Consider the following 243888-nt stretch of genomic DNA (forward strand, 5'->3'; position numbering starts at 1 on the left):
TGGAGCTCAGTCCTACTGGGGAATTTTGGAAGGTGATGAGGAATACTCTTAAGAGTTCATTCCTGGGTGCCTGGGTGGCCCAGTGGGTTAATCTGCCTTCAGCTCAGGTCATGATCTCAGGGTCCTGGGATCGAGGATCGGGCTCTTTGCTCAGCAGGGAGCCTGCTTCCTCCTCTCTCTCTCTCTCTCTGCCTGCCTCTATGCCTACTTGTGATCTCTCTCTGTCAAATAAAATAAATTTAAAAATCTTAAAAAAAAAAGGGGGGGATTCATTCCCGCTGAGAGGTGAGGGATCTGGAGTATGTCTCACCAATCTCCATCATTGTTTGAGGATGGTTGCTCAGGGTGTTAACTCTGGCTTTCCTGGCTTCCCCTGCACAAAGGCCCAGTGAGCTCTTCATGCAGTGAGTCCCAGGTACTCTGTGCAAGCAGATTTCAGCAGGCTAGAGGTGAGGGTCGGAGGTTATGGGTAGGATACTGAGGGTGTGCTATATACAGATTCTAAGTGGAATAGCCAGGGTTTTTCCCCACACAGCCTGGCTGGGTTTTAGCAACAATATTATACTGCTGCCCAAATGTAAGTTTCACATATATATATAAAATATTTATTTTATAATAGATATTTGTAATTTATATTTATATGTAATATATTTTATAATTTATATTGATACTATTTATGTATAAATATACTTTATATATTAATGTATATTTGTTATATTTATTATATTATTCTATATTATAATATTATATTATTACAATTAACAGATCCTCAATGAATATTTGTGAATGAATTCTTTAAAATTCAATGTAGGTTAGTCATTCAGTGTTATTCAGGTGCTAGAAATCAAGAAGTGTGTATTGTAGTCTGAGTTGTCACTAATTTGGGGACCTCAGGAAAGCCACTTAGTCTCATTGAGCTTTACTCTTTTCCTTTTAAAATCTTGTTTTACTGGGGTGCCTGGGTGGCTCAGACTGTTGGGCATTTGCCTTCGGCTCAGGTTATGATCCCAGGGTCCTGGGATTGAGCCCTGTATCGGGCTCCCTGCTCAATTAGGAATCTGCTTTTCCCTCTCCATCTGTCCTGCTCTTGTACTCTCTCTTTCTCAAATAAATAAATAAAATCATTTAAAAAAAAATTCGTTTTACTACTCACTCTCCTGCCTCTAGGTAGAGCTATTGTGAGGACAAAGTCTGATCATGGCTATGGAAAACTATGAGTACAGCAGACTGAAAGGTAATCCTGTATCTCAGTTTGGGGATTGGATCAAGGAGAAGTAACTTCTTGGCCTTTAGCTCCCCAGAATCCAGGACCACCTACCATGGGTCCATCAGCTGTATCGGTCAGAGCTCTTGGATGCAAATAACAGAAGCCAACTCTGGCTATTTTTATCAGAACAGGAGTTTATTTGAGAGGTATCAGGCAAATCACAGAAGTGGCTGGAAGGCTAGAAAATCAAGCTTAGAAAATGGACATGGGGCAAAGGAGACCATCTCAGAAGACAGAAAGACTATATCACAGAAACATCTCAATTAAGATGCTGCTTCCACTCCCACGGAGCAGTGGACACCAGTGCTGCCACTAGCCCAAATTCTAAACTGTCCCTATTTTTTAGGCCACTTGATTTAAATTCAAGGTTTGGGGAGAAGCATCAGCCGGGCCAAGCTTAGGTCATATGCTTGCACTCCAGCTGCCAGGGATCAAGGAGGGCAACTGTCTGACCTCTTTCCCAAATTTTGTAAAGGGAAGACATATTCTGCCTTTCATGAAACCCATGTTTCACGTGATGGCTGTTTCCCCAGATGTAGGAGGGTGGGGGGGTCAATACTGAGCAGCCAATAAAATTAGGTAATCCCTGACAAATATCTTATCTAAGGTACTCAAAAGGCCCTTTCAAGTCAGGATGCTGGGAAAGTGAAGATACTGGTTTATGATTGGAAAACTTAGATTAGAAGGTCATGAGACTTTTTATTAACCAGGAACTGTTCAAGCCACTGGGTACAAAGATGACTAAGACAGGGGCACATGGCTGGCTCAGTTGGTAGAACATATGACTCTCGATCTCAGGGTCATGAGCTTATTAAAAAAAAAAATTGGTTAAAACACTGGCTTCAAGGTGCTTTGGCCAGGTAGGGAGGAAAGATAAATAAAATACTAAAATAAAATGTGATGAGGAAAGGCAAAAACTGAGATATCACAAAGTAAAAAGAGAACACAGAGCAAAGGATAAAGGCTGGGGATCATGTGCAGGTCAGGAGAGCTTTTACAGAAAAGATGGGTCTAGAAGGGTCGAAGGAGAGAGGAAGAAAGCATTAGAGGTGGAGCCATCTTTGGTATGGGTTAATCTTCCTGATTAGCCAGAATCTGGTTCTGGTATTTCCTGCTTACTTCCTACTGACATCAACCACAACACATATGCTACTCCAATTAAGGTCTGAAATTAGTAAGGTCTAAGTGTTATTAGGGTATTGTCAGAGCCAAGTTTGTCTCCCTTTGCTCTCCCCCAAATCTCTGGTGCATAGTAATATTGGCACCAGCTTACTGCTGCTGTGGCTGTTTTAGCTCATTTAAATGCAACCAACCATATACTCAATCAGGCCTGGGTTGAAATAATGGCACAGCCATTGACTAATTATAAGACCTCTCTGAGGCTCAACTTCCTTGAAGGTAAAGTGAATCAAAACCACTTTCCTTCCAGAGCTGTTCTGGGGATTAACTGAGTTAATGTTTGCAAAATACCATCACTCAGCAGTTGAAGGGTGCTGTGATTGCTGGTTCTAGGGAGTTCATGGCAAGTCTGGTGATGATGAGGAGTCTTCTCTGTTCTTCCTTTTTGACCTGAGGAGTTTCACAATTTGGCCAAGGAGATTGCAAGAAGGAAATGTCTTCTGGGAAGGAGTTGGCCCATGAGTTGTCAAAAATGTGAGAATATGGGGCGCCTCAGTGGCTCAGTGGGTTAAGCCTCTGCCTTCGGCTCAGGTCATGATCTCAGGGTCCTGGGATCGAGCCCCACATCAGGCTTTCTGCTCAGTGGGAAACCTGCTTCCCCCTCTCTCTGTGCCTGCCTACTTGTAATCTCTCTTTGTCAAATAAATAAATGAAATCTTAAAAAAAAAAAAAAAAGTGAGAATATTCATGTGAGGAAGGAACAGATGCAGAACTCCTCTCGAGCTCTAAGCCCTTTCCAAAGACTTACTCCGTGGTGGGACTGAGAGCCTGGTTCCTGGAGTTGAGGAATGTTTCCCAAACCCTGAAGAATGATTTTGAAAACAGCTCTTCTGGCACTAGGATTGTTTGCCTCTGCCCATTATGAGGAGGAAACAATTTACCCAGATGTGGGCCCCATCAGTCTCCCTCCTCTGTCAAGATCAGGCCACAGAAGTCGGAAGGGTGGAGAACAGCACGTCCATTAACTGGTCATTTTCACACATCGTTCCTGCACAGCATTTGAAAATGTATGCAGTCTAACAGGTTGAATAACCCTGGTGGGGTAATGCTGTGTCCTTTCAGAATAATAAACCTGATACTTGAGGGGAATTTGCTACGGGCTGAAGCAGTTTCATAAATGGGGCAGATCCAAATGCGGAAATGCTATGTGGCTTGGAACAGACACCAAATTATGTGGAGTATGAATTTAGATCTCCTTTCCGAAATTCCTGGTCTACATTTCATTAGTCGCTTCTACCTAACAAACATTGGTGTTTTATTCCAACCTTGGACTTCTGGGTAAATTCTGATCGACTGCACAACTATATTTTGAGTACTTGCCACATGCTAGGCATTTGGAGAGGTGGATAGGATCTTGAACTTCATTCTGAAGAAAGAAGAGGAGATTTTTTTGTAAAAATTCAGAGGGCTTCTCCCTTCAAACATTATTTGTGGGGAAGTGTAAATGTCTCCCCTATCTGCATATGAAGAAAGTAATTTCATGTAGAATGGCTTCGTTCCCGTTTTCCTCTCATCTGGGGGTAGACTCAGGAATGGGAGGGATAGAGCAGCAGAGCATGTTGCTATGGTAACTTGGCATTAACACACCTTTAGCTCCTTTGTGTCGCCCCCAAATTACCTTTATAACTAGTGCTTCAGAGCCTGGAAAGCATTTCTTAATTTCCACGCAGCCAGTAATGAAGGCATTTTCCAAGGCACTAGGCAGAGGGAGGGTCCTTTCTTTTTAAGGCTGAGGCTCTGCTCATGCTGTTTCCTAAACCACAGTATAGAATCAGGATCCAAACTATCCTATTTTTTATGGAAGATTTCACTTTCGAATGCCTTTCACATATGTTATCTCAGTTTTCATTGCTACATTTTTTTTAACCTCATGTTTAAGCAATCCAAAAGGGCAAGAAAATGAACCCATTTATGCCTCAAAATAACCATGTGAGGTAAGGGCTCATCCCCATTGTACAAACAGAAGAACTAAAACTCGGAATTGCCGGAATGTGCCCAAGGTCACACTGTTAGAAATGTCAGGATGAGGAATGGACCCAGGCTTTAGATCCCAAACCAAACGTCTTGCTGTTAAACCTCTACTGACTCCCAGTTTCTTTGTGCCTTTGTTACTTTAGAAAAATACAGGTGTATATAAAATAGCAACCAATTTGTGCTTTGCTTAAAAAAAAACAGCTTTATTGAAGTATTATTTATATTTCATAACATTACTTACAGTGAACATACAGTTCAATGATTGTTAAAGAATTTTTGCGGGCGCCTAGGTGGCTCAGTGGGTTAAGCATCTGTGTTGAGCTTAGGTCATGATCCCAGGATTCTAGGATCAAGTCCCATGTCAGGCTCCCCGCTCAATGGGGAGTCTGCTTCTTCCTCTCCCTCTGCCCCTCCTCACTGCTCATGCACTCAATCTCTCTTTCTCAAAGAAATAAATACAATCTTTAAAAAAAAATTTTTGCAACAGTATTATTGACATAATTCACATGTTACACATTCTATCCATTTACATTGTACAAGTCAATGGTTTTTAGTATATTCATAGAGTTGTACAACCACCACCATAATCAATTTCAGGACATTTTTATCTCAAAAAGAAACCCTGAACCCTTTAGCAATGACCCACTAATCCTCTCATTCCCCACTACCCCAGCCTAAAACAACCACTAATCTACTTCCTGTTTCTATATATTTGCCTATTCTGGACACTTCGTATAAATAGTATAAAAAATATGTGGTCTTCTGTAACTAGCTTCTTTTACTTAGCTTTATGTTTTCAAGATTCATCCATGCTGAAGCATATAACAATAACTCACTCCTTTTTTGTCACCAAATAATATTCCATTAGATATACCACCTTTTGTTCATCAGTCAATGGACATTTGGGTTGTTTCCACCTTTGAGCTATTATAAATAATGCTGCTATGAATATTCATGTACAAGTTTTTGTGTGGGCATATGTTTTCATTTCTCCAGGAGTGAAATTGTTGGGTCAAATTTCACTTCTGTCCATCTAGGAATAACTTTACATTCTGACCAACACTCTGAGGTCCTAGTTTCTCCACATCCTTGCCCAAATTGGTATGCTTCGCTTTTTTCACCTAACATTATTTCTTAGTTACATTTCCATATCCACATGGTTGTCATTTTTAATGGTTATACACAGTGTCCCAAAGTAGTTACTTTGATACTGTTGAAGCATTACTTTAAAGTTGAGGATTTATATTGTCTTCAGTTTTATGGTGTTATAAGTAGTAGAACTAAGATCTGTGCCACTTGCCCCTTTTTTCCTTTGGTTTATTTCCTTGAGGTACATTCCAGAGTGGAATAAAGGGCACACACCACTCTATTGCTGCTTTCCATGTTACTCTGCAAGGGTTAACTGTGAATAAAATGCCAAGCTCATCCTACCAACTTCCCCGCAGCCTCTGCCAAAACAAGGATTTATTGCTTCATTCCTGTGCACTAATACTGTAGGTATATAATAGAACTTGAAGGTTGTTTTGATTGGCCTTTTTTTTTACTGTTAGGAAACTTACAGTATTTTAAGGCTCATCACATAGTCTCTGTAACTAAATCATTGAGCCAAAGAGGCCTGGTAGTACAGGAAAATCTAGGGGTCGAAGCAAAGGGTAGCAGATTATATTAAAGGAATTCTTTGGGTTTGGGAACATGGATTCAGTTATGTTCAATAGGATGGTTGTAGCCTCAGCCGTGGATGAAGAGAATGCTCTTTAAGTGGTCAGCTGATTTATTTAGACACCTGCATTTTTGAACTTTCCCCTCATTTAACCCTTCTACTGGATCTGCTCCCCTGTCTCTGACCATTCCTTTTCTATTTCCTTTTCCTTTATCAGCACTGGGAACCTTCATCCACTCTCATGGCAGTAATGACTATAAATGCTGGAAACTCCCAAATATTTATCTTCTTCAAATTGAACTTCAGATGTGCTTCTCTAACTTCCAACTCTATGGCCCCTGGGCATCTCAAGTCCAGTATTTCTACCTCCAGCCACTCCTTCTTTTCTCTTTTCCCCGTCTTTATGATGATAGTAACCCAATCACCCAAGTCAGAAACCTGGAAGTCACTCCAAACTCCTTCCCCACCCTACATACCCTAAATGTCTCTCAAGTACTTCTTTTCTCCAAACTTAGCACACTAATCTGATTCATGTTTTCATTATTTCTCCAAATGATTGTGGCATTTTTACATGTATGAGTTAGGGTTCTATTGGTTATAATTCTGTCACATTAGGAGGAAAATGAAAAGATTTATTGAATGGATATATGTATGGAATGAAAGGAGGCACTGAGGAGTCACTGTGGAAAGGCTGGCTGTAGGGCGGTTCTAGGGACCCAGGCAGCAAGCAGGCAGCCTATGGACCTTGTCTAGAGGGTCTGCTGTGGATGAGACTTGGTTCCAACAACCCTTAGTGTCTGTGTCTCTCAGTTCAAACTAATACAGTTCTGGGAGAGTCAGGGGACCAACAAAGATCAGAGCAGTGGAGAGGCTGAGTCACGTGGGGGAAACATAGCTTCTAGAGGATGCCTTCATGTATGGGAGGCAATTATCAGAGACAAAGAGAGGGCATAAGATGGGCAGTCTTCCCACAGTTGTCTCTACATTGCCACCCTGCCTCTACCCTTACCCTCCACCAATCCCTTTCTGCCAGAGTAATCTTCTAAAATACAGTCCAAGAGATAGGAGAAGAAATGGGGGAAGTATGGGCATGAAACCTACATCCAGGTCTTACTAAGTTTGGGACTTTGAGCCATTATAACTATCATCTCTCTGAGTCCCTATTCTTTGGCAATGCTGTGTAGACACTTCATGGTATATCATTTCTACTCCTCGTGACAGTTCTGTAAGGTGCATATTTATAATTACTGTGCAAGGAAAGAAACTGAGTCTCAGGAAAAAATTAATAAACTTGTCCTAGGGCCCATGACTGGTAAGTAGAAGAATCTACCATCTGACTCAAGGCATTTATTACTAGGCTATTTTCTCTCTCTCTCTCTCTCTCTCTCTCTCTCTGAGACTCCCAATTTCATCTGTGAAATGGTTATAACCTTTATCTTTCAGGATTGATGTTAGGAATAGGCAGGAATGGCATGTAATAGGCAGGAATGGCCCAGTGCAAAAGGAAAATGATGGACAGCCCCTTATTAAATAATTAAGGGTTTCAAGGCTGGAGCAGCAGGTTATTCAACGAAGTTCAGGATCCTTGTAAGCATGGAGGCACAGGTTGAATGCCTATGAAGTTCGCCCTGCGGTTAGTGTTAATGTATATGAGATACTTGGTATGGAATAGATTCACATTAAATTGTAGCTGTGATCATTGTATTAGCTTCCTCTGGCTGCTATCACAAATTTTACAGACTTAGTGGCTTAAAACAACACAGATTTATTATCTGACAGTTTTGGAAGTCAGAAGTCCGAAAGGAGTCTTATGGGGCTAAAATCAAAATGTCAGCAGGGCCACATTCCTTTTGGAGGCTCTAAAGGATGATCAATTTCTTGATTCTTCCACCTTCTAGAGGCTCTCTGCAAATGGTTCATGGTCCCTTCCTTCATCTTCAAAGTCAGCAGGTAGCATGTTCCAAATTCTTTCTCTCTTTCTGACCTCTGCTTCCATTGGCACACCTCCTTCTCTCGCTCTAACCTACCTGCCTTCTCCTGAGAAGGACCTTTGTGATTACATTGGGCCTACCCAGATATTCCTGGAAATCTCCCCATCTCAAGACCCTTACTTAGTCACACTTGCAAAGTCCCTCTTACCATGTAAGGTAGCATATTTGCAGACCCCAGGAAGTAGTATGTACACATCTTTTGAGGGACCATTATTCAACCTGCTGCAATAGCAATATTATTCTTGTTATTGTTATTATTTTGTTGTTGTTGTGATGCTCATGTCCTTCTTTAATCCTTCAGCAATTTCAGGATAAAGTCCAAACAGCCTATTAGGATCTTTCTAGTTTCAACTCTTTCTCCTCCCCGACCTGCATCAGACACTCCAGTGAACATTGAGCATCTAACAAAACTGACCCCTGTGCCAAATTTCCTTTTGTCTTCCTTTGTTCTAGCCATGCCCTCTTTTTTCTTTCTACTTCCTCCTCATAAAAGTCATTTCTTTCTGTGTCATGATCCCATCTCTTAATTTTTTTTTTAATAGTGACAGTCTTCTTCCTAAAACTTGCATTATTGCAAACTTCCCAGAAAGCTGTGTACTGTTACCCGTAACAAGGGAAGTCCCACCCTTCCTTTTGCTATGTGTACTGCAGCCCTTTAAGTCACCAGGGTATCTCAAACCTTCGTGTCAATGTGCAGTGTCCTTGCAGGTTTGCAGGTCACAGTCACGCTGAAGCGAGGCACGAGGCAAGAGTGTCCCAGCTGCACACTCAGGAATTATAGTGGGGTATGAAGTAACTCGGGCCTGTGTGCTCCTTGAGCTCGACTTGAGGAAGGCACGGGGCTCTCTAATATATTCATGAAATCATTTATTTGATAGGCATCACAGAGATCTGAATTCCATCCTCTCACTTAGAGAAGAGAAGCTGCACAGCTTAGTGGAAACCGTGCTAACTTTAGAGTCAGGACTTGGCTTTGAGCCCACCTACCTGCGTGGCTGCTCTTTTGGCAAACCACCAACCAATATCTGTAAGCCTCTGGGTCGTCACCTTTAGGGTAACATTAGACCTATTCCACTCACCTTATGGTGTGAATGTAAACTTGTTTAAAGAATATAAAAATACTGCTATTTACTGGGCATAAACTATGCACCAAGCACAAGTAGGTGCATTTCCCCTATTTTATACGTGGCTTGTACAAGGTTCAAGGCCATGTCACGTAGTCACTCTACTAACACAGAGAGAGTCAGAATTCAAACCCAGGTCTTTCCGACTATGCTTTTCTTGTTGTTTTCCCTTTAATGATACCAGACAGACACTCATGACACATGGAATCTGAAAATATTTGGGGGGAAAAGATAAAGTCCTACACCACAGAGGATAATTATTAGATAAAGAAACTGAGGTCCAGAGAAGAACAGCAACTTCCCTTAGGAGTTGGTGGCAAGTTTTCATCCAAGAAGTAGTCACTGGGGCAAGTAGGTGTGTAGATCGCTCAGGAATGAAGGCGTGGCGCATCCAGGTGAAAGAGGGAAATCCACGGATGATAGTAGGTATTTAGGACTATTTCACATGTTTTCTACTTTGTGGTTGCACTTGACAGCTTACGGGCCACAATCTCCATGACACTATCAGTTTAGGAGAGTGTCCAGATTACTTACTGTGGAACACAGGAGGCCCTCTGTGACTCGGCCCTGGCAGAAATCTCCAGTGTCGTCTATCAGGCCTCCCCTGCCACCACTCAGCCTCACACCTTCTCTTTAGTCGTAATAACTATTCGCGGTTCCTGAAATGTGCCCGCTGGGTTTGCACCTCTGTGCCCCCATTCCCTTTGCCTGGAAAGCACTATTTCACCTGTGTATCCAGCAGGCACCTACTCATTTTCTAAGACTGCTGAAATGTCACTACCTGAATGAAGTCTTAACCTGGCCTCCCCTGGCCTTTCCCACTTAAATATCAACCCATCTCTCCTTTGGGCCTCTAATACCTCCTCTACATACTTTTGCATTGGGACATACAACATTTGTATTGTTCTAATTTATGCAATAAGACTGTTTGTTTACATGCTTGTCTTTAACTGTTAACACATTAAGCATAAGAACTATCTCATTTATAAGTCTTTGGTATGGTGATGCCCTGGGGGCAGAGCCTGATCTACTCATTAGACCACCCAACATCTACTCCTAAGCTGCTTATCTTGTGCCTACTTCCTCTATAAAGGCTGGAAAAACTAAATTCTCTTTTCCAACCTTCCTTAAAGCTATTAGGGACACTGTGGAAAAACAGTTCTGGCCAATGAGACACAAGCAGTCGGTTCAGTCGACTGCTCAGTCGGTTAAAAGTTCTGGAAGAACTTTTGCATTTCTCATAAAAGGGCCAGAGTAACAGGTGCAGACTATCTCTCCTGCCTCCTGCCTTGAATACAAACATAATGCTGGGGCTAGAGGAACACCATCTTACAACCATAAGGATCCTGAATGATCCCTGAAGGATCCTTGAGTCTGTCCAGATTTTTATTATGTGAGAAAAATAAAGCCCCGCTAATTCAATCTCTGTTGTTAGATTGTCTGTTACCTCTAGCTGAAAATACTCCCAAGTAATTGATGAATTAATGTTAACCAAAAGAAGTAATATCTTATTTCAATGATTTTTAATATGCTAGTTCAGTACCAGAAACCTTACCTCAAGAGGACTTCTATACTAACCTCAACCAATATTTATCACAGCAGATAGTCTGATTGAAGGGGGTAGGGGGCTGCTACATGGACTCCCGGCCCTTTTCCTGCTCCTTCTTGTCCCCCGATGACCCCTAAGACACATAGTGGAGTCCTGAAGGCTTTTCTGGATACTCGATACACTCTCTAACACTGTTGATGGGAGCGTAAATTGAAACAGCCATTCTGGGCACAATTTGGCAGTTCAAGGGCAATTTATATCATGTTTTTAAATTATGTGATTTTTGATTCACAACTCCATTTCTAAGAATCTATCCTACAGAAATATAGGCATGTTTGTACAAAGACATATATACGTGTAGGGTGGTTTGTTTCAGAATTGCTTGAGGGTAAAAAAAAAAAATAGAAACAACTTAAATGTCCATTAAGGGATTGATTGATTACTTTAAAGCACATTCCTCCTCTGGTATATCTTGCAGCTATTACTGATACTGAAATATTTTCAAGATATATTAAAGTAATATATCTTTAATATCCATTTTAAACATAACTCGTAAAATACTATTGAAAGAAAAACTGCATAGCTGTGTAAAAATATACATATAGAGGTATGTAAATGTGTACAAAAATGTCTTGAAAGAAGACCAAGAAAATGTTAACAGTGATTACTTTTGGGTAATAAGATTGAGGGAAAGAGAAGCTTGACTTTTTACTTTGTAAACTTGTATGTTGTTTGAATAATTGGCAAGTATTTATTTTTATTATGTTAAAAATAGGGAATAACATCTGTCCATAGAAGATATACAGATGGCAAGTAAGCATATGAAAAGTTGCTCAACATCATATGTCATTAGGGAATTGCAAATTAAAACAACAATGAGATACCACTACATATTAGAATGGCAAAAAGCCAAAACACTAACACCACCAAATGCTGGCAAGGATGTGGAGAATAAGAACTCTCTCACTCATTGTTGGTGGAATGCCAAGTGGTTCAGCCACTTTGGAAGGTTGTTTGGCACTTTCTTACAAAACTAAACATACTCTTAATATATGATCCAACAATAGTGCTCCTTGGTATTTGCCCAAGGGAGCTGAAAACTCACGTCTACACAAAAGCCTGCACACAGATGTTTATAGCAACTTTATTCATAGTTGCCCAAACTTGGCAAGATGTCCTTTAGTAGATGATCAGATAAATAAACTGTGGTATATCCAAACAATGGAACATTATGCAGCACTAAAATGAAATTAGCTATCCAACTGTGGAAAGAAACTTAAGTGGATATTGCTAAATGAAAGAAGCCAACTTGAAAAGGCTACATACTGTATGATTCCAACTATATAATATTCCAGAAAAGACAAAGCTAGGAAGACAGTAAAAAGATCAGTGGTTGCCAGGGGTTAGCAGGAAGAGAGGGATGAATAGTTGGATCATAGAGGATTTTTAGGACTGGGAAACTATGATGGTAGATACATGTCCTTCTACATTTGTCAAAGCTCAAAATATGTCTAACACCAAGGACGAACTCTAATGTAAAATATGGACTTTGGGGAGTGCATGGGTGGCTCAGTCGGTTAAGAGGCTGACTCTTGATTTCAGCTGGGTCATGATCTCAGGGTCATGGTACTGAGCCCCACACTGGGCTCCTCACTCAGTGGGGATGGAGGGGAGTCTGCTTCTCTCCTTCTTCCTCTCTCTCTGCCCCTCCCCCTGCCTGCATACACTTTCTCTTAAATAAATAAATACATTTTAAAAAACCATGGAATTTGAGTGATAATGATGTGTCAACGTAGGTTTATCAGTTGTAGCAAGTGTAACATCGTGGCAGGGGATGTTGTTAGGGAGGCTGTGCTTTTGTTGGGGTGCGGTGATATGGGAATTCTCTGTACTTTCCCCTCAATTTTGCTGTGAACCTAATACTGCCCTGAAGAATAAATTTTGTTTTAAAATATACAGCATAAAAGAGCACCAATTGAAGACTTAGCCCAACAGATTTATTCAGTGTTTATTGTGCACAACTCAATGGTCCAGGTATTGTGAGGGAAAGCAATAATTAACACATAGTTCTTAAATACCTTAGGATGAAGCTATAGAACTATACCAACTATAAAGCAGAATTTTTAAAGTTCTATATAAGACACAAACAATGATGAAGAGTGCCCGAGGAAAGGAATGACTTGCTCTATTCCAATTAGGGAGAATCTTAGAATATTTGACTAAGATGAGAGCGTATGAGTTGGGTCTTAAAAACACAAGTAAGAATTTGTTGGTCCAATACAGTATTGGAAAGGCAACAGGAAAAGCACTCTAAGCAGAGGTAATAACACAAACAAAGCCATGGAGGCATGAAACAATATATATTGTTTGTAAGGAATGGTGGCTACCAGTGGGGCTGCAGTGTAAGATTATGTAAAGGGATACAGTGGGAAGTAAAATTGGGAAGGAAAGGTGAGATAAAAGAGTACATTATTTTGTGTACTCCATGCTGAGTGGTTTATGTTAAGGTACAGAGGGAGTTGGCACAGGTCGGCAAACTCAGTCACTGGTAGATGGGATCCGTTGTCCTTTAGCTAGGGCAGAAGTCAAGAGGCATAGGTCTCCGTCCAAGGGTCTGGGCCAGTATTCAGGAAGGATGGGATCTGGCAAGGCTTCCCAAGAAAGAATCATGGCTGGGGTTGTGCCAACAGTCAGCTAAAAACATCTACTGCCTTTTGGCTCAGAGCAGCTCTGCCCATCTCTGGCTGGCCAGACCATCTATAATTAAAAGTTAGACTTGGGGATGGGGAATGTATTAAATGGGTGAAGAGGCTCAAAAGCAAAAACTCCAGTTATAAAATAAATAAGTCATGGCAACCATAGTTATCCTTGTACTGCATATTTGAAAGTTGCTAAGAGAATGAGGAAAAAAAACTTCCGTGACTACGTGTGGTGACTGATGTTAACTATACTTATTGTGGTGATCATTTCACCATATATACAAATACCAAATCATTAGGTTGTATACCTAAAACTAATATAATGTTGTATGTCAGTTATACCTTAATAAAATAAAAATCAAACTGACTGGGTGGTTCAATCAGTTGGTCATCCACTCTTGATTTTGGGTCAGGTCATGATCCCAGAGTCATGGGATTAAGCCCCCATGTCCCCTGAGTCAGGCTCCATGCTCAGCACAGAATCTGCTTTTCCTTCTCCCTCTGCTCCTCCCCCTGCACTCACTCTCTCTCTCTCTCTCTCTCTTCCTAAAATAAATAAATAAAATCTTTTTTAAAAAATCAGGCTTTCCCAAGCTTGGTGTCCTCTTTTAGGGTCAGCTTCTCTAGCTATACAGAGGAAATTTCAGGGGATCTCTGGTGAGTCTCTTTCCTTTCCTTCTCCTTATTGCCCTATTCTAGGTGTTGAGTAAGGGACCTGTTGCTTGATTTAACTCTTTCTGACCATCTATAATTCAACCAAGGAGTTTGTACTTTGTAATTTGAATTTTCCTGACTCTGCTCATCTAAAGTCCTGACCTTAAATTACTACCTTCCTTTTTCCTCTAATGTTCCATTCATGTTCCTGGCTGATTTCCAGTTGTTCCAAAACTTATTGGTTTAATGGCTTGGCTCTGCATTTCAACCTTACACTGAACCTCAGCTTCAGAAGCCAAAAATAAGGGCTTGTGCCTAATACGGACTGAGCTCATTGTTCCTAAGCTGCTTATAATCTAATCAGGGATGCATGATTAATAAACATTAAGCAAAATGCAAGATTGGATAGAATTAAACTCTAAAATACATTTGTTGGTAAAAAGAAAAAAAGGCAGAAAAAGCATCGCAGGAAGGAAACTAAAGTCAGAACACCTGGCTTCTAGTTTTAGCTGCCACTGACTGATTGCAGGACTGGCCAAGTCTCTGAACCTCAACCATAAAATTAGGAGATTGTTCTGTATGATTTCTAAGAGAACTTAGAACTTTGTGACTAAGTGCTGTGTGGGTAGAGAAAGGGAGAGATCTGTTTGGATGACATTTGTTGGGTAAGTCTTCCAGAAAGAAAAAAAAAATGGAATTGAATATGAGCCTTAAAGATGGGTGGGATTTTTTTTTTTTAAGATTTTATTTATCTGTTTTAGAGAGAGAATGAGAGAGAGTGGATATGGGGAGAGGAGCAGAGGGAGAGGGACAAGAGGATCTGCTCAGTGTGGAGCCTGGTAAGGGGGCTTGATTCAGGCTTGATGAGGAGTTTAATCTTACCCTGAGATTATGACCTGAGCTGAAATCAAGAGTCAGACACTTAACCAACTGAGTCACCCAGGAGCCCCGGGGTGGATGGGATTTTTGACTGGGAAGATGCAAGTTAGAATACTTGCCCAATTGGCAGTAAAATCTTTAGCAGAGAAGTGAGGTAAGACTGAGCAGAGTGATTTACACAGCACAGCAAAGAAGTTGACCTGAGCACAAGAGCTGGGAATCACTGGGAGAGGACTGGATGAGTGCACTGCAGAGCATGTTGGACACAAGACTGAAGGGTTGAAGAGGGTCCTTGAAGAGTGTCTGGGATGGACTGGTGGGTGGATACTGCTGGAGGGGAAGTGAGGTTGTGACCATGGTTCAGGTGTGAGTTAAGTACGTTCAGAGCAAGGTAGCTAAGGTGTGAGTGAAGGGAAAGTGGTAAATGTGAGGGACATTTTGAAGAAGACATTGAATAACAAGGAAAAAGACAAGGAAGCAAGCTAAGTTCACCCCTAAGGATGGATGGGTTTTTCTCTGGAGGACAGTTGGTTTGTTGGGGAGTTTCATGGTTTCATTTTTAGACATGAACATGTCTGAATAGTTTAAGTGGTTGTCCTCTAAGAAGAGCATGTCTCTGTAGGCAGCTAGAAATGAAAATATGATTCTCAGGGCTAGACACATAGAGCTCTTAAATGATTCATACCAAGGCAGTTGTTGAAACCATAAAAGTGGATGCTTGTGTATGAAGGAGAAAATTACAAAAAGAAAAATGTATAGGTAAATTATTGGAAGGAAAAAAAGGAATTATAAGTCTTGCATTATATTGTTTCCATCTCTTGTAGTACCCGTTCAACTTGTCCCACAAATCTTTTTTTTTTTTTTTTATCATGAAAAAACTGTATTTAGATTTAGGCAGCTAGACTCAGTTTAGATGATCCCAATTTTGTTGGCAACATCCAAAGCATCATAGTCAGGGGCCAGCCGAACGTATGCCTTCTTCTCTCCATCAGGCCTGATTAAGGTGTTAACCTTGGCTACATCAATGTCATAGAGCTTCTTCACAGCCTGTTTGATCTGGTGCCTGTTGGCCTTGACATCCACAATGAACACAAGTGTGTTGTTGTCTTCTATTTTCTTCATGGCTGACTCAGTAGTCAGGGGGAACTTGATGATGGCACAGTGGTCAAGCTTGTTTCTCCTGGGGGCGCTCTTTCGAGGGTATTTGGGCTGCCTTCTGAGACGCAGAGTCTTGGGTCATCGGAAGGTAGATGATGTGCGGATCTTCCTTTTTTTGTGACTGCGGATGCCTTTCAGCACCGCTTTCTTGGCTTTCAAAGCCTTTGCTTTGGCTTCGGCTTTGGGAGGGGCGGGGGCTTCCTTCTTAGCTTTCGGCGCCATCCTCGTAAAAGGGAAAGCCCACAAATCTTTCTTTACGAAAATATTAGGAATCTTTTTATTTATGGATAATTGCATTAAGAAAGATAGCTTAGCTTAGACTTAAATCCCAAATCTCAGTGGGTAAGAAGTAATTCTCATTCATTCTAGCCTGTTTGTCCCTCCCACTCGCATTTTATTAGCCAAAAAAAGCCACTAGCCACATCAGTCTTAGTACTAGAAGTCCTAGCCTCAGCAATCAGTCTTAAAAGAGGTGGGAAGTTCAGTACTCTCTTGTGCATTAATGGAGAGTGGGAATTGTTGTGAATAGTTCTAACAATAACTGTAATAACATTTTCCCTTAGACATTTTTCTATAACTGTGGCTTCGCCACCCTTTTATCTGTATCATAAGTAAAATGTTCCTGGTACAAACATTTTATAAGCAGTGGTACCATAGCAAAGTTCCTGTGTGAAATATTCTATTTCTTGTGTTTTCTCCTTGTTTTGACACCAAGCCTTCCTTTGGGTCCATGGTTGGCTCTCTTCTTTCCTTCCCCAATTTTGGAACTAAAGAGACTCAGGAAGATACTACACCCATGATCTTTACCCCTCTTTCTCCTGCCTTTGGTTCCACTTCTCCTCCTCCTTTTACAAGAATAAATTCCTTCCCTCTAGGTCCTGCCATACTTCCTTCTTCTACTTTCTCACTTCCTTATCACTCAGAGCTTAAGGCCATTGCAGGGCAAAATAACCAGCTGACATGTAATTGTTATTACTCAATCTACTCTCTATTCTGTCCAACATTCATTAGCTGGTTATCCTGATTTGCACAGACTGTTTTCATCCCATAAGTTGTTGACTTGATCATTCTAATCAGAATTAACTTTTGTTTCCATCAGAATCCCATAGAATGTTGTTTGAATCTCTAATATGATTATCACAGTCTTCCCTGCCTCAGGGTTCTATATGGTTCCTCCCTAAATCATGACATCCTTATAGATTAAGCTGTAATTTGCATGCAATAGATACTCAATAATTGTTGAGCACTGATGATTCTCATATGTGACCAAATTCACCTTTAGTTTTGGTAACATTTGGATATATCTTGATTCAGCAATTCACACTTATTAGGGTCTTGCTCATAGGTAGAAAAAAAATTCTTAGATGGAAAATAAAATTACTTGTTCCAGAAACTGCTGAAGAAGTTCAGTACAACTGAAACCTAACACACAGGGTGAAGGATGGCAAGAGACAAAGCTAGAAAGACGAGCAGGTGTCAGATCTAAAGGGGCTTTGTGTGTCAAACTAAGGAATTTTAACTGCAAAGCTATGAATCGTGTCCCAAGTCCTCTCCAAGGCAAGTGGGAACTAGAGTGCTACTCAGGGATTGTAGTTCTGAAATGCCAACTGAATATTACCTCCACCTTAAAAGACCACCAGAGACGTGAGTCAAAGCCAAGCAGCAAGGGTCGTTTATTGCAGGTTCGAACCTGGACCTCTGCGCCGCTCATTGCCGATAACGCCGAGAGGTCCAGAGCTGGGTTGGTGCAGAGTTTTTATAGACAGGTACAAACAAGTTTCAGGTGGGGCTGAGGGGGTTGATTGACAGCGGGTGAAGGGGGGGTGCAAGGCGCCAGCTTTTGCTTTGTCCTCAGCCAGCCTCCTGCTCCTTCAGTTCCAGAAACTAGGTCTGGTTATGGGTAGGGTGAGACTTCTCCTTAAGCTGCAGAGAAGGGAACTGAGAGGATTTCAAGTAGAGACCCAGAGACAAAACCAGGATTTACTCAAAGCTGAGAAGAAAAACCAGCAATAATTAATATGAAACATGAACTGAAGGGAGTAGGACAGCAAAGAAGTCAAAGCACAGGGCCAGAGGGACCACCTAGTGTGGATTCTTCAAGCTTTCTCTCCCCTTTCTGTGCTCTTTCAGCCGGTTCTCTGGGCAGGAGAGGAAATTTCTAAACCAGTTTGGACCCAAGGCCCTCCAAGGAATTTAAGCAAAGAATGATGGGGACTGCCACGTCTTACTTACTAGAGCACACAGCATCTTGTTGTGTCCTATGAGCCCTGCCCCCCATGTATCTGGCCCACAGTAAGTACAGAGTAAGTCCTCAGTAAACATTTAGTGAGCAATATGGACTTCCTGCTAGTTGTTAAGCATGAAAATGCTTTTGTTTAGTCTGTTTATATGTTGTGTGAGTATAACGCCACAAGAAAACTGATTTCACACAATCCCACAAGAATTTTTTTATTTTAATAAATACCAACTAAAATCACATTACTTACCAGTCATTAAATGTAAAACTAACCTTTTCTTCAGCAGTGTCTCAGGGATGCAAACGTAAATCCTATGCATTAAGAAATAAAATAGAAAAGAAACTACCCCAAAAGAAGAACCAAATGAAATATAAGAACAAGTAGTCTATATAAATATAACACAAGTAGTCTAGCAGTAATGTGGTAGAGGTCTCCATAACTATAGTCATCCAGAAACAGTGGCTGAGATTATTATAAAACACAAGTTTAAATAGTACCATGCTGCTCATAGATCTTGGCTGTATATGTGTGTGAGCTGCTGATCATAACTCAGGTTGGGTGGCTAGAAGTAATGATGGCAATGGCAAAAGCTAGAAAATCTCCTGAGAAGAAGCCTCACTATTTGCCTTCCGTTCTAAAGCTGGGGCGGAGGGGGGGTGGGTGGGGAACAGGTAAGCTTTGGGCCCAGTCCATCAGGAGAAAGGGCTTTAAAATAAAACAGTTGAAAAGGGTGTGACCAGCCTGTACACATGTCACAATGGTGCCATCATGAGACAAGTCCATGTAACATAAAAATCAGGGGAGGAAATACTCCAAGTGAAGATAAAACTGGCAAGAGCTGCAGAGGGTTACCCTTTCTCTACCCTCCCCATTCACCCTCACCCCAACCCCCGCAGCACAGGTATCAGGTATCTTGCAAATGTGCATATGTAACATTTGAATGGAGTTCTAGCCTAAGTTAAGTCAACAGACATTTAAAGCTGTACTTTGATTTCAATTATTTACATAAATTTTCTGGCTCAAATTTCAGGATGATTCCATCATACTTAGCACCACCAGAGAACAGAAGGCAGCATTCTTTCTCTGCAAAGAGATCCCTTGGGGTGCAAAAAAAAGTGTTTGGTCTTTGTCCCTTGCTCCTAAGTCCTTGGAGTGATAGGATTGTCTTTTGTATGCTAAGGAGATGACTGATGGCTGGGGCCTCATAGCTTCAGAATGGTGGAGGGGTGGCGGTTGGCTAGAAAGACCAAACCTGGCAACCCCCAATCTCCAGGCAGGGGAGACTAGGAGCTAAAGATTGAGTTCAATCACTAATGGCCAATGATATCATCAGTCATTCCTATGCAATGAAACCTCCATAAAAACCCATTAAAGATGAGGTTTGGATAGCTTTCAAGTTGGGGAACACATGGAGGTTTGGGGAGGGTGGTACACCCCCACTCCATGAGGACAGAAGCTCCTACAACTCAGGGTGCTTCCAGACTTTGCTCTGTGTACCTGTGCAGCTGGCTGTTCATTCGTATCCTTTATAATAAACTAGTAGACACAAATGAAGTGACTTCTAGAGTTCTGTGAGCTGTTCTAGCAAATTTTTGTACCTAAGAAGAGCACAGTGGGAATCCGCAATTTATACCTGCTTGTTCAGAAGCACATACAGGGGTGGCTTGGGACTTGCAATTGGCATCTGAAAATAAGCAGTCTTGTAGGATTGAGCCCTTAAACCTATGAAGTCTAACTTCAGGTAGTTAGTGTTAGAACGGAATTGTGCCACATCCAGTTGGTGTCCAAAGAATCAGAGAATTGGTGTGAGGGAAAAACAAACAAACAAACATACATTTGGTGTCAAAAGTGTTGTGAGTCAAAACAGCTCACCCCTGATTAAATATATCTTTTTAATCTTATTGTTTTATCGATTTGTTGAAAAATTAGTATTTAGCAAAATCTCATAGGTTCTCTGACTCTGTGTGTGCATGTGTCCCAACTGTGCCATCAGGTGAGGTTTTGAATAATGAGTTTGATAAGTATAGAGGTGAATCTGAGATTTTTTTCTCCTCAAACATTTCAGGTCTAGATTTAATGTTGCTCTGTTCTTTCTCCTCCGTATTCCTTACTTCCTTCAAGTAAACTTCAAGCTCATTCATCACTTTTGGAAGCCGATATCAATGCCACCCTGATATCAATGCCATCCTCTTCAGTCACCTCTCTGCTTGGTTCTGCAGAAACTCCGTTTTCTAACACTTTCTGTAAGGCAGAAGAATCAGGAACTGTTCCAAGCCACAAAGACATGGTAGGATTTACCATGTGATTTTAGGTCATCACTGCCTGCCTTTCTGCCTGCTTGTGATCTCTCTATGTCAAATAAATAAATAAAAATCGTTAAGAAAAAAAAACTCTGTCTTGTCAGCATCTCTTATTTCCCTTTAAGGGTACCTGATACAATGTCTATCCCCCAGTCTTGAGTACGTTATTCAAAATGTGATCCCATTCCAGCTGTGCAGCAATCTTATGTCAAAGGAATGTAGACTAGGCCACGCTGGGCTTTGATACCCACTTCTCCTTTTAGTATCTTTCACTCTAGGCTTCCCCTTCTGGGCTAATACCTCATTCAATGCCAGGGACTCTCAGCACTCCTGACCTGCCCTGCCCTAGAACATGTCCTTCATTAAACATATACACTTCAGCTCTCTCTGCTTTCTAATTCTTTCAGTAAATTCAAGAAACTCTTACTGAGTGCTTACAACATGCTACTGTTAGGGTCCGTGATCAGAGGAGCGAGACTGATACAAAGTGAAGGTCAAACAAAGCTTTATTTCACACCAAGCATCGAGAATCAAACCGACCGGTCGGAGCCACCTCTTACAGAGAGGGCAACCCCTCCCAGCCTCACAGACTAACTTTTATAGGGCAAAGGCCTTGTGGTTGAGCCTGGCCACACAAAGTGGCCAATGAGATTGTAACACACAGAGAAAGTTACATAGTCATGCTAGGTCACACACGGCTGGCCAATTGAATTACAATTCACCCTATAGTAGATATTTGAACTAGCCTATCACCTTGGTCAGAATGGGTGCCCAAAAGGCGGGGCCCACATTCTTTGGTAGTTAGGGAGATAGTATGTGCGCTTTACTGATTGGATGTCTCCACCCGGACTGACTTGTCCTTGTATTCTGGGCTCTGTTATCAGGGACTGGTCGACCATATTTTACTGGTTTCCTGGACTTGCTTTTAAGTAAGTTCCCCTGCGTGGGGGGCAGGGTCAGTTTAAGTTTTACTGCATAAACGACAAAATCACTGTTTAACCAAGCTGAAATCACTGGCTAAGTAGGCCCTTACACTACAAGACAGGGAAACAAAATGAAAGTGGGACAGTCTTTATACTCCGGTATATTGTGCTTATGATGTGATAGATAGTTCACTGGTTCTCAGCCACAGAATTAGAACCATTTTAAGTTTTAAAAACTGCAAATGCTTATGTCCCACCTAATTTAATAAATCTGGGTGGGACTCAAATATATAGAATTTGTAAATCTTCCTCAAGAATAGTACTGAATCACCAGAATAAAGAAGACCCACAGGATGTAAGAATTGAAAGGTGCTAAGAATCTGAAAGTGTTGGGTGAACATCATATTGGAGTGTTTTTTTTTTTTTAAAGATTTTATTTATTTATTTGACAGAGAGAAATCACAAGTAGATGGAGAGGCAGGCAGAGAGAGAGAGAGAGAGGGAAGCAGGCTCCCTGCCGAGCAGAGAGCCTGATGCGGGACTCGATCCCAGGACCCTGAGATCATGACCTGAGCCGAAGGCAGTGGCTTAACCCACTGAGCCACCCAGGCGCCCCCATATTGGAGGTTTAAATGCTGAAGGATGAGGAGTTTTCCAGGGGGAGAAAAGAACTCCAGGAAAAGGAAAAGCATAATGCCTAACCCTAAGGCATTTGAATTTATTAGTATCATTTTTACTGATACCCTCATGAAAGAGGGTTACAAGACTCATTTATTAAATGACTAATATCTGTGCATATGAACTATCAATTTCTGGGGAGAAATGCCCTACTCTGGGTCATATGTGCTCTCCTTCTCTCCCCTCCCACTGGTTTTCAGCTCCCCTCCTCTCTCAGGGTTGGAATGTCCCAACATGAGGCCTATCATTGTTCCAGCTCAACCTTCTCTCCACTTAATCATCAAACACTTTCTCCATCTTACTCAGAAAATAGCTGAGGCCCTTTGAGGGCAGCAAGAGCACAGCTCACAGTGGAGGAAATGCCCAGAGCAGGGGCGAGAACTGGGTGAAGGCCTCCATGTCACCACAGTGTTTCTCCCTTTCCTCTTCCTTGAGGCTTCTCCTGTATGTGGCTGGGGAAATCCAGCCCAGTCATCTCTGAAGACTTTCGAATTAAAGCTTGATCTTCCACTATGGTTGCTCTTGGTGAAGAGAGTTGGCTGACACAATGGTCCCCACCCACTACCAACACTCATACAGACGTTCATCTACTCAAGCTCTCCGAAATGTTCTAGCCTCTCAGAGAAAAATATACCATCTCTGTAAGCCCCCCAATTAGTCAGAATGATAGACTCAGCCCTTAGAAGGGTGTTTCCGTGAAACACTTAATGTCTGGTATAGTCTTTCTGTAAGGTCTCCGGGCTAGTCACCAATCACCTATTAAAGATCCCATCAGCTTATTTCCCCTCCCACACACCCTGAGTATTCATGAGGAGACAGGCAGGTCTGGCTCAACCCCTTACCAGGTCACTTAAAACAGGTTTATAGAAAATATTAATTTGCAAAATACAATCAATAGCAGGTATTAAGTCAGCGGATGGATTGTGAACACGGAAAATTCCTTTGAGTCCTTCCACTTCTCTCACACTGATGATGAGGTTAGGAATCTTAATGCCAGGGCTCCTGTATATGGCCTCCTCCCCTGTCCTCTGATCCATTTGTGCCTCTGGCTCTGGCCTTGAACTTCCTCTATGGGCTCCAGTCCTAGTTCTGCCATCTCAGACACATTCTCAGTTGACCATTCAGCAACTTAACTTCTTCTTGATCCAATGACTCTGGCTATCATGTGTCTCCTCCCTACCCCCTAGGAGTGGAACAGGCTTTAGGGCTGGTGTCCTTAGAACAGTCTCCCCTTTCCCTTCTTCCTATTGACTCACAGCACTCCATTCCCACACAAAGATGACAGGTTTAGCAGGCTGAATGGTGGCGCCCAATTCACTGGAACCTACAGATGTTGCCTAATTTGGAAAAAGAACCTTTGTAGATGCGATTAAGTTAAGGATGAGGAGATTATCCTGGATTGTTTGCAAGGGTCCTAAGAGAGAGGCAGGGAGAGATTTGATGGAGAGATCAAACAAGGTGATACGAATTGGAACACAGAGATTTGAAGCTGCTGGCCTTGAAGATTAGGGTGACGCAGCCATAAAATAAGGAATGCTGAAAGTCTTAAAAGCTGGAAGAGCCTGGGGCACTTGGGTGGCTCAGTCGTTGGGTGTCTGCCTTCGGCTTAGGTCATGATCCCAGGGTCCCAGAATCGAGCCCCACATCCAGCTCTGCAAGGGGGTGGGGGGCTGCTTCTCCCTCTCCCACTCCCCTACTTGTATTCTCCCTCTTGCTGTGTGTCTCTTTGTCAAAAAAATAAATAAAATCTTTAAAAAAAAAAAAAAAGCTGGAAGAGGCAAGAGACAGAGTGTCCCATAGAGCCCTCTTCTGGGAGAGTGGCCCTGCTCACATCTTGACTTCAGCCCAGTGATTTATGCCTCCTTTCAGACTTTTCTGTATTTCATTTACAGATAAATACAGACAAAAGTTTACTCAAAGAAACAATGACCTGATTTTTATTACATGCAAAGTAAAAAGTAAAATATTTCTGTATTATTTGAAACTTTATAGTGAGAATACATTTAGTTATTACTTATAGAACTTTTAAAAACAGATTTCCAGGATATAGACTAAAATATCAAAAGCAATTAATCAATGGATGATAGGATTCTCAATGACTGACTTCCTTCTGGGCAATTTTTTTCCATTTTCTAAGTTCACAACAGTGCACAGCTAATTAATACTTAAAAATTTAAAAAGTTATAAAGAGGGCGCCTGGGTGGTTCAGTGGGTTAAGCCTCTGCCTTTGGCTCAGGTCATGATCTCAGGGTCCTGGGATCAAGCCTGGCATGGGGCTCTCTGCTTATCAGGGAACCTGCTTCCCCTTCTCTCTCTCTCTCTCTGCCTGCTTCTCTTCCTACTTGTGATCTTTCTCTCTCTGCTGAATAATAAAATCTTAAAAAACAAAAAAGTTATAAAGAAAAAAATCTTGATGTAAATCATTTGCTGACATTGAAAAAGTTCACAAATACTCATTAGTCAGTAGAAAGAAAAAGCTACAATCAGTGTAAATATCATGGTGATTTTTATTTTAAAACATGCACATATATAGTCAGAAACAGTAAAAGTGCATACATCAAAATTATCTTTGATACAATTATGGCTAATTTTTGTTTTACACTGTGTTTTTTGTGTCTTCAAATATTCTGCATTAGTTATGGATTTTATAATGAAATAAATTGTTATTAAATTAGAAAGTTAGGAGTACGTTAAATGATAGAATAAAAGATTTGTTGGGCTGGAACACATGGACCTTCATATAAGAATATCAGATGGCATGCTAGAATAATAATGTAACTCCTATAACTGGACCATGGAAGATGGTTTTAAAAATGCTTTCTGAATATATGAATAAAAACTAGTGTTAAAATTATACCTCTTTGACACACCCACAAGCTAGGGTAAGTCCTACACCTGTGTAGGCTGCCTGCTTTCCCATAGATTTGCACCTAAACACTACTGTGAACTGGTGAAACTAAGAATTTACAGTATTGTCATCTCTCTCCTGTAAGTCATTCATAGCCCTCCTTTACTCCTGTAGGTTAAACATCTCTCCAGGGTCCTAGATTCATGCCATCGCTCTTGGCGTTTCCAGCTTCTCACTCCTAAATTAAGTGGGACCGAGTCTGTCCACGAAGATAGCCTTCATTTTAGAGAAGGTGTGTGTCTCACAGTTGGCTTTGCATTTCTTCCAATTCCAGGCTTCTGCTGATGAGACTGTTTTGGTCCCAGAAGTGAATCCTGGCCAAAAGCAGGTTCTCCCTGACCATGAAGGACAGAGCCGCACCACGGTGCAGGTAGGTGCCTTTGCATTCTCAGCCTCTCAAGGACACCTTTTCTGGTGTCAGAAATAGCCCTCTATCTCTGCCTATTGGTAATCAGTAGCTGAAGCATTGAGCAAGAACTCTCTCAGCAAGAATTCTGCCCATTGAGATCCTGCCTCCGAAGTCCCAGTGACCGGTGTGACTTATGTGACCACACCAGATGCTCATCTTATTACAGTTAACATGGGAACAATCTGACCAGATCCTGAATCATGCATGAAGCTGTTACAGGCTTTTCACCAGACATATGCACAAAGGACACTGGGGCTTTCTGCCCGTTATCTTTATTGCCAGCTCACGCTGGCTCCAGATCCTATCGAGCTGGACAATGTGGACTCCCCAGTGATATTTTTGCCCTTCTGACTCATAATGTCCCAGCAGACGCCAAACACAAGGCAGAGAAGAGATGAAAAGATAAGTACATTACGAGATCTAAACAAAGCTAAGGATCTCCGGAGATGATTGATAGGGAAAATATTTTCTCAGCCCGCTTCCATTTATGACTTTCTTCCTCCAACACAATCTCCCGCAGAAGTTTCTATAAAATCTCCATTTTGTTCTAGATTCACTTGAGTTCCTTTTTCATGGGAATGAAGGACAGAAGTCTTGAGCACCCCCTAGAGGTAGGAGTGTGCTAGTAAAAGTCTCCTCAGCCTCGCTCTTGACTTCAGTCCACACAGTCCATCTTAACAGCAACCTTAGTTAATTGCTTGCCGTCTTCCACCCACTTCCAGCCTGCTTCTAGGTGACCTGTCTTTAGCCTGATCAGGGGACATCTGACTGCGGCTTCTATCCTCTCGTATTTCAGCGACTCTAATCTCTATAATAGGAAGTTCTCCTTGCCAGCTGCTTAAACAGTACAGTTTATGTTTCCATCTTGTCTCACGTTTTCTCTTTTAATATAAGTACTTTGTTAGTCATATTCTACTTGACATCGCTCCCCCAAGTTTCCTTCCACTTTATCCTTATTATTGCTCTTCATTTTACCTAGAATTCTTTTCCTTCCCTGGGCCCTCATCTCCTCATGAAAATCGTTTCCATTCATTAAAAGCCCAAGTCCCAGGCCAGCTTCCCCACACCCAGCTCTGAAATCCTGTAGAACTTGTTTACAAAGCCTTCCTATATTCTCCTTTGTATTTTAGTTATCTCTACATTGCTTATCTTATTCTAATTCAACCAAATGCCTACTACAGTGTCAAGGTCTAGTGTGCAGTAGATGATCCGTTGCTAAATGTTGAATTATATTGTTGAAGTATGATTTCAAACAACCCATTTTCAAAGAACAGAGATAACCACACTGTTGAAAAAGAAAGAAGACAGAAAGAAGAGAAACAGGACTGGAAGAGAAAGGTCACGAGAATCTCAGCCTGCTGTGGAAAGAACACTGATGAAGGATCAGCAGCCTGGGCTCAGGTCTCACGTGGCTGTAATGACCTAAATGAGCACGAAACTACTCTCCAGAGAATCAAGGGAGTGGGTTCCATCTCAAGTTTGTCACCACGATGAAACTGTATGAGCATCTCCCCATCTAGGCTCCTGATAGCTGACTAAACAAGATAGCGTTGAGACTGCATGCAGAGCCCTAGCATCAGATGTGTGCTAAGACCTGTTGATGCCTCCTTTCGTCCCACAAAATGGAAACATTCTGCAACATTCTCAATTTTAAGAAAGGTTTGCCTTCTTTATCCATTGAAAATGGGCACACACAGGAATATTTGTCTGGTGATGTAACAATAGAGAACTATACAGCTTGCTTAATCAAAAATACTACAGAGGGGCGCCTGGGTTGCTCAGTCGTTAAGGAGGCCAGCCCCTTAACGCAGGGTTCTGGGATAGAGCCCAGAATCGGGTTCTCTGCTGGGTGGGAAGCCTGCTTCTCCATCTCCTACTCCCCCAGCTTGTGTTCCCTCTCTCTCTCTCTCTCTCTCTCTCTCTCTGTCAAATAAATAAATCTTTAAAAAAAAAAAAAAAAGTCCTGCAGAAACATTTGTTTTCCCTCTAGATGTGTTCCTAATGGAAGTTTTCAGTGGCTGGTTCTCTCCATAGGCTGAACCTGTTTTCTTGACATTTTTTCCTCTAGCCCTTGCCATGTGCCATTTTAGGTAGAAGCTTCCAGTCTGGCAACTAAAAGGAAAGAGCTATGCCAAAGAAACTCTTAGTCAACTACATCACGGTCTGGGAAGATGGAAATCATCTGACAAAGATTGTTCTACATGGTAAGCAAGAAAGAAGGGTAACACTTGGAAGACAATTTAAAAAATGGGAAAGAATTTAAATAAAGTATGCCAGGAAAATACACAGATTCCAAGGAACTAAACTAAAGATTCTAGAAGCTAGGACTGTTGCAGATGTTTAGATTAATACATGTAGCAACAACTCATTTACCAAGGATTTTAGAGAAATGACTACTTCTGCCTATGGGACTTTTAGAGTTCACTGACATTTGATCTTTGTATTTTTAGAAAGTGGATTTAGTTTCACTATTTTATTATGATGTTTTCTTGACTTACTTAAGAGAATTCCAAACTACCCTCAGTCCCTGCAAATATGTGTTCTTTTACCCCTCTATGCCTTTGTGGGTGCTCCCTTCTCCTGCCGTCCCCTCTCCTCCTCACCCTTCAAAACCTATTTTAAATCTCTTGTGACTCCACTCAGCAAAGTAAGTTGCTCCCACTGCCATCCAATAGTCTTGGGTCTTAGCTCTATTAGTAATTTTTGCTATCCCTGAGGCCCTAGCTGGATGAATGCTAGGTGCATCCAGTTGGGGGTCCTCCTGAGAAGTGAGAAGGAAACCGATTAGGAGACCAGTACTGTGCTCAATTGTGAGAAGTTAGGGGCCTTTCTTTACTGAGCGTCTAATGCTGTTAACCGTTTTTTTAAAAAGAAGCCTATGGAAAAAAAAAATAAAAAAAAAATAAAAAAGAAGCCTATGAAATGCTTTCTTCTGATGCTGTTCTGGGTATATTCTAAGAGGCTATTAATAGAAGCCAAATTGATGGTGGGGGGGGATCTAGAGGAGGAGGGTGCTGAAAGAGGAGGGAGAAGAAAAAGAATCCTCAGTCTCAGAAGACTTTGCAAGAAGCAAGGTCTAAGTTTGCCCACTCCCACACCTTCACTTAGTTCTCCTCCTACAGGTCTTTAGATTTCAGCTTCCTTAGGAAAGCGTGTCATGCTTTTTCTGATGAGAACAGTCAGAGCATCTTATACCTCTCACTTTCAGCATTTACCACAGTTGTAAATCTATATATAAAGTTCTTTGATGGATGTCTGTTTTTATCACTAGGCTCCTGAGAGTGGGGACTCATATCTGGTTTTGCTTCCCACTATTCCCTAGGTCCCAGCATAGGTCTGGCATATAACAGGGTTTTAATATTTGTGGAGCAAGGGAATAATATTGCATGAAAGGCAACGGGGAAAAGGAATTGACATACAGATTTAAAGGGACCGTTTAAAGTAACTTAGCAGTTCCGCTAATGATCAGCCTGATGTGATCAATTTAACGATCAAGGGCATGAGAGGTTTTGTCCTCCTGACATCGCATATCTGATGTCTTTCCCAACACTACCTACCTCCGACACCAGCTGGGTGACTAACAATTCTGGTGCTATTTCCTTGGAGTTAATATCAGATCTCCTAAGTGAAAGGGCTCAGCCCTGGCAAGACTGCCTCCACTTCCAGGTGCCCATTACAAGCCCCAGACTACCTGTGCTTTGGATCCACCAGACATAAATGGAAGATTCCCATGACCCTCTCCTCAGGTTGGACGTTTTGCTAAAATGGCTCACAGGACTTAAGAAGGCAGATTACTTACATTCACAGGTTTACTATTAAGGATACAAATGAACAGCCAGATGCAGAGGTACATAGCATGAGATCTGGAAAAGTCCCAAGTGCAGGAGCTTCTGTCCCTGTGTAGTTGGAATGTGCCATGCCCCTAGCCCTTGGAGGTGTTCTCCAGCCTGGAAACTCTCTGGACCTTGTTGTTGATGGGTTTTTATGGAGGTTATATTACGTAGGCATGACTGACTAAATCACTGGGTGTTGGTGATTATACTTAATCTCCAGCCCCTTTCCCCTCTCAGGAGGTAGGGCTGAAATTTCCAAGCTACTAAACTAGGCTTGGTCTTTCTGGCTCCCCTTGCTAAAGCTATCTAGAGGCTCGCCAAGACTGGCCTCATTAAAAGACACTCCTATCACTCTTATCCCAAGAAATTCCAAGGGTTTTAGGAGCTCTGTGGCAGGAATGAACAAAACGAAAGATCCTTCTGTGATACTAAGGGTGGGAATGAATTTAAGGATGTAAATGTAGGGGTATATACAGTTAATAAGTAGACTGTAATGATGATATTAACCAAGGTTTCAAAGGTAATAATAAGTTATTAGGTTACCCTTGCATTTCATCTCAATTTATTTCCCACTAACTTCTTACATGGGCAAATTAATGACATCAGTATGTCTTCACTTAGTAATTACAGCAGTCCCCTCCCCACTTTATGTAAGCCCAATACCATTTTATTCTGAGTCATTTATTTGATAATCAGATGTTACAGATGCTCATGAGAATGTGTAGCTAAATTAAATATTCTGGCACTGTGTTTTCCCAGAAGAGAGAAGTGGATGCCTTTTAACAACTTTGGGCCCCACTTAAGACTTAAAGAGTTTAGACCTGCACTTTCTTTGTTTCTCCAATTCTCCAACACTTAGCATAAAAAAAAAAAAAACCACAACTTTCCAGCACAAACTGTAAATAAATTGATCAATTAAGGTAATAAATCAGAACTGGTCCATCTATTTACCACCACTGACAAAATTATTGCTGACAGGGCAACAGAAAGCAAATCATAGACAGTCTGTTGATGGAGAATTTTAATCATTGATCCTTCCAGTATTTGTTACAAGCCTTCTGCATGCCTGACACTAGGTATTCAAGGAGACCTCTATGAGGAAGTGAAAAGAAGTCTATAGGATAGGAATAAAACTCAACACATAATCTGCCCTCAAGAAGTTCCCAATCGTGTTCGAATAAAAGATCGCAGAACACATTTTAGAACAAAATCTATAATTGGAGACTACGATAAAAGAAGCATTCTATAGGGGCGCCTGGGTGGCTCAGTGGGTTAAGCCGCTGCCTTCGGCTCAGGTCATGATCTCAAGGTCCTGGGATCGAGCCCCGCATCGGACTCTCTGCTCTGCAGGGAGCCTGCTTCCTCCTCTCTCTCTCTCTCTCTCTCTCTCTGCCTGTCTCTCTGCCTGCTTGTGATGTCTCTCTGTCAAATAAATAAATAAAATCTTTAAAAAAAAAAAAAAAGAAGCATTCTACAGAAATGTGGGGGAAAGTGCAACGAAATCAGTTTGGGGGATGAGGGAAGTTTTCCCAGGAAGCTAAATTTTGAAGGATGAGCTAAGAGAAAAGGATGAATTAGGAAGAAGAGGGTATTTTAAGCAAAAGGAAACATATGTATGAAAAAGCTCACAACCTAATCAGTAAACTACAAGGAATTCACTGCAGGTCTTTAGGCAAATACTTTCTACTTATGAACATTCATAAATACAGAGCTCTGCATTCAAGCAAAGGCACATCAACTCTTTCAGACACGCCCGAAGGAGTTCGTGGTCAGGTGAAGTAATTTCGGTCCTGGTCACATGATCGTTGAGTTAATCCTTAATCCATTTAATTATTCCATCGGGTTATTCCTTCATCCATTTAATTAATTCCTTAAACTTGCAGGGTGGCAAACTCAAATACCTACCATGAGTGAGGTGACCTGTGTCCAGCTATGGGGATGAGCAGCCCCAGGTACTGGTTGATTTTACTTTGCCAGAACATGGCCTCAATGCTGCTATGCCTTTGCTCTCTCCAGGCAAACCAGAGACCTCCTTCAATTTTGAAATGTTGAGAACTAATTCAGAGTTTTAAAATTATATGCAGGCCAAACTTGACCTTCACCTTCTGAGATGGTCATCTCCAATAGGCAGTATAATATGTAGATCTAAAGTTCAACAAGAGTGGTACACACCAATAGCAGACATCAACATATACTTAAGCATTGAAGCTATGAGAAGAGAATAGGTCACCTGAGGGTTATATATTCACTGATACAACAAAAGCAAGGTATGGCAGAACTCTAAGAAACGGGAGCAGATATGTAATAGGTGGAGGAAAAGGAGCCAAGCAAAGAAGAAGAGGCCTTTCATGAATATTTGAAAATTAAATAAACTGGACAACAAGGATTCAAGTAATTTCGTCTTATTTGCAACTCATACAAGCTACTTAAGGCAGATGTTATCAGAGTTCCATAGTATCGGTAACTTAAGCTCATTTAGATGACTTAACCCAAGATTTCACAGTTTATTTTTTTTTTAAGATTTTTAAAAAAATTTATTTATTTGACAGACAGAGATCACAAGTAGTCAGAGCAGTAGACATAAAGAGAAGGGGAAGCAGGTTCCCTGATGAGCAGAGAGCACGATGCTGGCCTGGATCCCAGGACCCTGAGATCATGACCTGAGCCAAAGGCAGAGGCTTAACCCACTGAGCCACCCAGGTGCTCGATTTCACAGTTTTTAAATAGCAGAAATAGGGTTTACATGCTAGTCTTCCCCAAATACCACAGATCTTCATTCCGCCATGCTGGCTCCAAATTTCTTAGAATTTGCTGACTAGCAAAGCCAGGAAAACAGAAGTAGGAAAGAAATGATGCTAGTACAATCAGCCTCCCACAACTCTCCCTTTTCCCCTGCTTTTGACACAGTAGGAAACACTGGCTCAGAGAAGTTAAAAAAAAAAAAAAAAACCCATCACCTTGAAATTCCGGTCTTTATTAACACTTAATCTAAAACCCGAACCCCATCCTTTAGTATTCACAGGCAAAGAAACATTAACTCTTTGCTTGCATAAGGGTACAAGCACTCAGGACTTTCATAGTAAAGGCATCAGATGGTGCACTTGGGTGGCTCAGTGGGCTAAGCCTCTGCCTGTATCTACTCAGGTTATGACCTCGGGGTCTGGAATTGAGCCCCACATTGAACCCTCTGCTCAGTAGGGAGTCTGCTGTTCCCTCTCCCTCTGCTGCTCCCTCTGCTTGTGCTCTCTTGCTCACACACACTGTCTCTACTAAATAAATGAAATCTTAAAAAAAGGATATCAGAAACTATATAGTATCTTTTCTGTACTAAAATCATTAGAGAGAAAACTATGGGACATCTTAAGGCCTTGCTCTACCCCCACAGAATCTTCTTTCTTTATGCAAATGTACTGGCTGTGACGGAGATTCCATGTGGTTCTCAGGAGCGTGGCATAAATGAGTGTTAGAGATAAGTACATACTGACAAAACATTTCTTATAGTGGATGTTGGCAGAACATTATTATTAGGGGTCTGTAAAAGCTTGGAAAAAAAATTTTTTTTAAAGATTTTATTTATTTATTTGACAGAGAGAAATCACAAGTAGATGGAGAGGCAGGCAGAGAGAGAGAGAGAGGGAAGCAGGCTCTCTGCTGAGCAGAGAGCCCGATGCGGGACTCGATCCCAGGACTCTGAGATCATGACCTGAGCTGAAGGCAGCGGCTTAACCCACTGAGCCACCCAGGCGCCCCAAGCTTGGAAAATTTTTTGCTGTAATCCATCTTGTGATAATGAAAACTGTTTTACTGGAATTTGACCTGAAAGAATAGAACTTGGTCACCAAGTTTCAACCCCAATCTTGTTGAAATAGTACATTTCTCCTGCTGATATGAACAGGGATTTTTTTAAAAACTTTGATATATATACTATAAAACCAAGTTATACAAGTGTGTTGCAATCAAATAGATTTCAAATGCGGGTTTGAGCATGATTATTTCAAGATTTCTTTACTTATGTAGATTAGTGGGCCTGGGCAAGAGATCTCTACCCAGAAGCTCCAACCTGTCAAAATGGTTTCATTTGGTCCAATTCTATTCTCACAGCAGGTAAAGTCTCAATCCCTGTAATAACTTCTGGAGCTTACCTTCTTGAAAGGCCCTAAAAATTTCAATTAAATTAAGGTAATAAACAGAAAATAGAATTGATTTCATTCATTCAGAAAATATTGAGTATGAAGGCACGGAGGATATCAGGATGAATCAGAAGTGTATTCTGCCCACAAATCATCCAGCCCAGGGTGGGGGTATGGCACTGCTAATTAGCTGGGTTAGGGCTAACATCACTTTTGAGAACTTGAAGTACATGTATTTTGTGTTGTTGATCCATGGACTTTGAGGTATAGACCAAGAAACAGGTGGCATATGGCTAAGTTAGTGTTTTATTTTTTTTTTTTTTTCAAAGTTAGTGTTCTGGTATGAAAGTTGAAAAGCTTGGTTTGTATTTTCTCATTGTTGCTTGGAACCCCTGCTCTTCCAGCTCCCAGTGGAGGGATCTGCCCCTGCAATTCTGGCAACCCTTTTAGGATCTGGCCCCAAAGGGATTGCAGACTTTTTTTTTTTTTTTAATTCTATTTATGTATTTGTCAGAGAGAGAGAGCACAAGCAGGGGGCAGTGGGAGAGGGAGAAGCAGGTTCCCTGATGTGGGACTCAATCCCAGGACCCTGGGATCATGACCCAAGCCGAAGGCAGATGTTGTTTAACCAACTGAGCCGCTCAGTTACCCCGGAATTACAGATCTTTTAGTCATCAAATAGGAACCCAACTCCACATGTGTTAACTTATACAACTTCACCAGAGTGAAATGTACCTTTGCATTAATGATTTAGCCTCTCCCCTCCTTCAGGAAATAATCATACTCTGATATAAACATATATTTGCATGAATATGAAAAGATCGGAAACAATTTAAATGCTGAACAATTGAGGTGTGGTTAATTAAATTTTGGCTATCCCTATGGTTTATTACTATGGATCCATTCAAATGATGTTTTAGGAAAATATTCACCATATGTTGTTATAAAAATTACCTACAAAACCATAACATGGTATCATTACATTTTCCAAATATGTGTATATTCATGTTGTAGGTTCAAAAAAAAAGACTATTAAGAATAGAAGACTCAAATATTAATGGTGGTTCCCTCTGGGTGGTAGAATTATAGAAGAGTTTTCTTCTTTGTGGTTTTCTTGTTATTTTCCAAATTATACAAAATGTACATGTGTTACTTTCATTATTCAAAACAAATTATATTTTTAAAAAGAAAGACCAAAATGTAGTCTAGCTCTTCCTATTTTGTAGCTTTTCTTGACAAAGAAGTTTTACCAAATTCCCCAAGGACTGGAACGGAAGGCTATTTTAGTGACACCAACTGTGCCAACTCAAAACCTTACAGAACTTGTATCAAGAGGCAAAGAAAAGCGTCACTTCCCATCCTGTCTGGGGCATCCTCCTCAGGAACTTAAGGTTGTCTTCCTACATCTTTTTATGTTCAAGGCTTTTAATTTATTATATCTGTGGGACCTCGAAGCAATGTTAAAGTCTTCAGCATTTCTTCTAGTATTCTAGTTGGCCATGTGCAAATAGGACTACTGATAGCCTTTGGTAGTGTACCAGAGTTTCTGAGAGGCCAGTAATATAGACACTATTTGTTGTTTCCTTTTTTTTTTTTTTAAAGATTTTATTTGTTTATTTGACAGAGAGACAGACAGCATGAGCAGGGAGAGAGGCAGATGGAGGGAGAGAGGGAGACTCCCCACTGAGCAGGGAGCTGGATGTGGGACTTGATCTCAGGACCCTGGGATCATGACCTGAGCCGAAGACAGAGGCTTAACCCACTGAGCCACCCAACTGCCTCAAATAGGCACTATCTGGAACAAAACAGCATATTAGTTAGGAACATCGGCCCTGGAGTCAGAACTTAGAATCTTAACACTAAAATTTACTAATCATGTGGCCTGGAGTACATTAATTAATCTCTTTGTGACTCTATTTCCTCATCCGTCAATTCAATCATAATAATGTCTACCTTATCATGTTTCTGTGATGATTAAAAATGACAATGTAGGGCGCCTGGGTGGCTCAGTGGGTTAAGCCGCTGCTTTCAGCTCAGGTCATGATCTCAGGGTCCTGGGATCGAGTCCCTCATCGGGCTCTCTGCTCAGCAGGGAGCCTGCTTCCTCCTCTCTCTCTCTGCCTGCCTCTCTGCCCACTTGTAATCTCTCTCTGTCAAATAAATAAATAAATCTTTAAAAAAAAATTTTAAAAAAATGACAATGTATGTTAAGGACTAAGCACAATGTCTGGCATGTAGTAATCAATAAATGTAAACTATTGTATTCCTAAGATAAATACAATACAGAGATAAAAATTAGTGTTATGAGAGATCTAGAGAGGGCACAATTACTTTTGGTTGAGAAGACTGAAAAAACTTTGTAGAAGGAGAAAATTGAGATATTCTGAGATGAGGGTAAAGGCATTCAGGAGATGGCAGAGCATACAGATGAGGAAGCTATAGAACACAGGTGTTGAACAGTTTTCCCGGAGCATCAGGTATATGAAGTCTTCATGAGACAAGAATGCTGGGTAAACAAGTTTAGACTTAAGCTTATGGGTAATAAGGACATGTTTCATCTATTATAATTTTCTTTTTTTTTTTAAAGATTATTTATTTATTTATTTGTCAGAGGGGGAGAGAGAGAGGCAGCACAAGCAGGGAGAGCTGCAGGCAGAGGGGGAAGCAGGCTCCCCACTGAGTAAGGAGCCCAGATGCAGGACTCAATCCCAGGACCCTGGGATCATGACCTAAGCCGAAGGCAGACACTTAACTGACTGAGCCACCCAGGAGTGCCTATTTATTATGATTTTCATCCCAAAATAATTTTTGTAATATTGCACAGGATTCCTCTTGTTGCAGTTAACCCGAGCATGTATACAAGTACCCCATTTATCCATCTCATGACCTACCACGTTCTCTATGAAAACCAAGTTTTATTTTTTAATTTTTTTTAAAGATTTTATTTAGGGCGCCTGGGTGGCTCAGTGGGTTAAGCCGCTGCCTTCAGCTCAGGTCATGATCTCAGGGTCCCGGGATCAAGTCCCGCATCGGGCTCTCTGCTCAGCGGGGAGCCTGCTTCCCTCTCTCTCTCTCTCTGCCTGCCTCTCTGCCTACTTGTGATTTCTCTCTGTCAAATAAATAAATAAAATCTTTAAAAAAAAAAAAAAAGACACAGAAGTCCCTCCTGGTGCCTGGGTGGTTCAGTGGGTTAAAGCTTCTGCCTTTGGCTCAGGTCATGATCCCAGGACCCTGGGATCCAGCCCTGCGTGGCTCCCTGCTGAGCAGAGAGCCTGCTTCCCTTCCTCTCTCTCTCTGCCTGCCTCTCTGCCTACTTGTGATCTGTGTCAAATAAATAAATAAAATCTTAAAAAAAAAAAACGATTTTATTTAGTTATTTGACAGACAGAGATCACAAGTAGGCAGAGAGACAGGCAGAGAGAGAGAGAGAGGAGGAAGCAGGCTCCCTGCAGAGCAGAGAGCCCGATGCGGGGCTCCATCCCAAGACCCCGGGATCATGACCTGAGCCGAAGGTAGAGACTTTAACCCACTGAGCCACCCAGGTGCCCCCCTTGGTTTAAAACCAAGTTTTAGGGGGGGGGGCGCCTGGGTGGCTCAATCGGCTGAGCATCCAATGTTGATTTCAGCTCTGGTCGTGATCTCAGGGACCTGGAATCAAACTCTGCCTCAGACTCCAGGCTCAGGGTGGGGTGTGCTTGAGACTCTCTCTTTCCCTCTGCCCTTCCTCCAACTCAAATGCATGTGCATGCTCTCTTTCTCTCTCTCTCTCCCCACTCTCCCAAATAAATTAATAAAATCTTTTTTAATTTTTTAATTTTTTTAATTTTTAAAGAATTTATTTATTTATTTGAGAGAAAGAGAGAATGAGAATGAGAGGGAGAGGTCAGAGGGAGGGACAGACTCCCTGCTGAGCCAGGAGCCCGATGTGGGATACCATCCTGGGACTCCAGGATCATGACCTGGGCTGAAGGCAGCCGCCCAACCAACTGAACCACCCAGGCGCCCCAAAATCTTTTTTAAAAAACAAATAAGTTTTAGGGGTGCCAGGCTGACTCAGTTAGTAGAACATGTGACTCTTGATCTCAGGGTTATGAGTTCAAGCCCCATATTATGTGTAGAGATTGCTTAAAAAAGTAAAATCATAAAGAAAACCCTACTTGTTTTAGCCATTAGTAAGTGAAAAAAATCTCCTGGTCGAAGCATAGAGTATTCTTCTGGGGCAGGGAAGAAGCTGGATATGACAGAGTGAGGAAAGCATGATCCTTTATTTCTGTAGCTCTACAGATTGTTTAAGGCATCAGGGGATATGAAAGGAAGCAGGATTAAGCTTGGGTCCTGATAAGTAAGATCATCTTTGGGATAAACATTAAAATGACAAAAGAAACATATGAAGAAAAGAACAAAGTTCAGGACAAACAATACCCGATTTCAAGATTTACTGTAAAGCTTGAGTAATGAAGATAGTGTTGTGCTGGTGAACGGATAGACATACAGACCAATGCAATGAAATAGAAAGTCTGGAAGAAGAACCACACATTAGTCATCAGTTAATTTATGACAAAGGTGCAAAGGCATTCAAAGGGGAAAGAGAAGTCTTTCCAATAAATTGTATTGGAACCACTAGATATACATATGCAAAAAAAAAAATCAAACCCCAGTCTTCATCTTACATCATATGTAAAGATTAACTCAAAATGTCATGTAGATCTAAATGTAAAAGCTAAAACAATAAAACTTTTAGAAGGAAATAGAAAAATGTTTGTGACTTCAGACAGAACCAAAAAAAGAAGAAATCATTTTAGAATTGATAATTTAGGGACACCTGGACGGCTCAGTGGGTTAAGCCTCTGCCTTCAGCTCAGTTCATGATCTCAGGGTCCTGGGATCCAGGCCCGCTTTAGGCTCTCTGCTCAGCAGGGAGCCTGCTTCCCTCTCCCCATCTCTGCCTGCCTCTCTGCCTACTTGTGATCTCTGTCTGTCAAGTGGATGGATAAAATCTTAAAAAAAAAAATTGATAATTTGAACTTAGTTAAAAAGACGTTTGCTACTTAAGAGACATCATTAGGAAAGTGAAAAAACTGTCATAGACTAGGGAAAACATTTTATGTGATCAGCCAATAGATTTGTATCTAGATTGTATAAAGAACTCTTACAACTCAATAAAAGAAAGGGCAAACAACTTTTTAAAAATCTGAAGACTTGAACAGACACTTCACCAAAGAAGATACATGAATAATCAATGGGTGTTCAACATCATTAGTCTTCAGGGAAATGGACATTAAAACCATAGTAAGATACTACCACATAGGGCGCCTGGGTGGCTCAGTGGGTTAAGCCACTGCCTTCGGCTCAGGTCATGATCTCAGGGTCCTGGGATCGAGTCCCACATCGGGCTCTCTGCTCAGCAGGGAGCCTGCTTCCCCCTCTCTCTCTGCCTGCCTCTCTGCCTACTTGTGATCTCTGTCTGTCAAATAAATAAATAAAATCTTAAAAAAAAAAAAGATATTACCACATAACCACCAAAATGGCTAAAATTAAAAAGATTGACAATACCATCTGCTGGGAAGCATGTAAAACAAACAGAACTCTAATATGTGGATGGTGGTAATGAAAATACGCTACAGCCACTTTGAAAATGGTTTGTTAGTCCCTTATTACGTTAGACATATACTTGCCATATAACCCAGAATTTCACTCCTAGGCAATTTGTCCATGAGAAATTTAAAAATATGTCCATACAAAGACTTGTCCTTGAATGTCCATAGCAGCTTTATTCACATAATAGCCCCCAAATATAAACAACCCAATTGTCCATCAACAGGAAATGGGTAAACACATTATTACATATTCATTTAATAAAATACTCAGCAATAAAAAGGAACAAATGACATATGCATTTATATAAAATTCTAGAAAAGGCAAACTAATCTATAGTGATAGGAAGCAAGTCTGTTTACCCAGGTTGGAGGTGGAGAGGGGAAGATGTGTTCAAAGGGAACTTTTGGGATGATGGAAGTGTTCTCTATGTCTTGGTGGCGTCAAAACGCACTGAGCTGTGTACTTTATTTATTTATTTTTTAAAGATTTATTTATTTATTTGACAGAGAGATCACAAGTAGACAGAGAGGCAGGAAGAGAGAGAGAAAGAGAGAGAGAGAAGCAGGCTCCCTTTTGAGCAGAGAGCCCGACGCGGGACTCAATCCCAGGACCCCGAGATCATGACCTGAGCTGAAGGCAGCGGCTTAACCCACTGAACCACCCAGGCGCCCTGAGCTGTGTACTTTATTGTATATAAATTTACCTCTATACAGCATGAGAGACATTAGGCATGCCAGGTGCAATGCTGAGGAGTGGTAGCACATGCAGATGATAAAATATTACTGTTCCCTAGGCTTCACAGTGGAAAATAATGTGCATAATTTTCAATAAAGATAGAAGTTTGCTTTCTTTGTGCTGCTCCTCATTCACTGATCCAACACATATTTATTGAGCTTCTACTATGTGCCAGACATTTGACTCCATGTTGAGAGTACAAAGGCAGGCAAACAATCTTCACACAGTTCCTGACCTCACAGAGCCTTCAGTTCAGTGAGGGAGGTAGAAAGACCAACGATAGTTTATGAGGATAATTTCTGTGAGCAGAAGAATAGGAGATGTCAAGGAAGTACATTTGCCTTGTGACCACTTCTGAAGCAAGTGACATCTAAGTTCCTATCTAAAGAGTGAGGTTTAGGGGCGCCTGGGTGGCTCAGTGGGTTAAAGCCTCTGCCTTCGGCTCAGGTCATGATCCCAGGGTCCTGGGATCGAGCCCCATATCGGGCTCTCTGCTCAGTGGGGAGCCTGCTTCCCCCTCTCTCTCTGCCTGCCTCTCTGCCTACTTGTGATCTCTGTCTGTAAAAAAAAAAAAAAAAAAAATCTTTAAAAAAAAAAAAAGAGTGAGGTTTAGTTAACCAAAATAAAGCTAACTGTCACTCCAGAAATGCTCCCTTTCAGAAGGGACACAGAACGGATGGTCACATTCAGTATGTTCATGTGTACAAGCTTTGAATTAATGCTTCCCCAACTAATCGGTTTTTCAAAAATTTTTCAAAGCTGCTTTTTTTTTTTAAACTTATCCATGCTGGGGCACCTGGGTGGCTCAGTAGTTTGAAGCCTCTGCCTTCAGCTCAGGTCATGATCCCAGGGTCCTGGGATTGAGCCCCGCATCGGGCTCTCTGCTCAGCAGGGAGCCTGCTTCCTCCTCTCTCTCTGCCTGCCTCTCTGTCTGCTTGTGATCTCCATCTGTCAAATAAATAAATAAAATCTCAAAAACAAAACAAAACTTATCCATGCTTTTAGCTTAATACCAAAAATACATTCATTTTTAATCAAATCCTGGTAGTTTTATGACTGAAATCCTTACCCATTTTTGTACAGTATAACTTGTTATACTAATGAGAGTTTTCATTTTAAACCTATTTTAGGTAGTGTAATTGTAGAGTCACACATTATTTACTATGAAATAATCTGATACAATTAATTATACTGTCAAGTCAGAAAAAAGAGGAATAGACTACATATGAGATATACTACAAAGGTAACCTTGTCAAATATATTTCCTACTCTAAAAGAGAGTAGAGGATAATCCTTCGTGAAGAGTGTTATGCCCACCTTAGAGTGTTTGGAAACCTTTGGGATGGTTTTGTGGTTGGTGCATTGATTGGGAGAGGTATTTACAACCAGAGGTTAGGGTCAGGGGTGGTAAATGCTTTTCTATGGTTGGGGCAACGGCACACATACAAAAATTACTCTGGCCCCCCAGTGCTAGTTGTATCCCCCCTGAGAAGTACCATTGGAAGATCTCCTGTGCCCTTTCCAGCTCTAAAACTTTGCTGGTGGATTTTATCCATTCACCTGAAATGGCATTGCTTTATCAAGAAGACAGAAATCAGCCAACTTGACATCTGTGATGATTAATTTTATGTATTAATCTGGCTGGGCTACGGTGCTCAGATATATGGTCAAACAAAATTCTGGATGCTTGTGTAAGGGTGTTTTGGATGACATTGACATTTAAATCAATGGATTTTGAATAAAGGATAATGCCCACCGTAATGTGGGTGGGCCTCAACCAATCACCTGAAGGCCTGAAGAGAACAAAAGATTTTCCTCCGGGAAGTGAAAGGAAATTCTGCCAGCAGATGGCCTTTGAACTTGAACTGCAGACTAAACTTTCCAGTCTCCAAAACTGAGTGAACCAATTCCTTAACTCTCCCCCAAATTCTTTCTATTTCTCTCTATATTGGTTTCATTTCTTTGGAGAACCTTGACTAACACAGTGTCCTTATTCTTTTTTTTTATATATATTTTTTTATTTATTTATTTGAGAGAGAATGGTGGAGGGAGAGATTAAGAGAACAAGTGAGAAGAGGGGCAGAGAGAGAAGCAGACTCCCTGGAGAGCAGGGAGCCTGACGGAGGGCTCCATCAATCCCAGGACGCTGGGAGCATGACCTGAGTGGAAAGCAGATGCTTAACTGACTGAGCCACTCAGGTGCCGTTCTAACATCCTTAGTCATGGGCATAAGATTTACAAAATGTTGAATGGAAAAACAAATTTATCCACATTTCCACATTTGCCATATTATCACATTTACTCCTGAGATGGATAGCCATGGTTTCATTAATGCATACCTCAAATCTCAAGTATTTCAAGTATTTGAGTTTTAGAATGCCCCTGAGCTTTTTTTTTTTTAATATTTTATTTATTTATTTGACAGAGAGAGATCACGAGTAGGTAGAGAGGCAGGCAAAGAAAGAGGGGGGAACAGGCTCCCCACTGAACAGAGAGCCTGATGCAGGGCTCGATCCCAGGACCCAAATCCCAGGACCCTGAGATCTTGACCTGAGCTGAAGGCAGAGGTTTAACCTACTGAGACACCCAGGTGCCCCTAGAATGCCCCGGAGCTTTTAACTGAGTATCTTTCCTCTGCACATTTAAACTCAGGCGCACATAATCCCTGTGATTTTGATTCATTTACAGGTAACTCATCAAAACCTCGACTTGCAGCCTTCACTCTGAGCCTTCTGGATGCTTAAACTTAGCTCCAACAAGTCTTTGTCCAAAGAACCAGAAGTCACTTTTTGTTCTATTGAAGAAATAAAATAAAGTAAGAACCCAATTTGTAGTAAATTCAGAAGGTACAGTTTCTGATTCCGTTCCTATTCCCTTTTTAAACACGTTTATTTTTACTCCTATTCACTTGAAAAAAACTGCTGTGTACCTTAAACCTATTCAGTGTTCTCTCAGACACTTTTAAATACATACATATCTTCCAACCAAAAGCAGCAAGTTATTTTGTATAAAGCGTATTTGCATTAAAGTCTATTTCTTTCCGTGCCTTGGTTATATATGCCAATGGAGGATTAGTGTCAAGTTCAGGGGATCCAGGCATAACCTGTATTAAAGGATTTTTGTTTTGTTTTGTTTTTTGTTTCCCTTTAAGTGCCTCATGTTGTTTTGCAAAGTCCACGTAATTTAATCTATCTAATTATCCTTTCAACAGAAAAACATCCCTGATGTTGCCTTATTCCAACAAAAACAACACTATCTGATCCAATAAAGTAATGCCCCTGAGACATCATACAATAACAAACCAAGATGAACAGGGAAAGAGAAAAACCGAATACTCACAAAGAGAATTAAAAGGCAGTTTTGCACTTCGAAGAGGCTAACCTCTCATTTCTTTTAAACATCCGATCTCGGGACTGTGGGGCTGACTTTAACTTGTAGGTAATAGAAAATTTCTTAAGCTTGATTAACAATTTTTCAGACAATTTAAAGGTTACAAATGTTAAAAACAAAAACAAAACAAAAAAAACCCACAATCCTTTTTCTCTGGCTTTGACAGCTCAAGTTTTATTTCAGAATTGCACATAAAATTTATCTGTAATAGTCCAGACTCTAAGATAATGACAGTTAATTAACCCAGCAATAACCGTCATCTATTTTTCAGAGAATTAAGCACACACCATGAACCACACACCAGACAAAACTCAGTCTTTGAACAGCAGTGTACCTAATGCTTCAAATCAGAATTAGATAGAGAGGTGCTCTTTTCAGGAACTGAATGAGAATTGGGCTACTTAAAATAAATTTCATTTATCTGATTGCTTTCTAAATTAGAATAACCCTTTTCTCACAACCTCAATGTAATGTATGCTTACTACCAAAAATACAGAGAAGCAGAAAGAGAGAAATAAAGAATATTACTCAGGTCCATCGCCCCCAGGGATAAACATGTTGATAACACAGTAGGAAGCCATGTGGCACAGGGTCGAAGAGCTCAGTACATACAGCTAGGCTGTGTGAGTTCTCCCCTAACCCCACCACTCGCCACCTCTGTGCAGAGCTAGTAATTTCATTTCTCCATCCCATCTTCCTCATCTGTAACATAGAGGAGCAAGGATGTTGTGAAGATTAAATGAAACATATCCTGCAGTGTGTCTTGTATATAGCAAGCCCTTGATGAATATTGATGATTAGTTCCACTTTCTTGATTCTTTTTGTCTTCGTGTTTTCAAGTAGGGACATCACTGTTTTTCTGTTTTGTTTTGCTTTTTTTTTTTTAAGATTTATTTATTTATTTTAAAGAGAGCAGGAGCGGGGGGGAGGGGCAGAGGCAGAGAGAGAAGCAGAAGCCCACTGAGCAGGGAGCCCAATGTGGGGCTCCATCCCAGGACCCAGGGATCATGACCCCTGCGGAAGACACCTACTTAACCCATGGAGTCCAGGCGCCTGTGACATTGATGGTTTTGATTTACATTCGAAAAGGGCACTGAGAGTCTCAGAAGATAGTCATTTATAATCACAATTATCTTTTTCTTCACACTTCATACTTTTTTTTTTTCAAAATCATATAAGGGGGAAATTGCATATAAAATTATGCTATTTTTAAAGTCAAGGCTGGTTTTTAAAGCAAGGACAATCTTTTATTTCACGAATCAAAAATAATATATCATTTTGCAATTTTATTTCTTTTTTTTTAAAGATTTTATTTATTAATTTGAAAGAAAGAAATCACAAGTAGACAGAGAGGCAGCCAGAGAAAGACAGAGAGAGGGAAGCAGGATCCCCGCTGAGCAGAGAGGTCCAATGCGGGACTCGATCCCAGGACCCTGAGATCATGACCCGAGCCGAAGGCAGCGGCTTAACCCACTGAGCCACCCAGGCGCCCCCATTTTGCAATTTTCCATGCAATAATGTTTCAAGCTCTTCCACACATACTAATGCTCACACAAGACTCTTTTGAAAGAACAAGACATTAGAATTATCTCCATTTTTTTAACTAACTCTTCCCTTACACTAATAATAGACCATTGTCATTTGCATTTGCCCTTGGAGACTATATTTAGATTTGGGGAGAAATAAAATTACATGTCTATCTGCTCAATGCTTAAAGCTAAAAATTCCACCTGCTTCCCCTCCTAAGTTCCCTATCTTATTTAGAGATAGCACCAACCAGGAAGTCAGCCAGACTCTAAACCTGAGTCATGCTATGCCTCTCTCCTCACCCTTACATTCCTGAATTACTGAGTCTGTTGGTTATATTTCCTTTTTTTTTTTTTTAAGATTTTATTTATTTAGGGGCGCCTGGGTGGCCCAGTCGGCTAAGGATTTGTCTTCGGCTTAGGTCATGGCCCCAGGGTTCTGGGATTGAGTCCCACATCAGTCTCCTGGCTCAGCAAGAAGTCTACTTCTCCCTCTCCCCCTGCTTGTGCTTTTTTTCTCTTTCTCTCTTGTCAAATAAATGAATAAAATCTTTTTTTAAGAGACTTTTAAAAATCGTCCTAAGGGGCGCCTGGGTGGCTCAGTGGGTTAAGCTGCTGCCTTCGGCTCAGGTCATGATCTCAGGGTCCTGGGATCGAGTCCCGCATCGGGCTCTTTGCTCAGCAGGGAGCCTGCTTCCTCCTCTCTCTCTCTCTCTGCTTGCCTCTCTGTCTACTTGTGATCTCTCTCTGTTAAATAAATAAATAAAATCTTTAAAAAAAAAATCGTCTTAAAATCTTATTTTTAAAAATGTTTTATTTATTTATTTATTTGAAAGCCAGAGCACATGAGTGCAGGGGTGGCAAGAGGTGGGAGTTGGAGGGGCCAAGGGAGAGGAACAAGCAGGCTCCACACTGAGTGAGGAGTCCAATGTGGGGCTAGATCACACGGCCCTGAGAACATGACCTGAGCTGAAATCAAGAGTCAGACACTCAACTGACAGAACCATCCAGGCACCCTGGTTATATTTCTTAAATGCATCTGGAAACAACCCCTTACTTTCCATCCATCTTCATTGGCACTGCCCTATTCCAGGTCTGTAGCGTTGCAATCGCCTCGGTGCTCACCTCTCTGCCTCCAACCTTACTCCCTGATGTCTGCCACAGAGAAAACTCTTTGGCCACCACTTCCAGACCAGTGGCATAATAACGCTTTTCACGATCCGGCCCCTTCCAAATGAACAAGATACCTATTTACAAACCGTGTACCCAAGAATCAAAGTAATGCCATGGAATATTCCTCTGCAGTGACTAAAATTCAAATGTCTGCTCTTTCAGGCCCTTTCTTCCTGTTAGCAAGGAAACCAGAAAGTTGCAGTGACAAAGGTAAGGTAGTACTTAGTAAGCAGAAGCACTGTATAATCACTAGGGAAATTTCATGCAGACTAGAGCAGATCCCAGTACTCTCTCCTTTGTCCACAACAGTGTGCTTTTCTAATGTTCAGAATACAGCATTTGCTTCCACTAGATTATCTCTGCCTCTCAGACTTCACTTGGGAAACATTGAGAAAAATTTATTTTCCAAGCTAATTCTCACCTTTTCATGAAGACTTCTTGTATTTCCACCCAGTTAAAATTATTTCCTGCCCTAGCTGTCCTATCATAGTACTGTGTTCTGTATTGACTATTTCTACTATAGGACTTGTTAATTTTTTTAGCACTAAAATGATTTATGAAGGTTGCTTTCTGCTAGAAGGCTGCAAGTAAACCAGCACTTGGGTCAACCAGATCTGAGTTTAAATTCTGATTCCTTCACCTACTCATTGAGTGGCCTTTGTCTAGTCCCTTAACCTCTCTGGACTATATAGTTGCCTTATCCATAAAATATAGATAAGACAGTTCTAGCTTCATAGAGTTATTGAGAAGATTCAATGTCAAGCTACATGGAAAGTACTTTGCATAGTACTGGACACATGGAAAACACCCAATAAAGTAGATCTTACTGATCATCTGTTCATTCAGTGTGGCAGTGAGGAATCCTATGCCTAGGATAGGATCCATTATACAGTCTTGTTTTCTACTTAGTGGTTTATCTACTTTGGAAACCAAGAATGTTTTCTCTTTTAAAATATTTTGTCCATTATTTAGGGAGCAGACTTTCTCAGACAACTAGAAATACCCAGTTGGCTTACCTAGGTACCCCCTACCAGACTATAAGTTACTAGAGAAGAGGTGGAGGGTTTTAATTCTTTTTGAATCCCCAGCACCTAGAAAGAGCAAGTAATTAAAGGAAATGTCTACTGAATGAATAAACTTCTAGAAACTATTTATGACACATTTTTTATTTTATTGTCTAGACCAGTAGTTCTCAAAGTATGCACCCTGGATCTGCAGCACAGACATCACATTGAGTTTGTTAGAAACACACATGGAGTTCTATGTCTTAATTGGAAACAGATTACAGGAGTTTATGCCTATGTCAAACTCATAAACCTGGGGGTGCTGGGTGGCTCTGTGGGCTAAGCGTCTGACTCTTGATCTTGGCTCAGGTCTTGAACTCAAGGTTTTTTTTTGTTTGTTTGTTTGTTTGTTTTGTTTTGTTTTAAGATTTTATTTATTTATTTTACAGAGAGAGATCACAAGTAGACAGAGAGGCAGGCAGAGAGAGAGAGAGAGAGGGAAGCAGGCTCCCTGCTGAGCAGAGAGCCCGATGCAGGACTTGATCCCAGGACCCTGAGATTATGACCTGAGCTGAAGGCAGTGGCTTAACCCACTGAGCCACCCAGGCACCCTGAACTCAAGGTTTTGAGTTCAATCCTGTTTTGGAGCCTATTTAAAAAAAAATAAAAGAAAACCTCATCAAACTGTATACTTAAAAACCTTTTTTTTTTTTTTAATTTGACAGAGACATAGCGAGAGAGGCAACACAAGCAGGTGGAGTGGGAGAGGGAAAAGCAGGCTTCCCACGGAAGAGGGAGCCCAACGGGCTCAAGCCCAATGTGGGGCTCAATCCCAGGACCCTGGGATAATGACCTGAGCCAAAGGCAGACGCTTAATGCCTGAGCCACCCAGGTGTCCAAACTGTATACTTAAGATCAGTGCATTTCACTGTATATAAATGAAGTACCAATAGGAAATTAAAATAAAGTATTGCTATTTTAATTCCTTCTGTATATGTCTTATCAGCAGAAGTTTTTTTGCCTATCAATCTTAAGATCTCGACAAGGCCCTTGTGGATCTGATCTCCCACCTACTTTTCTAGACTAAACTGTAACCACTGCTCCTGTCACTTTTTCAGTCCTTCACCAGCAATTACCTCTTAGTTCCCCAAAGGCATATATTCCTATCCCGCCCCAGGGCCTTTGCACATGATACCACTCTCTAAGAATGTTTCTCTTTCTTCCCTTTCACCTGGTCAGCTCCCATTCTTCTTTCAGCTCTCATTCTTCTGTGTGTTCCTCAAAGAAATCCTCTGAAATCTCATTTCATTATAGGTGTCCATGGAAACTTTTGTAGGGCTGCTGGGTACAATTGTGCAGGATGTTCATCTAAATAAGTTTTCCCAGCTGAAATGCTAGTAGATGAAATCCAATTTTCACTCCACTCACAAAGCCTTGCATATGGAGCAGGGCTATGTCAGTCTAGAAGGGGTGACTTTTTCTAATCCATCAGAGGCATAGTCTACTTGCTAAGCTCTGCCTACTCTGGGTTGTTTTTGTCCAAGGAGACACCTTTTAAAAAATAGCACACGAACATGATATGGGCTAGCAGCAGTCCTGACCTTATACTTTCCCTTCATAGTATTTATCACAGCTGTAATTTTACATTTATCTGTGTGATTATTTGGTTAATGTTTGTTTTCTCCCACTAGACAGTAAACTCTGTGACAGTAGAAAAGTGTCTGGTTTTGCTTATTATCAGGTATTCCCCACACTGAGAATAGTGACTGACACGTAGTGAGTAATCAGTAAATGTCTATTAAATGCATGAGACATTTGGTGGGGAGGTTAGACAATGTTTATTTTTCATTTTTAATTATATACGTACTTAAATTACAAAGTAAAACAGGCTTATTATAAGAAATTCAAACAACAGAGAAGCATATAAAGACAAAAATGAAACTCTCTTTCCCCACCGGCCCTATTTTTCAGGTATAACTACCGTTAATATTTGACATGCATTCTTTAAGATTTTCTTCTAAGCATATGTAATCAGATTCATTATTTTTTCTTATTTTTTTAAATGCAACCCCACTCTCCTTATTGTTCTGTGACTTGCCTTTTTCACATTTTCATCAATAGTTGGATGTTTTAAACATCATTTTATAAAATGTACTTTGTTATTATTTTTTAAAGTAGGCTCCACACCCAGCATGGAGACCAATACAGGGTTTGAACTCACGACCCTGAAATGAAGGCCAGAACTGAGATCAAGAGTCAGATGCTTAACCAACTGAGCCACCCAGGCTTCTCGTAGCATCATTTAAAAAAAAAAAAAAAAAAACTAGAAAAACAATAAAGTTATTTTGTTTGGGGGAATAAAAATGATTAGCCAGGAGAGAACAAAATGCATGCATGATCTGAGTAGTCCAGTGAAGAGAGGCACAGGGCAGAGACTTCCTAGTATAGGTCACCATAGTGGTAAATACAGGTGGGGACCCAGACATGCCCAGTTCACCTTGGGAAGTTGATGTGTCCTGTTCTCCCCATATCCTCAAAGCCAAAGAGGGACTGCTAGAGTTCAGCCTCAGGCTAAAAAGTCCCTGACACTGGGCTCTGGGCTGCCCCCAGAGATGCCTTTCCTGTGCCAGTACAGTGGCCCAGGGAGCAGGTTCCATGGGATCAAGAAGGACAAAGCCATGAAAGGCTACCCTGCCTGCCACATGCCAGCAACGACACTTCCCTTGGGCTTGCTGCATTCCCTCATGAAAAGCACCCAAGTGGGGACGCCTGGGTGGCTCAGTTGGTTGGACGACTGCCTTCGGCTCAGGTCATGATCCTGGAGTCCCGGGATCGAGTCCCGCATCAGGCTCCCAGCTCCACGGGGAGTCTGCTTCTCCCTCTGACCTTCTCCTTGCTCATGCTCTCTCTCACTGTCTCTCTCTCAAATAAATAAATAAAATCTAAAAAAAAAAAAAGAAAGAAAGAAAGAAAAGAAAAGCACCCAAGTTCCTTTTTCTTTTCCTCCCCTGGTTCTTTCACTTGTCATATTCCTGGGGAAGGGGCTTAATGAGGGGTCAGAAATGCTTCTAGAATCTCATTAGCCCCCTGCAAGAAGGACCAGGTGGGTCTCCTTGCCCCCTGAGTCCTGGAGAGAAGCCAGAAAACAAACCTGTCACCGTGTCTGTCTTGCAAGGCAAGAAGATGGGTCTGGTCTCAGAGACCCAGGCCCCAGAGAGCCACAGCAGAACTGTGCCTGCCTTGGGAGGGCCATGTATTCCCTACAGTGAGAACTATGAAGAAACTAAGCAAGAAGATTGAGCCCCTTGCTCTGGGAGATCACAGCATGTTGTGCCAAGTTGTCCCAGTCCCTGCACCGCAGAACACAACCGAAGATAGTGATTTGTCCGGTGGTTCTGGCCTGGAGGTGCTTCCACAGGCTCACTATCCTGTCCTCTGGGAAGTTCTGGGAAAATCTCAGTCATGATTATCCTTTCGGTTTTTCTTTTCTGATAATAAAACCTATGCTCTGTGCAGAAAATTGCAAAATGGCAGGAAGGTACAAGAAAATCTATCAATGACTCATAACCCCATTCCCCTAAAATGGCTTCTGAGTATCTTCATGTATCTTTTCCACTGTCCATATGGGTATGTACATATTTTTAACAGGATTAGGGCCAAAGTCTATACAGGGTTGTTAAATGCTTTTTTTTTTTTTAAGGCAGTTTCCTGTGGGTTTTTTTTCTCAATATGCTTTTTAAATCATTACATAAATAATATGAAAGGACCCCATGTATTATGCCAGGTACAGTACTAGGGACATTAAATATATTATGAATTAGGTAGTACTATTACCTTATTTCAGAGATGAAGTAACCAAGTATTGGAAATGTTCAGTTTCCGCCCCGGGCCCCACGGGTCCCATGGTTGGGGGGACTGAGCTGACAACCTGCCTCTTGGGCGGCTGCTTCCATCTGTACTCTCCTCCTGCCCTTTTCACTGAACACTCCTAGCTCTCCAGTGGTTCCGCTTTGCTCACTAATGGGCTTTACTGCCCCCTTCAGAGAGCATTCCTGAAATGCAGGTGCTAGAGATACCGCTCCACATTTAACTAGAAGACCAACCAGTAAAGATGGTGCAAGGAGCCAGAGATTAGAGAGCTAGTCTGAGGGTGAATTATCCTAATTTAATGCCTGTGTCAGATAATCCTTTTCTACTCTAAGCATTTGGTGCCTTTCTCCAAGACGCAAATCCTGGGAAACTAGAAACAACTGCCTCAAATCAAGCAGCAGGTCAGTGGGAGATGGATTCACCCCTGCTCCCAACAAATCTCTAAGGACTGTGATCATTCTGTCATGGGCTGCGGGGCATTTATGTCATAGTGCCTCTAGAGATGTCACAGAGATTTAAAGATGGCCACCTCTCCAACTGGGTAATTATTCAGAAGTAGAAAACTCTGACCTCTGCCTAAGTCAGATGTCAGCAGACTTCCTCAGTGAAAGACCAGGTATCAAATGTTTCAGGCTTCGAGGACCATATAGCTTCTGTCAGCTCGGCTGTTGTGGCAAAAAAGAAGCCATAAATAATACGTAACCGACATGGCTGTGTTCCATTAGAATTTTATTTACAAAAATAGGTGGCCGTCAAACATTTGACCCATAAGCAGGATTAGACTGCTGAAGGGCGGAAAAGGACAGAAGGGGAAATCCCTCACCATTTCCGGCAAGGTCAGTCTCGCTGGTTCCCCCTGGGGCTTCAGACCCTCGCTGACAGCCTCCGCCAGAGGTTGTCAATTTCCCGAAAAGTACTAGAATTGGTCCACAAAGGGAAAGTCCTGAGAAATTTCTGGAGAATCCAAGGAGTGCAGTGGCCGATAAGGGCTCCCCACCAAATGCAGAGTCCACCAGATGTGGGGTGATCTGATCAGGTGGAGGCCAGCAGCTCAGGGGGTGAAAGAATTGACCAGTACGAAGGAAACAGAAGTTTATTGAATATACCACAAGGGAACATTGGCCAAGCAGCAGAGGAGAGACTGTTAACCAGGTGGTGGGGAGCTTAGTGAAGGGGGCAAGGTGAGGAGGTATGGGAATCTATGAATTTTCCTTTTTTTGTATCTGTGCCCAGGTGTAAGTAACCCATTGGTCAGCTAGGGCTTATGGTTATTTTGAGGTGATTTGCCCAATGGCCTGGTGGTCAGTATGGGCCCTTTTACCATACTTGGGTTTCCATTGCTCACGTTGGTTGCCTAAAAGCAGCCTCTACAAGCTGTAATTTCTCAACCTCTGCTTTTATGGTTTAAGCCTTCCCCAAAAGCACCTAGATATTGGGTAGGTTATAATTTACATACAAATCACCTAAATTTTAGAGCATAAGTTCACTTCCGAGGGGTTGACCTGTTTTTCTTCAGTGGTGTAGGAACACAATCTTTCAACTATTAATCTAAAATCTTGGGGAAGTACAGGGAAATCAGAGAATGTTTTGGCTTATATTGGAGTTGGTCAGTATTACTAACAGATGAAAAGGGAAATATTTGGGGCGCCTGGGTGGCTCAGTGGGTTAAGCCGCTGCCTTCGGCTCAGGTCATGATCTCAGAGTCCTGGGATTGAGTCCCGCATTGGGCTCTCTGCTCAGCGGAGAGCCTGCTTTCCTCTCTCTCTCTCTGCCTGCCTCTCCATCTACTTGTGATTTCTCTGTCAAATAAATAAATAAAATCTTTAAAAAAAAAAAAGAAAAGAAAAGGGAAATATTTTACAGATCTATAGCTACCAAAATAGAGGATGAATCAGACCGAAGGAAAGAAAACATTAGGAAAATCAAAAAGGGAGTGTGAGGAGGAAAAAATGACAATAAAACCAGGCAGCTCCATTTGGTTTCAGGTAGCCAACTGAGGCAAGGGGCAGCTTATCCAAATCAGGAAATGAAGGGACTCAACAGCTGTCATTAATAACTGGCATTTCCCTTCAGAGGTTTTAATTGAGGCAAAGATACTAAGATCACATTTGGGACATTTGGAGAGAAGAATGCCAGGTAATGTACTGATGAGAAGTTGAATTGCAGTCTAGGAATAACTCACAGCGGGGACGTGCTCTACACTCCTCATTCCATCTTCCTGACTTCCTTCATTCGCCTGCGAAACTGGGATGAGGTAGCAAAACCCCATCTACCTCCTGGATCTGGAAAGAGAGCCTTGAAATGTGCTGTTGAGCCTGGGTATGCTGAGGTTATTAACACGCCCAAGAAGGGGGGGGGCGGGTGGACAACCGTCCCTCAGCTGGAGAGCTTTAGAAGACGCATTCTGGGGACAGGATTACACTGAGCCAGGCAAGGTCCCAAGGATTAGAATATCAGGGCTGACAAGAATCCATGACTCTGATGGCTTTCCTCCAGCCCCGGCACCTTCTTGGGAAGAGCTAGTCTCAAAATGCAGGCAGAGGGACGCCTGGGTGGCTCAGTTGGTTAAGCAGCTGCCTTCGGCTCAGGTCATGATCCCAGCGTCCTGGGATTGAGTCCCACATTGGGCTCCTTGCTCAGCAGGGAGCCTGCTTCTCCCTCTGCCTCTGCATGCCATTCTGTCTGCCTGTGCTCGCTTTCCCCCCCCCCTCTGATAAATAAATAAAAATCTTTAAAAAAAATGCAGGCAGAAAGTCTGCATGAGACATTTTTTAATGCTGGAAGAATATTAGGCTTTTTGAAGGCAGGGACTGTGTCTTATTTTTCCCTTTTTAATCCCCACCCCCACACCCAATTATCATAATGTTTTGCACATAAATGGCATTCAGTAAATTCCTCCTGATTGATTTTAAAGTGTTCAAAGAAGCCCTATGATGTTCGGTTCATAGAAAACTGGATCTGCAAGTGTATGATTACACATTGCCTGAGTGATGATGAACAGCTGCTATTTATGAAGCAGAAGAGACAGAAAAAATGTTGAATGAATGAGAAATAGACTTCAACTGAAATGGGAAGGATTTAATTTAGCTTTTGATACCCATTTCCTGATTTGAAGCTTGCATGCTACTAGAAGACAATACGAAGGGAAGCTGTTAAGTTTCTTTATAAATAAATGATCTTTGAAAGTTTTTCCCAAAAAATGAACCCTTTATTTGAAGACTAAGGGTATTTCTGACTAGCATTTTCCATAGTCTAATGAGATAGATTTTTTTTTTTTAAATAGCGTTTTTGAAAAAAGAGAGAGAGAAGCAAACTGTAGGAGACTCTTAATTATAGAGAACAAACTGGCTTGATGGAGGGTGTTGGGTAGGGGATGAGCTAAATGGGTGATGGGTATTAAGGAAGGCATTTGTGATGAGCCCTGGGTGTTATTTATAAATTCTGCTCCTGCAGCCAAAATTACACTATATGTTAACTAATTAGAATTTAAACAAAAATTTGAAAGAAAAAACGGGATTTTTGGCATGTGGAGGATAATTTTATAGAAAAGTTGCAAAGATAGCACAGAGACTTCCTGTATACCCCTTACTCAGATTCCCTCATTGTTAACATTTTTATTACCATGGCACGTTCATCAAAAATGCTATAAAGGGGGCGTCTGGGTGGCTCAGTGGGTTAAGCCTCTTCCTTCGGCTCAGGTCATGATCTCTGGATCCTGGGATCAAGCCCCGCATAGGGCTCTCTGCTCAGTGGGGAGCCTGCTTCCTCCTCTCTCTGCCTGCCTCTCTGTCTACTTGTGATCTCTCTCTCTCTGTGAAATAAATAGTCTTTAAAAAAAAAAAAAAAAAAGGAATCCTCCTACCCTGAATGTGTCTTTCTCCTAAGTTTTCATCTACCCTCTTCCTTCCCACAGGGGAGGAAAGCCTTTCCCTCTACCCTCCCAGGTTTCTACTATATTTGAGTGCATCAAATATAGTAGAAAAGGTATACAAATTTATTAATTTTTCATATAACATGCACAGGGTCACCACAGGGAACAAAAAATGAATACCCAAAACTGAGATTTGAGCTTATACCATCTCAGTAGGGGAAGGGGATGGGAGATGTATGTCACACAGGGGAGAGTAAATGATTTTTTTGGAAGATGAATAGGCCCTTACAATCAATGGGAGATCCGACGGTTCATAACAAAGTGTGTCTGGATGTGGTGTGACTTCTAGTCTCTTCTTCTGTGGTAAGAGTCAATCTTCTCTGATTGATGAAACTCCTGGAGAGGGGATTTATGACAGTTGCACTCTTTTTGGATGATCTCTCTTTAGGCAGTTAAGAGGAGTTCAGAGAAAGCCTTTTGTTCAAGTGACTTCAGCTCAAAATAACCAATATAACCCAAAAAGCATATTGTGGGTGGTACGTCCTTAAGCTCCTTCACCCCCATCTCTGCTCCTTAATTATAAATCGCCACTTGTCCTTGCTGCATTTTGGAGTTGAGCCCTATCTCTTTCCTATTGACAATAGTCTTTTTTTGTTTCTTTGTTTTGGGGTTTTTTGTTTTGTTTTGTTTTGTTTTTTGGTAATGGTCTTGATACCTATTACTATAGTCCTAAATAAAATTACTTACTATTTTAACAAGTGTCAATAATTTCTTAACATTGGTAATAACAAGCATTAACTAATTTCCATTTATTCCTGTCTCATTAGAAAAAAAATTTAAATATTCCTTCAAGTTTTAATAAAATTCTTTAAAAACATTTTTGCTTTTTTACAGATAACATGCATGCTTAGAGGAATCTTCTTTCCATGTATGTCCTTTATTTAGATGTTGAACAACTGTCCTAATTTTATGACCAGAATTTGACTCCCATTTTCTAGCTCCCACAGATCCCAGACACACAGAGTAATATAGGTTGGAAATGCTTTAGTTAACTATCCTGTAATTGTAGAGCAAAATTTCACAATCTTCTTGATAGGAGAAGTTTGTCTCTGCACATGAATATATCATACTAAGTACATGTTACTTTCTCAGTGTCTGACTCCGTACCAGTTTCATCTCTTTCTCACCAACTGAGGAATGTCTGGCACATTAGAAGAGTTCAATAAATAACTGCAATTATTATTAAGACCTGAACTTTAATTTTTTTCAACTTCCTTATTTTTCCCGACTCTGCATTGCAGAGACCTCTTATTCTGCCCTTCCTTTGATTTACCTTCCTTTTTTTCATTCTCAACTGAGTTCTCTCCTGGTTTCCAAAAGAAAAGTGACTTGCAATCTGCAGATAGTGAAACTGATAGTCTCCCTCTTAAGGCATCATGCAGAAGTAATTCAAGTACACGTAATTTTATTGGATGGGGCGCTCTTTCAGGTTATACATTGGGTGATGAGGTCTAACTGAAAAAATGTGTTATCAAGTAGGTGTTGGAGAAATGTCAGGTCGCTTCCAATTTCCTCATTTTTACATAAGAGGACAATGAAGCCCAGGAAGTAGTCATAACTAAGATGTACAAAGAGGGGATGAGGGCCTGGCTTTTATTTCTTGTCATGGTTCTCCTTTTCCTGCTTACTATGGGACTTATGAACCATCTAACAAACCTACAAGGTTCGCCAGTATTACTTGACACCTGTCAAGCGCACAGATATAGTTAACAGAAACAAGTATTTTGGTGAAGTCTAAGTTTTGTTTGCCTTTCCCTAAAATTTTATTGTATCTGGTATGTCCCCAAATCCTGTCCGTTGTTTAAGCCTCACATTCTTATACAAAGTTGGAGCTAACCACTGATTTTTAGGCCATGACATTGTTCAGTGCCGTGACAATGTTTTTAACAGTTAAAACGAGCACTTTGGGCCGCAACTCATTGGAGTCTAGAATGCTAACTACAGGATATTCCTATATTAAATGATACTCAATATTGGCACAACGGGGTGAGAATAATCATTGATTGAAATAAATATTCACCATATTAAATACCCATCACGAATTTAGGACGCGTCCAAACGCTATGACTCGGTCGTACTTAGAAATCCATCCCGGGCTACGGAAACCCGGTGGAAGACTACCTGGTTCAGCAAACAAGATTTCGAAGAGGAGGGGCACGGGGAGGCGGGTCTGGACGACCCAGCGCGAGAATACGCCCCAGCGCATGCGCACGTCTTAACTGGCAACTTCCATTTCCTAGATGGGGGAGGCAAGTGAGAGGCACTCTACAGTTTTCGAACGCCTATTCACAACGATACACTAGATCTTCAGCAGTTCCAATGATTAATGTGAGGGGTTTTTTCTCCGAGTTCAAGATTAAGGACATTTGGCATACGTCGCTAAAGCAAGAGGTGACTTCTCGTATCTTCCCCCATCCCCTGGAACATCGGTGGTCTAGTCCATTCCGCAGACTTTCGAGTCCTTGCAGCGGGTCGGGGATCGAAGGATTGGGCCGATTGCGGCTGAAACGTCTTTGGAAGAAGGAAGGGGGTGAGGGGGCATCCCTTTGAGTTCCGCCTCTTCTTTATCGAGAGGGCAGCAGGGAAAGGGGACGTGCGAAATACTGCTCTTGATAGCTAACAGATCTCACCTCTCCGTGCAAACTGCCGGGAGGGCGGCGGGAAAAGGGCAAGACGGGAGCAGGGAAAGGGAAAGAGCCAGGAAGCTGCGCGGGAGGGCGCGCACGCGCGCCCCTTTTTCAGCAGTGTGGCGGGGTCGCACGCACGCCCGCCTCGGCGGCTGGGCGCGGTTTGCGACAGTGGGGGGAGCGGTGGAGGTGGCGGCGGCAGCGGCAACTTTGCGGCAGGCTCCGGCCGGGCTTGCTTGACGGCGGTGTGGCGGAGGCCCCGCCCTAGGCGGCAGGAACCTGGAGGGAGGCGGAGGAATATGTCCGAGAGGGAAGTGTCGACAGCGCCGGCGGGAACAGACATGCCTGCGGCCAAGAAGCAGAAGCTGAGTAGCGACGAGAACAGCAATCCGGACCTCTCTGGAGACGAGAATGTGAGTGCAGCCCAGAGCAGTGCGGACGGGACTCTGGAATGAAAGTTTTAAATTCTTTTTAAACTCGGCGTGGGGGCGGGCGGGCTGCTGTGGGGGGGAGGGAGAGGTGTCACCCTCAGGAAAACGCGGGCGTGGAGGAGAAAATCGAACTTGTCTCTATGGGGATTTTGAGCAGGGGCCGAGAGCAAGGAGAAACTTGGCGAAGGAGAGTGGTTTTAGAGAGAGCGTGGTAGGCGGAGGGGTTGAAGGGGTCTGCTGTGAGATCCTTTTGCGTGGTTGGGCCTTTGGGAGATTTGGGGGAGAGTGCGGATCTGAGATTCCAGTAGTTTAAAAGGCAAGTTAGAAGTTTTTCTGAGAAAGTTGGAAGGAGGAGCCAGCGTGAGTTAGCGACTCTTAAGAAATGTAGGGTTTGGGTCACTTTTCGACCCTTACAGACTCTTCAGGGTGGAAAGAGCAGTTAGATCTTCGACTTAGGGGGTTTGGGTGACTCTTCCAAAGGTGGGATTTTATGTCTGCTCCTGTCCTGCGGGTGGAGTTGGGGTATGCCTGACAGTCGGCTTTTCTTCCGGAGGAGCTGAATTGAAGAGGGTCGTCCTAGGAGTCGGAGGGGGAAACCACCTTTGATGTAGTAAGAGTCGGTTACTATTTTTAAAGTTTTTACCAAAATGAAGGGGGTAACTTAGAAGATTTAAGCAACAGGGGTAAAGACGATGTCTTTAGGGGTGGGCTCGTGGCTTTGCAAATGTAAGGCTTTTGGAATCAGATATTTTTTTTAAAATACTCTGAAATAGATCTCGGTAATCATCTAGTGTTTAGGTAAGTTGCCAGTAATAAGTGAAGTGACGTTAATTTTCAGTTTTAAGTTTATATCGAATAAGGTCAGCGAAGTGTTTTGGCAATTCACTCAAAGTTATCCAAATGTGAACCTCCTGTGATACCTGAATATATTTTTAAAATCTTTATAAAGTGTTGTTGGAGGGTGATGTCAGTTTTTCATTTTCTCAGTTGGGCTAGTTTTAGGAGTAAATGCTATCTTACACACCCAGTTACTAAATTCTACATCATTACTTCACTAACAAGCATATATATAGAATGGTGTCATAATCAAAATTTTCAATGAAGAGATGGGAAAGAATTTTTGTAGACAAAGAAAGATATTCGGGGGTTTGTCAGTTTTTGGGATTTGGATTTGAAGTTTCTGGAAAGTTTAGGTGTTGAACGTTACTTTAAACCTTTTTCCAAGGGCTCTGGGTGGCTCAGTGGGTTAAGCCTCTGCCCTCAGGGCATGTGATCTCAGGATCCTGGGAGCTAGTGCTGCAGGGCTCCCTGCTCAGTTTCCTTAATTTCTTAGAAATGGGGATTAATAATGGTATTTACCTCAAATAGTATTTGTGAGGACTAAATGAAATAATACAGGTAAAGGGCTTAAAAGAGTCTCTGCCCCAGAAATACTATACAAGAATTATTTATGCTATCTGAAGAGAAATTACTGTGAAGACTTCCACTTCTGGCCCCAGCACATACTAAATAAATAATCAAGCAGAAATGTAATGAAAATGTCAATCATCTGTTTAGACTGAGGAAGATTTCAGGGGACCAAATAAATGGAAAGCCTTTCTGGTAGACCCGTAAGGAGGATATATTCTTTGCATTCTGAAGCTACTGAGAACAGTAGATGAAGCCTTTATTTTGGTTCCCTCATTTATATAGAGGCTTTAAGCCTTTTTAGTGCCTTGACCACCTCATTGAATCTTGGGTAGCCTTCTCAGAACATTTTTTTTTTTTTTAAGATTTTATTTATATAACAGACAGAGATCACAAGTAGGCAGAGAGGCAGACAGAGAGGAGGAAGCAGGTTCCCTGCTGAGCAGAGAGCCTGATGCGGGGCTGGATCCCAGGAATCTGGGATCATGACCTGAGCCGAGGCAGAGGCTTTAACCCACTGAGCCACCCAGGCACCCCCAGAACAACATTTTTAAATTTATAAAATATAATGTATAAATTATAAAATTTATGAAAATAATAAACAAAATAATAAAATTATGAAATATGTTATAAAAATTTCTCAAAACAAATTTTTTTTTAATTTTATTTATTTATCAGAGAGAGAGAAGGGGAGAGAGCGAGCACAGGCAGACAGAATGGCAGGCAGAGGCAGAGGGAGAAGCAGGCTCCCTGCTGAGCAAGGAGCCCGATGTGAGACTCGATCCCAGGACGCTGGGATCATGACCTGAGCCAAAGGCAGCTGCTTAACCAACTGAGCCACCCAGGCGTCCCTCAAAACAAATTTTTTAAGATTTGTTTTAATAGAGTGCTTTAATAATAAAATAGAAGTGCTAATTTGTACATCCAGCATGGGCTTCAAACTCAAAGGCTGGAGATAAAAAGTTCTATGTTTCTCAGACCCAGCCAGCCAGTGCTTCTGTATTAGCACATTAAGTAGCTAGATCTAGGAGGGGGTCTGGTAGTAATGATGGACATAAAGCAGGTTTTTGAGATCTGCAACTAATAGAATATAGGAAAATATTTGATTTCCGTGATGAGAAAGTGACAGCTACAGAGGTAGTCTCATGTATTCTACCTTTATTTAACAGAAGGAAGTGCTAAATTTCAGTTAAAGATGGTGAAAATTAAGTGGGTTTGTGTAGCCATTTACATTCACAGGCCCTCAGAATTCCACCCAAAGACCCTAGATCCAGGACTTAGGTTAGAAGGAAGCAGTAAGGAAAGATAGTAGAGAACTCTAGGAATATGAGTTCAGAGAAAGCTAAATGGACAGCGTGGTCTTTACTCTTGAGGGAACTGAGTAGTGATGAGAAGGCCAAAAGCAAGTGAGGAAAGAACGTGGTGTTTGAGTTGGGAATTAAGATAATCTGAGCAGTTACTACTATGTATATGAATCAAAGAATTGAAAGGACATATTTTAAGTTTTTTGTATGTGTATATGCCATTTTATTGAATTTTTAAAAGATCTCATGAATTGCAGAGTATGTAGCTTCTTGAAGAGTATTAATGGTTGCCTAGTAGAGGGCTGAATCTGAAGACTTACACTTTGCTTAAGTAACCCATGGCAAGATTAAGGGACAAATTACTCTCCCTGTTTGCTTTGTTTGGCCAATGAAGATGGTAGTGCCATTTCATCATTCTGTACCTTGAGAAGGGGCCATGGTGGAAGTCAGCCTGTACACAGATACTCAGCCAAGGTTTGATTTTAATTTAAAGATAAAGTTAAAAGCGTTGTGACGGCATTGCATTTCCATTTGATTCTTTTGTGATTTTCCTTTGGAGGAGATGGGTAAGTGGTCAGAGTTAAAAAACAAAAGTTGTTTTTTGTGTTTTCTTGATTAGCAATTGAATTTTGTGCCAGGAAGTAAAGAAGCTGGTGAATAAATGTCAGTTTCATTATTTTACTTTTCTAGTGTTAAAGGACAGTTTTCAGAAAAAGGTAAGTAAAACATGTTAAATTTTTATTTTACCCTCATATGAGGGAACGGGGCATGTGTGAGTCAAACAATATACATTTATACATTAAAGGAATGTAGAGGTGAAATTGCAGATGGAGACCAAAGTTTTTCCCACTGTGGAAGGGAAGACATAAGCCTCTACCTTTGGAGACAGAATTTACACAACTGTCAGTTACTCACAGTATAACAAGAGTTATAAAATTGTTCAAAGGCAATGAAGAAGGCTGGAATGTGTAATGTGGAAAGGTGTGCATAAAATAGTACATAGTTTTCCACTGAAAGATGGTTAATTTTCTACACTGGGTGTTAACTGTGAAACTGTGAAGAGGGCAAGAAAGAGAGATATAAACCATGATTTCAGCCTAGGAACTTAACTTTTAGAATTTTACATTTTCAAATGTCTGATTATATTTACATTAAAATTACAGTTCAGATATTGAGCACCTACTGTAGATTATCTATCTGGTTTTTTCATCCTAATTGATAATATTGGAGAATAACAATTATAGTTTTTTAAAAGGTGGGAATCATTTGAAATTTTGAAAATCACCCCGAGAACAGTTGTGTAATACCACACTGTTTTTAGGTGAATTTGTATGAATTTTTTTATATGCTTTTTGACACGCCAGTTAATTTTTTACCTTCTGTAAACATAAAACTAGGAAGCAGTCATTTAGAAATAGCCCCTAAGGCTGTGTTTCCTAGACTTGTTCTAATAGATATTAACAGGCATTCCACGAAAAAAGCCTTCCTCTGGAATGAATTTAGGAACTATTGCCCTAAGGCGATAAGTTTAAATAAATCTCTTTATTCCAGAGAACACATTGGAATATGTAATCAAAGGAGGTAGTTAAATCTTAGATTAGAGGGCCAAGAATGTATCCTGTGAACTGGAGAAAGGGTATAAATTAAGTGAATTTTCATGGTTTCCTGCAGTCGTTTCTACATTTGAAATGATTTTACTTTAATTATGGAGAGTGTCTGGAATTCTATATAGGTATCATTATTACATAAGAGCTGTGAGGCAAATGTCACTTGTAAATAGCACAGAATATGTAGGATTTTTTTAAAAATCCTAAATGGTTTGTATTCTAATTAAGCGGAGTTTGAACAGTAACAGGATTTTCAGAAACTATATCTAAAATAAGAGGCACCAGCATTCCGTCATCCTAAGAGGCCCATTAACCGCTGTACTCCAAGCTGAGCAGCTGTCAAATGAATTACGAAGACATGTAGTTCAGTCAGATTTAGGAGTCAGAGCTTTGGTTTGAATCCCAGCAGCCCTAAGTAGCAAGAGACCACTTAACGCTCTCTAAACAACCCTTCCTTATCTAACAGTACCTTCTGTGAAGAGCTGTAAAGATGAAATAAGCCAGTGTGCTAAGGTGGCTGGCATAGACCAGGGCTTTGTTATTAGAGGCAATATTATTCTTGCCAATATTCTGATTATCTTTTTTTACTATATTGTTGCTGAAATAACACAAGTCCACAAATCCTAATGTTTAGCTGGTTTGCTTTTTATCCTGTTTGGAGACAGGAATATATTTTTCCATTTCTTGCAGAATTTATTAATCACTACTTTAAGGTCAGTCAGCAGCTCCCCAGCACAAAGTCATTTTCTACATACAGTGTTTTGTTTCATGGAATTTTTCCTGATTTATTGCTTACAGGACGATGCGGTCAGTATAGAAAGTGGCACAAACACTGAACGCCCTGATACACCTACAAATACACCAAATGCTCCTGGAAGGAAAAGTTGGGGGAAGGGAAAATGGAAGTCCAAGAAATGCAAATATTCTTTCAAGTGTGTAAATAGTCTCAAGGTATGTGCAGAAAGATCCTGTGGGCTGAATGCCAGGCTTCAGAATTATTTCTCAGTGGTAAACATTTTATGCTCAGATATTTTGTCACATTTAAAATACTTTAAAATTAGAGTACTTTGAAAGTTGTTTTGTTTTGTAGCATAGACTAATTTCAGTGGGTAATGCCTAGTACTACAGACTAGGTTTTCTTTATTATCTGCATTCAGAAAAAAATATTTGGGATATGTTATTCTTCCTATTTTGATAAAACTTTAAAAACAAAGCCACTGGGCACCTGGGTGGCTCAGTGGGTTAAGCCGCTGCCTTCGGCTCAGGTCATGATCTCAGGGTCCTGGGATCGAGTCCCGCATCAGGCTCTCTGCTCAGCAGGGAGTCTGCTTCCCTCTCTCTCTCTGCCTACCTCTCCATCTACTTGTGATTTCTCTCTGTCAAATAAATAAATAAAATCTTAAAAAAAAACAAAAACAAATACACAAAGCCACTTCCTGATACCTCTTCATAATAAGAACTGAATGTGACCCATTAACTTTCAGTCAGCATAAATTGAAACAGATGTCCTTGGGCAGTTTTTAAATATTTAATCCTTATCATTTGTGTTACTTGAAATTGTTTTCAAAGGAAAAGGTATACATTAACATTTTCTTACTATTCAGTATTTGGGGAAGGCAAGGTTTTGGAGTTACTTAAATTACTGCTTCCTCAATAGCATTTTTATTTTAAGAAGGATTAGTGATATTCAAAATGTTTTCCTTTACATATTATGTATTTTCTGTTTTTTTAATTTGGGAGTATTTTTCTTAAACTGAGCAAAAGTATGCATTGCATTATTTTATACAGATGTAAGTTAGAATCTTTTATAAGTATCTAAATATACTTTTAGGTAAAGTATTCAGAAAGCATTAGAAGCTCTGGCTGTATGGAAATTATTTTCCTGTCTGTGTAGCAAAATACATTGCTCAGTATGCCAAATTAAAGTCTCTTAAAAGGAGGGAAATTAATCTTACTATATTAAAAAAAAAAAAAAAAAAGCAAAGTGTCCCTTATAGTTTTGTGTTAATATTTTGTTATTTTCACCTGTTTTTTAGGTAATATGCTTGGGAGGTGTTGGTTTTAGCTGTTTAAATAATTTGATTAAGTATTTCAGAATCCTAAAGCTATGGCTTTTCAAAGGATAAAAAATGAAAGTTTTACACTTTAAAAGTGAATATGAAAGTTAATGTTCAGTGCCAGGAGATTGCCAGTAAAATTCTAAGGCTGAAAAATAACTTTGAATAAAGTGAATACTGTTGACCCTTGAACGACTTGAAGGTGCCACCACCCCCACTCCTGTGCACTGAAGATCCAAGTTTAACTTTTGATTCCCCCAGAATCTAACTACTAATAACCTCCTGTTGATCAGAAGTCAGTAACCTACCTTGCCTATAACATAAAGTCGATTAACACGTTTTGTGTGTTGTATATATTATGTAATGCATTCTTACACTAAAGTAAGGTAGAGCAAAGAAAATGTTAAGAAAATACTTTTTTTGGACGCCTGGGTGGCTCAGTGGGTTAAGCCTCTGCCTTCCGCTCAGGTCATGATCCTAGGGTCCTGGGATCCAGCCCCTCATCAGGCTTTCTACTCAGTGGGGAGCCTGCTTCCTCCCCCCACCACCCGGCTCTGCCTGCCTCTGCCTACTTGTGATCTCTGTCTGTCAAATAAATAAATCTTTTAAAATATATATATATATAAAATATGTGTATAAATATTTTATATATATATATATACATATATAAAATACATCTGCAGGGGCACCTGGGTGGCTCAGGTAAGCATCTGCCCTCAGCTCAGGTTGTGATCCCAGGGTCTGCTTAGCCGGGAACCTGGTCTCCCTCTCCCTCTGCCTACTTACACTCACTCTCTGTCAAATAAATAAATAATATCTTTAAAAAGAAAAGAAAAGAAAGGTATCCAAAAAAATCCATGCTTAATTGGACCTGTGCAGTTCCAACCTGTCGTTCAAGGGTCACCTGTACTTGTTTTTTATGCACCTCATTATAGCATCCTGGTAACTGGCCTTACAGTCCTTTGCCTTCCTTGGTCCCCAGTGCTCAGGTATTCTTGTTCATTATAAAACTTCTTGGGATTTTTTTTAAGGACCCAAATTCAAGATTATTTGAAATTGTTTCTATAGGAGTAATAGAAAGTGGAGATTTGCATGGAGTATGATATGGTTCACTTTACAAAGGAAAAATTAAACCTAATAAAGTTTAGTGAGTGTTAGAGAAGCTTTACTAATTCTTGGTGTATTTGTTCTTTTCATATTTGAGAAACATAAATTATGTACTTATGTCCCAAGAGATTAAATGCAGCTGTAACAATTATCCTGTTTAATTTTGAATCAGAAGAATCAGTGATTCCTCTTTTTTTTTTTTTTTAAAGATTTTATTTTTATTTATTTGACAGAGATAACAAGTAGGCAGAGAGGCAGACAGAGAAAGAGAGAGAGAGAGAGAGAGGAGGAAGCAGGCTCCCTGCTGAGCAGAAAACCCGATGCGGGGCTCTATCCCAGGACCCTGGGATCATGACCTGAGCCGAAGACAGAAGCTTTAACCCGCTGAGCCACCCAGGTGTCCCGAATCTGTGATTCTTCTTAAACCAGTGATTTGGTTTCAGAAAGTAGGAGGCGAATATCAGAGTGTTTTCATAGATGAGAACTTGTTACCTGACCTCTGATTTTTTTTTTAAAGGTTATTTATTTATTTGACAGAGAGAGAGATCACAAGCAGGCGGGGGGGGGGGGGGGCGCAGACTCCCCGCTGGGCAGAGAGCCTGATGTGGGGCTCAATCCCAAGACCCTGAGATCATGACCTGAGCCGAAGGCAGTGGCTTAACCCACTGAGCCACCCAGGCACCCCCTGACCTCTGTTTAAATAGTGGTCTACATTTGGGGAAAAAAAGTTGTAAGGGGAAATGGTGGATTCACCATTTGTTTGTTTCTAAATTATAGTAACTTTTCTGTTTTACTATTATTTTGCAGGAAGATCATAATCAACCATTGTTTGGAGTACAATTTAACTGGCACAGTAAAGAAGGAGATCCATTAGTGTTTGCAACTGTAGGAAGCAACAGAGTGAGTGTTCAGGGATCTATTTGGCATTTGGCTTGGCTATTTGACTCTGGTGTTACTATAGTATTGAAGTGTAATGATTTTTGAAGTAAATTTGGCATAGCTGGTTTAACAATAATCCTTATGTAATGTTCTAGATATTGTCACAAAACTAAAGTTTTCAAAACCTAGTATTCACTACTGAAAATACAGCTTTCATATATTACTCTCAGCTCTCAGAGTTCATATATTACTATCAGTTGTTTCTGTTTATATTTTGTCCTTGTTAATATTTTTTTGTGTGTGACTGAAAGAATTGACTCCTGTTTTTGGAAGCAGTTTTAATAGTTCTGTATCATGCAAATTAGGATATAAAGTCTGTAGTTTCTTAAAAATAATAAACTTACTTAGTGGCTCTCTGTAAATGCAAAGGATAAATCCAGTGGCTTTATATATTAGTTATTGAAAGTACTTTAACTATTTGCCATAAACATCTGTTAGATTTGTTTTTATTTAAGGAAGCCAAAAGTATCTTGAGCTGAGAGAAGTGTAGGGAAGAAGCATGTTGGCACATTTTAACATCAGCCATTATTTAACTTTTTAGTTAAACCGGGGGCTGACTTGGTGGACTGCAAAGACTTACTATTCTTTTCAGTTCTAAATAAATGGAGAACAGGAAGAGTCCTTAGTGCTTTCCAGGGAGTGCTTTGGAATTAGTTATTAAATTGAAATCACCACAGGGAAAAATTGTCCTCTTACTAAGGTTACATTAGCTAACATTCTGGTTATCCATTAATACTGTACTAGGAGTTATGAAGAACAACATAGAAATTTATTGTTGTATTTGGGGAAAAATAAAAAACAGAGGCAATTGACTAATTAGATACATGTTGGCAACAAATACAAGTCACTTCCTCTGCTTTTAACCTAAGAGATGAAGAGGAGTGAATCTGAGAGATGGTATGTAAGTTGTTACTTTGAGTAAAATAAAATTTTATGCTTCTTTAGTAGTTGTACTAAGTTTCTTAGGCAATAAAAGCATGTGGTTTTAATGCATACTGTTTTCTGTATTTGTTTTTTGTTTCTCAGTATTGGTATTCTGTTCTCAAACAAAGTTAACTTGGTAATAAGGGAGTTGTCAACTCCGTATTTTTCCAATGTCAGCATATTTCCAGGCGTTTTTCCTGCAAGTTCAAGAATCATAACAAGCAGACATGCATCCATTCTGGGCTAGATCCTCTCTATTTCTGTTTTCTAAAAATTAAAATTTGGTTTTAGGTAATTTCCTATAAAACTTCTTTTAAGGAAGGTTTTCGTTACATTTAAGGCTCTGGCGCTTTTACTAGGTCACTGAAATCCTGAAAATTTGAAACTTGGCTACTGCAGTTGGTAACATGGAATAACAGCTTTTCTTGGTGTTCAGCCAAATGTGGGTTGTGACATGTAGCCTGCTTATAGTTGTCTGGTTACTGAATTCTTCGGAAAAAAAAATTCGTGGGGAAAGATAACAGGCTCAAGAAAAGATCAGGTTATTTTTTCCTAGTTGGGAACATAGTGCATTAATTACTTTGAATCTACTTTTAAGACGTTACTATAAACCAAAGATTATACTTCACTAACTTGGCCATGATAATACCGGAATAGTTACAATTTGTGCTTCAGTGTGTTTATTTAAATGTTCAGGCATTGTAATAAAAAGTATCCCTAGTTCATTTAAAATGACATGGAAGGGCATTACATAGTTCATCGAATTGTAAAAAGTTCTGCTTTTTTTTTTTTTTAAAGGAAAGAAAAATTATCTTCTAGAACATAACCTGTTTTAGCAGTCATAAGGGATATTTTTAAACTATTGTAGTGATTTTATTAATTTAATAGGGTAGTTTATAGTATCTTTATGGAGTTCTTAGATACTTCTATTAAAATTAACAAGTAATTGCTAACATGACTTATAAGCTCTAAAAAAGGAAAGAAATCTATTAAAGTTTAATTTTACATAGTGTATATATTAATTTAAGAATATGTGGCAAATAAAAAGGACCACCATATATCAGAAAGTTAATATTTAATGAACTGTGTCCATGAGAAAAACATTATTTAGGCAAGTTATAAGCTTTCTTATATGTAATTAATATGTAAATATTCTTAAACTACCCAAAGACTTTAAGAGCTTAATTAAAAAATGATAAATTACAACTTTACTTTGAGGTGTTCAGATGTATTCACTTTGAGGAGTTGGGCAATTACATGAATGAGATCTAAAATTAAAGATTGGAATTAGAAACCATTATTATTACTACAATATTTAATATACTCAGGAAGTTATCTAATACATTAGGCTTTATAATGCTTCCTTAAGTTTAAAGAAGCTATTTTAAAACAGTTTCTGTAGTATCTTTAAGACACATTTGTAACTAAAATATGTTGCAGAGGTGAAAAGAATGTGGTTTCTGTGTTTGAGATTAAATTTACTATATTTTTGTTTTTATTAGGTTACCTTATATGAATGTCACTCACAAGGAGAAATCCGGTTGTTGCAATCTTATGTGGATGCTGATGTATCCTTTCTTGAGTTTTTAATATCTTTGCTAAAGAAATTGACTTTCAATAAGTACACCAAAACTTTTCTAAATTAATTAGTTCCCTTAAGCTATACTGTCCTTTAAGCAGTGCTCTTCCTTTATTATCTCCCAAGAGATTCCTCGTATCTAGTTTAATTTTCCTGATCCTAGAAATGCATTGTGAGGTGGATATGAGAGAGTGGGGAGAAGTGGCTAGAGATGAGCATTGGAAATCTAGTAATAGAAATGTTAGCAAAGAGTAGCTACAACCTCCTGTTTCTTTGACCTTGCTTAGAATTTTATTACTTGAGGGTAGTTAATATTAGTGAGCTGGGGTTGATCAGAAGCTATGACTGGCAGTCATACCAAGTATTTGAGCAACAAAGCTTATAGGGGAAAAGTAAACAACTACAGTTTGTTTAGGAAATAAAATATTGCAAAACATGAACACATAAAGAAAAAGAAAGGCTTAAAAAGCCAGAAGGTTAGACAAAAGGTGGTGATACGGTGTTTCTTTCAGATCATTTCAAAAACCTAGCAAAAAAGAAAAGGCAAGTCTTCAGTAGTTACTGAAGACTTCAGTCTTCAGTAGTTTATGGAAAGAAGTGACCTGTAGCCATATTGGGCAAGTCTCACAGGACAAGGTAGAAAACTCATAGTTAATGCTATTCAGACTGAATAGACATGCATAGTCAGACATATTGGGATAAAAGAAGGGTCAGCAATTTATAGCCTGTGGGCCTAGCCACCTGTTGTTGTAAATAGTTTTACTGGGACACAACTATACCCATTTGTTTACATTGTCTACTACGGTTGCTTTCGAATGACAGAGTTGAATAATTATGCATCGAAATAGAAATCAAAATTGAGTGGAAGAATTGGTTTTGTTTGACCATTTGGTTTAGATTGTAGACCTAAAATGGTCACTGTTTAAATATGGTAATATAAGAAGAAATAAGAACTTCTGTGTCAGAAACTTTAGCACTTCTTTAGAGGTTTCCGTGTAGTATATACCATAATCATTGATGTGTTTACTTTTCAAAAACAAATTACAATTCTTAACTGGCATTTCTTAGGCTGATGAAAATTTTTACACTTGTGCATGGACATATGATAGCAATACAAGCCATCCTTTGCTGGCTGTGGCTGGATCTAGAGGCATAATTAGGATAATTAATCCCATAACAATGCAGTGCATAAAGGTGGGTTTTTGGTTAAATTGTAGATCTGCCCTTTTTTGAATACACACTTGTGAAAACTTGTCATTTTTAACTTAAAACCAGTAGAATCAATATCTGTACAGTTTCTAATTTGATTTGCACTTGGCTTTTTGCTTCCTTTAGACTGGTCTTTGAGACCTTTGTCACATATGATAACACAGATTCTGGAATAAACGGGAAGTTTTTATTTGCAATTTTTAAAAAATAATTTCCCTCCTCCAAAGCCTTATTCTGAGATGTTCTAAATGAACTATAGGGAAAGAGTGAGTACTTTTTCTAAACATCCTAATTAGGGATATAGAGTCAAGGACTTGTAAAGAACGGAAATGTAAAGCCTGGGAATTTGATACTAAGTTTTGCAAATTACTTTAATCAGAAGTTTTTAACCCTGGGGCACATTAGAATCATCTAAGGATATTTTAAATCCTTCCTTGGGTCTCCGCTGATCCAGTCAAATCAAAATACCTGCAGATAGGACTTGAGCATTTTTTTTTCCCTTCAATTTTGTTGGGTGATTTTAATATGCAGCCAGGGTTGGGAACCACTAATTTAAGTGAAACTGTTTTTCCATTCTTTAAAGATTAATGAAATAATTTATTGATTTTTAATATGAAAGTTGAATGTTCTAAATTTATTGTAGCATTATGTTGGCCATGGAAATGCAATCAATGAACTGAAATTCCACCCAAGAGATCCAAATCTTCTCCTGTCAGTAAGTAAAGGTAAGAGAAGCAAATGTTTCTTTATTTCTGTTTATTTGGGAATGATTTTATTTTTTAAGGGACAAAAGAGTCCTAAGTTATTAAAAAAGCCAAATTTAAAAAGAATTTATAAAGTATGTTTTTAGTAGAAAAATCTCAGGCTACAGTAGCATCTCTAGACGAAGAATTAGGTAAAAGGGCTGTGAAATAGTTAACATCAGACATAAATAATTTGTACAGGTTAAGTATGTGTAACCCTTATTAACGGTAGTATATTATGACACTAATACACTAATATTAGGTAGTGTATGTATCCTCAGTTGAATTATTTTAGTAAGCTTTATTAATTTCAAGTGGCAGATCACCAAAGTTACGACATTTTTAAGAATTTAAAAAATAGTATTGCAAATCTTATCACTGATCGGCTGTGTAATAAGAAATAATGCATCTGAGAATCTGTATTGCTTTTTCATACATGAAGTTTTTATTTTATAACGGAGTCCGTAATAGAATTCCTTAAAATGCTAAGTTCTCCAGCATAAGCTCTTTGAAATATTTCCCATATGCATAAAGAAAGCCTTGCCTTCCTCTGTACGCTTAAATTAGCATTATAAGTTTATTCAGGGTTCAGACAAGCCTCTTAATAATTTCTGAGCTCTCTGAAATCAGCTGTGTTATTTCTGCATTCTGTTCTTGATTGTTCTCTTTTTACTTCCACATTATTATTCTAGTCAAGTTTATTCATCTTAAAGGCTTTCAAACCTATAACCTTCCCCCACAATCTGCTCATACTAAAAGATGTCCTCAGATTAAAACTCTTCCATGAAAATGCTTCATTGTGATTTTCCTTTACCTACCAAGGCTTACATTTGAAAATCAACAACTAAGAAGAGCTGATAACTTTTTCTCTTTTCTTGATAATAGCTGGGCCCAGATATTTCTTTACAAGTCATATAGGTCATGATGCCACACACTCTAATTATCACAACTCCCAGCCATACTCTTCCCCTTTTGGGTCAGTAAGTACAAAGATAACCTAAAAAGTATAAGAAAATATTTTGCAAATTATGTATCTAATAAGGGATTTATATCAAAAGATGTTAACAATTCAACAGTAAAGACAACCCTTTAAAAAATGGGCAGTGGTATTGTTTAAATTTTTATTTATTTATTTTTTTAAATTTATTTTCAGTGTTCCAGAATTCATTGTTTATGCACCACACCCAGTGCTCCATGTAATATGTGCCCTCCATAATACCCACCACCAGGCTCACCCTTTCAATTTGTAAATGTGGATTCTGTGGAAAAACTTCAGTATCTTGTTCTCTGTCAAATCCCTAAGTATTTGTTATCTCAGGAGCATAACTCCATCAAATTAGGATATTATTTAAAGGAAATTATTGGAGGCAAATAAGCTAAACATATTTTAAGATCACATAAGTACTTTTTTTCCATCTGGAAAGTTTGAGCTCATACTTCATTAGAAAATGTAGCTTCCATTCTTACTTCTCACTGTGCATTGCTTGAGTCCAAACTTTTGTAGTTTTTACTTCTTTAAAGAGGTTTTGAGAGTCCAGAGTAAATGAATGATAAAAGTCCATTTAAGGGGCACCTGGGTGGCTCAGTGGGTTAGGCCTTTGCCTTCCACTCAGGTCATGATCGCAGGGTCCTGGGATTGAGCCCCGCATCGGGCTCTCTGCTGGTCAGGGAGCCTGCTTTCCCCTCTCTCTTTCCCTGCCTCTCTGCCTACTTGTGATCTCTCTCTCTCTGTGTCAAATAAATAAATAAAAACCTTTAAAAAGGGGGGGGGCGCCTGGGTGGCTCAATGGGTTAAGCCGCTGCCTTCGGCTCAGGTCATGATCTCAGGGTCCTGGGATCGAGTCCCGCATCGGGCTCTCTGCTCAGCAGGGAGCCTGCTTCCTCCTCTCTCTCTATCTGCCTGCCTTTCTGCCTACTTGTGATCTCTCTCTCTGTCAAATAAATAAATAAAATATTTTTTTTAAAAAGTCCATTTAAAATTTTTTTTATGTCTTTACTAGATCATGCATTACGATTGTGGAATATCCAGACAGACACTCTGGTGGCAATATTTGGAGGCGTAGAAGGGCACAGAGATGAAGTTCTAAGCGCTGTAAGTTGAAAACTGCAGGGCAATGACCTTCGGGTGTATAGAGCTCTGAACAATCCCCGTGGAACTCTTACAAGAAAGTATATGGTTTATTTGACATAGCCTGCTAGGCACTCAGTTTATTTACTTGTGATATAACAAGGTTTTTACTTTACAGATGAAGGAATTAAGCAAGTAAGGCTTTTATGCTTTATCTCTACTTTTGTAATTTATACTAGCGTCTCTATTCTCATGAAAAAAACCATGAACTTGTTCAGTCATACAACACCAAAACAACTCTTGTTTTGTTGGTTTTCAGTTATTAAAGAAAAAGGTTAAGCTAGTTAGCATTTGAGATCAACTTTCATCTTTTATTTACAGTTGAAACATAAAATCCATTTTTAGGAAGTTGTTTTATTGTGCTAAGTCTTAGATAATTTTTTGTCATGTTGTTATTTTTATATTTATGTATTACTATGTTTATCGATTTAGTGATATGATGTTGGTATTTTTAGTCAGCTAGTATTTTTACATTATTTTAGCTTTATTTACTTTCCATTTATAGCTTATGTAGTGGTTTTACAGCTCTTCCATATTAAACTATGCAGGGGGCACCATGTTTTGAAGTCAGTAGCATTTTATTTGGAGGTACTAAATATTTCTGTTGTTGGAGTCTTTATGCTTTTTTTGAGAATCACACCTATCTTCAGCTACCTTGTCACCTTGGATTTTCTAAAACTTGCAGCAGCATTCTCCCATTTGGTTTTATGTGTTCTAAGAGCCATGACTACCATCCTTTAAGAATTATAAATTAGGGGCGCCTGGGTGGCTCAGTTGGTTAAGCAACTGCCTTTGGCTCAGGTCATGATCCTGGAGTACTGGGATCGGCAGCATCAGGCTCCCTGCTCTGCGGGGCATCTGCTGCTCCTTCTCCCACTCCCCTTGCTTGTGTTCCGTCTTTTCATGGTGTCTCTGTCTGCCAAGTAAATAAACTCTTAAAAAATAAATTGAAGTTAAAACCAATATAACAAGTATTTTGACTTAGATACACAGATAAAGTAAAATTTCAATTGTTCAGGGACTGACTGTATAGTTTATAGCTCTTGATTTCATTGTTTAATCAGGGTTGGACAAAGAACTCTAACAAACTTACTCAGATCTTTGTGTCATAAAATAATTGTTTTACTTCAGTTTACCTTCAGAATCAAGCAAAGAAAATATTTAAAGGTAATTGGATAGGTAAAACTAAATTCAAACAATTTACTTTCTTATATATTGTGTAAACTCATATACTATAGTCATGACAAATCAGCTAAAACTAAATCTTGAAAAAATAAGTCTTGGAAGTAGTAACAATTGATTTATGGGTTACATAGATAAACTCAGAATGTTTGTGTGTGACTTGAAAAAGATTTTTCATTATGCTGTATATCAGATGAAAATTGGGTAGTGTTGGGGCACCTGGGAGGCTCAGTGGGTTGGGGCCTCTGCCTTTGGTTCGGGTCATGATCCCGGGGTCCCGGGATCAAGCCCCAAGTCGGGTTCTCTGCTCAGTGGATGCCTGCTTCCCTTCCTTTTTCTGCCTGCCTCTCTAACTCCTTGTGATCTCTGTCTGTCAAATAAATAAAATCTTTTAAAAAAAGAGAAGGAAAAGAAAATTGGGTAGTCTTAATTTGGGCAGTTTTATATATTTAAACTTTTTTCTGTTTTACATACAGGATTATGATCTTTTGGGTGAAAAAATAATGTCCTGTGGTATGGATCACTCTCTTAAACTTTGGAGGATCAACTCAAAGAGAATGATGAATGCAATTAAGGAATCTTATGATTATAACCCAAATAAAACTAACAGGTAACCATTGTGCTATTGAAAACAATTTGTTTTTTCATGCTGTTGTATAGAGGCATTCTACTTTTTCCAAAATTTTTACATAATGTCCCAACATCGAGTTTAGAAGCCCTTCTTTGAATAAGTTTATATACCATAAGATTTTTAAAATCAAAGCCCTTTATTTTTAGTTTAATGTTTGTGGAAAATCCCCTTTGAATTGTGTTTTTTAGTTTAGTAGCATGTTAAACTTTTATTTAGGTATGCATGTGCTTGACTGTTTACATTATAACAGTTTTAAAAGCTTAAAACTTGCTGTGGGGTAGGGTAAAGGACCCTTCAGAATAAGATTACTTGTATTATTTGTGAGCACTTTTAAATTCCAAAGTCTAGATAGTAGATCATGAATTTTTTTAAATGGGCTTCTTGGCTTTATTTTATGGTAATATAATGCTTTCCTTTAAACGATGATCCCTTTTTTAGATGGAGAAAATTCAGAAGCAGGAGCCTTGCTTCATGGGACTGACTATGAATGGGAACTTGCAATTTTCTTAAAATACATATATATGAAGATTTTTTTTTTTTAATTAATCGCTATATCCAGCATGGGGTTCAAACTTAGAATCCCAAAGATCAAGAGTTGCACATTCCACCTGCTAAGCCAGCCTGATGCCCTTTAATGTATTTTTGAAATGCTTCAATTCTTAATTCAATAACTGTCTTTTCAGAATCTCATCAGGCTATTAACACTTTCATTGTAACTATGGTATGTCTGTATATTAACTTTGTCCTTCTGTTTTAACAAAAAGCATTTATTTTCTGGTTATCAAACCAGATTATTAATAGGTTATCAGTTAAATTTATAACCAACAAATATTTCAGTGCACTATCATATATATTTGGCTAAAAAAGTAATTAACATAATTATAACAATTAAGAATTTATATCAGGTCATTAATAACATTTTAATGTTTTAATAAAGAAAAGCTCCCAGAATTTGAACTGGAAAGAATGTTTGAGATGATTCAGCCCACCATCCTTTTTGCATATGAGAAAAAAGTAAAGAGAGGACATGTGAGTTGCCGAAGACACAACTAATTCTTGGCATCATATCATTCTTCTACAGTTATTTCAGTATAAATCCGAATCACTAGATTAGAAATGTTAGGTATACTTTTAAGTAACTATAGAATTGGTAGCAACTTCTCTGCTTGGTCTTCTCAAAAACATCTTTAAGGAAAAAAATAGCACTGTGTTTTACTTGCCTAAATATGGGAAAAGTCTTTAAAGTCAAATTCCTGTCAGATAACATTTTTAGAAATTTTTGCTCAAGGCGGGACTCTTCTCTAAACTTACCTTTAGCAGCCTTTGGAATGATGTCATTGTTCCTAGAAAGGTGACTATCTTTTGAAATAATCTAGATATGTTGATGCTTAAATATAAAGGATTGAATAGATAGTTTAATGTTTTCTGTGAGAATCTTTTAGTGCTGCAGACCTTGCTTATCATTGGTTAGGATAGCCAGAATCGAAGTGATTAATTTTGGTCACCATAGTAAGAAAGCTACGGTTCTTATAAATGAAATTTCATAAGATGAAATTCAATTGAGAGCTGATAATGGAAAAAATATAGAAACAAATACATGAAATGAGAGTTCAGTTCTCAATAATGAGAAGCTTTGCAGTTTTCTAGGAACATAAAATTAATAGTCATAAATCTGAAAGTGAAAATGAGTGTGATTCTACATTCTTTTTTCTTTTAACTTTTGACATTTCCATTGCAGGCCATTTATTTCTCAGAAAATTCACTTTCCTGACTTTTCCACCAGAGACATACATAGGAATTATGTCGATTGTGTACGATGGTTAGGTGATTTGATACTTTCCAAGGTATGCTAACTGCTGTTAAGCTGTACTTCTGTTGTTTGTGTTTGTGTGAGTTGGAACCTTGCAGGGAGCACAGTTTTTTTATAGTTTTGGTAAATTGGATGGCAGATGGGAAAGTCCTTTTTTTTCCTTGAAGTCTCAGATTTGGAAACTTGTTTTAGGCATATAACATCCTGATGAATTATTATAACTTGTTCTGCAATAAAGGAAAAAATGTTAACTTATAAGATGAGATTCTTTTCTGATATCCAATGTTATAAAATAACGATATCTAAAGTCAGTAATGGGTTTTTTGTTGTTTGTGTCCATTTCAGTAAATTTGTATTTACAAATATAGATAGCTGGAGTTGGCTGTGGCTGAAGTTTGCCAACCCCTGCTCTCTAATGTGTTGATTTTTTTGCTGATAATTTAGAGTAGTTGTTGGTGATGGTATCTGAACGTTTAGGATTGTCATATTTGGAAAAATTGCTGTCCAGTTTCTTTTCTTGATGTGGATTTCAGGGCATTTCATATTTTCTTGGGCAGAGCCTGACTTATTTTTTTTTCTTGGCTTTACAGGTATAGTTTTACCTTTTTTTTTTTCTTTTTTTCTTTTTTTTAACTTTTGATCTTGAAATAATAGATTCTCAGTAAGTTTCAAAGAAAGTACAGAGAAGTCCCATATTGCCCTTCACCCAATTTCTTCTACATACATCTCACATAACTGCAGTATAATATCAAATTTAGGAAATTGTCCTTGTACAATGTGTGCATATAGTTCTATGTTGTCATTTTATTACATGTGAATTTTGCCATTTCAAGAATGTTACAGTATGGGACCTTTTAAGATTGTTTTTTTTCCATTCAGTATGCCATCCAAGTTGTTGTGTGTATCAATAGCTTTCCTTTTTTATTGCTGAGTAGTATTCCATGGTATGGATGTGCCACCGTTTATTTAACTATTCATCTATTGTAGGACATTTTGGTCCTTTTGCAGTTTGGAGCTATTACAAATAAAGCTGCTAATAAACAATCGTGTATAGGTTTTTGTGTGGACTTAAGTTTTCATTTCTCTGGGATAAATGCCTAGAATGGCAATTGCTGGGTCATGGTTAAGTTTGTTTAGTTTTTTAAGAAACTGCCAAACTATTTTCCAGAGTGGCCGTGCCATTTTACATTCCCACCAGCAATGTATGAAAGATCCAGTGTCTCCGAATCTTCGCCGGCATTTGGTATTGTCACTATTTTTTATTTTAGCTGTTCTGATAGGTGTGTAGTGATATCTCATCGTGGTCTTAATTTGCATTTCCCTGATGGCTAGTGATGAACATCTTTTTCATATGCTTATTTACCATCCGTATATCCTTTTCGATGATGTCTCTTCATATCTTTTGCTCATTTTCTAATTGGATTGGTTTTGTTTTTTTATTGTTGAGTTTTGAGAGTTCTTAATATATTCTAAATATAAATCCTATGTCAGATACATAGTTTGCAGATATTTTCTTCCAGCCTGTAGCTTGTCTTTTCATCCTCTTAACAGGGTCTTCTGCAGAGCAAATATTTTAATTTTTGTTGAATTTCAGTTTATTGATTGTTGTCTGAAAAAATTTTATGGATTATGCTTTTGATGTTACATTTAAAAGCTCTTCACGCTCTGGATCCTAAAGGTTTTTTTGTTTTCTTCTAAAAGTGTTCTAGTGTTATGTTTTGTTAAATGTATGATCTATTTTGAGTTAATTTTTGTATGAGGTTTAGGTGGTAGTTCATTCTTTGCGTTTGGATATCCAGTTATTCAGCACCATTTATTGAAAGACTATTCTTTCTCCTTCGAATTGCTTTTGTACCTTGGTCAAAATTGTTTGGCCTACTTGTGTGAGGCTGTTTCTGGTTTTTCTGTTCTGTTCCCTCTACCACTGCTATATATACACAGTCTTAATTAATGTAGCTCTGTAATAAGTCTTGGAATTGATAAGGTGTTTTCTTCCACTTTATTCTTTTTCAAAATTGTTCTAGCTATTTTGATTCCTGCCTTTCTGTTTAAATTTTAGAATAATCTCGTCTACGTTTTATAAAAAATCTTGCTGGATGTTTTTTGGGCAGGGAAAAGTTTGGTATTTTGTTAAACTTGTATATCAGTTTGATGGGGAATTAATGTCTTTGCTCTGCTCTCTAGTCCATGAACATAGTATGTCTCTCCGTTTATTTAGATCTTTGATTTTATTATCAGCATTTTGTAGCTTTTAGCATACAAGTCCTGTACATACTTTGTTGGATTTATACCTAACTACTGCTCTTTTTTGAGTGATTATAGATGGTATTCCTTATTTCTTTTTGTTTACTGCTAGTTAGTATACAGGAAAGCAATTAATTTTTCATACTGACCTTGAATCCCCTGATTTTTTTTGTCTAGTACTTGGGAGTGTTTATGTAGACCATCATGTCATCTGCACATAGGGACAGTTTTATGTCTTCCTTTCTGGCCTTGCTTTATTTCACTGGCAAAATTCCAGTTCTGTGTTGAATAGTAGTGTTAAGATCAAACAAACATTCCTGACTTACTTCTGGTACTAAAAGGGAAAAATTCTGTCTTTGACAATTATGTATATTAGCTATATGGTTTTTGTAGATGTTTCTATCAAGTTGAGAACTGTCCCTCTTACTAATTAATTTTTTGGGAAGTTTGTCATGAATGGGTGTTGAATTTTGTCAGATGCTTTATCTGTATCATTTCTTACGACTAGGTGGCTTTTTCTTCCTTAGCCTGTATGGAGTGTATTTAATTTTTTAAAAATAGATCTGGTCCTGTATCCCTGGAATAAATTTTACTTATTCATAGTGTGTGACTTTTTATATATGTTGCTAATAGCTGATAATCTTGTTAAAGATTTGTTTGTAATAATGAGGCTGTGATATGAGTCTGAAGTTTTTTGTAATGTCTTTGTCTGGTTTTGGTATTGATAACACAGGCTTATGGACATGAATTGGCAAGTTTTCCCTCCTATTCTCTGGAGAAATATAGAAATTCTTCATAAATGGTTGTTAGAATACTCTGGTTAAGTCATCTAGGTCTAGATATTTTTGAGAGTTTTAAAGATAAAGATTCCATTTCCTTAGTAGTTAAAAGAGCTGTTCAAATTAACTATTTCATATCGTGTGAGTTGTGGTAGTTTGTGTTGTATGAGGAATTAATTGACTATATCTAAGGTAAAATTGATGTGTAGAGTTATTTGTAATATTCTCTTACTGTACTTTTGACAACTGTAAGGCCTCTGATAGCCCTGTTTCATTCCTGAGATGGTAGTTAATGTCTTCTCTTTTTTTGTAAGTCTTGGTAAAGGCTCCTCAATTTTTTATCTCTCCTTCCATTTGTTTGCCCTGGGTGTATTTTGCTCTTTTACTAGTTTCTTAAGGTGTGGGAGCTCAGATTATCGAGTTGAGACTTTTCTAAGATAAGTATTAGATGCTATAAATTTTCCGCTCAGCAGTTCTTTAGCTGCATCTCACTAATTTATTTTTTTATTTTTTTTTGCATCTCACTAATTTAGATATGAATTTTAGTTTCTAGGTGTTGGAGATTTTCTTGTTATCTTTCTCTTAAATGATTCCTAGTTTGACTCTATTGTGGTCAGAGCATATTCTTTGTGATTTGGGTTCTTTTAAACTTTTTTGAGATTTGTTTTATGACACTATCTTGAGTATGTTCTGTGGGAGCTTGAAAGGAGTGTGTAATTCTGTTTGTGTGCAGTGTTCCATAAGTGTCTATTAGGTACTGTTGGTCGATGTGAGGTTGAATTCTTTATGGCTTCATTGATTTTTCTGTCTACATATTTTTTTTTTAAGATTTTATTTATTTATTTGACAGACAGAGATCACAAGTAGGCAGAGAGAGGAGGAAACAGGCTCCCCGCAGAGCTGAGATCTCATGACCCCAGGATCATGACCTGAGCCAAAGGCAGAGGCCCCAACCCCCTGAGCCACCCAGGCGCCCCCTGTCTACGTATTTTATCAATTGTTGAGAGATGGGGATGTTTGCAGCTGTACTTGTGGATTTTTTGCCCTTTTTGCTTTCAGTTTTATGGTGGTTTGCTTGTTATTGCTGGATTTTGGTGACTGGAATCTTTTTTTTTTCTTCTTCTTCTTCTTTTTCTTTATCTGGGCTTTTCCCCTAATTTCCTATAGGTAATGCAAACATTTTTTTTAAGTAGGTTCTACGTCCAATGTAGGGCTTGAACTCACAAGCCCTAGATCAAGGGTCCCATGTTCTACTGACTAAAGCAGCCAGGTACTTCTATGTGAACAGTTTTTAGAATCCCACTTTTCTTTTTTTTAAGGTTTTTTTTAATTTGTTAGAGCACACAACAGAGCATAACCTTTGAGGGGAGGGGGGTGAGAGGGAGAGAGAGAAGCAGACTCTCCACTGAGCAGGGAGCCAGACCCGAGATCATGATCTGTGCTGAAGGCAGATGTTTAACCAACTGAGTCACCCAGGTACCTCTGGAATTCCATTTGATTTATCTGTAATACTAAATACATTTTTTTTCTTTTTTAAGATTTTATTTATTAAAAAAAAAAAAGACTTGGTTTATTAGAGCACAAGCAGGGTGGAGAGGAAGAAGCAGGATCCCTGTGATCAGGGAGCCTGATGTGAGGCTCAATCCCAGGACCCTGGGATCATGACTTGAGCCAAAGGCAGGTGCTTAACTGATTTGAGTCACCCAGTCTCCTGAAGTACATTTCTTTATGTAGCTTTTTAGTTTTCCTCTAGATGTTATATATGTATATTTATTAAATATTTTGTTACCTTTTGTTATATATATTATGTATCTTTATTAATGCTTTATTTGTAAGAAAGTCACTTTAAGTATAAAATGTGTGTAGATTAAAAGTAAAAAATTGCCAGATTCCCTGGTGACTCAATCAGTTAAGCATTCCACTCTTGATCTCAGCTCAGGTCTTGATCTCACAGTTGTGAGTTCAAGTCTCGTATTGGACTCCATGGTGAGCATGGAGCCTACTTTAAAAAAACAAAAAGATAAAAATTGCTCAAAGACATGCCTACTATGCAAACACAAATATAAAAATATATTTATGTAGCCTCACTACTGTGTATCAGCATTTTGCCAATCTTACTTTCCTTTATGTTACTTTATCCACCATTTATAGTTTGATTGTCTTGAATATTCCCTTTATAATTGAGAACAACAAAAAAAGTTACTATTTTTTTAATGTTACTATTTCTGCTTCAACCATCAAACGTAATTTAAAAACTCAAGAGGAAAAGGAGAGTATCTACTCATTTTTGGTTTTTCCCTTGTTCTTTCTTCCTTTCTGATGTTCAACGATTCCTTCTCATATTATTTTCTTTGTGTTTATAAAGCTGCCTGTAACCATTCTTTTAGGAAAGGTCTGCTGGTGACAAATTCTTCATTTTTCTTCGTCCTTCATTCCTGAAAGGTATATTCATTCAAAATGGGATTTTACATAGACAGTTATTTTCTTTACACATTTGAAAAATGTTGTGTTCCTTCTCTCCAGGGTCTGTGGTTTCTGATGATCCCTGCCATCATTGGAATTATTTTTCTCCTAATCATAACGAGTTCTGTCTTACTTGCTTTCAGGGTTTTTTTCTTTGTCTTTTTAGTTTTCAGAAGTTTGAATATGATGTACCTTGATTTCTTTGAACTTATCTTTAGGAGTTCACTCGCCTTATATTTGTAATAGATTTATGACTTTTGGAAATAGTTTGTCCCAAATTTGGAAGTTTTACAGCCATTATTCAAATTCGTTTCTAGACCTCTCTTCTCCTTTTGGAACTTTAATGATGTAATGTTAGATCTTTCATTTGACTCCTGGGACTGTCATTTTTTTAGGTTTGTTTCATTTTGTTTGGATTGGGTAGTTTCTGTTTTTCAGACGTTAAATTGACTCTTTATTGAACCTTTCAGTTGATTTTCTTATTTTGGTTATATTTTTCAATTCTAAATTTTCAATTTGATTCTTTTTATTTCTTTGCTGAGACCTTTTTAAGTGTATAATTGCTTATTGAAGCATTTTTTTCATTGAAGCATTTTTATTATGGCTGCTTTAAAATCCTTGTCTGGTAGTTTGAACATCTGCATCTCATTGTTGGCATTTATTATCTTTTAGCATTAAAGTTGAGGTTTTTTCTGAGTCTCAGTGTGACAAGTGAATTTTTTTATTGAGATCTAGGTATTTTGAGTGTTACACTACAAGACTGCATCTTATTTTATTTAGATCTTTTGCAGCAGTCTTCCTCTGACAGATTTTCAGCTGGAGAAGAGGAGCACTGCTTCATCATTGGCAAGTGGTGGGGAAGTCGAGATGATGGCATCTCATTTCTGTTCCCAAGTGGTCTCCATTGACACTGAGGGCTGTGGATGATTGTAAACATCCATTGCTGGGCCTCCTCTGATACCACCCTAGGCAAAGAGAAGGAGACCAGAGTTACCTCATTACGATGAGGGGCAGGTAGAGTCAGGAGTAGGGAGGGTTGGGTATGCATTTGAGGTACATAGGTTACCACCTGAGAAGTGCTCCCCACTGGGTCATTGGTGGTTCATGCGAGGATGAGCCTACAGTTTTTTTCTGTGGTGTTTTCCTGGAATAGGATGTTTGAAAATTTTCTCTCCTGCTAGATTGTCACTTTCCTGGTTCTTTGGTTAGAGAGAGCAGGCTTTTGTTGTGGGTGTTTTGTAATAACCCATGGGTATTGATCGCTGAGCTGCTGCCTTCTCTAGCATCCAGTCTGGGATACATAAATTAGGCAAAAGAGAACCAAGGAACTCAGCATCCTTCATGTCCCAAGGTTCCTAACCAGTCTGCCTTTTCTCTACCTTTCAAAGTCTTATGTTTGCTTTCTATTTGATACTTAGTCTTTTAAGCTATAGTGAGGATAAATGGAGAAAAGTACACCTACCCCATCGTTTTGGAAGTAGAAGTAAAAAGGCACTAGCTCTAAAATTTCTTTTCTTAGACCTTCGTCAGACGATAGGAAGGGATTTCTGCATTTTAGGTTTCAGGAAGCTGACCTGAATGAAATATATTGGTGGTCACAAATCTATTTCTGCATCAGAATCACTAGGAGAACATTGTAAAAATAGATTCTTAGGCCTCAGTCCCAGAGATTCTAAATCTGGCAAAAGGACCTGGGAATTTGTAATTCTAAAAAGCTCTCTAGATGACTTTTTTAAAGATTTCATTTATTTATTTGACAGACAGAGATCACAAGTAGACAGGCAGACGGGAGGCCGGGGAGCAGGCTCCCCGCTGAGCAGAGAGCCCAGTGCGGGGCTCAATCCCAGGACCCTGAGACATGACCTGAGCTGAAGGCAGAGGCTTAACCCACTGAGCCACCCAGGCATCCATCAAGATGATTTTCAAATGCAGTCATCCATTATAATGAGGAACTTCTCTTTACCTCAAGTTAGTTCATGAGGGGACTTGACTAATAAAGAATCCTTTACCAGTGTAATCGGTGCAAGGCACTTGAAGAACTCTGTCACAGTTGTTTTGCTTCGGCCTTCCCTTGTAGAGATTCTGATTCAGTAGGGTTGGGACCAGGATGAGTTTTTTGAGGGAAGTCTGTGGGCTATCAGTCCAGTTGTGCATTTAGTTAGGTTATCAAAGTAGGTGATCTCTAATCTAAGGTACTTTTAAAAAAACTTATGTATCAGATATATAGCCCTGGGATTTTACATAATCTAAAAAAGGCAGAGAAAGAAAAAAGTTGGGGTACTGTCTCCTCCCTAATCTTCCTATGGCCCTGCTGTTAAACTGTTCATAAGTCAGTGAACCAGACACAGAATTGCCTGGACTGTGTGTCCTGTAACACTCCAGCAGACACTCTTTCCCTACATAGGCATTTCTCAGTTCAGTTTCTGTTGAGGTAATTGGGCTAGATCTTTTTTTTTTTTTTTTTAATGGGAGGGGCCATCCTGTACATTGTAGGATGCTCAGCAGCATCTTTCCTTGTCCACCCACCAAAGGCCAGGGACATTGCCAAATGTCCCTCATTATCACACCACTGGCCTTTAATATAAATAGTGCCCACCGTGTTGCAGTTTTTCTTCCATTGTAATCCTTATCACTTGCTGCTTAATGAGAATGTGTGCAAAGATAATGATATAGAATGAGGAAGATGTAACTTAGTCTAGTTCAGTCCTATGCCCATATCAGTGTCTTGATGTTAAAACTACTGCGTTTATTGCCTTCTATATAATCTGATCTCTAAGGCCTCTAAGCGGGGGCCATATTGAAGAGCCATGCATTTGTACAGAGTTTTTGTAATTTTACTTTCGTTATAGGACACTGAAGTCTGGATGCCACAGTATCTAGAGCTGAATTTGGTTTGGAAGAGAAATTGTGACTTCAAAATGAATACTCCAGATAACATAATGCTTTTGAATATTGTTAAATTCTATTCTAATATGACTTCTTGTCCTCAAGTGTGGACATTGACTCTGTAAATATAAATGAATGTATATCACTGTATTTAGTAGTTGGGTAACCAGGTTTTAAGACTGTCAATTCTAAAAAGATAATAAAGAAGGGCTTTGTTTTTAATATTTAAAATTCAGTTTTGTATGTAACATTTCTTGTTTTCTCATTTCTCTCTTTTAAAGTCTTGTGAAAATGCCATTGTTTGCTGGAAACCTGGGAAAATGGAAGATGATATAGATAAAATTAAACCCAGTGAGTCTAATGTGACTATTCTTGGGCGATTCGATTACAGCCAGTGTGACATTTGGTACATGAGGTTTTCTATGGATTTCTGGCAAAAGGTAGCAGCATATTTTTACATTTTAAACTTAAGACCATTGAAAATTTCACTTTTCTCTGTTGTTCATCCATCTTCAGTTTCCTCTAAGAATCTACCTTGATCTTTTGGATTGATTACTTTAGCGATTGATATTATTTATTCTATCTTTGTGGTTCTGCTCACTATCTGCAATGTTTATTTTAAAATGTAGTTAACGGGTGTCAGTGGTGGCAGTGAGGTGCTTACTTTCCATAACATCTGTTACTAAGATTTAATGTTTTGGTGATTAGAGTGTTAAACTTTTTTTTTTTTAAAGATTTTATTTATTTATCAGAGAGAGAGAGGGAGAGCGAGCGAGCACAGGCAGAGGCAGAGGGAGAAGCAGGCTCCCCACTGAGCAAGGAGCCCGATGTGGGACTCGATCCCAGGACACTGGGATCATGACCTGAGCCGAAGGCAGCTGCTCAACCAACTGAGCCACCCAGGCGTCCCAGGAGTGTTAAACTTTTTAAGTAGATTTTTTTATATAAAAGCTTGGAGAAAAATCAGCATGGAAGGTGGGACCAAGTAATAGTTACCTAAAATTTTAAAAAGACTTGTGTTAGGAATTTGTAGTAACAAATTATCTGGATATTTATTTCTCAGAAGACTGGAGAAGCTCTCTGTAGCTGTTGCTATAATTCTTTAAGGCAGAATAAAGAGTACATGCTAACTATGTAAATGGTAAAGTCCTTCATAAATTTGCAAAATGCCTTCTAATTTACTCAGGATGCCTCTGAAGTATTAGTTGCTATTATCCCCATTTACAAATCAGAAATACAAGGTGCAAAGAACTAATCATGAGCATAGCCATAGGATAAAGCTGAGGTTTTTCTGAAATATGAACATGTCTTAGGAATGCTTGAAGGCCCTGTAGCCTATTTAATAATTTGAATTTTTTAAAAATATGTTTATACAGATGCTTGCATTGGGCAATCAGGTTGGCAAACTTTATGTTTGGGATTTAGAAGTAGAAGATCCTCATAAAGCCAAGTAAGTATTTAGACTATGTATTAATAGGGGCACCTGGGTGGCTCAATTGGTTAAGCATCTCCCTTCAGCTCAGACCATAATCCCAGAGTGCTGGGATAGAGTCCTCAGGCTCCCTGCTCTGTGGGGAGTCTGGTACTCCTTTGACATGCCCCCGTCCCCTGCTTGTGTGCATTCTCTCTCTGGGAAAAATAAAGTGGGGTTTTTTTTGTTTTGTTTTTTAAAGATTTTATATATTTGTCAGAGAGAGATTGAGAGCTAGTATCAGCAGGAGGAATGGCAGGTAGAGGGATAAGCAGGCTCCCCACCGAACAAGGAGCCCAGTGCAGGATTCAATCCCAGGAACCTAGGATCATGACCAAAGACGAAAACAGATGCTCAACCAACTGAGCCACCCAGGCGTCCCTTTACTGATAATTTCTGCCTTTTTACTCAAATGCCAATAGATAGGAAGTAATTAATACTTAAAGTACCATTCTTAAATCATTTTTAACATTTACAAGACTCAGTTATTTTAAAATACTTTGTGTTCTCATAATGACTATTTATCATAAGTACTGTGGTGACAAATTACTTTTTTTTAAAATTAAAAATATACCCAAGTTTTATGAAATTAGAGATTGAGCTCTTAGTGATGTTTTAAATGCTTTCCATATGACTTGGAACATCTATTTGTTTTCTAATTCACTGGTTTAATTTGATACAACATTTCTTATGAATGGCATTTAAACTATTGTTTTGTTTTTTTCCTAGATGTACAACACTGACTCATCATAAATGTGGTGCTGCTATTAGACAAACCAGTTTTAGCAGGGATAGCAGTATTCTTATAGCTGTTTGTGATGATGCCAGTATTTGGCGCTGGGACCGACTTCGATAAAATACTTTTTCTTAATCAAAATTAGAGTGTGTTTTCTGTGTATAATAGAATTACTGTATCTTGCTAGTAAGGGCACATAGAGCATTTAGAGTTGTCTTTCAGCATTCAATCAGGCTGAGCTGAATGTAGTGATGTTTACATTGTTTACATTCTTTGTACTGTCTCCTGCTCAGACTCTACTGCTTTTAATAAAAATTTATTTTTGTAAAGCTGTGTGTTAGTCTGTTTTCATTGTGAGAAAAAAAAATGTACACCCTTTTTTGTAATGATCATTTTGGTAGTTCTTTTAAGTAAAGAAAGCTCTATAATGTGATTAAGTTCTAGAACTAAGCAGAATTTAATTCTGCAACTATGAGCTGAGCTAAGTAACTTAACATCTACCTCAGTTTCCCCCTGTGTGAAACAGGGATAAGAATACCTACCTTATAGGGATTTTAAGGATCAAATGATCAAAGTGAAACAGCTGGAACAGTACTTGACATACACTAAATCCTAAATATTGTTACTTATTTTTACTGGAAAGTGTATTAACTATGTCTTTTATTTCTTATTTCTTCTGTAATAACTTCATAGTAATTATGTTTAAAATTCTATAGAGTTTCCATTTCTTTTTTTATTTCTTTTCATTTTTCCATTTCTTCGTGTCTTCCTCAATTTCTTGAGTACTTTATAGTTTTCTGAGTACAGATCCTTTGCCTCTTTGGTTAGATTTATTCCTAGGTATCTTATGGGTTTTGATGCAATTATAAATGGGATCAACTTCTTAATTTCTCTTTCTTCTGTCTCGTTGGTGTGTAGAAATGAAACTGATTTCTGTGCATTGATTTTACATCTTTCCACTTCACTGAATTCCTGTATGAGTTCTAACAGTTTTGGGGTGAAGCCTTTGGGTTTTTTCTATAAAGTATCAATATCATCTGCAAAGAGTGAGAGTTTAACTTCTTTGCTGATTCATATGCCTTCTATTTCTTTTTATTGTCTGATTGCTGAGGCTAGGACTTCTACTACTATGTTAAACAAAAGTGGTGAGAGTGGATGTTCCTGTTGCACTATTGACCTTAGGGAAAAAACTCTCAGTTTTTCCTCATTGAGAATGATACTCACTGTGGGTTTTTCATAGGTGCAAGCCTCTTGCTTATAAAGCAGGGAAAAGGGGCACCTGGGTTGCTCAGTGGGTTAAGCCTCTGCCTCAGCTCAGGTCATGGTCTCAGGGGTCTGGAATTGAGCCCTGCATGGGGCTCTCTGCTTAGCGGGGAGTCTTCTTGCCTCCTCTCCTCTGCCTGCCTCTTTGCCAACTTGTGATCCCTGTCAAACAAATAAGTAAAATCTTAAAAAACAAACAAACAAAACCAAGTTCTGTTTCAAACTCAAAGCACAGCTTCTTGGGGTTGTCAGGACCGCTGTCTACTCAATTTTAGATGAAACACACTTGCACTCATTTTGAATCTAATAATGGAATTCTTTGCTCATGAAGAACTGAAAATGCTACATATGAATAGAGAGGCAAGGAATGGTAGACAGATACGCGTATTGCATGAATCCCCTCTTCACATACATGCTGTCTTGTTCCACTGGACTTAAAAAATGCAAGTTCAAAGAAAAGAATGTCGAGATGGGAACAGAGGAGGCATTAAACTACGCATGGGGGGGGCGCCTGGGTGGCTCAGTGTGTTAAGCCTCTGCCTTCGGCTCAGATCATGGTCTTAGGGTCTTGGGATCAGGCTTTCTGCTCGGCGGGGAGCCTGCTTCCCCCGCTCTGTCTGCCTCTCTGCTTACTTGTGATCTCTCATCTGTCAAACAAATAAATAAAATCTTTAAAAAAAATAAAATTTAAAAAAATAATAAACTATGCGTGGGTTCTTTCTGAACTCAGTCCCCTGTACTGCTTACTGCATTGATCACACACCTGTGAAGCTGATCCTGTCTGGGGCTGATCTGAGGTCCTGTGCCTCACTTTTCTAGGAAGCTCCTTTGGGTACTAACCACTCTGTAAGTAGGTTCTCATTTTTTTTTTTTTTCTTAACTGTTTAGTCTTGTTACCGTCTCTTTCTGGCTCTATCTTGGTCTTCTTTGGTCCTTTCAAGTGAAATGAATAGAATGATTTTCCACCTTCTCCCCTTCTCCCCACATTTGCCCTCAAAAGAAAAATAACAAATTCAGCTATAGGAAAGAAGGCAGAGACTGGGAGCCATATTGTGCTCTGTGAGCAGGGACCTGAGTTTAAAGAAATCTATGATGCAGAGTAGATGGCTGCTGCTGCAGAGATGACAAGTACAGTGGAGTCTTGGGGTCTTTAGAAGGAAAACAAAATGGGCTACGAAAGGACTGGGATGTGATTTTAGGTGTATCATCCTACAGAATATTGGAAAGGTGCTGTATAGAATTAAATGATTTTAAAGTTGTTGTTTTTTAAGAAAATGCCTGAGAAGGGCAGAGGTATAAAGAACTTGTGGTCCAGTTGTCCAAAAGTGCTCAAAGAATTAAAACTCTCACCTGAAGCAAAGGCGATAGACATTCTGCTTAATCGCATCATCTAGGATCATCTAGTAATTTTATTTTTTTAAAAAAAGATTTTATTTACTTGTCAGAGAGTGAGAGGCAGGAAGAGGGAGAAGCAGGCCCCCCACTGAGCAAGGAACCTGATGCACGACTTGATCTCAGGACCCTGGGATCATGACCTGAGCAGAAGGCAGACGCTTAACAACTTGAGCCACCCAGGTACCCCTATAGTCTTATTTCTTACTGTGGGTTTCATTAAAAAAAATTTTTTTAACTACTGTCCTAGGGAATGCCTGGGGACACAGACAGTTAAGCATCTGCCTTTGGCTCAGGTCATGATCCCAGGGTCCTGGGATCAAGCCTCACCTTGGGCTCCTTGCTGGGCAGGAAGCCTGCTTCTCCCTCTCCCACTTCCACTGTGTTCCTTCTCTCACTGTGTGTCTCACTGTCAAATAAATAAATAAAATCCTTTAAAAAATAGACTATAATATCCCAATCACACAAATATATATATACATATATATGTACATATGTGTGTGTATGTGTATATATATGTGTGTGTGTGCATATATATATATATATATATATATATATGTTTAACTAAAACAAAAGTTCCGTGAAAGAGTGCACTTACCATGTAAAACCAAGGAAATTGGGAGCAAGACTCATATTAGGGGTTCCTGGCTGGCTCAGTCAGTAATGCATGAACTCTTGATCTCAGGATCATGAGTGCAAGCCCCATGCTGGATATAGAGCTTAGCTTAAAATTAAAAAAAGAAAAAAAAAGTGCTAGATGATCTGTTTAGCCATAAAATATAGCTCTAACACTATAAAATTTGTAACTTCGCCTACTTTCATTTGTTACCTGTGGGTTTCCCCTGTTAGGTAAAAAATTACTATCATTTTGTTATTGAACTGATGGATTTCTATATTCTTGGTATTTTGTGGGTTTTTCTGATACAGAACAAAACTTTAGATGAATGAAAGATTCATTTCACTTTCCCTGCTTCAGTTACCCCCAGGCTGATGTGAAATTTGACAAGTTGGGTGATTTCTGTTACATTGTGTGCAATGAGTTGAGGGGGTGTGTATGTGTTTAATTCTAAAACCATTACATTGTAGGTTGTCAGAAAGTCATTGATTTTGAGTATTGGCCATTATTTGATTTCTTTTTATATGAGGCTTTAAAACTAAAATTTTTAGAATTTAAGCTGCTAAAATTTTGTATAAAAAATTTTTTTAAAGATTTTATTTATTTGACAGAGATCACAATTGGGCAGAGAGGCAGGAGAGAGAGAGCAAAGGAAACATTCTCCCTGCTGAGCAGAGAGCCTGATGTGGGGCTCGATCCGAAGGCCTTGGGATCATAACCTGTGCCCAAGGCAGAGGTTTTTTTTTTTTTTTTTTTTTTTTAATATTTTATTTTATTATTTATTTGACAGACAGAGATCACAAGTAGGCAGAGAGGCAGGCAGAGAGAGAAGAGGAAGCAGGCTCCCCGCTGAGCAGAGAGCCCCATGCGGGGCTCGATCCCAGGACCCTGGGATCATGACCTGAGCCGAAAGCAGAGGCCTTAACCCACTGAGCCACCCAGGCGCCCCCAAGGCAGAGGTTTTAACCCACTGAGCCACCCAGATGCCCTTGTATAAAATTTTTTGTCAGGTTGTTTTCTTTGAAGTTTCAGGATGATTGGTTACTACAACTTCAGATGTCATTTTCAGTTATGTCTGTGTACAGAATGAAAAAATGATCATCTCTTCATGTGATTATCTTAAGACCGAGAAACCTGTCCCAGCAACCACCAGCAGATTTCCTTTCAGGTTTCACTGATCGGAACTGGGTTATGGGATTGATCCTAAACCACTTACTGCAAAGGGGCAGGAAAATAGTTAGATTAAGCAGGGCCTTCCTCTGGGGCTCTGAGCCTCCTGGGGAAGGGATGCATTCCTGAACAAAAATGGGGTTCTGTTAAAGAAGGGTGAAATGAATGTTAAATAGATAACTACCAGTAATTGTTACAGGGAAGGAAAATTAATGAATAAAATGCAATCACAAATTGTGAATGAACTACATGGAAGCTAGCTTTTGCTGCACAGCAAAACATTTCAAATTTTATTTAACTTATGATTCTATTTTGGCTGAGCATGGCCAAGAAGTTCTGGTCTTGACTGGGTTCATTAATTTCTGGTCTGCCTCAAATCAGCTTTGTAGCTCTGTTCCTAAGGTTTGATTGGTTGTTGGCAGAGGCAGGGGGTGCCAGGAGCCTTTCATTATCCAGCAAACTATCCTTGGCTTGTTCCTTTGTTAGATTGGCAAAGTTCCAAGAACTAGAACAGATGCTTGCAAATATTTTTGAGGTCTAGGCTTGGAACTGGCACATAACTTCTGCATTCTTTCCATCAAATCAGGTAAAAAGTCCAGGAGGGTGAAGAAATAGATACCATCTTTGCATGTCAAAAGATGCAAAGTCTCATGCTGCAAATTCCTAGACACAGGAGAAGAAGAATTTGTGCTTTTTTTGGCATCTGCTATCTGTGATAAGATAGGCAACGGGAAAGCCACTCAGATCTCCTTTCAAGAGAGCTATCAAATCAACAATATGTCTCTGAGCTGAAATTCTTATACTGGTGTGATTTTTACTGATGATTTCCTGGTAGGGTTTGTTTTAGGCATCCAAAGTTTGGAGGCTGTGATGGGGGTGATTTAAAACAACAATGTTAAAGAGACATAAAACCATGGCATATTCAATGCAAGGAATTTTAGAGATTAGTCCAATTCCTTCATTTTTTCCACTTTTATAAAATAAGATTTTATTATCAAAATAATATAGGCATATAGTTTAAAAAGTAAAACAGAGTTAAAAAGGCTTTTAAGCAAACAAACAAACCACCAAAACCAAAAAACAGTTTTCTGCTCATGTTCTATACCACAGAAGCAAGCACTACGTTTTTAGCTATTTCTTCCTACGTTTACCTAATTAATATGTAGTTGCTGTTGTCTTTTGGTTCCTTCATTCATTTTGATATATATTGACTATGAGGAGGATCTCAGCTGTTCATCCCTCTTCTTCCTCTTCTCTCATCTTAGTGGAGTTAAATAATGATTTTTATTTAATGCACATTTGGAGATTTTATTAAGATAGTGTAGTAGGCTGAATAATACCCCCCTCAAATAGGCCCCCCTCCCTGGGACCTGTGACTGTTACTTTCTATGGAAAAAGAGGCTTGGGGCGCCTGGGTGGCTCAGTGGTTTGGGCTGTTGCCTTTGGCTTGGGTCATGATCTCAGCGTCCTGGGATCGAGCCCCACATCGGGCTTTCTGCTCCGCAGGAAGCCTGCTTCCCCCACTCTCTCTCTCTCTCTCTCTCTCTCTCTGCCTGCCTCTCTGCGTACTTGTGATCTCTGTCTGTCAAATAAATAAAATCTTAAAAAAAAAAAAAAAGAGGCTTTATGGGTATGATTGTTAAGGCTATTGAGATGGGGAAATTATTTTGAATTATTCTGGTGGATCTTAAATGTGATCACAAATATCTGCATAAGAGGAAGGCAGAGTGATATATAACAAAGAAGGGGGCAATGTGAGGTCTGGAGCAGGATGTTACATTGTTTACTTTGAAGGTGAAAGAAAGGGGCTATAACCTAAGGAATGTAGCTCTAATATCTGAAAAGGCAAGAAAATATAATTTATTCTAGACCCTCTGGAAAGACTGTGGCCCTGCTGACATTTTGTTTGTGGCCAGTTGATGATTTCTGACATCTGATCTCTAGAACAGTTAAATGTGTGTTCTTTTAAGTGACCAAATTTGTGGCAATTTCTTATGGCAGCCATGGTTTTGTGCTAAGTCACTTTATTGAATAATTTTATTTCTATTGGCCTAAATAATGGCCCCTTTTGATTATTCACCACAACCAAGTGGGATTTATTCCAGGGCTGCAAGATTGGTTCAACATCCACAAATCAATCAATGTGATATAATACATTAATAAAAGAAAGAACAAGAACCGTATGATACTCTTAATAGATGCTGAAAAAGCATTTGGCAAAGTACAGCATCCTTTCTAGATCAAAACTCTTCAGAGTGTAGGGAAAGAGGGTATATGCCTCAATATCATCAAAGCCATCTATGAAAAACCCACTGCAAATATCATTCTCAATGGAGAAACTGAGATCTTTAACATGGCAGGGATGTCTGTTATCACCACTGCTTTTCAACATAGTACTAGAAGTCCTAGCCTCAGCAATCAGACAACAAAAAGAAATAAAAGGCATTCAAATATGCAAAGAAGAAGTCAAACTATCACTCTTTGCAGATATGATACTTTATGTGGAAAACCCAAAAGATTCTACTCCAAATCTGCTAGAACTTGTACAGGAATTCAGTAAAGTGTCAGGATATAAAAGTAGTGCACAGAAATCAGTTGCATTTCTATACAACAACAAGACAGAAGAAAGAGAAATTAAGGAGTCAATCCCATTTACAATTGCACCCATAAGATACCTAGGAATAAACCTAACGAAAGAGGCAAAGAATCTGTACTCAGAAAGCTATATAGTACTCATGAAAGAAATTGAAGAAGACACAAAGAAATGGAAAAATGTTCCATGTTCATGGATTGGAAGAAAATATTGTGAAAATGTCTATGCTACCTAAAGCAATCTACATGTTTAATGCAATCCCTATCAAAATCCCATCCATTTTTTCAAAGAAATGGAACAAATAATCCTAAAACTTATATGGAGCCAGAAAAGACCTCAAATAGCCAGAGGAATGTTGAAAAAGAAAGCCATAGTTGGTGGCATCACAATTCCAGATTTCGAGCTCTATTACAAAGCTGTCATTATCATGACAGTATGGTCCTGGCATAAAAACAGACACATAGATCAATGGAACAGAATAGAAAGCCCAGAAATGGACCCTCAACTCTATGGTCAACTAATCTTCGACAAAGCAGGAAAGAATGTCCAATGGAAAAAAGACAGTCTCTTCAACAAATGGTGTTGGGGAAAATTGGACAGCCACATGCAGAAGAATGAAACTGGACCATTTCCTTACACCACACATGAAAATAGACTCAAAATGGATGAAGGATCTCAATGTGAGACACGAATCCCTCAAAATCCTTGAGGAGAACACAGGCAGCCACCTCCTCAACCTCAGCCTCAGCAACTTCTTCCTAGGAACATCGCTAAAGGCAAGGGAAGCAAGGGCAAAAATGAACTGTTGTGGCTTCATCAAGATCAAAAGCTTTTGCACAGCAAAGGAAACAGTTAACAAAACCAGAAGACAACTGACAGAATGGGAGAAGATATTTGCAAACGACATATCAGATAAAGGGCTAGTATCCAAAATCTATAAAGAACTTCTCAAACTCAATCCAATCAAGAAATGGGCAGAGGGGCGCCTGGGTGGCTCAGTGGTTTAAAGCCTCTGCCTTCGGCTCAGGTCATGATCTCAGGTCCTGGGATTGAGCCCTGCTCAGCAGGGAGCCTGCTTCCTCCTCTCTCTTTGCCTGCCTCTCTGCCTGCTTGTGATCTCTCTCTGTGTCAAATAAATAAATAAAATATTTAAAAAAAAAAAAAAAGAAATGGGCAGAGGACATGAACAGAAGTTTCTACAAAGAAGACATCCAGAAGGCCAACAGACACATGAAAAAGTGCTCCACATCACTCAGCATCAGGGAAATACAAATCAAAACCACAATGAGATACCATCTCACACCAGTCAGAGGGGCTAAAATTAACAAGTCAGGAAATGACATGCTGGCGAGGATGCAAAGAGGGAGCCCTCCTACACTGTTGGTGGGAATGCAAGCAGGTGCAACCACTCTGGAAAACAGCAAGGAGGTTCCTCAAAAAGTTGAAAATAGAACTTCCCTATGACCCAGCAATAGCACTACTGGGTATTCACCGTAAAGATACAAATGTAGTGATCTGAAGGGACACATGAACCCAAATGTTTATAGCAGCAATGTCCACAATAGCCAAAGTATGGAAAGAACCTAGATGTCCATTCAGATGAATGGATAAAGAAGATTTGGTGTATATATACACAATAGAATACTATGCAGCCATCAAAAGAAGTGAAACCTTGCCTTTTGCAACAATGTAGATAGGACTAGAGGGTATTATGGCGAACGAAATAAGTCAATCAGAGAAAGACAATTATCATATTGATCTCCCTTATATGAAGAATTTGAGAAGTAACATGGGGTGTTTGGGGGATAGGGAAGGAAAAAATGAAAAAAGATGGGATTGGGCGGGAGACAAACCATAAGAGACTCTTAATCTTGCAAAACAAACTGAGGGTTGCTGAGGGGAGGGGGGTAGGGAGAGGGTGGTTGGGTTATGGACATTGGGGAGGGTACGTGCTATGGTGAGTGTTGTGAAGTGTGTAAACCTGGCAATTCACAGGCCTGTACCCCTGGAGCTAATAATACATTGTATGTTAATTAAAAAATTAAAAATTATGTATAGAAAATAATGGCCCCTTTTTCCATATTAGTGTGACTATCTGACTGAGGCTAAGTCTTCCTTCATCCATGAGCTTTATAATACATCTCTCTGTATCATTTTTCATGTCAAAACTATAGGGGGCGCCTGAGTGGCTCAGTGGTTTGGGCCTCTGCCTTCAGCAGGAGGAAGCAGGCTCCCTGCTAAGCAGAGAGCCTGGTGGGGCTCAATCCCAGCACCCTGAGATGATGACCTGAGCCAAAGGCAGAGGCTTTAACCCACTGAGCCTCCCAGGCGCCCCTCTAATTTTATTTTAATGGTACAATCTCTTTCTTTCTTTCTCTCTCTCTCCCTAGATAATAGCATAGAGTTTTATTAATTTTTTTCTGCATCTTATATTGTTTTTGTATTTACTAAATTCCTTCCCCCTCATTTGTTTACTTTGGTCACTCTCTTTTTTAACTTAAATTCAATTAACATATAATGTATTATTTGTTTCTGGGGTACAGGTCTGTGATTCATCAGTCTTATATAATACTCAGTGCTCATTACAACACATACCCTTCCCAATGTCCATTACCCAGTTACCCCATCCACTAACCCTTCTCCCCAGTCACTCTCTTACTTGATAGCGATTTTCCTCAAATGTCTGATGATTCTTAGTGGCATGTTCTATTTATAAGCAAAAAATATGGGGAGAGCCATTAAGTGGAATGTTTCCCTACAGTAGGATTAGGCAGCCTGTCAGTTTTGTCAACAAAGATTTCAAGATAATTGTATCTCCGGAGTTGTTAGTTTTTCCTGATGATGAAGTTCTAGAACCTAGGTGAGGTTCCGTGGGCTGAGGTCCGGAGCCGATGACCAAGAAAGAATTCTTGAGCCATCTTTGGTGCAAAATGGTGGTTTATTAAAGCACGGGGACAGGACCCGTGGGCAGGAAGAGCTGCTGCTGCCCCGGGTTGTGAGGGATGGCAGGTTGTGTACCCTGCGTTTGGGGGAAGGGGAGGGGAAGGGAGGTTTCAGTGGAGTTTTCATATGCTAAAGAGGGCCTACAAGGTGCCAGGATGTCAGAGGCCTACCGGAGGCCTTGCCCTTGCTGCTGGATCAACGTTGTCTTTAGACCAGCCATTAACATTAAGATCGTTGGGAGACTTTTTGGTGGGATGTCACAATCCTGCTATCAATCATCTTTGTTAGTGAGATTTAGGACATTTCTAAACCAAGGGAGACTCCTGTCTAGCAGGATTGTGAGCTCTGCAAGTTAACTATTTGCTTATTGTTCACGGCAGTCAGGGCTGCCTGAGGGATGCTACACATAGGACTGAGGGGAAGCGGGTGGGGTGGGGGGGGTACAAGGCGCCAGCTTTTGCTTTGTCTTCAGCCAGCCTCGTGCTCCCTCATCACTGAGAAGGAAAAATATCTGGGGGATATGAGCCTTGAAGGCAGTATTGAGGAGCTAGGAGTGGGAAGGCTTTCCTATAATTCCTCTCTTCCATTCCAGGATGGCCCATTTGCTCATAGGCACTTTTACATAAAAATTTTTTGATGCTAAAAAAATTTTTTTTGATGCTATTATAAATAGTACTAATTTTAAAAACAGTTTTATTGAAATATAATTCGCATACCATATAATTTACCTATTTAAGATGTATAATTCAACGGTTTTTAGTATACTCAGTACATGAGCAATTATCACTACTGTCAATTTTAGCTCATCTTCATCACCTAAAGAAGTCTGTGGGGGAGGGGAATATGGAAATTGTTTAATAGGCATAGTTTCAGTTTTGCAACATAAAAAGAGCCACTCAGTTATTGGTAATTTGTTCTGGCAGCCTTAGGAAACTAATAAAAATCCTTTGTCCATTTTAAAATTGCTTTTAAAAAAATTTTTGAGCAGTAAGAATTCCTTCTGTATTTTGTTTATGACTCCATTACCAGATATATAATTTGCAAATATTTTCTCCCATTCTGTGAGTTGTCATTTTTTAAAAGATTTTATTTATTTATTTGAAATAGAGAGAGAGCATAAGCAGAGAGAGGGGCTCTGGGAGAGGGACAAGCGGACTCCCCACAGTGTGGGAAGCCTGATGCAGGCTTCTAGACCAGGACCCTAAGACCATGAGCTGAGCTGAAGTCAGATGCTTAAGCAACTTAGCCACGCAGGTGCCCCTAATTCGGCCCTCTTTAGTTACAAAGAATTGTATGTAGAAATAATGGAGTTTGGTGAATAGAAGGCTGGATTTTATAATCTGGAGAAAAGGTATTAAATTCACTGTTTCTAATTCTTTGTCCTATGTTAGAACTAGAAATTCACCAGCAAAATGAAGAAAAAGCTGAAATCCCTCATAACAAAGTCTGGCATAATTAATATATAGCAACTTTAGTTCATAAAAATATTCTCAATTTTTAAAGAAGATTTTATTTATTTATTTATTTGACAGAGAGAGAGATCACAAGTAGGCAGAGAGGCAGGCAGAGACAGAGAGGAGGAATCAGGCTCCCTGCTGAGCAGAGAGTCTGATGCGGAACTCGATCCCAGGACCCTGAGATCATGACCTGAGCCGAAGGCAGCGGCTTACCCCACTGAGCCACCCAGGCGCCCCATAAAAATATTTCTAAGCTAGCCAGCTCTCAAACCAATAAAATAGTTGTGTAAAATAATGTGTGACTAAGAATCAGGTAGATCATGGAAAAATTCCTGAAGAAGGCACTTGGGCAGCTCAGTTGGTTAAGCATCTCCCTTCGGCTCAGGTCATGCGTCAGGTCCTCTGCTCAGCATGGAGTCTGCTTCTCCCTCTCCCTCTGCACCTCCTTCTGCTCATGCTCTCTCATTCACTCACTTTCTCTCCCTCAAATAAATTAAATCTTAAAAAAATATTTTGAATCAAGGGGGAGGTTGCCGAGTGTCTATTATAGTGAAGGAGCAGGAGGCTGGCTGAGGACAAAGCAAAGGCTGGCGCCTTGCACCACCCCCCTTCACCCGCTCCCCTCCATATGTGTAGCATTCCTCAGGCACCCCTGACTGCCATAAAACGATAAATAGTTATGGGTGCCTGGGTGGCTCAGTGGGTTAGGCCGCTGCCTTCGGCTCGGGTCGTGATCTCAGGGTCCTGGGATCGAGTCCCGCGTCGGGCTCTCTGCTCAGCGGGGAGCCTGCTTCCCTCTCTCTCTCTCTCTCTGCCTGCCTCTCCATCTACTTGTGATTTCTCTCTGTCAAATAAATAAATAAAATCTTTAAAAAAAAAACGATAAATAGTTAACTTGCAGAGATCACAGTCCTGCAAGGTAGGAGTCTCCCTTGGTTTGCAAATGTCCTTGAGATTTACAACAAAGAAGTTACCTTATCAATAGCGCAATTTCCAGGGACACAGAACTCAGTTCCTCAAGCCCTAATGTCACCCTCCCCTCCATGAAAACGGAAGGAGGCGGAGGTAGAAGGAAAAGTAAATAAAGTTAAATTTCTTCTAAACCTAAATCTCATTAACAAGGATGCTTGATAGCAGGAATGTAACATTCCACCAGGAGACTCCCAATTGTCTTTACTTGATAATAACTAAGCCTTCAATATCCTGGTAGTGCTTTTTTCGCATGTGTGGGCTAACCGGCCAGTTCTGCTTCTGTAAGATTGCTTTGTCTGCTTTCGCGCGGGGTCCCCTGACTCAATTCACTGATGCCAAGTATGCCTGTTCAAACTGTCAATCAATCAGCTCAGCCCCACCCGAAATTTGTTTGTACCTGTCTATAAAAACCCTGCACCAACCCAGCTCTGGACCTCTCGGTGTTATCAGCAACGAGCGCCACAGAGGTCCAGGTTCGAACTGAAGGAGCAGGAGGCTGGCTGAGGACAAAGCAAAAGCTGGCGCCTTGCACCCCCCCTTCACCCGCTCCCCTCCATATGTGTAGCATTCCTCAGGCACCCCTGACTGCCATGAAACGATAAATAGTTAACTTGCAGAGATCACAGTCCTGCAAGGTAGGAGTCTCCCTTGGTTTGCAAATGTCCTTGAGATTTACAACAAAGAAGTTACCTTATCAATAGCCCTAATGTCACCCTCCCCTCCATGAAAAACGGAAGGAGGCGGAGGTAGAAGGAAAAGTAAATAAAGTTAAATTTCTTCTAAACCTAAATCTCATTAACAAGGATGCTTGATAGCAGGAATGTAAGATTCCACCAGGAGACTCCCAATTGTCTTTACTTGATAAGTAACCAGGCCTTCAATATCCTGGTAGTGCTTTTTTCGCATGTGTGGGCTAACCAGCCAGTTCTGCTTCTGTAAGATTGCTTTGTCTTGCTTTCGCGCGGGGTCCCCTGACCCAATCCACTGACGCCAAGTATGCCTGTTCAAACTATCAATCAATCAGCTCAGCCCCATCTGAAACTTGTTTGTATCTGTCTATAAAAATCCTGCACCAACCCAGCTCTGGACCTCTCGGCGTTATCGGCAACGAACAGCGCAGAGGTCCAGGTTCGAACCTGCAATAAACGACCCTTGCTGATTGGCTTTGACTCACGTCTCTGGTGGTCTTTTAAGGTGGGGGTAATACTCTATTGGCATTTCATTAGAAAGATAAGACAAGTGCATAAGTATGAGTTGTTCAGACAATCAAATGCAGAAAAAAACCTGGTCTTTCTTCTGTGTTTCTCCTCCACTTTCACACTACTACCACACTCACAACACCTCTGACACCAAATGTGTGGGTTTTTATTTTCTTTCCCCTATACCTAACAATTCTGTGATATAAGCTGGGTGTCCTAACAATTAACTCAATCCCAGTACTACCTAGAGATAACACCAGATCCCATAGCTTAAGTCCCACAAGACTCAGTCTGTCGAGACTGCCCCAGACTTCAGATGCCAAATGCAAGTAATAGGTCCAGGTTACCCACAACTTCTGTCTGACATGGCTACAAACTGGAGGTTCCCATGACTTCCTCCTCCTTGAATTCTATTATTTGCTAGAACAGCTCATGGACGTCAGGGAAACACTTATTTATGTTTACCAGTTTGTAAAAGGATATGATAAAGGATACAGATTAACAGCAGATGGAGAAATACAAAGGACAAGGTCTGGGAGGGTTCTAAGTGCAGGAGCTAATGTCATTAAGGAATTGGGGTGATCACCCTCCTTACTATTGGCGTTTTATGGAGGTTTCCTCACATGATCAAGTATTAACTCCAGTCCTTCTTACTTCTCTGGAGAATGGGGGAGGTGGGGCTGAAAATTCCTAGCCTCTAATCCTGGCTTGGTCTTTCTGGTGACCAGCCGCCAACCAGGAGTCTAACCAGAGTCAACTCATTAGAACAAAAGTTGTTCCTAGTGCTCTTACCACTTGGGAATTTACAAAAGGGTTTCAGTGCCCTGTGTCAGGAACAAGGGGCAGAGACCAATATATTTATTTTTTATTTCAATATTTTTATTTCTACGAAGACATAGAAAATCTGTCAGGAGAAGTTAATAATGCTAAATACTAACATTTTATTAAGCCATATTCTGGCTAGTATTTAGAACTTTTCATGCAAGAACCTTCATAACAACCTTGTGATGCAGTTACTATTATCCCATTTTACAGGTGGGGAAATGGAGAAATGGGAGTGTTAGGTTAACTAACCTAAGATTATATAGTTAATAAATGACAGAGATGGGCTCTGAACTCAGGCAGTGTATCTGCCTCTCATGAAGTGATCTTATCATAAATGTCTTTCTATTTTGAAGGTTCTAGGACTTTTTAGGTAGAAAGTTGGAGACATCAATAGAAATATCTTTTATCTCTTCACATTTGGCTTGGCTATCTAAAAGGAATATCTGAAAGAATATAAATGGTCACAGTTTATGAAACCAGAGTGGAGGCCAGAGGATTGTTACAAACTTTTTGATCTTCCATGTATAACTTGGGTTTGGAAAGACAGACCTGCTGATTGATGATTGGTGTAGGACAGAGACCCTCGGGGAGGGGATATCCTACCTTTCTATCTAAGAAGATAAAGCTGTGAAAGGAGAGTGAATATTGGTGTCAATTAGTAATTGATGTCAGTTTCTTTGGGCTATTGCTTTTTATTTCCTATGAACCTTTACTGCAAGAAAAGTAAGACATTTAAAACCCCCATAAATTAACTGCTGCCACTCTATTGTTTTATATATACTAATTCATTTTATCCTCTCAGCAACCCTATAAGATAGGTACAATTATTATTCTTATTTTACAAATGGGAACATTAAACCACAAATTTATAAAGTTATTATAGTATCTTGCTTACAGTTTTACAGAAAATAAATGGGGGAGTTAAGTGAAGCTGAAAAGAACTACAATAAAGTTGTCAGTAAGTACTAAATGGCTGGTTAAAAATTAGTACTTTAAGACATTGTGTAGGAAAAAGAGCCCTGGATTTCGATCAGGACTCAAGCTTCAACATTTACTGCGGGGTAAAGACAGGGAACTGGTCGTTCTAGGCAATTTCTTTCCATACCTCATAAGGTTTTTGCCAGGACCTGGAGAAGTGATTATCGTAAAGCGCACTATAATTTCTAAAATGTTACACAAATGTGAGAAAAACGTACTGGCACCGAATTTAAAAAACAGCGGTGTGGATAGTCAATCCGGAAAGTCAAGCCCTCTTGACTTTCCTCCCGGAAGACAGCGCAGGGCAATATGGGACTTGTAGTCTTTTTCTGGTTCCGGCCTGCCTTTCTCCCTTGGGTAGGGAGGCTGGTGTAAGCCCCGGAAGTACTCGCTACCTGAGAAGCGTGCTGGTTAAGAAGTAGAGTCAGAGGTCGTGGGGCCAGAAGGCGTTCCTGCCGCTGGCCTAGTCGCGATGTAGCGGAGGGGCAGGCGTCCTCCTGCATGTTCTGGAAGGTTCTTGTGCTCCACTAGGGCAGTAGTCCCAAGACTTGTAGTCGCCGGCTTCGGGTCCCTGGCGGCTGAGCGGAGTCGCCGCCATGTTTGGCTGCTTGGTGGCAGGGAGGCTGGTGAGGATGGGGCCGGGTGGGATCAGGAAGGGGGCAGGGCGCCCGGGGGCGAGGCGGGAAGGGGAAGGTGCTCGGGTCCAGGAGAGGTGGGGGAAACCCCCCTTTCGTGTACTTTCCAGCTAAATGTGAGAGTGGAGAGTGGGTGCTGGGGTGATGTCTTTCTCGGCTCTTTTCAGTCATTTGAATAGTAGCCACATGAACTACTTTTTATCGAGTGTGCATTATCTATATACGCAGGCGGTGCTCGTCTTTGGTCCATTTCTGATAGTTTGAGCCTTCTGGTAGCGCTTATTTAGCAACTCAAATTTAATCTTACTAGTGAGATGGTGATTCTTATTTTGTAGTTGAGGAACTTAAGCCTAATCGTCAGTTTAAATACTTGGCCTGAGCTAGCTCATGCAGTAACTTAAGAGGTAAACCTGGCATTTGAATCTCGTGTGTAACATACTGTTTCTAAGAGATTAAGGTGCTGGGGCAGTGTATACATTTGGGGTCCTTTTGGGAAGGACCCCAGTAAAAAATACGATTAAAGTAATCGGAAGTTGGCTGATAGAAATGCCTAAACTTCAATGTGAGTCATGGCCGAGATACCCCAGAAGGGTATGAGCTTTGAAAATCTTTGTTGGTCAGAAGAGATAATAAAAAGCCTTGCCAGATTATTAGAGTTAAATGGGATCAGCACCTGGAATTGTTTAGAGGATTGATTTAGAGGATGAATCTTGCTTGCCTCCGTAGAAACCACCCAGAAATCCCTTTTAGACTTCACTCCTTTCGCCCAGAGTTCTTTTTTTTTTTTTCTTTTTGCTCCCTGCTTTGTTAAATTTTGCAGCCCATTTGTTGAATTAAATTTTTTATCAACTTCTGGTAATGTATTCTGTACACAGTTCTGAGAAACTACAAAGATAAATTGGAGACTACTAGCCTCAGATTCTCTTTGTTTCTTGAATGACTGGGAGGCCGGCCACCTTGGTGATGGTGGTAATTGGTAATTGATAATATTGGTGAGATAACTTTGGGTTGCTCCTGCTGTTGGCAGGGAAAATGAAAAGAAGAGCCGGGGATAAGTGTGGTACTCAAATGAGTGAATGTCATCAATGAATGACTTTTAAAATTTGTGTGCGTGTTTTATTTTACTTTACATATTTATTTTTAAGTAATCTCTGTGCCCAACGTGGGGATTGAGCTCATGACCAGGACATCAGGGGCACACATGTGCCCCTGTGTGCGTTTTTTTTTTTTTTGTTTGTTTTTAAAGATTTTTTTTTATTTATTACAGACAGAGATCACAAGTAGGCAGAGAGGCAGGCAGAGAGAGAGGGAGAAACAGGCTCCCTGCTGAGCAGAGAGCCTGATGTGGGGGCTCGATCTCAGGACCCTGAGATCATGACCTAACTGAAGGCAGAGGCTTTAGCCCACTGAGCCACCCAGGCGCCCCCGTGTGTGCGTTTTTTAAAGAAAAGGCCACATGGATTCATTCCATGTGTCCCATGTTGTTAACGAATTTGGAAGAAAATTTAATTACAGCATATACCTTTGGCTACTTACCTAACACCTAACCTCTGTGATAGCTATCCAGTAGAGGTTCTTTAAAGATAAGACTTTTAGGAGATGTCTGGACTCTGTTAAACAGAGAACATGTTCAAAATGAAGGGCAGATAGACCTGGAGATACCCAAACCTTAACTTCCTTATTCTCTAACTAGAAAAGTCCAGTCATCTAAATTCCTTGAAAATTTTTTCTTAAATAAAAGAGTTATCTTTTTCCCTAAGGTTAAGTATTAGTGTGTCATAGTACAGATTTATAGAATGTCTGGTGCTTGGTAGACTTGACATTTAACTGATACTTATTTTGCCTAATCGTTATTTCGTGGCTTGTAAATACCACCATTTTATATGTTTTTTAGTATTATGTGCATGCCCAAAGCTGGCGAAACTGAATTTAATACTAATATACGCAGTTTGGTTTTACATTTATGTTTTTCTTTTGTTTTATTCTCTGTTTAAAGGGACAGTTTTTTTTTTTTTTTTTTTAAGATTTTATTTATTTATTTGACAGATCACAAGTAGGCAGAGACACAGGCAGAGAGAGAGAGAGGAGAAAGTAGGCTCCCTGCAAAGCAGAGAGCCCGATATGGCTGGATCCCAGGACCCTGGGGTCATGATCTGAGCCAAAGGTGGAGGATTTAACCCACTGAGCCACCCAGGCGCCCCATAAAGTGGACAGTTTTTAATGAGGTTGGAAAACTTCAGAAGAGAGAAGCAGAACTTGATTTTAAGAGAAGAACTTGATTTTAAGAACATTCATTTTTGGTCTCTTGGGAATAAATTAAGGACAATTCATATTTATTGATAATACATAGCAATAAATTCTTGAAGTTTCTTTGTAGTAGTAGCTAGGGTATTAAAAAAGTAAGCATTTTAGTAACGACAACAACAACTATTAGCGAAGGAAAAGAAACTGCATTCTAGGTAGTAAGATTTGACCATTTAGAGTCTTAAAATACTGGTAGTAATTCAGATTTGGTGTTTTGGTGAATGGATTGGCAATAGCAATTAAAAAGAAAACCAGAAAACTGTGTGATGTAAACTCTTGACAGCCTTTTGACCAGAGAGCCCTCAGAAGTAATACTTCATTTTTGCTAATGGATGTGATAGAGCAATAATCAGTAATTTTCTGAAAGTGGAATAAAGAATTTTCTCTTTGGAAGTAGATTTCTCAAACTTCTCAAACTTCAAAATAAGAAAAGATCTTATTCTAGAAACTGACATTCAATTCTAGAACAGAAAATTAGATTATGAAATGAGTCAAGAGGAAACTTTCACAGGTTCTCACTTAGCACATTCAAAGTAGGATTTTTGCTTCTTATACATACAGTTGATTCTCGTTATTCGTAGTAGTTCAGTTCTGTGAAGTCAGTGTGAATACTCAGTTCCTCGTTAGTAAATACTGAATAATTGCTCTTAGGGGAAACACAGAGTTAGGTTTTTTTCAAGCCTCTGATGACAGTTTTTATTAGCCTGTGAGTATATAACTTTGTTTTCTGTATGTTTCTGTTTAAGTACATCTTATTTAATATGTTTTGTTGATTCATTAACATTGAACTTAACAGTAACACCATAACTCATTTCTGAATGAAACTTACATATTTTCTCAGTAAGGCACATAACTGTTTCAGACTTAGGACTACTGGCCAACATTTCACCTTGGCCATTTTAAACATCAGAATCACCAACAAAAAGCACAAAATACAACCGGACATGACACTAAATTGACTGCAGAAAAACACATTTGTTTACACTATGAGAGCTGAAATAAAGAAGGCACAGCTAACTTTTCTCCATCTCAGCTGGGAATGTGTACATTAGGCAACCTAAAATTTTTTGCTGCTCTGCGCATGAACATGCCCATGAATGACCACCAAAGTGCAATGAATATTGATTTTGTGCATATAAATAAATTTTAGTGAGTAGGCAGATTAATAAATAGGGAATATGCAAATGAGGTGTTTTTTTTTTTTTTTTTTTAAGATTTTGTCCATCCATTTGACAGACAGAAATCACAAGTAGGCAGAGAGGCAGGCAGAGAGAAGGAAGCAGACTCCCCGCGGAGCAGGACCCTGGGATCATGACCCGAACCGAAGGCAGAGGCTTTAACACTCTGAGCCACCCAGGCGCCCCTGCAAATGAGGATTAAGTAATTCTTTCTGTATTGCTTACCCATTTTAATTTCCTGTACTTTGCATACTAGAGGATAAGGCTTTGGTGGTGTGGTATTTTGAACAACCTTTAATTTCTTTAATATGCTGAAGCCGTAGTGATTTACTTATGTAAGTAAATTCTTTTCAGGGCACTTCTGAAATAATTTAGTTCTATTTTTTAAAGGTTACATTCATTAAATGATTATTTTAAGGCTGAATATATATACACATATATATGTATATATTTGGACTTTCTTTTTTAAATTTTAACACTGAAATATTGGAAATTCCATATAGACCATCAGATTAACCCAAAGTTATACTGGGTTTAATAATATAATTGACTTAATAACAGCTTACAGAAATACTATAAGGGTTGTAGAAATTCCTCAAACTATTAAACTAAGACACGTCTCTTATTTTCTAGGTGCAAACAGCTGCACAGCAAGTGGCAGAGGATAAATTTGTTTTTGACTTGCCTGATTATGAAAGTATCAACCACGTTGTGGTTTTTATGCTGGGAACAATCCCATTTCCTGAGGGAATGGGAGGATCTGTCTACTTTTCCTATCCTGATTCAAACGGAATGCCTGTATGGCAACTCCTAGGATTTGTCACAAATGGGAAACCAAGTGCCATCTTCAAAATTTCAGGTCTTAAATCTGGTAAGAAACAATATTAAAATGATTACATAATTTAGCTCTTTTCTTAATAGCGTACATAGGATGTAGCTCTTTTTTTTTTTTTTAAACTTTCCATTGTTTTCCTGGTTTCTAAAGTGATACATTATTTAAAAAAAAGTTCAGATGGTAAACTGATATAAACTGATAAACTTGAAAAGTAATAAGCAAAAGACCTCCTTGGCTTCTCACATTTCCACCCTCTGTCCGTGGAAAGAGCCATTTACTTTAGGGATTTTGTATACTTTTGTAAAGGGATTTTATTATGTGTTTAACAAATAATAACAAGGAATCTTCTCAGAATTTGTAATATGCACATCTGTGTATTAGATAATCATATAAAGCAAATAGACTTGTATAGGAATTAAAATGAGAGTCTTTTTTTTTTTTTTTTAATGAAGATTTTTGAACAGATCTGATTACCCCTCCACTGTTTTTGAACTCTTAGATTTGATTATCCCTTTGCTGTTTTTCTCTTGGTTGTATTGACAGTGCAGGCCTCAGACCTATAGGGGCATAATCCTTGCTTTGATACTTTGAAGTATTTTGTGGAGAAATGTGAGACAAAACTAGATAGATGGCCATTTACTGCCATTGAATCTCTGGTTCCCTTGAAAATCTACATGAAAACAGACATGTATCTACTATGAGGATTTAAAGATAACGATTAAGTTCTCGCTGGAGATAACTGATATGCTGATAAAGGAAGATAGTTTTGTAGACCACTAATTGGAAGGGTGAAAGGTCAGTGGATGTTTGTACAAGATGCTGAGAGAGAATAGAAAGGGGAGCAACTAACTCAAGTCGGTTGAAGTTTCCTGGAGGAGGTGATATTGGACCTCTTGGGAAGAGAAGTTAATTAGGCCCGTGAGAGGCCTATTGGGCATTCTTTTCTAGGTGGAGGTGATGTGTGTACAGTGAAGAAATTTTAAAAGCATGGCCTGCATAGGATGGTGTAAGGGTAGGTTAGGCAGCCATGGATCAGGAAAAGCTTTCTGTGCCATACCGACTCATTTGAATTTAAGTTAGTGATTTTTAATGTACTTATCTGGGTGATTTCACAGACTTATTAGATGGTATTTAAAAAAAATAAGTGTAACGTAATGTAAATACTCAAAAGTTTTCATGTCCTCTAAAGCCCATCCATGTATCCTTCCTCATAAAGAACTGCTCCTTTGGGTGTAGAGGAGCCAGTAAACAACAGTTTTGGGTAGTGGAGGTGATATGAACAAGTTTTGATTTTAGCCTGAGAGCTGTGTGAAGAATGAACTGGAGCAGTTGCGGCTGGATGATGGACTGTTAAGCATTGTTACGTTATGTAGTTGGAATTCTAGAAGAAGCAGCAGGAGAGAGCAGTATTTAAAGCTAAATTCTGTTTGGACTTGATGAGAAATACTAATCTCTAGATTTAAGAAGCAGGACAAATCCCTGTGGTCCTTATCAACATGGGATTCCATGAGGTAATTATCCCTAATCCCTCAGTGTTTCTTTCTTTCTTTCTTTTTTTTAAGATTTGATTTATTCATTTGAGGGAGAGAAAATGAGGAAGAGAGAGCAGGCACAACTGGGGATAGAGCAGGAGGAGAGGGAGAAGATCCCCACTGAGCAGGGATCCTGACTCTGGGCTTCATCCTAGGACCCACATCATGACTTGAGCCAGATCATGACCTGATCGGAGGGCAGACAGCCAGCTGAGCCACCCGGGTGCCCCACAACAGTGATTCTTAAAGCATGATTATGTGACCACCAGAATTAGCATTAGCATCCCCTGGGAACTTGTTAGAAATGCAGATTCATGGCAAGATGCCAGACCTACTGGATCAGAAACTGTGGGTGGAGTCTAGTTCCCCAGGTGTTTTGCCTGCTCAAGTTTGAGAACCACTACCCTAGGGCATCCACTGCATGTAATGAATTAATGTCTCACACATTTAGTATGGAGTTGTTTTTTTTTTTTTTTTTTAGATATTTATTTATTTATTTATTTGAGAGAGATCACAAGCAGGCAGAGAGGCAGGCAGAGAGAGAGGAGGAAGCAGGCTCCCTGCTGAGCAGAGAGCCCGATGTGGGGCTCGATCCCAGGACTCCGAATTCATGGCCTGAGCCGAAGGCAGCGGCTTAACCCGCTGAGCCACCCAGGCGCCCCTGGAGTTGGTTTTGAATAATCTTTGGGAGAATTAAGAAAATCAGATCATGTTTTCTCTTTTATGTGACTGTGCCTAAAAATAAAAAACTAAGCAGTCTGTAAGCAGAGGGAATGTAAATGGACAATTCAATATATTCTAGTGAAAATTCTGGGCATTTAATGTAAAGAGGGAGTAATAAAGGAGCCAGAGAGAAAGACAACTCAATTATAACTTGATGGCAGTTATACCATGAGGATGAATAGAGGTCAAAACCAATAGATGAATATCTTCAAGGAAAAATAAAAGGAGATGGAGAAATAAATATATTTTGCAGATGGAGATGGGAAGTTTACTGCTCATAGACCATTACTGAAAGAACTACTGAAGGTAGTTATACTTTGTAAAAGGAAATTGAACCCAGGATATAGAAGAGCATGCAAGATGCAAAGTTAAAGAATTGGTAAACATGGGACACCTAGGTGGCTCAGTTGATGAAGCGTCTGCCTTTGGCTCAGGTCATGATTTCAGGGTTCTGGGATTGAGCTCCTCATTGAGGGGAGCCTTCCTCTTCCTCTCCACCTTCTTGTGCTGTCTTTCTCTTAAAAAAAAAGTCAACATGTATCCTAATCTGGCTACCTGCTTTATTAAAAAAAACAACAGGGGCGCCTGGGTGGCTCAGTTGGTTAGGCCTCTGCCTTCGGCTCGGGTCATGATCTCAGGGTCCTGGGATCGAGCCCCGCATCGGGCTCTCTGCTCAGCAGGGAGCCTGCTTCCTCCTCTCTCACTGCCTGCCTCTCTGCCTACTTGTGATCTCTGTCTGTCATATAAATAAATAAATCTTTAAAAAAAAAACAACAAATAAATGCACACAATAAATAACTTAAATGCATAAAAATGAAATATTGTACTAGAAAATAATGCATAATTCAGGAATGGTACTGCTCAGAGTTGAAGCTTTCTGAAGTCTTAGTATTTAGATAAAGAGAATAGTTATACTGATACTTTCAGGTAATCTTAAAAGTTTTAAGGAAGAGTTAAAAAAAAAGAAAGGAAAAGTAAAGTCATAGTATATAGGCATAGTATATTAAAAATAAAATAAAATGGTGAAACTAACTTCAACTATATCAGTTATCAGGAGAGATGTAAACAGAATACACTTGGCAGAGAAAACTCCAGGATAGGATTTCTTTAAAAGGGAGCAAATGAATAATTACATTGTTGCATATGAGTAAGGGTCTAAAACATTTTAACACAAGCAACCAAAAAGTAGCTGTTATAGGTATATTAGTTTTAAGAAAATTTAGACTAAGACAAAAACATTAACAGGGATTGAGAAATTCATTTAGATAATCCATTGGGAAAACAAGTATTTCTGGGAAAAGAGAAGTCATGAATTTGTGTGTATATATAACTTCAAACATATATTTAAAATTGACATTTAGAATGATAAATGCTATCAATATTTTATTTACCTCTTGATAATACACTTAAGTAAATATTAGTAAAATGCAATTTGGATAAAAGTTAAGTTTGAGCCAATGGGCATTTAGAGAACCTGCACCTAATTATTAGATCATACACATTTTTAAAATTAAAAAATTTTTAAAAAATATTTTATTTATTTGACAGACAGAGATCACAAGTAGGCAGAGAGGCAGGCAGGCAGAGAGAGAGGAGGAAGCAGGCTCCCCGCTGAGCAGAGAGCCCGATGTGGCGCTTGATCCCAGGACCCTGGGACCATGACCTGAACCGAAGGCAGAGGCTTTAACCCACTGAGCCACCCAGGCGCCCCGATCATACACATTTTTTAAACATTTGTTTTATTTTATTTTTTAAGATTTTTATTTATTTGACAGCGAGAGAGAGACAGCACACAAGCAGGGGAAGCAGCAGGCAGAGAGAGAAGCAAGGAACTGCTGAGCAGAAAACCTGATGTAGGAACTGATCCAGGACCCTGGGATCATGATCTGAGCTGAAGGCAGACGCTCAACCAACTGAGCCACCCTGGCGCCCTAGATCATGTACATTTTTTTTTTTTAAAGATTATTTATTTATTTATTTGACAGAGATCACAAGTAGGCAGAGAGGCAGGCAGAGAGAGAGGAGGGAAGCAGGCTCCCTGTTCAGCAGAGAGCCCGATGTGAGGCTCGATCCCAGGACCCGGAATCATGACCTGAGCCAAAGGCAGAGGTTTTACGCCACTGAGCCACACAGATGCCCCGATCATATACATTTTTAAGTACACAGAACATTGATGAAATTTTGACCACATACCAAGTCATGAAGCAAGTTGTAGTAAATGGCAAATAATCAGTATGCAGCCTATGGTGCTGTGTAATTAAAAGTCAAAAGATAAAACGTTATTCTGTGTAGGAATCCTCCCTTCATCATGTGTAGCTGTCAGGCCCAGATGGTTTAACAAAGTTTAGCTAAACTTCTATGAAACAAATTGTTCATATCTTATCTAAACTTACAGAGAGTAGAAGACGGTTACCCAGATTATATTTCTTCTTTTTTTTTTTTTAAAGATTTTATTTATTTATTTGTCAGAGAGAGAGAGTGAGCGAGAGCGAGCATAGGCTGACAGAGTGGAAGGCAGAGTCAGAGGGAGAAGCAGGCTCCCTGCGGAGGGCAAGGAGCCCGATGTGGGACTCGATCCCAGGATGCTGGGATCATGACCTGAGCCGAAGGCAGCTGCTTAACCAACTGAGCCACCCAGGTGTCCCCCAGATTATATTTCTCAACTGATACAATCTTCATATCAGAAAGGACAAGGACAATATAAGAGAAGAAAGTTGACCCATGCCAATTTTATTTATTTAGGATTTTTATATTGATGTACATAAAATAGTTACAAAGTAAATAGAACAGGGTATCTTATTTTTTATTAGTTTTCATTATACAAAATTCAAGTATATACAGAAGCAGACCAAATGGAATATTGAACCGTTCTTTATTCATCACTCAAAATGACCAACTCATGGATAGTGCTATTTTTTTAAAAACATTTTATTTCTCTCCTTAATTTTATTTATTTATTTATTTTTATTTATTTATTTTTTTTAAGATTTTATTTATTTATTTGACAGAGAGAAATCACAAGTAGATGGAGAGGCAGGCAGAGAGAGAGAGAGAGGGAAGCAGGCTCCCTGCTGAGCAGAGAGCCTGATGCGGGGCTCCATCCCAGGACCCTGAGATCATGACCTGAGCCGAAGGCAGCGGCTTAACCCACTGAGCCACCCAGGTGCCCTATTTATTACTTTTTAAAAGATTTTCTTAGGGAGAGAGAGAGAGAAAGCACATTGGGGAGGGGCAGAGGGAGAGGAAGAAGCAGGGAGCCTGATGGGGAGGCTCCATCCCAGGACTCTGAGATTATGACCTGAGCCAAAGGCAGAGGCTTAATTGACTGAGCCGCCCAGGCACCCCTATTTATTTATTTTAGAGAGAGGGAGCATATGCACAAGCAGGGGAGGGGCAGAGAGAGAATCCCAAGAAACTTTGAGCTATTGTGGAGCTCAAGGCAGGGCTCACGACCCTGAGATTATGACCTCAGCTAAAGGGAAGAGTTGGACAGTTAACGGACTGAGCGACCCAGGCATGCCAGTTTTACTTCTTTTATATTCCTACTCACTTCTCCCATCTTGTATTATTTGGAAACAGATTCCAGAATCATAACATGTAATTCATAAATACCATAGTGTCTTTAAAAGACAAGGCCTTTTTAAAAATTTATTTATTTATTTATTTAACAGACCGAGATCACAAGTAGGCAGAGAGGCAGGCAGAGAGAGAGGAGGAAGCAGGCTCCCCTCTGAGCAGAGAGCCAGATGTGGGGCTCGATCCCAGGACCCAGAGATCATGACCTGAGCCGAAGGCAGAGGCTTTAACCCACTGAGCCACCCAGGCAACCCTTTCTGCTTTTTAAACATAACTGTAATGTTGTTATCACATCAAAAAGCAAACAATAATTCCTTAGTAGGGAATTGAATGTCTGATTAGTGTTCAGATTTCCAGTAACCTGAATTTTTTGTTTATATATTTTTAAAGTTGTAAGTACTTTCAGTCAGCCTTGCAACTGATTGATGTCTCAAGTTATCTTTCATAAAAATTAAAAGTATAGTGTATTCTCTGTTCTATTTCCAGTAAATTAGTTGGACTTTGAGATTTGGTCAGACTTCATTTGAGTTTCTTTTGAAAAAAAAAATTTTTTGGTGAGATTATTATAGGTAATGGTATGTTCTTTGATCAGTAAATATATATATATATGTCTCTTTTTGTGAAATTAGCAGCTATATATATACCATGCCTATATTTGTTAAGTCAGTAGGGGTTTGGATGATCACATTCTAATTGTTATTTCACTTATTAGCTATAAAGAGATTCTTGAATATACTATTGGTCACCCAGAGGTAGGATCATAGGAAAGGCATGATAATGCTTGATTGTTCGTCTTCATATACCAAGGTTCAGAAAAGAGTTGATATCCTAACATTTGCCTAAAGTAGTAAGTTCTTTTTAAAGGATTATAAAATCTTGGGAGATATGTCTATATATATTTGTTTACATTTGATGTGTTCTAACTATTTGTATACCCTCAGAATCCACTGGACCTAATAAAAAAATTTTTTTAAAAGATTTTATTTATTGGGGCACCTGGGTGGCTCAGTGGATTAAAGCCTCTGACTTTGGCTCAGGTCATGATCCCAGGGTCCTGGGATCGAGCCCCATATCAGGCACTCTGCTCAGTGGGGAGCCTGCTTCCTCCTCTCTCTCTACCTACTTGTGATCTCTGTCAAATAAATAAATAACATCTTTAAAAAAAAAAAAAGATTTTATTTATTTATTTGAGACAGAGAGAGGGAGAACACAACACAGTAAGAATGAGAGGGAGAAGCAGACTCCCCACTAATCAGAGAGACCCACATGAGGCTCCATCCCAGAATCCTGGGATCAAGACTTGAGCTGAAGATAGACACTTAACTGACTGAGCCAACCCAGTGCCCCTAAGATTTTTCTAAATTTATTTTTATTTATTTTTTAAAAAATTTATTTATTTAACAGACAGAGATCACAAGTAGGCAGAGAGGCAGGCAGGGAGAGAGAGGGGGAAGCAGGCTCCCTGCCAGCAGAGAGCCTGACACAGGGCTGGATCCCAGGACCCTAGGATCATGACCCGAGCCGAAGGCGGAGGCTCAACCCACTGAGCCACCCAGGCGCCCCTAAGAGTTTTTGTTTTTTTTTTAAAGATTTTATTTATTTTTATTTGACAGACAGAGATTACAAGTAGGCAGAGAGGCAGGCAGAGAGAGAGGGGAGGAAGCAGGCTCCCTGCTGAGCAAAGAGCCCGATGCGGGGCTCGATCCCAGGACCCTGGGATCATGACCTGAGCCGAAGGCAGAGGCTTTCACCCACTGAGCCACCCAGGTGCCCCCTTAAGAGTTTTTTTTAAGTAATCTCTACATCCAGTGTGGGGCTTAAACTTAGAATTCCAGCATCAAGTTGTATGCTGCACCTGCTGGGCTGCTCAGTGCCCCTAATATTAATTTTTCAATTTCTTCTTTAGGCAAATGCTGATACTTTGTAATTTTTATCCTTTCTTAAGAATTCTTCTAAAGAACAGAAAATTTACTTTTTATTAACAGTTTTAATAATTTATTGAGATACAATTAACATACAATAAATTGCACATATTTAAAAGGTGCAGTTTGATGAATTATATATATGTATACCCACCTGTGAAACTCCATACTGAAGATAATGAACTTATCACCCCTTAAGTTTCCTAGAGTTCCGTTGTAATCCTACCCTAGGCAACTACTGATCCAGTTTGTTTCACTAAAAAATAGTTTGTGTTTCTGGAGTTTTATATAAATGAAAACATACAGTGTGATTTTTTGCCTAGCTTCTTTCATTCAGCTGAGTTATTATTTTTAGAATCATCATGTTCAGTAGGGCCTGTCTCATAGAATCATCATGTAGTACTTATCAGTAGTTCATTCCTTTTTATTTCTGGGTAGAATTCCATTGTATGAACGTACCACTGATTGTTCATCCATTTACCTATTGATGGATATTTGGATTGTGTAGGGGTTTTTATTCATAAAAATAAAACTGATGTGTAAACATTTCTTTTTTTTTTTTTTAAAGATTTTATTTATTTATTTGACATAGAGAGCGAGATCAAGTAGGCAGAGGCAGGCAGAGAGAGAGGGGGAAGCAGGCTCCCTGCCAAGCAGAGAGCCCGATGTGGGGCTCAATCCAAGGACCCTGAGATCATGACCTGAGCTGAAGGCAGAGGCTTTAGCCCACTGAGCCACCCAGGCGCCCCGTGTGTAAACATTCCTATGCAAGTCTTAGTGTGGACACATCCCCCCTCCTCTCTTGGGTAGGTGTGGAATAGCTGGATCATATGGTACTTGTATGTTGAACTTTTTTTTAAAAATGACAAACTTATATTTGTCAGTCTTATTTTCCAGTATGGATGTTCCAATTTACATTCAACCAGCTGTGTTAGAAAGTTCTAGTTTCTCCACATCCTTGCTAATGCTTAGTTTGGTCAGTTTTATGCATTCTAATAGGTGTGTAGAGGTATACACTGTGTTTTAAATTTGCATTTCCCGGGGCGCCTGGGTGGCTCAGTGGGTTAATCCGCTGCCTTCAGCTCCGGTCATGATCTCGGGGTCCTGGGATCGAGTCCCGCATCGGGCTCTGTGCTCAGCAGGGAGCCTGCTTCCCTCTCTCTCTCTCTCTCTCTGCCTGCCTTTCCATCTACTTGTGATCTCTCTCTGTCAAATAAATAAAATCTTTAAAAAAAAATTTTGCATTTCCCTAGTGACTAAGGATGTTGAGCATTTTTTTCATGTGGTTATTTGCATATCTGTATGTTCCTTATTGAAATGTCTGTTTTAAGTCTTTTGTCTTTTTTTTTTTTTTTTTTAAACTGGGTTGTTTCATTATTGAATTGTGAGAGTTCTGTATTTATTCTTTTTTTTTTTTTTTTTTTTTTTTTTTTTTTTAAAGATTTTATTTATTTATTTGACAGAGAGAAATCACAAGTAGATGGAGAGGCAGGCAGAGAGAGAGAGAGGGAAGCAGGCTCTCCGCTGAGCAGAGAGCCCGATGCGGGACTCGATCCCAGGACCCTGAGATCATGACCTGAGCTGAAGGCAGCGGCTTAACCCACTGAGCCACCCAGGCGCCCTGTATTTATTCTTGATACAAGTTCTTTATCAGATATGTTATTTGGAAATGTTTTTTCCCAGTCTTTGACTAGTATTTTCTCTAACAGTATCTTTGATAGAGCGGAAGTTTTTTAATTTTGATAAAGTCGACAGTTTTTCAATTTATTCTTTTATGGATTATGCTTTTGGTACTAAGCCTAAGAAATCTTTGCCTAATCCAAGGTCAGCAAGGTTTTCTTTTCCTTTTTAGTGTCAGATTTTATGCTTCTATCTGGGATCCAGTTTGAATTAATTTTGTATTTAGTGCAAGGTTCAGATTGGAGTTTAGTTTTTTGTTTTCAAATGGATAGCGAGCTGTTCTAAAACCATTTGTTGAAAAGACAAAGTAATGGCATATTTTTCTGCATCTATTATCAAGCATGGTCACTTTGGTATTCATTTGGGGTCTCCCAAAGTACTCCATTTTAAAATATAAACAGATATAAATGAATATTTATATATTGATTTAAAAAGATGGAAATAGATCCTATTTTTTTTTTAAAACAATAAATTACTAGTTTGAAGACACGCTAGAAGATAAAATGGGTGCTGGTAAATATTTAGCAATATAGGAAGAGGAGCAGCTAATTGAGGGGGAGGGAGGTGATATTTTTGGTTTGGATTTGAGGAGCCTCTGGGCATGATAGCAGTGCCTCAAATACAAAGTGGTAGGTTTTGTTTGTATAGCAATAGGCTAGTAGCCAGCTAACTGTTAACTGTTTGCATAGCTGTAGAGTGCAGGTTTATTTTGTACGCAGACTCTTAGGCGTTGATTAAGGTAAATTTTAGCCACCAGCCAGTAGACCAGGACACACTGCTTATTTTGGGGACATACCAATTATCTTACCAATTTAATGCCCACATTTTTCTCTCTTCTCCTTGCCCCAATTTTGCCAACATACTGTGTTTTTTTTGGTTTTTTTTTTTCATTTGTGACCGTCACTATATTCCTTGCAGGACATGGTTTTGGGAATAGTGAAGAGTGATTTCTTCTATCCTTTTCACATTGCCTTTGGCTTTCTTTTCCCTTTTATCTTGTGATATCCAGTGGGTTGGAGCTTGGGATGAGATTGGCATTTGGGGTCATAAGAACCCAGATATTTCCTTAATGTGTTATTTCATTGAATTTGGAGGATATTAAGCTGTCCAAAAATGGGTTAATCCAATTGCTGCAACTGGAACAATAATAACTCAATGAGATGTGTTTTCTGTTGGGTAGAGTTAGGTAAAATAGTCTAAAACTCAATCCCAGAGTAATACCTGATTCAGTACAAGAAAATGGATATATTTCCATTATGATAATAAGATTAGTTCTGTATTCTCCAGCCTTTTTAAAAATAAATGATTTGTTATCATTTCCATTATAACATGACTATTTTATCCATTAAAACATTTTCAAGGCAGTATTTATGATGGGTAAAGCACAATGTTTTATTAAAGAAAAATAAAGCAGCTTAAAATGTTTAGAGACTTAGTACATACAGCATTAAGCAAATGATAAAATGTTAAATGTTCTGGTTGTTTTTTTAGTACTAAGTTTGGAAAAGCACTTTTTGGATGTCTGAAGTATCAGAATTCTTATTTCTTTAATTACTATTCTTTTAAATTAGCATATAATGTATTATTTGATTCACGGGTACAGTCTGTGATTCATCAGTCTTACAAAATACCCAGCGCTCATCACTACGCATACCCGCCAATGTCTATCACCCAGCTACCCCATCCCTCTCACCCCCTCCACTCCAGCAACCCTCAGTTTGTTTCCTGAGATTATTAAGAGTCTCATATGGTTTGTCTCCTTCTCTGGTTTTGTCTTGTTTGATTTTTTCCTCTCTTCCCTTATGACCCTCTGCCTTGTTTCTTAAATTCCACATATCAGTGAGATCATATGATAATTGTCTTTCTCTGATTGACTTATTTCACTTAGTGTAATACCTCTCGTTCCATCCACGTTGTTGCAGATGGCAAGATTTCATTTTTTGATGGCTGCATTATATTCCATTTTGGATGTATATATGTGTACACACACACACACACACCCACCCCACCCACTCACCCACCCACCTCTTTTTTATCCATTTATCTGTTGATGGACATCCGATGGACATCTGGGCTCTTTTCATATTTTGAAAAGCCATGAATTCTGTGTGCTGTAATCGTCTAGTGCTGGAGTTTTGCAGTTCTCATTGATCGGTATTTGATCTTGGCTGGATGTTCTTGCTCATCTTCTCGGGGAGGGGCATGTTGGGTTGATTCTCAAATGTCTTTGCTCCTGGTGAAATTGCACTGCCCTTGCCAGGGGTCAGGCTAAGTAATCTGCTCGGGTTTGCTCTATGTTCCTTTTGTTCCCTGAAGGCTTTCCTGAGCAGATTTAGAGGATGAGAATGAAATTGGTGGCCTCCCAGTCTCTGGCCCGGAGCTAATAGCTTGGGGTCCCACTCTGCAGTGTGCCCTCACAGGAAAGCAGTCAATCACTCTGGTCTCTGTGGTCTCCGCCCACACTCTGTGCTCACCCAGCCTGTGACTGAGTGTTTCTCTCAGACCCAGGACCCAGTTTGGAGTCTCTAAACCCAGCAGATTCTTGTGTGTACCCACTCTATTCCTCCTGGGAGAAGAAGGGGAGTCTTTGCGGTTTTGCTGCTTGCTGGGTCCCTGCTCGAAGAGCAGTGGTCGGACTGCTGCGGGTCACAGTTTTTGGCAATCCCGTGCTGAGAGCCCACTCCTCAGCTCACTCTTCACAGCCAGCTTCCCTGCTCTGATGCCTGGGAGTTCTGTGGCACTCAGGCACTCCCAGTCTTCCTATGACCCTGAGTGTTCTGAGACCACGGTGTCCCAGCGAAGGTTCTTCCCCCCCAGCTTCGCAGTCTGTCTTCCTGTATATTGCCTTGGATTCACTTCTCTGTACTTCCTACCTTGTGGAAGGTGGTTGCTTTTCTGTTCATAGAGTTGCAGCTATTCTTTTCTTCAGTCTCTGTTTGAGTTCGCAGGTGTTAAGAATGGTTTGATAAGCTGTCTAGCTGAATTCCTGGGACCAGATAAAATCAAGGTCTCCCACTCGTTTGCCATCTTGGACTCTTGTCAATCCTAAAGTATTAGAATTCTTACTTTATGTATATAAATGTTAATATTAGAGAATAGTGTAATATTAAAGTATAAGAATAGGTTGACTTTTAATGGGTGTATATATTTTTGAACCTTTGAGATGCCCTTTCAAGCCTAAGGATGTAAGTTTCACTATGTTGGGCAAACCTAGCTAAGGAGCACTTGAGGGTGGGAGAGTGACTTGTTTTTTTTTTTTAAGATTTTATTTATTTATTTGACGGAGAGAGATCACAAGCAGGCAGAGAGGCAGGCAGAGAGAGAGGGAGAAGCAGAGCAGAGAGCCCGATACGGGGCTCGATCCCAGGACCCCGAGATCATGACCCGAGCCGAAGGCAGAGGCTTAACCTACTGAGCCACCCAGGTGCCCCGGGAGAGCGACTTGTTGAAGCAACTCTGTGCAGTTGTGATTGAACTGAGAAGAAGTAGAATTGTATGGAAGCAAGGAGGGTAGAAAATTAGTTCAAGTGAAACAGATTTCATTTTAAGAATTTCTGGCAGTGTTTTAGCAGTTCTCTGCTAGATGACGAAAGATTACTTTCAAAGAACAGTTTTGGTTGGGGAAGATTAAGAGAGCTCTTTTGGGAGAATCGTGGTTGATAGGGAGTCTTGAAGCCAGTTACTGAGAGTTTTATTTTGATTGAGAGAAGATTCTTTGTGACTTTTGGAACCTGAAAGGAGTTAGTTATATGGTGAATATATATATATATATTTTTAAAGATTTTATTTATTTATTTGACAGAGATCACAAGCAGGCAGAGAGGCAGGCAGAGAGAGAGAGAAGGAAGCAGGCTCCCTGCTGAGCAGAGAGCCGGATGAGGGGCTCGATCCCAGGACCCTGCGATCATGACCTGAGCCGAAGGCAGCGGCTTAACCCACTGAGCCACCCAGGCGCCCCTGGTGAATACATTTTTAAGCTGATGCTGGAACAATCTGGGGATGATGGTTAACAATTAGGATAGGACTAAACTTGAAAATAAAGGGTTTGGTATTAAGAAACAAAAAGATTCTTCCTTTTCTTTCTTCCTCCCTTCATTCCTACAGAAATCCTGAAAAAAAAAAACCAGAGGCTTAGGAGATAAAAGTTGGTAGTTGAAGAATTGGAGAATTTAAGAAGTTTATTTAAATGAGTCTATTGAAATTTTGTCTTCAGGTCCTATCCTTGGTCTTCATAACATGGAAGAGATATTTAACCAAACAATTAGTAAAAATTATGAAATACTGGGAGTTCTTCTCTTTAGTAAGAAGCATATGTCAATTCAAATTAACACAAAGGAATATTAACAAAATTAAAACTTATTTTATGGAACTTATATTAAAAGTGGGTACCTATAGATACTAAAGGTCTTTTGCTATACCATGATTTTTTTTTTTTTAAAGATTTTATTTATTTGACAGATGACAAACAGACAGAGGCCGGGGGGGGGCAGGAGAAGCAGCCTCCCCACTGAGCAGGGAGCCCAGTGCAGGGCTCAATCTCAGGACCCTGGGATCATAGACCTGAGCTGAAGGCAGAGGCTTAACCCACTGAGCCACCCAGGCACCCCTATACCATGATTTTTTTTCCCTATTTCCGTATATTGCTTTGCGGGTTCAATGAACTATTGGTTATATATGTGCAATATAAACTTAAAAGCATTTCCTAGTGTTATTTTTTCTATTATTGTTCCTCTTTGGCACCTCCTTCCATCTCTTTAATCATGATCATGCCCCCCATCCCACCAGCAACACTGACTGAATAAAATATTTCAGACTGTGAACAGAAGTTCCCTGGTGAACAGAAACCAAACACTGTAAATCAAACCAAAGCGTAACATCAAATGAAGTAGTGTTCTAACTAATCTAGACTGTATACTCATCTTAGGGGTTGAATCAATCTTTGCCCCTTTCCCCTTCAAACTCTATATATGTCTAGGCCTAAGATAGCTGCTGCTTCTTTTGTTTTGCATTTCACACTGTGGCTCTCAATTCTTTTTCAGGGACTGTCTTACATTATTTTTTTTCTTTTTATTGAATACTGTACTAGTTTTAGGTGTACAACTTAGTGATTTGACAATTCTACACACTACTCAGTACTCTTCATAAGTGCAGTCACCATACAATGTTACTACAACATTACTGACTATATTCCCTGTGCTGTACTTTTTATCTAGAAGCTTCTTATGGAAGCAACCCAAGTGTCCATCAATAGATAAAGATGTGTGTGTGTACACACACACAATGGAGTAATGCTCAGCTATTAAAAAAAAAAAAAAAAGGTCTTGCCATTTGCGACAACATGGATGAACCTAAAAGTGTATTTTGCTAAGTGAAATAAGATTGAGAAAGACAAATACAATATGATTTCACTAGTGTGGAATCTTAAAGCACACAACTGAGCAAACAAAATGGTTTCTTAGATATAGAGAACAAACTGGAGGTTACCAGAGAGGAGGTGGGTGGAGTGATGCAAAATGGGTAAAAGGGATTAAGAGGTACATACTTCCAGTTATAAATTAGGTAGGTCATAGAGATGAAAAGTACAGGCTAGGGACTATATTGTCAATAATTCTATACCATAATTTTCAGCTTGTCTCTTTACATTGTAAAAGCTTGGGAAATCAACCGGCAGTTATTTTAGGCATTTCTATTAAATGAATTACAGAAAAGTACCTGCTTATGTAGTTTAGACCTTGTTGTTTATCCCATTCTCTCTTAGCCGAGTGTCAAAGTCAATGATGATTGTGTGTGTGCGCGTGCGTGTGCATCTGTGAATATTACAGTCACTCCAAGATAGTATTCAAAGGGAACAGATTAGTAAACTGAGATAATTTTAAAATGGCTTTGTGGAAGGTTAGTCTGCAGTATGTATTTGAAGTATGAATAGATTTGGATGGGCTGGCAGTGGGAAGATGAGACTTGCATTTGAAAATGATCAGAGTCATAAAGGTAATGTGTATTGTGTCTCTAAATGGCAGTGAGGAGGCAGACTTTTAAGGGCAGTGTGATAAGCTCCTATTTGAGAGCTATGAGGGGTAAGGTTTTAAAAGTTAAATGGAGCTGTTGTGTGGTGGTTAAAATTTTTTCCTGGTAGGCAAGTGTTTGAGCAAGAGAGTGATACTATTTAAAATGATGTTTTAGGAAAATTATTGTCCAGAGTGGCTTGGAGAATCTGTTAAGATTAGAGCCGGAGAATCCAGTTAGGAAGATTTTATAATGATTGAAGGATAAAGGAAAGGGTAACATACTGAATACTGAATATCTGCTTGTGCAGTGCATTGTACTAGGCTTTGATGGGTTTAAATAGCTGATACACATGAAAACCCAGAAGAAGGTGTTATTAGTGTCTTTTTTTTTTTTTTTTAAAGATTTTATTTATTTTATTTGACAGAGAGAGAGATCACAAGTAGGCAGAGAGGCAGGCAGAGACAGAGGGGGAAGTAGGCTCCCTGCTGAGCAGAGGCCCGATGCGGGGCTCGGATGCGGGGCTCGGATGCGGGGCTCGGATGCGGGGCTCGATCCCAGGACACTGAGATCATGACCTGAGCCGAAGGCAGGGGCTTTAATCCACTGAGCCACCCAGGCGCCCCTAGTGTCGGGTATTTAAGAGGCTGGATTTCGGAGAAGTTAAAGTATTTTGCTCAGAGAAGAGAGTCTGTTAATTTTTATGTGTTATGTGTAGATCAGCTTCTTTGAAACAGTTGAGTGTTGCATGGCAATACCATTGTTTGTTTAATTCTCAGTTGATGGAAATATGGGTTGTTTCCTTTGTTTTAAATTGTTTTACTACCATTGCTACAATATATATTCTTACACATATCTTTTGTACATATTTTCTAGCACTGTATTTCTGTAGAAGAAACTCCCTAGAAGTGGAACTGAATTCCTGGATTAGAATGGCCTTTAAAACAAATGGGATAGGAGGCCTGGAGAAAGGGAACTGAATGTGGATAATGGATCATAATTTTCATGGCAGTTTTTAGAAAGTCATAATAAAGGTACAGTGTACTTGGTACTACATAAAAAAACTAAGGGAACATATCCTGGCCAAGTATAGTAACAGAGTAAGCCGTGGGGTATTAGAATGGAAGGCCCTAAAAATAATTTAATCTGGGGTGTCTAGGTGGCTTAATCAGTAAGCATCTGACTCTTGATCTCAGTTTAGGTCTTAATCTCGGGGTTGTGAATTCAAGCTCCTCATTGGGCTCCACACTGGGCATGGAGCCTGCTTAAAAAAAAAAATTAATCTACTTACTTTTGCTGTTGAAAATTTTGAGATTTAGAAATTACATAATGTTTCTAAAACAGAGGAGGAATTAGGATCTAGATACTCAGGTTTTTAGTTCACTATTCTAAGCAAAATTAAGTCCTTTCTTTTCCCAAAGTAAATTTAAGGAGAAAAATACATTCAAATTTCCGTTGTCTTACGTGTATTTAGTTCATATGCCTGTAACTACTCATTTGTGCCATTTTTATTTAATGTTATTTCATAATGGGTTTTGAAATTTTGATGAAGAATTTTCCTTCCTTTTTTTTTTTTAAAGATTTTATTTATTGGACAGACAGAGATCACAAGCAGACAGAGAGGTGGGCAGAGAGAGAGAGAGAGGAGGAAGCAGGCTCCCTGCTGAGCAGAGAGCCCAATGTGGGGCTTGATCCCAGGACCTTGAGATCATAACCTTAGCTGAAGGCAGAGGCTTTAACACACTGAGCCACCCAGGCGCCCCTTAGTTTTTCCTTCTTTTCCATTCTTTTTTCCCTACTAACCAAGTAAAGTGAGAAACAGACATATTCTGATCTTCAGATGAGCTGGACTGGTAACAAGATGAAATTTTTATGTTTCTTTAAAGGGATAAGGGGACATGAGTTAAAAGGCTCTCAGAAACACTGATGTAGAGGATATGGTTTTTTTGTTTTGTTTTGTTTTAAGTGATAGTATAGTAATATATTTTGTTGATAAGTTATGGTTTGATTATTTATTATTACTTTTTCCTTGTTGGACATTTTGGCTTTTTTTTTTTTCTTTTTTAAAGATTTTATTTATTTATTGGCCAGAGAGAGAGAGGGAGAGAGCGCGCGAGCACAGGCAGGCCAAGTGGCGGCAGAGGCAGAGGGAGAAGCAGGCTACCTGCTGAGCTTAGCTCGATGACGAGGGAGAAGCAGGCTACCTGCTGAGCTTAGCTCCATGTGGGACTCAATCCCAGGATGCTGGGATCTGGACCTGAGCCGAAGGCACCTGCTCAACCAACTGAGCCACCCAGGCGTCCCGGCTTTTTTTTTTTTCATAAGCCTCTGAACATCCTGTAAATTTTCAGTTGTTTTATTGCTAGTATATGGAAGTACAGCTGACTTTTTTATTTTATTTTTTTTTTTTTTTAAAGATTTTATTTATTTATTTGACAGAGAGAAATCACAAGTAGATGGAGAGGGAGGCAGAGAGAGAGAGAGGGAAGCAGGCTCTCCGCTGAGCAGAGAGCCCGATGCGGGACTCGATCCCAGGACTCTGAGATCATGACCTGAGCCGAAGGCAGCGGCTTAACCCACTGAGCCACCCAGGCGCCCCTGGCTGACTTTTTTAAAAGACTTTATTTATTTTATTTTATTTTTTTAAATTAGATTTTTTTTTTAAGATTTTATTTATTTATTTGACAGAGAGAGAGAGATCACAAGTAGGCAGAGAGGCAGGCAGAGAGCGAGGGGGAAGCAGGCTCTCTGCCCAGCAGAGAGCCAGATGTGGGGCTCGATTCCAGGACTCTGAGATCATGACCTGAGCTGAAGGCAGAGGTTTAACCCACTGAGCCACCCAGGCGCCCCTAAAAGACTTTATTGTTTGGAGCAGTTCTAGGTTTACAACAAAATTGAGAGGAAGGTACATCGATTTCCCATATACCCCTGTCCCCACACAGATGTAGTCTACCCCATTTCAACATCATTCACCAGAATATATATATTTTTTTCTTTCAAAAACCAAGGATGAACTTACACAGACAAATCATAATCATCATAATCACTTAAGGTCCAGTTTACCTTAGGGTTCATTAGGGTGTATTACCTTAGTGTTGTACATTCTTTGGATTTGGATAAATGTTTAATGACCTGTATCTATAGTTATACTTTCATACATTTCACTGCCTTGAAAATCTGCTTATTCTTCTCTGCCATCTTACACTCCCCCTAACCCCCAATCTTGGGAAGCCACTGAATTTTTATTATGTCTCTGATTTTGCCTTTTCCTCAATGTCATGTAGTTGGCATCAGTACAGTATATAGCCTTTTCAGATTGGCTTCTTTCACTTAATAGCTCATTTCTTTGTAGTACTGAACGATACTCCATGGTCTGGATGTACCACAGTTTATTCATTTATCTACTGAGGGACATCTTGGTGCTTTCAATTTTCGTCAGTTATGAATAAAGCTGCTTTAAACATCCATGTGTAGGTTTTTATCTCATTGAAGTTTCCATCTCTTTTCATGAATACCAAAGAACATGATTGCTGGATCTTATGGTAAGAGTGTGTTTAGTTTTTTAAGAGACTGCTAAACTCTCTTCCAAAGTGGCTTTATGTGTTTACATTCCCACCAACAAGGAATGAGTTTCTGTTGCTCCTCATACTCAACAGCATTTCACGTTGTCACACAACTGATTTTTTTTTTTTTTTAAGATTTTATTTATTTATTTGACAGAGAGAAATCACAAGTAGTCGGAGAGGCAGGCAGAGAGAGAGAGAGAGAGAGAGAGGGAAGCAGGCTCCCTGCTGAGCAGAGAGCCCGATGCGGGACTCAATCCCAGGACCCTGAGATCACGACTTGAGCCGAAGGCAGCGGCTTAACCCACTGAGCCACCCAGGTGCCCACACAACTGATTTTTGTACATTGACTTTGTATCCTGAAAGGGGAAGGAAAGGGTAACATTATTCTAGTGCTGCCCAGGATTTTCTGTATAGATGGTACCTTTGAAAAAGAGTTTTTATTTCTTTCCTTCCAATTTTGACACCTTTTATTTCTTTTTATTGCCTTGCTGCATTGCCCAGGCCTTTGCGTACCATGTTAAATACAGGCAGTAAAGAGTGCAGCGAGATAAGAGAAAGAAATAAAAGGTAAAACAGTTGTTCTCTCTTCTGTTTTATGAGTGTTTAAGATTGGTGAATTGGCTCTTATAAATATAAAATACCCTTTATCTTTAGTAATGCTACTCACTTGAAGTCTATTTTGTCTAAAATTTATATAACTTTTCTGGCTTTCTCATGGTTAGTGTTCACATGCTTTATTTTTTTCTACATTTTTTACTTTTTGACATACATCTGTGTGGCCCTTGTAAAGAGTATATATAGTTAGATGCTGTTTTTTGAAAACCTGGGTGATTCAGTCATTAAGCATCTGTCTTCGGGTCAGGTCATGATCCCAGGGCCATGGAATTGAGCCCTGCATAGGGCTCCCTGCTCTACAAAGAGCCTGCTTCTCCCTCTCCCACTCCTCCTGCTTGTATTCCCCCTCTCTTGCTGTTTCTGTCAAATAATAATAAATAAAATCTTTTAAAAAATGAGATGCTTAGTCTATTAATATTTAATGTTATAGATACACTAGGTTTAAATTTTTACCTTGCTCTTTGGAGTTTTTAGATTGGATATAGCCTTTTCAGATTGGCTTCTGAGTCTGGAGTTTTTTTGGCCCTTTTTTTTAAAGATTTTTTTTTAATTATTTATCTGACAGAGATCACAAGTAGGCAGAGAGGCAAGCAGAGAGAGAGGAGGAAGCAGGCTCCCTGCAGAGCAGAGAGCCCGATGCGGGGCTCAATCCCAGGACCCTGGGATCATGACCCGAGCCAAGGCAGAGGCTTTAATCCGCTGAGCCACCCAGGCGCCCCCCCCCTTTTTTTTAAGATTTTATTTACTTGGGCAGAGATTGCGGGGAAGGAAGGGGCAGAGGGAGAGAATATCCAAGAAGACTCCTGCTGAGCTGGGCTTGATCCCTCAACCCATGAGATCAGGACCTGAGCCCAAGTCAGATGCTTAAATGAGTGATCCACTCAGGTGCCCCTTGGTGGTTTATTTTGAATTAAAGATATTTATCTCCCATTTTTATCATCTTCATACCACAGTTCAACATTGCAACTTTTTTTTTTTTAAGATAGATTTATTTATTTGTCAGAGAGAGAAGCAGAGGGAGAAGCAGACTCCCCGCCGAGCAAGGAGCCAGATGTGGGACTCAATCCCAGGACGCTGGGATCATGACCTGAGCTGAAGGCAGCTGCTTAACCAACTGAGCCACCCAGGCGTCCCTACTCAGCCTATTCAAATGAAAATAGGGCTAGTGAGCCAGAGTGGGAGGGAACCATCTACTTCTGACATTTCTTGGCTTGCTTTCTTGAGTGGCTTATTGTGAAGTAAGTGATGCATAAAAATCAGTGAAGAGTTCATATCATGGAATTTGGTATAAACAGGTAGGATAATGAACTAGAATGAGCTTCAGCTTTAGAGCTTGATAGACTCATTTTGAATATCAGTTACTAGCTATGTAGTCTTTTTTTTTTTTTTTTTTTTTAGCTATGTAGTCTTGATTAAGTTATTTCACCTTGGGATTTCAGGTAAAACGGATTTCGTACCTATAGTGCAAGTGTTTTTTGCAGCCTGGCATATAGTTTGTACTCAAGGATAGTATGTTTTTGTAAAATCATAGAAAGATCTAGGAAAGATATTATGAAGAAAATGAAATCTACTCAGAAAGTTTAACTGTTACTTTTCCCATTAGAATGTAAGCTCCTTGAGAGTAGGGACTGTTTGTATCTTTTACTGTGTGTTCTTTAGAATGTATAGAGCACAGTGATGGACTCAGATACTTGGGAAATATTGCTTGATTAAATACATTTTAGACATTCAAATTCAAGACATATTGTAATGTCAGATACATTAGCAGCTTTATCTGGTTTAAAATATTTATTGTTGATAAACCTTTGGTAGTTACATTGCTCTTGAACTATGCATGAGTGAAAAATGTAATTTCAGGCTTGTCATGCTATCAATAGAAATGAAGTAAAGAGGTTTTAGAAATATATATTTGATTTCTACTTTAATACCAAGAAGCCTTTTATGCAGGCATAGTTAAGCAGGCATAGTTAAGCTTTTTAACATATGTCATGTTCAAATGCCACTTTATAGTGAATTACTTATTTTTGTCATAGTGTTTTCTTTAGTCATCTCTGTTGCCATGCACACATACAATATCTTTACCAGTGGATTTCCTTTTAGTTTTATTCTGTTGTAGAAGTCTTCTAAAAAATAGAGACCACATTTGCTTGTATATTTTTTAAAAAGTCATTCTATCTTGGAATCACTATATGAATCTGCCGGACCATCTTACAAATCTAAGATGCATTTGATGATACTGGTAATCTTGTTTTTCCTATATTGTGAAACATTTTGCTTTTTCATCCAAGGAATTATTTCATCATTACTCATCAATTGCTCTCAACCATGCAAAAAAAAAAGAAAAAAAAAGTTTGAAATAATAAGAAAACGGAAGAGTAATGGAATTACTTAGAGCAGAGATTGGCACACTTAAAAAAAAATATTTGAGAAAGCGTGAGCAAGAGAGCAAGAGCTGGGTGGAGGGGAGTTTGAAGGGGAAGGGTCAAAGAGAGGGAGAAGCACACTCCCTTGAAGAGTAATCAAAAAGACTTTCCTTTATCTCAGTAGAGTTGACAATCTGGGAGTATTTGTCAAAAATATTCACCTGCAAAAATACCGGTCATTGCTGCCTGACGCACTGACAACGAATGAGGCAAAAATAGGCTGACTACAAAGCTTGGGAGGAAAGGCTGGGAATAAAATACTTTGTGCTTTTTTTTTTTTTAAGGTTATTTATTTATTTGAGGGGGGAGAGAGAGTACATAAGCAGAGGGGAGGGGCAGAGGGAGAAGCAGACCCATCACTGAGCAGGGATCCCAATGTAGGACTTGATCCCAGGACCCTGAGATCATGACCCAAGCTGAAGGCAGATGTCTAACCAACTGAGCCACCCAGGTACCCTGAAATAAGATACTTTGGGGAATAAGGGCTTTGAGTTCTTGTACCTGGAAATTTTTGGAAGCCTCAAAGACCGTATACAGTTAGGGCTATGCACACGCTCAGGAAAGAACTAAAAAGGTTCTAAGTTTTCACTTCTGGCTAACTTTGGGGCTATACATAAGCAGGAAGTGAAGGCAAACGCAGAGTTGAAAAACTACCTGGCTAGTATTAAAGGGATGTCCCAAACATAGAACCCATCTATAAAGACTGGGAGAATTTTTGGGTTCCACGCTTTTAAGGAAATATCTTTTTAATCACCACCTGACCACTAAGTCAATAGAAATGTCACTCACTTGTTGCACATGACAAAAAATACAGACTTCGCAGTATTGGTTTAGAAGTTATTAAGGAAACAACAAATATTAACAATAAACCCTGAGGGGGGGAGTCTGATTTCTAGACTTGCTGAATTATAATATACAGCATCCTGTTTTTAACAAAAAGAAAGTATGCAAAGAAATAAGAATATATGGCCCTTTCAGAGAAGAAATGAACAGAATCTGTCCCTAGGAAACAGAACATTGGATTTACTGAGAGTTAAAGGAAACCAGGAGAATAACATGCCATCAAATAGAAAATATTAATAGAGAAGTTATAAAAAGGAACTAAACATAAGTGATAGAGCCGAAAAGTACAGCATATGTGATATCATAAGTGATAGAGCTTAAAAGTACAGCAAATGGAGTTCACTATAGGATCTCAATAGATTTGAGTAGGCTGATGAAAGAATCCATGAACTTGAAGAATGTGAACCTTTCAACTTGAAAAGCTGAAAGAAAAAGAAGAAAAATGAACAATCTCTGAGACACCGTCAAGTATACCAACATATGCACATTAACAGTCCCAGCAGGAAGAGAGAGATGGGGTGGAAAGAGTACTTGAAGAAATAGTGCCCTAAAGCTTTCTGAATTTGATGAGAAACATTATACACTTAAGAATTTAAGTAAACTCCACGTAGGATAAGCTCCATACCAAAACATATCATAAAGAGAAAATGGCAAAAGAAGCAACTCATCAAGTGACAAGATTCTTAGTAAGATTAACAGCTGGTTTCCATTAACAGTGGAGTCGAAAAACAGTGGGAACATTCAACGCTGAATGAAAAACTGACAAGAATTCTCCTTTGGAAGTATCCATCAGAAATGAAGAAGGGTTTCTGGGTGGCTCAGTCATTTAAATGTCTGATTCTTGATTTTGGCTCAGGTCATGATCTCAGGGTCATGAGATCCAGCCCTGCATTGAGCTCCATGTTAGCTTGGAGTCTGCTTGAGATTCTCTTTCCCTCTCTGCCCCTCCTGCCACATGTGCATGTGTGCTCTCAAATAAAATCTTTAAAAAAAAATGAAGACATTCTCAGATAAACTGTTAAAATCATTACTCCAAGACTAAGCCTATAAGAGAGACTAAAGACAGCCTTTCAGACTGAAAAGAGGGGGTATGAGACAGTATTTGAATTCCCATGAAGGCAAAAGGAACACAGGTAAAGGTAACTAGTTTATCATAAAAATCAGTATTGTACATTTTGTTTATAACTCTTTCCTTCCCTATTTGATGTAAAAAACAATTTTGTGAAATGGAAACTGTGGGGTGCCTGGGTGGCTCAGTTGGTTAAGTGTCTGCCTTTGGCTCAAGAAAGTTAATAACAGTTATAAACTTGTTTGCACCTACCAACAGAACCTCAAAATACATGAAGCAAAACTTGGCAGAATTGAAGGGAGAAAATAGTTGAACAATATTTGTTGGAAACTTCAATTCCCTACTTTTAAGTAATGGATAGAATGACTGGACAGAAGGTCATCAAGGAAATAGAAGACTTGAGGGGCACCTGGTGGCTCAGTTAAGTGTCTGCCTTTGGCTCAGGTGATCCTGGGTCCTGGGATTGAGCTTTGCATAGGTCTCCCTGCCTGACAGGGAGCCTGCTTTTCCCTCTTTCACTAACCCTGCTTGTGTTCCCTCTCTTGCTCTGTCTCTCTCTTTCAAATAAATAAACACAATCTTTAAAAAAAAGAAGACTTGAACGCTATAAACCATGCACACCTAACAGACTTACATAGAACTTTCTACCCAACAACAGCAGAACACATTCTTCTCAAATGCACGTGGAGCATTTTCTTGGATAGACCATATGTTAGGTTACTGTAAAACAAGTCTCCGTGTATTTAAAGACTGAAATCATACAAAGTGTGTTCTCTAACCACAATGATAGAAATAACAAATCTGGAAAACTCATAAATATATGGAAATATAAAATATAATAAAATAATTTAAAAATACTAAAATTATTTTAAACTAGTCCTATTTAGTGACAGGTGTGTGTGTATTTTTAAATCACAGAAGAATAAATAGTAAGTTTTTATTCATGTGCTTGAAAATTTAAGGAGAGTTTTGATATTTGTAAGGAGAATTCTCGTTATTAGGAATATGTGTTGCTCCAGGTTTTTGTTCTTCTTTATTTGGTTAAACATTTTATAGTCCTATGAAAACAGCAGATAACCAAAATGTATTGTATGATTTTTTTTTTTCCTTCAGACTAACTTTTCTGATTGTCTTATGTAGATTAAAGAAATTGGCCTCTATTTTCCCCATAGAAATTAGATGGCATTTACAGGCTCAGGTGTATACTTAATGACATACTGATTTTTATTTTATTTTATTTTTTTAAGGATTTATTTATTTGACAGAGATCACAGGCAGAGAGGCTGGCAGAGAGAGGAAGGGAAGCAGGCTCCCTGATGAGCAGAGAGCCCAATGCGGAGCTCAGTCCCAGGACCCTGGGATCATGACCTGAGCTGAAGGCAGAGGCTTTAACCCACTGAGCCACCCAGGCGCCCCCACACTGATTTTTAAAGGGAAAAAGTTACTAAGTATTTTCGGTTATAAGCTTTTTTATTGCCTGTTTGATCACATCAGGTGTTATATGGGGTGATTCATGACATTTAGTAAAATATGACATGTCATTTGTCAGTAATAGTAGTAATTTAAGATCTTTCTTTAGTGGAATAATGAGAAAATGCTAAAACTAGTTTTAAAAAATCTTTAAAAATATCCTTTCTTTGGAGTTAGCTTTGAGAATTTTTAAATGTAATTAATGCATATTTATTTTTCTTATTCTGTTACTTTCTGTTTCTACCTACATTAATTGTAATATGTTTTTGAAAAGTAACAGTTGTTTTTTTTGGTGGGGAAAATTTTAGTTTTCTTACTCTTTGCATGTGTTAAAAAACTAGCCTTTTACATTTTTTTGAAAAGAGACAAATGTTCATATAACCATTTTTTAGTGAATGTAGATCAGAGGTTTTCCACATACTTACAAAGGAATTTTTATAGCTACAAGTTAAATTTGAAATTTGTGGTACATGTTAATTTTTTTCAGGAGAAGGAAGCCAACACCCTTTTGGAGCCATGAATATTGTCCGGACTCCATCTGTTGCTCAGATTGGAATTTCAGTGGAATTATTGGACAGTTTGGCTCAGCAGACTCCAGTAGGCAATGCTGCTGTATCCTCAGTTGACTCATTCACTCAGGTAATGTAGTACACATTATCTTCCAAAAAAATTTTTAAACTAAATTCTACATATTCTTTTAAAGATTTTTATTTAAGAGAGAGCACGAGCAGGGGGAAGGGGCAGGAAGCAGGTTCCCCCTGATCAGGGAGCTTGATAGAGGACTAATCTCAGGACCCTGGAATCATGACCTGAGTTGAAGGTAAATACCTTACCAGCTGAGCCACCCAGGTGCCCTCCAAGTCTGTACTTTAAAAACTAACCTGGTGATTGAAAACATGTAAAAATGAAGGTAAACATGTATGGTGTAAGTTATTGGCTTCCATGGATAATTTAAGTTTGCCTGCTTTCTTCTATAGGTATTTTAAAATTTGTAAATGCTTTGATGAGACTTGTTTTTATACTGGTGAAATAGTTCAAAGTGATTTTAAAATGGGATTAAATATTAGCTTTTTCTTATTCCCTCCCAGTTAGTATGCTAGGCTGTGGGTATACAGTTGTGAACCAGATAAGCAAAATCCTTGTCTTCATGGAGCTTAAAGTGACATAATTCCATGATGGTTGACTTTTAACCTCTTTAAGGCAAAGGCCTGAACAGGAGAATAATGGAGGTAGAGGTGTAGCTAATGCAGAATCTCGAAGGTAGAAATCTGAAGAGTAATATGAAGGTGGTTTGTGATTGGAATAGAGTGAGCAAGGGTGAGAGATGGGAGATAATTGGGGAGGGGGCTGCAGGATAAAATCATATGGTACCTCATTGGCTTTTATAAGGATTCTGATTAATTTTTTTTAAAATTTTTTAAAAAATTTTTTATTTGACAGAGATCACAAGTAGGCAGAGAGGCAGGCAGAGAGAGAGGAGGAAGCAGGCTCCCTGCTGAGCAGAGAGCCTGATTCGGGCCTCGATCCCAAGACCCTGAGATCATGACCTGAGCTGAAGGCAGAGGCTTTAACCCACTGAGCCACCCAGGTGCCCCTGATTAATTTTTTAAAAAGATTTTATTTATTTACGAGAGAAAGAGAGAGAGTGAGAGCGCATGTGCACATGAAAGCAGGAGGAGGGGCAAAGGGAGAGAGACAAGCAGCCTTCCCATGAAGCAGGGAGCCAAATGCCGGGCTCGATCCCAGGACTCTGGGATCATGACCTGAGCCGAAGGCAGACATTTAACTGACTGAGCTACCCAGGGTCCCCTATAAGAACTTTGACTCAAATTCTCTCTGGAAGAGAAGAAGTAAGTTTTGAGCAGAAGAGTAATAGGATCTAACTTATATTTCTAAAGGATCACTTTCGCATTTTGGGTAGACACTGTTGTGGGAAGGAAGAAGTCAGTTAGGCTCTTGTGAACATTAGATGACAGATGATAATGACTTGAACCAGGGAAGTTTGGGGAGGTGGAAGTGAAGGTGATTAAAAGTACTGGCATACCTCGTTTTATTGCGCTTCACTTTATTGCGCATTGCTGGTATAGTGTTTTTTACATACTGAAGGTTTGTGGCAACCCTGCATGGAGCAAATCTGTTGGTGCTGTTTTTCCAGCAGCATTTGCCCACTTGTATCTCTTTGTCATGTTTTGGTAATTCTTGGAACATTTCAAACTCTTTCATTGTTATTTGTAACGGTGATCTGTGACCAGTGATCTTTAGTACTATTGAAATTGTTTTGGGGCACCACAAACTGCCATATAAAATGAAGAACTTAATCGATAAGTGTATTTTCTGACTGCTCCACCTACCAACTGTTCTGCGTTTTTCTCCCTCTTCTTGGGCCTCCCTATTTCCTGAGACACAACAATATTGAAATTAGGCCAATTAATTATCCTACAATGGCCTCTAAGGGTTCAAGTAAAAGGAGGAGTCAATCCATGAGGCAAACTTCATTGTTGTCTTATTTTAAGAAATTGCCACAGCCACCCCAACCTTCAGAAACTACCACCCTGATCAGTCAGCAGCCATCAACATCAAGGCAAGACGCTCTACCAGCAAAAAGATTACGACTCGCTGAAAGCTCAGATGATGTTTAGCATTTTTTAGCAAAAAAGTATTTTTTAATGAAGGTATGTACATTTTTAAAGACATAATGCTATTTACACACCTAGTAGACTATAGTATAGTGTAAACAGAATGTTTATGTGCACTAGGAAACCAAAAAATTCATTTGACTCACTTTATTGCAGTGGTCTGGAACTGAACTGCAATATGTCCGAGGTATGCCTGTAATTGATTTCTGGAACTAATGTGAAGATGGAGCCAGTAGTGTTTCATGATGTGGATCACATGAAAGGTCTGAGATTAAAGAGAGACATCAATTATAGCCCAAGGATATTGGCTTGAGGAATTTGAACACAGGAATATTATGAAAAGAGCAAGTATGGGCTGGGAGTGGAATCAGTGGAGTTGGATTTTGGTTGTACTATAATTGGGATACCTTTTAGATATCCTGCTGGAGATGACAAGTGTAGAGTTCAAGAGAGAGTTCTGGGATATGGATAAAAATGTGGGAGTCATCAGTGTAACGATAATATCCAAAGTTTTGAAGGGTGTGTGATTACTAGGGAAGTAATTAAATGGAAAAATTGGCTATTGACTGAGCTCTGGGGTCATTTCAAATTGGAGAAGCTGAAGAGATGAAGACAAAAAGAGCAGCCTGAAGTAGAAGGAGACCCAGAAAGTGGTGTTTTGGAAGCCAAGCAAAGACTGGTTTTTAAGAAGCAAGAAGCCTCAATACTATCACACTGCTAATGAGTTAAAATGAGGGCTAAGAAGTATCCAGTGGACTCAGCAAGATGGAGGTCATTAAAAAGTTAGAAAACTGAGTTCAGAGAGTAGAAGCGGAGTTTGGAGTGAGTTGGAGAGGAGGAAGTGGGAACAGTGAATATAGATGACTCTTGATGAGTGTGGTTACAGAGGGTAGCAGATAAATGGTTTGGTTGCTTGAGGGGGCAGTGGGACAGGATTTTTTTGTTTTTACTTTTTTGTTGTTGTTTGTTTTTACTGTTTTTAATGGGAGATATTACACCATGTTTGATGAGAATGAAGCATTAAAGCTGATGTTACAGGAGAGTGGAGAGAGTTGCTGAACTCCTTGAATAGAAATGAGAGCACATTAGATTGAATAATGCATAGTATTCATAGGAATGGCTATATGAATACAGATGCGGGAGGATTGTTAAATGTGATGAGAACTTGTGCATGTTTTCTCTTGATACCTTCACTTTGCTCAGTGAAACAGGAAACAAGGTCTTTAGCTAAGATTGAGGGGAAAGAAGTTTTGGAAATTTGAAGAAAAGGATTATTAACCAAGTCCTCTAGGAGAGGAAGAGGGTGAATGGACTAGGGAACCCCTTACGAGTTTGCTGGGCAGCATACTCTTGAGGGTTGTGGCCATGAATTTAAAGTCAGACTTCTCAAATGATTTCTTGAGAACAGGCTGAGTTAAGAATGACAGAGTCAGGGTCTTAATTCTTTTTTCTCCCCCGTAATTAAAAAAATAAACTGCTGTGCTGAAAAAGCAAGTTGTAATCAGGAGTTAGTAGTATCCCATATAGACTGTATTAGAAAAATGTCTGAAAAATGCATACCAAAGTGATGTTATCTCTGGAAATGGGCAAGGAGACTTTTTATTCTATATATATGTAAGTTATTTGAGCTTTTATTTTTTTTTTTTAAGATTTTATTTATTTATTTGACAAAGAGAAATTACAAGTACACTGAGAGGCAGGCAGAGAGAGAGAGAGAGAGAGAAGGAAGCAGGCTCCCTGCTGAGCGGAGAGCCCAATGCGGGACTCGATCCCAGGACCCTGAGATCATGACCTGAGCCGAAGGCAGCGGCTTAACCCACTGAGCCACCCAGGCGCCCCGTTATTTGAGCTTTTAAAATCATACATATTTTTATTAAACATTTTATTATGAAATATTTTACATATGTAGGAAAGTACATTCCTCCAGTATTTATTGTATGCCTACTGCATGCCAGGAGTTTTCTAAGCATGAACAAATACAAATAGCTAGACAAAATAATAGCTATCCTCGTAGAGCTCTCTTTATAATGCAATATATATGAAGACTTCTGAGTGTCTTCTACCTAGGTTTAATTGATATTTTCCAAATTTGCTACTAATAAAAAAAAAGTATTTCTGATACAGCTTGCTGGCATGTTTCTCTTCTTCTAGTTCTTCCCCAGTTAGCTACTCTTGGAACCAAATTATCTTTGCCATCCTGTATTAGTACTTTAAAAGGAACATTCATTAAGTATCCACAAAATATGTATGGCATTATTTGTTAAAACATGTTTCTAATACATTCTCTTAAAAATTAGTTACTCTTGTTACTTCCATGTAGTTTTTATTAATAGTACATAAACATGGCTTAAAACATAGATGGTTTTACATGCAGAACAGTTGTCCTATTAATACTTCTTATATTCTGCTCTTACTCTGTTCCTCAAAAGCAGTCACTTTCAGCCTCTCCCACTTTTTTTACTTTACCTGTTTCTTCTTGTTTTTACTTCCATGTGTCAGAAGAAACTTGCTTAATCTCTTTTTAACCAGTTGATTTGCTATAGGTGTTTTCCACCGACTTCCCCATACCTAATGTGATTCAGTGCTCTTACTCCTCTGCTTTCCAGCATTCAGAGTTGTCTTTTCTCCCTACCTTTTATTTTAAAGATCTTATTTTTTTTAAATTAATTTATTTATTTTAGAGAGAGAAGGATAGGGAGGGAGAGGGAAAAGAGAGACAGAATCTCAAGCAGACCTAGGGCAGAGCCTGATAGGGAGCTCAGTGCCATGATCCCAAGGTCACAACCTGAGCTGAAACTGAGACTCAGACACCTGACTGTGCTACCTGAGGTGCCCCTAAAAGGTTGTATTTTTAAGTAATCTCTACACCCATTGTGATGCTTGAGCTCACAATCTGGAGTTGCATGTTCTACCAACTGAGCCAGCCAGATGTCCCCACACCTTTTTATTATAGATTTTCACTAAATTAATATTTAGAGTTTTCAGTATTATGATCAGGTAAATATTTTTCAGAACTGAGCCAGGTGTACTATGGTTACATTTCCTTTCTAGAATGACTTTTTATTTTCCTTGGTTAATAAATGCTTCATTTTTTTTCCTTTGTGTCAGTTGCTATATCCACATCTCATTTATGCCCAAACTCTGCCAAGTATAAATTCCTGTTCAGTATATTTTTAACCAACTTTTTTTTTTTAATAAAGATTTTATTTATTTATTTGTCAGAGAGAGAGCGAGCGAGAGCGAGCATAGGCAGACAGAGTGGAAGGCAGAGTCAGAGGGAGAAGCAGGCTCCCTGCGGAGCAAGGAGCCCGATGTGGGACTCGATCCCAGGACGCTGGGATCATGACCTGAGCCGAAGGCAGCTGCTTAACCAACTGAGCCACCCAGGCGTCCCTTCAGTATATTTTTATTTTTTATTATTTATTTATTTATTTATTTTTAAAATATTTTATTTATTTGTCAGAGAGAGAGAGGGAGCGAGAGTGAGCACAGGCAGACAGAGTGGCAGGCAGAGACAGAGGGAGAAGCAGGCTCCCTGCCTAGCAAGGAGCCTGATGTGGGACTTGATCCCAGGACGCTGGGATCATGACCTGAGCTGAAGGCAGCTGCTTAACCAACTGAGCCACCCAGGCGTCCCTTCAGTATATTTTTAAAAAGCAATTTTAAATTTGTTTTGGAAACATCGCTCTTGAAACTCTTTTTTGTTCTTCTGTGGATTGATTATTTTCTGGGTCTTTTGCATAACTGTAGTCAAGGTATTCTTTTCTTTAACCATTATTGTAGAAATTCTTTTCATTTCTCTGTTGCAGTCCTTTTTTTGTTTCTTCTCTTTTCCATTCTTGTTTACTTAATACCCCTTTGCATGTTTTTAAAATGATTATAAATGGTATACTGTACAGATTTGTACAACTTGGTATTGTTTACTCAGCATTATTTTTAAGATTTACCTGTCTTGATACATGGAATAAATCTAGTCTATTTTAATAGACTTGTATAGTTGTATAGTATGTCATTGTATGAATGAGACAGTTTTTTCATTTCCATATTAATAGATAGTCTCACTAATACTTGTTTTAAGACATTAAATTTTTGCCAAACTGCTGGGTAAAATTTGAATGTCACTGTTGTTTTGCTTTGTATTTCTTGGTGACTAGTGAAGTTGAGCGTCTTTTCTCATTTTGACCTCATTTGTGTTTGTAATTGGAATCGGCTGACCATTTATATATTTTGCCCAATTTTCTTTTTTTTTTTTTAAAGATTTTATTTATTATTTTTTTGACAGAGAAAGATCACAAGTAGGCAGAGAGGCAGGCAGAGAGAGAGGAGGAAGCAGGCTCCCTGCTGAGCAGAGAGCCCGATGCGGGGCTCGATCCCAGGACGCTGGGATCATGACCTGAGCCGAAGGCAGCTGCTTAACCAACTGAGCCACCCAGGCGTCCCTTCAGTATATTTTTATTTTTTATTATTTATTTATTTATTTATTTTTAAAATATTTTATTTATTTGTCAGAGAGAGAGAGGGAGCGAGAGTGAGCACAGGCAGACAGAGTGGCAGGCAGAGACAGAGGGAGAAGCAGGCTCCCTGCCTAGCAAGGAGCCTGATGTGGGACTTGATCCCAGGACGCTGGGATCATGACCTGAGCTGAAGGCAGCTGCTTAACCAACTGAGCCACCCAGGCGTCCCTTCAGTATATTTTTAAAAAGCAATTTTAAATTTGTTTTGGAAACATCGCTCTTGAAACTCTTTTTTGTTCTTCTGTGGATTGATTATTTTCTGGGTCTTTTGCATAACTGTAGTCAAGGTATTCTTTTCTTTAACCATTATTGTAGAAATTCTTTTCATTTCTCTGTTGCAGTCCTTTTTTTGTTTCTTCTCTTTTCCATTCTTGTTTACTTAATACCCCTTTGCATGTTTTTAAAATGATTATAAATGGTATACTGTACAGATTTGTACAACTTGGTATTGTTTACTCAGCATTATTTTTAAGATTTACCTGTCTTGATACATGGAATAAATCTAGTCTATTTTAATAGACTTGTATAGTTGTATAGTATGTCATTGTATGAATGAGACAGTTTTTTCATTTCCATATTAATAGATAGTCTCACTAATACTTGTTTTAAGACATTAAATTTTTGCCAAACTGCTGGGTAAAATTTGAATGTCACTGTTGTTTTGCTTTGTATTTCTTGGTGACTAGTGAAGTTGAGCGTCTTTTCTCATTTTGACCTCATTTGTGTTTGTAATTGGAATCGGCTGACCATTTATATATTTTGCCCAATTTTCTTTTTTTTTTTTTAAAGATTTTATTTATTATTTTTTTGACAGAGAAAGATCACAAGTAGGCAGAGAGGCAGGCAGAGAGAGAGGAGGAAGCAGGCTCCCTGCTGAGCAGAGAGCCCGATGCGGGGCTCGATCCCAGGACCCTGGGATCATGACCTGAGCCGAAAGCAGAGGCCTTAACCCACTGAGCCACCCAGGCGCCCCTGCCCAATTTTCTATTGTATTTTTTGGCACTTTTTAATTTTAACTTTCTGGGAAGAGGCCTTTATGTATTCTGGGTAATAGTCTTCTGTTCTAGATGCTGTAATTCTCCTAGCATGTTGCTTGTCTTTTAATGTTGTTTTGGCATCTTTTGCATGTAGACATTATATTTTTGTGTAGACAATCAGTTGTTTCTTTTGTAATTATTATTATTATTTTTTGCATTGGTGAAGTCGTTCCTATGTTATCCTCATGTTTGAAGGTGTTATGTTCTCATAGGTACTAAAGCTTTAATTAAAAGCTAGTCTTTTTTCTTTTTCAAACACTGAGTTAATAGCATCTTTGTTATATATCATGTTGTCACATATGTTTAGACTTTTTCCTGGTTTCTCTGTTCTATTCCAGTTAGTTTGCCTGTCCCTTTGCCAGTAAAAGTCTTACTAATATCTGCTAGGCCTAAGGCCCTCCTCTTACTTATGAGAGCATAAGCTTATGTATTCTGCATACTAATTTTATCTTTATTTATTTATAAGATTTTATTTATTTATTTATTTGACAGGCAGAGATTATAAGTAGGCAGGGAGGCAGGCAGAGAGGAGGAAGCAGGCTCCCCGCTTAGCAGAGAGCCCGATGTGGGGCTTGATCCCAGGACCCTGGGATCATGACCTGAGCCGAAAGCAGAGGCTTTAACCGACTGAGCCACCCAGGTGCCCTGCATACTAATTTCAGTATCAGCTTACTGAGCTTTATGAAAAACTTTATTGGATTTTGTTGGAAATAACATTGGTCTTATAGTTGTTTTATTTTTATTTTTTTTAAGATTTTATTTATTTATTTGACAGACAGAGATCACAAGTAGGCGGAAAGGCAGGGAGAGAGAGGAGGATGTTCAGCAGAGAGCCCGATGCAGGGCTCCATCCCAGGACCCTGGGATCATGACCTGAGCCGAAGACAGAGGCTTTAACCCACAGAGCCACCCAGGCGTCCTGAGGTCTTACAGGTTTAATTTGGGGGAGAATTGCTTCCATTATGTATGTCTTCCCATCTGTGAATATGTATCTTTTCACTGAATGTGGTGTATAGGTCCTTTAGTTTGTTTTCTTTCCTGTCTCTCAAGACAGTCTTGAAGTGTTTTCCTAGATATTTACAGATTTCGTTTTTATTCTGAATTGGATCTTTTAAAAGATTTTTATTTATTTGTCAGAGCGAGAGCGCACAAACAGGGGAAACAGCAAGCAGAGGGAGAAGTAGGCTCCCTGCTGAGCAAGGAGCCTGATCTGGAGCTCAATCGCAGGAACCTGGGATCATGACCTGAGCTGAAGGCAGACACTTAACTGACTGAGATTTAAAGATTTAAAAATCTTTTAAATAAAAATTTGCATTTTAAAATTTTGTTGTTAGTGTTAAAGGTTGCTGTTGATTTTTGTTCTTTCTGATACTGATTTTTTAGTTAGTGATTTTACTGAACTCTGGATTTTAGTCCAAGTAACTTAATGGTAGCCTCCTGGATTAAACTATCTTGATATTATTAAGCAAAAAGATAAAAGCTAATAAGACATTTCCTTTCATTGTATTTAGGATTTTATCTTTCTGGCAAGAAAAAGACTTCTTACTATTTTATATGAGAAAGTAGGCTGGGATTTAAGGAGAGGGGCATAGTGGATGGTGAGGGAGAGAGAAAAGAGAGTATTTGAAGGAAAAACATTTTCTTCCTTTTTACCCCCCAAATGAATATCTTAGGAAATTTAGGAAATTAAAATTTTAAAAGCCACAGAAATCCTTTGAGATATGAAGGTTGTTAAGATTTTACGCCACAGTGTCATTTTATGACTTTCTTTAACTTACAGCATTAGACTGTTTAAAACTCATAGTACTTAAAACCAAGTACACTGCAGGAACATTTTTAATTAAAAATACTAAGGTGTAAGTAGAATATTTAGTATAACTCATTAATCTATTCATTATTAACTTTCCAGTTCACACAAAAGATGTTGGACAACTTCTACAATTTTGCTTCATCATTTGCTGTCTCTCAGGCCCAGATGACACCGAGTCCATCTGAAATGTTCATTCCAGCAAATGTGGTTTTGAAATGGTATGGGACATTTTGTATCTCTAATATTAAGGTTTTTAGTAACCATGCATTTATTTTTGCTGGTAAATGTATTTCTTTGACATTTAAACATACTCTTCTATTGTGAACATCAGCATACATTAACAGTGGCATGCCATTAAAAAGTATACTATGGAGTTCACATCAGGGAATATGTTCTTATCCTAAATACTCTGTTACATAGTAGCTATTTTGAATTTATAAAGATAAGAAAATACAATTGCCTATGTGTAGGGACCACAATTAAGGCTGTAAATTTTAAAATATTTTTATTAGTAACCATATATGAGTCTTGAAATACAAAGCAATTTTTGGGTAAGTTTAGAAAGTCTTGGTCTGAAGTAGATATGCGTAAGGCCTCAGGATGATTTTTACTGCACCCTGTACATAAATGGTTAAGAAAATTGATTTTCCTAGCTTTCCCATGATTCTGTTTTATAGGTATTCTTGTCACGTTGAATATCCCAGTGGTGGGCAATACATGAGAATTTGTTGAGCAGTGGTAGCATGGTGTAGCATGGATAGCTCTGGACGGTATTAGGTTTGAGCTTTGTTAAAATGTAGGTATGTGGCCTTGAGCAAATTTCTCTCATCTACTCATTTCTGAGATTAACTTTTTAGCTTCTTTATTTTTTATCTGAGCTTTTTAGAAGTGATACTTAGAGTTGTTTGCTTTTTGATAAGTCATTTGGTAGATTATGAAAGATATAATTTTCTTGTAAAAATATGTTCTTTTCTTTTATAGGTATGAAAACTTTCAAAGACGACTAGCACAGAACCCTCTCTTTTGGAAAACATAATTTGAATAAAATAATTTTTAATGGATTCTGAAATTTGTCATGTTTTGAAGAGAAATGCCTCCATTTAAAAGTACGAAGTCAAAAGGATCATGAAACCTAAGTTTAAAAAACTGCTCATTGACTGAAGCTTAATGAAAATCTTCATAAAAAATTAAAAACATGGAAAAATGAAAATATGTTCCTTATTAATGAGTTTTTCTCCCTTAAGTTTAAAATATTCAGAGGAAAAAACACTTTGTTTTGGCGAGGATTCATTTTTTACTTAAAAATAAAGCATATTCACAACAATAGTGTGCCAAATGCCATTGCCTTCATAATATTTCGTTTAGTATTATATTGGGTGCTAGAGTAATTAACTTAAAATCAACTATATCAAAATTTGGGGGACTTTTTGAGAAACATATCAAATATACATTTTTATGTACAGAAAGATTATTTTCAGTTTGTATTTCTTAAGATTATAAGTTTTTCCATTAACGCAGGTTGGCTGTCAGTTTTATATCTGCAAATTCATACATAATTACTTGTTTGACAAAATTGCCATGGTTAAATACTGACAAGGTTTTATTTAATTCTGGTAATGTAATCTTCTGAGGCATTTGTGTGTAGAATATAGGATTTAGTACATTTGCTTATTAAGTTGAAGCCATTGTGTCTCATTCAGAAGGGAGTCCTTGACTCATTTATACTAGTGACATCCATTGACCAAAAAAACCAAGTAAGCAAAGCGAGACTCATTAGCTTGCTGCACCAAGTGAATACAAATGCCAGAGGAACTGTGGGCGATCTCCAAAGGAAGGGAACATATAGGAGTTTGGGGCCTCTGGTTAGTTTTGAAACATTTTGGCAAGGATTGGTGAAAATTTGGAAACTAGAGAGTTGCTGGTGCAGTTAATGTCATTAAAACACATGAGCCTATGCAGAATTATCATTACATCAGCTTATGGTTTTATCTTGAAACGTATCTGATTGAGCTAGCATTAAGAGTTTGAGCTTAGGCAATTTGTTCTGTTGTCAAAGTTTTGTATACTTCGGCATTTTGCAAGCTGTATGTTTTTGCAAATTGTAGTTTCTTTTTCACTTCTCAGTTCTCTTCTGCTCTTTCTTCAGTCTGTTTTGAAGGATTGACCATTATCTTTTGGAGTTGTGATCAAGCCAGGTTAGTATTGCTCTTCACTGGGTTATAATTATATATCAAGTATCCAGTGGTAGTTTTAACATAGTCTCAGGTCTTCTTCATGTTAGTAATTGTTGACTGTTGTTGAATCATGTGACTTGACAGTGGCTATACCACAGGATTTAAGGCTCAGAACAGAAAGCATCTGCCAACTGTAATAAAATTCTCAAGCAAAATGAGTATTCTACTAGAATGCAAAGCCAGGGACCTAGGCTACAAAACCCAAGCTACAAAAACATATCCCAAAGTCCAGGTGGGTCTATTCTATAGAGTCCGTGAAAGACTTTAGCTTGGTCAAAGACTATTGTACCGGGGTGCCTGGGTGGCTCAGTGGGTTAAGCCGTTGCCTTCGGCTCAGGTCATGATCTCAGGGTCCTGGGATCAAGTCCTACATCGGGCTCTCTGCTCAGCAGGGAGCCTGCTTCCCTTCCTCTCTCTCTGCCTGCCTCTCCATCTACTTGTGATTTCTCTCTGTCAAATAAATAAATAAAATCTTAAAAAAAAAAGACTATTGTACCTGTCAAGTGATTTTTATAGACCTTTATATATAATATAATAAATGCGAACTGCCCTTTGGCTTACCAAGAGGAAGTAGAAGACTATGTCATTGCTATGACAATCCTGGGTAGTGAATTTAAACTGGTTTGTTGGGCTTACACAGCATGTGTCAAAATTTGAACCACCTTTTCTAGTTGTATTCAAGAATTAACACTTTGGAGAACTCTTCTGTGTAGCCAGTTCCTGCTTCATTTGGAAGTCTCTGGTTATCCTTCCTAAGGAAACATGCTACAGGGAATAGAAACGGGCCTTAAATATCTGAAAGCTTCTTAACAATTATTCTGTATGCAAGATAGGTTTGGGTTTAGGAGGCAGGCAAAAGCCTGATGTAGACCTAAGTAATCCCTGGTGAGTTACAGATAATACTAGGAATATAAATGATACTACGACCGAAATGATCCAGCAATTGTTTCCTTGAGCTGAGCACATTGCTGGTGGAGTTTAGTCCCTGCCTAGAAGTTTGGGAGATCTTTGGAGAAAGTGACTAGTGCAGTGAGAATAGCTCTGGCATTTGTTCTCTTCTCTGGTGAATCTGGTTCTGGTGACAATGCTATTACGATTATAGTAGAAGCATTTTGTTGACTTGGAGAAAACTTCAGCTTTTACACGAATGAAGGCTGGGGCTACTGATGAAGAGGAAAATTCAAATATCAGAAGAGATATTTGGGAGGAAATCGATCACAGGAGTTTAAAGGGATAGATAATTACATCTTTTATAGTGGAATTTGACAGTTTCAAAGGGTGGCTGTGGTCTGAGAAAATGGAAAAGTTTTGCATTTCTTAGGGTGACCAAAAAAGACCATAGAGGATTAAGAATAAAATCCTTTAATGATACAGATATGTAAGAACATACTGAGAAACCTTTAGGGTTATCTCTAGGAGGTGCCACGCTATAATAAATAGGGGATAAAGAGCGAAGGTATCAGAAAATTAATCATGTTTTTTGCCTTGGGCAGAGGCAGTTCATTTTCTGTTACCTGCTTGTCCTGTGGGTTTGATTAGCTTCAAAGATCATGGCTTCTGTAAGGAGGATGCTTATGAGCACTGAGTCTTATCTGTAAGTGATGAATGACTAAATTCTGAAACCAATTTTATGCTCTATGTTAACTAACTGGAATTTAAATAAAAATTTGGAAGAAAAGAAAAGATAATGGCTTCTGGAGAATCCCTGAGAGTCACTGGCTGAAAGTCTCCTGACAAGAGTGGTGGTCCAGCTGTTTGGAGAAGATAGTTGTCATTTAGTTGGGAAACAAGAATCCAGGAGTCATTGTCTTGGACTTTCACTGCCATGCTAGTTACAGTATCTGATAAGCTTATTTTCACTGAAGGCAATTTTCATTTCTCTGATGTCTCTTCCAAAAGACTATATTTGCCAAAGATTGAGGATGTTTCCAACATTGATGTTTTTGTAGAAAAGGAGAGTTGAATTCACTGTTGAGGTATAGCACAATTGTAAGATTATTATAAATTATTATTAGATGACAAAGGTATTATGGACAGTGACAGTTTTCTAGGTCTGTAATTTATCCCATAAAGTATATATTTTTTTGGAGTCAGTTATTATATTAGTCTTTATGTAAGCAGAGTATATTTCTTTTTACCTGAAATGTATAGTCATTTGCTATGGTCTGAATGGGTATGTTCTTGCAAAATTTATATGTTGAAATCCTAATGCCCAGTGTGATGGTATTAGGGCCTTTGTCAAGTGCTTAGGTCATGAGATTATAAGAGAGATCCCAAAGAGCTCCTATGCCCCATCCACTGTGTGAGGATAAGTAGAAAAGTCTGTGACCTGCAAGAAGGCCTTCATCTGACCACAGTGGGCACTTGATCTTGGGCTTCCAGCCTCCAGAACTGTGAGAAACAAATTTTTGTTGATAATAAGCCACCTAAACTCTGGTATTTTGCTACAGCAGCTTGAATGGAATAAGAAACATTGAAACCTTTTTATTAACACGTTTTACTTACACATAATTTAATCTAGGCAGGCTGAACTTTTGATTTTTCAAGTTTTTTTTCTTTTGACTTTTAAAAACTCCTAACAGTAATTTTGAATTAGTTAAAATTTGGAGAATGTCAAATAAACTTAATTTTTGCTATTCTTCTATAAAGTGAAGGAAACCCAAAGATTTCAGACAAAAAAGACATCTTAACAATCTTATTATGCCTCAGTTTGGGAAGGGCAAAATCATAAAGAGATCTCAGAGGAGACAAGATATGAACATGAATCAAAAATATCCAAAGGCAAGAAATAATCTCAGCCAATATCTATATTCAGTATACTAGGAAAAAGTAACACCATTTACCATCTGTGCCCCATGGATCTGTTTTTTTAAAATGCTTCTAAGTCACTTGAACAAGTAAAAGGATGGTAAACAACTTAATCAGAATTTTAAGTAATGAGAAAGCAAACCGTGTTTCTTATTTTCATAGATTTGATGACATGTACCTAATGAGAGCATTGTCTTCTAAATGTAATTATCAGTTGTCATGTATGAATCTGGAACATGTCCATCTTGTAAATGTTGATTTTAGATTTCAAATGCATTTCTAATAGGGTCTACTTTAACATTACTTTCTGGTTCTTGAACTTAAATCTGCAAAATGCAAATACTTAAAGAATTAATTGAAAACTGACAGCAAATGATTTTGTTGAAAAGAGAGTGGCTGTCTTCTTAGCTCCATAGTTGTAAGACATTTTCATTTTTAGATTTATAGCTATATGTTAGAATAATCAAATAATTTTTCATTCTCTGTCTTCTATTTCTCTCTGTACTTTTGTGGACACTTCTTTCAGCATTTGCCTATTTTTAAAAAGCATTATTGAGATGTAATTCATGTACCATCAGATTCACTCAAAATATGCAACTCAGTGTTTTATAGTATATTCACATATTTGTGCAACCACCATCAATCTAATTTTAGAACATTTTCAATTTCCTTAGAAGTTCCATACCCATCAGTAGATACATCCATGTTATAGTATGTCAGTATTTATTTCCTTTTTATTGCTGATATTACTCCACTGTATGAATATACACATTTAATCCATATGTCAATTGATGGACATTCCCTTCCACGTTCCCCTCCTTTCCTTTTTTTGGCTATGAACAGTGCTGCTATGAACATTCATCTACCAAGTTTTTTTCCTTCTCTAAGATTTTATTCGAGAGAGAGAGAGAGAGAGCACAGCACACAGAGGGGGCAGCGGCAGAGGAAGAAGCAGGCTTCCCACTGAGCAGAGAGCCTGAGATGGGGCTGGATTCCAGGACCCTGAGATTGGAACCTGAACGCAGACACTTAACCAGTTGAGTCATCCAGGTGCCCTGATTTATAGTTCTTATGTGGATTTATGCTTTCATTTCTCTTGGGTATGGAGGAGTGGAGTAAAAAAAAAAAAAGAAGTGGAATTAACTGGATTATATGGTAACTTTAACTTTATTTATTTATTTATTTAAAACAATTTTTTTAAAGGATTTTATTTATTTATTTGTCAGAGAGAGAGCAAGCAAGAGCGAGCGAGAGCGAGCACAGGCAGACAGAGTGGAAGGCAGAGTCAGGGAGAAGCAGGCTCCCTGCGGAGCAAGGAGCCGGATCCGATCCCAGGACGCTGGGATCATGACCTGAGCTGAAGGCAGCTGCTTAACCAACTGAGCCAACCAGGCGTTCCTGTTTAACTTTTTAAAGAGGACTTTTTTTAAAGGACCTTTTTTCAGATCATTTGTACCATTTTACATTTCCCATGAACAATGCATAAGGATTTTGATATCTCTACATCCTGTCAACACTGTTACTATCTTTCTTGATTGTGGGCATTCTAGTGGGTGTGAAGTGGTATCTCATTTTGGTTTTGATTTGCAATTTTCTTTTTTTCTTTTTTATTTTTTTAAAAAAAGATTTTATTTATTTATTTGACAGAGAAATCACAAGTAGATGGAGAGGAAGGCAGAGAGAGAGAGAGAGAGAGAGAGAGAGAGAAGCAGGCTCCCCGCTGAGCAGAGAGCCCGATGCGGGACTCGATCCCAGGACCCTGAGATCATGACCTGAGCCGAAGGCAGCAGCTTAACCCACTGAGTCACCCAGGCAATCCTTGATTTGCAATTTTCTAATGACTAATGGTGTTGATTATTTTCCTGTGCTTATTGGCCATTTGTTTACGTTCTTTGAAAAAAAAATATTCAAATTCCTTGCCCATTTTTAAATTGGATTATTTGCTTTCTTATTGTTGAGTTATATATTCTGGACACAAATCCCTTGTCAGATATATGATTTGCATATATCACCTCCCATTTTATGGATTGTCTTTATTTTCTTGATGAGAATATTAAGTTGCAGCACAGAAGCTTTTAGTTTTGATATAGACCAATTTATCTTTTTTCTCTTGTCACTTATGCTTTTGGTGTAATATTGAAGAAACCAGTGCCTTACCCAAGGTTGTAATGATTTATTCCTCTGTTTTCTTAGAAGAGTTGTATAGTTTCAGCTCTTCAGTTAGGTCTTTGAACCCATTTTGATTAATATTTATGAATGGTGTTGGTTAGGCCTCCAAGTTTGCTCTTTTGCAGGTGGATATCCATTTGTCCTAATACTGCTGTTTACTTTAGCTAATTTTGGTGTACAAGCATAAAAGATGGAAAAAACAGGTAACTAGGTTATCAGGAACTTTTAATCTTTTCAAAAGTGAGTAGCTTTTTCCAAAAATGACTTAACGGTGTATATCAAAATGCTTATAGAATATTTAGATAAAAGAAATCTCATTAATCTCAGCACAGTGATGGCTTTGGTGACAAGAAATATAGTCCAAATTATAGTTTTACTCATTTTATTATTTTTTAACAACACCTAGTAATGGCTTCATGAACCTGTTGTGAAGAATTTTTGTTGGGGGGTGATGCCTGGGTGGTTCCATCAGTTGAACATCTGCTTTCAGCTCAGGTCATGATCCCAGGGTCCTGGGATCAAGTCCTGCATCAGCCTGCCTGGGAGCCTGCTTCTCCCTCTGCCTGCCACTCCCCCTGTTTGTGCTCTCTCTGTCTCCGACAAATAAATAAATAAAATCTTTTTAAAAAACCATAAGAGGGCGCCTGGGTGGCTCAGTGGGTTAAGCCGTGCCTTCGGCTCAGGTCATGATCTCAGGGTCCTGGGATCGAGTCCCGCATCGGGCTCTCTGCTCAGCAGGGAGCCTGCTTCCTCCTCTCTCTCTCTGCCTGCCTCTCTGCCTACTTGTGATCTCTGCCTGTCAAATAAATAAAATCTTTAAAAAAAAAAAAAACCATAAGAATTTGTGTAGGTAAGAGAATGTACATGTAGAGTAGTAATGAACAATTTTTCTACCTAGATAAAAAAATTATTTTGTCTTAAAAAGTGTCTGGTTGTGTGAGGTTATAAAAGAGTACTTTTTTGGGGCACCAGGGTGGCTTAGATGGTTGAGTATCTGCCTTTTGGCTCAGGTCATGATCTCCAGGTCTTGGGATTGAACCCCATGTTGGGCTCCCTGCTCAGCAGGGAGTCTGCTCCCTCTTCCTCTGCCTTGTCTCCCTGCTTGTATGCTTTCTCCCTCTCTCTCTCTCAAATGAAGAAATAAAAAATCTAAAGAAAAAAAATACTTTTTTGAAAGACAAATTTAAGAGTATACAGAACGTGCAGAAGGTTTGAGGGGTAAATTTAATCTGAGTTTATAATAAGTTATAAGTAATAGTTTGGAAAGGATCAATGACTGTTAAAACTTTTGATAAGGTTGGTTAAATGTAATGGATGTATTCACAAGCCTGGGATCATGACCTGAGCATCCCTGCTACACAAATTCTATTATATTCCTTCACAATGAACATGCATACCAACGTAATCTAAAGGATTCTACTCCATTTATTAAATAAAAGCTCATGTGGGGCACTTGGGTGGCTCAGTTGGTTGGGCGGCTGACTCTTGGTTTTGGCTTAGGTCATGATCTCAGGTTCATGGGATTGAGCCCTGCTTTGACTCCATGCATGGTGCAGAGTCTGCTTGATATTCTAACCCCCCAACCTCACTCCTCTACTCCTCCCCTCACCCCACTGCTTGAGTACTCTCTTTCAAATAAATAACTAAATAAATTTATAAACAAGAGCACATGTTTGGCATAATTATACTGCCTAGTTGCTAAGGATTACTTATTAAATAAATGTTTATATTCTTAACTAACTGTGGAAATCACAAATTTTAAGCTATTGGAGGACGTCCTTTTGGTTGTAGTGTAAGAATTCCATAAACTTAAAATCTCTAAAAAGACTTTCATTATTTAATTTCATTTTGTTAGTCACAACTTAAGTGTTTCGTAATTTAAGTAACTTGTGGAAGCAATGTTAACACATATAACCTGTTTAATAAATTTATAAATAATATGTATAAATAATAAACCTATATAATAAATATAATAGGCACTTTAAACTATGGGGGGGACCCTAAGCTTGTACCAACTAGAATACATTTTTTAAAGATTTTATTTATTTGAGAGTGAGAATGAGCATGAGCCCCCACTCATGGGGGCAGAGGGAGAAGCAGACTCCCTGCTGAGGAGGGAGCTCAACTCAGGACTCCATCCTAGAACCCTGAGACCATGACCTCAGTCCCTTAACCAACTGAGCCATCCCAGTGGCCCCCCAACTAGAATATTTTTACATTGTGGTAAAGTAAGGGAGAAAAGTGATATTATTAACTCATAAATCAATTAGCACAGGAGCTTCTATAGATTATTTTAAAAATCCCTTATTATCTGATTCATTCCTCTTCTTTTTTTTTTTTTTAAGATTTTATTTGTTTATTTGATAGACAGAGATCACAAGTAGGCAGAGAGGCAGGCAGAGAGAGAGAGAGAGGGAAGCAGGCTCCCTGCTGAGCAGAGAGCCCGATGCAGGACTCGATCCCAGGACCCTGAGATCATGACCTGAGCCAAAGGCAGCGGCTTAACCCACTGAGCCACCCAGGCACCATGATTCATTCCTCTTCTGATTTAGGATGCTTCCGAAACAATTTTGTTCATGTCAAAACCCTAAATGGCCATTTATAATTCCAGATTGCCTATGAATATGTCTTTGAGAAAGATATGTGCAAAAATGAGAAAATAGAGGTGAGAATTCTGTCAAGAGGTAGCCTACCCAAGTGTTTTGCAGATGAGCGATTAGACAACCAGGCTGACTTAGGTTCAAAGGGAAAGTATTGCTTGTGTGAGTCTCTAGGGTCATTACTCAGCAGCTTCCTGGCAAATGGAATATTAAGAGAATGTCTTTCCTAAAGCCAATTTCTCATACACAGACAAGGCTTAATTAGAGCATTCTTATATGGGCTTAAAAGGGTTAAATTTTAAAAAGTTTGCCTAGATGATGCCAGATTATTAAGACCTTGTGAATTCATGAGTCCTTTGGAGGGAAGTTTGGAAGACAGATTTAATGGGTCTTTAACTGACCTCTGTAAACTTCTCTTTTGGACATGCAGCAGAACTATAGACAATAGATGGGCAAAATGGCTAATGGTAAATCAAAGATTTGTTAGACCTTTACCAAGAAAAATGATTAAATACCTAATTACCTAGTCAAGGATTCCCAGGAGAATTTCTTCCCAGCACAAAACCCAAAAACCCAACGCTGAAAAACTCATTGAAATAATGGACTGCAATTTCAGCACAAGATTGACTCTGAGCAAGTGGAAGGTAAAGAGGATTTAGTGGATTCACTAGTATCCCATTGAGAGTCCACATCATGATACCGAGGATCTCAGGGGAGCTCTAAACCTATTAAAGTCTGTAATACAAAGACCACGAGGCATAAACTCTGATTCAAACAAACTTAGATTTATTAGGGTGCTGTAGTATGGAAGAGTGCACACTAAGGGAACAGTAGTGCATCTCAAATGGGAAGAATTGGGAAGAGGTTTTGGCAGCCGGAGTTAGTCTTGAATTCTCTTGGCAAGAACACATTGGTGAAACACTCAGTGGTGTTTAGAGTGTTGTATGTAAGTGAAGAATCACAAAACTCTACCCCCGAAACTAATATACTGTATGTTAACTAACTGGAATTTAAATACAAATTTGGAGGAAGGAAAAGTCAGTGGTCTTTAGAACACATGAACCCAGTTATAGTTAATGTTACACCAGTTTGAGGTCTTATCTTAGAATATATACATCTGTATAAGCTTAGGTGGTTTGTTTTGCATGTTAAGTTTTGATACAGTTTATCTCTTGAGAATCATGTTTTGCAAGTTGAAGTTTCTGTTCGAATTCTCAGTACTCCCAAGAAAATATCTGTAAGTTTAAAAAGATGACATTTATAGACTAATACATTTATTGCATAAGTTAGGGTGGTGGTCTTTAGCATATTTTGTTGGGTATTATTTTAGTCTTAGTTTGGATTTTTAGTAGTATCTTAATGATGCATCAGGTCATGGAATTGTAAACATTTGTTGGTGACATTTGAAGATATCTCCTTTGGTTTCATTATGTGCACTCTATTTTTCTTAACTGAGATTGGTTTTGTTATTGAAGCTAGTTCATATAGATTTCAGGCTTTTTCCTGTGATCATTACAATAGTCGTCATGTATTAAATCTAGACTAAAAGCATGTGAAATTTGTTGGGCTTATGTACTTTATCTTCTTTACTTGATATCTGGCCTGCATTAATGGACATGGAGAGAAGGACTATTATTCAATGGTGGCTATGTTTAAAGAGGCTTATTATGCTGGCAGAATTGTCATGTTTGCTGCTTACCAATTTTTGTATGGCTTAAAAGATCCTTTCATAAAAAAAAAAAAAAAAAAAAAAAGATCCTTTCATCACTTAAATATTGAAATCCGTCTAAACTCTTTAATTAGTTTTTGGAAAAAACACAGACTATTATCTTCCTTCACTATTTACCATGCATCCTTTTTTCTCAACATTAAAAGGATATAAAAAAAATTATCTCACTAAAAATGCTGTTTCTTGAAAGTATAGTGGGATAATAGTTTGTATTGCATTTGTAGCCTGTAGAGTTAGATATTTTCAGACATTTCTTACTTCAACTGATCATTTGGCATATTCAGTATCTCAGGACTGTCGTCCTATTCCTTTTCTCTCACCTATCACCTATCAACCTGAATTCTGAATAAGTCCAATATATGTGCCTTTCTTTTTTTTTTTCTTTCTTTTTTTTAAAAAAAGTATTGCATAAGAAAACCTGTAACTACAATCTCAAACTTAACATTTTTTGATAAACTCTTATTGACCACAACCATTATTTTATCCTCTGGCTGCTTTTAAGATTTTCTGTTGGTCTTTTGTTTACAACAGTTTGCAAATGGTTTGCCTACGTTATTTTTTATTTATTTATTTATTTATTTTCATCCTGCTTAGTGTTTTCTGAGCATCTCGAATCTGTGATTTGATGTCTGTAATTCTGGAAAATTTTTGGTTGTTACTGGTTTCCAATTTTTTCTGTCTTGTTCTTTCTTTCCTTTCTTTCTTTCTTTTTTTTTTTTTTTTAAGATTTTATTTATTTATTTGTCAGAGGGAGGGAACACAGGGGGAATGGCAGGCAGAGGGAGAAGCAGGCTCCCTGCTGAGTAGGGAGCCAGATACGGGACTCAGTTCCAGGACCGTGGGATCATGACCAAGGGCAGATGCTTAAGCAGCTGTGCCATCCAGATGTCCCTGTTCATTCTTTCTATAATTCTAGCTATGTGTGTGTTAGACCACTGATACTGTCTCATAGCCCTTTTCTGTTTATTTTCACATTTTTCTCTCTTTGTGTTTCAGTTTGGTTATTTTCAACAGACCTGTATTCACGTTTGCTAAATTTTTCCTTGGCTTGTCAAGGAAGCTGGTGAAGGCATTCTTCATCTCTATGACTGAATTTTAAATTTCTAGTATTTTCTTTTTTAAAGATTTGTGTACTTGTTTTAGAGAGAGCATGTGTGAGAGCAGATGGTCGGGGCAAAGGGAGAGGGAGAAAGAATCTCAAGCGGACTCTCTGCTGAGTATGGAGCCCAACATATGGCTCAATCTCACAACTCTGAGCTCACAACTGGAGCCAAAACCAAGAGTTGGACGCTTAACCAACTATGCCATCCAGGGCCCCTTTCTAGTATTTTCATTCAGTTTTTTCCTTTAGTTTCCATCTCTACCTATCTGATCTTATGTGCTGTTCATCTCTTTTGTTGGAGACCTAACATATTAATTATACTTCCCTTTTTTAAAAAAGATTTTATTTATTTATTTGACAGAGATCACAAGTTGGCAGAGAGGTAGGCAGAGAGAGAGGAGGAAGCAGGCTCCCTGCTGAGCAGAGAGCTGGACACAAGGCTCGATCCCATGACCCTGGGATCATGACCTGAGCCGAAGGCAGAGGCTTTAACACACTGAGCCAGCCAGGTGCCCCTTTTTCTCTTTTTTGAAAGGATTTATTTATTAGCATGAGCACAAGCAAGGAGAGCAGCAGGCAGAGTGAGAGGGAGAAGCAGACTCCCCACTAAGCAGGGAGCCCGATTTAGGACTTCATCCCAGGACTCTGGGGTCATGAACCTGTGCCAAAGGCAGACACTTAACTGACTTAGCCGCTCAGGTGCCCCACGTCTTTCCTCTCTTAAACAAAAAGCCCTTCTATAATTTTCCCCTGCCCTCTCTTGGTCCACTCTTTGATAGATTTCTCAATGGAATTGTCTACACTTCCTTACAATTTTTTTAAAAAAGATTTTATTTATTTATTTGACAGAGAGAGATCACAAGTAGAGAGGCAGGCAGAGAGAGAAGCAGGCTCCCTGCTGAGCAAAGAGCCCACTGTGGGGCTTGATCCCAGGACCCTGAGATCATGACCTGAGCCGAAGGCAGCAGCTTAACCCACTGAGCCACCCAGGTGCCCTCCACTTCCTTCCAATTTATTGACTCTTTAGCCTTTTCAATCTGACTTGAGCCTGCACATTTAATTTAAACTAATCTACAAAGTCATCTTTGGCTTCTTTGGAACTTCAGTCTTTCTATTACTTAGCATTGCATGTTTAATCATAGTCCTCTTAAAATGACTAAGTCTTGACTGCCATAATGTGCCATACGACCTTCTCTGTCTCTCTTTTTAAGGGCATGTCTATCTATAGCATCCCATGGAATGTTATCCTAGGCCCCCCCGCCATGTTTCTCACTGCATACTTCTAAAGCAGTGCTTTCCTGTATAAATATAATGTGAGCCCTATATATAATTAAATTTTTTTCTAGTAGCCACATTAAAAAAATTTAAAAAGCAGGTAAAGCTAATTTTAATAATACATTTTAACCCAATATGTGTAAAATATTATTTCAACATGTAATTAATAAAAAAATAATGAAATATTCTACTTTTAGGGGAGCCTGGGTGGCTCAGTCTGTTAAGTGTCTACCTTCAGCTCAGGTCATGATCTTAGGATCTTGGGATCAAGCCCAGCGTCAGGCTCCTTACTCAGAGGGGAGTCTGCTTCTCTCTCTCCCTCTGCTGCTCCCTCTGCTTATACTCTCTCTCTCTCTCTCTCAAATAAATAAATAAAATCTTTAAAAAAAATACTCTACTTTTTTTGTACTAAGACTTCAAAATCTGGTTTTTATACTTACTGCTCTTCTCAATTTGGATGTAAATTTATTTTAATTTTTTAAAGATCTTATTTATTTATTTGAGAGGGAGAGAGAGGGCAAGCCGCAGACAGAGGGAGAAGCAGGCTCCCCACTGAGGAAGGAGCCTGACTTGGGACTTGATCTCATGACACTGAGATCTTGACCTAAGCTGAAACTAAGAGTCAGATGCTTAACTGACTGTGCTACCCAGGTGCCCCAACTTTTAAATTTAAATTAATTAAAAATAAATAAAATTTTAAGATTCAGTTTCTCAGTCACAGTAATCCCATTTCATGTCCTCACATAAGGCTAGTGGCTACCATATTAGAAAGTGCCACTCTAGAATGATCTCATCTATTTCAACACATTTTGATGACTCCAGATCTCTTTTCTCAACACCAGAGTTTTATTTTCAGCCATTTCCTGAAAAGCTTCATGTCCTATATGAACTTAAAAATCTGTATAGTTGACCCTGGAATAATGCAGGGGTTAGGGGCGTCAGACCCCCTCCCTTCAGTCAAATATAAGTCAAAAACTTATAAATTTTGACTCCCCCAAAACTTAACTACTAATAGCCTACTATTGACCAGAAGCCTTACTGTCAACAAATTGATTAACACATATTTTGTTGGTTATATGTATTATATACTGTATTCTTAGAGTAAGCTAGAGAAAAGAAAATTTATCAAGAAAATCATGAGAAAAATCATAGGGAAATTAGATTTGTGGCACTGTACTCTATTTTTAAAAACCTGTATGTAAGTGAAACTGCACAGTTAAAACCCATGTTGTTCAAGAATCAAACTATATACAAAAAAGAACTTATCTCTTCCCTCTGCCTCTCTGTTCACAGTGTCCCTTATCTTAGAAAATTCCATTGATTTCTATCAGGTTTCTTCTTTTTTTTTTTTTAAGATTTTATTTATTTATTTGACAGAGGCACAGCAAGAGAGGGAACACAAGCAAGGAGAGTGGGAGAGTGGGAGAGGGAGAAGCACACTCCCCACTGAACAGGGAGCCCAATGTGGGGCTTGATCCCAGGACTCTGGGACCATGACCTGAACTGAAAGCAGAGGCTTTAACCCACTGAGCCACCCAGGTGCCCCCATTGACAACATTTTGAATAGAAGAGTTTAGTCCTTCCTTGAAAGAGTCTCTGAAAGAGTCCCTTTGCTGCTTTTAATCCTTCCTTGCTCTCATCTTTTTGCCACACTGCAGTTGGAGGGATCTTTTTGATATGTAAATCTGATCATCTCAATCCCTGACTTAATATACTTCAATTTCTTGATTTCAGAACGAAGTAGGGAATCCAGATCCTCCTTATCCCTTCAACTTTATTTCCTAATATTCGTCTTCCCCGCACCAACCTGCTCATATTCTGTGTCTGTGTGGTTTGAAGAGGTCTTTGTGTTTGTTTTCTGTTCTGCATGGTCTGCTCTTCTTCCATTCCCTTTGATCCTATAATCTCTCCTTAGGTCTCAGCTTTGATCTCCCTTCCCCCTGAGAAGCCTCTCAAGAATAGATAGTTTTTCTCTCTCTTTTCTCCTATTGCATTCTGTGGCATCCGATCATGCTAAATTGTTATTGCCTATTTACTTGTCTTTTTAGCCTGATCAACTTCTGAGGTCAGGGACTATCTTTTTAATTATTAGCAAATAGTAGATGCTCAATAGAATTTTTTTTTTTTAAAGGCTGAAAAAGATATGAGAGCACTATACTTTGTGGAGATATTAAGTGCTTCCCTGATTAAGCTTTCCTTGTAGCTTCCAACTTTAGAATTTCAGAGGATCCACAAAGGAAGAAATTGAGGTATGAGAGGTGTTTTGGAGCTTTGTTTTACTAGGGAATGATACTTTCCAAGACCTCAGTTTATTCCCAATTTCTTGAATATGATACATAAGTATCATATGAAATATGAATATGAATTTATTGAATATGGCATCATGTGTTTTTCAATATGCATACCATAAAACACTAAGTCTGCTAGATGCCATGAAGAAAAGCTTCTGTGATCAAATAGTTCAAGAAACGCAACATAATCTTCCCACCGCTAAAAATTCATGGTACTATGTATTTACATACTGAAGTCTCTGCAAAATCCTCAGTAAAGAAACCTTGTAAAATTTGTTTAACTTGATGTTTTTCTAGCTTATTTGACTATAAAACTCCATTTTAATTTCCCTTTGGCAAATGCAAAGATGAAAGAGAAATTTAATTGCCACTGTCAGGCAATAAGTTTAAATGTGAAATAAAATACATATATACATGTCCTAGCTTAAACACTCATTGAAACAGTTTCAGGACCTACTGTTCCTTTTTTTCCATTTAGAACCCATTGTGGACTAATATGTATTAGACGTCTGAGCCATCACCAGATTCAAGTTTTCTGTATTGGTTGATAAAAGCCCACTATTTTCCAACCAGGAACCACAGTTTTCTTAGATCGCAACTAGCAGTTGGCTTTCTTTTCCCAAAGACACAAAGTTGTGTTTTTGTTTTTTGTTTTATTTTTGCAAGGGTGCATAGAGAAAACTGAATCACATAAAGTGGTCAAGGCAAGGCCTCTAGAGCCACATAACTGGGGTTCCAAACCTGGCTTTACCATTTACTTACTGATGTGATTTTATCAACTTACTTTGCCTCTCTGTGTCTTAGTTTTCTCATCTCTAAAGTCAAGTGACAGTATCTACCTAAGAGGCTCATTGCAAGGTACAAGTGAGTTAATTTACATAAAACTCATATAGTAAATGTTCACTTAGTTTCAGAATCAGATTATTAAAATCTACCAGGTGGAATATCAGCCAGGGTCACACATTGATGAAGTGACCTACCATCATATCACAGCTTCAAAGAACAATCAAATTGTCATACCTTTTGGCCTTCTTTTGGATACTGAAATGACTGATAACTATTTGAATACTAGGTATGTAATTGTACTTTTAAAGGAAAATTGCATAAATAATGAGGTTGCTTAGGATAACTATAGTATGTATTTCTTGTTTGGAATTTTATTTCCTTCATGTGGTATGTGTACTTGGGGTTTGAGAAAAATGGAAAAGATAGTGGTAGATAAAAACCCTTCAAAACTTGGGAGTTAATTTGGAGAAAAACAGAAGGAAGAAAAGACAGTCTATATAGGTCTGTATCTATTAAAGAAAGTAAATTATTAATAATCTTCCAAAACAGAAAGTGCCAGGCCTAATAAGTTCACTGGTGAGTTCTGCAACCGAATACTTAATGAAGAAATTATACTGATTATCTACAGTCTCTTCAAGAAAATAGAAGCAGGGGCATACTTCCTCATTCTGAGGCCAGCATCATTTTAACACCAGACAAAGACATCAAAAGAAACTACAGATCAACATCTCTCATGAACACAGATATAAAAATCCTCAAAAAATATTAGCAAATGAATTCAACAATGTATAAAAAGAATTATATGCCATGACCAAATGGGATTTAAGCCAGGTATTTAATGCTGGTTAATATTTGAAAATCAGGTGATAGAAACCATCACATCAATAGGCTAAAGAAGAAAAAAATCACATAATGATTTCAGTAAGTATAGAAAAAATTTGACAAGATTTAACACCCATTCAAAATAATAATTCTCAACAAACTAAGAATAGAGAGGAACATCTTCAGCTTGATAAAGTACACCTACAAAGACCCTACAGTTAGCATCATACTTAATGGTAGAAAACCAGAAGTATTCCTGCTAAGATTAGGAATAAGACAAGATGTCTTCTCTCACCACTCCTTTTCAATTGTACTGGAAGTCCTAGTTAATGTAATAAGACAAAAAACAGAAATAGGATGGAAACAGGATATTCATGGATGGGATGACACAATGTTACCAAGATGTCAGCTCTTCCTAACTTGATCTATTGATTTAATGCAATCCCATTAAAATACTAACAGGTAATTTTGTGGATATGAACAAACTGATTCTAAAGTCCATATGAAGAGGCAAAAGACCCAGAAGAGCCAATTCAATATAAAAAAAAAAAAGTTGAAGGACCAATAGTGTCTAACTCCAAGACTTAACTATAAAGCTATAGCAATCAAGACAGTGATATGGGGCAAAGAACAAACAAATAGATCAGTGAGACAATATAGAGCCCAGAAATAGACCAACATAAATACAGTCATCTGATCTTTGGCAAAGAAGTGAAGGCAATACAATGTAGCAAAGATAGTTTCTTCAGCAAATGGTGCCAAAACAACTGCTCTTTCACCTACAAAAAATAATCTAGACTCAGACTTTATACACAATACAAAAATTAACCTAAACTGGATAATAGATCTGAATATAAAGTATGAAACTGTGAAATTTCTAGAGGACAACATAGGAGAAAATCTGAATAACCTTAGGTGTGGCAATAACTTTTTAGATAAACCACAGGCATGATCCATGAAAGAAAGCCTTGATAAGCTGTCAGCAGTCATGGAGTAGTATTCCATTTCCTTATACCAAATACACTCTTCTCTCCGAGTACACATTAGACCTTGGCAGAACTTTACGTTGTTCTTTACTAACAGGTCAATTTACTGTTTCAAAGTCATATGGAGTCCATAGGCAGGGATCAGGCATTAGGCTTTTGGTCTAGTTAACTCTTTCCCTTGGCCTATATAAAAGCAGAACTGGACCTAACTGCATAAGCCATAAAGTGACAGAATATCTGAGGAGAGATTCTCCCTGTTTCTTTGTCTTTTGAAGAAAACTACTCTTCAATCCACAGAACAAAGAAGTTTTAAGCCCTAGTTTCTTTTGTGTCTCATAAATTCTCTTGCATAATCTACTCACTGGGTGTATACATGTGGTCCTACTTTTCTCCGCCATTTGTCTCTGCAGGCAGAGAGGTTCTGTAAAGTGGGGAAGAGCAGGGGAATCCATTGAGTGCTTCCCAGCTGCAGCTGGTCTTCTCCTAAAATACCTCAAATTAGTATGCTATTATGAGGATTGATTTCTATTCTAGGAATACCTAATCTAATCTACATTAGAAACATCTAATTTTCCTACTGACATTTGCCCCTTTCTTTTTCTGGTTTTCATTTGGAGGACCCTCAGGTTAATTGCACATGGCTCTGCCTAAGCCACATGACTAACTAAAGCTAGGATTTAAGCGTTTCTCCTTAATGGTCAAGTTTATTCTCCGATAATGGGATGGGAGGATGTATAGTTTCGTTTTCTGACACCACGCTAGTCTGACTTAATTGTTTTACAAAGTTGTAAGCAGACAAGACCACAGATATTGACTTGAGCTATCTTAAGGAGAAGGGAATTATTGGAAGATGGTTAGGAAGCATACAGACTAATGGGAGCTGGGAGATGGAGACTTGGAAATGGGCAGGAGTCAAGGGGGTTGTGGAGCACTGGGCATTTGGAATCCTGGCATTTATCATAAAGCAGAACAGTGAGGAGGGAACACCATACCTGCAGTATACATCTTCCAGACTTTGCTGTTGTTTCTGCCATGGGTTCAACAATCTTCAGTCCAAGAAAGAGCATCTGATAACTATGCTTGGGTCACATGCCTGGCTCCTGGCCCTGCTGAGTCAAGGAAGGCAAGGATTTTTTTCCTTCAGCTTTAGTAATGGAATGTGGTCATTCTATTATCAGGAATTACTGCCTTACAGACATAATGCACAGTCTGAATGTGTGAATTTCAAACGGAAATCTGGAGGCTCATAGGCAGTCGAAACAAAACAAATGCCACCCGGAACTGTGTTTTCAATGGACCAACTGAAATGTAGGAGAAGGGGATTGAAAAGCGATGATGGGAGGTAATGGGGAAGAGAGTTAAAAAAAAAAAAAAAGTAGGTAAAAGAACAGGAAACATTCATTCAAGAAATATTATTTTTTGGCAACAGGTACATCTACAAACAAGTCCTCATGGCTTCTGTACATGATCTTTAAAGCTCTGAAAGCTCAGTATGGAAAGCACATCTTAGTGACATAGAAGTATAGTAACCCTCTTTCACCACCAGGGGATACTTCCTGTATAAACAGTATGCTGTGGATTCCGGGGTTATTCTCAAACACTTGCTGTTTACAAAGTGTAACAATTACGCAAGAAATATTGAGTTCCTATTGAGGGTGAGAAATGTGAACCCAGATGAGAGACACCAACCAACCTGTACAGATAGGGAGGCCAAAGTTTCCTAAAAACAACTGAGATTTGGGCACAAGGACCTGTTACAAATTAAGAGGGGAATCCCAACTTAAGAAAGAACTATCAAAAGGGGTGCCTGAGTGGCTCAGTCATTAAGAAAGAACATCAAAGAGGTAGAGATGCTTGAGAAAGCACAGTGCCTTACAGGAATCATAGGAGATGGGTTGGGAATGGAGAGAGAGAGAGTATTTTAGGAAGAGGAAACAAGATGAACAAAGGTGTCCAATGTATGTGCATCAGTTAAGATTCAACTGTTTGTTTAACTTGTTATCTGGCTCGTCTCACTTCTTCATCCATGACCTAGCTTGGAAAAGTGAACTGTTTAGAATACCTACTCTGAATCTATCCCCTGGTAGTCCCTCTGCTTTCTGTAGCCAGTCCTTTATTCCCTAGCTTCCTCATTTTCCCATCTTTTCTTTTTCTGTGCTAGAGCTGTCTTGGAAGAGACACATTTCAAAAAAGGTGTCGTATTCGAATACACAGAACCCCAAATGCTTATGGAATACCTACACTGTATATATAGAAGAGAAAGAAAAAGCCTATCTCCTGTAGTCCTGATGCATTCATTCTGTTTCTATCTTATTCAGTGATTTAGGCAATTCTTTATTGACTCCATATGATACGTCAAATACTGTGTTAGCACTTTACATCATTATCTCATTCAGTCTTTAGTGTAACATGGAGTTATTATGATCCTTACTTTACTGATGATAAAACTAAGACTCAGGGAAATCAAACGGTTTGCCCAATGTTTCCAGAATAGAAAAGTAAATGTCTAGGACTTATCCTTCCATTAAATATTCCCATGTCTGGCTTCTTTACATCATTCAGCTCTCTGCTCAAATGTCAGCTCAGAGAAGACTTTCTAAGTAGCCTCCTCACTCTGTGTCCAATTGTTCTGCCCTATTTTTCTTTGTAGTACTTACAGTGTTTATATTTTGTTATTTGTGTCTTTCACTAGACTATGATCTCTGTGATGGTGGGCTCTTGGCTGTGTTACTGTTTATTATACCACTATGCTAGTACAGCCTGGCACATAATAAGGAGCTCAACAAACTTTTGTTGAAGAACTGATTCTTAAACCCAAGCTCTTAGCCACTATTCTATATGGTGTTCCTAATGGGTTAGGAAGTTTTTTTTTTTAAGGATTTTATTTATTTATTTGACACAGAGAGAGATCACAAGTAGGCAGAGAGGCAGGCAGAGAGAGGGGGAAGCAGGCTCCCTGCTGAGCAGAGAACCCAGTGTGAGGCTGGATCCCAGGACCCTGAGATCATGATCTGAGCTGAAAGCAGAGGCTTAACCCACTGAGTCACCCAGGTGCCCCATGGGTTAGGAAGTTTTAATTTTTAAATGCCCGAATGTGGTGCACAGAGCTTATGAACACAATGTGGCAAGTAAATGTGCACTGCTCTTCCATTCTTTTTTAAAATTAGAATCTAATTTGCATATAGTAAGATAAACCTTAAGCATGTATATATATATATATATATATATATATATATATTTTTTTAAATTTATTTTATCAGAGAGCGAGAGAGGGAGAGAGAGCGAGCACAGGCAGACAGAATGGCAGGCAGAGGCTGAGGGAGAAGCAGACTCCCAGCCCAGCAAGGAGCCCGATGTGGGACTCGATCCCAGGATGCTGGGATCATGACCTAAGGCGAAGGCAGCTGCTTAACCAACTGAGCCACCCAGGCGTCCCAAGCATGTATATATTTTTACAGATGCATATACTGTGTAAGCACCACCCAGGTCAAGATATAGAACATCTTTAGTCCCCAAGGGAAGTCTCTTATATTACCTCCCAGTTGATACCCCATCTCCCAGAAGTAAGTTTTCTGATTCCTATCACATAAATTAGCTTGCTGGCTCTTGTTTCATATAAATGTCATCTGTGGTTTGTATTTTGCATTTGTTTTCCTATGCTTATCATAATATTTTGGAAATTTATGTTGCATATTTCAGTAGTTTATTCTTCTTTTAATTGTCATGTCATGTTTCATTGTATGAATATATTACAATTTGTTTATCTATTTACCTGTTAATGTATGTTTAGATCATTGCCACTTTTGGCTATTAGGAATAAAGCTGCTATAAACATTCTTGAACAAATTTTTATAAACATACATATTCAATACATTATTTTGGGGAAGATATACTTAGAAGTGGAATTATTGCATCATAAGGTAGATGTATGTTCAGCTTCCATTTTTGGGAAGTTCCTGTTCAAGAATTTTCCCCTTTTTAAAACTTTCTCATCTAAAGAGTTCTTCATATATTAAGGATAGAATCCTTTATCAGATATATCAGATATATGTACTACAGATATATTCTCCCAGTCTCTGATTGGTCTATTCAATCTCCTACTGATGTGTGTTGATAATAGAAGTTCTTAATTTGATGAAGTCAAATTTATTGACTTTGTTAAGGTTAGCACTTTTTCTGTCATGTTTAAGAAATCTTTGCCTACCCCAGAGTAGTGAAGTTACTTTGTTTTCCTGTAGAGATTTATTTTTTGGTTTTACATTTGGGTCTATCATCCACCTTAAATTAATTTTAGGGTCTGATGTGAGGTAGGGTTTACTGTTCTTCACATATGAATATGCAATTTTTGAAGCACCATTTAATAAAAGAGACAATCATTTTCCTGCTGAATTGTAGTGATACTCTTGTCATAAACCTAGTAAGTTTATCTGTAGAGGTATATTTCTGGACTCTGTCTTGTTACATTGGTCTACTAGTCTATCTTTGCACCAATAGGACACTGTCTTAATTGTATAGCTTTATAGTAAGTCTTGAACTCTTATAAAAGTCTTCCAAATTTTTTCTTCTTTAAGATTATATTGGCTATTTTAGGTTCTTTGCATTTTCATATAAATGTAGGATTCAACCTGTGAGTATCCACCAAATATTCCTGCTGGCTTTTGATTGGGTTTGCCTTGAATATACACATCAAATTGGGAGAAACTGATATCTTATCCATATTCAGTCTTTTGCTTCACAAGCATGATACACCTCCTCCATTTATTTGGGTCATCTTTAATTACTCTTTATAGTATGAACTTACAATATTTTTTAGTTTTCAATATTAGCTTCATGTAAATTTTCTTAAGTTTGTTCCTAGATATTTGATATTTTTATTCCACTGTGGGGAATATTTAAATACTTAATTTTCTGATTGTTTCTTGCTAATATATAGAATTATGATTTTTATATCTTGACTTTATATCTAGAGAGCTTATTGATTATAACAGCTGATATGTTTTTGGATTTCTGCCTTTACATTCATATAATATATAATTGAAAAACATTTTACTTTCTGTTTTGAGTCTTATATCTTTTATTTTCTTTCTAGTTTTTTTTTTTTTAAAGATTTTATTTATTTATTTGTCAGAGAGAGGAGCGAGAGTGAGCACAAGCAGACAGAATGGTAGGCAGAGGCAGAGGGAGAAGCAGGCTCCTGGCTGAGCAAGGAGCCCGATGTGGGACTCGATCCCAGGACGCTAGGATCATGACCTGAGCCAAAGGCAGCCGCTTAACCAGCTGAGCCACCCAGGCGTCCCTTTCTTTCTAGTTTTATAGCATTGTCTAGAGCCTCCAGCACAGTAGTGAATAAATGCTAGTGGATATCCTCATCCTCTCTTTGACCTTGGGGAGAAAGCTGTCACTATCTCACCATTGCTAATGATGTAGCTATAGAGTTTATTACTAGCTAATCTTTTTTAAAGATCAAGGATGTTTTGTTCTATTTCTACTTTGTTGAGGACCCTGAGTTCTCTTCTAGAATTTTTATGGTTTCATATCTCACATTTTGGTCTTTTTAAAAATATCTATATCTATCTATCTATCTATCTATTTATGAGAGAGAGAGTACATGGGGTGGGAAAGGAAGTGCAGAGAGAAATGGAGAGAGAGAATTTCAAGCAGATTCTGGGGTGAGCATGAAGCCCGACTTGGGGCTCTGTCGCTCTCGGCCCGCAAGAACGACCCGCAGACGAGGTGAGTGGCAAACTTCTTTTATTACTAAAGCTAATGTACTAATGCTAATGGCGGCCGAGCTGCACCAAGCACTTACAGCAGTATATATGCACGCGCGTACGCCCCCCTTTTTGCCCAATCAGAATGCAGTGCATGCAGTGTCCTCGTGCGCTCTTATGTAACCGCGCAGGATTCTTTTGTTCTCTAGCAGTGATCATGCATATATCTCTTGGCTCCTAGTGCTGTTCACGCGCTGATCACGAGCGCGCCCACATTCTCCTCAACCAATCATCCTCATTTCCTCAATCCACGGGCACATCCATCTACGTGACTCCTTGCATCTGCTGGATGGCTCTCCACAGGGCTCGATCTCATGACCCTGAGATCATGACCTGAGCTGAAATCAAGACTGAGATAGTCAACTGACTGAGCCACCCAGATGCCCCTACTACCATAACATTATTGAACTGAGTCTCTTTGTTTGTCTTTTGTTTATTTGGAATATCTTAATTTCTCCCTCACTATTGAAGGATCATTTTGCTGGATATAAGGTGTTTGTTCAGATTTTTTTTTTCTTTTAGTGCTTTGAATATATTGGTCTATTACCTTTTGGTCTCCTAAGTTTCTGATGAGAGATTTGCTAATAATCTCATTGGGAATCCCTTGGATATGATGTATCACTTCTCTCTTGCTGCCTTCAAGATTCTCCTTGTCTTTGTCTTTCAGAAGTTTGACTATATTGTGTCTCAGTGTGAGTCTCTTCAAGTTCATCTCACCTGGAGTTTGCTGAGCTTCATGGATGTTATATTTGTGTGTTTCATCAAATTTGGGAAGTTCTCAGACATTATTTTTCAAATCTTCTCTCTTCCTTTTTTTTTTTTTTTTTCACTTCTTTCTGGTACTCCCACAATGCATAAGTCAGTCTACTTGAAGGTGTCCTGCAGGTCGCATAGCCTCTCTTTACTTCAATCTTTTTCTTTCTGTCCCTCAGACTCAATAGTTTCTATTAGTATATCTTCAAGTTCACTGTTTCTTTCTTCTGCTGTTTAAAGCTACTATTGAATCTCTCTAGTGAACTTTTCATTTCAGTTACTACTGTATGTCTCAGATGCAGAATTTCTTTTTGGTTTCTTTTTAGGTTTTCTATTTCTGTTGATATTTCTATTTTGTTGATATATTATTTTCTTGACTTTCTCCATGTCTGACTCTTAATGGACTGATGTTGAATCACTGAATTCTATATCTGAAACTAATATTACACTGTTTATTAACTAACTGGAATTTAAATAAAAACTCGAGGAAAAAAAATATATAGTCTGTATACCAGTTGCCAGATGTATGTAGGATGAATATCTTTTCCTGTTCTGTTTTCCTTTTTCATTTCTTAATGATGCCTTTTGAAGAGCAAAACTTTTAAATTTTGATAAAGTCCCATTTATCACATTTTTAACTCCAATAATTTATGCTTTTTGTGTTCTAAGAAATATTTGTTTAAAACCTGAATATCACAAGATTTCTCTCTTATGTTTTAAAACCTTCTGGAAGCTTTGTAGTTTTTACTTCTAGATATAGTTCTACAACCCATTTTCAATTAATCTTCGTGAGGTGAGTTGCCTAACTAACTTATCACGCATTGCATAAAATCATCTACATTTCTTTACAGAGCTTGCTTATTGATCAGTAGTCTTCATTTAAAAAGAAAATCAAGAAGTATTCCTTTGTCTGTAGAATACATATCTTGTTTTGCCTATGTAGGATGGTATAACATAATAGTGAAATTGGACAAGTAACTGTAAGTTTAGGATTTGTGGAAGCCAAAAAATTCTCTTATTTCAGTTTTTCCCATTTTTTTCTTTTAAAATATGGGAATTTCCTCTATTAGTATTTATCATCATTATTCCTATTTTTAATCAATGAAAAATTAAAGCTCAGAAATATATTTTTTTCAGTTGTATAAATTATTTATGCTAATATTAGGTGTTAGCTCAGGTTTTTGGTGCCAGTTTTTCATTTTAGCACATATGAAATAGAAAAAAGTTAAAAAATGTTTTTAAGAGGGGCAGGGCAGATGATTACAGCATAAATATCAACCTTCTGTTTACAAATAAATACAAATGTGTATTATTATCATACTTATTATTCATTGAGGTTACATCTATTAAACACGGGAAGTCCTATTGTATGACTTTTATCCTGTAGATAGTCCAGGCAGGCTGGTGACAGTGCTATCTATAACTTCAAAAGCTCTGTTTTCAAGTAGTCTGATTTGATGCATTTTGCTCTATTTCCTTTTTGGGTGATCATTTTATAGCTTATTCTCAAAATATTCTCATTTGTCACATTAGCTAATTTACCTTTTTCCAATTGTATTGTATCTTTGCCATTTCATCTTTCAAAAGTCAGGTCATGATCTTAGGGTCTTGGGATCGAGTCCTGCATCGGGCTCTCTGCTCGGCAGGGAGCCTGCTTCCTCCTCTCTCTCTGCCTACTTGTGATCTCTCTCTGTCAAATAAATAAATAAAATCTTTTTTAAAAAGTCTATAAATAGCTGTTATTGTCCGTGACATTAATCATCCTGTGCCCTGCCTTTCAATGGCTAGCACTTATCCTTTTAATCTGGTAGATTTCCTTCATCTCCCTCAGAAATTTCCCTGATTTTAGTTGCCATATGAAATATGGATTATTTGTATCATGTGGTGAAATATGAACCTCATCTTAATATAGTACTGGAGAATATAATACTCTGTGAGTGATAAGGTCATCATCTTATTCTAAGGCCTTCAGGAACCATCTGCAACTTCCAAATAAAGCCCAAACCTCTTTGCTTAGCATTCAGACAAATCATCTCAGATATAAGTAACATTCTTCTCTTTGTACTCCCATTATATTGTCTTCATACCTTTAACCTGATTGTTAATGTGTCTTTTATGATAGAGTTGCAGTGCACAAGCCGTTAATTTATAGGATGTCAAGTCTACGTAAAGCTGAAAGAGGCTAATTTAAATTGAAACACTTCAGTTTTAACCACTAGTCCTGTATCAGCGTTTACTCAGGAAGCAGAAGCCTTATGAATGATGAGTATCAGATTGCTATGGGCATTAGCCCTTACATAATTGTAGGGACTTCTGAAGCAGTCTGTGGTGTTGGGCCTGAAGTCAGCAGGAACGACAGTCAGGAAGGAAAGATAGTCATGAAATGGGGGAGAATTAAAAAAAAAATGATTGAAATTGGTGAGGATAAGCTGGAACCCATGAGGACAAATAGAACCGACGAGAACAAATTGGGCCTTGCATTTGTCTCTCACTGTATCTAATTTCAGTGATACATGTGACCTGTAGGATAAGGTGGTGCTTTTGGCCCCTCTGTTGAACATGCACCAAGTTGAGGATTTAGGGGAGCTGGAGAAGGAGATCTGGTGGGCACTGGAGAGCTGCAGGCCAGGCTGCTGGCCCATGCCTATGTGGCGAGGCAGCAGATCAGCATCTGACCATACAATGATTTTCAGAGTATAAGAACGTCTTCTGCTTTACTTCTGCATTTTAAATCTCACACAAATTTCTCTTTTTACTAACCTTAACCTAGAGCCATACAGGGAATGGAATTCTGGGAAACCCAGTTCCATCTTAGCTAAGTTAATGTGGTAGAAAGCCACCTCAAGTCCACTTCTGCATAAGCCCTTGAGTAAGCAAGGGATTGGAGATATGCATCTGGTATGTTTTTAGTCTGTCTCAGTTTCCGAGTACTTACCATACTGTAAGCATCTCACAGTGCGGGGCATAATTCTGCTATTTGGGTGAATTTCTCAGACAAGATTGCTTTCCTAACCATAAGCCAATTGCTTCAGTATATGCTCACAGGAAAGTGATCTGATTTAAAGCTGGGGAGAAAAACTGACTGTATTGGGTCTATGAACCAAGAGATGCTATCTGGGTTCTAACATGGTACCCTCTTAAGAAGGCATTTCTAGAGTAATTTTGCTCATTTATTGAATTTTCAATTTACACATTGACTTCAGAACCCAATCCTGATTTTAAAACTTTCTTCAATAAATATTTGTTAAATGGCAAATGAATGGTGTAGGGATTTTCTTCTGCTGTGTTCCTCTTACCAGCTAGCAAAGTGCTTGACACATAGTAGATACTTAATAGATCAGGGTTCGATTATTTATTGAAAATTTTTATTCTGTGCTGTGTAATACTAAACAAAAATTTTACAAATTGTTTTCTTTTTTTACTAGGTTTCCAAGTTGCCTTTAATACAAACCACTGAATACTGCGTATGCTTTGGGGTCTGGTTAAAATGACTGCCCATTTAATGTGGGTTTTGCAAAGTGAGTTGAAGTTTGCAGAAAAGTATATGTATATTAAAGTACTTTGGAAAACTTTGGCTCTCTTTGTTTCCTTCAGTGTTTTCACACAACACTGCACTCTGCTTTTACCTCTCTCTGTCTTCTGTTTCTCTTTCTTTGGCAAATTACCTTTAAAATGTTAACACTAGGATAATCCATGCTCTTGGTAAACAGTAAATAAAGAAGAAAAGTTAACCTAAAAGTTCTCTGAACTCTTCCCTCTCCACATACAATTCCACACTATCCAAAAATAACCACTGTTAATATCTCTCTCCTCAAATATTCTATGAATTTATGTACATATATGAATATATATCCTTATATGTATATGTATACTTGAAACAATAGTATCATATTATTAATATTATTCTGCAACAAGTTTTCACTTAATGTATCTTGAAACTTTTAAAATGCCTGCACATAAATGTACAGCTTTCTTTTAAGCAATCCCTTCAAAATGTATTCCAAAGTATAATTTACCATTTAACTAATTCCCCATGATGGTTATCTTAGGTTAATTCTAATAATTAGCATTACCAACAATGTTGAATGTGTATATGTCTTTGTCTGTATCATGCAGGTGTATCCAAAGAACAAATTCTAAGTAGTAGAATTGCAACGTTTGCCTGAGCTTTGTTATCAACTAAAGGGTATGTATTTTCGGGAGACATGTTTGTAACTTATTCAAAGTTGCTAGTGAACACTGGGTCACATACGTCTCCACAGCCTCTTTTGTCAAGAGACCTTTGGTAAAAGGAAAAGATGTTCAAGAATGGTCTTTTGCCGGGCGCCTGGGTGGCTCAGTGGGTTAGGCCGCTGCCTTCGGCTCGGGTCATGATCTCGGGGTCCTGGGATCGAGTCCCGCGTCGGGCTCTCTGCTCAGCGGGGAGCCTGCTTCCTTCTCTCTCTCTCTCTGCCTGCCTCTCAGTGTACTTGTGGTTTCTCTCTGTCAAATAAATAAATAAAATCTTTAAAAAAAAAAAAAAAAAAAAAAAAAAGAATGGTCTTTGCCTTCATCATTTGTAGATCCTCCTTTGGTCATCTATAATTCATTAATAATCAACAGTCATTCATAACCATTTTTTTGAAACTGAAGACAGTTTTTCTGGAGACTAGAAGTATCATCACCATGTTTAAATCAATCTAATCTATTATTCTAAGAAACTAATATTTTTTTCATTTTTGTTATCTTTTTTTTTTTTAAAGATTTATTTATTTATTTGACAGAGAGAGAACACAAGTAGGCAGAGAGGCAGGCAGAGAGAAGGAGGAAGCAGGCTCCCTGCTGAGCAGAGAGCCCGATGCGGGACTCGATCCCAGGACCCTGAGATCATGACCTGAGCCGAAGGCAGCGGCTTAACCCACTGAGCCCACCCAGGTGCCCTCATTTTCATTATCTTAAGATTGAATAATAATGCTGATATGACCACTAAAAATTAGCCTACTCAGCAAGTGTCCAGACAACTGGTACAAAAGAGTTTGCCCATTGTTTGCTGCTGATCCATTCAACAATCTTCCTTGCTTATTTCCCCAAAGAATTTAAGACAACCTATTCTGCGAAAGACAAGTGCTTGAAGACTAAACACCATCATAGACTAAGGATAGAAGGCAGGTGGTAAAAGAGAGAGTGGGAGAAAATTATTTTTTCAAGAAACTACTTTATGAAAGTCCTAAAACCTAGTTCTGAACTTCTTAGTAGAAGATAGAGAAAACCTGAGTTATGGAACCTGTCATTTTTAATGTATTTTTAAAAAGATTTTATTTATTTATCACAGAGAAAGAGATCACAAGTAGGCAAAACAGCAGGCGGGGGGGGGGGGTAAGCAGGCTCCCTGCTGAACAGAGAGCACAATGCCGGGCTTGATCCCAGGACCCTGGGATCATGACCTGAGCAGAAGGCAGAGGCTTAACCCACTGAACCACCCAGGCACCTTGAGCTTATCATTTTTTCTTTTTTAAAGATTTTATTTATTAATTTGACAGAGAGAAATCCCAAGTAGACGGAGAGGCAGCCAGAGAGAGAGGGAAGCAGGCTCTCCGCTGAGCAGAGAGCCCGATGCGGGACTCGATCCCAGGACTCTGAGATCATGACCTGAGCCGAAGGCAGCGGCTTAACCCACTGAGCCACCCAGGTGCCCTGAGCTTATCATTTTTTAGCACAGATTTTCTCAGTCCTAATAGATACAATGATTCTTTTCTGCAACAAATATTTTGCCTGAATGCCTTGTTACTATCCTGAAGTGAGGTTTGTAGATAATACAGCTTATTTACCTATACCATTTAAAAGTGAATATAAAGGGAGCCCCTGGATGGCTCTGTAGGTTAAACATCTGACTCTTGATCTCAGCTCAGGTCTCAACGTCAGGATCATGCGTTCAAGCCCCACCTTGAGCTCCATGTTGGGCGTGGAGCCTCCTTAAAAAGAAGTGAATATAAAGTCCAAATTCTAGTATAATGTAAGTAATGTATAGTAAAATAATATATATTTTAATGTACACATGTCTAGGCATGACTATGCTGGAAGGCCAGTGAAGTTGCCACATGCTTTTACCAACAGAAAGGATCACTGTGAATGCCACAACAGCAAATGCAGTCTGGCTCTGCTGTGTTGGCTACTCAGATGCCACCAGCCTCATCGATCATAATGATTATAGTTTTCCTAAATAGGAAGAACTCTTCTAAATTCCTAAAAAAGAAAAGGCATAATCTTAAATCCTGAACAAAAGGGCATAATTCCCAACTTTCCTTGGATTTTGGATTTCTAGGAAATTAAGTGATACTGAAATTAAGGAAAAACTTCTTTGTATTTGCACTTAAAGTGTTTTTTTTTTCCCCCCTAGGTTCATAAGCAGCCTCCTTTTTTCTTACATGGGGACGTCTGATGAGATATTTCACCATAGTGGGACAGTCTTCACTGTATAGGATTGTCCTGTACATTGCAGGCCATCAGGCCTCCCTAGTTTCTGTTCACACTAAGTGCCAGAGTTTCTCCCTCCCACCAACACTGCAACAGTCACGTTGGAAATCTTCTTGGCCTGTGTTAAAATCTGCACTTCCCATGACCCAGTAGTCTACTCCTAATTATCTACACATCAGAAATGAGTATGTACGTGCATCACAGTTTTGTTCAAGAATATTTGCAGCACAGAGAAATGTACCTCCGAAACAAATAATACATTATATGTTAATTAAAAAAATATTTACAGCAACATTGTTCCTATTAGCCCCAAATGGAAGTAGCTCAGATGTTCCCTCAGCAGTGGAATGGATAAATTGTGCCACATTCACACCCAGGAATAATATGCAACAGTGAAGATGAAGAAATTGCTCCTGCAGAAGCTGTGGGGAATCTCACAAACATAATGTTGAATGACAGAGCCGCACACAAAATAATACATCCTATATGATTCCAAAAGTTCAAACACAGGCAAATAAATGTATAGCATTTGTGGAATAATGCCTGGAGAGGCAATGAGGTATTTCTGTGGTGGTAGAGCTTCCTTCCTCTCCCTACTTTCCTTTTTCCACGTATCATTTATTTGTTCCATAAGAAGTTAGTATTCTGCGGAACACTCTGGGAAAATAATTTTATGTGACTTCTGTTTTATTAACTCTCAGTTTACATAGAGAACCTCAGAGAGGTAGGGTATCTTCTCTAATTTTGAGTAGTGAGTGATGGATGCAAGAGGTGTTTCTTGACCTGGGTGGGGCTTATGTGTGTGTTCACTTTGGGATAATTCATTATCGGCAGAGGGAAGAGTATTAAAACAAGTCTGTAGGATGACATTCGTGTAGTGTAAAGGGAATTTAAAAAAAAGAAACGTCAGTTTCTCTCCCCAGTCCTCTGGCTGTCCATCTCCTCTGGAGAGAGCCCAGGGCAAAAACCAAACGCGAGAAAAAAAGTCCAGTTCAAACTGCAGTCCTCGCACAGATCTGGAGTCTCAAATGTGCACCACCAGGGTTAAAAGGTATTCCCAAATTGGTCCAAGGTGGTTCCAAAAGCGAGGAAGTCTCATCGCTGTCCAGGGTAAGAAGGGAAAGAAAAAACGTGAAGTTACTTCCCAACCTCGCTGTTGGAAGCTCCGGAATCACCAGGGCAACTGGGAGGGACCCATCATAGGAGGCGGGGCCGAGGCCATTCTTTGACACCCTAGCAACGCAGCAAGCCTTTGTCGCGTCCTAGCAACACACCTCGCCCTCCCTGTGGCCTCCGTCCTCCTTGCCGGCTCTAGGCTCCTGCTCACCCTCTCATGGTACCTCTCGGTGGCCCGGAGGGAGGGCTTGGATTTGCATACTGGTGCGGGACAGCTCTTGGGTTCCTGTGGTGGGAGTCACTCAGGGAAAGTCAGCACATGGAGGGAGGGACAGTGAGAAACAGCGTTTAAGAAAGAAAAAAAAATCAAGATTTGGTAATTTTTATTTTTAAGGCACATCCAAAGCTCTGAGGAGAGGAGATTGGAGGGTGGGAAAATCAATTTTGTACAAACTCCATATAAAGAAAGAAGAAGAGACCCATTGAGGACTGAGCACCAAGCCAACTAGAGACAGACCTGCAATGCTGGACACCATTGTCCCTTCCGTGCAAGACCTAGGCAGGCAGGTGCTGCCTACGCTGCTGTCGCTGAGCCAAGAGGGTAAGCGATGTGGGGTGAGGGCCCTGGGGGCTGGATCTTAACCCGCTTAGGGAAAGGCAGAAAATCTCCTTCCTTATCCTCTGGAGTGACCAGGTTGTCTTGGCAACCAGCTGGCAATCACAGCAGGCTTACACTGGATGCCCAGAGACGGTTTCTTTATTGACTGCCTTAATGAGGGAAAAAGGCCAGGTGAGGATTTTGATTAAAAGAAATAATGTCTTAACTTGGGGACTAGCACAAAGTAAGTGCTCAATAAATGTTAGCTGAAAACAACCACCCCAAATGGCTCCTTCCCAGACTTCATGAAAGAAAAGGCTACTTTTGTTGCCCTTGATGTTTTGGGGTTAAGTGAGAGGACCATAAAATGAACAGGGTGGTTGGAAGAAGAACTGGCAACGTCTTACAGAAAGCTTACTAGGCTTGATTAAAAACATTCTTTCTTGGAAGAATCCCCCTAAAGTGACACTGAGATGTCTGGAAGCAATGGGAGTCCTTGGTTTTCCGGAAATGGACACTATTGTTACTCTCAAGTCATTGTAACTTAGGGACGTTGTCTATGCTTTAACCAAATGACTTAAGAAGACAAAAATAAATAGGAGTAGATGCCTCTTTTCTTTCCCCTGCATCATTCCTATTTTTTCCTGTTATAATAATTCTAAAAGAAGCATTAAATATAATGGTTTTATGGATTAAAAATATTTGCCATATTTATAAATTTATATAGAATTTATTTATATGAGTAATTTTGAGAGCCTATTATGTGTTAGGTACTAGAGAACTGATGGTGAGCAAAAACCTTGGAATTTATTGTCTCTTGTGGGAAGAGATACACGTTAACCAAATAATCACAGAAATAAATACTACTTTACAATTAGTAAGTGCTATGGGTGCGGGTGCACGGTACACTGGGAACTTTTACTCAAGGCGAGGATGGGGATATGTGTCAAGATTTGCTGAAGAAGAGAAGATTCGAGCTGAGATGTGAAGAAGGAGTTGCTGTGAAATAGAGGAAACGGATCAGGGGAGTGGGGAGTGGAGGGAGGTGGTAGTGTGCCTGGCAGGGGGAATAACAAGAGCATGTTGGCAAGAGGGAGCCTGGTGTTACTGTGGTACTGAAGGGAAGTCAACATGGCTTCTCTGTAAGTGTGGGAGGTGAGTGTGTTCTAAAGGAGGCTGGAGAGAAATGGAGGGGTCAGGCAATGCATGTAAATCATATTAAGGATAGTGGTCCTTATTTTAAGTCTGATTAAAGGCCCCTAAGTGTTTTGCGTGAAGCTAAAGGAGGGGTTGAATGACACGATCAAGTTTGTGGGGTTTTTTGTTTTGTTTTAAAGATTTTATTTATTTGACAGGATCACGAGTAGGCAAAGAGGCAGGCAGAGAGAGAGGAGGAAGCAGGCTCCCTGCTGAGCAGAGAGCCCGATGCGGGGCTCGATCCCAGGACTCTGGGATCAAGACCTGAGCCGAAGGCAGAGGTTTTAACCCGCTGAGTCTCCCAAGCACCACAATCAAGTTTGTGTTTTGAAAAAGATTGCTCTGGTTTCCAAGTGAATGAATTGGAGGATTAAGAACACCTAGAACAGTAACTTAAGTGAGAATGAATGGTAGCTTGGTCTAAATTGGTAGCAGTAGAAGTGGAGAGAAGTAGACAGACTGTAAGGCTATTTAGAGACAAAATATACAGATTGTGGTGGTGGACTGGGTAGGAGGGTGAGAGAGAAAGGAAGTCTTAAGGATGAGTTCCGAGTTCTTGGCTTATATAATTGAATAGATGGTGATGACAGTCATTGCAATTGAAACCTTGGATTTAGGGCAAGATTTAAGGGAAGAAAGATGTTGGGTTTTTGTTTGTTATGTTTTTTAAAAATGTATTTATTTGAGAGAGAGAGAGAATCAAAGGGAGAGAGACAGCATGAGAGGGTAGAGGGTCAGAGGGAGAAGCAGACTTCCCGCTGAGCAGGGAGCCCTATGCGGGACCCGATCCTGGGACTTCAGGATCATGACCCAAGCTGAAGGCAGTCATTCAACCAACTGAGCCACCCAGGCACCCAGAAGATGCTGGTTTTGAGCATGCAAAGTGTCTCAGTGAGATATCCAAAGAGGCAGTGGGATACATGAGTCTAGAACCTAAAGATGGGGAGAGTTTCTAGGCTTCTAAAAAAACACTTGGTGGTGATTAAAGCCCTGAGCATGGATGTGAATGCTTAAGAGGAGTCTGGAGTGAAGAATGAAGGTCGAGGGCTGTACCTTTGAAAATTTCAACATTTTATTTATTTATTTATTTATAAGATTTTATTTATCCATTTGAGAGAGACAGACAGCATGAGCAGTGTGGGAGGGGAGGAGAGGGGAGAGGGAGAAGCAGACTTCTTGCTTAACAGGGGCCCCCATGCGGGACTTGATCCCAGGACCCTGGGGGATGACCGGAGCTGAAGGCAGATGCTTAACCGACTGAGCCACCCACGTGCCCCAAAATTCCAGCATTTAATGGCTAAGTTGAGGCAGGTGAACTTTCGAAGGAGAATGAGAGAATATGGTTGTACAGGTAGGAAGAAAACCCAGGAGACGGTAGTTGTCACAAAAGCTAACAGGAGAGGTGTTTAAAGGAGGACAGAGTGGTCATCGGCGTTACATGTGACTGAGGGGTCAGGGAGGTGAAAATTGAACATATCTACTTAATCTGTTGACAAGGAGACCATTGGTGACCTCAGCAAGAACTTTCTTTTTTTTTCTTTCTTTCTTTCTTTTTTTTTTATTCATTTGACAGACAGAGATCACAAGTAGGCAGAGAGGCAGACAGAGAGAGAGGGGGAAGCAGGCTCCCAGCCGAGCAGAAAGCTGGACGTGGGGCTCGATCCCAGGACCTTGGGACCATGACCTGAGCTGAAGGCAGAGGCTTTAACCCACTGAGCCACCCAGGTGCCCCACAGCAAGAACTTTCTTGGTTGAAGGACAGAAATAGAAGTCAAATAACTACTTATTAACATTCACAAATGACCCATTGTGAAGGAGATAAGGATAAAATTCCAATTTCAGGAAAACAAAAAAATTAATTTTTTCATATTAAGTCCTGTTGTTTCCATATGTTTCACTGAAGTTTAGTATTATGTAGTTATGGTACTTCGAAGGTCCTGTCATCGTTTTATGGATATGAACTGAATCAAACTTGTGAAGACTACATAGCTAGCAATCTTCGGAGGCAGGAAGGCTGTAGGTCTTCAGTGTGACACACTGATCTTTTCACTGCACTTTGCTCTGGGAATATGTTTCTATGTTTAGATCAGTCTTGAATATTTTGCTTTGTTTGTGTGTCAATATTTTAATTTTAGAAGATGTCTTATGAAGTCAGGGAGCTTATCTTTTATATTTGGTATTAATATCTATTTCTAGCATATATTATCCTATAATTTACATAATGGACACAGTTCTTTTTTATAATGATCATATATAAAACAGAGAATTCCTGCTACTTGGCACTGTTTAAAAATATGGTTTTGAATGCATAAAATGTTTAGAATTTGAAGTCAAATGATGGTTGAACTGAGTATAGAAGGTACGTCCAGGGATTATTTCTTTATAATAGTGAGTCATGGGATTTCAGTATTTGATTAAAATAAATAATTACCCCAGCTTTCTCTAAAATATAAAAATAGCATATTCTTTAGCTTGCTTCATAGACTGGATTACAGTTCTTTTTGTTTTGAGATTAAGTGATGCCCTCTCTGATTTTGGGATGCCAGAAAAATCAAAGTTAAAAATCATAGTTTGTAGGATATTCGAATCTACCTATTCCAGCTGAAGGGCAGGGCCCCAAAGCTTCCTAAAGGGAATAATGTGCGAGCCAAGTGACAAGATCATAACCAAGTTTTCCCTCTACTCTGCTTCATCCTACTGTGTTCCTCACTCTTGCCCACCACCATAGACAAAAGAATTCTACTTCTGGCAGCTAAGAACTAAGAAGGTCTTTCAACCAATCCCAATTGTGTGCTGAATTAAAATTTAAATGAATTAAAATTAAGAGCTTTCTCTTTTCTTCAGTAAGAAATAGCAAATTTCAGGGGTGCCTGGGTGGCTCAGTGAGTTAAAGCCTCTGCCTTTGGCTCAGGTCATGATCTCAGGGTCCTGGGATTGAGCATGCATTGGGCTCTCTGCTCAGTGGGGGGCCTGCTTCCCCCTCTCTCTCTGCCTGCCTCTCTGCCTACTTGTGATCTCTGTCAAATAAATAAATAAAATTTAAGGGACGCCTGGGTGGCTCAATTGGTTGGACGACTGCCTTCGGCTCAGGTCATGATCCTGGAGTCCCGGGATCGAGTCCCGCATCAGACTCCCAGCTCCATGGGGAGTCTGCTTCTCTCTCTGACCTTCTCCTTATTCATGCTCTCTCTCACTATCTCTCTCTCAAGTAAATAAATAAAATATTTTTAAAAAATTTAAAAAAATAGCAAATTTCAGTTTCAAATAATAAACTCTGCTCTTGCATAACTTTGCCCATTAGATTGTATGGAGTAAAATGACATGACTTGAATATACCATCCAAATGAAGAAAGGTAATCCTCAAATTTCCAGTTAGGCTCAGTCAAGTCTTTTCAAGCTATATAGATTCTCCACGCTCTAATTAAATCATTTCCTTTTGGTATAGATTGTTTTCCTGAAATTTGAGCTGCATATCATGAGTCTAGGTGAAAGACTTAATAGTTTTGACTTTAAAAACTCTGAAAGGTCTCCCTGTAAATCTGGGTATTATGAAGATTCTGTCTTGTTAATAAATTAATGACCTTTTTGGTCATGATGAAAATTTTAATTCAGCATACAATTGGGATTGGTTGAAAGATCTTCTTAGTTCTTAGCTGCCAGAAGTAGAATTCTTTTGTCTATGGTGGTGGGCAAGAGTGAGGAACACAGTAGGATGGAGCAGGGTAGAGGGAAAACTTGGTTATGATCTTGTCACTTGGCTCGCTGTAGCATGCAACCCTAGTTTTCTTCGTGGGTGAGTGAATTTTCATCACCCAGCTTGTTCCCCGATGCCGATGAGAATCACTACTACTTCTCATTGCCTAACCTATTCCTCCTCTGGCATATTAATTAAAATACTTATAACCCTGATATATTGGAATTACAAGATTGCAATTTCCCTGCTTTAGCTAGTGGTTTAAGCCATTAGAAATAAAAGTTGTATATTACGCTAAGCAAAATATGTCCAATCAGAGAAAAACAGTTATCATATGAGCTCACTGATATGTGGAATTTAATAAACAAAGCAGAGGATTGTAGGGGAAGAGAGGAAAAATGAAACAAGATGAAACCAGAGAGGGAGATAAACCATGAGAGACACTTAATCATAGGAAATGAACTGAGGGGTGCTGGAGCAGGGGCGGATGGAGGGAGGGGGTGACTGGGGATGGACATTGAGGACATGCAATGGAATGAGCACTGAGTATTACACAAGACTGATGAATCACAGACTAGTACCCCTGAGACAAATAATCCATTATATGTTAATTAATTGAATTTAAATTTTTAAAAAGGAAAAAAAGTAATAAAAGGTATAGCAATAAATCAAGCAGTTTCCAAAGTGAAAAGAGAATTGGTCTTTATCACCAACTGTGTCCATATCCTAAAGTGGCAACCTGGTAAATGTTACTGTTCTTGATCTTTTATTTTGAGAATTAAATATAACACTCTTTTTTTTTTTAAAAAGATTTTTTTTATTTATTTATTTGACAGAGAGAGAGAGAACAAGTAGGCAGAGAGGCAGGCGGAGAGAGAAGGAAGCGGGCTCCCTGCTGAGCAGAGAGCCCGATGCGGGACTCGATCCCAGGACCCTGAGATCATGACCCTGAGATCATGACCTGAGCCGAAGGTAGCGGCTTAACTCACTGAGCCACCCAGGCGCCCTAAATATAACACTCTTGATTTGCAAAGAGTTCCTCAATGAAAAGTATCTTTTTTTTTTTTTTTAAAGATTTTATTTATTGAGAGAGCACACATGCACACGCTGGGGGAGGGGCAGAAGGAGAGAGAATCTGAGCGCAGAACCCAACAAGGGGCTGGATCCCACAACCATGAGATCTTGACTGGAGCTGAAATTGAGAGTCAGATGCTCAACCAACTGAGTCACTCGGGTTCCCCCGGAAAGTATCTTCAATACACATCATTGGGTTTGGAATGGAGATGTCAACACAGACTTAATTTTCTGTATTTCTTTTTCTTTTCCAGGTTTAAAAATTTTTTAAATTTGCATATTTAAAAATTGTGAATTCCCATGATTAAAATTGTTGAACAAAAAAAATGGCACTCTGATTAAACTGCATTTTACAGACTGCAGGACACCTTGAACCAGCTGCATTTTTTACTCTAGATTTCACGGTCTTCCCACCCAGCTTCTTCCTTCACCAACATCCAAGTTCTTTTCCTTGCCTGCCAGCCAGACAGGCAGATGGGAGAGGCAAGCGCAGCTTTCACTGTCAGTAGTTCTTGATTCTTTAATGTGAAAAGGGGCAGCACAGCCACTTAAACTGGATCCAATGTCTTTGCCTCTGACAAAGTTAAACAGCTGAAAAGAAGTAAGAAAGCAATGCTTGTGGAACGTGCCATGCATGTTCAGCTGCACACGCCTCATTAAGATTCCCTGCTTGCTTCTCCTGTTCAGTCGTTTCTCTTGAAGGCAGTGGATTTTTCTTCTGTGTTTCTGCCTTCTTCAATTTCAACTTACTGAATTTCTCTCTCTAAGTCCTGTCGGGGCTGTCAGACTTGTTTGCAGAGGAAGCAGAATGAGGTACACAAGCCAGCGGAGTCCATCCTGTACCGTGGCTGCCACCAAGTCTCTGTATTTCTAAATATTGGTTATACCTAGAGCATATCCTCATATCCCATATTTAACACTTGTTATTGGCAACTACTTATTTTTCTGCCACATTTTTTGGGGGGGGAACATATCTCAGAACAAGAAAAACATAGAAGACCTCTCTCTGATCATTCAGAGCAGATAGGGAGAAGTCTACACACTGATTCAAGACTTTGGGTCCCTCCCCTAAGTTCAGTTGTTAAAAATTATTGTTTTAGAGATAATATTAGTATATTTGTTACAGTAAGTTAGGTACAGTAAATTAGGTACATTTGAAGCAGTAAATTAGGATTAGGCAGGAGGTCTGCAGAGCCCTCGCAGCAGAACGGTGACAGCTTGTCATCTTAAGAGTGACAAATGAGAATGAAAAGCAAGTCAAAAATTAAGCAAAAACATGGTGATGATTTTGCAATATAGACAAATATCAAATAATGTTGTACACTTGAAACTAGTATAATATGTGTCAATTGAATCTCAATTAAAAAGAATGTGTATTTTTATAGGTTTAGTGATGATGTTTTATGGGCATAAGACATTTAAAGATTTTATTTTATTTATTTGACAGAGAGAGAGAGATCACAAGTAGGCAGAGAGGCAGGCAGAGAGAAAGGGGGAAGCAGGCTCCCTGCTGAGCAGAGAGCCCGGTGTGGGGCTCCATCCCAGGACCCTGAGACCATGACCTGAGCTGAAGGCAGAGGATTAACCCACTGAGCCACCCAGGCACCCCTGGGCACAAGACATTTAAAAAATATAGAAGGCTACTGTATGCTACTCACTGTTGATGGTACACCAAGACTCAGTGCACCAAAGAACTTAAGTCCCTGCTGTCATGGAGTTTATTGTCTGGGCAGGGTTGTGCAGAAAGATCACATGTGCACACACACACATACACACCCCATTTGGGAGTACTCCCCACCTCCCAAAAGAATTAAGCAAAACAGAAGTATAGGGACACTTAATATATAGACAACAGCCTCTCATGCCTCAGTGGTGCTTGGCTTTATTCCTGTGTTATAGGATGGCATACGAATGAAGGTTTATCAGATGGCACAGAGTAGACACTCCATAAATGCTTTTTGAATGTCATCAAAACAAGGAGAGGGTGAAATAGGTGATGGGGACAAGGGGGTGAACTTGTGATGAGCACCGGGTGTTGTAGGGAAGTGTTGAATCACTAAATTGTACACCAGAAACTAACATTACGTTATATGTTAACTAACTGGAATTTAAATAAAACTTTATTATTTTTTAAAAGATTTTTATTTATTTATTTATTTGACAGAGAGAGAGCGAGAGAGAAAGGTCACCAGTAGGCAGACAGAGGGGGGAAGCAGGATCCCCGCCGAGCAGAGAGCCGGATGCAGGGCTCCATCGCAGGACCCTGAGATCATGACCTGAGCCAAAGGGAGAGGCTTAACCCACTGGGCCACCCAGGCGCCCCTAAATAAAAACTTAAAACAAGTCTAGATTATACTTGGCTAGCTCTATTTATAGGATAAAAGGAACTCTGTCACACTTTTACAGAATTTATAGAATTTCCTTTATAGAATTAAAAGGTGTGTGATAGAGTTCCCTTTATCCTAGAAAGATTTTACTCAAAAGTTTATTGTATTATTATTATTATTAAGCACATTTTTGGAACTTAAAAGGGGGAGCTTTAGCTATTAGGAAAATTAACTTTGAGGAATGACCTTACTTTCTTCCAATTCTAAATTAATTGGGAATTACTATTATTTGATTCTGCATTTCATATTTACTTTTTTATACTAGCACCAGATACTATCACATGAATGCTTAAATAAATTATTTTTTATTTCCTTTGAATTTCAGAAGTCTCTGCTATATGGGCAAATGTGTCAGAATTTGTGGAACGGCAGCTATCCCTGCACAAGGTAGGATTTATACTTTAATGCAAGAGTCCAAAGGATCTTTCCTTCTTAGTCTTGTATAATTTTGCTGTGAGCAAGATAGCAGACTTTACAGCCATCCTAATTTAACTTTCAGTCTTGTGATTTTATGATGCTCCCACTTTGACTTATGGATAGTAGATTTAACAAACACGGATTTTATTCTTACATTAATGAGTTTTTAAGAGTTCTACTCTTCTAGTGATACCAAGCACTGACTAACCTGGCTATGTGTAGAGGAACTAGATAAATTCTATTTATCTGTGATCAGATAGTTCCTGGCGTATCTATAGAAGGATATATTGCTTCCTGTCTTGCTTCCTTGCAGGGAATGGCTTTTCATTAAAATACAAGGAGACAGTGAGGGACTGAACTCAACTTGCCCAAAATGAGAAATCTTGGCCTGCCTTGAGTTTGGATGCTGTAGAACTGGTCAGAACTTTGAGAAGTTTGGAGGGGTGTTGGGAAGTTGTGGAACATTTATATGCTACCCAGAGGTCTCAATACGGCAGCCCTTGGGCCGAATTCATCCTTCAAACTTTTGTTTGTTCTGATAATTTGAATTTGTCATCACCACCTAAAATTTGGAGAGTTTATATAAAGTTTTGCATCTGTTCTCTCTTTTCTTGAAAAATCAGCAGATTTAACAATACCAGTTTTTCCATGCCTGCATGCTGACATTTCACTGGAGCCAACAATGGGCTCTAGCCTTTGGATGGGATTTGTACTTTCTAGTCACTGCAGTTTCTGGTTGGCTACCTTCACTCCCCTGCATTCTTTCATGGTGTATGTAGGCATTTGCAACCCTTGAGGTATGATATTTTCAGGGAGACAGAGACCCAGTTTGAGAGCGAAAAGCATTTGCTTCTACCTAGCAGCCAACATCATTCCACTGCAGCATATGCCTAGGATGCTGGATTGTCTGATTTTAAATGAGAGACAAAACCTAAAAGATAGAATGGGAAAGTAGAGATTCTTATGGCCTCTTAAATTACCTCTTTCTAATGGCAAATGATTAAAATTTGGAATTTCACACAATTTAGGACAAGAGGAATCTTTAAATTTTTTAATTAATTATTTTAAATAATATATAATGTATTACTTGACCCAGGGGGTACAGGTCTGTGAATCGTCAGGCTTACACATTTCACAGCACTCACCATAGCACATACCCTCCCCAATATCCATAACCCAACCACCGTCTCCCTACCCTGTCCCCCAGCAACCCTCAGTTTGTTTTGTGAGATTAAGAGTCTCTTATGGTTTGTCTCCCTCTCAATCCCATCTTGTTTAATTTTTTCCTTCCCTACCCTCAAGCCCCCTGGCTCTGCCTCTCAAATTCCTCCTATCAGAGAGAGAGAGAGAGAGAGAGAGAGAGTGGGTGTGAGTGGAGGTGTGTGAGGGGGATGGAGAGGCAGATGGAGAGGGAGAAGAAGACTCCTTGATGAGCGGGGAGCCCCACGGGGGGCTCCATTGGAGGACCCTGGGGTCATGACCTGGGCCAAAGGCAGACTCTTAACTGAGCCATCTAGGTACCCTGGACAAGAGGACTCTTAAATATAAATTAAAATTAGCAATGGCATCCATACAAGTTTTCTTAGTCCTCACAGCCTTTGAATGATGATGGAGATGGGAGATCTGATGTTGGAAGGATTGGATATCAATGTATTACATTTATATTTATATGAAAACTTAAAGTCATAACGTGCTATAGTTGTAGGAGATTGTAGAGATCATTGACTATTTAATGGTTAATTCTTTCCATGTTTTTTGGGATAATGGTACTAAGGGTTATTTTTCTGATTGTTGCTCTGTTTTTTTTCCCCCTTCCTTTTTTCTTGCAGGGAGTTCAGATTCCAGGACTTGGAACTTTCACTTTCATGAGACAAAAACTGGAGGTGGGAAACAACAAGTTTATTCTGATTCAGAGACCCATGTTTATCATGGCCGAGAAGTTAGTGCAGATTCATGGACTCAAGCAAAACAAAATATATATTCCTGGTAAACTTCTTCAACATTTAAGACGTTCTCAGAAAGTAACTGGCCTGGGGATGAAAATGAAAGGGCAAAGTGTGTCTACTTGGTACCTTATGGGTTTCTGATTTGAGGAGCTCAGTTTTCATGTGGAACCTTTGTGGGTGGGGGACAACACAGGAAATAATAGTCTTCCTGCAGGCCATTTCAAACCTCAGTAGCTTAAGAGGCAGGCCTGGGAAGACTTGAAGTGACGTCAAGGCAAATTTATATAAATGCCACATTACAGAGTTGTGCAGACTTTATTCACTTTTTTAGGCTCTAAGAAGTTAAAAATGGCTATTGAAAAAGTTAATTAGGGTCTCTGGTTAGAATTATCGTCCATGTTAGCTATGAAAAAAGACCTCTAACTGTTTCTATCATACATAATCTAAATTATTAAAATTTACAAGTGAGGTTAATAATTCCATAGATGAACACCTTGTATACCTCTCACACCCTAAAATCTTCCTTCCTTCCTCCCTCCCTCCTTCCCCCGCCTTCCTTTCTTCCCTCTTACCACAGATATTTACTGAGGGCCAACTATGTATCAGGCCTTGTTCTAGGACCTTGGAATACAGTGGTAGGCAAAACAGGCATGCCACCTGACACAGGATGCTTGCTTACGCTCCAGCTTTGGTGTGTGGACTTAGTGATGCCTGCTCTGGCTCCTTAGGGGCCTTTGGGGGCTTCCTTCCTGATTTCTGGGCTGTGTTCCTTTTGATCTTCCTTACTATTGGCTCCTGCATCAGACTGATAGATGGACAAAGAGAAACAGTCTACCCTCGAAGTCAGCAGGTAAAAAGGCTAAAACTTGCCTTTTGTGAACTTCCCTGAAAGTTAATTTTCAGACAAACTTCCCACCAAAAAGGAAAGATTGGAAAAACAAATAGCAACAAATTATACTTAGTTATGCATATAATCTATATGGTAGATTTGATGGACTGTTCAGATATTTTTACCTAGAGTTTTATGGACATATAATATCCTAATTCATCAAAAACCTAGCAAAGTGAAAAGATAGCCAATCTTTTTTTTTTTTTTTGACAAAAACATTTGCTCCTTAGAATTAGTTTACCATCATAGTATCCTGCAAAAAAGTAGTTTAGATCTGTAGTTTTTTTTTTTTTTAAAGATTACAGAATTATTTTTTTACAAGTTTGAAGAAATTTCAGAATTAAATATATATGCTTGAATTAATTCACAAAAACAGTTCTGTCTAGAGTTTACCTTTGGGGTTATGATTCTTCATCATTAATTAACTACGTAACTAAACATTATACAGTGAGTCTTAAAGATTGTCAAGACATAATTCTTCCTTTGAAGATCTCAGAATTTAGCATGGGAAATAAATATGAAAGCAGATGTTGCAACATGATTAAATGCTGTGAAAGCAGCATTGGTGAGAACTGGATCAAGTGTTAGGGGAGCTGAGAGGTGAGCATGCCCAACTTTGCTCGGGGAGAGTTAGGAAGATGACATGTATGGGACGTCTTAAAGGATGATAGGACTTTGCTGGCAGAGAAGCTATGGAAAATATTTCGGAAACAGTGTGAATGACTCAAGAATAAGAGAAGGAGTAAAGCCTATGAAAGGAGTAATGGGTACTTCTGTGTGGCCAGGGCATATGATTGTGGAGGCAAGTGGAGGGAGGTAAGACAAAAATGGTTGGTAGTGGTCAAATTGTGAGGGGCCTTTGGCATGATAAGGTGATAAAGTGATAAGTGATAAGGACTTCAGAATTCATCCTATAGACAATGAGGAGTCATTGAAAATTTTTGAGCGAGACTTGAATGTACTAATCCAGTTTTTAGTTTAGGAAAACAGTTCTTTTAATTACAGTAGTTTTGGGGGCACCTGGGTGGCTCAGTTGGTTAAGTGTCTGCCTTCTGCTTGGGTCATGATCTCAGGGTTCTGGGATTGAGCCCCACATGGGACTCCCTGCTCAGCAGGGAGTCTGCTTCTCCCTCTCCCTCTCCCCTTCCCCACTGCTCGTGCTTTGTCTCTGTTTCTCTCTCAAATAAATAGATCAATAAATAAATAAATAAATAAAATCTTTAATTACCGTAGTTTGGTGAAATATGATAGAAACCTGAATGAAGGCATTGGCAATCGGGAGGAAGATGAAGGAGTCAGTTCATGACATATTTTGTATGGAGAACTGATGGGATTTGGCTGCCAGTTGAGAGTGGTGGGTAGCGAGAAGCAGGGAGGTATTTAGCATGACTCAGATTTCTTGGAAAATACATATATGTTCTTGTCATTAGTGTCACAGGGAATGAAGGGGCAGGCGGGTTGGGATGGCAGGAGAAGTAATGAGTTCAGTTTTGGAGATGTTCAATTTGAAATTCCTGTAGGGATACTTAGGTAGAGAGAATTCCAGAGCTTGGGAGAGGGATGGAATCTAGAGGTCAAGATTTGGATTAATTTACCCAGGAGAGGTTTGAAATAAGGGGAAGAGACAGACAAGGACAAAGTCTTGTTTAAGACACACACACACACACACACACACTCACCAAGAAAACACCATCTTACTAGAAGTAGAAGAAGAAGGAAACAGCAATGGAGACCAAGGAAGAGGAAATTGGAGAACCAAGAATGGTGCCATGGATACAAGAGCAAAGAGAGGGCATGGCCAACAGAAGTTACAGAGCAGTCATGAGAGTGAGATTTACAATCTCTCCATCAGCTTGTCCATCCTGAGTTGATACTGTCCTTACTGAGATAAGTGGACTGGAAGATAGACTGAAGAGAAGCATTGGATGAATGGGAGGGGACAATCTAGAGGCAGGCATCAGAGCCTTTTCTTTTAAGACATTTACAAAAAATAAAAAGTAAAATAGAGGGTGGTCGTATAGAAGCACCATTAAGTTGTGCAGAAGACCGTGGGCTGATATATGTCTCGTAGTTATATTAATCCTCACCAGCCAGCACTATCAGACAGAAAAGCTGTAAAGTAATGCTTGCTGAATGAATGTTTAGAATGTTCTTATCTTACTCCTATCCTGTTCCTCTGTTACTGGATCTTGTTTCTTGCCCCTTTTTGGATTTATCATCTTGATCATCTTTGTTATTTACCCTCTTTTCTGACTGTTGTTCTAGTGGAACAGAACAATTGCTTATTTTTATGCTAGCTATAACCATATTCCTCTGCAGTATCATTTATGAACTTATTAGGGAGGAAAAGCAAGTTATCCAGTCTGATGCCCTCTGATAAGACAAACTTTCATTTGAAGGTAACTTCTATTGAAGATGACTATCTTTTCAAAACACTTGGCATTTATAGATATTTATAAACATTTCAAAATGGTGTGATAACTGGAGGAGATAGACAAATATTGCTGGAGTATGTCCTGAGAGAAGAAGGCTGACAACTTCAGAAAAACCTCTGATGAAGCGATGAAGTTAGTTATTACTGTGTCTCCAAGATAAAATCAAAAGCTTGTCTGCAGTACTGCTTAGAAAGCTAATTGTTCTTATTCTGAGAAAAAAAATATACATTTAGGGAAATTTGTGCCTATTACTGACTATTGATAAGGTACAACTAAGGGGTTCACATGGACAAGTCTATTTTTGAGTACTGAGAATTATTTGTGAGTGTATATGATATATTCTTGTTGTAATTTTCTACTTTTCCCCCCTACCCTGTCTTTACTCCTCTAGGTGATATTCCAGTTGTTCCACTTAATTTTGTCATGATATCCCTGGAGGGTCCATTTAGCAGGGATACAGTGGAAGGATGCGTGAAGGAGACATTGCTTTTTCTATCACGATCCATTTCCATCAAACGAAATGTGGAATTTACTTTCAAAGGAATCGGGGTCCTTGTGATTAAAGGCAACAAAGTGAAGATGAGATTTTATAAGGACTTCCTTTGTTCTGTGGATGGAAGTGGGACTTTGGCAAAAGCCCTAGCAAATGTAAATTAATGTTTTCCTTCTCCAAACCCCTCTCCCAATCATAGCTTTGAAATAAGTGTGTGTCATTATTAAGAAAAATTCAGGTGGAGTTGTGCCTGGGTGGCTCAGTCAGTTAAGTTACCAACCCTTGATTTCAGCTTAGGTCATAATCTCAGGGTCATGAGACTGAGTCCCACATTGGGCTCCATGCTCATTAGGGAGTCTTTGAGATTCTCTCTCTCCCTCTCTCTCTGCTCTTCCTCCGGCTTGCATGTACACACTCTCTCTCATAAATAAATAAATAAATCTTTAAGGAAAAAAAAAAAAGGAAAAATTCAGGTTGGCATATTTTAAATGGCACTTACCCCAAGTAAGAAGAAGTCTTTGTTTATAGATGACTAATTCTTTGACAAAGTTTAGAAGGACAAAGAAACTTTAAAATAAGTTTTGAGTCAATGCCAATTAAAAAATTTAAATAGTAATAGAAACATTCATAATTCTAAATATTTTATAGTACCTTATAGTTTAACAATTCTTCCACATGTATTATTTCACTTGTGGTTCAAAACTTTATCAAACTGCATTATTATCATCCTGATTTTATAAATGAGAAAAATGGAGGTCAGGTTATGTGGGGAGACTGAAGTCAGGATGCTATTAAGTGGTAGAACCAGATTTTATAATCATTCTATTTTTTTTTTCTTTCTGCTGGTTATAGCATTTTAATGAAAACCTACAGTGAATTGAGTCATGGAAATGTATCTTTCTTTAACTTTTTAAAAAACGATTTTATTTGTTTGACACAGAGAGATCACAAGTAGGCAGAGAGGCAGGCAGAGAGAGAGGGGGGAAGCAGGCTCCCCGCTGAGCAGAGAACCCGACATGGGGCTCGATCCCAGGACCCCAGGATCGTGACCTGAGATGGAGGCAGAGGCTTAATCCACTGAGTCACCTAGGTGCCCCTCTCTTTAGCTTTTAATTTGCCATATTGTGGAACAAATTTCTGACTGACTCCATCGTTGTTAACTGTTCTGTAACTGGTATGATCTTCATGCTAAGTTGGACGTAGCAGAATTTAAGGAGCTAGTGAACTAGTCAATCAGTGGGACTAAATGGATGCTTAACGTGCCCTAGGTTCACCTCTGGGAACCAACAAAGCTGGTATAAGTGAATTAGATTATCATAGAATATTAGATAATCCTGTGTCCCACAGAATAAAAGCCTGATTTTTAAGTCAAAAGGCTACAAAATTAAATTCTATAAATATGGTCAAATTCTACCCTTTATTTTATTCTCTCATGGAGCTCTGTTATAGGGACTTTAAGAGTTGTGCAAAGTGAGGCTGTTGGTGTTTTCTCCACAATCTGGTTTCATGCAGGATCTTAAAGAGAGGTACCGACCCTGTGTGTGTAAAGTGGAAACACACAAAGGTATAACCCTCTTTTTCCATGAAAACCCACCAGAAACAAGGCCAAAGCACTCACCCATCTCTAATCTTCAGGGATACTAGGGAACTCTTTAGCTTTAATAATGCATTTCTAAGAAAGGACAGCATTTTAATTGGCCTGCTGTACTCTAAGTCATAACTTTTAAGGAGCATTTTCCAGAAAGTAGTCCTGAGAGAGATCCTATGAAAAGAGGACCTGGAGGCCAAAGCCAATGGAGGACTGCTACATATATCAACCTCACACACAGAAGCACAAAGCACACAGGCCTGTTCAAGGGTCTGAGAAGTCTGGCTACAGAGAAGCCACTTTAACTGCCTGAATCATGAATCATGGAACTTTAGGTTAATCCAATACTTGTTAACATCTATAAAACACATTTTGGGAACTTGCTGTAAAGTGGTGAGAGTGATTGTTTCCCCCCCAAATGTCCCAGAACTTAAACCTGAGTGCTGTTCTGCAGAGTGGTTCTCTTAGGAAGCTGTGGGTTTATTTCAATGATGCTGCTTTTGGTGGAAACATATTTAAAACCTCTTTTTGGAAATTCCTTTCAAGCCTTTTGTAAACTGTGTCATTAATCCCAAAATAATTTTGTATATTATTCTATACTAGTATAATATGTAGTGTGATTACTGCCTAATGTAGTAATAATGATAATAGCTGCTATTTGTTGACTGCTGATCCTGTGCCAGCCACTTACATACAGTACCCCCAAATCCCATGAATTAGAGCCCATTGTTAGCCCCATATGCCCAGGGTCTAAGGCTACATAACTTTAACAATATGGAGATGTGAATATGAACCCACCAACTTCAAGCTCTTCTCTTAACCACCCAACTTTAGAGTTCTTTGGGTCAAGCATGAAATTAGCTTGCTTGTTCATTTTCCTGATAGTTTTTTTTTATTAAGTTGGCTCTCCTCTCAATGATGTGTAAAGGAAGCCATAAACTCCGAAGGCAATTTCCAAAGAGGCGATGGTTTGAGAAAAGGCAGCATCAGTGACGTTGGTATAGGACTACCTGGGTGGTAAGTGAAATAATTCCTCATTGACTTTCTAAGCTCTAGACTTTAAGCACTCAAAAAAGTAACAATAGAGAGTACCAGGGTAGCCTTGCCTGTGAGACGGCCGGTAGCTTAGATGTGTTTGTGTCCTGGTGTAAGCCTTTTCTGTCTCTGTCCTTCAGAGGCCTGGCACTGTGGACTCCGTGTTGTCTAGCAGAGAGATCTCAGGGAAGCGACCCAACAGTGTGCTTGCATTTCCAAGGTCAGTGCTTTGCTCCACAGGTTCCTCCAGGACAGCAATCCTTGTTGACTTATTAATGTGATTGGGTTGTGTTTCTCACCTTTTCTAGCTCATGCTGCTTTCAGTGTTCTTTCTCTCTCAGTGCTCCAGCAAAGAAGAATTTTATGCATACTTTCCATAGCTAAGATAGAAAACAATGCACAGACGATTTCTTTTTTATTTTATATTATTTTTTTTCCTGAGGTTTCAGCAATTCTAAACACCACTTGGTGCTCATCACAACAACTATACTCTTAATCTTCTTTATCTCACCACCCCCTCATCCACCTCCCTCTGGAAACCACCAGTTTATTCTCTGTATTTAAGAATCTGCTTTTTTTTTTTTTTTTTTTGGTCTCTTATTTTCTTTGTTTGTGGAACTCCTAAGTTCCACATATGAGTGGAATGATATGGTATTTGTCTTTCTCTGTCTGACTTATTTTACTTAGTATTGTACCTTCTAGATCCATATGGACTATTCATTTTTTAAACTACTTGTAGTTCCCTGGAAATTCTGATACTACCTCCCATCACCGTTAGTCCCTGCAATATAAGTGCAATTCTTCTTAGCTGCGGCGCTTTCTTCTACCTTCTATCACTTCCTCTGACCTAGCTTCCTCTTTCTGCAGTGTAGCCCACCTCCTGTCTACACTCTGATTTTTACCCCTCAAGCTGTAGGAGAGACAGGTAGAATAAAGGAACAACTTTATCTCAAGCATGCTGTGGGCATTACTGGTGACTGCTGCTGACATGATTATAATAATGATAATGATAGTAATAATAATAGTTGTCATCAATGGAACACTTAACTGTAGATGTCAGATACTGTTAAGCATTTTCTCAGTATTATTGTACTGAATCTTCACTACAGTGATGTAGGGTATGTATTATAGTTTTATCCATTTTATAGATGTACAAAATTAATTGTAATTTTAATTCTTCCCCCCCCCCTCCTTTTAACGAGTGAAACAACATGGTACAGTATTGAGAACACTGGAACAGGGGTCAGGAGATGGCTTTTATTTCCAGTGAGTCTCTCTCACTCACTCATTGCATGCCCTTAATCATGTTCTTCATCTTCGTGGCTGCCCAACTGACTACTATGCATTTCAAGAGGAGGAAGTTTGGGGAATAATAACCAGCTTTCCGGAGTGTTATTTTCTCATGGTTTTTGAGTGTGTGACATTCTCTTATGTTTGTTGGATTGCTGATGAAAGGACTGTATGACATATGCCTCAGCAAAACCAGTATGAGGGCCAGAATAAGCATTAGAGAAGAGTTAGTCCAACCCCTTCATCTTGTAGATGAAATGGCCAAACAACTGACTGGCCCAGTCAGAAATAAAACTACGGCTCCTCACGGCTGCACTGTCCTTTCCATTGCATTGTGTTGCCTTACTCATTAAAAAGAAATCAATGAATTCAAATAATTTTATTTTGATTGTATTTGGGAAGGCAAATCTGGCTGCCCTGCTAGGACACATTTTGGCTTAAGCACTCCAAGAAAGAAATAACTGAATTGGTTCAAGACCAGAGACTGACAGACTCTCCTGTTAATCATAGAGCCTAGTCATGGACATGAGGACTCAAATAGTCAAAACAGTTACAGACGTTGTATTTATGTGAAGTTTGGCCCCTCAGTCTACGAACTCCATACTTGAGACCACAGAGAATCTACAATTGCATATGCCAACTAACAAACCCATTCCCCCACTGTGCCTTTGTAAGTCCCTCACTTTTGCCTGGGGAAGGGGTCGAGTTGTGGGGCAGATAAAGAAAGAGGAAAGAAATGATTATTTCCAGACATACTCTGCCTACAGGCTATGAATCTGCCCTCAAGCCATCCAACAGCCACCTTTCACTGTATCACTCCTAATGGCATCTTGGTATAGAACTAGAAAAGACAGACAAACTTAAACTGAAACTAAACCCAAGGGTTAAATCCCACAATTTATCTGTATAAGAGCTGCTTTTGAGCCCCCAGTGTTGAGGGGGAAGGTCTTGGTCAGGCTCTCAGACTTAGACTCAAAGAGAGCCTCAGCAATTCAAAACACTTGCCCCCTTGAGGGAATTGGGCTTACTTCAGAATCAGAGAGCTAGCTGGCTTGCTTCTCAGGATTGAAAGTTCACATGGTCACCTATTCAGGTCCAGTGCAGTAAACATTGTGGCTTATTTCTAGGATTGAGCTCAAGGAGGTGGAGAACAAACCACCTATGGAGACCATTGTAGAAGAAGGTAGAAAGAATAGACAAAGGAAGTGCAAATTAAAAGACCAGCCAGACAAAGAAGAAGGAATCAGAGGTAGGCCAATGATTCTAGGCATCATTTGTCATGCTTTATTGCTTCTAGGTCCAGCCATATTTCTTAGTGACTTCTGTGCCCCAGATAAAATTAGATTCATGAATAATCACTGTGTTCTTCTTTCTAACAAATACATTCTTTTATTTAGATCATGGTTTTTAAAGTTATTTATTTTTATTATATAAATCCTATAATCTCTTTCATAAACATCTGAGGAAAAACTACCTATGTTTATATGATTTCTAAAAACTTATATTTCTTTATTCTAAAGATATAAGAAAGTTCTAGAACAACATTACCAAAAAATTATATAAATGTAATTGTATAATGTAGCATATATGGTAAACATTTAAATCCAAAAGAAAGTAAATTGGTTATGGTTAATAATAACAGAATATCTGCTAAATACTATGACCATGCTGATATTTTATGTATGTTAATTAAATCTCTTAAGTCTCAGGATTTTTTCAAGTAGAATTTTTTTTTTCATGGTAGCCAGACAAGATTTATTTTAGCAATGTAGAGATCGTTTGGCATTAGGAAATGTATTTAAATTATACAGTTCATCAATAAGAAAAGCAAATCACCCAAATCTAGATTCCGAAAAGCATTTGATAGAATTCCACATCTGGGGCGCCTGGGTGGCTCAGTGGGTTAAAGCCTCTGCCTTTGGCTCAGGTCATGGTCTCAGGGTCCTGGGTCCTGGGATCGAGCCCCGCGTCGGGCTCTCTGCTCGGCAGGCAGCCTTCTCCCCCTGTCTCTCTCTGCCTGCCTCTCTGATTACTTGTGATCTCTCTGTCTGTCAAATAAATAAATAACAAAAATCTTCAGAAAAAAAAAATCCACATCTGTTTCTGTTTTTTTTTTTAACTTTTAAAATTATAGAAAGTAGGATAATTTCTCTTTTAAAAAATACTATTATTAAAAAAATTTTTTGTTATTAACATATAATGTATTATTTGTTTCATAGGTACTGTGATTCCTCAGTCTTACACAATTCACAGTGCTCACCACAACACATAGCCTCCCCAGTGGACATCACCCAGTCACCGCATCCCTCCCACCTCCCTCCACTCCATCTAACAAATATCTTCTATTCCTGGAATCTTATATCTCATCTTGACCAATTTCTGACGCTCAGGCTTTTAGACTATGATCTCTTTGTTGGTTCCCCATTACTCAAAGAGGCCAAAACTCAGATGCCTATGGGGTCCAGGCAGATAATAAACGCATGAAGTGTGTTCCATGTAACACAATAGGGTGATACATTAGCATAAATAATACTTTTATAAATAGAGAATGATAATTTTGCATCTTTGATTGCCGCTTCCAGTCAGCGATGAGAGAAGAATTAGGCACAAACAAGTCAGAGGCAAAAGACTGGGAGCGGGGGACAACAGTCGAAAAGGACTGCTGCCTCAAGCAACTCCACAGTCTCACTTTTATTGGATAGAAAACAATAGCCAACAGAAGGATTGATGAAGGTCAAACGTTAATCCCGTCTTGCAGACGAGCAAGGAGGAGGATAAAGTTTATAGTTAACCAAGCGCATTCAAAGGACTCATCTAACTAACTACGAGCACTTCTGGAAAGAGAAAGGAGCGATCACGAAAAAGGGAAGCAGGCGGTTTTTGTTCCACCCTGAGCTTGACCGGGCGTTCCCGGGTGCTCGGCTTCCCTGAAGCAGGTGGCGTTCCGCCCTGGGCGGGCCGGGCGTTCCCAGCTGCGGGGCTTCTGTGAAGGGGCGACATTCCGCCCTGAGCGAGCCGGGCATCCCCAGCTGCCCAGCTTCACAGTCGTACATCCTCCTTCTCCCCAAAGACCTGTTGTCAGTATATGTATTTCTTAAGGCCATATCTAAATGTGCTTGGCAACTAGTAAAATCCTCCAGGGGTTACAGTTTAAGTAACAAATTGTTCCGAGGGGCAGCAGCATTTGATATTTGACTTAATAGAAGATAGCTGGATTTTTATATCTATGTCTTTACCTAATCTGTTATGATGTGTTGTTTGGTTGAAGCATATGAAGAAAATCCTAGGACTTCAAAGACTTTTTGAAAGGGTCCTAGAGATCCTTAGGGGTTTCTGTACTACTCTCAGAAGACTTCCTCTGGAGGACTGTTGCTCTGTGGGCAACACACTAATTGACACTGAAGCAAAAAATGTGGGCCAAACAAATCATATCAGTGGGTGAACACTGGTTTGTGGATCTTAGTTTTGCACGTGATGTCTACGTGATTACATGTAAGCTTTTAGCCTAATATTCCCATGCTTTTGTGTTTTTAGCCTCATCTGTCACTGTTCCTCATAGACTTCTTCTCTGAGCAAAACTGTCCATATTCTAACATGTCTTGCCCTTCCCTGCCTTCATGCTTTTGCTTATGCTTTTTCTCCTGACTACAATGTCCTTCCCTTTCTTAGAGTCTCTCCCAATCCTCCTTACCTCTCCGCGTCCTTTCTACATCTCACTCCTCTCATCACTGGACTCTGAAGTGTCTTCTGTCTTCTCTGAACATGGCAGACCCTTGAAGATGGCACCATCATTTGGGATTTAGACATTTTTTCTTCATTGTCCTGAGTTGTTATTTATGCAATGTATGTAAAGAACTTAGCATTGTTGACACGTAATAAGATCTCAACAAATGAGGGCGCTCATGTTTTTTCTTTTTCTCCTATTTTTCTACCCAGCTATTGATCTCCCCCTATTTAATGAGCGTGTTAAATCCAGATTAACCCATCATATGTTGAAACTATCATATGAATACACATAACCTACTGAATAGTATAGCTAGCCTATCTTAAATGTGCCATTTAGCCTACATTAGCCTACAGTTGGGCAAAATCATCCAACACAAAGCCTATTTTATAAAGTATTAAATATCTTGTGTGATTTATTGACCACTGAAAGAGAAAAACAGACTGGTTGTCTGGGTACAGAATAGTTGTAAATGCACTGCTTGCTTGCTCCTGTTATTGTGTGGCTGACTGGCAGATGCATCTTGCTGCTCTGCCCAGCATCCCAAGGGAGTACTCTGCCACATATCCCTAGATATGTGAAGATCACACTTCAAAATTCAAAGTACAATTTCTGTTGGATGCATATTGTTTTTGCACCAACATAAAGTCAAAAATTCACAAGTCGAACCATTTTTTTTTTTTTTATTAATTTGACAGAGAGAAATCACAAGTAGACGGAGAGGCAGCCAGAGAGAGAGAGAGAGGGAAGCAGGCTCTCTGCTCAGCAGAGAGCCCGATGCGGGACTCGATCCCAGGACTCTGAGATCATGACCTGAGCCGAAGGCAGCGGCTTAACCCACTGAGCCACCCAGGCGCCCAGAACCATTTTTTTTTTTAAAGATTTTATTAATTTATTTGACAGAGAGAGAGAGAGCGGGAGACGGAACCCAAGCAGGGGGAGTGGGAGAGGGAGAAGCAGGCTTCCCCCTGAGCAGGGAGCCTGATGCAGGGCTCGATGCAGGGTTTGACTGGGATCATGACCCGAGTGGAAGGCAGACGCTTAACGACTGAGCCACCCAGGCGCCCCGAGCAGAACCATCATTAAGGGAACTGTCTATACATCTACTGAAAGATCTTTAAGGGCCAAGACTTGCCTCTTTGCATTTTCTAAAGTGACCAGCCAGCTTTGCACATAAGAAGTACACAGCAAAAAAATTTGTTTTAACTACACTGGGCAAGGGACAATAATTTAAGATAAGAAATGTTTCTTGATAAAAATTTTTCCTAGTAAAATAATGAGTTTTAAGAATCAGTTAGGTATAAAACTACCCATTTAAGTTTGGAAGGAAACTTGGTTTCATTCATTCTACAGAGATCTTATCACCCAAGAGACTTCGGGATAAACAAGCCATATCCCCTCCCAAAATGACAAGCGCCACCTTGCCGAACAAGTTAGAGCGCAATGGGAGTGGCGGGAAGATTATGAACCCTGAAAGGTAATGCGTTGGTATTTTACCTGTTATATGTTACTAGATGTATTTTTGAGTTCTATCTTGATGCAGGGCATTAAAATGAATGTGCATTCATTCCTTCATCCAGGATCCTTGAGTACATTCTACCTGCTAGGTGATTGAGATAACAGATACAGTCAGGGCTTACCATCCAGTGGGGAACCCAGACATACCTAGAATAATTAGTTGATTCAGTAGGATACTTGCTATAACAGAGATGGAAACAAAATAGCACAGAGGAGGAAACATCTAAATCTCTTTGTGGATTTACAAATACTTCCCTTTTCTTTTTCTTTTTAAAAATTTTATTTATTTGTTAGAGAGTGAGAGAGCAAGAGAGAGACAGAGAGAGCTCACTGAGCAGGGAGCTTGATGTCGGGCTCGATTCCAGGACCCTGGGATCGTGACCTGAGTTGGAGGGAGGTGGTTAATGGACTGAGCCACCCAGGCCTCCCCCTGTTGTTTCCTGTTCTTGGATATTACAATATGACACAGTTTCATATTTAGATAAAATTGGAAAGCAGCTTTGCTAAACATGGTTGGCACTTAATAAATGTTCTTTGAATCAATGGATGTATTACAAATCATCATGGCCATGTCTTCTAACAATTTTACATCAAAAGAATTCTATATTTTTTTCCTCTTTGAGGAGGACACTTTTTAAGATCTCCAATCAGTCAACTGTATGCAAGTATTTATTGAGCATCTACTATGTACCTTGCACTGTGCTGTCAACTTTGAATTTATTAATGTGTCACAATGTATCAGCTATCATATGTATTATATATGCACTTTACATATGTATGATATATGCACTTTTATATGTAAGATGTATGCACTTGCTTGGATACTAAGGTCATGTTCAAAACATTAGGCACACTTGGTTTTTTTTTTTTTTTTTAAGATTTTGTTTATTTATTTGACAGACAGAGATCACAAGTAGGCAGAGAGGCAGGCAAAGAGAGAGAGAGAGGGAAGCAGGCTCCCTGCCGAGCAGAGAGCCCTATGCAGGGCTCCATCCCAGGACCCTGAGATCATGATCTGAGCTGAAAGCAGACACTTAACCCACTGAGCCACCCAGGCACCCCAGCAAACTTGTTTTAAATAATCTCACTGTTATGAAAGAGAATTGAGAATTAAGTGTCTTGTTCTTTGGAATTTAGTTCAATCCAACAGACACTGAGCACCACTGCATGCCCAACATTATTCTAGATACTGAAGATACAGAGCCACACAACATATAAAAGACCATATAAACTTGCTTTCATAAAAGAGTCTTTTAGGGAGACTGATGCTGAAGAAGTAATACTCATGACAAAGACAACAGAAGAAAGTACGGAAGCTGCAAAGAGGAGGGAGAGTAATTAATTGTTAGGGATTATTAATAAAGGCTTCCTATTGGTGTGGGCCAAAAAATGGTTTTTGTGCTGATCATTAAAGTAATATCTGTAATAAAGTAATATCTGATCAATAAAGTAATATCTGATCATTAAAGTAAAAAAAATGAGAAGAGCAAAAGATACAAAAAATCAGTCATAACCCCATAAGTAGATGAAACTTTCTGCTAATATTGTGGTATATATTCTTCATTTTAATGCGTATACAATATATACATATATTTATACTTGAAACCTGTACACATTTTAAGTACAACTGAGATCATATCATATGAAGCTTTGTTTACCACAATAAGTGGTAAACATTTCCCCATGGCTTTAAATATCTCAGGATATAAACAGATAATTGCATATCATTTCAGTGATTTAACCTTTTGTTTGACCAGTCTGCTTTTGTATATTCCGATGATATTTAGTTTTTAAAATATTATAAATAATATTGGGATAATATAACTACACAGAAGTCTCTGCACACATTTGAATATCCTATAGGATAAAAACTTTAACCTAAAATTTTTGAGATAAGAGATGGGCCCATTTTTCATTGTCTTTGATACATGTTAGCAATTATTTTCAGGAAGGTTGTATCAAATTATCTTCCCAGGAGCAGAAATATATGATTATTGTTACTCTCTCACCTTATTCAAATGTCGTCTTGGTGGAGCATCCCTGGGGATTCTGCTTATGGTTTAATACATTCTGTCCCTCCAGCACTGCAAGGCATTTATCACCATCATGCGTACTATTGAATTCATTCATTCATCTTGTTTACCAACTGGCTGTCAGTTCCTATCAGAAGGTCAATTCCATTAGGCCCAGGATTTCTCTTTCTTTCTTTTTTCCTATGTTTTGTTGTTCACTGCACCTCCCATGCCTAATACAGTGCATATAATAAGCACAATTCATTTTATAGAGTGAATAAATTTTATCCCAGTTTCACAGAATTGGTAACTGAGGCTTTGCAAGGTGACTCAGCCTTCCTAATGGCATCAGCTTATAAGCAAAAAAGCGGGATTCAAACCCAAGTTTATTTGCTATGACGCATGGGTTCTTAACCTCTATGCATAGAGATTCTCTGCAAAAAAAAAAAAAGGTATTTTTATTTCTTTTATATTTATACTTGCCTCTAAAATTGTCATGGCTCATGTCAGACTGCTTTAAACATTAATTAGTGTTGCACTGTTTTTATAGTTTGTCATCTCCAGGTTGTTTGAAAAGTGAAATGAAGCCTAAACTTTCTCCAGTCCCCACCTGCCAGGATCATAATAAGGCAGGACAGGTACTGTGTTTTCAAACCAACAAAAAAAATCCAATCAGAATCTTTCTCACTTCTGTTTCTCAATGAGAATTATGGGAATTGCTCTTTTTTTCAATGTATGGATTTAGCTCATGTACTCAGCACCCCAAATTGGACTTTAATAAATCTTTCTACTAGTCAAAATCTACTGGGGTTAACAGAAGTGGGGTTGGGATATCTCTTTCTAATTTTGCGTTGCTATAAATGCTTCTGATCAAATGAGAGTTCAGTAAGTCCTCTTAGGTATTTTGGGGGCCCTCTCTACAAATCTAAATTTATTAATTGTCATTCATACATCCTTTTATGAAGTATGTTGCTTGACGTACTCAATCTTTGGAGAGCTTATGAAGGGATTGTGAAGGCAAAAAAGCAAAAGGCAAGAATTAATATGTCTTCAAACCTGGTATTGTAGGAGATGTGTTATGTGTGTTTGCAACGAGCGCAGCGCAATTCCCCATTGTGCTACAGTGAGGAAAGGAAGAGGAGAGAGATAGAAGATGAGCGACTCATTCAGCAGTATCAAATCCTGAAGGATCAAGAGGCTCTCTTAAAACAGCAGGTAGTTCAACACCTTGATTAAAGAGTGCTTAACATGGGACAGTAGAACATGATTATAAAGTGCCATTTAAAATGCTCCATTAGGTGCTTGGATGGCTTAGTTGGTTGGGTGTCTGACTCTTGATTTCTGCTCAGGGCTTGATCTCAGGGTTGTGGGTTCAAGCCCCATATTGGGCTCCAAGCTGGGCATAGGGCCTACTTAAAAAAAAAAAATCCCCCCAAACCAACTTAAATATGTCTGTTCTGTAACATATTTGATCATTTACTTACTGCGGGATTAAAACGTAGGCTGTATCCAGTTTTCACTAATAACGAGCAACACTGGGATGAACACCCAAGCAGCTGAATGTTTGCACCTGTTGCTGATTTCTCCTCTCCTCCACCCCCAAGGATTGAATTTTAAAGGTAGAATTCCTGGATTGATATGGTTTAAATTGTGATTTCTAATAAGACATAATCAAAGCTTTTCCCTTCAAAATCATGGCCTACCTAAGCAAGGAAAGAGAGAATAGCATGTTCACATTTGCACTATCCAGATTTCTGAGGTCTCCAATAATTGACCCTACTACTGCTTCTTGCATTTGTGGTATCAAGGAACTACTTACGAAATCTTCCATTCCCTCTTATGATTCCCATAGAGGTGATGCCTAAAGCTCCAAAACAGGAAATAAAAAAAAACCTTCCCCAACCTACTTTTATAGATCTAAGAAGACATCAGAAAGTGCCTTGCCTCCAAAAGGCAAGTTCTATCTTGGTTAGATAATTATAATGTAATAGAATTAAAATTTTAAAGGCTCTATGTCAATATGTGATTTTTTTCTCAAAGATGAGAAGTCTGTCTAATAGAGAACAAAATCAGAAAAATGCTGCCTACAACCTTGGAGTTGCTGAAGCTATAAGAATCCACAAGAATGAGAAACCTGAATTTTATGTGAGTGTTTCCAAAATTTCTGTTGCCAAGACCTGCCCCATCCAGGAGTGTTTGGATCTATTCTCTGTGCTGCAGGCTGTACCATTGTGTAGGTGGCCGAGGCGAAAAGTGGGTTGTGCAAGTCTGTAGCCTTGTTCTGGGTCAGGAGTTGTCCAGCGTCTGTGTCCAGACTCTTCACATCTGCAGTACAGTCTCTGTTCGATACTATGGTACTTGTTAATGATAGTAATTCTCAGCTAAGCCCTGGGACGGGTGGTGGGGGGCAGTGTACTACAGTAATGCCCCAGGAGCCGTGGCTCTGGAGAGCCAGTATGACCTGGAAGCTTGCTGGAAATGCAGAGTTGAGGAGCCCCATCCCTCCAGAGTGGGACTCTACATTTGAATAAGATCCTCCTGTGATTTGTAGGTGCAAGTTAAGTTTGAACAACCCAGCTCTTCTGTGGAGGTGAGCCACCTACCTCACCACTGATTTCATGTTATCAATAACTGTGCACCTGCCTTTATTTTGCTGAATCTTTCTCCCTTCACACCACTGTCTAGGTGGTCTGACACACGGGACATAACTCTAATAAAATACCTTTTCTTTATTCATCACCAAACATTTATTGGACTCCGTGCTCATGGCTAGGAATACAAAGAGGAATAAGACAAGGTCCCTCCTGGAAGAGGTCTCAGGTTACTGGAGGAGACAGGTTTGAAGTGCTAAGAGTGTGGTATCATAAATGCTATGATATATCTTTGAACAGGGCAGCATGTGAGCAAAGAGTCACTTGACCCAGACCAGAAATGTGCGGGACTTCCTTGTATAAAGGAGTTGGGTAAAGCAGGGGATGGTGCGAGAACCTTCCAGGGAGGGATAGCAGGGAGGGAGGAAGAAGACATGATACTTTTGAGATTCAAGCCTGATTCTTTTCTCTTCTTACATATAAGTTCCAGATTACGATTATTGCTGCCTACTTTGTTAGTAGGCATCCTACTGCCTACTTTGCCTACAAAGATACATCCTCTTTGATGTATCTGCACACATCTTAAAAAGACCAAAACAGAATTTATTTATTTATTTATGTTTAAAACATTTTAAAATTTAGATTCAATTAATTAACATATAATGTATTATTGGTTTCAGAGGTACAGGCTTGTAATTCATCAGACTTATATAATGCCCAATGCTTATTACATCACATGCCCTCCTTAATGTCCATCATCCAAGTTACCCCATCCCTCCACGCTCCTCCCCAAATCAGAACTTTTTAAAAATTTTTTAAAAGATTATTTATTTATTTATTTGACAGAGAGAGATGACAAGCAGGCAGAGAGGCAGGCAGAGAGAGGGGGAGGAAGCAGGCTCCCTGCTGAGCAGAGAGCCCGATGTGGGGCTCGATCCCAGGACCCTGGGATCATGACCTGAGCCGAAGGCAGCGGCTTAACCCACTGAGCCACCCAGGCGCCCCCCCCAAATCAGAACTTTTTTTTTTTTTTAAAGATTTTATTTATTTATTTGACAGAGAGAAATCACAAGTAGGCAGAGAGAGAGAGAGGGGAGGAAGCAGGCTCCCTGCTGAGCAGAGAGCCCGACGCGGGACTCGATCCCAGGACCCTGAGATCATGACCCGAGCCGAAGGCAGAGGCTTAACCCACTGAGCCACCCAGGCGCCCAGAACTTTTTTTTTTTTTTAAAGATTTTATTTATTTATTTGACAGAGAGATTACAAGTAGGCAGAGAGGCAGGCAGAGAGAGAGGAGGAAGCAGACTCCCCGCTAAGCAGAGAGCCCGATGCGGGACTCGATCCCAGGACCCTGAGATCATGACCTGAGCCGAAGGCAGCGGCTTAACCCACTGAGCCACCGAGGCGCCCCCCCAAATCAGAACTTTTGATCCCTTTCCTCACCTGTCCTTCTCTTTGCCTCCCCATTTCAGTGAGGGGCATCACCTGGCAGACAGTTGCACAAAGCCCAAACCAAGGAGTGATCCCAGATTGCTGCTCCCCTGTCCCCATCCAGCCATCCTCAAGCACAGTTGCCTTTACTGCCCAAATGCATCCCAGGTCTTCACATCCCTTCATCTCCAGGGTTACCAGCGCATCCTAGTACAAGCCACATTATAAGGCTCAGCTTCTGAAACTCTTCCCTGGTTAGGTTTGCTGCTGGCCTTCTTCCCCTTTACAATCTATTCTCCACACTGCAGTCAAGTGATCTTTTAAAACTTAACCCAAACATAACATTCTCCTGTTTAAAACGTCTAACGGTCTCCCGGTGAGTTAAAACAAAATCTAAACTCTTTACCTTGACCTATCGGGTCCCTATGGCCCTGCCTTCCTCTTTGAGCTCTCCTACTTCTTCCTCTTGCTCACTGTGTTTCAGCCATGTAGACCTTCCTTCTGCTCATTAAACATGCCTAACTCATTTTCATCTAGGGCCTTTGCACTTGCTGTTCTTTCAAGTATGGGACACAGGTCACCTGATATTTGCAGTGGAGGTGTTCAGCCAACTTTACTGAAAGGACTTCTCTAATAACCAACTGCTTTAGCTCTGTTTCCACCCACTTGCTATGATAAAGGCTTCCTAGCACTTAATCCCTACCTTAAAAGATGATATATTGTTCACTTGTTCCCTATCTCCTGTAACGGAAGGCAGACTCCATGCACCAGGCTCTCTGTGGATCTCCGTCAGTGTCTACAATGGCCAGGCCCAGAGCGGGTATTCAGTTCTCCCTCTCCCACATCTGCTCGGTCCTTGCTCATGCTTTTGCTCTCACTCAGAACTCCTTCTTTCCACCTGTGTGTTGTGCGAGCTCAGGACCTCCTCCATGATATCCTGTTTCATTTCTCTCTCTGGTATGGGGTTTCGTCAGTTCTGCTCAGGTTCGTCCTTGAGCACACTCCCATTGTTCTGTGGGTTGTCTCAACACTAGCTGGTCAGTGTGTTGAGGACTGGGCAAATACTGTAAATTAATAATTGACTTTAGTCTTCTGCATTACTACCTTTATTCTTTGTTGATTTTTGGTATTTTAGAGTAAATGCATTGCTTCTCTTTCATTCCAGAAATCTTTCCTCTTTGATAAACGGCCACTTAGTCCTGAGATTAATGCTCTAAAACAAGAAGAATATTCCCAAAATCTCCTGAAACAAATGGATAACAGACGCGAAAAAGAAATAAAGCAAAGACAAAACAGAGAGTTGATGGAGCGCCTAGAACAAGTACAACTCACAGAGGAGTGAGTCTAACTGACAGGCCCTGAAAAACGGGTTCAGAATTTTCCTGTGAAGCTTATTTCCATGTGGGATTGAATCAGCCTCGGTAGTTTCTTGAGCATAGCTCTAACCGACTGTGCAAACCAACCCAGCTAGCAGCCAGCGTGACATTTCTTTAGAAAAAACGAAAAGGCTGTCATTATTATAATGGCCATTAGAGTAAGGATTAGCAATCTGTAATTCGCGATCGAGGATCCTTTTGTATTGTGTTGTGATCGCTGATACTGGCAGGTGGAGGAAGGGACTTGTCTTGAAAAAGCAGCACACCCAGCTACTCCCCACTGATCTCAAGGCAAGCTGGCGTTTTGTTGGAAGTAGAGGTGTCTCTACTTTTGGCGTACGTAGGGGTAGGATGAAATAGTAAGGGTAGGCGTGTGTGGGGGACGTAAGCCGGGTAAAACCAGGCATATGTAAGAAATGCTTCCCCTCTGCTTGTACCCACAGCTCCTTGGTTGACATCATCTCTTTTTCAGCCCGAACTTGGGGGAATATTAGTCCCAATTACAAATGTTCAGGAATGAGAATCTGATTGGTCTTGCTTAGGTCACCTGAAGCCTGGGATAGGGTCATAGTTGCCTAAGGGGGTCCTGTTTCTATAACTGTGGTCAGGAGAGCAATTAAAGAGGTTACTGTAGTGGGAAAGAGACTCTTAAAGAGTACACTGGTTTTTATGACCAAAGATTTACTTTTCTATAAAATGTATATGTTCCATTATACTCACTTTATGGATCATGTGGGTTCTCTGTGGGTTGCCTGTAACAGAATCATAATTTATAACAGGAAAGATCACTTTTCTTAAAAAGGAATCATATGGTGAATCATTTTATAGAGTGAATAGACGCTTCCTGCTTTCCTATCTAGGTTTTTGTTCTAAAGCATGGTGGGTGGAGGGCTACCTGTTTCAGGGGTAGTGGGTTTGGACAGAATGGTCAATCCCCTGCTTACATCTGTCCTGTCTGTCCTGTATTCAACACACTTTCCACTAGCCTTTGGATCTGTTCCTCCTTTCTTCATTAAAATGAAAGCTCTAGGCAGAAATACCACTTTTTATATACCAGTCTCTCACTCCTATTGATACTTAGGAAACAGGTTTTAGTGCTGCTAGTCTCTATTACCAGAGACAGTAACACACTGTGCACCCCGCTTCTCTTACTCCTAACTGCCAGACTCGCTGCACAAAGAGCCCAGTATATAAAAGATAAGATGGAAGAAACACAGTGTTACAAGAGAGCTTTGGATGCGCAGGTAAGGGGACAACTGTTATCTTAAAAATTATGCTGTGCTTCAAGTAGCATTCTAAAAATCTGTATAAGAGCTCTCATGTGATGAGTAGCCTTATATGTTACCCATTTTGTGGTTTGGGGGGCCCTCGTTCCTTCCTCTAAGGGGGGAGGGTTGGTATTTTACTGTGCTGCGGTGTTGTGCGTACGGTTTATTGCCTGGTAGAATTCTGGTCTGCACGATGTGTGTCCCTGTTTCAGATAAAGAACAAACCCCTGCAACTTCCTATGTTTGAGCCAGACTCTAGTGAGCCCATCTTTGGTAAAGATGAGGGTGAGCTGATGGTGGAAAAGCAAAAGCAAGAACAGAATTACATGAAGCACCAGCTGGAGGCCGCTGCCAGCCACAGGAGGAGAACCATCCTGCAGCAGCTGGTGGAACAGAAGCGGGATTTGCAGATGCTTCGGAGGACACAGAGAGAGTGAGAGAGCCCAGATCTTCCTCCTTCCCCCCCTTCTCCTGCTCCCCTTTCCATCTTCCTGTTCTTTCTCTCTCTCTCTCTCTCCCTCCTACAACAGCAAGAAGCAAAAATAATAGTGAACACACAGAGGAGTGACTGTGTGCAAAATATTGTTCTGAGCTTATCAAATCCGTCACCTTGGTTTGTCCTTACAATTCACCCCATGAAGAAAAGTCATTGATTAGAAAACCCAACCAACCAGACCCGATCCTCCTCCTCCCTCCAGTTAACGCTCCATGTTTTTCCCTTCCCTTTGCAGTACAGCTTCTTAAAAGAGTTGTCCAGGTCAGCACGATCCATTGGAAATACAATGTGAGCGACAAACGTGCTGCTGTGCTCAACTAGACACCCACCTGAAACTGAGGCTCTTTCTCAGCCTCCAATAAAGCCCCTTCCTTCAAAGAACTGTTGATGTAGTGAGCTGTACTTAGGGCGGGCGAGGTGTGGTGAAGGTGGCAGGGTGGGCAAGGCAGGACTTGATGCCCTATCAGTGAAAATATATGAAAATTCAACCATCAGACACCCAGTTTCTTTTTTTCTTTCCTTTTGATTTGATGAGTCTATACATTTTACTATGCTCACCAGAAGCGTAATGACCATCTGTCCTGGTAAATTGCTCTTAACGATGTCATGCTGTGCCTTTTATTGCCTTATTCATTCCATAACTAGAAGCCTATATGTCCCACTCCCCTTCACCCATTTTGCCTGACCCTCCATGCCCCTCCTTTTTGGCAGGCTTCCAGTTTGTTCTCTATTGAGTCTGCTTTTTGTTTGTTTATTCATATTTTTTACAGTCATATGATATTTGTCTTTCTCAGTCTGACTTGTTATTTCACTTAGCATGAAACCCTTTAGGTCCATCCATGTTGTCTCAAATGGCATGAATTCATCCTTTTTAATAGCAGTATAATATTCCATGATGTGTGTGTGTGTGTGTGTGTGTGTGTGTGTGTGTGTGTGTGTGTGTATGGATGGATGGATAGATAGACAGATAGATAGATACCACATTTTTCCTACCCATTTGTCTATTGATGGATACTTAGCTTGCTTCCATATCTTGGCTACTGTAAACAATGTTGCAGTAAATGTAGGGGTACAGGTATATTTTTGCATTAGTGTTTTCATTTTCTTTGGGTAAATACCCAAAGGTAGAATTACTAGATCATATGGTAGTTCTATTTTTAATTTTTTGTGGAACCTCCATACTGTTTTCACAGTGCTTGCACAAATTTATATTCCAACCAATACTCCATGAGGGTTCCTTTTTATCCACATCCTTGCCAACACCTGTTTCTTGTCATTTTGATTTTAGTTATTCTGATTGGTGTAAAGTGATATCTCATTGTAGTTTTGATTTGCATTTCTCTGATGATGAGTGGTGTTAAACTCTGCCATTTCCAAGCTGTATGACCTGGGCCAAAATACATGTGGGGTCTTTGAGCCCTCTTTTCCTCACATGAAAATAAGGATAACATACCTGTTGAACCTGCCCTACCTCTCCCTACTGTGAGAAAAACGTGAGAGTATGTATTTGAGAACATTTTTGGAAACTGCAGAGGTCTGAACAAATATGAACTGTGGTGTTGGTTATCTCTCTTGTTGAAGCTCTGGTCACAGACCACCCCCCCCTTTTCTGTAGGGGTCAGATCCTTGTCTTCCATTTCTATCCTTCACGTGGTATCCCAGATTCTCTCACTTATCTCTCTCTCTCTCTCTCTTTTTAAGATTTTATTTATTTATTTGACAGAGAGATAGAGCCAGAGAGCATAAGTGAGGGGCTGGGGGTGGGGGGATGGCAGAGAGAGAAGGAGAAGCAGGCAGAGCCCAATGCGGGGCTCGATCCCAGGACTCTGGGATCATGACCTGAGCTGAAGGCAGACACTGAACCAGCTAAGCCACCCAGGAGCCCCCTCACTCAACTCTTTTCCAACTTCCCTGTCTCTTGTTCATCTCAAGATGTCATTTTAAAGCCTCCTGTGGCAAGTAAAGGGTCACTTTCAGAGGAGATAATTTAGTCAGTGTGATCTAAACAGGCCTGCTAAAGTATTCTTTTTTTTTTCTTAAAGATTTTATTTATTCATCTGACAGATCACAAGTAGGCAGAGAGGCAGGCAGAGAGAGAGGGAAGCGGCTCCCCACCAATCAGAGAGCCCTATCTGAGGCTCTATCACAGGACCCTGAGATCATGACCTGAGCCGAAGGCACAGGATTAACCCACTGAGCCACCCAGGTGCCCCTACAGTATTCTTTTTCTTTAAACTTTTCTGCTTTTGTTTATAAAAAATAGAACAATTCATGTTCATTAAAATAAGTCAACTGGTAGAATAAAACAAGGTTAATAGTCTCCCCCAGCCTTCTATATTTTTTCCTACTCTTTACAAATATCTTCACACAATACCCACATATATATTTTCCTTCTACTTTTGTAAATGAAAATTTCCTTTTACTTTTGTAAATGAAAAGACCTATGAGATCGTATACATTACTCTGCAGCCCAACTTTTCTTTAACCTAATAATGCATCATTAATTTATAGTTAGGTCAGTACACAGAAGCAAAATTAATTCATTCTTTATTGGCAGCATAACATCTATAACATGGATTACTATAATTTAATCATAATAAAATTTAATTAATTTAATTATTGTAATTTAACTTTTACACTATTGATGAAAATTCACTCGGCTTCCAGCTGGTTTGCTATTACAACAACTTTTGTATTAAACATTTTAAATATATATCTTTATATTGGTTCTTTTGTTTCTGTTGGATAAAATCCTAAAAGCGGAGCTGCTGGATCAACTGTATGGCACATTTTAAATATTACCAGATACCAGCAGTTTGCTTTCTAAAAAGGTAAGGCGAGTTCCCTCCACCAGTCTTGTGAGAATCCTCGTGGTCTCCCCTGTGGCCCAGTTCATTTTCTCACTTGCTTAGCATCTAAATTAAACTGACTTTTAAAATTCTCCCTTTACAAAGAATATAATAGTAGCCGAAAAGCATATGCAAAGATGCTCAACTTCCCTAATCACTAAGGGAAAGAACATCAAAACCATGGTGAGGTAGCAGCTCCTTAACAAATGATCTCTGCACTCTGAAACGTGCACAGCTGAGCCTTCTTTGGCGCCGGATGCCCTCCTTTGTCCTGTTTGGAATAGACACCATTTAGCATTTAATTAGATTTTTGCCTCTATAAGGCAGGAAGTAGTTCATGTTTCCTTGACTCTTTGCTTATCTGAACCGGAGAGAGAGGGATTCTCCACTCCAGTGAATAAAGGCACCCCAGTAGGATGGCAAGATTGCAAATGTAGCTGTGGTTGTATCACGCAATTTAATAACTTGATTCCGATCACATATCTATCCTGGAGAGCCAAGTCTATGGCAGCTGAATGAAGTAAGCAGTTAGCAAACTGTTCACTCTCCCTTTGCAACTCATTCATGCAGATGTAGGAAAACATCTTTTACTGTTTAAGATGTATATATCCCTGTAACGTAGACGGATAAGATGGCTATCTTTTCTTCCCCCTAGGGCTTTATGAAAAGAAAACATACATTTGCGAACAGTGTCATAAGGTTTCACAAGTGCAAAGATGAAATGTGCTCTCATTTATCTTGTATTATAATACTGTGCTTTGATTCTTTGTGAAATGTCCAAATCAAGAATAATTATAGGGACGCCTGGGTGGCTCAGTTGGTTGGACGACTGCTTCGGCTCAGGTCATGATCCTGGAGTCCCGGGATCGAGTCCCGCATCGGACTCCCAGCTCCACGGGGAGTCTGCTTCTCCCTCTGACCTTCTCCTCTCTCACCTTCTCACTCTCTCTCTCTTAAGTAAATAAAAAAAAAATAAAAATCTTTAAAAAAAAAAAAAAAAAAAAAAAGAATAATTATAGATTTCTCTCTTTTTTTTTTTTTTTAAAGATTTTATTTATTAGAGAGAGAGAGTACAAGCAGGGGGAGCAACAGGCAGAGAGAGAAGCAGGCTCCCCACTGAGCAAGCAGCCCAATGCGGGACTCAATACCAGGACCCCTGGGATCGTGACCTGAGCTAAAGGCAGATGCTTAACCGACTGAGCCACCAAGGTGTCCCTAATTATAGATTTTTTCTTATATCACACGCACCGTGAAACATTTAACAAGTACTTCTTTTAGACTATTCAAAAGATTAGAAAGGAAGAAAACTGTCTGTTTACTGGTAGACAAAACCATTAAGATGCTATTATGTTATAAAAGGGAAAGAGAAAGAAAACCAAAACCAAAACTAAACAAATGAAAGAAAACACAGAGAGAAAGATACTATCTCCTACTTGTTAGGATGACTACTATAAAAAACCCAGAAAATAATAGGTGTTGGCGAGGATGTAGAGAAATAGAAACCCTGTGCGCTGTTGGTGGTAATGTAAAATGGTGCAGCCACTCTGGAAAACAGCATGGCAGTTTGTCAAAAAATTAAAAATAGAATTACCATATGATTCACTAATTCCACTTCTATGTATATATCCAAAAGATTTGAAGCAGGATTTCTTTAAACTAAAGTTTTTATTTTATTTTTAAAATTTTCATTCCAATGTAGTTAACATTCAGAGTTATATTAGTTTCAGGTGTACCATGTAGTAATTCATAATTCAATGCCTCTCTGCATTACTCAATGCTTATCAAGATAATCCCCTTTACCAACTTCACCCATCTCCCATCTTTCCCTGCCCCCGACACCATCTGTTTGTTCTTTATAGCTAAGAGTCTGTTCTTTGTTTTTGGTTTTGGTTTGGATTTTTTTTTTTTTTTGGCTTGTCTATTGTTTTTTTCTCCTTTGTTCATTTGTTTTCTTTTTTTTTTTTTAAGATTTATTTATTTTTTTGACAGACAGAGATCACAAGCAGGGAGAGAGGCAGACAGAGAGAGATGGGGAAGCAGGCTCCCTGCTGAGCAGAAAGCCCGACTCCATCCCAGGACCCTGAGACCATGACCTGAGCCAAAGGCAGAGGCTTTAACACACTGAGCCACCCACACACCCATTTGTTTTGTTTTCTTAAATTCCACATATGAGTGAAATCATCTGGTATTTGTCTTTCTCTGTCTGGGTTATTTTGTTTAGCATAATACTCTCTAGACCCATCCATGTTGCTGGAAATGACATGATTTCATTCTTTTTTATGGCTGAATAATATCTATTGTGGGTGTGTGTATATATACACCAATATACACCACATCTTCTTCTTCTTCTTTTTTTTTTTTAAAGATTTTATTTATTTATTTGACAGACAGAGATCACAAGTAGGCAGAGAGGCAGGCAGAGAGACAGGAGGAAGCAGGCTCCCTGCTGAGCAGAGAGCACGATGCGGGGCTCGATCCCAGGACCCTGGGATCATGACCTGAGTGGAAGGCAGAGGCTTTAACCCACTGAGCCACCCAGGCGCCACCTACACCACATCTTCTTTATCCATTCATCAATAGACACTTGGGGTGTTTTCATAAATGGCTATAGTAATAACATTACAGTAAATACAGGGATGCATTATACCCCTTCAAAGTAGTGTTGTTTTTTACCCCCCTTTGGGTAAATACCCAGTAATGTGATTACTTGGATTGTAAGGTAGTTCTATTTTTAATTTTTAATTTTTTATAAACATATATTTTTATGTTTATCCCCAGGGGTACAGGTCTGTGAATTGCCAGGTTTACACACTTCACAGCACTCACCAAAGCACATACCCTCCCCAATGTCCATAACCCCACCCCCCTTATCTCAACTCCCCCTCCCCCCAGCAACCCTCAGTTTGTTTTGTGAGATTAAGAGTCACTTATGGTTTGTCTCCCTCCCAATCCTATCTTGTTTCATTTATTCTTCTCCTACCCACTTAAGCCCCCATGTTGCATCACCACTTCCTCATATCAGGGAGATCATATGATAGTTGTCTTTCCCTGCTTGACTTATTTCGCTAAGCATGATACGCTCTAGTTCCATCCATGTTGTCGCAAATGGCAAGATTTCATTTCTTTTGATGGCTGCATAGTATTCCGTTGTGTATATATACCACATCTTCTTTATCCATTCATCTGTTGATGGACATCTAGGTTCTTTTCATAGTTTGGCTATTGTGGACATTGCTTTGAGGAACCTTCATATTGTTTTCCACAGTGGCTGCACCAGTTTGCATTCCCACCAATGGTGCCCAAGGGTTCCTTTTTATCCACATCCCCGCCAGCATTTGTTGTTTCCTGTGTTTTTGATTTTAGCCATTCTGACAGGTGTGAGGTGATACCTCATTGTGGTTTTTGATTTGAATTTCCCTGATGATGAGTGATACTGAGCATCTTTTAATGTCTGTTAGCCATCTGTAGATCTTTGGAGAAATGTCTGTTCATATCTTCTGCCCATTTTTTTTACTTGGATTTTTTTTTTTTTAGTGTTGAGTTGTTTAAGTTCTTTATATATATATATATATATATATATATATATATTTAAAGATTTTATTTATTTATTTGACAGAGAGAGATCACAAGTAGGTGGAGAGGCAGGCAGAGAGAGAGGAGGAAGCAGGCTCCCCGCTGAGCAGAGAGCCCGATGCAGGACTCGATCCCAGGACCCTGAGATCATGACCTGAGCCGAAGGCAGTGGCTTAACCCACTGAGCCACCCAGGCGCCCCTCTTTATATATATTTTATTTTGATATAGTCCCAATAGTTTAGTTTTGCTTTTGTTTCCCTTGCCTCAGGAGATATATCTAGAAATATGTCATAGCCAATGTCAGAGAATTACTGCCTATGCTCTCTTCTAAGATTTTATGGTTTCAGGTCTCACATTTAGGTCTTTAATCCATTTGCAGTTTATTTTTGTGTGTGGTATATGAAGGTAGTCCAGTTTCATTATTCTGCATGTTGTTGTCCAGTTTTCCCAACACCATTTGAAGAGATTTTTTCCCATTGGATATTCTTCCCTGCTATGTTAAAGATTAATTGACCATATAGTTATGGATTTATTGCTGGGCTCTCTATTCTGTTTCACTGATCTGTGTGTCTATTCTTGTACTAGTTCCATACTGTTTTGATCACTACAGCTTTGTAATATAACTTAAAGTCTAAAATAGTGACATCTCCAGCTTTGTTTTTCTTTTTCAAGATTGTTTTAGCTATTCAGAATCTTTTGTGGTTTTCATACAAATTTTAGACTTATTTGTTCTGGTTCTGTGAAAAATGTTGGTATTTTGATAGGGATTGCGGCAAATCTGTAGATGGATTTGGGTAGCATGGACATTAAACAATATTTGTTCTTCCAATCCATAAGCATGGAATATCTTTCCATTTGTTTATGTTCAATTTCTTTCATTCTTTTCTTTCTTTTTAAGATATTATTTATTTATTTGAGAGAGAGAGCATGAGCAGGAGGGGGGCAGGGACAAAGGCTCCCCACTAAGCAAGGTCCATTCCAGGACCCTGAAATCATGACCTGAGCTGAAGGCAGACATTTAACCAACTGAGCAACCCAGGATCCCCTGTGTTAAATTTCTTTAATCAATGTTTTATAGTTTTGGGAGTACAGATCTTCCACCTCCTTCATTGTTTATTCTCAGGTATTTTATTCTTTTTGGTGCAATTGAAAATGGGATTGTTTTCTCTTTCCTTTTTTTAAGTAGGCTCCATGCCCAGTGTGGAGCCCAACATGGGGCTTGAACTCATGACACTGAGATCAAGACCTGAGCTGAGATCAAGAGTGGGACACTTAACTGACTGAGCCACCCAGGTGCCCCAGTGGGATTGTTTTCTTAATTTCTCTTTCTGCTGCTTCATTATTAGTGTATAGAAATGGAACAGATTTCTGTACATTGATTTTGTATCCTGTGACCTTACTGAATTAAATGATCAGTTCAGGTAGTTTGTTTAGTTTTTTTTTTTGTTTTTTTTGGTGGAGTCGAAAGCAGGATCTTGAGATATTTGCACTCCCATGTTCGTAACAGTGTTCAGCAGCCAAGAAATGGAAGCAATATAAATACCTAGTCACAGAGGGATGAATAAACAAGATATGTTATATATATGCAATGGACTGTTACTCAGCTTTCAGAAGGAAGGAAATTACAACACATGCTAAACATGGATGAACAGTGATGACATCACGCTAAGTAAAATAAGCCAGTCATAATAAGACAAATGTATGATTCCATTTCTGTATGGTATTCAGAGTGGTCAGATTCATGGAAACAAAGTAGAATGGTGGCTGCCAGGGGCTAGGGAGAGGGAGGAATGGGGAGTTGTTTAATAAGTACAGAGTTTCAGTTTTGCAAATGGAAAGAGTACTTTGGTTACTATATTGAGCTATATTATAAGAGCTATATTGGTTGCACAACCGTGTAAATATACTATGTATCTGTACACTTAGAAATGTTTAAGATGGTCAATTTTATGTTATGTGGTTTTACTATTTTTTTTTTTTTTAGATTTTATTTATTTTCTTAAGAGAAAGTATGAGGGGGCGAGAGGCGGTGCAGAGGGACGAGCAGACTCCCTGCTGAGCAGGGACCCTGACTCAGGGCTCCATTCCAGGACCCTGAGATCATGACCTGAGCCCAAGTCATGCTTTTAATGGACTGAGCCACCTAAGCACGCCTGTGTGGATTTTTACTTTTAAAAAAATACAATGAAAAGGGAAAAAAAGTTTATATGGCAGGTACCATTCGGTCATTGAGCTCCCATTGTGTGATAGGCATTGGCACTTTGTGTATATTATCTCATTTAATTTTTGTAATGACCATACAGTAGCTGAACTGTTGAATCGTGCTCATCAGAGGAAAACGTGGCTGCGCTCTCAGGACACACAAACCGGTGGCTGAGTACTTGAGCGATTTTTATCAGAGGGTCCTGACACCTAGTGGCAGTTGCTGCCTATAACACAGCGCCCTGAGAGCGGGCTAACTCAACAGTCATATTTAGTGAAGTCCTTTCTAGACTTTAATGAGAACTGAAGGTAGGAGTTTCAGTTGGGCAAGAAATACACACACATAAATAATTTGAGCCAGCTTTAAGATGATTCATAACAGCAGGGCTGAGCATCTGGAGACCAGTAATAGAGACATTTAGCACTGGGAATTCTGGGGCATGGTACTTGGAGAGAGACTCTGCAATTACTTCTCTGATATTGTGACCTTCACCAGTATCTCTCTCTCTCTTTTTACCTTCTTCACAATGTTAAGTTTTTTTTTTTTTTTTTTTGATTTTTATTTTCCTTTACCTGGTCACTTCTGTTTCTGTTCCCCTCTCTAGGGAATTCATTCATTTAAATTCCTCTCTATTCTGCCTTGTAACATGCCTGTGGCAACTTGTGGGCTGATTACTGACAGCTGAGAGACTGGAATAAAAGGAAAGAAACCTAAAGTATAGGAAATCCATTTGAGATGATTCTTCAGTTTAGTTAAATTAGCTTCAGAGGAAATGAATGGCTTTAAAAGGCTGCATTTAACTTGAAAAAGGTTTCAATTCTGCTAATTTAAACCAGGATTGAAGATGAAAGGTCCTAGACCCATAAACTATTTGAGAGCTATAATGTTTTTAGTATTTTTCCTCGTTCTGTGTTCATGCCTTTCAGTGTATTTCAAAGAGTAGTGAACAAAACCAGAATGTTTCTGTTTAATCTACCATAAAGGGAATGGGGCTCCCAAGGTTGGTGCCTGCCCTTCCCTATATTGTAAATAGAAGCAGACCATGCTGTTCTCTCCAGGCGCCTGGCAGACCGAAATGCTGAGCTGGAGCGGGTGAACAGAATCAACCAGAGCTTGCAGGAGGACTGGGAAAGCAGTGCTGCAATGAAGAGGCAGCGGGACCTGGAGGAGAAAGCTTTCGAGAGGTGATTCCTGATTGGAACCTCAAGGGCCCTGTTTGCGGAAAAACCCCCTCTGCTCCTCATTGACTTTGCTGAGACGCTGGGATGGCAGACAGGTTTCCAGGGCCAACTTCAGTTCATTAGTTGTGGCTGCCTAGCACACCTGGTGGACAAGAGAATCCTGGTTTAGGTGGGAGCTGCTGCTCTGGTGTATTAGAAATGCCTGTTATGGAGATGGGCTTGGAGAATGCGTGATGTAGGTTACACGCTTTCCATCTCGCCCCGATCTTAGCCTCCATGTAGGGTGATTTTATTGTCATTTTGCGGACGGTAAGGAGGCATGGGGGAGGAGAGCAGGAATTCTCCTTGGAAATAACTAGTTAGAAATAGGGAGACAGACTCCCTCTGAACACATCAAAGGCTGACAGAACAGTCATTTAAGAGCAGAGTCAGGGGGTTGTTCGTAAGACTGGCAACTGGGAAACCGAGATGCCCATGATGGAACCAACCAAGAACATCTTCTTGCCATGTTTCAGACTCGTGCCGCCTCTCCCCAGCTATCCACGAACCATCTAGAGTTAGGGAGTTTCATCATGGCTTTGAGAATTAACACTAACTTTGAAAAGGCAGCTGATCTTTTTGTCTTACTTTTTTTCATTTGTAAAATGAGGAAAGCAAACACCGGCCTGACTTAAGCTAACAGAGGAGTTTTTGTGATCAAATAAAGGGAGGTTTGGAAGCAGGAGATGCCCAGCTGGCTTGAGCTGCAGGGAGCAGTGTGGGGGGTGGGAGGGACTGCAGGGGGCCATCCCAGGTGGGTGGTAAGCCCCTGGAGGGTGGGGAGTGGGTGTGACTTCTCTTCTGCCTCTCTTCTACCCCAGTGCCCCCCATCACCACCTTCCCCACCCTGGCACAGACTCAGGGGGCACCTAATGATGGCTGCTCGTCCTCCCTTCTCCTCAGGGCGTCAGACAAGCTCTTCCTCTTGGACCAGTGTGAGAAGTACCGGCGCTGCAAACAGTGCCAGAGGCGCACCTCCAACGTGGGTGAGAGCAACCTGTGGCCCCTCAACAAGCACCTGCATGGCTCCCGGTTGTTCATATAATATCTGAAGTTTGGATCCGTGCTTTCCTGGGGACAATTTTTCTTTTTTCAGTATTTAGGTATGATGATGAAACTACCTATTTTTACTTTAGAGGGAAAAGTTACGTGCTGTTTTGGTGCTTTCAGGAAAAGATTGCTTTTTCACCCCTTAATGAAGTCACATAGGCAGGGTCTCCCCCTGGCTTCCTCCTGCCCCTACAGAACCCTGCTGCCACTGGGGGCCGGAAATGGGGGACCCGGCCTCCTCCTGGCTCCCGAGGTGCTGCTGACCCAGCCCAGCTACTCATTGACGTTGTGTAAGAAACTTGGTCTTTTCTTCATCTGTAATGAATAGTGTCCTAATAAACATTTTCTATGGACCTGCCTGTGCCTCCTGGTGAATTTTGCCATCCCTTCCCAGAGAACTGTATATGTTAACATTCCAGAGGTAGATCATTCCAGAGGGAAATCAGGTTATTGCCACAAGTGGTCAGAGCAATGCTTTCTGAGTTTTTTAGTTGAAGACACACCCAGGATTTTGTTGGCACCTCGGGGGAATCTCATTGGTGCCCCTTTTTAATTTAATTTAATTTGATTTATTTGAGAGAGAGAGGGAGAGAGCATGAGTGGGGGTGAGGAGGGGTAGGCTAGGGGGCAGAGGGAGAAACAGGCTCCCCGCTGAGCAGGGAGCCTGATGACCACGTGAGGCTGGATCCTGACCTGAGCCAAAGCAGACTTAACTGACTGAGCCCCCGAGGTGTCCCCAGCTTGGTACCCTTCTGGCCAACCATTCTGGTATAGGTTTACTGTTGGGCTGAGTGTGTACTGTGAGGGAAGTCTGGCTGGACCACCAGGCGCCGCTGCCTTCTCTCCTTGCTTCACCGGCATTCATGCTTCAACTGTTTGCGCTGTGAAAAAGGAATGTGTTTCTGCTAAAGGACTGATTTTCAGTCAAGGTAGGGGGGTGTTCTAAACCCCAAACCTCACTCCCTTATCTTCATGCTTTTCCTTTGCTCCACCTGCCCTGTCTTTCCACCTCGGGTAAACCAATGAACAAGGCAGAGTGAAGTCTAGGTTTCTGAAATACAAAAGCTAGGAATGCGGTCCCTTAGACTACTTGCTTTCTGTCTGCCACATCTTTCTTAGGAAATGGGGAAGAGTATATGTGGGTGAGACATCCAAAACATTGTTTCTCTCACAGATACAAAATAAGAATATTTGGAGCCCTGAATAGTTAAGGGGAAGTTATTTAGTCAAAGTGATATTAAGCAAATTTTGTTCCTAATGTTGTCTTTTTCTATGGAAACCAATATGCTTCGTGGGGACCGAGATTGTCTGGAAACTCTCCTCACAAGCTTCCTACAGTGCCACTTCCATTTTCTCAGAAGATCACTGTGTGGAGGACCAGTCATCACCAACCAGTATTTACAACCATAGCCTTTCCCTAGTACTGCTTGACTCACCTAGAGTCCCTACCTGCTACACCCTGGGACGACTACTCGGTCTCAAATATTTAACAAATTTGTATTAAGATATTTAAGAATATACATACTGCTTTGTTAAATAAAAAAAGACTTTAGGCAATTTCTGATAAGTTTAGGTGAAAAGATTTAACCTCATAGGCAATTTACACTGTAGGAACTAAACTTGTAATTTGTAGCGGGTACTGCCTTAGTGTGTGCCAAGCACCCAGCTAATTTTTGGTGACCTGGAGACTAAGACACTTCCGTCCCTGCCTGCCTTCAGAGCACTGACTGTGCAATGCAGAGGCGGGACGTGTAAGGAGGGAAGTACTAAGAGTGCTGTGAGTTGGTTGTTATGGAAGAGCAAGTGGCACTCTTGGAGTCAGTTGAGCGGTGGCATGGAGACTGAAAGCTCTTGGAGGAGATGAGGCCTAAAATGAATCTGTAAGGATAAATAGGATACAGCTGGGTGAGGAACGACAAGGGGTCATGGCAAGAGATGACAAGACCCTGTGTTCCTGTCTATCAAGGCTATGATGGAGACGCAGTTATATGAGTTCAGTTACAAAACCAATTTTTTTTTTTTAATCAGCCACTTTAAGAATCAACTTGTATTATGTCCCATCATTAACACAAGTGATTTCATATAATAAAGAAAAGATGGTCTTTTTTTAAGAAAAAGTCTTCATAATTTGGTATCTTCTTTATGGATACTGACTGCTAGTCTTGTATATTAGTCCAACCATGTTATTAGGCAGGACTCGATCAGAATGTCTTTTCCTAAATCAATTTTAATTACTATCATCAATATATGCCATTCCCAGAATTATGGCACTGCCAGACGAGATTAATATACCAAAACCTGTGGACTCTTTTGGGTATCTCATGAAAAATATGGACCCATTCCTAAAAATATGTCCATTTTCACCTACAACATTTTGCATGCAATCAGAGGTTTCCTAGACCACCTGGACACAAGACCTCTTGCTCTGGATTTTCCTTCAATAGCATTACAAGCTCAAGTTATTAAAAGCGAGTTAAGTGAAGATTTTGTTTATTGAAAATGCCCTTTTAACTTTAGAGAATTATGTCCATTTTTGTCTTTTTGACTTTTCATAAGAACAGTGAGATGAGAGTTGGAACAGCCATTTGAAAACACATACTCCAGTATTTTTCAAACCCTCTAAGACTCAGTAAAAGAAATATATTTCATATTGCAACATAGAACCTGTGCTCACACCTATGACTGAGACCAAAGTTTTATCGAGCTGTGCTTACCCTTCCATCTGCAATGCATTCTGATAATTTCTATTTTATTTCATTAAAAATTCTGATTAGACCAAACAAAACTGATTTAAAAGTCCACTAATGTAAATAGATTGCATTCAGTCTAGTAAACACAATTTTAATATAATTCTTCCTTCCCCTGTGCTCTTACAGTAATGTGTAGGTTGTTGGAATTCATTAGTGGTTAAGATGGTATTATAAAGACATTCAGCCAGGAGACTGAGGAATGTTTGGGCCTTATCTTGGCATAACCTGACCACCTCCTCCTGAGGTACCCCAAGAAAAGCAGGTAACTATTTGCCAGCCCTCCCCAAAAAAGCTTAGTCCTAGAACTTCCAGTGCATTTGAGGACCCGAGAGAAAGGAGCCAGAGATAGAATGATTCAAAACCTATCCCAATGCCGAGATTGCAGGCTAGGGGAGGTCTTAGAAATTTAAGAAAGAAGAAATGCTAACTAGTCACAGACTCTGTCTTAATTCACTAGTCTGTGGGTAGAAGAGGAAGAAGTGGACTATGCACAGGCCATCTTGAACAGCCGTGTGGTTTGGGCTGTCTACTAAGGTGCCCACTTCCCAGTTTTCTGTTGTTGCTGTGACAGATTACTACAAACCTAGTGGCTTAAAACAACATAAATGTATTCTCTTACAGTTGTAGAGGTCAGAAATCTGCAATCACTTTCATGGGGCTAGAGTCAAAGCGTTGGCAGGGTTCCTCTAAAGGTTGGGACATGAGAACCCTTTTCCTTGCCTTTTCCAGCTTCTAGAGCCCTTCTTTACCTACTTGACTCCTGGCTCTTCCTCCATCCACAAAGCTAGCAGTGGAGCATCTCCCAATCTCTCTCTGCTTCTGTTGTTACATGGCCTTCACTTCTCCACCAGCCAAATCTCCGCCTGCCTGCCTCTCAGCAATAGTTTTGACTACCTTTAGGGCTCACCTGATTCTACAGGATAACTTGCCCATCTCAAGATCCTTAATCACGTTTGTGAAATCCTATTTGTCATAGGAGGTGATAGGCACATGTTCCAGGGGTCAGGATATGGGTGTTTAGGGGAACCAGTATTCGGCCTACCACAGGGTGGATGGGATCTAAAATCCAGCCCCAGCTCCACTGCACACATCATTCCCTGCATCAGAAGGTAGGTGTTAAGACACTTGCAGCTGCTGTTGTTTTCCCTTGGGTCTAGGCTCCATAGCTATATCTGAGGGCTTTCTTAGGGGTTTGGTTGGATTACGGAGGATTATGTTGGGGAGAAGGAAGGACATTCCACAATTCACGTGTTAAAGGGTGATATGGTTTGTTTATGATGTTCTAGTCATATTTTGTAATGTTCTTTTGGTTTTTGTACAGTCTTAAGGAGGTTTTGATATCAGGGTAGTAAGACCTCACAAAATGAGTTGAGAAATGTTTCCCTTTCTTCTATCTTTTGAAAGACACTGTATATAATTGGTATTATTTCCTTCTTACAGGAAGGAACTGAGTAATGAAAATTACTTCTGGTCTTCTTTGCTGGAAGGGTTTAAGTGATGAATTCAATTTTGGTAGGTTGCATTAAGGGCTCTCAGCTATTCCTGAATTTAAGGGCATAGGGTTGTTAGTAGTGTTCCCTTAAATTTTTTTTAAAAATCCTATTCATTTATTTGATAGAGAGCATGAACCGGGGGAAAGGCAGAAGCAGACTCTTCACTGAGCAGGGAGCCCAACACGGGACTCCATCCCAGGACCCTGGGATCATAACCTGAGCCAAAGGCAGATGCTTAACAGACTGAGCCACCCAGGTGCCCTAAAGCTTTTTTTTTTTTTTTTATTAAGATTTTTATTTATTTCAGACAGAGAGCAAGTGAGAGAGAGAGCTCGCACACGAATTGGGGGGAGGGGCAGAGGGAGAATCAGACTCCCCACTGAACAGGGAGCCCAATGCAGAACTCAATCCCAGGACCCTGAGATCATGACCTGAGGTGAAGGCAGATGCTTTACCGACTGAGCCACCCAGATGCCCTTCCCTTATTATTATTATTTTTTAAAGATTTTATTTATTTGAGAGAGAGAGACAGAGAGGGAACACAAGCAGGGGGAGTGGAAAAGGAGAAGCAGACTTCTGGCAAAGCCAGGAGCCCAACATGGGGCTTGATCCCAGGACCCTGGAAGCATGACCTGAGGGGAAGGCAGACCCTCGACAACTGAGCCACCCAGGCACCCATTCCTTATTCTTTTGAAGTCCGTGGCATCTATAGGGAAATCTCTTCTTTGGTTCTCAATGTAAGTAATTTTTGTCTTTTTTTCTTGGTCATTCTAACTAGAAGTTTTAAGAACTATATTGGTCTTTCAAAGAACCGGCTTTTTTTTTTTAAAGATTTTATTTATTTGACAGAGAGAGCTCAAGTAGGCATAGAGGCAGGCAGAGAGAGAGAGAGAGGGAAGCAGGCTCCCCACTGAGCAGAGAGCCCGATGTGGGACTCGATCCCAGGACCCTGAGATCATGACCTGAGCCGAGGGCAGCAGCTTAACCCACTGAGCCACCCAAGCGCCCTCAAAGAACCAGCTTTTGGTTCCATTAATTTTTCCCTATTATTTTCTTCTCAATGTGATTAATTTCTTTTTTTTTTTTAAACATTTTATTTATTTATTTGACAGACAGAGATCACAAGTAGGCAGAGAGGCAGGCAGAGAGAGAAGAGGAAGCAGGCTCCCTACAGTGCAGAGAGCCCGACATGGGACTCGATCCCAGGACGCTGGGATCATGACCTGAGCTGAAGACAGAGGCTTTTAACCACTGAGCCACCCAGGCGCCCTCAATGTGATTAATTTCTACTCTTTATTATTTTCTTTTGCTTGCCTTGAGTTTGTATCTGTGTCCCAATTTTCATCTCTTATGAGGACATCAGTTCTACTGTTAGGGCCTGCTCTACTGCCCTCATTTTAACTTAATTTAACTTGATTTCTATTATTATTTAAAAAATATTTTTATTTATTTGACACAGAGAGAGAAAATAAGCAGGAGGAGAGGTAGGCAGAGGCAGAGAGAGAGGGAGAAGCAGGCTCTCTGCTGAGCAGGAAGCCCAATGTAGAACTTGATCCCAGGACCCTGGGATCATGACCTGAGTCTAAGGCAGAAGCTTAAAGACTGAGCCACCGAGGTGCCATAACTTAACCTCTTTAAAGGTTCTATGTCTAAAATAGTCACATTCTGGGGTTGCATGGGTGGCTCAGTCGTTAAGTGTCTGCCTTCAGCTTACTTCATTCATGATCCCAGGGTCCTAGGATCAAGCCCCTCAGCGGGAGGCCCGCTTCTCCCTCTCCCACTCCTCCTGCTTGTGTTCCCTCTCTCGCTATGTCTCTCTGCCAAATAAATAAATAAATAAAATCTTTTAAAAATGTCATATTTGGAAGCACTGGATGTTAGGACTTCAATAAATAAATTTTGAGGTATTACAATTCAGTCTATAACAGTGTATATTTTAGTCTTCATTCATCTGACAATGTCTTTATCTTGCTATTAAACCTGAAGGGCATTTTTGCTGGAAATAGCATTTTGAATGGACTTTATTCTACTGTTTTGGTTCCATAATTTCTGATGAAAAATTCAGCCTTTTGAATCATTGTTACTCCATATGTAATGTGTCTTTATCTGGTTGTTTCAAGATTTCTTTATTTTGATTGTCAGTAGTTTATGATATATCTTTGGTGTGGTCTGTGGGGTTTATTATTTTTAGTGTTTACTGAATTTCTTGAATTTAAAAATTTTGCCTTTTACCAAATATGGGAAGGATTTGTCCATTATTCGCGTATTTGTTCTGAACTTCTCTCTTCTCCTTTTGGAAATCCAGTGAAATGCATGTTAAACCTATTGATATAGTCCCACAGGTCTCAAAGGATTTATTCATTATTATTTTTACTTTTTTTCTGTTTCTCAGAGAGGATAATTTCTGTAATTTATCTTCAAATTCACCTATTCTTTCCTCCATTGTCTATGTTCTGTTGTTGAACCCAATGAATTTTATATATTTTTCAGTTCCAAAATTTCCTTTTTAAAATAGTTTCTAGTTCTCTTCTGAGAACATCTATCTTTTCATTCATTTCGTAGTTTTTAATCTCATGGATTATGGTTATAATATTTGCTTTAAGGTCTTTATCTGAGAATTCCAATATTGAGGTGATCTCGGGTTGGCATTTGTTGTCTTTTTCCTTGTAAAGAAGTTAAGTTTTCTTGGTTCTTTGTGTGTTAAATAATTTTTGCATTGTATCTTGGACATTTTGAATATTATGTTGTGAAACTCTGGGTCTTCTTAAAATCCTCAGGAAAATTTTGATTTTTTTTTTCTACTTTTGTTTTGAGCAAACAAAATCTTGAAGTTCAGGATCAAGTTCTATCTTACCTTCTTTTTTTCTTCTTCTTTTTTTTAAGTTTCAGAGGTAGAATTTAGTGATTCATCAGTTGCATATAATAGTCGGTGCTCATTATTATCAAGTGTCCTCTTTAATGCCCATCACCCAATTATCACTTCCCCCCACCCACCTCCTGGTCCAGCAACCTGTTTGTTTCCTAGAATTCAATGTTTCTTATGGTTTGCTTCCCTTTAAATTTTCATCTTGTTATAATTTCCTTCCCTTCCCTATGTTCATCTGTTTTGTTTCTTAAATTCTACATATAAGTGAAATCATATGGTATTTGTTTTTCTATGACTTATTTCGTTTAGCATAATACCCTCCAGTACCATCCATGTTATAGCAAATGAGAAGATTTCATTCTTTCTGATGGCTGAGTAATATTCCATTGTTTATATGTACCACATCTTCTGTCAATGGTCATCTGGGCTCTTTCTATAGTTCAGCTATTGTGGACATTGCTACTATAAACATTGGGGTGCATGTGATTCTTCCATTCACTGTGTTTGTATCCTTTGGATAAATACCTAGTAGTGCAATTGCTGGTTTGGAAGGTAGTTCTATTTTCAACTTTTTGAGGAACCTCCAGACTCTTTTCCAGAGTGGCCGCACCAGTTTGCATTCCCAACTGAAGGGGGTTCCCCTTTTTCTGCATTCTCACCAACATCTGTTGTTTCCTGAGTTGTTAATTTTAGCTACTCTGACCAGTGTAAAGTGGTATCTCATTGTGGTTTTGATTTGTATTTCCCTGATGCTGAGTGATCAGCATTTTTTCACGTATCTGTTGGCCATTAATATGTTTTCTTTGGAGAAATGTCTGTTCACATCTTCTGCCCATTTCCTGTCTGGATTTTGTTTTGTTTTGTTTTGTTTTTCGGGAGGAGGAGTTGTTGAGTTTGATAAGTTCTTTATAGATTTTGGATATTACCTCTTTATCTCATCAGATAAAGAGGTAATATCCCATTCCATAGGTTGCCTTTTAGTTTTGCAACTGTGTCATCTGTTGGGCAAAAGCTTTTTATCTTGATAAAGTCCCATAGTTCATTTTTGCTTTTCTTTCCCTTGCCTTTTCCTTCCCTAGAGGAGTTGTGTCTAGCAAGAAGTTGCTGTGGTGAGGTCAAAGAGGTTGCTGCCTGCATTCTCCTCTAGGATTTTGATGAATTTCTGTCCCACATTTAGACCTTTAAGCCATTTTGAGTTGTTTTTTTTTTTTTGTATGGTGTAAGAGAAAAAATCCAGTTTAATTCTTCTACATGTGGCTGTCCAGTTTTCCCAGCACCATTTATTGAAGAGACTTTTTTTCATTGGATATTCTTTCCTGCTATGTCAAAGATTAGTTGACCATAGAGTTGAGGGTCCATTTCTGGGTTTTCTATTCTGTTCTATTGATCTGTGTGTCTGTTTTTGTGCCAATACCATATTGTCTTGCTGATTACAGTTTTGTAAATCAGCTTAAAGTCTAAAATTGTGATGCCAACAGCTTTGGTTTTCTTTTTCAACGTTCTTCTGGCTATTCAGGGTCTTTTCTGATTCCATACAAATTTTAGGATTATTTGTTCTAACTCTAGGAAAAGTGCTGATGGTGTTTTGATAGGAATTGCATTGAATGCATAGATTGCTTTGGGTAGCATAGACATTTTAACAGTATTGTTTCTTCCAATCCATGAGCATGGGATGTTTTTCCATTTCCACTATACTGATATAGTGTCCTTCATCTCTTATTTTTGTCCGATATAAGAATTACTACTCTAGCTTTCTTTTAATGTTCATTAGCATGATAGTTCTCCCCCACTCACTTTTCAATGTCTTTGTGTCTAAAATGAGTCTCCTATAGAGAGCATATTGATGGGTCTTTTTTTTTTTTAATCCACTCTGATACCCTATGTCTTTTGATTGAAGCAGTTAGTCCATTTACATTCAGAGTAATTATTGAAAGATATGAATTTAGTACCATTGTATTTCCTGCAACATTACTGTTTCTGTAGAATGTTTCTTTTCCTTTCTGGTCTTTGTTAATTTTGGGCCCTCTCTTTGCTCAAAGGATCCCCTTTATTATTTCTTGCAGGGCTATTTTACTGTTCATAAATTCCTTCAGTTTTTGTTTGTCCTCTTTATCTCTCTATTCTGAATAAGAGCCTTGCTGGATAGAGTGTCCTTGGTTGCATATTTTTCCCATTTAGCACCTTGAATATATCATGCCAGTCCTTTCTGGCCTGCCAGCTGTCTGTGGACAGATCTGCTGCCAGCCTTATGTTTCTACTCTTAAGGTTAAAGACATCTTATCCCAAGTCACTTTCAGGATTTTCTCTGTATCTCTGAAATTTGTAAGCTTCACTATTATATGTTGAGGTGTTGACCTATTTTTATTGATTTTGAGGGGACTTCTCTGTGCCTCCTGGTCTTGGATGCCTGTTTCCATCCCCAGATTAAGGAAGTTTACAACTATAAATTGTTCAAATAAACCTTCGGCGCCCCCTCTCTCTTTAATTTCTGGGGTTCCTTATTATCTGGACATTATTTTGCTTTATGGAATCACTGAGTTGTTGAAGTCTCCCTTTGTGATCCAGTAGTTGTCTTTCTCTCTCCTTCTTAGCTTCCTTATTTTCCATCATTTTGTCTTCTATATCACTAACTCTCTCTTCTATCTTGTTTATTCTTGCTGTTAGAGCCTCCATTTGTGACTGCATCTCAGTAATAGCATTTTAAATTTTGAACTGGTTAGATTTTAGTTCTTTTTTTCTCCAGTAAGGGATTCTCTAGTATCTTCTATGCTTTTTACAAGCCCAGCTAGTATCTTTATAATTATTGTTTTAATTTCTAGTTCAGACATCTTATATCTGTATTAATTAAGTCCCTGACAGTGAGTACTTCCTCCTGTTCTTTCTTTTGGAGTGAGTTTCTCTGTCTCATCATTATGTTGAGAAAAGAATAGAAAAAGAAGACAACAGTAACAACAGAAAAAAACAAACAAAATAAACCAGAAGAAAACAAAAACAAAACTCAATAAGAAAAAAAAAAAAAAGAAATAAAACAGAACAAAACAATGAGCAATATAGAATATTATTTATTCTATAAACAATTTATACAGAATAAATAATAAGCTAGATTCTCAGTGTATTTTGGTCTGTTTGTTAAAGGAGACTAGATCCCCAAATAAGAAAAACATATATGTTTTCCATATATATATATATATGAAACAAAAAATGTGGAGAACCTGGGTGGCTCAGTCATTCAGCATCTTCCTTTGGCTCCAGTCATGATCCCTAGGTCCTGGGATTGAGACCTGTGTCAAGCTCCCTGCTTGGGGTGGGGGGGTGCTGCTTTTCCTTCTTCCATTCCCCCTGCTTGTGTTTCCTCTCTCTCAAATAAAACCTTAAAAAATACATATATACCATATAAAAAAGGATTAAAAATGGAAAAAATAAGAATATAGCTGAAAAAACCAGAAAGACTAAAGAATAATGACCCCCTCGCCCCATTCTATATACTCCTTCCCCCAAGAATGGAAGATTTACAGCTCTCTATGTAATCAGCAAACCTGGTGTGAGTGAGCTGTTTGTGCTGGTCTTCTGGGAGAGGGCCTGTTGAACTGATTTTCAGGTGCCCTTGCACTTGTAGAAATGCGCCGTCCTTATAAAGGGCTCTGGATTCCACTACGCGGCGCTGTTTTGCTCCCTGAAGGCTTTCAGCATCGGTGGACAGGATGAAAATGCCGGGTGCCCAGCTCTCCAGCACCAGAACTGTAAGTTTGCATCCTCCACTCCTCAGTGAATCGTCACAGAAAAGCAGTCAGTCCCTTTTGTCTTCCTGGTCTCTGTCCGCAGTCTGTGTTCACCCAACCTTCCACTGAGAATTTTTATCTGAAGCACTGCACTAAGTTTCAAGGCGTCTAATTTTATAGACTGTGGCACTGTTCCTCCCCAGGGGAGGGGGTGGGGGTGTCACAAGGGGAGGGAGGGGGTTCTTGCTTTTTGCTGGGCACTGCTCAGAGAGTGGTTGCTTCATTTATGGCAACACTGAGCAAAAATCCAGTGCCTACACTCGCTATTTGCAGCCAGTTTCCCTGCTCCAGTGCCTGGGAATTCTGCTGCACACAAGCACCCTCATTCTTATGACCCTGGGGATCCTGAGACCACACTGTCCCACCTAGGATTCCACCTCTTCACCTCCTGAGCACCTTTTGTGCAGGGACATCCCCCACTGGAGCAGACCTCTTAAAGTTGTAGTTTTGCGCTCTACTGCTTACAGTACTTTGCAGTAGTCCCCTTAAGTTCTCTCCTGCTGCCATATCCTCTGATATATTACCCCAGTTCAAGGCGCCTCACCTCCTACCTTCCAAAAAGAGGTTGCTTTTCTGTTTGTAGAATTGCAGGATTTCTTTTCTCAGATCTCTGATTGACTTCATAGGTGTTCAAAATGATTTGATATCTAGCTGAATTCCAGAGACCAGACAGACTTAGGGTCCCCTACTCCTTCACCATCTTAACTCCCCTCCCTCTATCTCACTTTCTGTGGATAACAGTTCTGATGTTATTTCAGTTCTGAAAGCCTGTGTTTTCACAGGTGCAACTGGGGAATAAGTCTGAGTGAGGCTTGTAGTGACTCACATGTGGAATTAGAGGATTTCTTTCTCTAGCCCTCTGCTCACTGGAATTTCTCCCACATTCTCAAATCCCCTATTCCCAGTCCTCTGGCTATAAAGCCAAGGTTTTTTCTCAGAGTTTTGACTCCCTTTGTTCTCTTAAAGTTCTATATGATGGGCTGACCTTGGGGCAAAGCAGTGAAGGACAAGACAGAGTGAAATAACAAATCACTCTCATCCTACTGAAGAGAAGGGTCCCCTTTCCTTGTTTTTCTGGACAAGACAGGATCCCTTGGGTCCAGGTGCTTGCAAAGTCTCCACCACTCCTGCTGCTGATGTGACCCCTGTCCAGCTTCATGATGTTGCTGGCCTTGTGGCATGCCAGGGAGGGACAAAAGAGGAAACTAGGGTATTCTCTTCATACTGCTCAGCCCACAAGGAGACTTTTCCCTGGCTCCTTGGCTAGAAAGCTTTGCTATTAGGTCAAAGCGAGAGGAGGAATAAATTTACCAGTAAAGTCATCACTATGCTAGTCATTCTTCAAGTTTTGACTTACTTATGCAATCCATCTGCTATTGTGTACTTTTCTGTGTCCTCAGTAGCTGCTTTTTGTGTTCTCTTCAGTTTGAGTCAGTCGGAGAGAAATACTATAGAGGACTTACTCCATCTTGGCCAGCGCCAGAAGCGTATTATTGTCGTTTTGAGTCCTTATTCTTCCCGCTTTTCCCTTTCCTCCAAATCAGGTAGTACTTTAGCCCTTTTATTTACATTTTGTTAGGATACTGCTTGAACAGAGATCAAATAACAGTGGCTTAAACAAGACAGAAGTGTGTTTTCCTCCCAAGGAACAGTCTAGAGGTAAGTAGTCTAAGATAGTAGGGTGGCTACTAGGTTCTCCTGTGCTTTCTACCACTGGGTTGAGGCAACTGCTCCATTTCTCACCATCTCGCAATTAGCAACTCGGGAGAAAGGGGCAGGGGAACCAGTGTGCATTTTTTTAAAGGAGTATAACCCGGAAGTGGTACCATTATTTCTGTCTATGTCCTATTGGCCAGAATTTAATCACATGGCCACACCATGCTGCAAGGGAACTTGGGAATTGAAGTCTCTAGCTTGGTGGTAATGTCTAGTGAAATACTCAGGGAATGCTAGTATTAAATATGGGGAAAATGGAACATAGTGGACAATGCCAGTCTGCCATAATCTGAAATTTTGGCGGGGGTGGGGGGAGCTACGGAACCATTAAAAATACTAGCTAAAATATTTTTTAAAACTTTTTAAAATGTAAAGCTCTAAAAATGTCTCCAGAGACCAACACAAAGTGAGAATGAGAATCCAAGCAGAAAGCATCAGATAATTATCTATGACCCAGGCCTTTTAAATTAATGCTTAAGTTAGATTTCTACTTGAAATTATTTTAAACTTACAGAGAAGGTTGAAGAAGGGTAAAAATATCCTCCTATCCCCCTAAATCCCAGGCAGAAATAAGATCGAGCAAGTTGCTGACCTAGGTCTTATCGCTTCTGAATACTTCAGGATATAGTACCTTATAAATAAGGATATTCTCCCATAAAACCACAATATAATTACCAAAATCAGAAAATTAACATTGATTCATTAGTATTATATAATTTAAAGACTCGGGACACCTGGGTGGCTCAGTTCATTAAGTGGCTGCCTTTGGCTCAGGTCATGATCCCAGGGTCCTGGGATCAAGTCCCCCATCCGGCTCCTGGCTCAGCAGAGAGCTTGCTTCTCCCTCCCACTCTGCTCGTACTCTCCCTCTCTGTTAAATGAATAAATACCCCCCCCCCCCGCAAATAATTTAAAGGCTCAATTCAGATTTTTCTAGTTGTCCCAATAGTGTCCTTTTTATCAAAAGGATCGAAATCTGTGTTAGATTTAATTGCCATTATCTCTTTAATCGCCTTCAACTTGGAAAAGTCTTCAGCCTCTACTTGACTTTCATGGCTGACACCTTTAAAGATTTTAATCCTTCCATTTGGATTTGTCTGATTTTTCCTCCTCATAAAATTCCAGCCATGATTTTTTTTTTTTCAAGAATATCACAGATGGGACGTGTCATAATCATCCTAACAGGTGCTTCACAACTCAATTTGTCCCATCACTGGTCATGTTAATTTTGATCATTTGATTAAGTGATACCTTCAAGTTTTAACGCTATCTTCTTTAATGAATTATTGTGTGTGTGTTAGATACTTTTGAATGCTAATAAGTAACTCATTCCTCATCAACTTTCACCCACTGGTTTTGGCATCTTTTGATGTTTCTTTGCTGAATAATTGTGTTGACACTTGTTAAATACAGATTTTACTAATTCTGCCATTCCTGTTCCATTTATTAATTGGCATTCTACTATAAGGCAGAGTGTTGGCTTCTCCATATTGATTTATTTGTATGGGTATGGATTTAAGGATTTCTATTCAATGAGTTGATATAAAAATCATGACCAGTGAGGCCCTTCAAACTCGCTTCTCTGCTTTTGTTATATTTTAAATAATTAAAAAAAATCTTAGAATGGTTTGATACTTCTTGTATGCTCCTCATCTAGTTTCCTGATTGCTAATACCTTACATTTCTATGATACCTTTGTTATAATTGAGGAAACAACATTGGTATTTTACCATTAACTAAACTTTACACTTTATTCAGATTGCACTAGTTTTTCCCAAATGTCCTTTTTCTGTTTCAAGATCCCATTTGGACATTAGGAGAAGGAAGGGGAATATGAAGGGGTAGGGGGGAATCGGAGGGGGAGACAGACCATGAGAGACTGTGGACTCCAGGGATGAAACTGAGGGGTTTTTTTGAGGGGAGGGGATGAGTGAACCCAGTGGTAGGTATTAAGGAGGGCGCGTATTCTATGGAGCTCTGGGTGTTGTACACAAACAATCATGGAACACTACATCAAAGACTATTGAGGTTCTGTATGGTGATTAACATAATAAAAAAAGTATAAAAAATTCCCATTTGGGATACCCGATTACATTTAGTTGACAGGTCTCTTTAGTCTCCCTTGGTTTGTGTTCTCTGTCCTTTTGTCATATTCCTGTCATTCTTTGAACATTTCCTTACTTTCTGTCATAACAAGATGTTCCAGGCTACTCTAGTCCTCTTGTACACACATCTTTATTTCCATAACTATCTTCTTTATATTGAAAATTAAGAGTTTACATAGATGCAACCAATTCCAATCCAAAATCCTAGCGTTAATTCTACTTTTCTCCCTTTCTATGTTTGTAACTTGTATCTGACAGTGAAAATACGGATTCCCATTACCCTCAATGTGTTACCAGATAAATACTTACGGAACACTTACTTATATGTTCTCTCCACTCTGCTTGGACACTAATAGTCTGTACCAGGCTACTATTACCATCTGACCCTTGCGTGAAAGCCCTTCTTACTCACCCCTAGATTCCAGTATCCCTGCCTCCTTCACAGACAACTACCTTGCTCCACTTCATCTAGTGGACTGAGTTATTATAGAAGAAATGAAGGAAGGAAAAAAGAAGAAAAGAGTGAAGAGGGAAGGAAAGGGAAAGAAGAAAGTAGTAGAGGTTTATTGTTACAGGCCATGCAGAGACTGGAAACAAAGCCTAGACATTTTATTTCATTTTTCTTGAAGTTTGGTTAACATGCAGTTTTACACTGGTTTCGGGTATACAACATAGTGATTTGACAACTCTGTATATTACGTAGCTCACCATAAACGTAGCTACCGTCTGTCCATATACAGTGCTATTTGACTATGTTCCCTATGTTGAAACATTCATCCCTGTGACTTACTCATTTGATAAGTGGATTAAGTGGTAGCCTAGATCTCTCCCCCTCTTTCACCCATTTTGCCCATCCCACCCGTCCCTTCCCTTTTGGCAACTACTGGTTTGTTCTCTGTATTTATGGGTCTGTTTCTACCTTAAAAAAATAAATATAATTAACATACATTGTTATATACATTGTTATATTAGTTTCAGATGTACAACATAATGATTCAACATTTCTATACATTACTTAGTGCTCAAAGTGTAAGTGTGGTCACCATCTGTTACTGCATAATGTTGTTACAATAGTATTGGCTCTATTTCCTATGCTGTACGTTTCATCTCCAGGACTTATTTATTCCATAACTGGAAGTTTATCTATTCCACCCATTCCCCCACACCCATCTCCTCTGGCAACCACCAGTTTGTTCTTTGTATTTAAGAGTCTTTTTTTGTTTGTTCATTTGTTTTGCTTTTTAGATTCCACACATTAGTGAAATCACATGATGTTTATCTTTCTCTAACTTCTGTCACTTAGCATGATAGCTTCTAGGTCCATCCATGTTAACACAAATGGCTTCATCTTATGGCATTGCATACCTATACCACTTTTTCTTTATCCATTCATCTATCAATGGACACTTGGGTTGCTTCCATATCTTGGCTATTGTAAATAGTAATACAGTTAGCATACAGGAGCATATATCTTTTTGAATTAGTGTTTTCATTTTCTTTGGGTAAACACCCCAAAGTGGAATTACTGGATCATAAAATATTTCTATTTTTAATTTTTTGAGAAACTTGCATACTGTTCTCTAGATTGGCTGCACCAGTTTACATTCCCAACAACATTTATGAGGGTTTCTTTTTCTCCACATCCTTGCCAAACTTATTTTTTTTTTGTCTTTTTGATACTAGCTATTCTGACAGGTATAAGGTAATATCTCACTGCGATTTTGATTTGCATTTCCCTGATGATTAGTGATTTGAGCACGTTTTCCTTTGTCTTTTGGCCGTCTGTATGTTTTCTTTGGAAAAATATCTACTCATGTCCTCTACTCAATTTCAAATTGGGTTATTTTTGGGGTGTTGTTTTGTTTGGTGTTGAGTTGTATAAGTTTTTAATATATTTTGGATATTAACTCCTTATAGGATACATCATTTGCAAATTCTTCTCCCATAGGTTGTGTTTTCACTTTGTTGGTGGTTTTCTTCATTATACAGAAGCTTTTTATTCTGGTATACTCCCAATAGTTTATCTCTGCTTTTGTTTCCCTGGCTCGAGGAGACCTATCTAGAAAAATATTGCTAAGGCTGATGTCAGAGACTACTACCTATGTTTTCTTCTAGGACTTTTAGGTGTCAGGTCTCATAGTTCTGTACTTAATCTATTTTGAATTAATATTTAAGCTATAAGAAAGTGATCTGGTTTCATTCTTCCGAATGTAGCAGTCCAGTCTTCTCAGCACCATTTATTGACCAGCCTGTCTTCACCCCATTGTTTGTTCTTGCCTCTTTTGTCATAGATTACATGACCATATGTGTATGGACTTATTTCTGGACTATATTCTGTTCCACTGATCTAGGTGTTTGTTTTTGTGCCAGTTTGGGTTATTATGGCTTTGTAGTATGTCTTGAAATCTGGTATTTTGATACCTCTAATTTTGTTTTTCTTTCTCAAGACTGTTTTGGCCATTTGGGGGCTTTATTGATTTCATACAAGTTTTAGTATTATATGTTCTAGCTTTGTGAAAAATGCTATTGATATTTTGATATGGATCATATTAATGCGATGGCTTTGAGTAGTATGGACCTTTTAACAATATTTGTTCCAATCTACAAGCATGGAATATCTTTCCATTTGTTACTGTAATCTTCAGTTTCTTTCCTCAGTGTCTTCTGATTTTCAGAGTACAGGTCTTTTACCTCTTTGGTTTAGTTTATTCTCAGGTATTTTATTCTACTTGGTGCAGGTTTTTTTTTTTTTTTTAAAGATTTTATTTGACAGACAGAGATCTCAAGTAGGGGGAGAAGCAGGTGGGGTGGGAGGAAGCAGACTCCCTGCTGAGCAGAGCCCAATGTGGGGTTTGATCCTAGGACCCTGAGACCATGACCTGAGCTGAAGGCAGAGGCTTAACCCACTGAGCCATCCAGATGCCCCTCTTTGGTGCAGTTTTAAATGGAATTGTTTTCTTAATTTCTTTCTCCTATTGTGTGTGTGTGTGTGTGTGTGTATACATAATATAGAAGTGCAACAGATTTCTGTATTTTATATCCTATCACATTAAGATATTAGGATAAAATAGTGTTTATTTACTCTAACAGATTCTGGTGGAGTCTTTAGGGTTTTCCATGTATAGTATTATGTCATTTGCAAAAAGTGATAGTATAACTTCTTCCCTACTAATTTGCCCTCCCTTTACCCCCTTTTCTTGTCTAATTACTGTTGCTAAGACTACTATGTTGAATAAAAGTGGTGAGAGTAGACATTCTTGTCTTATTCCTGATCTTAAAGGAAAAGTACTCAGTTTTTTTAGCATTGAGGGTGATATTAACTGTGGGTTTGTCCTATATGGACTTAATTGAGCATTTCCCCTCTAAATCCACTTTGTTGTGAGTTTTTATCATGAACAAATACATTTTGACAAGCACTTTTTCTGCATGTATTGAAATGATCATATGATTTTTATCCTTTATCTTGTTAATGTGGTTCATTGTCTTGCAAGTATTGAACCAAGAAATTCTACTTGATTATAGCAAATTAGCCTTTAATGCATTGTTGAATGTGGTTTGCTGTCGGGAGCCAGTACAGGAGGCCTACTATAAGAGCTGTAAGGGACTGAATATGATTGGCTGTTCATTTAGGTCCACTCACGCGGGAGGTGCATGAGCACTGCGGTGATTGGCTAGGCGGGCTAAGCTGCCGGTGTATATATGCTTGAATGGACTTGTAGAGGGGCGGGCCCGCGGGGAGCCGGGCCACGCCACGCTGCGCGGCGCCGGCTGGCCTGAGGGGGCCGCAGCCTGGACCATGGCGGCGGCGCAGTTCCGGTTAGGCAGCGGCAGCGGTGGCGGGCGCCGAGGGGCGGCGCGCGGCCCTGGAGGTGGCGGCGGCGCCCGAGCGGGGCCGCGGGAGCTGCGTGCTGTGCTGCGCCAGAGGGGGAAGAAGATAAAAAGAAGCCATTAAAGAAGTTTGCCTCCACGCGTGTCTCCGTGTCGTTCCTGCGGGCCGAGAGCGACAGTTTGCTAATATTTTTTTTTTTGACAATCTTTACATCTATGCTCATTAGGGATATTGGCCTATAGTTTTCTTTTTTGAACTATCTGGTTTTGGTATCATGGTAATGCCCAAAGACTAGATATTTTAGAAAATTCTACAGCTATTAGAGAGGAAACCTGAAGACAAGGAATGTCTTCAAAGGACTACAAAAATAAATGTCAATGTAAAATTATATACCCAGCAAAACAATAAGAATGAAACCCAAATAAGAGAATTTCAGAAAAAAAAAAAACTCATTAAAGAACCAAAATGTGTGTGTGGGGGGAACAAGTCTACCAACAATTTCAGTAGTGAGAGAATGCATATTTTTAAGGTTATATAAAATATTATTCAAAGTTGATCATATACCAGGAACTAAGGGAACCTCCAGAAGATGCTCCTGGGTAAATAAAGAATAATCTTAGAAGAAAGGGTGGTGGTGCAAGGAGGAATAGTGAGCAAAGAAGCTGATCACATACTGGATAAATTTAAACAAAGACTGATTTTTATAAACAATGTAATAGGTGGTGTTAAAAAAAATGCTTGACAACATTAATATTTAAAGTCTTTTAAGTTCCTTGAAGACATGGGAAAGTATTTAGAATGTTTGACTATTTCTAAGCTATTTCAGTAGTAAAAGAATAAAAAGGTATATGATAGGACATATATATGTTAGAGAGGGAGACTCCAGAGCCAGAATTTCACGATTTAAATCTTAACCCTGACATTTACTAGTTGTGTAACTTTGGGCAAGTAACACTTCTGTGCCTAAGTTTAATTTTTTTAAAAATCAGCTATAAAATAAAGCTATCTAATTCATACAGTTGTTACAGCAAATGAATTTCTTTAAAGCCAGTTAGATTTAGAACAGTATCTAATCGGTAGCAGTTGGTAAGCTTAAACCACAATCACATCATCCCCAACACAGCAGAGGATTTTGGATACAGATTCAGAGGAGCAAAACCCTAATCCAAAAGAAATCAAGAACAGATGAAAAAAGGGATAAATATATGGAAGAGTACAAAATGAGAGCAAATATAGCAATAATTAACATAATGTAAAATAATAAAATGATGTAAATTAACTAAATTAAAAACATTAAATAAAATAATGTAAATTAACTAAATAAAATAAATTAAATAAATAAAATTAAATAAAATAACGTACATTAAATAAATTTAATAAATTTCAATGTACATTAAAATAATGTACATTAAGTAAAATAATGTAAACTAACGAAGGTCTTCAGTAAAAAGACCAGTATTGTCAGACTGGATTAAAGAAAAAGTCTAGGAACGTATTGTTCCCGAGTCAGCCAAAACACGAAACCGCTGGAAAAAGATTTATCGTTCAGAGCCAATGGATGGGCATGGATGGAATTCTTCCCCCAATACCTTCTCTTCCCTCCCATCGTGGCGTCTCCGTGTGCACCACGCCTTCCTTCCCCAACCAGCCGCGCCTTAGTGACAACGGCGGGCCAGCGCTGGGTCTCACGCTTGCAGCCACTCGGAGCGCCCTGCCGCGATTGGTGGAGAGGAGCCTACGTCACGCCTGCTGTGAAAGGGCGGGCTTGTGACGCAAGAACGCCTCCGCTCGCGGATTGGCTCCTTCGAGGCAGGAGCACAGTAGAGCCCGGTGTCGGGTCACTGCTGCCCCACGGCTGCCACTGCCATTCCCTGCCCCGCAGCCGAGGCCTCCGCCGCCGCCTGTGTCGCCGCTGCGGGACTGGTTGTATGATTAGGCCACAGTCTTTAATGAGTAAACAGGCTCCTGTCTGTGGTGGTCTCGGGCACGCCTTTATGGAGTTTCTGAAGGGCCCCAGAGATTACTGCCAGGCACAGCACGACCTTTGCGAGGACCAGTGAGCTGCAGAGGCGCGTTGCTCCCCCACCCCCGGGAAGCCGCCGGCCGATCGCTTATCCTGGGCGCGCACGTGTAGAGTTGAAATCCTCGGAGCGTTTCCCAAGCATTAAGACCTGGATGGGGTAAACCCGGGCGCGCTCCCTTTCCGCTGCCTCAGTATTCCTGACCCCAAGGACGGCTGCTTGCGAGGGGGCTCGTGGCGTTTCCTGTGACTCTCCATTACATTTTCCCAAGCGTTGAGAATTTCCGGTGGAGTATATGGGCGTATCCTTCAGCTTCTTCACATCACTTCTGCCTTCAAGCATTGGAAACATTTCAGCTAAATGAACATGGCTCCAACGAGCCGGCCAGCGCCCGTGGAAGTCACGTACAGGAACATGAGATTCCTTATTACACACAGCCCAACCAGTGCAACCTTAAACAAGTTTATAGAAGAACTTAAGAAACACGGAGTTACTACAATAGTAAGAGTATGTGAAGCCACCTACGACACTGCTCTCGTGGAGAAAGAAGGCATCCAGGTTCTGGATTGGCCTTTCGATGACGGGTCATCGCCATCTAACCAGATTGTCGACGACTGGCTGAGTCTCGTACACCTTAAATTTCGGGAGGAACCTGGCTGTTGTATTGCTGTCCACTGTGTTGCGGGTCTTGGGAGAACGCCAGTGCTTGTTGCCCTAGCCCTAATTGAAGGTGGAATGAAAAACGAAGATGCAGTACAGTTTATAAGACAAAAGCGGCGTGGAGCTTTTAACAGCAAGCAACTTTTGTATTTGGAGAAATACCGTTCTAAAATGCGGCTGCGCTACAAGGACTCTAGTGGTCATAGAAACAACTGTTGCATTCAATAAAACTTGGCTCCCTTATGCTGTTGCCTTGGAAATGGAACTTGAGAGAGGACTTAATTATCGTACATATTAGCCAACATGTAGGCTTAATGAATGACCAGTCTAATGAAGCTTCCATAGGAATCATGAAAAAAACCACAAGCATGACAGAATTGCAGCCTCTATATTTGGCTTCATACTATTCCCATGTCAGAAAAAAAAAAAAAATGTAAGAAATTGAGAGCTTAGGTGCCAAAATATCCAGCACAATACTTGTATATTTTTAGTATTCTATATAATTAAAATGCTAGTAATTATGAACAGCACTGTAAACCATATGTGGTTTATTCCTTTAGTCCTTTCAAACATTGTAAGTAGGGCCTATGTGGTTATTTTTTCCTTCATGTTTACCATCCCACATGAACACCAGTATACATCAGGTTTTAGCAAAAATCGATTTTTATTGGATTCTTACCAAGACTTAAGGGATTATTTAATGTCTTTCTATGAAGCTCATTTTGTGCCAGTTATGAAAGCCTCCATTTTGAAAAATCACAAATCTGTGGTTGAAAGTTCATGTAAAATACACATTGTACAGAAGCACATGTGTGTAATGGTTTCAGACAAAAATGTCTTACAGTTACTTTAATGTTTACACTTGGGGTGCAACTTAGAGGGGGAGGGTTTGAAGAGAGAGTGGGAGGAGGCTATGAAATATCTCTAGTAAAATGTTGCCTTTGTCTTGGCAGGGTGTATAGAATAGGTCTTTTATTTAGCAAGAAAAAAATTCTTTTTAAGGCAGAGATGCTTTATAGCCCAAACATTTCTTATTTATAAAGTTTCTGAAATCTTGTAATTCTTCACCATGTCTATTAGAAGTTGTTCATTAACTGTTTTTCTCGGAAGCATGTTTTTTTCCTTGTCTTCCCAATCAAAAGAGAAGTGGGTTTCTACTAATGAAGTGATCAGACATCTAATATTTTATATGCTTTTTGAACTGTGTAACTTTGTATTTGGGTACCTGATACTTTGTTTTATTATGGAATTGATGAAATGATGACCTGTATTAGTGCTAGTTTAACCATATATTCACACTGTCTGGGAATATAGTTCTGCAGCAGAAATAATTTCAGTGTTCACCATTCACCTAGTACAGGATCCTAACCATCTAAATAAGTAATGAATTGCAGGAGGAAGAAAGGATGGTAGAGATGTGTTATTATTAGTAAAAGTAGAAGCAAAGGCGTTACTAGAGATAAAAATCATTAAAGTTTCAGTTCACCAGGAAGTTATAACCATTCTAAACTTCATGCACCAAACAACATTGGTCCAAAATGTATAAAGCAAATACAGAGAGAACTATAAGGAACATCGACAAATTTACCACAGTGATGGGATATTTTACTATCCATCTTGCAGAAACAGATCAAGTGGGCAAAAATCAGTAAAGATACAGATTTGAACAAAACAATTAAGCTTATGAACATACAAGGGGCATTGCAACTGACAGTGAGAATCTGTATTATTTTAGGAGTAAGTACATGTTACTTACATTTGACCATAAAATTTCAGCAAATTTAAAAATATTTAAGTAATACTAATAACTTCTTTGACTATCATTCAATTAAATTGGGGAAAAAGTTAATATCCACACATTTGGAATTTTGAAAACCTGTTCCTAGAGACTTCCACTTCCAGATGGGGTGTAGAAATTTGCAGCATTATACCACCTACACTATAACAACCAGAAAAATAAGAAAAAATTTGTAAAGGAGTATGTTTGAAGACCTGTTGGAGAGCTGAAAAAGCAACAAGAACGAGGTTGAACAGTTCCAGAGAGGGAGGAGCTCTCCTGAGGTGAGTGGCCAACTCCACCCCCTTCACCACCCCTCACCCCCCACTGGGGGCATTCAGTGATTCTGGACGTGGGCTAAGAATCAGACTTGGTCCAGGGAAGTGAGTGGGGGCTCTCTACTGAGAGAAAGAGAAACCCAGAGAGGCTTTTGGTGGTCATGTGGGACTGGTACAGCAGATTAGAAAACTGAGAAGTTTGGCCATTTTCCTCCACGTGTAGCAGGTTGAGTTCCTCAGGAAACCTATACTACATCTGATATTTGCATTTGGAGATTTACTGGGGAGTTGTCTCAACACCTGTGAGGGAGTAACAGAACCAGAAAATGGCGGCAATTGTTAAATGGCGATACATATAGTTAGTTGTAAAACTGGCCTTAGCTAATCTCGTAAGGAGCTCTCAAGCTGGGATGACCACTTAGAGATGTCCCCAACTGAGGCAAAGGGGTTGAGTATTTGGACTTGAGTCAACCAGTCATTGTATGCAGGCTGTCCCTGGGGAAGAAGCCATACCCTTGAATGAAGTACCTTCCTTCAGCCAA

General features: G+C 39.4%; 5 protein-coding genes, 1 long non-coding RNA gene and 1 pseudogene across 14 annotated transcripts in view; 5 read left to right on the plus strand and 2 right to left on the minus strand.

Moving 5' to 3' along the window:
- LOC123389574 (splicing factor, proline- and glutamine-rich-like) overlaps positions 1-323 on the minus strand; it is a 3014-nt gene extending 2691 nt beyond the window's left edge. Inside the window, exon 1 of the mRNA XM_045071377.1 lies at positions 311-323. Coding sequence (XP_044927312.1) covers positions 311-323 — 13 coding nt within the window. The remainder of the gene's footprint in view (positions 1-310) is intronic.
- A 15537-nt stretch (positions 324-15860) lies between these two features.
- LOC106006933 lies at positions 15861-16356 on the minus strand (annotated as a pseudogene).
- A 9086-nt stretch (positions 16357-25442) lies between these two features.
- On the plus strand, positions 25443-42864 carry LOC101675447. The gene is made up of 3 exons (XR_200274.3): positions 25443-25550; positions 27658-27793; positions 42574-42864. It is a non-coding gene; the product is annotated as an uncharacterized LOC101675447 (long non-coding RNA).
- Positions 42865-57029: 14165 nt separating this feature from the next.
- On the plus strand, positions 57030-87372 carry EED (embryonic ectoderm development). 4 transcript variants are annotated; one of them, XM_004763535.3, is made up of 13 exons: positions 57036-57819; positions 62954-63106; positions 66127-66219; positions 68685-68750; positions 69830-69955; positions 70614-70695; positions 72714-72805; positions 74500-74633; positions 76393-76498; positions 77633-77707; positions 85118-85276; positions 86213-86286; positions 87037-87372. In XM_004763535.3, exons 1-13 carry the CDS (start codon positions 57706-57708, stop codon positions 87161-87163), a joined length of 1401 nt encoding a protein of 466 aa, XP_004763592.1. In that variant the 5' UTR covers positions 57036-57705; the 3' UTR covers positions 87164-87372. The 4 variants fall into 4 exon arrangements, with proteins under 4 accessions (XP_044927314.1, XP_044927315.1, XP_004763592.1 ...); XM_045071379.1 differs by lacking the exon at positions 86213-86286 and having other exon boundaries at positions 57030-57819; XM_004763536.3 differs by lacking the exon at positions 77633-77707 and having other exon boundaries at positions 57040-57819.
- A 15449-nt stretch (positions 87373-102821) lies between these two features.
- HIKESHI (heat shock protein nuclear import factor hikeshi) lies at positions 102822-143883 on the plus strand. 4 transcript variants are annotated; one of them, XR_006604205.1, is made up of 6 exons: positions 102822-103077; positions 107202-107439; positions 133313-133464; positions 135618-135724; positions 142922-143040; positions 143804-143883. XR_006604205.1 is itself a non-coding variant. In XM_013061959.2 (6 exons), exons 1-5 carry the CDS (start codon positions 103048-103050, stop codon positions 143005-143007), a joined length of 537 nt encoding a protein of 178 aa, XP_012917413.1. In that variant the 5' UTR covers positions 102823-103047; the 3' UTR covers positions 143008-143040; positions 143804-143883. The 4 variants fall into 4 exon arrangements, 3 of the variants coding, with proteins under 3 accessions (XP_044927337.1, XP_012917413.1, XP_004763594.1); XM_013061959.2 differs by having other exon boundaries at positions 102823-103077; positions 135618-135648; XM_045071402.1 differs by lacking the exon at positions 143804-143883 and having other exon boundaries at positions 135618-135648; positions 142922-143045.
- Positions 143884-175819: 31936 nt separating this feature from the next.
- CCDC81 (coiled-coil domain containing 81) lies at positions 175820-220429 on the plus strand. 3 transcript variants are annotated; one of them, XM_045071442.1, is made up of 16 exons: positions 175820-175937; positions 176112-176318; positions 184993-185054; positions 186914-187070; positions 190746-191002; positions 193611-193690; positions 195888-196009; positions 199838-199961; positions 202565-202652; positions 203083-203229; positions 204055-204159; positions 207202-207374; positions 208578-208656; positions 208893-209113; positions 218861-218986; positions 219926-220429. In XM_045071442.1, the coding sequence occupies exons 2-16, from the start codon at positions 176240-176242 to the stop codon at positions 220065-220067; spliced, it is 1962 nt and encodes a 653-aa protein (XP_044927377.1). In that variant the 5' UTR covers positions 175820-175937; positions 176112-176239; the 3' UTR covers positions 220068-220429. The 3 variants fall into 3 exon arrangements, with proteins under 3 accessions (XP_044927377.1, XP_044927378.1, XP_004763596.1); XM_004763539.3 differs by having other exon boundaries at positions 175854-175981; XM_045071443.1 differs by lacking the exons at positions 190746-191002; positions 193611-193690; positions 195888-196009.
- A 20012-nt stretch (positions 220430-240441) lies between these two features.
- On the plus strand, positions 240442-241833 carry LOC123389585 (protein tyrosine phosphatase type IVA 1-like). Its single transcript, XM_045071471.1, has one exon. The coding sequence runs from the start codon at positions 240992-240994 to the stop codon at positions 241517-241519; it is 528 nt and encodes a 175-aa protein (XP_044927406.1). The 5' UTR covers positions 240442-240991; the 3' UTR covers positions 241520-241833.
- Positions 241834-243888: the final 2055 nt, after the last annotated feature.

Source organism: Mustela putorius, unplaced genomic scaffold (genome assembly GCF_011764305.1).
Source record: "Mustela putorius furo isolate JIRA1106 unplaced genomic scaffold, ASM1176430v1.1 tig00003987_pilon_pilon_pilon, whole genome shotgun sequence".
Classification (NCBI taxonomy): Eukaryota; Metazoa; Chordata; class Mammalia; order Carnivora; family Mustelidae; genus Mustela; species Mustela putorius.

What these genes read in the sequence shown, in the direction of transcription:
- HIKESHI (XM_004763537.3), top strand. Translation starts at nt 103,048, where the DNA reads ATGTTTGGCTGCTTGGTGGCAGGGAGGCTG. An exon ending in GCTTGGTGGCAGGGAGGCTG is followed by an intron (nt 103,078 to 107,201) that starts GTGAGGATGGGG and finishes CTTATTTTCTAG; the next exon opens with GTGCAAACAGCTGCACAGCA. An exon ending in GCAAATGTGGTTTTGAAATG is followed by an intron (nt 143,041 to 143,803) that starts GTATGGGACATT and finishes TTTCTTTTATAG; the next exon opens with GTATGAAAACTTTCAAAGAC.
- CCDC81 (XM_045071442.1), top strand. Translation starts at nt 176,240, where the DNA reads ATGCTGGACACCATTGTCCCTTCCGTGCAAGACCTAGGCAGGCAGGTG. An exon ending in AGTGTGCTTGCATTTCCAAG is followed by an intron (nt 193,691 to 195,887) that starts GTCAGTGCTTTG and finishes GCTTATTTCTAG; the next exon opens with GATTGAGCTCAAGGAGGTGG. An exon ending in ATGAGAAACCTGAATTTTAT is followed by an intron (nt 204,160 to 207,201) that starts GTGAGTGTTTCC and finishes CTTTCATTCCAG; the next exon opens with AAATCTTTCCTCTTTGATAA.
- EED (XM_004763535.3), top strand. Translation starts at nt 57,706, where the DNA reads ATGTCCGAGAGGGAAGTGTCGACAGCGCCGGCGGGAACAGACATGCCT. An exon ending in AGTGTGTAAATAGTCTCAAG is followed by an intron (nt 63,107 to 66,126) that starts GTATGTGCAGAA and finishes ATTATTTTGCAG; the next exon opens with GAAGATCATAATCAACCATT. An exon ending in AATCTTATGTGGATGCTGAT is followed by an intron (nt 68,751 to 69,829) that starts GTATCCTTTCTT and finishes GGCATTTCTTAG; the next exon opens with GCTGATGAAAATTTTTACAC.
- LOC123389585 (XM_045071471.1), top strand. Translation starts at nt 240,992, where the DNA reads ATGAACATGGCTCCAACGAGCCGGCCAGCGCCCGTGGAAGTCACGTAC.